The sequence below is a fragment of the Eretmochelys imbricata genome, chromosome 5 (assembly GCF_965152235.1).
Source record: "Eretmochelys imbricata isolate rEreImb1 chromosome 5, rEreImb1.hap1, whole genome shotgun sequence".
Lineage (NCBI taxonomy): Eukaryota > Metazoa > Chordata > Testudines > Cheloniidae > Eretmochelys > Eretmochelys imbricata.
Window position 1 is genome coordinate 44225066 of NC_135576.1, and position 288358 is coordinate 44513423.

General features: G+C 42.2%; 3 protein-coding genes across 10 annotated transcripts; 2 read left to right on the top strand and 1 right to left on the bottom strand.

The window, feature by feature from the left end:
* The first annotated feature begins 2005 nt into the window (after nt 1-2005).
* SERINC5 (serine incorporator 5) lies at nt 2006-64770 on the top strand. Its single transcript, XM_077816973.1, has 12 exons — nt 2006-2240; nt 26060-26227; nt 34561-34739; nt 35074-35156; nt 39459-39552; nt 41205-41416; nt 44840-44935; nt 47587-47713; nt 50764-50830; nt 55160-55199; nt 56026-56173; nt 56501-64770. The coding sequence occupies exons 1-12, from the start codon at nt 2214-2216 to the stop codon at nt 56646-56648; spliced, it is 1389 nt and encodes a 462-aa protein (XP_077673099.1). The 5' UTR covers nt 2006-2213; the 3' UTR covers nt 56649-64770.
* A 9000-nt stretch (nt 64771-73770) lies between these two features.
* On the bottom strand, nt 73771-130222 carry THBS4 (thrombospondin 4). Of its 3 annotated transcripts, XM_077816303.1 has the most exons (23): nt 130135-130222; nt 123136-123336; nt 118106-118353; nt 116864-116969; nt 111480-111562; nt 110538-110601; nt 110149-110194; nt 108246-108390; nt 103242-103379; nt 101384-101461; nt 98255-98407; nt 95692-95796; nt 95338-95445; nt 88159-88318; nt 86728-86846; nt 85860-85912; nt 82487-82680; nt 80898-81076; nt 80470-80518; nt 80163-80359; nt 79043-79215; nt 76663-76802; nt 73771-73873 (listed from the first exon to the last, which is right to left on the bottom strand). In XM_077816303.1, the coding sequence occupies exons 1-23, from the start codon at nt 130220-130222 to the stop codon at nt 73812-73814; spliced, it is 2889 nt and encodes a 962-aa protein (XP_077672429.1). In that variant the 3' UTR covers nt 73771-73811. The 3 variants fall into 3 exon arrangements, with proteins under 3 accessions (XP_077672429.1, XP_077672430.1, XP_077672428.1); XM_077816304.1 differs by lacking the exon at nt 110149-110194 and having other exon boundaries at nt 108246-108418; nt 110550-110601; XM_077816302.1 differs by lacking the exon at nt 110149-110194 and having other exon boundaries at nt 108246-108418.
* A 16041-nt stretch (nt 130223-146263) lies between these two features.
* MTX3 (metaxin 3) lies at nt 146264-181441 on the top strand. 6 transcript variants are annotated; one of them, XM_077816977.1, is made up of 10 exons: nt 146785-147050; nt 147771-147840; nt 149962-150038; nt 151994-152086; nt 155735-155917; nt 156071-156147; nt 157109-157266; nt 159968-160056; nt 162418-162544; nt 181409-181441. In XM_077816977.1, exons 1-9 carry the CDS (start codon nt 146949-146951, stop codon nt 162526-162528), a joined length of 960 nt encoding a protein of 319 aa, XP_077673103.1. In that variant the 5' UTR covers nt 146785-146948; the 3' UTR covers nt 162529-162544; nt 181409-181441. The 6 variants fall into 6 exon arrangements, with proteins under 6 accessions (XP_077673106.1, XP_077673103.1, XP_077673102.1 ...); XM_077816976.1 differs by lacking the exon at nt 181409-181441 and adding an exon at nt 163572-164879 and having other exon boundaries at nt 146786-147050; XM_077816980.1 differs by lacking the exons at nt 146785-147050; nt 181409-181441 and adding an exon at nt 146264-146546 and having other exon boundaries at nt 162418-164879.
* Nucleotides 181442-288358: the final 106917 nt, after the last annotated feature.

Sequence of the window (288358 nt, forward strand, 5' to 3'; positions counted from 1 at the left end):
ATCTTATTCCTGAGTTCAGGAAAACAGTTGTAACACCAGCTGCCCTTAATGGTAATCTTATCACTTTAGAACAGACTTTTTGTTTCGGGATGTGTTTCTACAATTAACACAGACCTTATAAACTGACAGGCATATCTCAATTAGCACAGACTCAGCAGGCTGAGAGGCCTATTTCCTTCTAATGGTCAGGCCAATCCAGGGTCTGTTCTAGGCTTTTCTTTCTCACATTTTCCCATAACATACACATATTATTACTTTAATCGAACATCTGCCTCACAGAAGAGTTGTGAGGATAAATTAGTTGATGTTTCTGAAGCCTCAGATCCTATAGGGATGTGCACCATAAAAAAGCACCAAATAACTAACTAGCTAATGTTAAAAACACAATAACGTGGTGGTTCTTAATTGCTCATCAGCCAAGGCTCCTGTTTACACTGTGGTATAGAAGATGTTGAAATAAAGCATCCTGGAAGGCAATGGAAAGAAATAAGGATTTATTTCTTTTATTTGCAAGAGAGTGAAACAGCTGAGTTGACTTTTAGGGAAGATTTGTTGTGGAGAAAAATCCCTCCCAGTGGCCATGTGTTTTGCAGGTCTGTGTCTCATTTGGAGTTTTACAAACTCACACCCAAGATTATTGACTCTAAAAACACCGCAATGTAGGAACATACTGTACAAATTCCTTCCCTTAAATGGCCTGTAATGTTATTACCAGAAATAAATATACTTTCATGGGGCAGGAGGGATGAGGGGTGACTGAGTATGTGTGTGTATTTAACATCATATAGGTAGCAGTTTTATCAGGGCCATAGCCTGAGAGGGGCATCTACCCATGGCACAAAGCCACAGAGGTGGGAAAATGGGGCCAAAACGGAGGCAACATAAAGACCTGCTTGCTAGGGCCAGTCCGGTGTGGTGGTGCTGGGGAGTGGAGGAGCACCACCTCCACCCCGACTCACCTTAGCAGACCACCCACCCTGTCTGATTTGGGGTGTGGGGGGGTGCAACCAAAACATCTGGGGAGCCACATAACACTTCTGGGTGGAAAAATGGCCCAAAAAAATGTTAGGGGGTACAAAGATGCTTGCTCTCGCTGGGTGCTAAAATGCCTAGTTACAGCTCTGTGTTTTATTATCATAAAAGTGCAAAGAACCATGGGCTGCTGGTTTGGCGCCCAGGGACGCACTAAGATCTACATGACAGCTTGTCTACACTGGCAATTTACAGCACTGCAGCTTTCTGGCTCAGGGGTGTGAAAGAACACCCCGCTGAGCGCAGCAAATTTCAGCGCTGTAAAGCCTCAGTGTAGACAGTGCACCAGCGCTGGGCGCTGCTCCTCTCCTGGAGGTGGTTGCTGCTCCGCGACCACACAAGGCACGTTAAAGCGGTGCCAGTGTAGACTGACAATAGCGGTATAGGTACAGCGCTGTAGCTCTGCTAGCATAACCCCCCACAGCCTAGACGCAGCCCACCAAGACCAGGGACTAGAATCGGCTATTTTGAACCCTGATCGTTTGTTTTAGCCACACACTCATTCTCCTCTGAGCCACTGGACTCTTGGGTTTCAGAGTAGCAGCCTGTATCTGCAAAAAGAACAGGAGGACTCGTGGCACCTTAGAGACTAACCAATTTATTTGAGCATGAGCTTTCCTGAGCTACAGCTCACGTCATCCGATGCGTACAGTGGAAAATACAGTGGGGAGATTTATATACACAGAGAACATGAAACAATGGGTGTTACCATCCACACTGTAATGAGAGTGATCAGGTAAGGTGAGCAATTGCCAGCAGGGGGGCGGGGGGGGGCACCTTTTGTAGTGATAATCAAGGTGGGCCATTTCCAGCAGTTGACAATTTGACTCTTTCCCCTTGTTTATTCCCCCCCCCGCAAGTTCTTGTCAACTGCTGGAGACGCTCCCTGCGGCGGAAAGCCAATGAGGGCCGTGCCGCGCCGCCAACCTGACGACAGCGGAAGCTCTGCACGAGGGGCTGGGCTGGGCTGGGCTGGGCTAAAGTCCTGTCCGGCTGCCTGGAGCGAGCTGGGCGCTTGTGTCCTGCCCGCCGAGCCAAGGCGCGGGGGCACCTAGGGCTGTCTCCCGGGCTGGCCGCTTCCGCATGGGGCGGCTGCCGCTGAGCCTCGCCGGGGTCGGGTGAGGCGACGCTCGCTGGCTGCGGACGCTGCCGGGAGCCGAGCCCCGCCGCCGGGAGCAGGGATGTCCGCGCCCTGCTGCGCGGGCCAGGTGAGCGCCGGCAGGGGCGAGTCCGCTCCCCGGGGTGCCTGGGCGGGTCCGCGGGGCTCGCTGCCCCCTGGGGGCTGCCTGGGTCCGGCGGGCAGCGCTCGCTGGTTGTCGGCCCCGCTCCCGGGTGCCCCGCTCCCGGGTGGCCCCGCGCTCCGAGGGAATCGGCCCTGAGTTCCGCCTGGTTTCGGACGAACCCCGCCCCCCAGCTCCTCGGGCAGCAGGGGCGGCCCCGCCGGGCTGGCGACTCGCAGGGAAGCGGGGCTGACCGGAGCTTGCAGGGCGGGGGCAGAACCGGGGCTAGGCATAAGCAGACTAAGCTTTTTATTATAAGACCGTGCCTGTTTTTGTGTGTGTGGCGGGCGGCGGGATATTCTTGCTTAGAGCCCCCAACACGCTAGCGCTGGGCGGGGGTTTGCTGCTGAGAGGGTCCTGGCAATGCTGGGGGGGCTCCGACCGGGAGCCTGGTGCAGGCTCTACGGGTCTGGCCGCGGGAGGGAAACTTGCAGCGGAGTAGCTACATTGGTGCAGATCCCCGGGGGTGACCCCCGAGGGAGCGCAGGTGCAGAGCAGGGCGCACAGGTGCCACTCATGTGGTGGCCTCAGGGCTTGGCCTCAACAGAAGGAACTATGTTGATGTTAAAAGAAAAGGAGGACTTGTGGCACCTTAGAGACTAACCAATTTATTTAAGCATAAGCTTTCGTGAGCCACAGCTCACTTCATCGGATGCATGCATGCTGTAGCTCACGAAAGCTTATGCTTAAATAAATTGGTTAGTCTCTAAGGTGCCACAAGTACTCCTTTTCTTTTTGCTAATACAGACTAACACGGCTGCTCCTCTGAAACCTATGTTGATGTTGTTACACTGGTTCAAGTGTCCCTAGCATGCACACACCCTTGTGACGCTTGCACCTCAACTCTGATAAGGCTGCAGCACCCTGGTGCCTAAATGACCAAGCAAGAGGGGAGAGGTACGCATGGGCTGGATTCTGATCTGTTACACAGGTGTAAATCAGGAGTAATTCCTAGTTTTAGGGGGAGGAGTTCTACAGTTATGTCACCGTGACTGAAACCAGAATATGGCCCAAAGTAAGTGAAGTTGGCCAGCTAGGCTATGTCTTCACAGCCCAGAAGATGGGAAAAATCCCCACCCCTGAGAGATGTATTTATACTGACCTAGTCCCCTGCGTAGACAGTGCTATGGTTACTCGAGGGGACATAGGTATGGACATAATGAAGCACTATAGTGGCGCAGCTGCACCTTTTTAAGTGTAGACCTGCCCAATGGCACCTGTGTTTTTTACTGCAAAGTCAGCACTATGCTCTAGGTGTGGTGCCTTGTCTCCACTAGGATTTTACAGCACAGTAGCTAACTAAATGAGCACTAATTAACCAGTGGTAAAACCACACTGTTTTTAGCAGTGAAAACAAAGTCCAGGTCAAATCCACAGAGGGTTTTGAAAACAAGGAGAGTAGTTTTAGCTGGCTGAAATAAATAAGAAGTCAGTGAAGTTGTTTGTGGATGGGGGTGACTTTGTTCAAATGACAACAGAAGTTGGTCCAATGCAAAATACTACCTGACCAGCCTTGTGTCTCTAAGCGGGGCACCAGCAATCAGCAGATGCTCAAGTAGGGAGAGCATGGGCTCTCCTTTAAGAGGTCATAGAGGAACCTGCAGTTAAATAGCCACTTGCTCCTGTTTGCTGAGTATTGGGCAGTCAGTTCAGTGGAATGAGATTAAATGAGCTGTTTCTGAAACCCAGACTGGAAAGCATTTGCTGCTCTCTAAACCCAGACTGAGTGCTGAGACTGGCGCTTTTCTGCATGGGCAGCCTGGGGCTTTGGGGGAAGCTAGCTTGCTGCAGCACCCCAGGGCAAGGTAACCGTTCAGAGAGATCTGGTGGGGGGTGCTACAGCTGGTGTCTTGCTATATTTGCTGTAGAATGCACCTTTGTCTGATCACTTACTATGCTTGAATTACAAATACGCTGTCTGATGGTGTTAATCTGGCTTGCTAAGAAACCCCATATTTTAAAACAGTGGTTAAAAAGCCAAAATACTAATATATGTGTAATATGGGCATGTGAACGGACAGCCCCTTAAGTTTCTCGTTGTGGCTTTTATGCCATTAGGTGGGAGTTTTGAAACTCTGCCCCCCCTCACACCCAGTCAGTTCTGCATTTAGAGAATGAAATGAGATATCTGTGGAAAATTTTCCTCCACACTGGAAACACAAAGAGAAATCCCCACAAAAAGTAAAATTTACGGTCACCCCTGAGGAAATGCATTCAACGCTTTCAGTCTGAGCAGTGCTATGGTTCTGGTGTTCAAGCTACTTTCTATAAAAGATGAAGAGGCAAACTGATTCTCAAGGGAGATGTCTTGTGGTGTGTTAAATAATTTTTAAAATACTTTCAGTACCTTTTTGACCTTTTAGAGAATAATATACAAAACATAGTACAGTCATGGTTGCTTTTGCCTTTAACTCGAGAAGATTTTTAAATTGGATTTCTTCACTCCTTTTAGTGCAGTTGGAAAATCTTGCATTTATGACTTGTTAGCTATCAAAAAACATTCTCAGCATTTGTTCTCTGAAATTTCTGCTAGCTCGTCAAACTTGTCCTATCTTGTTCAATGTTAAAACTCCTTATTAGCATAGTTGTAAAATGTGTACGGATGTATGTTTATAGAGTACTGTGTAAAACTGTCACCATACTCAGGATTTTTAATAATTAAAAATTGCCTTTTTTTCCATGGGTGCAGATGGCTGGTGTCCCTGACTAAACTGCAGCTGTGTAATTGCATTCTGCCTTCCAGTATCATTTCTATCAGAGATAATAGCATCACCTTCTCTATCTGTGAATGCAAAACATTTATATTGATGGAATGTTATGGCTTAGAACTTAAATACAAGAAGCTATAGCTAGGAGTAATGGTATGTAAATTCAGAAATGGAAAACTTGGACTGAACATCAGGAAAAGATTCCTGGCAGATCTATAGCCTGTGGAGTAATCTCCCAAGGGAAGTAGCAGAAGCAGCATCACTTGGCACACTTAAAAGTAGACTGAGTAGTGAGTGTAAAATAACACATACTGCACTGATAGGGAGATAGGAATAAATGGTGTAAATTGGCCTTTTAAAACTAGAATCTATGCTGCATTCTAAAAATAAACAAGCATGCAGTGGTTTGTCCCCCTCATTTTGTTTGTTATGGGTCAAAGGGTTGTCTATGTTATGGATTGACCAGTGTAAAGTTGGGGTTGCACCAGTTGTGACTTTATCGAGTTGGAAACTGAAGTAAGTCACACTGGTTCATTGCATTTACTCTGGGATTTTGTACCAGTGTAGCTATACCTGTGCAAAAATGTGTAATGTGCACAAGGTCCAACAAGCGAAGTGTGTGTCTTATGAGAACACAATGGATTTGTTGGGAAGGGCTGAGAGATGCTCCTAGAATCCTGAAAGTAAACTTTCATTATGGGACAGTATTTAAGGTAAGACTTTTTTAGGCCAGCCATGTTTATGTCCCTTAAATACTGATTGGCAAGAAAGTTATTGCATTGAGGAACTCCTTAGTCCCTTGTATTTTTCACCTTTCCCTGACAGTTCCTGTCTTCTCAAGGCACTCTTATTACGTACCTGCAGTGAGTCTCTTGCCCCTGGGGATGGGGAACCATAATAGGATCAAGATTTAAAACAGTGTAGCGTCTCTCATTTTGTAGAGCATGCAAAGTCTCCTATTTTGGTGCTTACAAGGACTCCAGTCAGCTCTCCATAGTCTTAAAAACAAAAACTGATGCAGTAGTGTAGTGACTGTGAGCGGATTCCAGTTTGCAACTATTATAACTGCTGTGGATCCCTGTAGGGGTGTAGAGGGATAAAGGTGGTGACTGAACTGGATTTCCCCAAGCTGCCGTTCTCACTGATGCTTTTTAATACATATCTTGTCTTCATACTGCAAAAGTTTACAGATCTTAAAATCTTTGTTTCAAAGTGTGGAGATAGTATAAGTACACCAGGCTGGTGAGCCTGGAGGACTGTCTTTACAGCAGTGGGAGTGGTGGGGGGTGCCACAGAGACCAGCTCACAGCGTTCTATCGGCTGTCAGCTCACCATGCTCAGAGTAGGGCTACCCTATATGGTGGCTAAAACTGGTGCCTGCTGGCATCTTGTCTGCACTAGCGTATCCATCCTTACAGCTCTAATGGTGGGATAGTAACCAATAGTGTAAGATGTGTATGGTTCCTGACTGGCTCTAAAGACTAAATGTCAGTCTTCTTAAAGCCACTATTGATATTGCTAGTGGTAGCATGGTTAGATTTACTAGGCTAGGATGGCAACTTAAATACTGTTTCCGTGTTGCTAATTGTAACTTCTTTGAATGGAGAGAAATTATCCTATTAGTAGGGCCCTACCAAATTAATGGCCATGAAAAATACATCACGGACTGTGAAATCTGGTCTCCCGCTGTGAAATCTGGTCTTTTGTGTGCTTTTATCCTATACTGTACTGATTTCATGGGGGAGACCAGTGTTTTGCAAATTGGGGGCCCTGACCCAAAAGGGAGCTGCAGGGGGGATCACAAGGTTATTTTAGGGGTTTGCAGTATTGCCATCCTTACTTCTGCACTGCCTTCAGAGCTGGGTGGCTGGAGAACGGCGGCTAGTGGCCGGGCACCCAGCTCTGTAGACAGCGCCACGCCAGCAGCAGCGCAGAAGTAAGGGTGGCTATATCCTACTATACCGTCCTTACTTCTGCATTGCTGCTGCCCAGCTCTGAAGACGCAGTACTGCAACCCCTCCTACAATAACTTTGCGACCCATCCCCCTCCACACACACACAACTCCTTTTTGGGTCAGGACCTCTACAATTACAACATTGTGAGATTTCAGATTTAAATAGCTGAAATCATGAAATTTACAATTTTTAAAATCCTATGGCTGAAATTGACCAAAATGGAGGATGAATTTGGTAGGGCTCTATATATACACATGTATATATTAAAAAAAGCCTGCTTCCTTACTGGCTCTATGAAGTTGTTTAACTGTCTGTAAAACCAGCAGAAAATTTGGATTAGAAAGAACCTCTCTTTTTATTGACCACCAGCATCATAGCTTATTGCTCCAAAACTGCAACCAAGACCTGGTGTTATCACTTTTCTCAAATAGTTCCTCAAAGTGCAAGATGTTGACAGAGGGCATTGCATCAGGCAGTGTTTGGCCCCGAATGTGAATGTGGAAAGCCTAGACATTCTTCAACTTCCACGTGGTCATATCTCCAGTTTTTGCCCCCCATGCCCTTAGTTGATTTAGAGTTTACAAATGTTTTTGTTTAAGGTCAGTGCCTGAGTGGAGGAGTTCTGAAGGAGCCAGGTTCTCGACAATCATCAGCATTTTTTCCATTTTGTTACTCTTCAGCTTTCCGTAATGGTATTTTGGGGTAAGGAATTTTCAGAGGCAAAGCTCTTTCTGGACTTCCATCTCTCAGGTGGTGGAAGTGTCCATGCAGTGGGTGTCTCAGAGTATTCAGTTGTTTTTGCCTCCTTTCTTTGGCATGCATCCTTCCTTGCTGATGGTGATGCAATCCCCATGAGGTAGCATACTGACAGTGTGGGAGTCAGTTTCAAAGTTCTTGTGATGATCCTACAGGACTGATTGTGTTGAATATTATTGTGTGCGTGGCTTGAGCATAGAAAACAGTGTTCCACACTGAAGAACACAAGGTGAGACTGTTTGCTTGGAGTGTTTTGGGGTCATCTCCCAATTGGTAATGGCTGATTTCTAGGGAAAACAGTTCTTCAAGTAGTGTCCTTATGGGTGCTCCACTTTTGATCAGAGATTTTCAGTAGTAGGGCTCTGCCTGTACTGAGGATATATAGAGATGTGTGAGTGAACTGCCCTCAGTTCCCTCACAACCACCAGACAGCCTGGGATAGTGCCTTTAGCATGCCTGCTTCCAGTTTTTCCTGAAGCTTGCCTTTTACTGTCGCTTAGTGTAGTTTTAGTTGGTTGGATAGACCCCCTTTTTTACCATTGTTTTTCTGTCAAACCCAACACCTTTCACCTGCCTTTTTTTCTTTGCTTGTTATGCTGGGTTATGCCAAGCTTCATGCGCTGCCTTTCCTGCTGTTAGACCACCATGGTTAGCGATGGTCATTCTTGGTGCCTCTGTTTAGGGGACATCCAAATACCATCCAAGGGTAAGATCTGTACTTCTTTTAAGAGCAGTTCTAGAAAGAACAGAGAAATTAAATTTTGGCTCCACATGATGGAGCAAGCCCTCAGACCAGCTTCAGACCCAGCTCAGAAGATCAGCCATATGCTGCATTTACTGCCCTGTTGACCTTTGTATCCCAGTCACTGAGATCTTTGTGAGATAAGGGTGAAAGTACTGACAAGGCTCCAAGGAAGAGAAGTTCTGAGTCTCCCACCAGAGAGCCTTCTTCGATGAAATCTTGGTCACCCCAGGAGCCCTCAGTTCCCAGAATAGGTACCTTTGAGGCTCCAAGTGGTCCTGCTACCAGGAACTTGTCAAAGACTTTGAGTTCCTCTAAGAGCCGCTGTACCAAGCGTGTTTCAATACTGAAGATGTCCTTGGTACTGATGGATCCAAGAACTCTGCTTCTTGGAAACTGGTACCCTTTGCAGACCCCAAGCATTCTGATGCCTGGAGGCTAGTAACATCCACCTCAGTATCCAAACTGGTATCCCAGTCTGGTATATCAGTGTGCCAGAAGCTGTCAACATCTCTGGTACTGATATTGACTGTTAGACACGTGCCTCTGAAGGAATAAATGCCCTTACACTTACAGAAACCGGTGAAACAATCAACAATATTGGTACTGACCCCGACTCTTATGGAGCCTCAGTCGACTTTGGCTCAGATACATTCAGTACCACAAAAATTAAGATACTCCAGGGATCTTTTTGTTTCTGAAGAAGCAGAGTTTCCATTGCTAATGGATACAAAGTGCTTGTGAGTACCAAGATCTACTGGATTGCTGAGACCATCTCTTTCCCTGTTGCCTCTTACCTTTCCGTTAACTGCTGCATAGGGTAGACAACTACTTTACCTTCATTGTCTGCCACGCTGTTGGACTATGTTCAAGATGATTCCTGGGATTCCCGCATCTCTATTCAAGGATCTCCCATCTTATCGTGGTGAGGACATCTCCTTGGTCACCTACCCTGAGAGGGACGTGGCTTGGGAGAAATAACTTTCGGGGCCCTCCTCATTGGTATGATCAATCCTGAATGCCCCCTCCTCTACCTTATGGTCCACATCAGTGGCCATATTTGGAACATGGACTCTTTGTTGCTAGCTGTTTTCAAGAGCTCCTAGCTACTCCCATGGGGAGCATAGACAAAGACATTTTCCTATTCCCTCTCTCCCTCCTCAGCAGCCTTTGCCTCAGGAAGAAACTTTTGAGGAGCAAAATATCCCTACACATATTGCCAGATAATGCCTCTACTATCTTCTTTGGCTGATGTTTTTAAACCGTTTCACATGCTGATGAAACATTGCTGATTTGCTCCAAATTTCTTTAGAAAAGGTCCAAGAGTCACAACATAAACTTTGTCGAATGTAAGAGGTCTAATTCGCTGCATGAATTGCATCACCTGTCAGTTAGGCTCTTTAAAAACCTGCTAACATTAAACTGGCACACCCCTGCCATGGCATCGCCTATATATAAATGTGCAGACACAAATTCTGAGTTCTTCTTCTCCCACCCATCACCAAATTCTTTAGTTATGGATGTAGTCAATGAACATGCCAGACAGCATCATACAAAGTCTGTGCCTTATGGTAAAGACCAAAAACGACTTACTATATTCTGTCGCAAGAGCTACTCTTCTGCAATCCTGTAATTCAGGATCACAAGTTACCAAGCTCTGATGGCAAAATATGACACCAATTATAGTAAATTAAACACTTGTCTCCCTGAGGAACACTAAAAACAGTTCAGAGCCATTATGGGTGAAGGTCAGCTCTTAGTGAGGATAACATAGCAAGCCTCCCTAGAGGCAACCAGTGCTGCAGCTTTATCCATCTCCACTGCTGTTGTCATGCATCAAGTGTCTTACCTGCAGCTGTCTGGTTTTCCTAGGGAGGCCCAAAATACTGTGGGAGGCCTCCCCTTTGATGGACTCCAACTTTTTTCAGAGTCCACAGACAAATCCGTATATACCTTAAAAGACTCAAGGGCCACACTCGGATCTCTGTCTGGTCCAATTTCTAACTATCATAGATCCATAGAGTCAACTAGAAAGAGACCAACGTATCAAAAAGAGAGCTGTAGCTTACGAAAGCTTATGCTCAAATACATTTGTTAGTCTCTAAGGTGCCACAAGTACTCCTTTTCTTCTTCCTACCACTACTGTTACCTTTGCCCAACTGTCATCCTCAGCTAATTCTGATGGTTTGCCAAGGGCCAGGAACATCCTCGCTTTGAGAATCTGCAGCTGCACCACCCTACCCATCTGCCATCTTTTGGCAATTGGATTTTCCATTTTTGACCTGTCTAGGAACAGATTACTTCTGACAAATTGGGGTTTCAAGGATATAATATTGGGTTACTCCACCCATTTTACCACTCTCCTTCCTCCTGATTCCACTCCCCTTCCCGACCCTTTTCTGGGGCCCATCTCATGAACCATTACAGAGACAGGAAGTTATCTCTGTCCTATGTGTAAGAGCCATAGAACTAGTTCCAATCCAGCACAGGTGGAAGGGTTTCTCTTCCAACTACTTTCTGGTTCCAAAAATGAATGGGGGTAGGGGATAGAGACTGATACTCGAGGGCAGGCTCTTAAATGCCTTTGTGAAATCATAGAAATTCAGGATGGTGACTCTCGCATTTATAATTCCGTCATTAGATTTCAAAGATTGGTTCGTGGCTCTTGACTTTCAGGTTGTATATTTTCATGTTGCCCTTCATCCCTCTCACAAGAGATTTCTCCATTTTACAGTCAGGATCCCATCCAATATTGAGTGGTTTCCTTTGCCCCCAAGGGTATTCTCAAAGGTCATGGTGGTGGTAGATACTCACCTATGTTGACTGGGAATAATCATCTTTCCTAACCTTGACAATTGGAAGGGCTGGTTGTACAACCAGGTTTTCTCTGCAGTAAAGATGACTGTCCCTGTCCTGTAGGCTAGGATTTCAACTCAACATCAAGAAGTCCATTTTGACCTCACTAGAACAAATAAACTTCAAAGGGGCTTCTCTGAATGCCTTAACAGCCAGAGCTTACCTTCCCGTGGAACGGTGTATGACTTTAACAATACTGATAAGCCCCCAGACGTTGGCAAAAAATGGTTTCCAATTGCTGGGTCCTATGGCAGCCTGCACCTGTGTGACACAATGCATCAGGTTACACCTTCACTACTTTTTAGGATGGTTCAGAACATTCTATATTCCAAAAAGGCACAGCCTAGGCAAGCTAATATCTGTCCCTCGCCAAGTACTGAGCTCACTCAATTGGCAAAAGGACCCATTCAAGGTCTGTATAGAAGTTCCTTTCACTCAACCTCCTCCCACTATTACCATAACATCGGTTACATCCCTCTTGGGGTGGGGGAGTGTGCCTGAGGGACATGCCTTTCAGGGCAAATGGATGCTTCAGGAGTCTCTTCTGCACATCAGCCTCCTTGAACTGAGAACTGTCAGGAAAGCCTGTATCCAGTTCTTTCCATTAATCAAGGGTACATCCGTCAAGATCATGATAGACTACGTGACCTGCTGCATGTACTATATCAATCATCAAGGAGAGGCAAGACCTTCTCTCCTTCCACCAATTTGTGCCGAAGCAATAAGTTACATTCATCAGTCAGCTACTCTTCCGCTATTGGCACTATTTTATCTATTTTTTATCCTTTATTATTGACTGTAATTTCCTTTTTATTCCCAAATGTATAAGCTAACTCTGCCTTCAGCATGGTGAAAGCATGTCTGCATAAAGAACTCGGGCTGAAGGCATGTTAGAGGGCTTTCCCTTCACCCCCTCCCCTGGTTCTTGTCACACAGACAGAAAGCAGAAGACCTCCAAAGTGCAGGCAATGCAATGTTTATTGGGTTAGTTGAAAGCAAGCATATCCATAGCTCCACATGCCGGCAGAGTCTGTTTCCTAGTGTTCTGTTCCCAGCTCTGATGCCGCAAAGCATTTACCCTGTATCCCCCTTCCCAGCTCTGATGCTGCAGAGCCTTGCCTTGTCCCCGTTCCCCATTCCCACCTCCTTAGCAGGCCCAAATATACCTGCAGTGCACGCGCCTAGTCTCACCCCTTACAACTTATGGTCAAGTTTCGTTTTGGAGGGTCGTGAGTCAGGGTGGTCTTCATACCACCTCTTTTGTATCCCATGGGAGGGGTAAGGAATGAGGTTGTGTTCTGGCCAAGGCCAGGCCTTTCTTTGGCTTTTAGGGTGTCTTAGGCCCCCTCAAACCTCCTTGCCCCTCCTAACTGGTTGCTTGACCTTGGCTTGAGAGAGGAGCCAGGCAGCCTTTCCGTGTATGCTTTTATATTACGCTCCCACCATACGCTGTAACACTTATCTCTTCCCATTATGGTATCAAACCTATCTGGTCAGGCAGAAGCAACACACACAGTGTCTTTTCTGTCCTTCGTTTACACATTAGTATACAATATAAGCATATCAAAAAGACACACCCAAATTTGTATCTCAGGCTGACAAACAAGCCGATATACTAACAGTACCTCTCCGTTAGGTAGATGAGAGAGGCAAAAGTGCTTCTTGTTTTTCTTGGTTTTCTGTTTGCTTTTCTATATTTCTGTTTGAATATCGACACCCACGCTCTTGCGCTAGAGAGACATATTCCTTTTTGATATGAACCACAGATATCAATTTTGTGCTAGTCATGGGAAACATTACTGGGTTTAATTTCAAAGTAGTTAGTTTTATTGTATAACTTGTTGGCCTTAAGAATGGGGAACAAATTCTCCTAGGACAGTATATGAATTAATGTTACTTTGTTTCAAGGCCAAGCCATGCCAAACATCCACTTGGTGATGCCTATCTAAATAACTGTGTTCTGATTTCTCAGAACAAAAATCCTGTTAGCCATTACAATGGCACACTGCTGAACTTGTAACAGCCATGCTACAGTATTTCTAACTCTGACTCAAAACTAGTAACAATAAGACATCTAGTATTAATTAACTACGTTGCATGACGTATATCCTTGCCAAGCGGATACTGGAATCCCGCTTTGAAAATACTTCAGTTTACAAAATACAATCTCTACAACTGATTCAAAACAGGAAATTTCCAAACTTGTTTAAAATGAACACATTGGAACCCTCATTCTTGTAATGCATTTATAACAGGAATTAAGTCTGATTTATTTACTTTTGGGTCAAGTCTCCTTTTAGTTTTTTAGATTTGTTAGCTCTTTTTAGATTTCCCCCTTCCTCACCCCTGGAATGTAATGGAGGATATAGTCTATACAAGACCTCCACAATAGAGGGTTGCTTTTGATTATATAAAACATCTGTTTAAATTTACAGGAAACAGGATTTTACATTTGGCTTTTCTTCTGTAGTTTGTCTCATGAAAGTAAAGTTGAGCTCATGTTTAAGAAAAGCAGCTGTTTGTGGAAAATCTTGATTTAAAATTGATATGTTTGTTAAATGAATGCAAATTAAATATGAAATATTGTAATCTAAAAACATTATGTCGTGATTAGGTAGTTCGTGAGAATGTAATACAATGTCTTGTCAAAACTTTCCATTTGGATCCTATGTAATTATTGGTTTCAGAGTAGCAGCCGTGTTAGTCTGTATTCGCAAAAAGAAAAGGAGGACTTGTGGCACCTTAGACTAACAAATTTATTTGAGCATAAGCTTTCGTGAGCTACAGCTCACTTCATCGGATGCATTCAGTGGAAAATACAGTGGGGAGATTTATATACATAGAGAACATGAAACAATGGGTGTTACAATACACACTGTAACCAGAGTGATCACTTAAGGTGAGCTATTACCAGCAGGAGAGCTGGGGGAGGGGGACCTTTTTGTAGTGTTAATCAAGGTGGGCCATTTCTAGCAGTTGACAAGAATGTCTGAGGAACAGTGGGGAGTGGAAGGAGGGGGGGATAAACATGGGGAAATAGTTTTACTTTGTGTAATGACCTATCCACTCCCAGTCTTCATTCAAGCCTAAGTTAATTGTATCCAGTTTGCAAATTAATTCCAATTCAGCAGTCTCTCGTTGGAGTCTGTTTTTGAAGTTTTTTTTTTTTTTTTGGAAGTATTGTGACTTTTAGGTCTGTAATCGAGTGACCAGAGAGATTGAAGTGTTCCCCAACTGGTTTTTGAATGTTATAATTCTTGACATCTGATTTGTGTCCATTTAGTCTTTTATGTAGAGACTGTCCAGTTTGACCAATGTACATGGCAGAGGGACATTGCTGGCACATGATAGCATATATTACATTGATGGATGTACAGGTGAACGAGCCTCTGATAGTGTGGCTGATGTGATTAGGCCCTATGATGGTGTCCCGTGAATAGATATGTGGACACAGTTGGCAACGGGCTTTGTTGCAAGGATAGGTTCCTGGGTTAGTGGTTCTGTTGTGTGGTTGCTAGTGAGTATTTGCTTCAGGTTGGGGGGCTGTCTGTAGGCAAGGACTGGCCTGTCTCCCAAGATCTGTGAGTGATGGGTCGTCCTTCAGGATAGGTTGTAGTTCCTTGATGATGCGTTGGAGAGGTTTTAGTTGGGGGCTGAAGGTGATGGCTATTAGCGTTCTGTTATTTTCTTTGTTGGGCCTGTCCTGTAGTAGGTGACTTCTGGGTACTCTTCTGGCTCTCTCAATCTGTGTCTTCACTTCAGCAGGTGGGTATTGTAGTTGTAAGAATGCTTGATAGAGATCTTGTAGGTGTTTGTCTCTGTCTGAGGGGTTGGAGCAAATGCAGCTGTATCGTAGAGCTTCGCTGTAGACAATGGATCGTGTGGTATGGTCTGGGTGTGGTGTGATCAATCTCTCTGGTCACTCGGTTACAGACCTAAAAGTGGCAATACTTCAACAAAAAAACTTCAGAAACAGACTCCGAGAGACTGCTGAATTGGAATTAATTTGCAAACTGGATACAACTAACTTCGGCTTGAATAGAGACTGGGAGTGGATGGGTCATTACACAAAGTAATTTCCCCATGTTTATCCCCCCCACTGTTCCTCAGATGTTCTTGTCAACTGCTGGAAATGGCCCACCTTGATTATCACTACAAAAGGTTTTTTTCCTCTCCTGCTGGTAATAGCTTACCTTTAAGTGATCACTCTGGTTACAGTGTGTATGGTAACACCCATTGTTTCATGTTCTCTATGTATATAAATCTCCCCACTGTATTTTCCACTGAATGCATCTGATAAAGTGAGCTGTAGCTCACGAAATCTTATGCTCAAATAAATTTGTTAGTCTCTAAGGTACCACAAGTACTCCTTTTCTTCTTTTTATGTAATTATTGATATTTAAAATTATGTGAGTCAACTTTACAGGTCTGTCTGTCAAATTATGTAAGCTGCTTCCTCAGTCAGTACCACTCTGTATTTAGCAATAGTATCTTGTGATAAAATGCAATAAGATCTGTCCTTAATGGAATATCAGATTTATGCTATACCCAGTACTGCCTGAGTATGGTATACTATATCAGATTTATACTATATTCAGTTCTGAGAGTAAAATGAATCAATCTCAAAATCAAGTTTTTTGTGCTGGTTTTTTTAAAAATCAATATATCTTGCTTTTGGATTGTCTTCTGGCTTTTCAGTTTCCCCCCTCCCTACCTGCAGTGTGTGGATGACAGTTAAAGGTTGAAAAATCAACCTTCGATACATACAAAATGTGTGCACAAAAATGCAGGCTCTGGCTCTTCTGGGCTCCAAGTCTCTCCCCTCTTCTCCCCACAGCTTTTGGCTTTCCTGGCTCCCCACTGTCTGGCTTCCCAACTCAACCAGCAAGCTCCTGCAGCCCTCCACTTCCTCCAGCCCCAGTTGTCTGGCAGGCTCCAGCTTGCGGGGGTTTCCCCTGGGCCCTTCTCCATTGACTCCTCCTTTTGGCATTGTGGTGGCAGAGGGAATTAGGCCAACCACAGGAAAGGGGTTGTGCTGAGTCTGCTCCAGAACTCTGGCCTGTTGGAGCCCACTGGGGTGCCCTGTGATAATGCAGACAGCTGCTATGGTTGTTTGCTGAATAAGTGGTAGAGTGGCCTCTACTGCTGGAGGGGAGAACCTTGCAGCTCAGGCAGGATTCTTGTGCTGCCTGTGTTGTCTTACAAGATCCTCCCCAAATTTGCCCTTTAATGTTGGCAACTCTTTTTACTACATAGGGTTGCTACCTGGCCAGTTTTTGCAGTGCCTTGCCTGTTGCCGGTGGAAATTTTGCCTTTTTTTTGGTCATGGCACCAGTGTTACTTCTGTAAACTGCAGCATGCACACTTGGCGGCGGCCATGCAGCATACAATTTCCAGTGCGCACAAGTCACATGGCTTGAAGTGGACCATGGCTAGCACAGCAGCCAGATGTCACTCTGTAAGCCAGGCCCTCAACCTGCCAAACCCATGGCAGGTACTCTTAGTGCGTGAGGGACTTGAGGCTCACCAGCAGGGGGAGAGAAGGTGGTGGAGACCATGGTGGAGAATGCATGGGCTCCTGGGATGGCATGGTAATGGGGACTTACTCAAGGGCTGAGGCTTCTGGGAGGGGGGTGAGTGTAGAAGTTCATGGGAATGTAACAGGCAAAGAGGCCATGAACCACCCCCAAGTGCCCACCTGCGCTACTGCCTGCATGGGAGGGGAAGAGGAGGGTCAGGCTGGTGGGGACCTGGGGAGTTGGTCAGTGGCTGGTTTTTCTGCATTTCAGAGCTGGCAACCCTACTACTACAAAATTCAAGAGATCTTGTCCTTTGGAGAGCGTCTCCATATAAGAAATGCTGGTTCTGCAGCCGTATTGCACTTGGAGAGACTGCCAGCCTGAATTAGTTAGTTTTAAAAAGGAGTGAAAATTAGTTTCACCTGCATTACTGCTTACCTCCCCTCCTCCACCTGGCAGATTTTTGTGGCTTTCCAGTCCTTTTCTCCCTCCCTTGTTATTGTATGGATCGTTAGTAAGAGATTAAACTAGTTTATATGTGGCAAATGGCAAAATCTAGTTGTCAGAGGTGCAGTTACCCTGAACCTGTATCTCTACCCCTACCCCTCCAGCATTTATAGTCTACTCCAGGAGTGCCCAGTCAGGTTTCCAAATATCTGTGGGCAGGGACCTTTATCCCACTCCCTTCTGACCAGAGGTTTTTAAGGCTGCAGAGCTTCCTGCCTTACACTGCAATATCCCTAGCAAGCCAGTCTGCCTGAAGGCCGGTGCCTGCTCTTCACTGTCTCTCTTAGGGCTCTGACCCTGTCAGGGTTCCTTCCCCACTCTGAACTCTAGGGTACAGCTGTGGGGACCCGCATGAAAGACCTTCTAAGCTTATTCTTACCAGCTTAGGTTAAAAACTTCCCCAAGATACAACTTTGCCTTGTCCTTGAACCGTATGCTGCAACCACCAAGCATTTTAAACAAAGAACAGGGAAAGAGACCACTTGGAGACAAAAAGAAAAGGAGTACTTGTGGCACCTTAGAGACTAACCAATTTATTTGAGCATGAGCTTTCGTGAGCTATAGCTCACTTCATCGGATGCATACCGTGGAAACTGCAGCAGACTTTATATATACACAGAGAATATGAAACAATACCTCCTCCCACCCCACTGTCCTGCTAGTAATAGCTTATCTTGGAGACATCTTCCCCTAAAATATCCCCCCAAGACCTACACACCCCCTTTCCTGGGAAGGCTTGAGACCAATATCCTAACCAATTGGTTACAAAATCATCAAGACCCAAACCCCTGGATCTTGGAACAATGGAAAAATCAGTCAGGTTCTTAAAAGAAGGATTTTATTAAAAAAAAAAGAGAGGTAAAAATCGTCTATGTAAAATCAGGATGGAAAATACTTTACAGGGTATTCAGATTCAAAACACAGACGATCCTCCTCTGGGCAAAACCTTAAAGTTACAGAAAACGGGAATAAACCTCCCTCTTAACATAGGGAAAATTCACATAAAACAAAAGAGAAACTAATCCGCCTTGCTTGGCTTACCTATACTGGTTGCAATATTGGAGACTTGCATTAGGATGGGTTGGAGAAGATGGATTTCTGTCTGGCCTCTCTCAGTCCCAAGAGAGAACAACCCCGTAAACAAAGAGCACAAACAAACCCCCTCCCCGCCCAAGATTTGAAAGTATCTTGTCCTCTTATTGGCCCTTTGGGTCAGGTGCCAGCCAGGTTAGCTGAGTTTAACCCTTTACAGGTAACAGGATGTTGCCTCTGGCCAGGAGGGATTTTACAGCACTGTATACAGAAAAGTGGTTACCCTTTCCTTTATATTTATGACAGACCCTATTGCCAACAGTTACGTGTTACCACACAGCCCCTTCTGAGCAACGATGTATATTCTTAAGGTGAAAACATATAAAAAACAATAAACATTCTTATTCATGTGCTAAAAGCTTACCAGGAGTCAACCATTAGTCTTATGGGGCCCGAGTATACCTAGTCTTTTCAACTCTTCCGCCAAGGGTTGGGTCACCCTTGGACAGAAGATCCTGTCTGCTTACTGAATCAGAAAGAAAGCCAGTGTCCATTTAAACTCAGACTTTCTATGCCCAAAGCCTTTTCTTTGGGTCTCTGGACAGCCCAGTTTGAACCAGTGTAGGCAAGCCTCTGCAGGGGGTAGTACCTCTCTGGAAGTGTTAAAGGTGAATAACTTTAGTTTAATCACCCCTGCTGTTCTTTAGCTCTTGGAGGAGCTGAGATATCCCTGCCATCTGGAATTGCATACAATCCCTGACCCACAGTGCTACAGAAACTTAACATAATACTGTTCCCAAAGATATTGTGTGGGATTATAATTAAGGCTAAGATTTTGTCACAGATATTTTTAGTAAAAGTCATGAACAGGTCACGGGCAATAATGAAAAATTAACAGAAGCCCATGACCTGTCCTGGACTTTTACTAAAGATGTCCATGACTAAATGGGGAGCCTGGGCAGCTGCGGGCAGGCTGGGAGCTCTAGGGCACCCCTCCGCTGGCGGCCGGGAGCTCTGGGGATACTCTGCAGCTCCCAGCTGGTGCTGGCTGAAGTCACGAATTCTGTGACTTCCATGACTAAATCACAGCCTAATTACAATATCTGTCACAGGAGTAGATAGTGCTGTTAAATACACAGAATAAACAAACTAGAGAGAGAGAACCAGTTTCTTCAGTCTTTCAATTATCATGACTTTAGAGCTACTTGCAACAATAATAGGTTAAAAAAATCAATATTTATATTTTTAAATTAGTGGTTTCCCTTTAATTTCAAAGATGTCAAAATTATCCTTTTTCTAGAAATATGTGGCTAATCAGAAGATCTTCTTCTTCATTCCTATAGCTCTCTAGTCTTGCAGTTTAGACTGCTTTATTGTTTAATCTGTTTACACTTCTTCCCCAACCCTGTTCTGAAGTGGCTACTTAATGACATTCCAATTTTGGAACAGCCACTCTGTCTCAGTTTCAGAATAAGTATTGCATAAGAACAGGGCTAGTACAATTAAAAGGCAAGGAAACCCTTTGATGGGAATGGAAGCAGGTGCAAACCTTACTTGTACTGGCTTAGGTGAGTCTCAGTAATGAAGAGACTCTCCCATCAGGAGGGAGGAGATGTGCTGGGTCACTACTGCAAGATGTGTTAGCATAGGGAAAGTATTGTGATTTACTGGTTGAGATACTATAGGGGTAGCAAATCTTTTATAAATTTCAGAACTCCTTTGAAACAGGTGGTTAACATGGTAATTAACCATTTGAAGACCACCACACTCTCTTAAATTATTTCCAGGTTAATTTTATATCTGAAGAATTAATGGCATTTTCATTTGGCTCATGCACCACAAGAATTTAACATATTTTGACATGCTAATGGTTTCTTAAGTAGTAATACCATCAGAACACTGTACAAATGTTAACTCCTACTTTTCAACACCCTGGGACGGTAGATAAATATTGTCCTCATTTTCTAGATGGGGAAACAGATATGAGGATTTAGACAAAGACTCTCAAAAATGTGGTCCTTAAGTTACGCTTCTTTTAGCCGTAGCATTTAGGACCATCACGTCGTACACATTTTCGAAAGTATGATATTTATGATTTGCCCAAGGCAACACAGTAAATCAGTTTTGATGCTGAGATTAAAACTAGTTTTACTTGAAAAGGAATCCTTGCATATAGAAGGGTTTTAGCAGAAACTTGCGCACTTCGTTGCATTTAGGCATCCTTTGTTTAAAATAAAACTACTGAATCACAAGCATATTGATGTACCCTGCTATTTTATTGTTCCAACAGAACTAAAGGTTTTTACTGTGTAGGTAGATTCTGAAGGTTGTTAAACTGAAGTGTAAGAATGCATTGGAAAAAGAATCAAAGATTGTTAGGGATTACATTGCTTACAGCACCACTTTGTTTTGAAAAACTTGATCTAAATACATTATTTTGAAGAGCGCCATCTAGAACCAATGGTCTGGTATGACAACTAACTTTATGATGTGACATCAGTGTTGTCAGTATATTGAAGCTTTCAGAAATTAGACCTTCCACATGCACAAATAATGTTTAAATATGTGAGGTGTTCCACACGCTGAAAGTGGCAGCAAGATAAATCTAAAAGCTTATAAGTAGTCAGTCAAAATTTTTCACATTGCATTTTTGTTTCAGCACGAATGTTTTTTCATAAAACCAAAAAATTTTGTGAAAATGTTTGACAATATCACAGTTTTCCGGAACATTATTTACTGTTAAAATTTTATAGATTCTCCCCCCACCCCAAAATCTTTTTTGAAATCATTATTGAAATTTTTTCATTTATGAAAATACTGATTTCAGTAGGAAAACTGTTTATGCTAAACAAAAAATATGGAGGGAAAATAGCAAAAATTTAAAAATGGGGACCATTTTGAGCCCTGCAAAATGGAAATAAACTTTGCATTTTTTTGCTAAATGCTTTTTGACCAGCTATATTGACAATAACCTAAATTAGAAGCCTTTCACTGATTTGGGCTGTTACTTATAGTACACCTGAAAATAAATAGTGTAAGTTGAGAAAGGGTTAACTTTTACTCTGCACTTTTGGTTTCCTGGCTTTTGTCAGTTTGTATGAAAGCTTTAACACTAGCTTTTAAAATTTTTTTTAAAGGCATGGTGAACTCAATGCAAAAAATTCCTTTTAAAGACAACCTATTCGTGGAGAAGGGTACAGTACTGTATATTTACTCAAGACTAAAGCAGCTGTTACAACTAACTGCAGTTAAATCAGCATGTAGACCAGGGATCTGCAACCTTTGGCCCGCGGCCCGCCAGGGAAAGCCCCTGGCGGGCCGGACCAGTTTGTTTACCTGCAGCATCTGCAGGTTCAGCCGATCACAGCTCCCACCTACTGCAGTTCGCCACTCCAGGCCATTGGGGCCTGCGGGAAGCGGCGCAGGAAGGTATCATAAAGAAACTAACTATTTTGCACAGCAATCTTGAAGCTCACCACCTGCTCAGATGCATTTTTCATAATGGTTAAATGGAATATTTTGTGGCATTTCTGAGACACTCTTTCCACCAAAAGACATATTGCTAAATTGAGAGGTCCTGTGAAAACAGCAGGGAGAAGGAGCCCACTGTATGGCTCCAGTCCTACAAATACTTACACACACGCTTAACTTTTACTATCATGAGTAGTTCCACTGATTTCATTAGGGTACTCACTGTCATAAAGTTCAGCATGTGTGTCAGTCGTTACTGGTTTGGGGCCTAACATGGTTTTCATGCTGTTCCATTAACCTGTTTAAATCAAGTAGTGTATCTCTTTCTGAGGTTGAAGTAGGGTGGGAGTTCACAAAGTTATACTGGGTTTGCATATACTAGAAAAATGGGTCAAGGTTAAGATGGGGTGTGTTAACGAACCTTGATCTAACCATCATTGTCTTGCAGTGTGATGCTATTTACCTTGACTGAGTTTGGAGTCCAGGGTATGCCCCATCATGCTCAGTGGAGGTAACTAGTATTGCACTGTGTCCATGCAAGGAAAAAATGGTAGTTAGATCAATTAGCTAATCATTTTTCTCTATATATTTTTTAATAGTGTAGAAAAGTTCCCATAAGGTTTCTTTACTGCTGTCACAAATGTGTGTCTCCAGCAAACTAACTGCCATCAGCAGAAGGATTAAAATGCCAATCTTAGTGAACTTTCTATTTTCAGGTTTCAGAGTAGCAGCTGTTAGTCTGTATTCGTAAAAAGAAAAGGAGTACTTGTGGCACCTTAGATTAGCAAATTTATTTGAGCATAAGCTTTCGTGAGCTACAGCTCACTTCATCGGATGCATTCTCAAATACATTTGTTAGTCTCTAAGGTGCCACAAGTACTCCTTTTCTTTTTTCAAAAATACTTGAGTTCCTCTCTGGTGAGAACTGTTCCCCTTGTGAGCTCTTGGGACATACACTGAGCAAAGTGGGTGCTGATTCCTTCTAATGTTTTGTCAGATTTCATCTGTATTAACTAAAGCCCTGACTGCTCAACATAATGGTCTGAAAGATGGAGGTATGGTTATAAATATTTGTAGAAAGCCAAGGCCTTGTTTTTTGTGTAATGCTTGTAATCGCTGTCAGACTTTTCTGTGGTATTCCAACCGAAGATAGAGTACAGACATAAGATTTATTAGTGTGTCAGTATGAATGTATGTATGTACTCTAGCCTAATGCCTAACTCATGGAAACTAGAACTCTGCTGAAAAATATTAATCCATAATGAGTAAACTAAAATTCCTGCTTGCTTTATAAATTGAACCGTAACTATATTTTCAGTGATTGCTTTATAATTAAAGCAGTTAACTAGTGTAAAAGGTCATGAAACGTTTTGTTTCTCCCCACGTCTTCTCGTCTCTTGTCTTTACTATGTTAATGGAATCCACTGCTACCCCACAGTAGGCAATAGGTCCTGTGGAGAATTTTTTGACCCTATAGCTGCAGTTCTCAAACTTCATTGCACAGTGACTCCTTTCTGATAACAAATTATTACATGACCCCACGAGAGGGACTGAAGCCCGAGCCCACCCAAGCCCTGCCACCCCAGACAGGGCGGAGACACAGCCAAAGCTTGAGCCCCACTATCCTGGGTGGGTGGGGGCCAATGCCCGAGGGCATCAGCCCCAGGCACACGGGGCCTGTAACCTGAGCACCTTTGCCCAGGGCTGGAGCCCTTGGGCTTCGGCCACAAGTGGCGGGCCTCGGGCTTCAGCTTTGGCTTTGACCCCGAGCAGTGGGGCTTTGGCTTCAGCCCTAGACCCCAGCAAGTCTAACACCAGCCCTGGCGACCCCATTAAAATGGTGTCCCGACCCACAGTTTGAGAACCCCTGCCTTATAGTAATAGAAACCAGGAAGTGAGGTGAATGGAACATACTTGTACTCACTATCATGATAGTGAGTACATAATTTAGATTGCGTTGATCATTTGTTAAAATTTTAATTCTTTGTTGGGGTTCAAATTAGTGCTGAACTTGAAATCTGGCTTCCAAGATACAAATCTGTGAAACTTCTGTAGTGAACATATTGGTGTCAGCATCTTTTTCTCCTGGGCAGGGACTGATTTTATTGTATATGTGGATAGCACCTTGCAAACTGTGGGTCCTTCTGGAATACAGACCATCCTAATCAGTGTCAAACTCTGACCTGTGGCTGTTTAACTTAACCAGCTTTTTATAATTCCCATTGTTGTTTAGAATGTATTACATGACATCCCCTGAATATGATGGGTGTCCAAATATTCTTCTGAACATAGCCAACTGTACCCTCAGAAGGAATGAAAAATAGTTTCCGGTACCCAGTATGTAATCTGTAATTATAATCTATATGAATAATGTGTTATAAGTATTCATTGCTTTAAATATAATGCTCCAGGGGCCTAGCACTGGAATAGCAGACGTGTTTCTGGACATGAGTGAGATTTTACTGTCAGAACTACATAGCACCTGGTTCAAACAATGCTGTTCCCCTTCACTCTCATGAATGCCAAATTTACATACATTCCTAATTCTTCAGTATAGCTTTAATCCCCAGGTGTTTGGATTTTTGTGGTTTTTTTGGATACTTTTACTGGATACTTAAGAGAAATGGCCTCAAACTTAATATTGACTGAATGAAAAAAATCCAAGGCTTTCTTTATCCATTTTGGTAAATTCTGAGGTATCAGGGTTTGTCTGCTGAATGAGTAACTTGATTGAATTTATTTGTCTGAAGTGCCAAAGTTAGGGCTACCCACACAATTTTAATTTGATTCCCTTGTTCATATACAATATTATACAGTCTTTAATTACATGGTCACATACTATGAGACCTCTACCTTATTCACTGTGTGGGTCAGATGACGAATGAAGCAATGTGTTTAGTGAAGGAAATTGTTTTGAGTACCTCTGTTTCATTCATTGAAAAAGTTGAATAGTGAATGAGGCGGGGGTCTGCAGAAGTCCTTGATCATTCAGTGCAAATGTTGGCTTTGGGGGAATGGTATAAGGCATGTGGTCACAAACCAAATAATAGGATAACAAGAAATATTGAATAGCTACATCTGTCACGAGGTACTCTCTATCTTGCACACTGAATGAGGTGGTGTTCCTAGAGAAAAGTAGTATGTGATTCTTTAAACTGTTAAAATGCATACACACAATGAGGCATGGCTATGTCTGTCTGAACAACTTTAACTTTGGCATTTGATGATTTGAGTGCTTCCTTTTGTAGCCATAATGTTGTTCACCTAAATTTGGGTTGTTGCTGATTGTACAAAATATATATATGTATATATATTGCACAATCTTATGACTTTAAAAACAAACTTAACTCTGTATTTGTGGATAATCTAAGGCTTAGATTCTAAGCACTATATCGAGATGTACAGACACTCTCTTTTCTTAACCTGTGTACTACATACTTTTTTAACATTCGCTTTAGTTTTGCTTTGAGCACAGAGAATGAATGATGGCCTGCTGGTCAAAACTTCCCTAATTCACTCAGTCTTTACCATTATAAAACTTTCTGAATATTTTTATAGCAAAAAGGAAAGTACTCAAATAACAGGTCTGAATAAAGAGAGAGCAACTTTAACAAGTTAACGTCAATGAAGAGTGCAGTATGCCTTTGATAAAAGGATTTAAACACTGAATGAGAAATTGGAGTCAATCAGTACAGTTATACACAGTCTTTGTGAGATAAAATTAATCTCCAGTTCAGATTACAAATTACACCATCTTGTCTTTGTTTTTGTTACAGTTGCCATAGAGTTGGTTCCCGTTTAGCGCAGGTCCTTTGACTTATTTCCTCTATCAGTGGGGGGAGTGTGTGTGTGTGTTTTGGGAGGTAGGGCATTGTCACTGGAGTGAATTTGTACTGCTGGATCAAGTGGGAGGATGCGGCCGGTACCAGGAGCTGCCTAAGAATGCAGAAAACATTTTTTTAGGATGTCAGAAGTACATTTTGTTCCTACTCTCCATTGTGGAATTATTAGAGCTCATCTTGGTTTTACCCTTCACTGGCAATCAAGCAGGCCATCGCACCTAGGATAATACATCCCCCTCCGGTTAGTGTCTATTTCTGGAGTGTTTAGGAAGTCTATCAGCAGCCCTAGCAAAATTAGTCAGTTAAAATGAGGTGATGCTGCTGGAATGAATAACATTGTCTGTTTCTGCCTTTCTAGTTGGCCTGTTGCTGTGGTACTGCTGCTTGCTCCCTGTGCTGCAAATGCTGCCCCAAGATAAAGCAATCTACGAGCACCCGCTTCATGTATGCACTTTACTTCATACTGGTAACGCTCATCTGCTGTATCATGATGTCAAGAACAGTAGCTACTGAAATGAAAGAGCACGTAAGTAACAGGGTTTTTTGGTATATTATTTCTAAAGGGAATGATGGGGCTCTTTTAATGTACCCTCATGTATAGATGGCAGAACTGGAAGGGTATAGCCCCTCACCAAATATTTCTCTTGGTACATCCTTACAATGAGTCATTCTTGAAGCAGAGTTCCAGTCATCTCCCTCCCTTCCCCCTTAAAAAAATGGGAGTTGTGTTCTGCTAATGCCTCTCTCTGCCCTCCAGCTGTCTGTGTTTCCAGTTGGGTTTCATAAGGGAACAAAGATCTAATGACAAGCGGCCTTCTTCCTGTTTAGTTATGTGGAAACTATTTCAGTAAACGCTATACAGGCTTCATTTGGATCACTTGTGGGATATGATAGAACAGCAGACCGATCTTAAAGCCAGCTAACAATTGGTGGACATTCTCTTCTCAAGGGTGGGAGGAGTCTCACCATGATTTCCTCACTGTGGTCTTTGCTGTTTGTCAGAGTGTGAAAACAAAAATGAATATTGTAAGAGCAAACAGAACGGATTCCAGTCTTTGAGGAGAAACTTTCTCTAGTCCCTTAAACATTCCTATTATGAGCCTCTTGTGGGTACTGTTTAAAGTTGCATCAAAGTGCGGTAGTGGGTTTAGCAGCAGAGAAAATTCAAAAGGGAAGAATAATCCTTGAAGTTTTGTGTTTTAGGGTTTGTCTACACTGGCAAGTTTCTGCGCAGTAAAGCAGCTTTTTCTGCTCAAACTGCAGATGTGTACACACTACCAAGCCACTTTGTGCGCAGAAATTCCTCAGTAGCAGCCCTGCAAAAAAAACCCACCTGGACAAGAGTCGTAAGGCTATTTGCGCAGAGGTTCAAGCGCTCTTTTGCCAGTGTAGACACTTGATTGCTTTCTGTACTGTAATTGGCCTTTGAAACTGTCCCATAATGCCTCAAATGACTGCTCTGCTCATTGTTTTGAACTGGGCTGCCCTGGAGACATGCGCCCCTCCCCCTTTCAAAGCACCATTTTTGACAGTCATGCTGTGCTGTGCTGATCTGCTCCGGGACACAAAGCAAACCATTAATGTGGAATGCTCCTGCTGTTGAACATAGAGGTGTTGGGAGAGAGAGAGATTGCTGTGCAGAGCGCCCAGGGATGGAGGTGGGGGCTGATGTCAGGATTTCTCCCTCTCCCTGCCTCAGGACTGGTTACTTCCTGCCACAGTATAAACTTACAAAAAAGACAGCATGCTGACACACTCCCTGTCCCCAAAACACACTGTCTCTCTCCCACCCTCGATACACACGCACACTCCCTGTCACACACTCTTCTCCCCCACCACTTCAGTTGAAAAGCAGCTGGAAAAAGTAGTAGGAAGCCCCTGGAACAATGGGATTGGGAAACCTGCATCATGTGACGCTGTGCCTGCCCCACGAGGCATTGTAAACCCTTCCCAAAGCACACTGCGGCCAGTTGCACAGTGGGATAGCTGCCACAGTGCACTGCTGTCTTTGCCATTGCAAGAGCTGCTAATGTGGATGTGCCCCAGCATCACGAGCTCAGTGTGGACATGCAGCAGCGGTTTAATTCCAGCGTTTTAATAAGTGGCATAACTTGTGGCACAGAAACTTGCCAGTGTAGACATACCCTAAAAAGCAGAGGGGGCTGGTTGTGATTGGAACATGGTTTTATGTTCTTTAACTCTTGTGAAGGGGTGCTCACACGCACACGCGTGCACACACGCGCACTCCTTTCATAAGAAGTGTTCCTTGTTCAAGTGTTTGAGTCATCATGTTCCTGTGGTCACTACTCATTGGATGCTACCCAGACATTGTTCAGCTCTTTAAAGCTTCAGAAGTATACGGGCAACTATGGTCTAAAATAGTTCTTATAATTAAGCTTCTGTCACAGCCCTGGTCAAGCTGCCCTCTGGACACTCTGCAGGCTGCTTTTTGGGCCTATATGCTGGGCCTGTGTGCTTTTAAGCTTCCTGGGTCAGAGCCAAGGCCTAGCACTGCCTCTGACTTTGCATTCCTGGGCGCACACTCTTGGGGTGCAGCTCTTCAGTCTACTACCTCTTTCTGAGAGCGGAGATCTGGCAGCCTGTCTGCCTGGGCACCATAACTAGTGCTGGTTCCCTATTTCCAGAGCAACAGTCTTGAGGGTACTCTGGTTTACAGTTTACTACTTCAGGGACATGTGATAGCTGAGGCACAGAACATACACAAACTTTGCAAAAGTTCTTGTGGTGGTGTGGTTTGGCCACTTAAGGTAGTTGTGCCCACCCTTGGTCATGTGGCATGGCCTTTTAAGATTTTTGGGAGGTTTCAATGTAGACAAAGGCAGATAAAGGAGGCAGTCACTGGGAATAATCTGTATTTGGAGAAAACCTCTGCTTCCAATCTTCTAAAGACCTGGGATCTTGTAGAGAGGGTGGGGCAAGATTCCCTCTCCCATGCAACCAGAACCAGCTCTGGGAAAGAGGGCTGTCCATATGCTGCCTCTTTGCTCCGAACAGAGTCACATACCAGCCGTTGGAAGGTTGCTGCCAGCTGAGCTCTTCCAGGCCAGGGAGAAAAAAGGGAGTAAGGTGAAAAGGGGCCAGCTGCAGGTAAGCCTGTCTGAAACCCCGGTTGGCCAGAGGTAACAAGCAGAGTTACCAACAAGAGTTGTTGTGGGCCTCCTGTGTCAAGGAGAGAGAAGCTGGGTAGGATATTTTCCCTTCCTCCTTGTCCAGGCCCAAGAAGGGCTGGGAAGTCCCCTGAGCCAAAAGGGCAGGACTTCATCGAAAGTTTGCAGGGTCTGCAAAATACAGTTCAAAATTTAAACCACACAAGACAAATTCGTTGTCCTGGTAACAGGCAAGACTACTTTTTTTTCAGTGTGGTCTTCTAAATTTCCTATTAACCAAGGTTGCCAGGCTTATCTTAATTTCTCCCCACTCAAATACAGGAGAAGAGTGTATTCAGTCTTTCTTCAAAAAAAATAAGACACCATTCATACTAGACAGGACACAGTCCTCTTATCCAAGTGGGGCTGGTAAATCCTGAGCCATGTTTCAAGTTTGAGCCACCAAAAGAAGTTATAAAAACAGCAAAAGGGGCCACATGGCAATATTAAAAAAGCACACAAATAAACATAAAACTAAATTTAGATATTAAAAGAAATGTGGAATCTGAATCCTTTATCTATGGTTTGTTAGCTTCAAAATAACTAAATTCAATTTAATTACTTTATTTAAAATATTTTACATTAAATGAATGTATTTGGTTATTTTATTTTAATTTTGGAATCTAATTATTTTAGTTTGCTGTATATGTAATATGACTGACTATAGTACAAATATGATTAGGTTTGTATAGTAAATGTTTTTCAAATGATCACTCTAACAAGGTGATATGCAAAATAAACATATTGTTGCATTGATAAGTTTTCATTTTTGTTTTTATATAAAAACAAAAATTTTTCAATATTTCTCTTGTTCTGTCCACTGACTGTGTGCCTAAACCAGGGTTTAACATCTCTGGTCCTTAGGGATCTCCAACCATCCAGATTCTCGTGCCAACCAGCAAATAATTGTTTTATTAAAATCTATATGCAGTGCAAACCAGTGGAATTCTCACGTGCCCTAGACTTTAGTGTGAGTTAGGATATGTAAGTGTTTCATATGCAATGTTAAGCAGTGTACATTTTAAAACCAACTATTAAGTGCTGGATTAAAAACCTGGACTATTGGATGTCTGTTGCCAAGGAGCAATGATGAGAGTCCCTGTCTTAAGCAATGACCTAACACACCACCTTGAATCTCACTCTTTGTGCTGTAACTCTCACTCTTAAGGACAGCCGACCCTTGGCATCCCTGGATCTGCTCTTTTTTTCTCCAGCCAGCTTCCTTTAACTTGGGCGGGTTGCTTTCAAAGACATCTCTCCCTCCAAGAGCCTGTGCCTGTGTTCCTCCTGAGAGTTCTTCCTCTGTCTCAGGCTCTGTTTCTTTAAGATCCAGAGCGAACACCAAATCTTTGTTCAGCTTCTGGGGGAATTCCACTCCTTCATCCCCCGACCCTTGCAGAGAAATTTGCTGAAGCTAAGAGAATTGGTTTTCTCCACCCCGTTGTCCCAAGGTGTTCCAGTTTGAATGGGAGCCATTTAGCGACCTTCCATTGTCCCTGGACTGGGAGACACCTGACTCAGCTCTGACAGCACAAGGTGAATTCCACATACGCTGAGACCTGTTTTTCAGGTGTGAAAAATCCACACTCCTGAGTGATGTAGCTATGTTGACCTAAGCCCAAGTGTAGATATAGCTAGGTCGACAGACAAATCTTCCATCAACCTAGCTAACGTTGCTGAAGGAAGTGGTATTCCTACGGTGACAAAACCCTTCTGTCGCTGGGGTTTGTGTCTACATTGTTGGGTTATGCTGGCATAGCTACAGCACGGTAGCTTTGCTGCTATAGTTCCTGTAGAATAGACGTGGCATTCAATGATACAGCAAGTTCTTAAAATCAACTAGAATTTGTAAGGTGTACATAAATTCCCCAAATTGCCATAGCTCCTGACAGCACAACATACTAATGCATGAGATCTAAACTTTGTTTCTGTTACAGAACAAAAATCTGATTCTGCTACTTAAACAGGGAGTGGATTGAATTTTCAATAATTCAGTAACATAAGACTGGAATCTAGTTAGTTTCTCCAGGGAATAAGCATCAAGCCTGCCTTTCTGTTTGAGTAAGGTGGTCTTAAAAGTTCAGAAGAGGTCTTCAGCCAGCGTTGCGTTGGCTGTTTCACTGCACTCTTCTCAAAGAAAGTGTGCCGTGGAACACATGGTTAAAGTTGCTTCCCAGTTTAATCAGCTATTTAAATTACTAGATTGATTCTGTTCTGCTTGCCTGTAGTCTGTATGGCTGATAATACAGGCATATTGATTCTCCTTGACCTCTGGCTTTTTAAAAACACTTTAGTTTGCCAGAGTTCATGTACCATCTTGATTGCTTGACAGGAACTAGATTTTCATTTGTGGGAAGCTTGAATGGAGAGAAGTTGAATATAATCCAAGAAATTGAATTTTTTGAAGACAATTTACATGTTTATGCCAAAAATTCATAAAATCCATTTCTTTTATTAGTAAGGTTTTAATACAATTTGTGTCTCCAACAAAACAAATATCCTAATCAAAACAGTAAACTATTTCAGGGTCTCCTAAGCAGCCCTCAACAATATGATTTTCAGTAATGCCAATTTCTCTGCCTGTTCTTTTGCCTTGAAGGCTCAGTGGTGGGAAGAAATGGCACAAAGAAGAGGAGTTAGTGTGAACCGGAAAGATAATTGCTCTTTTAAATTAAGAGTATTTGATGGTTTTGAATGAAAAATGAAGTGTATGAAACTAGGCTTTCTTTATCTGTTCTCTAAATTAGTAATAAAGCATGTTCTGGGATGTTTAAAGTTCAAAAGCTTCAACAGTTAATTGCACCCTGCTAAGGCTGGGCTTACCTTCAAATTCTCTATCCAGATTGGGAAACTGAGACATTAATTATGGACTGATATTTAGAGGTGGTTTCAATGGGATTTCTGAGTGCTCAGCAACCTCGGAAACCAGGCCATAAGCAAACTATAGTTCTCCAATATTTGTATAGTCTGACCATCTATAAAAATAGAGAGCTCATGAATTTTAAAACCTAGTCCCAGTCTTTTCTTCATCTGTATATCTGGTACATGACTTTGTGCCTGCTCTATCAATTTAGAGATCAAATACTCCTGTTAATATTGTGAACATCCTCTTTTATGTGGAGTGAATGTTACCCTTTCTAACTCGCCTTTTGAAATTTTATTGATTTGATGATGCCATTTGAATGTTGTGCCAACCTGGCTTCTACATTTGCTGTAAATTTACTAAGTCTGAAACGGTTCTATATCATTTGCCTTAGCAGCATATCTGTTAACTCAATGATACCTAAGACGCTTGTCTTGGGAGGGTTTGTCTACCCCATGCACGTTGGGGAACTCTCACTACTTTGCATTCTGTCTAGAAAAACAAATCTCAGCATTGCCTATTTTATTAGAGTTTGTATCAGGGTAACATGTATGGACACTAATCGGTGCTCCATTGTTCTGGGCACTGTACAAGCTCGCAGTAAAAACTGTCCCTGCCCCAGTGAGCTTCAAGCTAGGTTGTGAAAAGACTCAACAGATGGATGAAACAAATGCCATTGGGGGTAGAGGGAGGACATAGTGGCAGTAAAATCAATCAAGTTATGGTACAATAAGCAGATATCTCAGTTTACCACCCGTCTAGCTGGTACTGTTCTGTGGGCATTGTGTCTGAGATAAGTCTAAGGACTTGAAGACATAGGCAGCGAGTTATACAGGCCTGTGGTGCCCATGCTCCACCAATATTCAGGAATGTGGGCCCGGCTCCACAAACGTTCGGGCTCTGAAAATATAAGCTGTCCTGGCCATAGGACAGACCAGGGCAACTGCCCCGGGCCCCATGGCCTGGGGGGCTAACAGGGAGCCTGGCACTGGCGGCAGCAGCAAGTGACCAGGCCCCAACCTGCCCTGCTCTGCCCGCCCTGTCCAGCTAACTGGCCTGTAGTTATCCAGGTCATCACATTTACCCTTTTGAAATATTCACACAAATGTAGCTTTCTTCCAGTCCTCTGTAACTTCCCCAGTGTTCCAAGACTTATTGAAAATGAACATTAATTTTCCAAGGAGCTACTTAGCCAGCTCTTTAAAAACTCTCAGATGCAAATTATCTGGACTTGCTGATTTTTAAAATGTCTGATTTTAGTAGCTGCTCTTTAACATCCTCTTGAGTTGGAATGGAAAATATTCATCATATGATATGATTATATTACTCTGTTTTTCCCAAATACAGAACAGAAATATTTATTGAACACTTGTGCCTTTTCTGTATTACTGTTGAAGATTCTACAATATCTGTCTAGTAATGGACCAATACTGTTAAGATGGTTTTTGTTCCTAATACACCTCAAAAACTCCTTATTGTCCTCAATTCTGCATTGCCATGGTCATATGATACATTAACCTCCTGTTGCAGAGCTGTTTTAAAAAAACCTTTCAGGCTGTGGACATTTTTGGTTGATCTGGCATGTGGATTGACTGTTGCTGGTAGTAGAGGATTACAGGTGTGACTCTCCAAAGAAAGCAAGTACACCAACCCCTCACTTGTACGCTCCTGTCATCCATTTTTGTTTACTAGTGTTCTGCTTGCTCAAGTAATCATGTCTTGCATGGCATACTAGCCATGTTCTGAAAGTATTTGGAGGTGAAAATCTTTCAAGAGTTACAATATGGCTTGAATCTAATCATCCAGTCTTCTGTCCATTTGCTCTCTGACCCTTTCCGTTTTGCTTTTCGAGTTGTCATCTGGGACAAGCAGAGACCAGCATTCTTCCTTTCTTGGAGCTGCGCTGTTTCTTATGTAGGATATTATCTACAACATCGGTATGCTTCCCAGACTCATTCTCTTTCTTGAAATCATCCGAGGCTGAGCAGCTGCTGAATTTATTTTTTCTGTCTTGTTCCTCTAAATCTTTGAAGAGAACATTTGCTAGGGCAAAACACTGTGTGTGTCAGCCTCTGTTCATGTAAGAAAAGTGAACTAATGATCCCCACTCTCATCTGATGGTGTATTGCTCTACAAGTCTCATTGGTTTAGGTTGGTGGCTCTGAGGATACAGAGAGACTTTAGTTTCCTCTAAACTAATGGTGTTTCACCCATTATAAATCCTTCTTTTGGGGATCTGCTCTAGCCATGGGGTGAGGGGGCGAGGTCTAGTCTGCATACAGAGACAGAGCACATAAATGGATAAAAGTCACAGAAAACTGCTTTTCAGGAGACATTTCGGGAGTATTCATTTCCACGTTAGTGTGGTGAGCCTCTGAGGCCAGAATATGAGAGGGAACAAACAACCACACAAAGTTAGGGCAAGGCCTAAAAGGCAAATATTTAACAAGTGGGGAAAGGGATGGAATTTTCCTACCTTTCTGGCAATTTATTTTTAAAGAAGAGGTATGATGCCAATCTTCCTTTAAAAGTGGTGAGGAGTAGGGGATTGTTCCCCTTCACCCTGTACTGAGGCATTTGACAGGAGTTAGTAGCTGTCAATTGTGGCTCCAGACTTCCAATCCTTTATAATCTATGTACCACCTCACCTGTTGTATGCAGTTTACCCCTCAGTCCAGACTGATGGTTCAGAATCACTGAAACATAACTTGTAAGTGTGAAATACATCCAATTAGCTGTTTTTAAGTCAGCTGTACACATGTAAACTATATGAGTGCAATCTGCTTAATTATGGTAAATCCTGTTTTTCTCACTGTGTGTGTGTTTCAGATTCCTTTTTATGAGCGCATCTGCAAAGGTATTCAAGCAGGTGAAACGTGTGAGAAGCTAGTGGGATACTCTGCGGTTTATAGGGTCTCTTTTGGAATGGCATCTTTCTTCTTTATCTTCTTCTTACTTACCATCAAAATTAACAACAGCAAAAGCTGCCGAGCATATATTCACAATGGGTAAGTTTTAGCTTGTTCGCTTATTTTGCCCTCTTCTAAAATCAAGCAATAAATCACATTCCCTGTGTAGTGCTAGATTTCCATACTGCATTTCTTTTTGATTATGTATAGTGTTATCAAAAACACTGAGTTAATTTTGATGGTTTGTTTGACATATGTACATAAATGTGTAGAAGTGAATTCTAAGTTGTATTCAGACCGGTAGTGATTCCTTTGTACCAGAGAGCAGTAACCACTACTTAAGGCACAGCTGTCCTATGAAACAGACAGAACTCCTGTCGAAGACTTTTAATTTCTTTTATAAATAATATTCCACTTTGGTTTTGTCTTCCAGGTTCTGGTTCATTAAGCTTCTAGTTTTGGCAGCCATGTGCTCAGGAGCTTTTTTCATTCCAGATCAAGACACCTTCCTTAATGGTACAATTTTATCTTTCTGTATGCATGTACCCTTTCCATTTTGCTTGTATGAGTGCCTATAACCTTAACAGTAGAGACAGATCGGTTATCTCCCGAAAGCTTATGCCCAAATAAATTTGTTAGCCTCTAAGGTGCCACAAGTTTTCCTCGTTCTTTTTGCTGATACAGACGAACACGGCTATCACTCTGAAACCCTTGTTACGGTAACGCAATGATAGTGCTAGTAGCTGAGTGAATGAATGGGGTTGCCGTAGTTGTTTCACTTCTTTCTTAGTTTTGTATAAACAGTTAAGAATATTTTTAACATGTTATATACACATGCGCAGGGTACGTGTGTGAACAAAATAACAAACTTGTGCTGCCTTGCAAGCTTTTGGATTTACAGATAGTCATAATGAGTGCTGAAAAATGTAGACACTTAGGAGTATGCAAAAATGTGTTGGGTTTTTTTCTGGCTGATATAATTAGCTTTATGCTTTGGTGTTATAGCTGTGTTGGTCCCAGGCTATTAGAGGCGAAGTGGGTGAGCAAATAATTATCTGTTAACAGAAGTTGGTCCAATAGAAGGTATTACATCACCCACCTTGTCTGTATAATTAGCTGTGTCGCAGTCAGCTGAATACCATTATTTGCAACAGAGAGAGCTTGTTCTGTTCATAAGGTGGTACCGTAAGCCAAGTAACACAAAACATAAAGCACACTGGAATCCTCTCTCTTGAAAACTAGCAGTGACTGACTGTCATGAGACAGGATCTTGTAAGCTGTGCGGAAACTAAACAAATTACATCTAGTAGTAGAAAATTAGATTTCTTGCTGAGATGTTGTATTGCCAATTTATTTATTGTGGATCCTGTTTCCATAGTAGTGTCTGAAACCGTTTTTGTTAATTGGGAATATAAATTGGTAGCAGTTACTGTCACTAACTCTGAGAGTGGTTTGAGAATGTTTTCTCAACCATATGTAAATGTCAGCTTTGGGGGGAGATTTTAAAAAATTACTTTAGGGAGTTAGGAGCAAAAGTCCCACTGAAATTCAGTGGGATTTGTGCTCCTAAATATAGCCCCGCACAGATACAAAATTCATATCCGCGGATATGGATATCCACGTGTATAAAGCCGATATCCACAGAGCTGCAGGGCTCTACCATGAACCACAGTGGGAAAAGCAGCAGTATGTCGGGCTGCTGCTCGCAGGAGCCAGCGCCCAGCCCGGGCAGTTCCCCTGGCATGACGGTACTGCTCCCAGCCCTGCCCACTAGCACCACCAGGGACAGCTCCTGGTGAGTCTGGTGCCCACCCCAGTTTCATGAGGCTGAAGTTAGTTACGTATTCCTTGTTCCTTAATCTTTAAACACCCACTGCGTTAGAAAGTGATGGAATTCTAGAATATTACTATTTGGAGGCATTCGTGATTCCAGGTGCGCCTCAGTGACCCTTTCCACTGTACTGATTCTCTGGAGTAACATGAACGTGTGTAAGTGGAGAAAAAGTAGCTCTTGAGTCAGGACATGAACAGCAATCTTTTGATGATTCTAGACAGGAAACACTTCTCCCCCAGTCTGTTTTGCACAGAAAAAATCAAGAAGTATGTGCTGGTCTCTTTTGTGTCAATGTCTTAGGGAAGGGTGTTTGGAAGTTCCTTCAATCCCTTCTCCAAACAGGAGGCATCTGCTGCATACTCCACCTCCCAGAAGGTTTCTGTAGCTCTTCCCCTCTTTCTATTTAAATAAAATATATATGTATTACCACTGCTCCCTGTCCCATTAGTTTGGCTGGGGAGGCATCATGTGCAACTGCATGGTTTGCACAGCCCTATTACTAGCTTTGCGTGTGCGGGTGCACACACAAACTGCAATGTAACCTTCTGTGATAGGTATGGTTCTTACTTGGAAATCTAGGTACCTAGTTACTGAGTAGGGGTGAGGAGCCTACCAGACTTCTCCCCTCCCCCTCACATACACACAGCCCATTCACACCTTCAGTTTTGTACTCCACTTAGCTGACATTTTTACAAAAGAACTTCATGCTCATTAAACTAATACAATAGCTTATCAAAACTGACAAACACTTGAGTACTTTCAGTCTATCATTTAACACAAACCATAATGCTGCAGTACAACAAATGTATATAACTCTGCCAAGAGCAATGTAAACTAACACCAATATTGTTCAGCTCTTATTAATCAAGGTAAGTTTTCTTGGCAAAATACTACTCAGGTCACAGTTAAAGTTCATTAGCACATTCCCCAGCTATGAATTGTTAGTGCGGATAGCTGACTGTCTATAGCTATAGCTGGTTTCAGAGTAACAGCCGTGTTAGTCTGTATTCGCAAAAAGAAAAGGAGTACTTGTGGCACCTTAGAGACTAACCAATTTATTTGAGCATGAGCTTTCGTGAGCTACAGCTCACTTCATCGGATGCATACCATGGAAACTGCAGCAGACTTTATATATACACAGAGAATATGAAACAATACCTCCTCCCACCCCACTGTCCTGCTGGTAATAGCTTATCTAAAGTGATCATCAAGTTGGGCCATTTCCAGCACAAATCCAGGTTTTCTCACCCTCCACCCCCCCACACAAATTCACTCTCCTGCTGGTGATAGCCCATCCAAAGTGACAACTCTCTACACAATGTGCATGATAATCAAGTTGGGCCATTTCCTGCACAAATCCAGGTTCTCTCACCCCCTCACCCTCCTCCCAAAAACCACACACACAAACTCACTATCCTGCTGGTAATAGCTCATCCAAAGTGACCACTCTCCCTACAATAGCCTAAGGGTCAAATGTTGAGTGAGAAAAGACCCCATTATACACCTGTATTACTAGATGCATTTCCAAATTATAGGACATACAATGACTCCAAATGAGCCTTTAGATAAATAGCTGCACACACTTCCTTTAGAGCAGTGGTTTTCAAACTTTTTTTTTCTGGTGACCCAGTTGAAAATAGATGTCCGTGATCCAATGGAGTTGGGGATGAGGGGTTTGGGGTATGGGAGGGGGCTCTGGGCTGGGGCAGGGGGTTGGGGTGTGGGATGGGGTCAGGGCTCTGGGGGTGCAGGCTCTGGGGTAGGGCTGGGGATGGGGGGGTTTGGGGTGCAGGAGGGGGCTCTGGGTTTCGCGGGGGCTCAGGGCTGGGGCAGGGGATTGGGGCGCAGGCTTACCTTGGGTGGCTCCCGGTCAGTGGTGCAACAGGGGTGCTAAGGCAGGCTTCCTGCCTGTCCTGGCACCGCAGACCATGCTGTGCCCCAGAAGCAGCCAGCAGCAGGTCCGGCTCCCAGGCGGAGGCATGCATGTGCCTCCGCATGGCTCTCGTCCACGGGCATCCCCCCCACCCCAAGTGTATGGGGTGGGGGCAGCGCATGGAGCCCTGTGGGGCCCCCCCCGCATAGGAGGCGGACCTGCTTCTGACCACTTCTGGGGCCCAGCGCAGTGCCCGAACAGGTAGGGACTAGCCTGCCTTAGCTGGGCAACACCGCCGACGGGACTTGTAACAGCCGGGTCGGCAGTGCCGACCAGAGCCGCCACCACCCCGTGCCTTACGTTCCATGACCCAGTGGTGACCCGCAGTTTGAAAACTGCTGCTTCAGAGCCTTTAGTTTTTCACAAAAATCAGGTATCTGGTCAGGATGCAGATTGACCACTCTGGAAAGGAAGTGACGCAGAATTACTCCCATGTGGCTTCTGCGGGGACCCAAAGGCTATTTTATCATGTACGTGTTCGCATCCAGTCTTGATTTAATCCAGTCATAGGTGAATGCGGAGGATTGTGGTAGCTGTGGGGGTGTCTCAGAACACTTTTTTTTATTCCTACAAATATGAATAAATAAGTTTTCCCCCTTATTTTTACATCTGTGTAATTTTGAATCTAGTGATAGTCATTTTCAGCCTCAGGTTCCTCAACAATTTTAGGTTTTAGGAGATCTGTAAACTGATGCCACCGCTTTTCTGCACCATGTAGCAAGATTTCAGTAGCTTCTCTTCATATACCATAACCTTCTCCACAAAAATTCTTCAGGTTAATGAACTTGTAGTGGATATTCTAGAAGGTGTGGAGTGCCATAAACTTGAATCATGTCTATCAGTCAGCTGGGATGGATGCAAAGTTGCACTGGTCTTTCAGGTGACCTCTGCCATTTTCAGGAAGGTCTCTAGTCAAGGTTAATTGAGATGTGTCTTGATGAGCTGTATAATGGTTTCACTGCATAGACTTTTGCCCTGATACCACAAAGCTCTGTTTATCTAAGCTCTCAAATTCAACATAATTGGAAATTGATCTTTTTTCCCCTTGCAGCCTGGCGCTATGTAGGTGCAGCGGGAGGATTCCTTTTTATACTTATTCAGCTTATCCTGCTTGTGGAGTTTGCACACAAATGGAATAAAAACTGGTATGTGTCTGGCAAGCAGTTGGTTGTATAATGTATTGTATTGCAATCCTTCTTTAAATGCATGTTTTTATTAACAGAAAATTAACCACAGTATTTAAAAATACCACGGACACTATTTTATGATGGAAGGCAACTATCCTTAAAGAAGATACAGTACTCCCCAACCTTCTAAGTCTTTTTCTACTCTTTACTCACTCTCCTTTTTCCCCATTTTGGATGCCATTTCTCTCCCTCTTATTATTGACCTCTTGTTGCTTTGTATTTGACTGAAATAGTTCTGTTTCCAATAAATAGTAATAGTGCTTCAAGGACCCCGTCATTTAAGCCTCTTCACTTCTGTATCAGTATAATCCATTTTTGATAAAATAGAGTGGATCCATACAGCATAGCCACAGCACTCAAGCAGTGATGTAAACTGGTGGATCCTGTTTTGTTTTCATGCAAGCTTATAGACACACCTCAGCCCAGTTTTTAAATAAGAGGTGAGCCACTTGTTTCCACCCAACTCTACAACTTTCCTTGATCAATCCCCTTGCCCAGCCTCTTTTGTATAGGCTTGATTTCCCATTTGTGTAGCTTTGGCACCTTCCTTCCCTGCCCCATTAATATTTTAGAACTCTTAAATCCTACACAAACACACAATCCCCTCCCTTTAGCTATTCCCTGCCCATCCATTCCGCTGTCTTTCTCTGTTCTTTTGTTTTCACAGTTATCCCATTAGCTTGTAGAAAAGGTTTAAAACCCTCTGCTCTCTCCCTTTTCTCCCCTGATAACTGTTTTCCTGAGGATAAGATAAAATGTGTTCTCTTGTCACAGCACAACCACTGCTGCCAATAATTAACTGTAGAAGAACCCCAGTGCTGTCAGTGTGACCTGAAAGGAGACTTCCAGCAGTGGCATGTAACTCAAAGGCACCATCTGAGTTAACAGATTTTTGTAAACAATTTTGCAAATCATTTCTGCCCTGTTAGTACAGACAACTTGATTGCACTGGATGATGCTGTCTGATACTTTGTTCCCCCAAGATCAGTTCTTCAGGGGTGGGTGGGAGTGGGGGGTAGGGAATTCAGGACTCAGTAAAACTTGTAGGATACAGAGAGCCAAAAGACGGGAGAATGGTTGAATGGACAAAACTGTTGTAGTGGTAGGAGGATAAGAATAACTGCGGTGTATTTAACCGTGGTTTTCCAGGGCTTATGTAATGGAAGAACTTCACTAATGAGCTGGGACCTGGAAGGGTCGTCCTTGGCTCCAGTCAAGGAATCCCCTACGTTAGCTAGGAGCTACGATTACAACAGTGTCAAAGATTTGCAGATGGCTCAGTCTAAGCTGTTCCAAATCTTCAGAATCTTGCAGGCTATATTTATGGAAATAGCCAGGCATTAAAACATCAGTGTAAAGTCTTGATATGTGATCAACACTAGCATTATGGAATGTTTTATATATCCTGGTGATAGCAAATGAATCTAGCAAGGCAACTATATTTGTAAAATACCCAGAAGTCACAGCCTATACTGCTGAAACAATGTATGTACTATAGAGAGCAAAATGCTGACTTTTGTGCAGCTCTAATGGTCATATAAGCTATCTCGATAAGGAGTATATGTTCCATATTTTTTCTATAGCTAATATATTTTCTTCCTTACAAACAGGACTGCGGGCACAACGCATAATAAACTGTGGTATGGCTTACTAGCTCTGGGCACTCTCGTCTTGTACTCCGTTGCTGTGGGAGCCTTGATTTTGATGGCTGTCTTTTACACGCGCTCCGAGGGCTGCACATACAACAAGATCCTGCTTGGTGTAAATGGTGGCCTGTGCATTCTTATTTCATTGGTAGCTATCTCACCCTGTGTCCAAAGTCGTAAGTGTGCTTATCAAATTTTTGTCTGTTGTTTGTTTTGTTGGAGATGGGACACCTTGAGAGTTCTCTGGAGCCTACTTCTGGTTATCAGACTTAGCAAGGCTGATGTCATCGGGTACTGACGCAGTGTGTGTATACCTTTCTCGCATGTGTCTGTCTCTCTCGCTTTCTCTCTCTCTCTCTCTCTCTCTCTGTGTTTTGAGTTAGCTTTTATGTCACTCTGTCTCCATAAAATCTATACCATCGCCTCTCTGACCCGTGTCACTAAGCATGACAGCATAAGGGTAAGGATAAAAGGGGTACAAAACAAGGGTGATGTGATGGTAGGGGTCTACTACAGATCACCACCTAACCAGGAGGAATAAGTGGATTAGGCTTTTTTTTTTTTTAAAAAAACAACTGACAATCATTCAAAACACAAAACTTGGTGGTGATGGGGGACTTCAACTACCCTGGCATCTGTTGGGAAAATATTACCACAGGGCACAGATTATCCAACAAATTACTGGAATACATTGAAGACGCCTTATTAGAGAAGGTGGAGAAAGTGATTGGGGAGAGGCTATTCTAGATTTGATTCTGACAAACAGGGCGGAAGTAGCTGAAAATTTGAAAGTGGATGGCAGCTTGGGTGAAAATGATCATGAAATGATAGAGTTCATGATTGGAAGGAATGGTAGGAAGGAAAACAGAAGAATAAAGACAATAGATTTCAAGAAGGCAAACTGTAGTAAACTCAGAATTGGTAGGTAAGATCGCATGGGAAACAAGAGGTCAGAAGAGATGACTGTTTTCTAAAGAGCTATTAAGGGCACAAGAGCGAAGTACCGCAACGCATAAAAAAGTTAGGAAGGATGTAAGAGACCACCCTGGCTTGACCAGGAGATCTTCAATATCCTGAAAATCAGAGAGAATCATACAAAAAGTAAGTCAAATTACAAAGGATGAATATAAAAAAACCAACACAAGTTTAGAAAAGCCACGGCCAAAAAAAAGCTTAAACTAGCTTGGGACATAAATGGTAACAAGACAACATTTTACAAATACACGAGAAGCAAGAGGAAGACCAAAGACAGGATATGCCCATCATTCAACAAGGCAGGAAAGACAATAACAGAAAATGCAGCAGTGGCAATGCCTTTTTTGTTTCCGTTTTTCACCAAAATGGTTAGCGGTGATCAAATGACTAACCTACGTTAGACAACATAGTGAACATCAGTGTAAATGGGGTAGGATCTGAGGCTAAAATAGGAAAAGAACAAGTTAAGAATTACTTAAAGGCAAGTTAAATATCTTCAATTCAGCAGGGCCGGATAAAATACGTCCTCGAATACTTAAGGACTGGCTGAAAAGATCTGAGCCATTAGCGATTTGTGTTTGAAAACTCATGGTGGAAGTGAGAGACCCCAGAGGACTGGAAAAGGGCAAATATAGTACCGATCTATAAAAAGGGGAATAAGGACAACCCACTGTATTATAGGCCAGGCAGAAAAATAATGGAACAGATAATCAATTTGTAAGCACCTAGAAGATAATAAGGTGATAAGTAACGGTAAACATGGATTTGTCAAGAACAAATTATGTCAAACCATCCCAATGTCCCTCTTTGGTAGAGTAACAAGCCTTGTCCATAGAGGGGAAGCAGTAGATGTGATGTATCTTGACTTTAGTAAGGCTTTTGATACTGCCTCACATGATCTCCTCATAAACTAGGGAAATAGGCTAGATGAACGTACTATAAGGTGGGTATGCAACTTTTTGGAAAAGCGTACTCAGAGTAGATATCAGTGGTTCACAATCAAGCTGGAAGGGCATATTGAGTAGGTCCTGCCGGGATCTGGGTCCAGTTCTAGACAATATCTTCATACATGATTTGGATAATGGGCTAAAGAGTACACTTGTAAAGGTTTGCAGATGATACCAAGGTGAGACAGTTTGCAAGTGCTTAGGAGGACAGGATTAGAAATCAAAATGATCTTGACAAACTGTAGAAATGGCCTGAAATAAATAGGATGAAATTCAGTAAAGACAAATGCAAAGTACTGTACATAGTCCCTTCATGATTATTCCTTCCTGCCTAGAAAAGAGTACTTCAGAGAAGGATCTGGGGGTCACAAGCTAAATATGAGTCAACAATGTAATAGTGTTGCAAAAAAAGCGAGTATCATTCTTTAGCAGGAGTATTGTAAGCAAAACACGAGAAGTAATTCTTCCGTTCTACTCAGCACTGATAAGGCCTCACATAGAGTACTGAGCACTACACTTTGGAAAAGATGTGGACAAATTGGCAAAAGTCCAGAGGAGAGCAACAAACATGATTAAAGGTCTAGAAAACATGACATAAGAGGGAAGCTTAAAAATAGTTGGGTTTGTTTAGTCTGGAGAAGAGAAGACTGAGGGGTAGGGGGACCTAAAACTTCAAGTTGTAGAAGTTTGTTATCAGTCTCCTTTTTATAAATTGTTCTCCTTATTCACTGAGAACAGGAAAAGAAGGGGCTTAAATTGCAGCAAGGACGGTTTAGATTGGACACCAGGAAAAACTTGCTAACTGTCAGGGTAGTTAAGCAATAGAACAGATTACCTAGGGAGGTCGTGGAATATCCATCATTGGAGGTTTTTAAGAGCAAGTTTGACCAACACCTGTCAGGATGGTCTAGATAATACTTAGTCCTGCCTCAGTGTGGGGGACTGGGCTAGATGACCTATCGAGGTCCCTTTGAGTCCTACATTTCTGTGATTTCTATGACAAGCATGCCAGGATCTTTGATACAGGTCCCTGATCGGGTGGACACATAGCAGAGGTTTCACATGCATAGACATTGCTTGGTATGGAGCCTCTTACGCTACCTTTGCTGTAATAGCATTGTTAAGAGAATAGCATTCAAACCCATTCAGCTCTGATTTCATGCTCATTTCTCACCGCCATACAGTTACCATCTGTTTTTTGAGACTAGGGCTGGAACAATTCACAACCATTCTAATTTTTGTTCTTTTTCACATCACACTTCGTGTTTCAACAAAAATTTTGTTTTTTGTGGCATCTTTCATGCATTGGGACTGGAGATACATCAGTGCTTCAAGTAATTTCAAAGTTAAATGATAAGCAATTATAGGTATTGTTAAGTCTGCCAGTAACTTACACCAGGTGTGAATATTGTTTTTGAGCTTGGTATGGTTGGCCAAAACAGTGTTTATTTCTTACTGGTTTGGGGATCTTAACCTCCCTGGAGCAGCCAGTGGAGAAAGGGATGTTTTCTTGTATCCTTCAGAGGAAATACCTACCTAGTCTGTCTGGAAACTTTCTAAAGTGCATAGGCAAAGGATTAAATAATATTTCCCATGTGGAAGATACTTTGACCATTTGAATTTCTGTTGTTAAAGCCCATAAAAATGCTTCAGTATCTTACCTTTTTTTCTCTAAAGGCCAGCCACACTCTGGTTTGTTGCAGTCAGGAGTTATCAGCTGCTATGTCATGTATCTCACCTTCTCATCTCTGTCAAGCAAACCGCCAGAAACTAGTAAGTTATCTTGAGCTTTATTAAGGTCCTTTAAGACCTGCTGAATCAAAAGTGAATGTGATTAGGCCTTTAGATGATCATGCCAAACAAATCCTGCATGGTCATGAGTTCAATGCAAGATGCTAGCTTTGGCAGAAGAGACTGGTATAGGATGTAGGCCAATGCATGCAATAACAACCAGAAAGATGTATAGCCTTCTTTCGTTTCAGATTGGACATTTTTGTCTGCCCTTTTTTCCACTTCTATCCAGTAGATTTCCACCCCCTCCTCCTCTCGTTGCTATTTTAGCTGCCATTACAATAAGACCTCCTATAATTAGGACCCTACCAAATTTATGGTCCATTTTGATCAATTTTGCGGTCATAGGATTTTAAAAAATGGTAAATTACATGATTTCAGCTATTTAAATCTGAAATTTCAGTGTTTTAATTGTAGGGGTCCTGTCCCAAAAAGGAGTTGTGGGAGATGGGGGGGTTGCAGTACTGCTCCTTCAGAGCTGAGCAGCAGCATCCCAAAAGTAAGGATGGGATGGTATGGTATGGTATAGCCACCCTTACTTCTGCACTGCAGCTGGCAGGATTCTGCCTTCAGAGCCAGCCGTTGCTCTGAAGGCATCACAGAAGTAAGGGTTTGTGCTGGAAGTGGCCCAACTTGATTATCATACACATTGTAAGGAGAGTGATCACTTTAGATAAGCTATTACCAGCAGGAGAGTGGGGTGGGAGGAGGTATTTTTTCATGCTTTGTGCGTATATAAAAAGATCTACGCTTTCCACAGTACACATCCGATGAAGTGAGCTGTAGCTCACGAAAGCTTATGCTCAAATAAATTTGGTAGTCTCTAAGGTGCCACAAGTCCTCGTTTTCTTTTTGCGAATACAGACTAACACGGCTGTCACTCTGAAACCAGTCTGTGAAGTTCTTTTCATGGCCGTGAATTTGGTAGGGTCCTACCTATAATTGATGTGCTACATTTGTTAATTGGGAGCATGGAACCAAGCAAATTACCTAGTTTTTGACCCCATTTTCCCTTTCATGTGAAAAATTACTCTCAAATCTTTTGCTTCAAGAGCATTTGAGTAGTACTACAGTTGCTGGTCACGGAGTATAAAAACTTAAGATTAATCCTAACCAGATATGGGTGTCCTTGTACTTCTTCACGTGCTAATTCAAACACATTGTGCCTTACATTTACAGAGCATCTCCAGATGCCAAAAAACCTTGCTATAGTTTTTCTAACATTGGTCTCTTTTAAAATTTGGTTTGTCTCCATTTTTCTCTCAAGGAATTCCTTTTTGGAATCCATCCAGACTGATGAATCTAGTGAACAGAGAGCCATTTTCCAAGCTCCAAAATAGATTTCTGTGATTCAGATGAATTGCACTAAAGCCTTTCCTCTAACCCAGTGGTAGGCAACCTGCAGCCCATCAGGGTAATCTGATTGCAGGCCGTGAGACATTATGCTGACGTTGACCGTCCGGAGGCACCATCCCCCGCAGCTCCCAGTGGCTGCAGTTCTCTGTTCCTGGCCAATGGGAGCTGTGGAAAGCAGCAGCCAGCACATCCCTGAGGCCTGCTGCTGCTTCCCGCAGCTCCCATTGGCCAGGAGTGGCGAACTGTGGCCACTGGGAGCTCTAGGGGGCGGTGCCTGCGGATGGTCAATGTCAGCATAATGTCTCGCAGCCCACAATCAGATTACCCTGATGGACTGCATGCGGCCCTCGGGCTGAAGGTTGCCCATCACTGCTCTAACCTCTGCAATTTAGGCTAGTCTTGTTAAGAATTACCTCCTTTTTACTAGAATAGCACTAACTAGAAAAGGAACTGTGACGAAGGACTTAGTGATGTGTAGGCTTTCATCTGTCTAGGCTGTCCCCCTGTCAGAAGGAGAATTGGAGAATGTTACACGCTGGTAAATCTGAATGAGATACCCAATTTATAGGCAAGAAAACTATTGCATTTGCAAGAGCATGCACTGGGCTGGAGGTGTTAAAAATATGGCTCAAAGCAAATATATTTGTCAAGCAAGAGAACCTCTTCTCTTTGACACCAAGGACTAGCTGGCAGTTTGCCAGGAACCTGAAGGCAGCAGCTAACCTGCATACATTTTAAAATAAAATATGCCCATAACCAGTGTAGTTCTTTGTCCTCAGTGCATCATTTCAGGAGTGGAGTTGCCACAGGCCATATTTTAGACCTCATTGAGCCTATATTTGGCAGTTGGGCTGCCCTTAAAACACCCCTGTCTTAAACAGACATTATACAGGATAATGTGACCCCAGCTTTACAAACAGTAACACATTTATAATGTATGTATAATTTTAAACTTCTTCAGCTGTCAGTTGGCCCTCCAAAAGAGTGGGGAGGTGAAGTGTTGGTGAACAGCCCAGCAGAGAAGCTGGGATTTTAAGAACTACCCCATGGCCTGACATTTCTCCACTCTGTCCTGGTGAGCCAGCAAAGTGCTGAAGTTTATTGTAGTTCTGCCCTTCAAGAAACAACACATCTGGCAAGTCTAATTTCAGCCTCCCAGCCTAGATAATCTTTCTAAAAAACCAAAATGTTCTTGATGTTTCGGGAAACACATTTTTTTCTTTAATCTGAAGTCAAATGAACTTATTAATTATGTTTGTTTTGTTTTGTGTTTTAAGTCCTGGATGAGAACCATAAGAACATTACAATCTGCGTACCTGATTTTAGCCAGGGTTTGCCCAGAGATGAGAACCTGGTTACTGGATTGGGCACTACTCTTCTGTTTTGTTGCATTTTATATTCTTGGTAAGTCTTTGGTTTTGTTTTTTAAAGTTACCTTACTGGTACATTAAATGTGGGGATCAAACAGATTAAGATTTTATAATCTGTGCAATGCAAATGCAAAGCAATTGCTAGAGGTAGAATTACACAAAAGGAGGGAAATTAATCTGATCATACTTTCCCACAGTCCCGGAGTGGCTGGATGTTTCTTCTCTAAAATGATCAGTGATGAAATAGGCAACCCTGAAACCTAATGATGACTTAGTATTTTATGAAAAGGATCCACATCTACTGGTGGAAGAAATTCCAAACATGAACCAGTGAAGCATTGCCTTCCTGAGTCTGCAGACATAGCTGGTTTAATGGGTCTGACTGCGGAAAGATAACACTGCCTTTGTTCACATTTGAAAACTTTCTTAATCATCAAGATCAGAAACATCACTTTTTCACAAAGTCTTAAATTCTACAGAAAGTACTGCCAAGTAGTGGCTTTTCTGATAGTAATTTGGACATAGTTTGTGGTTTTTAACTGTGTGGCAAACTGCCGGGTAGTGTGGTGTTGCTCTCCATCCATCGCCACCCATGTAAAGGACCTCAGTCTAATAAACTTCCTAAATGCAATGTGCATAATTAATTGAGTTATGTCTTTCATATGTATGTGATCAAGCACTACTAGTGTCTGAGATTCTGAATGTGAAATTGACTAGAAGCCCTCCTGAAACCGATTAGTCTATTTGGTTGTCCATGAGAGAAATGCAAAAAAAGCAAACAGTGAAAAGTACGGTAGAGTTACAAGCACCCTGGGAATGGAGGTTGCTCGTAACTCTGAACAAAACGTTAGTGTTTTTTTTTTTTTCAAAAATGAACTGAACATTGACTTAATACAGCTTTGAAAGTTTACTATGCGGAAGAAAAATGCTGCTTTCCCTTTTTTTTTTTTTTTTTTTTTTTTTTTAAGTCGTTTACATTTAACACAGTACTGTACTGTATTTGCTCTTTTTTTTTTTTGTCTCTGCTGCTAGTTTGTGTACTTCTAGTTCCAAATGAGGTCTGGGGTTGACTGGTTGGTTCGTAACTCTGAGGTTCAACTGTAATTTAGATTTCTTTATTTTAGTTTTTTAATATTGATGTTCAGTAATAGAAAGGGTGGTGTTAGTAATGTAGTGAAAGACACTTTGTTTAGAGAGAACTTTTACCAGCAGTATTTTTAAAGAAATTCTAATAGCTTTATGATTTATTCTTAAAATTTAGCTCAGCTGAAGAAATATGTTGATGTGGAAAGTAAATACAAGTGAACAGCTGCTCTGGTACAGCAATAACATGCCCATTTAAAAAAATTATATGAAATACACATCATATTAAAAAGCAGAAATCCCTTACAAAACCTTTTAATCTGTGTGTAGAGGGAGGTGTGTCAGATTCTTATCCTGCTCTAAAAGCACCTCTTTGGGGGTGGCATTGAGACTGCATTTGAACAAGGTGGGGCAGTCCTAATATCTGGAGAAACCAGCCTACCTTGGTATTTCCTGTCAGACCTGAATCTGGGCATAGTAGTCTCTGCATTTGTGGTGTCTGAGTTATATTATTGCAACTCCTATTTAGGAATGTACCAGGAAAAAACTCCCAATTGCTTCACAACACAAGTTGCCATGTCACTGTAACTGCAATGCACTGATCTTTGCATTGGCTCCGCACTGAATAAGAGTCCAGTTCAAAATCTCCATCATCCAAGAATTTGGCTGTCTTAGAAGAGGTGGTGCAACAAGTCCTCCCATCCAGAGAAACCGCACTATTCTGGTAACTCCTATCAGACAAGGATCTTGCCATGAATCCATATATTCATGATCCAGGTTTGATTTATTGCAATGACCAATTATGTCTACTTTCCACTGGAACAATGAATCTTTCAATCCATAGGGAAAGATTTGTCAGTGTGGAAGACAGACTTTTTAGAGGAGTTGAAACTAGGCTATGGAGCATTCTCTCAGGAAGAGCAGAACCACAAATACCACCATGTTCAGAACTAAATGAGAAACTCCTCCTCAGTATGAGAACCTACACTCTAAATGGTAGGAAGGAAACAAGGGGTATAGTATGTTTCAGAGTAACAGCCGTGTTGGTCTGTATTCGCAAAAAGAAAAGGAGTACTTGTGGCACCTTAGAGACTAACCAATTTATTTGAGCATGAGCTTTCGTGAGCTACAGCTCACTTCATTTCAGTGTGGGTCATGGAGAGTTTGTGTAACATAGCCATCCTTCCTCTCTCAAAATAAGAGCTGGTTTCAGAGAGAAGTTGGGTGGAAACTGGGAAGGATTCCCCCAACAATTTACAGGAAATGGAATAATAATGGTATAAATAGTCTTCCTAGCAAATAGCTCATAAATATTATGAGTTTTTCTCATCTGCAAGGCTGTGACTGTGGTCTTTGTTTACAGGATTGGTCAAAGTAATTGCTGTAAAACTAGTCTGGGAAAGGCAAAACACCCGTCATGCATAGCAGGGAGAACCTGTTCTGAAATGCAAATTTGTGTGTGTTTAGCTTTTAAGTTGATTGCTGGGTGGTGCATTGACATTAATAGAAGTTGTCTAGTTTATTTTTAAGTTCATGATTACAGAATGAGTCTGGTGGTGATCTGTCCTGTAGATTTCTACTTGCACAGAACAAACCTTTCACAGACTTAGCACTTGACTTTACATCCTGTGTTATCACTTACTTCACTTGTTGAGGGACTGGATCCTTAGGGTATGTCTACACTGCAGCTGAGAGTGAGACTCCTAGCCTGGGGTTACACAGGCTCGTGCTCGGTTCATTTGACTTGGCACACGCTAAACTCAGCAGTGTGGCTGTGGCTCTGGTGGGCATTTGACCTAGTCACCCAAGCTCAGGCCCAGGGGCTTGAGAGCACGAGCTGCAGCTCGAGCCACAGCATCCACAGTGCCATTGCTGGCACACTGCTTGGGCTGGGAGGCTCATTCCTTCTGCCGGTGTAGACGTTCCCCATGAGATTTCTCAGCATCACAGGGAACATACTTACACTGCATGGTTATGGTGCTGTCTTCTCTTTGATCCTAGTTTGACCTCAACAACTCGTGCAAGCTCTGAAGCACTGAGAGGAATATATGCAACGCCTGAAACTGAAGTGAGTTAACTATTCCCCTGAACTGTAACAAACTGCTTCTACCCACCATACCATCTCGGGGCTCACTTTCAAGCTGTCTGTCTTCTGATTGTATGTATTGTTCATTTAGAATTTGCAACCAGAACTTATAAGGATGGTATAAAAGGGTTAGCTGCCTCTTGAGCAACCCCTTGTGGCCACAAGTGGCTCTGCAGGACTCTGCTTCTGTTTCCCCTCTTCAGGCCCCCTGAAGAACTCCATGCAACACTTCTGTAGTTCAGCGATGCCCTTCTTTGTTTTGGGAATGATTGTATTGTTGTAATAAATCCAGCCCCAAAGTTCTCAAATCCCCATCAAGTCTGTGCTCCCAGTCTTCCTGGGACCCCTCATTGCCATTATTAGGTTTTTTTTCCTGGTTACAGCTACTCTTTAAATTCTATCAGTTATTCAGTAGGTAAATAAAAAGAAAACTAAGATGAATCCTTCTGAATTCCAATAGATTTGAAACTAACCTATTCATACCAAATTCCCTACCTGGAGCCTGGTCCCTTCTTAATAATTTAGGGTTCTCTGTTGGAGCCTGCTCACTCCCAGCTGCCATTCCCTGCCTTGGCAGGCCTTTGCTGACATCTCTCCCTCCGGCTTCATGCTGGTGTCTTCTCCCTGAGCACATCGTCATTCCCCTCCCATCCTCTCCCTCCCCCCCCTTCCTGCTGCTTTTTAATAAGGTAATCAGCTGACCCCTACTCAGGTGTGCCTTCTGAATAACTAGGGTTGGCTGGCTCCAGGCCTTCAGGGACAAGCCACTCTGTTACAGATAGCTACGTAAAAAGCCTATTCACACGCCACATGTTCTTCCTGTCAGGAAAGGTGGAATTTCCTGAGTCTTTACTGCCTGGGCTGGCTCCTCACAGCTCCTGCTGGTCCCTCAGAGGACTTGCCTAATGTGCCCCAAATAGTATGCCGCTGTCCTTGCAGTTTTTTTTTCTCTAGCATTCGGCAGACTTCCTGTGATGACAGAGTTTGCATTAAACTGGGGTGTAACTGTTCTCCAGAAGCTCACTTCCTCTCAGTTAGAGGCAGAAAAGAAATATTTATTAGGAATATAGGCAAAGATGAGATCATTATATTTTAGTTGCAGAACAGGGCAGTTGAGAAAATTCAAAAGCAGTAAAACGTGATCAAAAGTATTAGTGCTCCACATCAGGGTTTCTTAATCTCTTCCCACCCAAAACCACTAACACACTTTGTTTTGTTTCTCTTTCCCCATTGTCATGCTATATGTGGTAAAAATAAGCCATTCTATTGCATACGTACATTTGTTCGCTTCACAAATGTCTAACAGATGTTGTCAGCTCCCAGTATGGAAGACTGAATTCCCACTTCCGTTCTAGTCCCCTCGTTTTAGTTGCTGTAGCTTCCATCTGAGGTAGAAATATCCGTGTTTGCTCTTACCCCAAAGGTGAATTCTGTGGGAAAACTTGAGCAAAATAATTCAACCCACTTAACTCTGAGCATTAAAAAAAATCAGCTTTTCCAATATGTTCACTCAGAATTTGTGCGCTCTGCTGTCTAAGTGGGTCAAGCTACATACTTCAAATTTAGCTTTTTTTGTATATCAAGACTTAGAGCCAATCCTATGTATTGTAAAAGCTTCTTTCTGGGTGTCATGAAACTTTCTACAGAATCTAAGCTTTCATACTGTCATCTTTAAAAAGTGGTGTTTCTAGCCTTTCTTGGTTGCAAAGATAAGTATATAAAAATACTACAGTAATTAACTGTGAGTATATAATATACATGCAGGTAGTACTCACATAAATCTTTGAAAAATAGTAACTATTGCTTATGGCTGAATAGTAAATAGATATTATTAGCACTCCATTTTGCAAAATCACTGTACTTCAATCATGTGTGCCTGGTGCTCAAGGCACATAGACACACAACCTTAATGATGACCCTCTGTACTGGATCCCAATGCACATTTTTTGCCTCCTTACCAATCAGTTGTGCATACTTTGACCCACAGTAGCACTTGGATTGCTTCAGACCCCAGTCTTGTCTTTCTAGAGTGAGAGTTGAAGCAGTTCAAGCTTTATTGTATGTTAGAATGCAAATTGCTGAATGGGAAGCGAAAGGCACTGGCTGGCACAGCCAGTCTTAGCCTGGTAACCCTGGTCCATTTGTCTGAGAAGGTTGAACTGAGCACTCAACAGTAGAGTTATTTCTAAATCATTGGGAGCATGGCTACACTGGAAACTTCAAAGCGCTGTCACGGGAGCACTCCGGCAGCAGCGCTTTGAAGTGCGAGTGTGGTCACGCGTGAGCGCTGGGGGGGAGTTCTCCCAGCACTCCTGGTAATCCACCTCCACGAGGGGATTAGCTCCCAGCGCTCGGAGCCCAGCTCCCAGCACTCCTGGTAATCCACCTCCACGAGGGGATTAGCTCCCAGCGCTCGGGGATTAGCTCCCAGTGCCCGGAGCCCAGCTCCCAGTGCCCGGAGCCCAGCTCCCAGTGCCCGGCGCCCGGCGCCCGGCGCCCGGCGCCCGGCGCCCGGCGCCCGGCTCCCGGCGCCCGGAGCCCGGAGCCCGGAGCCCGGAGCCCGGAGCCCGGAGCCCGGAGCCCGGAGCCCGGAGCCCGGAGCCCGGCTCCCGGCGCCCGGAGCCCGGCTCCCGGCGCCCGGAGCCCGGAGCCCGGAGCCCAGCTCCCGGAGCCCAGCTCCCGGAGCCCGGAGCCTGGAGCCCAGCTCCCGGAGCCTGTCTACACTTGTGCTTTAAAGCGCTCAGACTTGCTGCGCTCAGGGGGGTGATATTTCACACCCCTGAGCCAGCAAGTTACAGCGCTATAAAATGTAAGTGCAGACAAGCCCTTGGTTTTAGAGAGTTATATGGGGACTGTTGCATGTGAATATAAAGCAATGACGGGCAATGGCTAATTAATTCCATTCTGATTGTCTTCCGTGAGGTAAAGGGCCTTTGTCTTTTGACAAGAAATGTAAACATAATTCTGCAGCTGCATCTATTTATACAGAAAGTCTTTCTGTACCTAAACTAGAGATAATTAATTGCTCTGAATGCCTATTTGTATGCATGCCAACAGTACTAATTACATCACTTAATGTGCAAGGCCTGAATTTCTGACACATGTATCCAAAGAAAAAACACTTTGGAGGAGCCTGGCATTAACTTCAGGATCTTGATATAGCCAAATAATAATGCAAGCGAAAGGCAATAGTTCTTGTCCAAATTTAACTTAAAAAAGTAAAGAACCCTGTTAAACCAAACTATAGGAAGAGCATTTATTCTCCTGTTTCAGTAAACTCAGCCAATCTCTTAAGCAGGAACTTTGCTAGTCGTCTTATCATCTTTTGCATCCAGAGAGTATTTAATCATACAAAGCGAGTGTGAAAATCCTTATCTATTAAACTGAAGTATAAAGATCACAAATCTTAAAGTACAACATAATTTCTTGGTATGTATACTTTATTAGACTCCAAAACCGAACACCACCTCCCCCAAAATGAAACCGAAACATTTCCGAGAACAACAGATGTTGGAGATGTAACATAGAAAATGCAGAGTAAATACGTATTTTGTGGAATTGTGCACAAGAAGAGAAATACTGGGAAAACACACAATCAAAGTGCAATGTTCTATATTAGCAGGCAGTGGAAATAGGAAAACATGCGGCAGTACCCAAATGCATTTCAGGAGTGTCATTGTGCCACCAGAGAAGTACTAGTTTCTAGACTGAGAAATGAGACTTGTCCACCAAAAAAACAAAACAAAAACCCCTTGCTTACATAAAATGGTATGAAGATAAAGTAACTTTCAGTTTACTACAGCTGGCTCCAACCTTGCCAATGTCTATTTAAGTTTGATGCTTATATTTGTATAATCAGTCTTGCTGAATGTAGTCAGAATCTCTAATATTCCTTACATTCTCATTTCTATAAAGAAATGTTACTTTTAAAAACACCCGTGACTTAGGTCTGAAGAAGGAACTACTGTACACAGCCATTTTGCAGCTTTACTCCACTATAGCTACACTATCCTCTTGTCATTTGAATATTGGTCTTAATTATGTAAAATAGATACATGCAGTATAATTCTCCATAAATGGTTAATTAACACCAAGATAGAGTAGCTGCCTAACTTCCAAAAGGTCTATTGCTGTAAATTGCTTGTCTGTTCCTGATTGAGGCTTTAGTTGTGTTGTCTGTTGCAAATATACAAAGCAATGTTTTTATAAATTAAGTCAGCCTGTTGTGCCTAAATTACAAATACTAATCTGCTGATCTGTTTCTCTTTTGTTGCATGAAACCTCTTTGTTAACTTTATGTCTGCCTTGTAGGTAGCTCGTTGCTGCTTTTGCTGTGCACCAGATGGAGATGGTAACTACACATTCCTTATACATTTTGCTTAGCATTGCTTGTTCCTTTTAGCCCAAACCACAAGAGTATAACTAAGGCCAGGCCCAGTATATACAGAGGTGCGTGTGTCCTAAATTCTGTGGAAATTGAAACTTCTTCAGCAGCATGAAATGCATTGGAAAAAATTATTCAAAAACTAAGACCACTCTGGAATGCTTTAGCTTTAAATATTTATTTTAAAATCTATACAATTTTGTCATTTAAAAAAATTTAAATACTTTAACCACACAAGGATGGAATGGAAATCTCTCCTCTTGCATTATATGAAATAAAAAAAAAGTGTGAAAGGGGAGTAGCTGCTCTTAACATACTTTCAAAAGGGGGTGTCCTGCTATCGCTGCCAGATTTGTGTGCTCCGCATTCTGTGCTCTTCTCCTGTATTGAGCCTTTGCTCTCTGCCTGGGTGTAGGAATAACAACAAATGGAGTACCAATTGTTGCCCCCTCTGTCAGAAGACCCAGTGGTGTTGGGACTCTCACTTTGGTATCAGCAAGGGAGTACTCCATGGACTGAGACCTAGTACAAAGTGAGGAAGCTCAGGATCCTGTGATCAAGTTAAAACGCCTGAATTCATGACAATACTTAAACATGTGCTTAAATTCCATTCACTTCAATGCAACTTAAGCATGTGCTTGAAGTCAAGAGTATGCTTAAGTTTTCTGCTGGATAAGGATATTGAACTGAACTGGGCCTAAAATTGTTCATTTTAATTAGATCTATAGGATGTGAACTCTACCACTGTTTCCATTCTTGTGTGAAACAACTTCTTGTTCCCTGTTTCATACAGCTGACACCGAAGAGCATGTTGAAGAAAGGGGCGGTCAGACTGTAATATATGATGAAAAGAGAGGCACAGTATACAGCTATGCCTACTTCCACTTTGTTTTCTTCTTGGCTTCTCTCTACGTGATGATGACAGTAACTCACTGGTTCCAGTAAGTAAATTTCATGGAAAAATCTTAACATTCATGTAATGTTGCTGGACAGCTCTCAATGTAGGAGTACGGTTGAAATACCCAAAACTGGAGCGGTTACATCTTGCCTCCTGGTTGAGAGAGGGAGAGAATAAGCAGGTCTGTCCTGGCAGTTACCTGAACAGAGCTGTTCAAAGAGCTGTTCACCTGCTCCCAGGTTCAAAATTAGGTTGCTGGCGGTCAGTAACGGTCTCAAAATGAGCAGAGGGAAACAAATCTAAAATAGGAACGGTGAGTGTAACCGCTTACTGCATTTCTTGTCACCTTTTCCCTTCATCTCTTTAACAGTTATGAAAGTGCTGAGATTGAAAAATTCTTCAGTGGAACCTGGTCCATCTTCTGGATTAAGATGGCGTCATGTTGGGTGTGTGTCCTACTCTACCTATGGACTCTCATGGCACCTCTCTGCTGTCCAACCCGACAATTCTCAGTGTGAGACTTCACAAGCGCGATCGTTACAAATACTTCAGTCACTTTGCTGGAGAAATAAGTCTATCAATCAGGTGTCTTAACATGCTGGTTAGTTACCTCTTGTCAGATGAAACATAGATCTGAAGACTTCCTCTTTTTTAACCATGTTTTTTAACTGTCTGAACAAAAATGTAACTCCAAGGAACAAATCTACTGAAAGACAGTGTTGCAACACTGATGCAGAAGGGTGGGGAAAATATGGGTGATGATACATAAACTGTAATAAATAAAACTGTTGTAGAATAACTGACCATCTGACTTTATTGGCAAGAAGAGCAAAGCCAAACCTAGTGCAAAGTGTATCTTTCCCTCCTGTGGAATGTCAGATACCTTGTAACAAAAGGAAATGTATTTGTTTTTATACTTTTCATTACTGATGCCATTTACAGCGGTGGTGATTCAAGTTCAAACTATCCTTTTATACTTCACACAAGTCTTGATGCCTGTCTCCAGATAACTTTCTCCACAAATGCACCTAAAGTACTACTTCAGTAGTAGAAAAGAGTAAATGTTTGACTGGGGTGGGAGTTGGGCAATGTATCTGCTCAAAGGTTTCTAAATATATTAAATTACTCAATATGTATATAAAGTTATTACAAATATGGCATGATAGAGAAACATACCAGTGGCAATAGAAATATTTATTACGTAAACTGAAAGGCACCTTTTAAGTACAATTGATCATATGGAGCGCTAGGAGACATATATCTGAAATATTCAGAGATACTAAATATTGTTAAAGGAAATGCTGTTTTTGTCTTTTTTAACTTCAGATTTCTACAGAAGCTAAATTGTAGTATAATTCAAAACAGACCCAATTATCAGCGAAATGTGAATGCTGCATGTGTAGCATAAACTATCGTAATGGAATTCTGAGGGATTTGTTTTGCAAGCAGTAACTGAGTGCAAACTGCCCAGTCTGTACAGGGATATTATGCATGGTACATTCTTTATTAAAGAAAAATCACAATGTGTGCCACACAATCAAAGGAGATTCTAAGCAAATATAGGGAAACATTGCTCAACATCTTTAACCTTAAAAATGAGAGTGCTGAGCATTATTTTTGTCTAAATATTTACCCACATTTAGAGGTTTCCCTCAGACTTTAACCTCAAATTTTCACTACTAATTTCCTAATACTTTAACGTTGGGTTATGGCCAGGAAAGGAACTATGTAAAATGGCATCACCTTACTCAATATGTCTGCGTCTTGGGTATTTAGAGTTGTGCACTTTTTTGGGAAAAATATTTTTCTACTTCTTTACTTCAGCTCCCTATAATGGCACAGCAGTGCTATGAGAGTGAGAGCAAAATTCTATTCTAGTGACACATCATTAACAGTTTGGCCAGTTAAATTCCATGTGGAGAATCTTCCCAGCAAGTTAAACGATTTTTTTAATATGAATGGAATAAATGTGGTCAGGAGATTACTGAGCCAATAAACATGGACCCTTCATTGCCGTTATTAGTTAGTTTTTTTTCCTGGTTAGAACTACTCTTTAACTATATCAGTTATTCAGTAGGTAAATAAAAAGAAAACTAATATGAATCCTTCTGAATTCCAATAGTTTTGAAACTAACCTATTCATACCAGTTTGTCAAATTAAAATAGAAAGAAAACTATCCACTGTGATATGACTGTGCTGTCCGTGGAACTACAAAAAGTTAGTGAGCTTTACTTCTGTGCTGGCCAGAAGCTGGGAATGGGTGAGAGGGGATGGATCACTTGATGATTACCTGTCTGGTCATTCTCTCTGAAACACCTGGCACTGGCCACTGCTGGAAGACATGATACTGGGCCACATGGATCTTTGGTCTGACCCAGTATAGCCGTTCTTCTGTTCATCTTTTTTTATTTTTTTTTTTAAACTTGGACCCTTTCTTTAGGAATCGAATACTTGTAGTTTAGTGTGTTAAAAGGAAAAAACCCACATGATTCTGATGTAAATAGATGGTCTATGAACACATTATCATGCCTTGATTGTCTGTTTTGCCATAATTATGGGAGTTCTATTACTGCCATATTACTTGGCACTTACTATGATAGATTTGTTCGGTTAATGCTATCTCTAGTACTTCTAACATGCATATCACTGGCATACACTGAGGGGTAAGATGGAGAATTCTGGTTCCTGGCTTTAGCAGGAGTTAGATGCAGTTTTTTATAGCCAAAGTATAGGTACCCTCTTTCGTCAGCTTACTGTTTGACTTTCCTTTTCTCCCAGGTCTTTTCCCTAAACAACCCTTACAAAAACAAAACATACCATCCAGTGCTAGCTTCCAGTATTGCATTTTAACAACTCAGAAAAACCGTTTGCTTAATGCTAAGAACGATCATTGAAATAAAGAGCAGAAATAAACCTTTCCCCATTGCTACTGGGGGAAGGGAATGAGCGCTCCTAAAGACCTCTCAGGTTAAGATTTCTGGGCTTTCTCCTTGGAACCAGAAGGGCAGGAAGTGACTGTCTCATTCTGGGGTCTGAGTTGATCTGATATGGCTCTGTAAGGGTTGAATTACTCCCAAACCCTGCACATCCTCCTCCCTCAAGTAAACTCTGCAGAGTTCGTGAAGTCCTATAAACTTATGCTACTAACCCCACTGTTCCCAGGGGCTTAGATATCCATCAGAATCCCCTCCATGCTGAAAACTGATGTGTGGGTTTCTTTGGTATGGCCGTGAATCTTTCCCCATTTTCTCTCACCCACACCCCAACACCACTTCAGTTTAAATAAGTTTTGTTATGTTACAAAGGTGAATAAATAGTTTTCTGGGTTTTGATTGATTTATGCTTCCATTTTGAAGGCTCTAATCCTGCACCGAGACCGCGCACCTGTTTAGAGTCCCATTGAAATCTGAAATAAAGCAAGAGAGTAAGGACCATGAGATGACAACTAGGGGTCATCTTGCCCAAATTGTAATGTTTACAGTGAGAAGAACAGGAAAAGCTGCAACTTTGGGCAAATTGTATAGAACATTCAGATACACTGTAATTATTAAAAAAAAAAAGAATTATTTTTTCAAACGAGAAGAAATTATCGCTAGTGTTTAGCCAGTCGAGAGCTGATAAACTGAAATTCCAAATTTTCTTCTGATTTGTATAATTATAGGTTTTTCAAACTGTTTTGATTTGGTTTTAGGACTCTGAACTGCAATCAAGGTACAGTCCAGAAAATCTGAATGAAATTCCCTAATGTTCAAATATCTGGAAGTGTAGTATTGAGGTGTCATATACATCCATGGTATGAAAAACAAGTGTATTAAAATATTAATGTTTTTGTGACTATATTATGGCTTAACTCCTTCAGGTATCTTTTAAAATGTGTATTGGCCAAGGCATCCACTAATAGCGAGACTATAGGCAATATCTGTATACAAAAAAAAAATCCTTATGTGTATATACTGCATACTCATTGTAGTTCAGTTTATGCAGGGCAATAGCTATTTTGCACAGAGGAAATGATGGCCGCATAAGGAAAGAAGAGGCAACAGTCATTCTTTCTCCTCCTGAACTTGCATCCCTGAGTCCACCACACAGGCCCGTCTCACAAAGTACATGTGCATAGGGTTTGCAGAATTTGGGTAGGATGCAAAGGGAGCAGTGGAGGATGACTCTACACTGCATTATCCCACTCCAAACTAACGTTGTGTGAGCCATGCTACCAGAAGGAGAAGGCCCAGAGAGTAACTTGCAGGGGCTGTTCCTTTATACAGATGTCCAAGATCCATTTGGATCACCGGACATCTGTGCAGATGGAAAGGTGTGCCTGTTTCCCCTGTCTGGAGAAGATGACATCACCTTGGGTCTCCTTGAGTGTAGGCCCATGGAGTTTCCTCAATCAATGTATTCCCTCCTGCAGGCCAGGGGAATATTAGGGGGCTTAGTGTAGTTTTTAAAAAATTCTACTGTGAACTTCCTGTTGACAGCTATTTGTGTGATTCCTAAAGTCACGTGTTAGGGTCTGTCACAATTCAGGATATCCAGCTCATTGATCATTATCTGCTCAGGTGAACATGCCTTTTTAAAAGTGCCTATTAGACATACCTCTGCCATAAATAATAATTCAGTTGAGACTCAAACTGGAAGAACTGAACTGAGCCTATGATTCAATGGTGCTGCCTCATACACCACCTCCGACCTTAAGATGTGCTAATACTTACTGTGCATATGAAAGACTCCTGGTTTTTTGAATCTATACTTGACAAAATTCTGTGGTAGGACTCTGATGCAAGCTACTGCTCTGTAGTAATCAGGAATAGGAGATGCTATGGAAAGACTTTTTAGAGGATGGAATGAGAAGCTCTTAGTGTCTAATGCTTCAGTGTTCTATAAAATGCTTGTCATGAGTCATGTATTAGGACAGTAGCTAAATAAGTAAGAGGAGAACTTTATCTCCCCATGCATTTATTGTGTAAGCTAGATAGCCGCACCTACTGGTAGACACCCAGTACTCTCTTTTGCCCTGCCATGTGCCTTGTATATATCTTTGTTCTTTTGACTTATTGTGGAACTGAGGTTTAAATGGGTTGTGTTAGTCTGCCTTTTAAAATTTGCAAGAATCTTGAAAGCTACCCACTTTCACAAAGAGCTGTTCCACCTCTGAGAATGGGAAGCCTATTACTGTTAATAGGCTAAACCCATTCTTCCTTTGTTCCTCCTTCCAGAAGTCCATTCCAGTTTAATTTGTATTTAAATTAAAATGCTTGCTCAAGTTTTATTTCAAGACGGTCCCTTGTATTGGAGGAAACATGGTTTTGCTTTGCAGTAAGTTTGTGTTTTGTTGAGGTTTTCCTCTACTTCAGAAACTACATTGGTTCTGAATAATTTTTTCTTCTTTCCTGCTGCACTTGTGCTTGAGCCTGGAGCAAACTCCCATTCCTTTATTTGTGTCAGCAATGACCATGAAAGCAATTGTGAGAACCCAAATTCACTCCAATTAGAAGTCAAGGAGACTTTGGAGAGAGCAAGCCTCCTAACCAAAATAGCTGGATTAGCAAACAAGGCCAAAAACACTTATAAGGACCAAGTGAAAGGCAAATGGACTTGTCTGTGCTCCATTTTCCCACAGTGTGATAGTTCCTCAAAGTATTCAGGCTCCATGAGCAGGCGGATGCTGGGACATGTAAATGTAAATTGTGCTTACATTTGAAAGGATCACAACATTTTATATGCTAAGCTTTGAACTCTTTAAATCACTTCAGACTTCAATAATTTCAATTGAAATTTGGATTGGCTTTTTAAAAATATTAAGTCAATTACTTACCCATTTAATTTTGTTAAAGCTTTACTGTGGTAGTCTGGATTTTCATGTATACCCATCAGGGAACTAAAACAGTGGAGAGTGATTAAGATGAATCACTCTAGTTGCAAACACCTCCAGAGAGGTACCAACCTTTGGGGATATTTGCATGCACTGGTTCAAACTGGGTTCCCGGAAACCAACAGGCACAGGGCTTTTGGCATAAAAAGTCTTGAGTTTAAATTGACACAGGGCCTTTCTGATCCAGCAAACAGGACCTTCTGTCCAAAGATGGCCCAACCCTTGCAGAAAGTTTGGAGAAATCTTGGCTTAATAGGACCCCCATAAGACTACTGGTGACCTCTGGAAAAATTTTTAGCATGTGTATAGGAGTGTTTATTTTTTGTATGTTTTCTCTGTAATGCTTTTACCCTAAGAATAAATGTGCTTTGCTTTGTGAAGGATGGTTGGTAACTGGTGCACACTGTTCTACCCCTTGTAGAAAGGTTAACTGGTCAGGTTAACTGGTTAAAGGTTAACTGGTCCTGCTGGGGAAATCCCACTGACGTGCAGAGGGAAGAACTGCAAACCTAACCTCCCAGTCTGGATGGAAAGAGACACTGTTGTCCAGGGAAGGTGACAGCTGGAAGTCTGAAACTTTAAGCTGGTGCCCTTGAGGAACACTGGGGGTGGGGAAGAGCATTTAACCCTGAAACTGTGATGGATCTCTCCGATCAGGAAAGCATTAGCACCATCATGCAAAAGTTTAGTCTCTGGCAGTCCTTTATTTCCAATCAATGCATCAGGAGAATGTAGGCAATCGGAATGTAATTACCCTGCTTGTAACTTGGCTAGTACACCAGGTCTATCAGCACGTTTCAAAAACTGACCTGGAAGCTTTAATCAGATCAGTAACAAAACAATCCACTGACTTTCCTAATTATTTCTAACACTCTAAGCTATTCGGTTTTTCTCCAAAACAGGATTGTAAAATGTTATTGGGCACCCTCATATGCATCTTTCATGTGGTAAACTAGAAGACTTATCTGCAACTGAGGCTTGATAGTACTTACAATGTCCTCACTTTAGTCTTAATTTTGGTCTCCAGAAATGTTTGTGTCTTCCTCCGTTTGTAGGTCCTTGTTTTGTTAGCCTTCTCTCTCCTTGGTATCTTAAGGAAATATAAGCAACTGAAAACTGGCCAGATTCCTACTCCTAGTTGCTAAAATTGGGAAATGTTTTCAGTGGTAGTAAACAGCAGAGTTTCGTAATTTGTACCTGGTGATCTTTTCTCTTTGGGACTTGAAAGGGAAATGGGGATCAGTTCCAGTATTCAAAACAGCAGACCCACCTACTTTTTGTCTCCATACTAAAATTATATTTTTCCGATCTCTGTAAAGCAGAATCTAGACCTTTCACTCCGGAACCTCCTGAAGGAGGAAAATGCATCATGAATGCAGTGGAATTTTATTCTCTTAATATTCTGGTTTTTAAAGGATTGTGTAAACATTGTCTAAACTGGTGCTTTACTTGCTTCTATAAAAGGGAATCACAGGGACCATACATTTTAAAGGCCTTGACATTTTTATATTTGACTCCCAACCCTCCAATCCCCTGTTAACATGTATTATTGTACTTCCCACATCTGAAAGGGAAATGCCAGAAATGAGGGGTATCTATATCACAGATATGTCAGTTGGCTTGGATTAGTGAGGCCTGTCATGATGATTCAATCTCTAACATGGGAGGAGGCTTTCTAGCTTTTGAAGTAGACCTTAAACCCACTAACCTCACTAATAGTTATGGTTTTTAATGTGACTTAAAGCTGTTCCACATCTGTCAATGTTTTATAAATCATATAGTTTGAAATTGTGTATTTCAAACACATGACTTGGGGAAATAAGTCAGTTTTTCCTGCTCTGACTACTGTAGATCAGAAGCCATTTGCACAAATCTCTTAACTGCTATTGTCAGTCTTGAAGTCTTTTCAGCATTTTAACAAGGCTTTAGAGGTTCTGATAAATCAAAGCTGGGGGGTGCAGTACTGTAGTTGTATGTTTGCCAAAGAATTCTCAATCCGAAGCGTAGACACATTTTGGAAAACCATAAGGAAATCACGTAACGTTACTCATACCTTAACTTTATTTTTCTCCTACTGAAATATATCCAGATGTTTAGATGTTATTGGGCGGTATTTGTGAGCCTGATGTAAAGAGAATTAATTTGTTAGAGATACTTTCAGCTTGAGCCTAGTACCAAAATTTAGAATATAAAAATCCAGAAAATTATTGACAAGAAATAAGGTCCATTGTACTGCTTTATTTACCACAAATTGAAGTTTAATTTTCCATGTCCTTTCCAAAAATGGGGGATGCAAAATATCCAAAACTTAACATTTTAAAATGTTTTTTTTAAAATGTGAGTCTTTTTTAAAGTTCTTTTTAATTTAAAAAAAAAATTTCAAATAAGCTTTTTTATCTCTTGGTGTACTTTTTTTAAAAATTGTATTCCAATAACATGGATGTTTGCTAGTTTAAGCTTATTTAACTGTTTGTGAATGTTATGATCTGTAGCAACTTTGACTGTTTTTGAAGTTTGAGAGCTGTTAAGGATTTCAGAACTTAATTTCTTAATTGCAAAATCAACTATAAACAGTTTTGTCTTTTTAAAGCATGTTAATGGGTTTTCAAGAAACATTTCTTTTATATATGGATAGTGTAAGCTGTTATAGTTTTAATGTTTAATAGACCAATGAAGTTCTGCCTGTTTGAAATTACAATGAATTGTTTTACATGTACAAAGTTTTAGAAATCTAACTGCGTAATTTAATAAAGTTTGTATTAAATTTATTTAGTTCTTTGGCAGATACATCTTTAGGGCATAACTGGTTGAGGGAAAATTTCATTTTTATTAAATGTTTTTCTGTGTTTGGGAATTTGTCTGAGAATTTCTGAAGTCTGTCCTGCAGTAATGTATGGACTTCATATCTATTGCCAGTTGTATGAGCTGGTCTGTTTATCTGTTGGACATGTGACATTCACTCATGCTCCACCAGAATATGATCTGATAGTCGTGACAGATTTGTCAGTGGAATCTGGTCAAATGACTGACGAAGAGATTGCAATTACAATTCCCTTCTTTTGACAGTGTTTTTAGCTTATATTTTCCTGCCAAGTAGGTGCTGATATAATTGTTTTAAAGATGGGTAGGTCGAAGCAGAGTGATTCACTTAACCCAAGATTGCACAACAATCAGATAAAACTGAACCTAGAAAACCGAGAGTTCTACTTCACTGTTCTATCCAGACTGCCATATTCCTAGGTCTACAGGCTACCTCTAAAACTGAACAGAAACCATGCTGCTCACTATTAACGTTTTCTGGTCTGCACAGTTTTTGTACCACTGACTATATAGCAACAAACGTAGTTAAAACAGTAGCACCCCCTACTGTGGGATGTTGGCACTAGAGAGTTGTGCTGCTTTTAAACTGCTACAGCTACAAACTGTCGATATTCTAAGATACCTGCATTTTGATTTCTTCTCTTTTTGCAGCGTGGTGTTCTGACTGCCTTTTTTGGCCAATATTATCCACCCACTCCTCTGCCTGGCTACTTGGCAGAACATTTTTCATGATTGAGTAGATCCTGTGAGTCAGTCATGGGACAAGCTGAGCAGGTGAGTGCTTCCCAAAGGAGAATGTGAAAAGAACAGGCCTGTACCAGGACCTGTAGTAAGGGAAGAGTTTTGATTTGCAGATCCAGGGCCTGATCCTGCCCTGGCATAGATCATTTCTGAAAATGGCCTCTGTGCAGAGGAACCTTTCTGGCTAGCAGAGAGCTGTGGTGAAGGCCCCGCACCAGCCCAACTCCACTTCCAATCCCAATCCCTGATCTGCCTCCTATGCCAGGAACCCCGCGGGAGTGCACGGCGCTATTGATATTCTCTGCCCTCCAGGAACCAGAGGGATCCATGGGAAGCAGAGAATAAGGCAGAGCACTAGGCTAACTTACACCGCAGGGCCTGCCTGCCTCCAGCCTGGGTGGTGAGCACAAAGAGGGTGAATGCCTCAAGCGTAGGAATAGAGTAGCCATCAGTCTCCAGGGTCTCAAGGCTGTGGCAGCACAGCTCTCTTGAATGTGGGGAGTCTGTAGATTTCCAGGTGTAGCCCAGCTTACTCCTTTTTCTGACTGAACATTTCTAGTCTCCTTCATTGCAGTGAGAGCTTTAAAAATAGAACTCCCTAATGTTCAGTTTGTCACACTAGTTTTTCCTACAGTTGGCCTTCTGGTCCCATGAAGCCAATGGCCACAGCTCCTTCAATTCTATGGCAGGCCCCTAAATATTTTGTAGGGGCAATGCTGCCGGGTCTGCCCTGGTGGTGACAGGGCTGTTGTGAGATCCCACTCAGATCTTCTCACTTGGACTCTGATGCTCCTTCTGAGGCCTTGTTGAAGTCACTTAATCTCCTGGTCTTGTTTCCTATCTGTAAAATGGGGCTAATCAACTTATTCTGAGTTTTATCCACAGAACCATCCTTCGTCCTTTAAAACTGAAAGACCTAATAGAGCTACTGGCTCTTGTACTGAAGCTGTTCTTGCAGTGCAAATCAAGGGGAATGGTAATATTTAACCCCTAGAATATTTATACCAAGGAGGAATGTTGTTTTTCCAGGCCATCAAAGGCAGAATTTTGCTGTTGCAGCAGTGTAGTCCCCAAGAAATGTATTGCACAGCACCCCAACTTGCAGCCTGGCGCAACTTCTTTCCCAAGCTAAGCGCAAAGACACTAACCAGCATTTTACTGAAGACAGCCCTGGGGGCTAAATTATGGACCCCTTCCTCACCCCCTGCTCTGTCTACACTACAAAATTATGTTGACCTAACTTGCAGTGGCATACAGCCACCACAGTTGTTAAATTAATTGTGTGCGTGCACACTTGGCTCCTTGTGTCAGCAGTGTGTGCTCTCACCAGGAGCGCGTGTGTCAATTGTATTGGCACTGTGGGATGGCTCCTGGAGGCCAGTAACAGTTGACATAAGCAACACGTGTCTACACTGACCCTGTCTCCACCTAGTTACATTGACTGTGACTCTCTGCCGATCAGGGAGGTGGTGTTACTAAATCGGCACAGAGAGGCGATTAGGTCAACTGGAGCCAAATTTAAGTAAAGACGCTTCCACAGCTAGGTCGACACAAGGCAGCTTATGTCCACCTAACCCTGTAGTGTTGACCAGGCCTCAGTGTCTGTGGTGAGCTTGGAAAAGAAGTGCCAGACTGCATGCTGGGGTGCTTTGTAATGAGCTCCTTTCTGGCTATTACTGCTGCTGCAGTGGAAATTTTTGCCTCTGAGTGCCAGGAAAGATAACACTCCCCCTTGGCATGAATGTGCTGATTAAATGTTACCATTCCCATGGAGCTGTACTACGCTAACAGCTGCTCTACAAAGTGTCTGAAGCAGCTTTCAATAAGTATTCATTAAGAAAAATGTTAATTTTGGCTTTGCATGTCCATGCAAACATGGCAATCATCTGGGAAACTATGGAACTGTAACAGTGGAGAGGTGGTTATTAGTACCCTTAACTACTGGTCAGTGGTGGGACCCACACTTCTAGCTATAACTACTCCCTGCCCCCTTCTCCATTTTGCAAGAGACAAACAAGACCCTGCGCTGGATGGAATTTTCCTAAGCAGTCTATTTCAAATTTTCCCTGAATTTGTGTAACCAAGAGTTCTTCCTTACTTCCCATTTTCAAACCGAATAACATGTGGTATCAGTTGTGAGAAATGTCTTCAATTTTCAGCTATTTTACTCTTGGGGAAAAATCTGGAAAAATAAACACTTTGTACACAGTCAAATTTTTGTGACAGATGTCTGCACCGTAGTTAATACCATGACTGAACAGCATCCATGAGAGAGAGAGCCTCAATCTTTTCAAATCCTATTCAATGTTGAGTGGACAAGTAGAGAGGAGAGGAGCCCTGCCTTGGCAAACCAGTGGGGGCCCAGTTGAGCACCGCTAAAAAGAAACTTTTAACCAAAGCTTTTTGACAAAATGTTGTTGCAAACAGATCTAGCTGATGTAACAAAGTAGCTGGTGAAAGTACTAATGGCAGCCCCAAGTATTCAAAAACCTTGAGTCAGACCTCAAAATCATGATTGGCTTAAATCAAGAGGGTTGTTTTAAAAAAAAAAACCCAACATTCTGCATGTCATCTTTGCCTTGTTTCTTAGCCGTCAGGGTGTACTCCAATCACATGTTCAAAGTTTGTCTCTACAACGATGAGTTATGGCATTTATGGGGGCTATAGTGGGTCACAAATTGTATTTGAGTCAATAAGGTGACACAGTTGCAAAGGAGTCAAATATGCTGGGGTGTTCTCACAAGAGTGTCATCTGTAAGACACAGGAGGTAGTTGTCACGCTTTACTTGGCACAGGTGAGGCCTCAGCTAGAGTACTGTGTCCAATTCTAGGTGCCACACTTTGTCCATAGGAGCAACAAAAATGAAAAAAGGTTTAGGAAAGCTGATCTCTGAGGAAAGGTTAAAAGTATCTGTGCATGCTCAGTCTTTACTAAAGATTGAGGAGGGACCTGATAGCAGTTTTCTCATACGTTAGGTCTGTAGCAAAGAGAGCTGTGATCAGTTGTTCTGTATGTGCCCTGAAGGTAGGACAAGAAACACTGGGCTTAATCTGCAGCAAGGGAGATTTAGGTTAGGTACCAGGAGAAACTTTCTAACTGTAAGGGTAGTTAAGCCGTGAAGTAGGTTTCCAAAGGAGGCAGTAGAATCCCTGTCATTGATAGTCTTTTAGAACAGTTTAAACACCTGTCAGGGATGGTCTTGGTATACTTGGTCCTGCCTGAGCATGGGGGGGGGGGGTGGCTGCTAGATAACCTCTCAAGGTCCCTTCCTGCCCTACATTTCTATGAGGGCTAGAAACTTACCTTCTCTAAATGAAAGCTTAGATTCTCATGGAATCTCTTGACCCCTGGAGCTTAAAGAAAAGCAAACTGTCATGAGACTTGATAAAATCGTGAGTTGGCAATGCTTTGAAACTCAACAGTTATAACTACCTCTTGACATTTTAAACTTAAATATAAAACCAAGTAGCCTGCTATGTTTGAGATGTGTGAAAAAGTTTGGCATTTTTGGGACTTTGGTGGCTTAGCTGGAGGAATTTACAGAAATGTTAGGAAAGAAGGGCCAAACTTCCACAAGGAGTATAGTACTGTTTCCTCTGCAAAAGTTAGTAAATATAATCCTAAAGAGATGCAAATTTCAGCTCTTGTGTGAAGAGAGATTGTGCCAAATATGGAGACTAAACTCAATCCTTTAAGTGTAAAACAGGGATTCCAATTCTTCACTGCAAAATCTCAGTGCAGCCTTACCTCTGAATTTACAACTGCTATTTCCAGAATTCTGCATATTCCTATTAAAGGGAAATCCTGGCTGCTTGGGTTTGATGATTTGTACTTAATCTTCCTTGAAGGTCTGTGAGGAACTGAAGCTTCTGACATCTATTTACAGTGGTATTTTACCATTTGTCATGTTAATGAAAGAGTTAACAAATTACTTGTGGCACTGACCATGAGATCTTTGATCCAGGGGTAATCACATGGTGGCCATTGGAGAATGCAAAGTGCTTTTCAGGGGGTACTTTCATTCAAGTAGAATTTACCCTCACAACACCTATGGGAGAAAAATGACTAGGCCCATTTTACAGCTGTGGAACTGTAACTTGGATTTTAACTTGCCAAAGCCATAGTACAGGAATACAGCTCAGATCTCCTGACTCATTCTGAGTTTTATCCACAGAACCATCCTTTGTCCTTTTTAAAACTGAAAGAAGTTTTCAGCATTTCCACTTTGATGCAAAGGTTGGAAGAATGAAAGTGGGGAAAATTAATTCTGCTGCTTCATTTGTCCTGCCACGCTTGCCCAACTTCATATCGGCCCCATGCATTCTCAAGCCTGCAAGGGTGGAGTCAGAAAGTTCCCCTCTCATTTTTCTTCCCCAAATGAGTGTTGGGTAATGCTGGCAAAATGCAGACAGGGTGATGCAAGTTTCTAAGTTGGTGTGTTAGTGACCAAATCAGCAACCAAATCCCAGCAATCCGCATCCATAATATATCCCCCTGGTAGCTCCAGCTGTAGACTTTACTCCTCACATCCTCTGTGAAAACTGTTGAGCGCTGCTGATGCAGAACTCCTGCCACATTCCACCCCATTGATGTCAGCTTCTCCATGGCTGTGTATGCAAGTCTGGATAGTTACATGGCCGTGGATTTGAATCAGATTTCTCTCAAGGGGAGTAAAAGTCACCATCTGCATAGGTCGGTGAATTCATTAAGGAAGTGTGTCTGTACGGACTTGAAGAATAGAAACTAGGTATTGTACAGAATGGGGCTAGTAGATTGAGGAAAATGCTATTGGTGTGCTAACTTTTAGGCTATGAGGGGACAAATTTTCCTTGGTGTAACTCTGACACCAATCCAGATAAATTTGACCTGATGGCAAATCTCAAAAGATGATGATGTAAGCGCCAAAGCAGCTCACTTACTGTGTGTTCTGTGGCAGCATCGCGAGTGGCTTAACAGTTCAGTTCTCGAATGGCAGTCCTTGTCACAAATAGTGCAGGCATACAGTGCACCACCAGAGGATGAAGCTGGTGCACTACTAGTGCTTAAGTCTTGCTGTGCTTTCCTCTTGCAGCCATGTCTTTTCAGCCTCTGGCTCCCTGGCATAGCGCAGGACTCCCGCATGCTAGCTGCATCTCCCCACTTGTGGGGTTGATGTTGAAAGTTTTCAAATCCTTCTTGCAAACGTCCTTGAACCTGAGCTTTGGTTGGCCCAGTAGCTTTGGCATCGCAAGTTCTCCTCATAGGAGATTCTTTGAAATGCGTCCATAGTCCATCCAATGCAGATGACCAAGCTAAGGGCAACATCTGTGTTTGCATGTAGTGATTAGACTTGGCAATTTTGCTTTCTCAGGTGTCAATCTTTTTTTTTTTTTTTTTTTTTTTCCCCCAATGAGTGGAAGGTGTTTAGCTTTCCTCCATGCCTGCTGCAAGTGGGCCAGGTCTCCCCACCGTACAGCAGCGCATGGCTGGTAGACCTGTATCCTGATGTTCAATGTTAGTTTCCTGTGATTCGACATGTGCTCGGTCAGTTGACCGAATGTGGTAGCTGATTTTCTGATGTGAGAATTAAGTTTGATAACTTATCTCGAGATTACTAATACGGTTGATCCTAGATCGCAGAACCTTTGTGCACAACTTCTAGCATGGTTTCAGCTATTGATATCTCTGGTGCAGCAAACATGTCTTGTGCCATAAACATTGTCTTTAGACGATTAGTCCAGATTCATAACAAGTTATCACAACACTACTGAAAAGTTGTTGAAGCTCCTCTTCACAGGGCTCATCACATACAATGATGTTGGTGACTGACTTTGCCTTTTGCTCTAAAGTGTGCAATGCTGAAGAGTTTTCCATTTGCTCTTGGATGGAGATGTATGACCTTGGGGCTAGATGAGAAGCATGCCAAAGAGGCAGAGAAGAAAAGACCGAAGAATCCCTGTTCGACACCCCTGTGGATTAGATTAATCCCCATCATACTGTACTGTAGCCTTCATGCCATCATAGAAGGATTGAATCACAGTGAGGATTGGGGTGGGGTGGGGAGCCAATTCTTTCTAGCAAGTGAAAAAGACCTTTCTTCTGCCCAGGTCAAAAGCTGTTGTAAGATCTATGAAGGCCACACAGAAAGGTTTTTCCTTGTTCTTGACACTTTTCTTGCAGTTGCCTCAATGCAAAGACCATGTCGATAATAGATCTACTGGCATGGACGCTGCACGGACTCTCTGCATAAACATGTTCAGCAAGAACTTGCAGTCTTTTGAGAAGGCCCTGTGCGAACGCCTCACCAGCAGCACTAAAAAGAGAACTTATTCTGCAGTTGTTCCAATCACTTCAATCTCCTTTTGTTTTAATACGTTTTGATGTTCATATCCTTTATGGCTTGTGGTACCCTGTCTTCCCCCTACAAGACATTGTGCTGATGTTTAAGTACAACCAGTCCTCATTTGGCCTAAGGTGTCTAATACCTTAGGGACCAGCCATATTCCAAGATTTTCTGCCAGGCTGCTGGGAGATGAGGGAAAGAGGCATTTTCTAACCTTTGGGGAACATGATGGGACTCCTGAAAACTCCATACTCTCTGCCCCCTCCCTCCATCTATGTTCCTTAAGATGCCTAATCTCCCCAATAGCCGTAATCACTCTCATTAGGAACTCACATGATAGTGTGGCTGATGTGATTAGGCCCTATGATGGTGTCCCCTGAATAGACATATCACCTGTACATCTACCAATGTGATATATGCCATCATGTGCCAGCATGCCGCTCTGCCATGTACATTGGCCAGACCGGACAGTCTCTGTGTAAAAGAATAAATGGACACAAATCAGACATCAAAAATTATAACATTCAAAAACCAGTTGGAGAACATTTCAATCTCTCTGGTCACTCAATTACAGACCTAAAAGTCCCAATTCTTCAACAAAAAAACTTCAAAAACAGACTCCAGCGAGAGACTGCTGAATTGGAATTAATTTGCAAACTGGACACCATTAAAATTAGGCTTGAATAAAGACTGGGAGTGGATGTGTCATTACACAAAGTAAAACTATTTCCCCATGTTTATTCTTCCCCCCTACTGTTCCTCACACGTTCTTTTCAACTGCTGGAAATGGCCCATCTTGATTATCACTACAAAAAGTTTTTTTTCTCTCCTGCTGGTAATAGCTCACCTTACCTGATCGCTCTCATTATAGTGTGTATGGTAACACCCGTTGTTTCATGTTCTCTGTATGTATAAATAGCTTCTTACTGTATGTTCCATTCTATGCATCCGATGAAGTGGGCTGTAGCCCATGAAAGCTTATGCTCAAATAAATTTGTTAGTCTCTAAGGTGCCACAAGTACCCCTGTTCTTTTTGCGGATACAGACTAACATGGCTGCTACTCTGAAACCTCTCTTAATGCTGTTTTGAAGATTTTCCAAAGTGACACTCAAATAGGCCAGTGCAGCTCCTTTTAAGAACAGACTATTCTACGTGCTGATTTGTACTCTGAAGAGACACAGACAAGCAGTGAATGTTTAACTACATAAATGACTTCCACAGATGGAGCATGCAAGTAAGAAGATATGTGATTAACACTGCTTGCCAGGAATTTTGGAGAACCGAAGAGCTAGAGCCTTAGGCCATGCCCCATTGTTAGCGGAATTAGTTTCAGACATTTCTGTGGGTAGACAGCTGGATTTTCATGGATGAAATTAGAAGGAAAAGTTAGACTAAATCAGAAACAATTCTCAGACTAGCCCATTAGGGAGTGGTCTGGAATAGCCCAAGGGAAAGGGTGGGACCCTTTCCTTGCTCACTAAAGACACTAAAAACTAGACTGGAAAAGAGCGTGAGAAGAGCTACCCATGGGGAACAAACCTGCTGTGACAGGAACATAGACTAGATGACCTAAGAGTTTGTGTCAAACTTGGACTTCTACAACTCTGAGAACCACTGATCATTTCATGCTGGTTGCATCCTTTGTTTTATGTGAGCGCGCACATGAAGTAGGCATCCCAGTTCATAGCCAAGCGTTTGAAAATTGCTCAGCCTGCTGCCTCATGGAGTTTAATTTAAAAAGACAGTAACGCCCCTGTCTATTTTAATCATCTTTTTATTTTCATATTTACATGAAGTCTGACAGTTATATCAACCACAACAAGCTGCAGTGTGCACTCTTGCCCCCACCCCCTCAAAAAATCATATAAGGATTTAAAGTATTGCTTTACTGTTTGAAATAGCGACATCAGTTTGCTTTCTGTGTTAAATATCTCCACCTCCAAGCTGCTGAGCTTGAAATTCCTGAAAGTCCTCGGGGATGGTGTCTGAAAACAAGAAAATATGCAAAGGGGTTAGTCTTGTTCCTGGGTAGCTGATGAGTGTTTAGAACTAGAGCAGTGTGGATAACTGGGAACGAATAACTTATTGGCTAAATAATGTTGCCTTTTCTAATCCGAATTGCCTCTCAGCAGAATGTGGAAGTCCCGAGCTGAATTTTTAATATGCTGAATCATTTCTATGAATAACTTTTGAGGTGCAGACCATTCAAGAATTGGGCACATTATCCCTTTGCACTGTGTGGAATGCACAAGAGTGATTGGTTGCGTAACAAACCACAGCAGGGAAAATAGCAAATTTTATAACTGAACAAGCAACTCCCAATTTCCTGCCTGTGATGATTCAAGCTGAAGGTATTTGTGGGCTAATAAAGGCTGAGCAGCCAAATGAGCTGGTTGTGGCAATGGAGTGGAACCAAAATACACTCTCTCCAAGTCAGCTGAACATTCACGAGCAGTTTTTTTTTTTTTCTACTGTTTGCCCCAAGTCATGAAGAATATGTCTCTCTCCTGGTTTTAAATACCATGCCAGATTTATCAGTCTGTGGCCACTGAGAGCGAGGGAGGGAGTGGGTTAAAAGTCCTTGAAGTTGACAGTGTCAATTTCTAAATCACATTCGTCTGAAAATGTCCTATTACAAACTGCACCTGAATGACTGAACAGGAAAAGACAAGAAGGCAACAATTTCTTTGTTTTTGTTTACTCTGTGCCTTTGTCAGAACTTCGCCGGTTCAGCTGCACGGCTTCCTGCAGCCAGCCAGCCAGCCAGCCAGCCAGCCAGCCAGCCAGCGTCCCCTGTTTGGGTGGGCTTTTCACACAGCTGCAGGCACAGGACCCATTAAAACAATATAAAATCTTTAAAACCTGGCACGTCAATGGTGCCAAAATCACTGTAGTTCGTTCGGTTGGAAATTGACTCGTTTTCAAGTGAACAGTGTCCCCTTAAACCCTTGTGCCAAATCCCCTGGCTTCTCACTTGAAGCTCCTGGGAGCTGGTGCAAAAGCCTCCGAGGCACGTAGCTGAACGAGCAGCCAGAGGCACTCGGCTGTACAGGGCTTCAGACCCATGCCTTGACCTAAGCCAGACACATGTTCCCCTCTGACCCAGTAACGCCAGCCTTAAGCCTTCAAAAATCATGAGTCAACCACAAATTTGGCTTAAGAATTGGGGGGAAGGGGGGCTTTTGATTTGCCATCTGTATTTTTTTAAGTGTTTAGGATTTACTTGGACAACGGATTCAAGTTTTGATATGAAACTGTGAGGGCTAGACCGAAACTCTTTTTTTTTAAAATTTTTAAATGAAAGCTGAGTTCATTTGATTCCAGCAACTGGGGCATGAAGAAAGTATTGTGAGAAGAGTGTTACAATTGTGAGAGTTGGCAATGCTGCTATTTCCATAAGGGAAAGTCCTGCTGAATATGTGGAAATAGTGCTTTTGCTATGGAAGAGTCAGTGATGTAGCTTGGGAAGCAGGCCTGTTGCCAAGCAGAGCCAGTCGGTTTTGAACCATTTTTCTAAAAGTGCTAAAGCTGGGGGGTGGGGGGGGAATGCTTTCTGGGAAAAATCACACTTCTAATCTTAACAACTCTCACTTCATGAAGGGGCCAATTACACTTGCCATCCTGGGTCTTTCGCTTGAATCACATTTCTGAGCACAGCAATTTGCTTTGTCATTGAAACTAGAGGCAGAGCAGTTGCAGAAAGGCCATCCGATGAAGTGAGCTGTAGCTCACGAAAGCTTATGCTCAGATAAATTGGTTAGTCTCTAAGGTGCCACAAGTACTCCTTTTCTTTTTGTGAATACAGACTAACACGGCTGTTACTCTGAGAGAAGTGATTGTGTTCCACTGAGTTGATATGACAGAAATAGCCTCATGTGAACAATTCCTCCAGAAGAATTTCATGCAATAAGGAAAGGGTGTACTCATTATCTAACGGGGAAGTACAGCTGTGTGCACAAAGTACATGGGAGCACCAGGGCAGCGTGGTGGTTTAGGCGAGGTTGGGGGGACGCAGCCCAGGATTGTGTTTTTTGTAAAGTGTGCCCAAGTTTTATGATGTATTGTGTTACTGTTTTAAAATTAATTCAGAGATTTTCATGCCGACTCACTACGTTGGAGATCTGAGTTCAGCTAGAAGGAGCCCTGGCCAAAACTGAAGAGGTGTAAAATGTCTAAATTCTGTCTGCAGATGAGCGTGCCTTCTCAGCTGTGGTGCCAGGCATCATGCGGAGGAAGCTCATAGCTATAACTGTGAAGACCGGTACAAGAAACTGCCTTCCACTAACTGATTTGAGCAGCAGCAGTTTGGCTGGAGTGTGGGTTGGCTAACATCCCGTACAATGGATGTATGAGTGAATGCAATGTGTACTGGGGGACATAATATTTAATTGACCGAGGACAATGCCTCATTTGCTGTATGGTTAGCTCTGAGGTGGTGGTCATTTGGTCTTTTAGTAACATTTCTAATTGCATCTACTTGGTGTCGTTAGCATGCTCCATATAAGGGCAGGACTATGCTGGCAGATTACATGTATATTGCAGATCAGGAGCAACAGAGCAGCTGAGCTGCTTATTCTACCTCTGGCAAGACGCGATCCATACTAAGGCCGGCGTCAGGCACAATGTTTCACAGATTCATTTGCTGGTGAAAGGGAAGGCTGCAAGTTGTTTGTTTTTTTGTTTGTTTTTTTAAAAAAGAGCCCAAACTACTTCTCCTCTAATACAGTAAGTCATTTGATAATCATGAGCTGAGTCGCTCTAAGAGAAATGTTACCATTGCAGCGATATTTCAGGTTGGACCAAATAATGTTTTCCTGAGAGAAGCAGAAAACACCAAGTCTTCCTCCACGCATGGTAGTGTCTACAGTTACTCCAGAATCTGCCACCAGTTGAGAACCTTCATAAAATCTTGCCCTTCAGAATAAAACAAATGCAACCCCTGTCAGCGCTCAGATAGCCACTGTTGCTTTGCAAAAGTGTTTTTAATATCTATCTTTCTTCTACCTTGTGACAAGCTCCTTAGACTGGTCTCAGGACCATACCACCATCAACTTGAAGAGAAACCAGAGTTATAACTCTCAGGTGTGATAGGGCTGTGCCCGTGGGGAAGAGAAGGGGCAGAGTTGCTCCAAATTAGGCTAGCTTCTAACAGCCCCGTAGGAGGCCTTACGCTAGCTGGGGATCACTGGGGATCATTGTACGTTCTGACCACAGCGGGGCAAGGTGTTCGGTTTTGTGCAATTAGAAAGTTGGCAACCCTACATGCCCACTCTCATCCCAGGATGCTCCCCACACTGGGGGAGTCAGTTGGCTATGCTAGCTCCATACCAGCTGCACCAAACATTCAGCTGTGTACTTATCTGTAAATATCAGTATTTATTATTGAAATGATGGTGGTGCCCACTGAGACCCAATCAGGATCAGGGCTCCATGGTGCTAAGAGCTGTACAAACACATATGGAAATACAGATACCTTCCCCAAGAGTTTCCTTGTTATAAAACCATTATAAAAAGGAATGATTTACCATCCTTGATTTTTGTTTATTTGGGTGTTTTCAAAAATAGCACAGCTGGTGAATTTAGTTTATCAATTCTCCTCGGCTATTTTGGCTTTTGTGCCTATTCCTAGGCCTTGCTGAAGTCTCCGAGAAATGCGCGATGCTACATAGTCCACAGGGCTGCTATACTTAGTCAAAACATACTGTAGTGAGTTATGGTCCAAGCGTTGGCTCAGACTTTCACTTTTGGTTCTGAAGGCCCTTGTTCTCGAAGGATTAAATAAGACTCGCTTTATCCGCTCCTTTGGTGTCTGAGGCTTTTTAACTGGAGTTACTAAAAAGAGAGTGCGTGGCTGTATACTCTGCATGCTCTGAAAGGCAGGGAGCTGCAAAAACTGTGATGAATCTTGAAGTTTATTAAATCCTTTGCCCGATTCAGCTTACTTGAAAACAGCGCAACTATGCAATTGGTCTGATGGGGCCAAGGAGTAGGGCCGTGTGCACTTGGGTTTGTTTTTTTTTAATATAATACTTTTAGATCCTACTTCTATTGATTTGAATGTTCCAAGATCAAACCCCTGATCCTGAATGATGATTTCTTGTTAAAATGCTTTCTCATTTTTGTCTTTTTGCCCTTCTTAGATATTAACAAAATAGAATGCCCTGTTTCTTTAGGAGACCTACACCTCTCCGTGGATGTCAGCCAAAGCCAACATTGCTCATATTACATTTGTAAATCCCAATCTATTGAAAAACAGATTAAAAATCAAGAGCAATTTGTAAAGGCTTCTCGCTGACTGAATCATAGTCTTAGAACTGGCTCAACATCTCTTTTGCCTTTTAATATTTAAAAAGGTGACTGCAGTAATGGCCTCGCTACTTCCAGACTTTGTTCAAAGAGTGTGAATTCCACCATCACGACTACTTGTCTTGCCCCTGGCAATTTGTAAACATCATAGGGACAAGAAGAACTTCCATGCTAACATACACTCAGAGAACATATTGAGGTCATATCTCATATAGACAAGGTTACTTGAAGAAGAGTTCTGTATGTAAGCTCGAAAGCTTGTCTCTCTCAGCAGCAGAAGTTGGTCAAATAAAAGATATTACCTAACCCATCTTGTCTCTCTAATGTCCTGAGACCAACACAGCTACGCGAACACTGCTTATAGCGTGTGTGTGTGTGTGTGTGTGTGTGTGTGTGTACATATATAATCATGCTGTGCTAATTACTGATACTGTTCTGTTTTACATCTTTACGCTTTCTGTGGGGCCAGCTTTGGTTGATTAGTTCTGTTACTTGTTACACAGGGTGTTGTGGATAAATTATCACAGTTTATATGTACATATTCCACGGGATAAACATTAAGGAATATTCATACAGAAGTCAAATAACTGTGAAATGTTAAGACTTGAATGTGTTTCTAGAAGTGGTGTCACTGGTATTTTCAAAAACTTTTAAAGCAAAACCAGGCACAATAGCAATGTCTGTCTTTAGCAGCTACAAAGCCCAGAGACATTTGACAATACTTGTAATTATATGGGGTTTGGTTTTTCTAAAAAACAAAAACACCCCCCCAACTAGAATTTCACAAGTATAAAAAATATAATAACTGCTGTTTAGCTCTACAAAGGTTTAAACAAGCCAGTCCCTACCTGATGTATCCAACCTGGGGTCTGTGCTGCAAGAACCATCGATAAGAGACTTTATCTTTCCAACCTACATTTCTTGGGTCTTTCCAAAGCAGTCTGACTTGGTCATTGGTGTCCCCAGTATGCCAGAGTGAATTCCTGAGGTGTTCACCAGGGCCAGTCTTAGATTTAACAGCCTAGACAAATATGGCATTGTTTAGAAAGTGAACAAAGAAAATTTTCCCTTTAAGCATTAGACCAGGAGCTCTCACTTTTCATAGTGTGGATCACATCTTACTAGAAGACTTGCCTTCTGCACACCTCCCCTCCCATCCATGAGCTCATGACATCCCTGTGCCAATTGTAGACACTGCTTACAAGGAGAAATGAAAGTATTTAATATTTGCTGTCTTTTCATTAAGCAGCTAGGAACAAGGAGGAGCCAGCAGCATGTGACCAGAAGGTCTCAATGGGCAACTAGTCAGTGTGCCATGGACCACATTTGGGGAAGTTCTGCTTTAGACAAACACACAGCCTCTTTAAAAATGGTCACTTTAGGCCATCACCAGTGAATTGAATGAGATCTGTGTCCAGGTTTGACTTTATGTATTTATTCTAATTAAAAGGGCCCATTTCAACTCTAGGGCAACCGATGAAAGCTGCCTCATAAATTTTTAATGAGCATTGATTGGCACACACATTTTGGTAGATTCAAATTATCCTCTGCATTTCCATACACTTATTAGAGTACTCGTAGCATCTTAGAGACTAACACATTTATTTGAGCATAAGCTTTCGTGAGCTATAGCTCACTTCATCAGATGCATCCGATGAAGTGAGGTGTAGCTAACGAAAGCTTATGCTCAAATAAATCTGTTAGTCTTTAAGGTGCCACAAGTACTCCTGTTCTTTTTGTCAATACAGACTAACATGTCTGCTACTCTGAAAGTTATTAGAGTGATGCACGTACGCAAGGTACCACTCTGATATTAAATTTACCTTTCCTTTAGGAAAGAGCTGGTGGTCCCCAGCAATGGTGGGAGAATAGCATAGGCATTATATGGCCAACTCCTTGTATGCTTGGATAGCCGTTGCACAGAGAACACTGAGCCACCAAATTTGATGATGTTACTTAGCCCAGTACCTTAAGCTGAATGCCAGGCTCTGCAACAGCTCTGAATGGAGTTGCTTGCCAGTAAGTCTGTTCTGTCTGCTTCCACATTACCACATAAAAACTGGAACTGTCTTGGTAACCAAAAATAAAGCCAGCATAGTCATCATCCGTCACCGTGTTCACATGAAAGGTGCCTTCAAAGTCAACCCCATTGAAAGCTGTGTAGCCTAGGAGCAATGGATAGACACTGTGTGAAGACCAATCGTTGGCAGAAAACTTGACCACATGCCAAAAGCTTTTCTATTGCAAAACATGAGTACAAAAATGGTCTCCATACCAACTGCGAGGCCAGGATCACTGTTCATGGTCTGTACAATTTCCATACCCTGAGAGGGGAAATTTAATTATGTTATTGAGGCGTAATAAACAATAGGGTGATACTGCAATTGCTACAATGAGACGTTCCACAGCTCTACATCGGCCTCATGCTGGCCCTCTGTGCAGCAGTGAAGTTCTTCCGGAATAAGCTTTCTGTGTCTGTAATTATTTTAGCCCAAGTGTTGTGTGTAACTTCAAACTTAGTTGCACACTTTTTCAAAAATATCCTTTCCTTTTGGCTTTTAGCAAGCATCAGTTGATTGTAATGCTTTAGCAAAGAAATTACAGATTCTGATAAGCTCAGCACAGGTTGGGTTGGTTTTTTTTTTAATTTTGTTTTGTAATTATTTGTTTCTGACAGCTAAAAGGTGTTGAATGTATTTTTACCTGGTTCAGAACCATCCAGTTAGGATCAATCTGAGCATCACCTTCGGGATCCAGGACCACAGTTTGATAAGCCCTGAAATCTGTGAGGGTGATCTCAGCATTTTCAGGGCAAATATCAATTCGATCAATTACTGTGTCCTGGTCAAAATCCGATTCACATATATCACCAACTCCATCACCTGAATGCATCAATGAAACAAAAGGGGAATTATTTACAATGCAGCTACAACCACCTTAGTCTTAACCATTGGAACAAACTACCAAAGGAAGTAGTTGATTCTCCATCTCTTGATGTCTTACAATCAAGACTGGTTGCCTTTCTGGAAGATATACTTTAGCCATACACAAGTTATTGATCTAAGAGTCCCTTCTCACCTTAAAATTTATGGCGGCAAAGGAACCTACAGAAAGTGCTTGAAATTTACAGCAAATTTGACAGGTGCAATAGGTGTTTTTTTAAGGTTTAACAAACACACCATTCGCTGTACTCAGAACTGACATGGCTAACAGATCAAGCAAAATTCAGAATACAAGTGTATAGCACTTTTGTTGGACTAAAATTAATACCACATAATGAGACACAAAATGACTGTCTTTTGCCACTTGTAAGCAAAGATTTGACAGCAGAGTTCCACACTAAGTTCTCAAATGACCAAGACACCATTGTTTTTAGAAATTCTTGTATGGGTATATTTTCTAGTTAAGTATAAAAATACAAATATCCAAATTAATGAATAAAGTATATTCCGTGATGCATTCTCCTTGCTTTGTAAACCATTTAGTCATTTGCTTGTTTGCAAGATTCAGTAAGGTGCAAGGAGGACCCTCAATCACTAATGTGAAGTAGAGAGATTTTACAGTATTGGCTTGTTTTTAAGATTGTTTTGTATCATTGTTCTGGTGAAAACTGAAAAATCTTCCAGGGATATTTTACAAGTTAGTTGGTTTAAGAAAAACAGAGAGACAGACAGATGATTTTACAGTTTTGTGCTGAGTCACAGGGATCCTAACGTGAGTCTGTCTTTCACATCTGAATAAATTTGGTGAATTTAAATTGTTCATGAAAGTGAGAGCCAAGGGCCAAATTCTAGCCTCTGCTAGTACCTCTATGCCATTCCAGCAGCATGAAGGGCATTGAGTGCCCCCGGAGGGAATTCCTCAAAGGTAGGGGCATGCTGGAGAAGAAGGGGGATGTCAAAGGTGTGACAGCAGCAGCTTACAGGCAGCCAAGGAAGGCTTCTGTAAGTCAGAGTGATCCCTGGGCTGCCCAGCCCCCAGAGTAGCCTAAAATCTGGGAGGCCCAAAGATGGCTTAAAGCTTCTCCCCACCCCAGCTGCGCCTGCTTGAGAGATGCAGCACAGAATGTGGCCCAGAGTATGGGACAGAGCCATTGGTTGCTGCTACTCGTAATATGTGTCAGTCCTGACTTGTACATAACAGGGCTCCCTCCTGTACAAAAAAGAAATCTACCTTTAGACTTTGGACAACAGGGGCTTATGTGAACTTGGTTCCCCTTGGTGAGAACATGCTGCCTTACAGTAAGTGTACTGCATGTTCACTAACTGCATAGGTGGGTAGAACAGACTTACTGTTGTCATCTTCCTGTCCTGGGTTGGGAACCAGTCTGCAGTTATCAGGGCCCGGGGGCATGAGGTCTGGAATCCCATCATTATCATCATCATCGTCACACTCGTCACCCAGCCCATCCTTATCAGTGTCCAGCTGGGAGCTGTTAATGACTGTGGGACAGTTGTCTGTGCTGTCCTGGTGTCCATCTCCGTCACTATGAATTCAAACAAAACAACAAACCACACACACACACAAAACACACACACAAAGAATCAGTTCTTGTCCCCAGACTAGAGCACAACAGCTAATCAATCATGAAATACAAAGTATAGTTGATGCCATCGGATGGATCCTGATGCCAGCACATGTAATGAAAGGAAAACTCTCACAAGGACCGTGAAATGAGATATCTGGGACCGTGAAAATTGCTCATAGTTAATCTGGTTATAGTGAAGTTTCAGTTTTTGAATGTGAGGACACGGAGTACAGGAAGTGGTTACGTGCCTGGCTTCTCCTTGCCATGGTTTAGCAACACTGCTTTTTGACAAATATTTTGAGGTACAAACATTTTGTGACTGGGGGTTCCTGATGGGCCTAGTCCATGGTACTCAGCACTGACAGGTGTTTTGGGAAATGTCCATACAGCAGCAGCCCTGCATTGAGGCCTAGCTAAACTGATACAGCTGCATCACTAGTAGTTAGGTTTGGCAGGATTTGATTTTTTTTTTTTTAATCAATTGTTTATTTTTAAGCCTTTTCTAATTTTTAATCAATTTAAATGTTCGCTGTTTTGCCAAATTATGGGGAGGAGGCTGCATTCTCCAGGCAGAGCAGGGATCCCCCTACACCTGACCCTGGCAGTGTCCTTGCCTCAGAGGCTCCCTCTTCTTAAAATTAACACATGGTAAATCACGGGGTTTGGGGGAGGATGGGAAGGGGAAGCAGAGGAACTGCCCTCCAGCCATATCTAAATGGCACCAGCTCCAGCTCAGCTAATGCCCATATTACAACATGAAGGCGGGACTCTACTAAACTTCTCAAGCAGCATTTATCTGACTTTCCATATCTGTAAATTGCTATTGTTATTGATGGAAATATTTTGTTCAGGGATTGTGTGTGTTCGGTGAAATCAACATTTACCAACCTTTACCAATAAAAATCTTCCAAACCTATTTGTGGCTTCCTGACTGTGGTGTAGTGAAATCACCATAAGCTACAATGGCTCAGTCAGACTCCTTCTGAAGACCTTACCTCAGGTACTGCAACCAATTTGTATAACCCATGCTGGTGAAGCACCTAGGGCTCCTGTTGTGTAGGGATAGAGGGTGTTGCAAACTCAAGGCATTCCAGCAATTTTTTTTTCTCCCCAATACCTTTTTGCCTAGAGTAGCCAGAGCCACAGTGAAGTGCAGTGAGAGTCAGGATTAGCTGCAACGTTTATCAACGGACAGTCATGACTTGTCTTCACTGCTAAAAAAGGCGAGTTTTTCCTCTGGGTAACAAACGTGTGTGAGGTACCCTGAGGCAAAACCACAGTGGCGATAAGGCACTTTAGATTTACCTCAAGGTAAACTAGGTGAGGTCAAGCCCAGTTGGGGATACAGTGCTGTCACTTAGGCCTGGTCTACACTTTTCCTAGCTACATTACTCAGGGCTGTGAAAAATTTCATGCCCTGAGTGCTGTGTATGGCTGAGCCTCCCCAAAAAAGCCTGGTGTGGCCCCATCCATGTTCCGCCCCCAGACCCCATCCAGCAGGTCCTGCTCTTCTGTGGCCCAGGCTGGTTGGGGCTGAGGGACTGTCTCTGGGACTCTGGGCAGCTGGCGCTGGGGCCAGGGCCCTGCTGCGCTGCCCACCTGGTGCTTGGGGCACTAGAACTGTGCCACCCGCCAGCCTGGTACTCCGGGGGTGTGGCTGCCTGGTGCTCCGGGGCTGGGGGCGCTTGGGCAGCCAGGAGCTGTCGGCTGGTGGCCCGGGGGGCAGAAGGGAGGGAGCGGGGGCTAGCCTCCTCCATCAACCAGTTCACAACTGCCCATGGTGCTGTAGTTAACGCAATCTAACCCCTGGTGTAGATGCGGCTAGGTCAACGGAAGAATTCTTCCCTTGACCTAGTTACTGCCTCTCAGAGAGGTGGATTAACTGCACTGACAGAAAAGCCCCTTCGGTAGATGTGGGAAGCGTTTATGTTACGGTGCTCCACCTGGACATCTGGAGCACTGTAGCGGTGCCACTGTAATGGCTGTAGAGTAGCTATAACCTGCCATTACCTCACAGAAAAACTACAGTGCCTTGTCTCCACTGTGTTTTTACCCCAGGATAGCTCGTGGGACAGCTACCCCAAGACAGAAAACACACTTTTTTAGCAGTGAAGACAAGGCCTCACTCTCTTTGCAGTGAAGCTTCACTCCATGTTAAAGCTAATCCCCATACATGAGGATAGACGATGGTAGGGTAGTTTCAGGAAATCCTTAGTGCCGACCAGGCCTCAGTGGTTTCCATTGTGCTAATCACCTTGGAATGCAGCAATTATCACCTTCTCATGCGTGGGAAATGGTGCATTCCTAAGGGATTTAATCACTTCCCCTTTCCTCTGCTTTGAGCAGGGGCAAGTAGTAGTTGCCTTTTCCTTGTGGAAAGAGGAGTAAAATATAATGCCCTAAACCTAGTTTTGCTGGTGTTGCTCTCATCATAGCGTGAAAGCGAATGCAGCTGGTCTTGTGACAGTCACTGCCTTTGGGAGAAAAGAAATGGCATTTCATGGATTCCCCAGCACATCCTCAGCTGCCCCTGCCCCTGCCCCGCCTAGTATCTGCAAGGGATGAAGAGAGACTTTACCACTACTCCTATACTAAAGTGAAAGGGACATTTTTTTCAGGTAGGTCCTTGCCTTTTACAATGAAACTTTATGTTATAGTGAAGTCTTGTGTGTTAGTGGGGAAAACACCTCCCCCTAAAATTGTTTGGGTGGTTTTGGTTTTGATTTGTGTTGATTTGATAATATAAGTTCTGTGTGGAGCTTGCCAGTTTTCTTTCTACAGAATCAGCTTTGAATCATGTCATGTACCTGTTTTCTATACCCTTTTTGGACCTGAACTGATGAAATGTACATATGTGCATGGGAGAAAGTGGAAGGGGGGATGGTTTACCTACTGTTATAGCAACAGTAATTGATGACCATGGCTTTGAATGATAGTTATTTCAGAAGAGAATTTTATGTAATGAAAATAAAGTATGTTCTTACTGGACAGGAAATACTGAAAATAACCTAGGGCTGAACTCCTGATGGGAGTGTGGGTGCATCTCTACAGAAGTGGGTGGAATTAGACTAGCTTATGCCAGGGCTAAATTTGATCCAGTATTGTTCTCTTGTTGATATTAGATGGGGGTACTGTACCTGTCTTGGTTGGTGTCACAAGAATCTCCAATCAGGTCATTGTCAATATCTGACTGGAAACAGAAACAGAGGAAATTGTAGTGTTAACTGCTGAGAGAATATTAAAATGACAGTACTATATTGGCAGGATCAGTTCTTTTTATAAAATAGATCTTCTGGTTATGTGGGTGATCGAAAGAAGAAAACTTATTTAACAAGGGCAGAAAAAACAAAGTAGTATTAAATTGGGCGGGACTAGATTCTGGGGTTAAAGGAATTAAAAAAAGGAAGGAATTAAAAAAAAAAAAAAAAAAGAAAGTTGCCTGAGATACTGAAAATGAGTCAACCCTCGTTTTCCAGAAGAGGTTTCCCTCTTCTGTACCTTAAAAATAAGCCTACGGTGTTACACAACTGAACAGAAAACTGTAGCAAATCTACTCTGTTTACTCAATGACTCTGAGTCTGTGGTGATAGAGGTTTTTGTCTGAATAAGAAAATCAACATTTGGCCCTAATGAAAGAAAGAATACATGTAACGAATCTGTACTCCCAATGGAGTCTTCCCATTGACTTGTATAGGCTTGTATTGACTTGTTTGGCCCACCACAGATGGGAGATGTTGCGGCAAATTGATCAGAGAAGGTGCACAATGAGACATGCAGACTGTGAAAAAGCACCTATCTGTTCCTATTTCCAGTCTCCTTTTCCAAACTCAAGCTTTCAAAGTTTCACAAGTTTTTTCTACATATCCTTTAACAAAATGGAAGCAGCTGATCTCTTGTAGCTCCAATTGTCTCCTTCTACAGTTATTTGGTGCTCACGGTCACTTTTTCACTAACTTGGTGGCTGAGGCTTATGCTATCCTACAGATTTTTCTTCCCCTCACTAACCTGGTTGGGGTTGCTGATAGTGGGGCAGCTGTCACAAGCGTCACCAACACCGTCGTTATCCCCGTCCTTTTGGTCCCGATTGGGAACCCTCTGACAATTGTCCAAAAGATTCTTAATACCTGGAAAAATCATCAATATTAGTCAAAATTAATCCCTAGGTTTCCAAATGTGTGTATTTTCCAAATGCACCCGTTTATGTATTTTCACAGAATACAGCATTACTGTTCAGCCATCACCAATGTCTGCAGGATTCACTTAGGGCACACTGCGTGATTACATCATAAACATTAACAGCAAATCTGTTTCTGTGCACATCTCATTTAATCAAGGTTAGGTGCATCTCACTAATGACCTTGCCTTGCATTCCATTTTCCTGCACACCTCACTGCATTCTGTCCCCATACTGCATTCTGTCCCCATACCATACAGTTTATATCATGTGACATTTCATTTATTATATTACATTTAAGGGCACTTGATTTTTTTCCAAGCCCCACGCAGCAATGAGAATAAAATGTTGCATGACCGGGATCTCTTGGGCATTCAGGCAGGAGGCAGTCAGATGTGCTAGGATGTGGTTGGTCCTGTGGATTATTGTGAAGAGGTTTGGGGAGGTTTTTTTTGGTTTGTTTTTTTTTGCTGTTAATATTGATAGTCCATTAAAATGTTCAACAGCCTTTTAATTGTTGTATGAATTATAGTGGAGTTTAACTGTTGCACATTGCCCAGGGCTTGGGGTGGAGCAAAAAAAATAATCAATATTTACACAAAATAAATAAAAATGGCTGCAACTAGGAGTTGCGTGCAGAGATGTGATCTCTGACAAAATCTCACATGAGAAGATGTGTTTGACCAAGTGACGCTGTCCCCAAATTTTCTGCATTTTAGTCTGAGTTGCTGCTGCTGTTGGGATTCATAGTTATCACCCTTTGCAGTCTTACAGGTTAGTCAGAACTGTTCTTGCAACATGTTTCGTGTCCTCTACTGCAGCCATGCCAATTGCCAAGAGGGAAACAGTCAAAATTGCTGGGTTTTACACAGTATCTCTGGGTTACCCTATCACTGTTGGAAACTAGAACTAAAGTATTCGGCCTTAGAGATGCCTAAAAGCTGGTTCCAAACATCCTCTGTTAGGCAATGTCTACGCTACAGGACATACACGATACTAATGTATGTCATTCAGGGATGTGAATAAACTATCCACTGAGAGACAAGTACGCTGACATAAGCACTGGATAGCGCTATGTCGGCGGGAGGGCTACTGCTGCTTGCGGGGGCTGGAGTAGTTAAGCAGAGGCCCTGTCAGCTTAGCACGGCTACATTAGAGAATTTACAGTGGTGCAGCTGTAAACTCTCTAGTGTAGCCATGCCATAACACACAGCACATGCTGGGTGATTTTAAAGAATTATGTTAAGTGCAGATTGATCAACCATCTCCATCCATGTCATCATCACAGGCGTCTCCTTTCCCGTCACCATCTGTGTCCCTCTGGTCATTATTCAAGACTGTGCGACAGTTGTCACAAGCATCTCCAAAGATATCTTGATCACTGTTCCTCTGCTTAATGTTCGGCACCAATACACAGTTATCCTAAAAGGGAGAAAAACACAAATTCCTTTCTGTTAAATTCTTACTTGAGTCAAATAATCCTAACTCTCATTTATACACTGTAAACTCTTTTGCAGATGCAAATATATTATTGTAAATAGCTTGGCATTCTATGTGGTCTATAAATCAGGACCAGATTTCACTAGTCCTATACCAACTTCCAGTTTTTATATACAGTGTGTGTGGATGAGAGGTACTACTGTCCAAAGTGCATAAGGGTTTGTTTATAACAGTGACTTTTGGTTCTCATTTCACATGGGTCCATTTAAACAGTCTGCCTTAATATGCTGGTTCTCTTATTTAATGTGTTTTATTTCAGGGTCTGCATTTCAGGATGCACACTGCTTCAATCCATTAGGACAGTGGCTTTCAACCTGTGGTCCATGGACCCGTGGGGGTCTGCAGCCTGTGTCTAAGATTTCCAGAGGAGTCCGTGCCTTTATTTGAAATCTTTTAGGAGTCCACAAATGAAAAAAGGTTGAAAACCACTGCATTAGGAAAAAAGCCGGCTCCCCCTACTGGTATATCCTCAAACCAAGACTCTGCTTGGCAATTTGACCTTGTCACCCAAAAAAGCCTGAATTCCAGATTTAACATGTTTTCTACTTTGGTATTAATTCTGCAAGGCCCGTGGGGAGGGGCTGGGGGGGACAGTAACAAGGAAGCAGCACTTCCCTCTTCTGCGCATCCCTCTTGAACACCTGGGTTCTCATCCTCTCTCCACCCAGAGATGGACAGGACAATAGGGCCCTACGTTAGTTTACAGTATCAGCTGTGTCTTATTGTTAATGCAGGTTCAATACTGTGAAGGCGCCAAAGCAATTCCACAGTTAGAACTGCATTAGGATTAGCATTTAAAGCAGGAATTACATTTTTTGTTATGCACCAATAACGCAGTGAATCATCCCAAACTGACAGCACTTACTCTTTGAGGACCTGGCCTGCTTCAAAGCCCTTTGAAATCATTGGAAAGGCTCCCGTTAACTGCTGTCGGCTTTGGACCAGGCCCTGAGTACAGACTGAATTCTCACGCCAAACTATTCATTATTTGAGTTATAATAATTTTTAAATGGGCTTCTAAGTTCTTTTTCTGGGGATGAGACTAACTTTATTGCCTCTCCCTCTAGCAAATAGGCTCCTGGGTGTTTTTGAGATTTGAAAATTGTTTTGCTGTAACAAAATCTGAGACATGGGCTACTTTTTAAATTCATTGTTAATTTTTAATTGAATTAACACTGTTAATATATCTACCTGTGACAGGGTGTCAACCCCACACAGGACTAGAAGGGGTTAAGTTGGCCAGGCAGGCCTACTAACTCCACAGACTGCACCTGGAGGAAGAGCTCGGGAGCAGGGAGTTGATTGCAAGCAGGTTCAGCTGTGCAATAACAGGCAGGGCCTATAAAGCCAGGAAGCTGGCACCGAACAGGGACTGCTGCTGGCAATAGGGTTGCCAGGCGTCCGATTTTCAACTGGAATGCCTGGTCAAAAAGGGACCCTGGTGGCTCTGGTCAGCACTGCCAACCAGGCCAATAAAAGTCACGTTGGCGGTGCTGCCCGGCTAAGGCAGGCTAGTCCCTATCTGTCCTGGCACCACACTGGGCCCCGGAAGGGGCCAGCAGGTCCAGCTCCTCAGCAGGGTGGCCACGGGACTCCGCGTGCTGCCCCCGCCCCAAGCACCGGCTCCACACTCCCATTGGCTGGGAACAGAGACCAATGGGAGCTGGAGGGGGTGGTGCCTGTGGGTGAGAGCAGCTCACAGAGCCTCCTGGCCCCGCTGCCTAGGAGCCGGACCTGCTGGCTGCTTCCAGGGTGCAGTGTGGTGCCAGCACAGGCAGGGAGCCTGCCTTAGCCCTGCTGTGCCCTTGGCCGGGAGCCTCCCGAGTTAAGCCTGTGCCCCAACCCCAATCACCTGCTCCAGCCCTGAGCCCTTCCAAACCTGGAGCCCCCTCCTGCACCCCAAACCCCTCATCCCTGGCCCCACCCCAGAGCCCGCACCCCCAGCCCAGACCACGTACTCCCTCCTGCATCCCAATCCCCTGCCTCAACCCACAGCCCTCTCCCACACTCTGAATCCCTTGCTCCCACCCCCCCAACCTGGAGCCCCCTCCTGCACCCCAAACCCCTCACCCCCTCCTGCACCCAAACTCTCTGACACTGCCTGAGGCCCCCTCCTGCAACCTGAACCCATCATTTCTGGCCCCACCCCAGAGCCTGCACCCCCAGTTAGAACCCTCATCCTCTTCTGCACCCCAACCCCCTGCTCCAGCCCAGTGAAAGTGAGTGAGGGTGGGGGAGAGCGAGACACCGAGGGAGGGGGGATATAGTGAGCAGGGGGCGGGGCTGGGGCTGGGGCAGGGAAGGGGTAGAGCTAGGGTGTTTGGTTTTGTACGATTAGAAAGTTGGCAACCCTAGCTGGCAAAGGGCAGCCACTCCCTGGGAGGAGGGCTTGAGGCTGGTACACCCAGAGCAAGGAGCGAAACCAGGAGTTGTAGGAAGGAGTCATAGGATGACTATGAGCCGCCAATGTGATATGGCCATGAAAAAAGCTAATGCGGTCTTGGGATGCATCAGGAGAGGTATTTCCAGTGGGGATAAGGAGGTTTTAGTACCATTATACAAGGCACAGGTGACACCTCACCTGGAATACTGTGTGCAGTTCTGGTCTCCCGTGTTTAAGAAGGATGAATTCAAACTGGAACAGGTACAGAGAAGGACTACTAGGATGATCCGAGGAATGGAAAACTTGTCTTATGAAAGGAGACTCAAGGAGCTTGACTTGTTTAGCCTAACCAAAAGAAGGCCGAGGGGAAATATGATTGCTCTCTATAAATATATCAGAGGGATAAATACCGGAGTGGGAGAGGAATTATTTAAGCTCAGTACCAATGTGAACACAAGAACAAATGGATATAAACTGGCCACCAGGAAGTTTAGACTTGAAATTAGATGAAGGTTTCTAACCATCAGAGGAGTGAAGTTTTGGAATAGCCTTCCAAGGGAAGCAGTGGAGGCAAAAGATCTATCTGGCTTTAAGATTAAACTCAATAAGTTTATGGAGGAGATGGTATGATGGGATAACATGGTTTTGGTAATTAAATATTCATGGTAAATAGGCCCAATGGCCTGTGATGGAATATTAGATAGGGTGGGATCTGAGTTACCCAGGAAAGAATTTTCTGTAGTATCTGGCTGGTGAATCTTGCCCATATGCTCAGGGTTTAGCTGATTGCAATATTTGGGGTCGGGAAGGAATTTTCCTCCAGGGCAGATTGGAAGAGGCCCTGGAGGTTTTTCATCTTCCTCTGTAGCATGGGGCACAGGTCGCTTGCTGGAGGATTCTCTGCTCCTTGAAGTCTTTAAACCACGATTTGAGGACTTCAATAGCTCAGACATAGGTGAGAGGTTTTTCGCAGGAGTGGTAGGTGAAATTCTGTGGCCTGCGTTGTGCAGGAGGTCAGACTAGATGATCATAATGGTCCCTTCTGACCTAAATATCTATGAATCTATAAGTCCAGGGAAGGAGCAGTCTGTGCTGGGAGAGGAAAGCCCAGAACTGCTGGGTTGCGGGTCCCTGGATTGGAACCTGGAGTAGAGGGCAGGCCTGGGTTCCCTACCTGCCACGGGGGAAGTGGCACTGGTGGGGCAGTGAACTGAAAGAGTGTCGGGGTCACTGGGAGTGACAGAGACTTTGAAGCCCTATACCCTGAAGGGGAGAATGCTGAGTGACTTGGACGAGGGCTGACTCATGAAGAGGATACTGCGGTTCCTGAATCAAGACTGGGGCTGCAGACCAGAGAGAAAGACAGAGTGACAGTATACAACCGTGGGAAGGGGTGTCAACCTTGTGAGCTAATCCCCAGCGCAGCTAGGAGGAGGCACCAGACAAACGGTGAATGGTGTACTCTGTGACACTGCTATTGGATGGATGCTACAGAATCTAAACTTCAATTTAAATAAAAACAAGAGTGCCTAACTCTCATGGTTGTTCAAGAAACCCTTGAAAAAATGAACAGGTAAATAAATGCAGAGTTGTCTTCCTCAAAATGTGGACAGCCTGTAACAATAGTTCTGGGAGGTGAGACCTGCCCATTTCATGATAATGGAACTGTTATGTCTGAAACATAATGTTGACACTGAAATTTTCACCTTTAACTATTTCACTGCTGAGACACGGTAGGTGAGTTAATCTCTTTTTATTGGACCAACTTCTGTTGGTGAGAGAGACAAGTTTTCAAGCTACACAGAGCTCTTCTTCAGGTCTGGGAAAGATACTCAGTGCCACAGCTAAGAACAAGATAGAGCAGATTGTTTAGCATAAGTAGTTAACACATATTCTAAGGCACAGTCATAGCACAAAAAGTGGGACTAGTGGATTGCAGGTTGTTGTAATAAGCCATAAATCCAATGTCTTTATTAAGACCATGATTTTTAGTGTCAAGCAAAGTTTTTATGAATTGAAGCTCCCAGGCTCATCTTTTGAAAGTGTTGTGCAGGTTCCTTTGTGTATCTTGGGAACCATGTAAAAGGTCACGGGGGTGGGTTCATGGGGGTGGGTTTGTAGAGTTTCTCTTGGAGTTGTTTGGGGAAGGATTTGATTATATCCTTAAGTTCCTGGGTAAATTGTGGTGTGGGGTCTTCTTTGATTTCTCTATAGTACGTGGTGTCAGAGAGCTGTCGGTTGGCCTGATCTTGTATTTAGCTGTGACGCTCTTAGTACCTTTCCTAGACCTGAAGAAGAGCTCTGTGAAAGTTTGAAAGCTTGTCTCTCTCACCAATTGAAGTTGTCCAGTAAAAGATATTACCTCACCCACCTTGTCTCTCTAACATTCTGGGAACTACCACTGCTATACCAATACTGCAAACAACAATGGAAGATATTTAATTACATGGTCACATAGTATTTTTTTCAAGGAAAATTTGTCATTAAATAATTACTAAATTACAAGTAATGTAGCATCACAAAAATGAGAAGGTTAGTTAAACAGAAATTAAAGGGTACAGTGCCAAAAGTGAAATCTCTGCAAGCTGCATGGAAACTTTTTAAAGACACCATAATAGAGGCTCAACTTAAATGTATACCCCAAATTAAAAAACATAGTAAGAGAATCAAAAAAGAGCCACCGTGGCTAAACAACAAAGTAAAAGAACCAGTGAGCGGCAAAAAGGCATCCTTTAAAAAGTGGAAGTTAAATTCTAGTAAGGAAAATAGAAAGGAGCATAAACACTCACAAATGAAGTGTAAAAATACAATTAGGAAGGCCAAAAAAGAATTTGAAGAACAGTTAGCCAAAGACTCAAAAAGTAATAGCAAATTTTTTTTAAGTACATCAGAAGCAGGAAGCCTGCTAAACAACCAGGGTGGCCACTGGACGATGGAGATGCTAAAGGAGCACTCAAGGACGATAAGGCCATTGTGGAGAAACTAAATGAATTCTTTGCATCGGTCTTCACAGCCGAGGATGTAAGGGAGATTCCCAAACCTGAGCCATTCTTTTTCGGTGACAGATCTGAGGAACTCCTCTAATTCCAAAGTAATTTGCAAAGTAAGGTGCCCTGGGATAAGAGGGAAGGTGCTCTCATGGATTGGTAACTAGTTAAAAGATAGGAAACAAAGGGTAGGTATAAATGATCAGTTTTCAGAATGGAGAGAGGTAAATAGTGGGGTCCCCCAGGGGTCTGTTCTGGGACTAATCCTATTCAACATATTAATAAATGATCTGGAAAAAGGGTGGTGTGGTGGCAAAATCTGCAGATGATACAAAATTACTAAAGATAGTTAAGACCCAGGCAGACTGCGAAGAGCTACAAAAGGATTTCTCAAAACTGGGTGACTGGGCAACAAAATGGCAGATGAAATTTAATGTTGATAAATGCAAACTAATGCACATTGGAAAGCATAATCCCAACTATATATATAAAATGATGGGGTCTAAATTAGCTGCTACCACTCAAGAATGAGATCTTGGAGTCATTGTGGATAGTTCTCTGAAAACATCCACTCAATATGCAGCGGCAGTCAAAAAAGTGAACAGAATGCTGGGAATAATTAAGAAAGGGATAGATGATAGGACAGAAAATACCATGTTGCCTCTATATAAATTCATGGTACACCCACATCTTGAATACTATGTGCAGATGTGGTCACCCCATCTCATAAAAGAGATATTAGAATTGGAAAAGTTTCAGAAAAGGACAACAAAAATGATTAGGGGTATGGAACAGCTTCCGTATGAGGAGAGATTAATAAAACTGGGGCTTTTCAGCTTGGAAAACAGATGGCGAAGGGGAGATCTGATTGAGGTCTATAAAATCATGACTGATGTAGAGAAAGTAGATAAGGAAGTGTTGTTTACTACTTCTCATAACACAAGAACTAGGGGTCACCAGATGAAGGTTTAAAACAAATAAAAGGAAGTATTTCTTCATACACTGCACCATCAACCTGTGGAACTCCTTGCCGGAAGATGTTGTGAAGGCGAAGACCATAAGTGGGTTCAAAAAAGAACTAGATAAATTAATGGAGGATAAATCCATCAATGGCTATTAGCCAGGATGGGCAGGAATGACGTCCCTAGCCTCTGTTTGCCAGAAGCTGGGAATGAGCGACAGGGGATGGATCACTTGATTACCTGTTCTGTTCATTCCCTCTGGAGCACCTGGCACTGGCCACTGTCAGAAGACAGGATGCTGGGCTAGATGCACCTTTGGTCTGACCCAGTAGGGCCATTCTTATGTTCTTATTGGTAGGTTGGAGTTAAGGTTGTTTGTCACAGTGTGATTTTTCAGGTCTTTGATGTAAGCATTGTATAAATAGAAATGAGTGCATTAGAGAAGGTGCTGGTGAGTACGGGTGGCTAAATGTAGTGAGGGCAGTGGGACATGCCTAGGAAAATGGTACTGTATTACGTTTAGAATTGTCCCACCTTGCACCAACTTCATTCCATCCTATTGGCCTGGGATTCCAAACCTGAACCATGTTCTATGTCTGTGTACAGTACCTGTTCATTAGGAATTCCATCTCCATCTGCATCCTCATCACAGGCATCTCCGAGTCCATCACCATCTGCATCTTCTTGTCCTGAGTTTGGAACAAATCTGCAGTTGTCCTACGCAAAAAATAAACCCAAGAAATATGACCAGCATTCCACAACATTACTTGAAATCTCTCTCCTGGGGGCTGACTGACTTTCTTTACTATTAACCTGAAAAGTTTCTTAATGAAATGTATTTTAAACAAAATAAGCATAAAAGAACTTGCAAAAGTGTTTATACTTCGTAGTGTTTCCCTCACTGCCTCTTCATGCCCCCACACTATCACTCCCCTGGGTGATTAAAAAGAAAAAGCCTCCTACCTTTCTGCAGCTATCAGCAGAGCATGAGAGTTTTTCATCAGGATAGCCATCAATATCTATGTCCTTTCCACAGATATAACCATCACCAGCCCAACCAATGCCACACTACAAATGAAAACACTAGTATAGAACCACAGAAAGACTGAAGATTCCACTTTGCAAACATGTACAGCAATGCTCAAGATGTGACCCTAGGTCAGTTTCAGAAAGGATCAATATGCTGTGCAGGAGGCACTAACATGTATAATGATATATTCAAGCACACATCGCTATCTGTTAAGGTAGGCATTGAGATTTAGCTCCAAACTTAAAATGTATCTGCTAATTTTGGATTGCCAGCGTCAGACACGTAGGGCCTGATTTTCAGAGGTGCTGAGTACCCACAACTCCAAATGACTCCAGTGGATGCTCAGATCCTCAGTGTCTCAAGGTGATCATCCAGAATTAGTGGTTGCTTTTGAAAAGGTAGGCATTAGTGATCCGAGGTGAAGCAGAGGTCAATAGTCTCCCTGAAAGACAACAAAATGCAAACCCACTGGAAAAAGAGCCAAAGTATGTAACATATATTCTGAGGGCCAGACTTTCAGAAAGAGAAGTCTGAAATCTCTCTGGAATATTTTACACACAATTATTTGCACGAGCAAATTGGGCATTTCTGCATACGACCGTTTAAGTATCTAAATTGCTATCAGTTCTCAAAAATACCTAATTTGTGGATGTAACTGCTGAAACTGCACACCCAAATGTCTGGGTAAAACTGCCAGTGGACTTCAGACCTCTCCTGACTGTCCTCAGCACCAATATCTAGAAATCTCTCTGTTACAGACATTTGAAGTATCCCAGTTTTTTCTTTGAAATAAATATACTTAAAACTGAGATGTACCTAGAGGGCCAGAGAGGGAGGGGATAGCAGAAGGAAAAATGTCTGATTTAGCTTCAGACCCCAGAAGAAAATTGTAGAGCATATGTGGTATTCATATGCAGGATCAGTCCCTTGCTTCCAGGGTGATGAGTTGGATGAGTTGCAAAGACTGAGGTTGGGTGAGGGAGCACTTCTGGTCACACTCTAGCAGGGATAGCTTCCTCATGCTGTCCCACCAATGCATTTCAATCTTGGTTTAGAGTTGCTACCTCCCAGGGTAGAAAGGGCAGTAAAGTCTATATATGTACTGTGTCCTTGGCCTCTCTACTGAGAATGCCATCTAGCAAGCCTGATAAATACTAGCTGTCATGGTGTTTTGGGGGTATTGAAACATATCCATAGAGAATTAGACTAAAACCAGCAGGTTATTTCACAGAAAGAAGTGAAAGGTGCTGTATCCCACTGGTTGGCCCAAGCAGATTAGTGATCTCTATAGACAGAATTTATAAACCCTTGCTACAGAAAGGGACTCTGAAATATTACAGTATTCTAGAGACCCTGCCCATAGAGCTGACATTTTTAAAGACATGGAATTGAGCTCTGCTGCAGTGAATCTCCACACACCTGATTCGTTCTACTGCATCTCTTTAAACAAAGACAAATAGGTTTAGAATGAAAACCTTCAACATAACAAGGAATAGTCTTTTGGCATCTCAGATTACTTTAACCAATGTCAAATTTAAATGACTCCTTCCGTATCTGATGCTTGCATACAAAAATAGAAATACTCCTAAGTAAATAGATCTGTCCAACCCTTTCATTACAACAGCAGAAAAAAAACCCTCATAATCTCTTAAATATACCATAGAGAAGAGCAATACAGATCTTTATTTAATGCAGTAGGCATTGGTTGTGATGTTTTCATTCTTTTAGACACAGTGGGGGAACTGCTGTTCCTGGTGTATGAATGCCTTGATATTAGTCTTCCTTGTGGCAAAAGAAATGAACTTCACTTGAAATTCTGCCTATACAAAGGTTACGCTATTAGGCCTATTGTATTTAAGGTTCCAGCTACACAAAAACTTCTGATTGAGTTTGTACCCCTTTAGTGGCACAGTTTGTGCCCACACGTTGCATGACTAATAACTACAGCAACCAGCTATGTGTCACCCTCGCCAGAGATCTAATCTGACGTGCTCAATCTTCAGGTAATCTGGTCAGAATACTCTTATCTCATTATGTAGACAGGAGCCCATAACCACACTTATATACCAGATAACCTTCCTCACAACTCACTGGACAGCAGAACATGGCCAGAGATCCATGTGATGCTGATGCTTGCTCTGTGCGCGTTGATGTTTGGCATACTTTTCTGCTGAGATCATACAGGATAGCAGCTCAGATAGCAGAGGCAGACTTTCCAGAACACAATCCTACAAATGCTGCTAGGCAGCATGGTAAATGTAGCCACCCAGATTTGGCTACCACGTAGATGTACTGGGGGGAGGGGAGAGAGTCTGCTATCTGGACACAACTGGACTGTTTTGTAACTGGGTCAAATGGTAATACTCTGGTTACAAACACACTTTTTTACTGATCAAAGTGTACACAGGCCCTAAAACATCCTGCTCATTGCCTCAGTAGGACTGTTTTTTCTAGTTTTTCTGGAGCAGCCTAAAATATATCCTATCATCAACTTACGGTACATGAAATCTCTCCTTGCCTCTCTTCAGTACACTGTGCATGGACACTGCATGGGTTCAAGGCTCGATTTCTGCAGCTGCTCTTAGCCTTGCATCCTTTGACCTGGTCTCCAGTATAACCAGGTTTGCATGGGCCACAGTGGTAAGAACCCTGTAAAGACCATCAATCATTTGCATGAGTTTCACTGTTTTGCATTAAAATTAAGCAATCCTCTTCCGAAACAGTGTGTCTGTGATTTGCCTCACACTGTTTGCTTATGATGTGCAGGCTAAGTTTCATGTTCGCTGAGGCGTCTTGCTAGCTCCTTTGTGAATAGACATTTTTTCACGTGCACTTAGTGCTATCAAACATGTGAGACTGACAGCTGTGGTGGGACCAAAGTCCCCTATTTATCCAGAGAACAGGTAGAGTACCAGCAGCAGCCCACACTCAGGATGAGCCAACTTCAAGGTGGGAAAGGATATTACAGTCTCCATGCCTGTTCATTCTTTGCTGAGCCCTTGTCTATGCACAGATTACAAATCAATTTAACAGGTGAAAAGCATGTGTGGACTCTTATTTTGGTATAAATCAGCCTTGTTTTGGTTTAGCTTCACTTAATTGGGAACAAGTTTAAGCTAAATTGAAACCAGCTGCTCTTAAGCTGAAGTAAATGTGTCCACCAAAAGTTTGCTCTGGTTTTGCTTAAATCAGTTTAAAAACTGACTTAAGCTAAACTGGTACAACTTCTGTCTGTTGATAATGTCTAGGATTTGACATAAATTAGATCAAAATAAACCTTGTTTAAACTGACATAAGTGTCCATGCAGCCTTTTGTATTGGCTTAACTAAATCAGCTTAAAATAACACTGAAACTACATCAGTGTGACTTTCTTACGTAAACAAGCCCAGAGATTCCAAGCAAGGATGTTGCAGTTAGTGCCTTTGCTACTGATGGTGGGTATTGTGATGTGGACAGGTTTACTAATGGGCTGTAATAAGCCCACACAGGCACTTCATTTGGTCTTGAGCTCTCTATTCCCCATGCTTAATTATTTTTAATCTTTTACTGTCCGGTGAAAAAACAACAACAAGAACATCAGTTAAAACCCCACCATAATCAATAATAACTTTCAACATTTTCAAAGACAAAGAAAGGGAACAAATATATATTGACATAACTAGACATGCAGCTCTATGTGTAAATAGTGAGTCTTTGTTTTATCAGGAGTTTCAGATGACTTCCTACCTCTTAAGCAGCAAAGCCTCATGGGTGACCTGTTAGAGTTGACCTAGTCCAGGTGGATTGGAAAAGCATACTCATAACCCACATATGTAGTATTTTGTCTGTACCAGGAAGGACATGGTTTTGTCTGGATTTGTTTAGGATTTTCATCTGTGCCATCTGATTTCATGGCAGTAAGCCACACAGTTTGAACGTGGAGATAGATGGAGAATTGTATAAATCAAATAATTCATGAGTGATAGTTTAGAAAATTGGCAGCTAGCTGAGATCTGCATGTGGTTAGGACTGTACGAAATCCAGTGCTTTGTGCAATTCTTTCCCCCCTTTATTTAAATAAAATTGATGGGTTCAGTTCACCCAGGCTCACAACTCCTGAAATCCGCTAGTTACTTTGGATTTGCACAATGTATTCTTAGCTGTATCATGGCTCCGAATCCAGTGGTGCCACATAAACCTAAGCACAACCTTGTGTGGGCCAAACAGATTCTACATATTTTAATAAAATTTAAAGTCACCTGTACTGATTTATATTTTAAGTTCAGTTTGTTTCATATCTATTTAGATAGGTTGTTTCTAGGTATAGCATTGTCTGTTTACACATTTGTGTAAGCTAAAATGATGTCAACATGATGGCAAAAACTAATGAATCAGCCTTTAGTGTATTGTGTTTGAAGTAGGCCACGGGTCTTATGAAATGCTCTGGTGGCCCGTGTATGGCCTGCAGGCCATAGGTTGGGCACTCCTGAGTTAAACAACCTTTAAAACAGCATTTCTTGACCCAGATGATACTTAATGGAGGCAGGGCAGACAGTCAGTCTGTTCCACTGATGAGCTTTTCAAGAACTGGCTTACCCAGAGGCCCACTTGTCTCCCTAAAGACTGCATGAAAAAGGGCTGAAGATCTCTAAAGGATGCCTGGTCTAGTAACAGGACAGAAGATGCATCAGATAGAAATGCTGTAGATGTTAAAAAAAGAGAAAGATATTCAGCAGAGGAAGGGGGTTTAGTAACACAATACTTAATTTATGTAAAAGTACCTCACCCAGAGCTTGCAGTTTGATATCACCAGAAGCACTCAATAAACTTAAATATTTAAATGTGGGGGTTCTCTTATTCTTTTTGTGTGAGTTTACTTAGCTATACACAGCAGACCATCTCATAGTGAAACAGCATTTAGCAGTAGGCTAAAGGGGTGTGAAAGGCCCAAAATGTATTAAAAGGAGCTTCCATGCCTTTTCTCCTCCTTTCACTCCTCTCATTCCACTTTTACTTCCACTCTGCTCACTCTTCTGTAATATAGCAGCTACATTTAACACCTATGCTGTTTGGTAGCTGTATCATTCCTCTTCTGCCCTGACTTCCCCTATATACTATGATGATTGAGAGAGAGAGAGAGAAATGGAGAGGTTGCCCCTATCTACAGGGCACCAGGAGGAATTGCTGGCTTCCAGTCTTGTTACAGCTACACCCAGTGGGGAGTGAAGATGTATATTTTCAGATGATGCCCCACCACAAATACTTGCACAATTGCCAGAACTCCCTGCAACTGCAGGGGATGAAGGGAAGACTGCTGTCATTGCTGGGTAAAGAGGAGAGGATGAGCTGTAGCTCACGAAAGCTTATGCTCAAATAAATTTGTTTGTCTCTATGGTGCCACAAGTCCTCCTTTTCTTTTTGCGGATACAGAGTAACACGGCTGCAACTCTGAAACCTGTCATGAAGCCATGCTAATTGTTCATTAAAAACTGGTTGTTTTAACTTTTAGGGAGGAGATGGGATTCTTTTTGTTTAGATAGTCAAAAGATATAATACAGAGGTTATCTCAAGCCAGAACCACAGATCCAAATCACAGCCTGATGTAAATGATCAGTTTTGAAAACAGTAAATGAAAGGGTACTTACCATGGTGTTTATGCACTGGGAATTTGGAATGCACCCTCCATTTTGGCCATTATTACATTCATCAATATCCAAGCAGACCTAACACAACAAAATAAGGAGTCTATAATAAAAAGCTAGTGAACCTTAGATCCAAGTGTGAAGGGAAATCACCCACTGACCACCTTCAAAGGCTTTAGAAACATGAACAAGTGTGTTCAATATGGCATTCAATCTGAATCAGAAATGGAGGAAGGGAGGTCCAAGGGTTAGGATGCCGGCCTGTGACCCAGGAGACCTGGATTCACATTCCTGCTCCACTACAGACTTTGTGACTGTGAACAAGTGACTTGGCCTCTCTGTGCCACCGTTCCCAGTCTGTAAGGTAGGGGTAGTGGTACTTCCCTACCACACAGAAGTGTTGTGATGCTAAATCAATTTTTGTTTGGTTTAATACAGCCAATATTTTTAGAGCCAGTTTAATTACAAAGAACTTCTTCCCAGTTAATGGACCTTGTATCTGCATAATGACTTTTGGCATTGCTTCTGAGGTAGCGCATTTCTTCCTTTTTTTTTTTTTTTTTTTTTTATAGCATAACTCAGCCTCAGAGGAAATCTAATTTGGCCCTATGAATACAGTGGCATTAACTTTTTCTTTTAAAATTACTTATTTTGTGTTTTATCTGTGATGGAAAAGCAGACTGTCTCTTAACAACTGCAAACAAAATGGCCATCTATAACAGCATAGAGCAGCAGTTCTCAAACTGGGTTGGGAGGGTCCCCAAAGTGGGTCACGACCCCATTTTAATGGGGTTGCCAGGACTGGCTTAGACTTGCCGGGGCCCAGGACCAAAGCCAAAACTGAGGGCTTCAGGGCTTAAGTTACAGGTCCCCTGCCCAGGGCTGAAGCCCTTGGGCTTCGGCTTTGGCCCCCCACCCAGGTGGTGGGCTCAGACTTTGGCTTTTGCCCCCCCCACCCAGGGCAGTGGGACTCGGAGGCGGTGGGGAAAGGGGCTCAGGCTTCGGTCCCCCTCCTGGGGTCGTGTAGTAATTTTTGTTGTCAGAAGGGGTCGTGGTGCAATGAAGTTTGAGAACTCCTGCCATAGAGTCTGTCCTAAACTAATGCCCTGTTAAATTTCCTATACATTGATGAGTGTAACATCAACATAACATATTACTATGTACAATGTGGAAGAACCAATTACTAAATTTTCTCACCTATATGCTCTGTTGCTTTTTTAGTCTGTTTGTGATACTTCTGAGAAACTCCTATAGAATTTCACGGGGTCTTAACCAGTAGGGTTCTATAGAAATTACACTAAAACCTATAGGGCTGTATTCGTATAGGAATGCGAAGCAGCCATGAACCTGGCAGATCTGGCCAACTGAAGTCTCTCCGAACCTAGGGGAGCCCATGTGTGGTGTAGCTGCCACTATAGTAACACTCAGGACTCAGCTCAGAATCTGGTCTATAGAGTTGTACGAAAGATGCCAACTTTACTGTAAGTTTTATGAACCATCCTATAGAAATCTACAGAAGGAAAATAAATCTCTTTTACAAGATATCATATGGACCTACAGAAAATTTGGCATTTTCTATCAAATCCTACAGGATGTTTCCCATTAGGTAAGGCTTTCTCCTGTCTCTCCTTCACCCCACATTAACCTGTTGTTATGGCTGTTAAAGTCAGGGACAAAATGATGTAGCCATCTATTCAATAATGCTACACTCTGCTGGGCTGCCCAAAACACTTGTAATTTTATTGAATGAAAAATAATTAGAATGTTTAATAGTTTTGTTTTAAACTGTATTTGGAAAGCAGAAGTGATATCAAACCAGCCTCTCACACTGGAGATGGCGGTGTGTCTGGCTGCCACTCACCTGCTTATTGTTCTTGGCAGTATTGATCCCCACCCCCTGAACTGTCTGTCCTGTGTATCCTGGGGGGCAAGCCTCACATCTGAAGCCTGGAACAATGTTCACACAGCGCACCCCAGGGAAGCACGGGCTATAGCGGCACTAAAAAGACACAAATGAATCATTGAACCTGCATCAGTGAGTCGATAACATTCTGTTGATCTCAGATTCCAAAACATGGCCTTTTAAAGCGGTACTTAAATAATATTGAATTCTATAGTTGTCCTAGAAGTCTCAAACCATGAGCTCAACTCTCCCCTCAGTTGTATGGGTTCAACTCCTGCTGAAGTCTGACCAAGTACCACTTGAATGGACATGACCGAAATAGAAAGCCCTGTAATAGCAGCAGTCATTAGATCGCTGGGGAATGACTGTCCACCTGTATTCAATGAACATATAAATAGCAGCATTTTGCTGTTGTTTGTATTTGATATAATACAGGGGGGAAAACATAACCTGAAAATGAATTAATTAAAATGGCAGATGCCCTGTTGCAGTCCTGCCCCTGTCTAGTATATGTCAAATACTAACACCATTTGTTAATTGGCAGACAAATCCTGAATATGTTTATTTTTCAACTCCCTAGATAGGCACCACACTTTAGAAAAGATGTGGACAAACTGGAGACAGACCAGAGGAGAACAATGAAAATGATAAAAGGTTAGAAAACTGAGTTATCAGGAAAGGTTAAAGAAACTAGGCATGTTTAGTCTTGAAAAAAGAAGACTCAAAGGGACAGTCTTCTAATATGTTAAGGGCTGTTATAATGAGGATGGCAATCAATTGTTCTCCATGTTCACTGAAGGTAGGTTAAGAAGTAATCAACATATAAACATTATATATATATATTGTAACAGACTACTAAACAGAAAATTGGGAGAAATAAATCATGCTTTGGAGCCTAATAGAATAAAAGATTTTATAAAAGCATAATCTGCAATGTGAATTTAAATGTAAGACAGACATCTTGCTCATTAGGTCCAATGTAGCTCCTGATTTGAAAAAGTAGATTTCTTTTTAGCCAGTAGAGGGAGCTCAAACAATGTCATTATTTATAGAAGAGACATGCAGTTCAAAATACATATTAAGACAATATTTTAAGGTTGTGCGGTACATCCCCAAACAAATCAGCAACGCTTCCTCCTGGCCTTACTAGAGAGGCCTTACTAGAGAGATGTTAACAGTCTCAAGGCTCAGACAGGGATGAGGATGGCTCCCAGTTGGAATTCTAGATTCCTTTTTAACAGTTATTGAATACAAAACTCCTATTTAAATGCCCTGGTTTCATGATGTGCAGAAGCAGTTAACGTATCATTGTGTCTCCCTCTGTAAAGTGTCCTTCCTGGACAACTGGACAGTTTGGGTGTGGGTAAGGCCATAGAGAGCATTCCACTGGTTCAAATGCACCCCACATTTAGCCTAGTGTGACAACCCATCCCTAACTGGGTGGGACAGTCCCAAAATGTACATTTCAAGTCCCAGGACCAGGCTGAATGAGTCTGGAACAGCATTTGTCCTGGATTTCCTGCAGCACCACTCTGCGCCTACTCAAGGGCAGTGCCAGATTCTTCCCAGTGGGGAGGCTTAGTCCTGCCCCCTCTGTGGTCCCATCCCCTGAACCTTCTCTTATACTGAGGCCCCACCCGCTAGTCAGGCCAGAAGCCAGAGCCAAGCAGTAGTAAGAGCTGCCCAGGGAGCCCGGGCTGCTGTGGGGAACCCCAGAGTCCCAGACCCTTCACCTACCCAGGGTGGTGTGCCCTGAGGGGGTGGGGACATGGGCCAAGGGCTGCTCTTGGGCACCACAGCCCCCCACCCAGGGCTGGAAGAGCAGCGGTTCCCAAACTGTGGGGTGCGTGGAGGAATGTTTGGGGGCAGGGGTGGCAGGGCCCAGGCCAGCCCCATGGGGTGCAGGAAGTGATCACCACCCAGCCCCGGTTGGCCCCCAGCTCTGCTCTGGCCCCACCCCCAGCAGTAGCCCTGCTTCAGCTCCGGCTCTGGCGGGGTTGGTGCAGACAGGGATGGGGGGAGCACAACCGTGAAAAGTTTGGGGACTGCTGAAGTAGAGGGTCCAGGGCTCCCCACAGTAGCTTGGGATCCCTGGGTGGTTCTTACCAATGCCTGGTTCCAGCTTCCGGCCTGACCAGAGGGCGGGGCCTTGGGAAGAGGAGGAGCAGGGGGTGGGGCTCCTGTATTTGTCCCATTTTTGCATTTTGAAAAGGTGGCCACCCTAATTTAGCCCAACAAAAGTTATCATTTGATGGCCTATGTGAGATGAGTTGTAGGCATTATTCCAGTTTTTAACAGACGTGCTCTTGTAAAGAAAAAGTCCCACATTGATTGGCAATTTATTGGCCCTATCAGCATAAAGGTGAAGGTCTGAATGGGCATGGCGTGTGTCTGTTCTATATCTTTTTGGCAAAAATTTCACCACTGTTTCTGACACTAACTCAGCTCCACCATGGTGGGGCACTAGTGCCTATGTTGTTAACACTGTGTGATCTGACCATGTTCAAAGCAAGCCTGAACCACTCATGTTGAACACACTAGCGACCAGTCTGGATTAGTCCTCCCACAACTTCTACCATGGGTAGAGCTGCTCCACTGGTAGTAACAGGATTTTTGCTTAAAATCACCAGGGCAGGGAAGGCTCTGGAGACTGACGTTCCCTTGCACACCTACCATAGGTAAGGACAAGGTCCATCCAGGTGTGGACTGAGTCAGAGTAGCAAGTGTGAGGAAGCTGTTTGTGCTATGCCTATTGGACCAGATTTACAAACCCAGACCTCCATTTTTGTGCTTGACATAACAGTAGGCACAATTCATGTGATGTTTAAGCACCTGACTCTACCCACAAATGAGGTAACTGGAACATACATTCAATTTCTTCAACTTAGTTTTCCCTCTATAAGATTCTTTTAATAAATGGACACAAATAGACTCATGTACCTTCTCTCTCTGACTTGCACACACAACATCACCCAGCAATCAAAACAACTATCAAATACTCAAGCTATTTCTCCTGCTGGCTGCGGAGGAAGAAAGAGAGATTGTTATTTCTATTTTTAATTACTTGGGAGGTGCTTAGACGCTATGATGTACACCTGCAGATTAAACACTTAAGCCTATGTCTACGCTGCAGCTGGGTGGGGAGATTCCCAGTGCGGGTAGACAGACAGCCTCGCACTAAAAATAGCAACATGAGCATTACTGCACAGGGGGGCGGCTCAGGCTAGCCTCCCAAGTCCAAGCCCACTCAACATCGGGGCTCAGGCAGCTAGCCCAAGCAATCACCAGTGCCCAACAGCCACACCGTTATTTTTAGCATGCTAGCTTAAGCAGAGCTCGCAGAGTCCGTCCACCTGTGCTGGGAATCACAGTTGCAGCTCCCCATGGGTATGTCTACACTGCAGACCAAGCCCCATTCTGTCTGCACACAAACCTGTCTGAGTTGGTCAGCAAATACTCAGAACCCAGGTCCTTGGACACTGCTAGTGGGGTGGGTGGGAGCCCAAGTCCTACTGTGACTCGGGTCCAAACACCGCTATTTTGCAGTGTGGACGCAGCTCAGACTACAGATTTGAGTCAGTAGCTCTGTGTAGTGCAGTATAGATGCATTAGGAATAGCTGTGAAACCCAGGCCCAGCATTTGTAAGCCCAGGTTTACCATGCAGTGTGGATGCTCAAGTGTGGTCTTGGAAACACCGAGTCCACAAGCCTGGGTCCCACAGAGGGTTTACAATGCAGTGTAGAAATACCCTCTAAGTGACTAGACAGTCTGCAAATAACTGCAGACATAAATCTGCAGATATAAAAACAGAAGCCTGTTAAATATTGCCTGAAAAGTAAATGTTTGTGCCTTTTTTTATGCTTCTTTATGATGTACAAAGAAGGTGTACAATTTTATTTCCCCCTTCAAAATATCAGGAATATTGAGTGCTTTTTTTATTGAGTGGCTTTTTGAAAATGTGGGTTGGGAGCTTTTTCAGCCCTCAGTTGAAAGGGAGTGGGAGTGCTGAATTTTTAACAAAGGAAGCTCCCCTCCCACCAAACTGTTCTGAGTTAAGTAAGTGCTGCAGCCAACCAAAATACAAAGAACCTGATTCTCTGCTCCATTACACCATATTTTTTCCCAACAGCAATCAGTATAAAGAAGTGGAAAATTAGGACCAAGGAAGTGTGGGTGGTGGATGGTGGGGTTTTTTGTTTTTTTTTTTTTTTTTTCAAAACACTTCTGAATAATTCTTACTTCCTCTTTCGATTAATCAGGTTTCATTTCCTTGGTTTTTCAGATGTCATTAATCTGTTAATTCTCAAGTCTCCAATGGTGAACAAAACCTGACTTTCTAATGTAGAACCACTCTCCCTCCCACAAAAATATAAAAATAATCCTTTTAGGTTTTCTTTATACATCATAAAGAAGCAAGAAAGGGCACCATCCCAATGTTTATTCCTTTGCAATTGACCTTTACAGCTGAATTGAAAATCTGGCCAATTTTGTGAATAAACTGACTTCAGTCTTCAAGGCTGTTAAACTGAAACTTTTTATGAGCACTGAAATTCAGAGAAATAAAATCCACATCAACAGGAAGTGCTTCTGCAGTTCTGCCCCATAACTGATGAAATTTAATCTTTTTGTGGAATCCCAATAACTGTGTCAATAGCTCTGCCCTTTCAATGTAACATTCAGAGAGGAGTAAAATGAAAATACATACTGCAGATACTTGAAAAATAAATACAGTAGTCTTGAGTCACCACAGTATAACTCCAAATTTTCACCCATGTAACTTCACTGACAACAATGGAGTCATGGCAACATACCTCTGGTGTAATGGAGTGGAGAACTTGGCCCAGGATTTATTAATATTCAGTGTGCAGCCAGTTAGTGAATGGTGCAGAAAGCAAGAGTCAGCAGCCCTTTATGTGAGAAATGAGTTGGGATTTTTTTCTTTTTACAAGTCAATATTTTACCTCATCAATATCTGAGCATGTAACTCCATTTCCTGTGAACCCTTCGGGACAGGGCCCACACTGAAATCCATCTGCTGTCTCTGTGCACCTGACCCCCCTGGAACAGGAGTTGGCTTCGCATTTGGGTTTAGGGGGCAGTGGGGGCAGAGTTGGAAAGTTTGTAGCTCCCAAACCTTTGAGTAGAAAGAACAGCAGTTTTAGTGATTCAAGGAAATATCCATCATGCATTTCAATTGGCAAGTGTTCTAGGAGATACATAATCCACTGCTCAGCAGTGGGATTGTGTTTCTACATCATAAATATCCTTTACGTTGGCTGGTCTGCGGAAGTAGCAACTTCTTGGATTGTGATTGAGGAGACTTTTGTTTGGGAACTGATCAAGAACCTGCAGAATAGTGGAGGTTAAGGCTATGTTGTATATGTCACAGGGATATGAATGTCTTTCTGCTGAGTTAGTCCCAGAGCAGATTTATAAATTTATAACTTCTGATGTTGGCCAGAGCAAAGCAATAAGTGCAGGTTAGAGTGACCTAACAAGGACAAATGGGGAACAGGTCCCAGAGGGATTATAGGTTGATGGTACTATTGGAAAGACAAGGTGAGCCATTACTCTGGCTAAATCAGCAATGCTGCCCTCAGTGTAAAAAACAGAGCTATTATTTCACCTCAGAGAGATGAGAATTTACGAGGAGTGAAAAAAGGGGAGGGAGGAGGCAGCAAGTGGCAGCATATTGAATATGTGACAGAGTATCCAGAACATTGTTTCATGTACTGAGAGACTGACCAGAGGGGGAAAGGACAAATCTGGGAGAACGAGACAGGTGCCAGAATGGTACCAATGCATATAATTTATCCCTTCAGCTGATTAACACAGTGCAGGTTTTAAAGAAACTTCCTGTGGCTCTAGTCTGTGTCTCACATGTTTGAAAACTAAGCTAGCTGAAGCTTAATCAAGGTGAGATTCAGTGGGGGGCTGATAGTGTGGGAAAAGCTACTGGAAGATCTGGCAACAATTATTCCTACTCCTCTGAATAAGGGGGGGGGTGTCCTCTGCTGGTAAAAGAGTTGGCATTTAGGGGAACTTGTTGGATTCCCAGCTATGAATTCTAGCTATTCCCAGCTAGAATTCCCAGGATTCTTCAGAAAGGCTTTTATAATTCTCTCTGTTTGGCCAGGAGATTGCCCATTTATTTTGAATACAGACCTTGCTACTGTACGTATACCTGTGTCACCTCAGGATTAGACTACTTCAATGCAAGGTTCGTATAGATTCCCTACATCAGCCTGGCAATGCGAGCTGGCGCCGAAAGTGGCTGTTTGTTTGTTCATCTATTCTACTAAGGTTCTTAACAACATGCATATTAAGCAGTTTTCAGAGTTTTCAGAGTTCACATTGTAAGGAGAGTGGTCACTTTAGATAAGCTATTACCGGCAGGAGAGTGGGGTGGGAGGAGGTATTTTTTCATGCTTTGTGTGTATATAATAAGATCTTCTAAACTTTCCACAGTATGCATCCGATGAAGTGAGCTGTAGCTCACGAAAGCTCATGCTCAAATAAATTGGTTAGTCTCTAAGGTGCCACAAGTACTCCTTTTCTTTCTTCATATTAAGCAGTGTATCTCCCAGGGGCCATGTGGCACCGGTGGTCCACGATCCGCACGCAGGTAGAATCTGAGGTCCTGAGGTGCACATAGTAGGTTTTAGAAAGATAAGGTGGGTGAGGTAATATCTTTACCTCACCCACTTTGTCTCTCTAATATCCTGGGGCCAACACAGCTACAATAATACTACATACATAGTAAGTTTTGACCTTCCTACTGGGGATTCCCTCCATCTCTCCCTGCACGAAATACCGTTAGAACAGTGGTCACCAAAGGTGCTGGAACACCGTCTCTTGAAAAGAGAGGGAACTGCTATCAGGATAATCTTTGATGGGCTCTCCACTAGAACTGAACTGACTCTTGGTCTGAAATAGTCTGAATGCAATTACCTTCCTGGCATGCTAAAAGGCTAAGCTCCTGGGGTAGGGGCATGATGAGGGCTACTTGTTTTGGATGAGGTAGAGTATTGTTTGGTTTTGACTGGTTATTTTCTGGTTTTGGGGGGAGCGGAAGCTTTAGGCTTTACCCCAATAGGAATCTATTTTTAACTTAAGTCAAAGATGCCTAGAGCCCAGAAGAATAGGCTTGTTTGTCAATACTTCCTATAAATCAAATCGTGGCAATCCAATGAGGATTGTTTTAAAACAATTGCAAATCTTATGTGGTCCTCTCTTAATTTTATAGAAAATACAGGAATACTTACCACATGCCTGGCATTCTGATATAGTATTTCTCAAAAAAGTTGTTTCCTTGATCTTTAGGGTACAGAAAATATGTATTAGTTGGGTGACTAACTTGTGCCTGGCTGCCCATAGCAGCATTATATCTTGTCTAGACGTTAATAAAATCACTAAACATTCACAAAGTACCTTATAATGACAGGGTCTGATTTTGCAAATGCTTACTCCCAAGCATGGTGCTACTTAGCATGAGTAGTCCTATCATCTTCTGTAGAGAACTACTCTACACAGATTGTACATTGACTTCCATAGGGCTACTCATGGTGGTAAGATTTATGGCCACAATTTAGTCCATCCCTATTCAGCAAAGCACTTAGTAGGTGCTTAACTGTAGGCATGTGTTTAGATGCCATTGACTTAAATGGGACTTAAGCATGTGCCTACAGTTCAGCATGTGCTTGAGCACTTTGCTGAATAGAGGTAGACTTAAGCATATGCCTAAATGCTTTGCTGAACTGGGGCCTAAGTGCAGTAGAAAGTGTTTGCAGAATCAGGCCCATAGTTAGTAAAAGATATTTAGCAAATCAGTAAAACACTAGCGACTTCACACCAGTGAGGCAAATAGTGCAATTAGTTTCCTTTTCATGTGCAAGACTACCTTTATCTAGCTAGCCAATGGGCTAGAATAGTAGCTACAGCTCTTCTGCACTCTGAATGGAGGGGTTTCTGGTGAATGGAGCTATATAAGTGGGCCATCTCCTGCCCCACCTCTAGTGGCCCCTCCACAACATGCCCAAATGTGTAGGTCCCCTACAGGGTCATTTCATTCCCACTGCGCAGACAGAAAGCTTTGTACAGGAGCATCACACTTAGGTAAATTCTGCCCTAAAGCTGCACGAAGCCGTGCTCTAATCTGGATTTGAGGTATTCGTGCTGAAAGCCTCATACAGTACCTGCTGTCTGAGAAGGTCTTTCACATCTCCTAGTATTTGGTTCATTTGCATCATGTGACCCATGAATTGCCTATTAAAATCATCTGTAGGGACAACAAAAATGAGAAGTCATGCACAACGTTAGTAGCTTTTTGTTCATTTGCCAAGATCAGCACTGAAGTCTGAACTGAAACCGTCTTAGAGGATGAGCTAGAGCAGATAACTCATAATATCTTAGCATCAGTAGGGAGGGAACACAATGGAAATACAATAGCTTTAATTTTTAGGAAAGCATCTGTGTGAACTCAATATTCTTCAGAAATACTGGATTCAAAGCACTGAAGATTGAACTCCTTTTTAGCCACACAACAGGGACAGCAAACGCAGAGGAGATGCAAACTTCTCCACATTGGTGCAACACGGTGGGAGAACCATCTTCAAGAGTTAGAGGACAGTTATAGCTCCAGGCCCATTCAATGTCTGGACTCTTTGCTGATACTGTCAACAAGTACACCAGTTAGAACTAGCTGTGTTGCTGGCTCCACTAGGAACCAGGCTGAGATGACTAATCTCAGGCAAGGTGACCATATTTTCAAAATAAAAAGGAGACACTTCTGTGGTGGTGGTTTTTAGGGTCAAAAAATAGCCATGCAAAAGAAATGTGTGCTGATACCACTACTGCCCATTTCTGACTCAGCAGAAGCATGTACATATGTCTCAGAGTGGAGGACTTTTTCCCTTTACTGAATGTTCTGAATGAGTTTATCATGATGCACTGGACATGTCAATAACATTCACTGTGAGTCAAAGAACAGATTTGACAGTATCTACATTCATTTGACTTTTCCTTCCACTCTGCACACTGTTCATCACACTGAAAGCTAGTTCCCTGGGACTGTTTGTTCCTGGTAGACATAGATCAAATTCTGCTCAGTAGAGCAGTACATCTTGAATATATATTTTGTTATTATTATATATTATATATATATAAATTTTGATAGTCTAAATTAAAATTGAAGACATTTCAGGTGTCCAGAAGTAAGTTTGGGAGACGCCAGGATGTCATATGAAAAGCCAGGCCTCTCATGGCAAAACCAAGACACATGGTTACTTTAACTTCAGGGCATCCTAAAGCCATCAAATGGTATCAACAACTAGTCACTACCCATCTGACCTGGATTTGAACTGATGAGAGGTGAAACACCTAGTATCTCCAAATTAGGGCTTTCTGACCCATCTCACTGTGTGTCTGTATATAACTCTCACAGAAGGTTATTCAATCAAGCGCCAATTAATTTACTCCTTTGTTAATTTAAATCTAGATATCTGCAAAATTCACAAGATATGTATTGATATTTTTGCATTCTAAGCAGGTAGAGTATTTTGAAATTGTTAAATATATAGTTGCTATATGTAAGTTTACATATACTTTATTTGCTGCAGTATTGAATGCTTATATGGAAATTGGTCTTATTAATGTTTACTAAATTGTTTTGTACTTCAAAGCATTTCTGGTCTGATCCGGCATGCTCAGGGGACTTGACCAATTTGAAAGATACTGGCTTTTCTTCATTTCAGATTTTTCTCATCAAAATAATAAAAGAAGCTGAGGTAACCTGGAACTGCTACATCTGTTCAGTCCCAACTTTTATTTTTTTGGGAGACTTAATATCTTGGCCATTTCAAAAATACTTAAGTGTGGAACTTGGCTTGCAAGCTGTCAGGCCAGATGTAGTAACTTTTCTTTACAAAGAATTGGTTTAGCCATTATTGATTGAGATCTGCAAAAAATGTAAAATTCTTATGGTTTCAGAGGCTGCTTTGTTGCCAGCCTCTAAATCAAAAACAGATCAGGTGTGAACACTTAATTTTTGTAGACTTTTAAACCTTTGGACTAATGGCTTTTAGTGCTGTGAATTGTACAGGATGGTTTTGAAATGCCCAGATATCTAAATTTGCATGCACCAAAAATGCTTCCTGTAACATTTTTTCTTCTACATTTAAAGCCAAATCCTGCCCCCATTCTGCAGTTGTAGTAGGTCCTAAACATAGGAGAATTATCAAAGCTCCACTGCAAAAACCAAGCTTCAGAGAAGCTGTTAACACGGTTGTTCAGCAAGCACATGGCACAAGCAGTGACCCATGGCAGCTTGTTCCAGGAGGGAGCTGGGGCAAGCCAGAGGTGTGGCCAATAGGTATGAAACTACATGGATCTACTAGCCCAGTTCTGTGTCAGCCAAAAACCCTAAACCAAACTAAACCAGCCAGGTTGTTGTTAAATGCCTCACCCTGGTTTTGTCTACTGTAAAAATCTACGTTTTGCTTTATATTTCTGTCCACAATGACAGGGCCCAAAACTTACACATCCAGCCCCTACCCAGGATCACTATATTCCCATCTCACATCAGCATTGCTCAAGTCTTCTGGCCAGCTAAGGAGGGTCTCAAAGGGATGCTGCTGCCATAGCTGGCATCTGAGTAAGGAGTCCTAGGGCAGGCTATCAAGACCACTGACAGTTCTTTATCTCCCAGACTCTCCACCACTCCCATGTACAGCTCAACTTAAATGAGCCTCTCCTAAAATACATGGGTCCTATACCCATGGATGGCTAAGCATTTCCATTCCTGTTTGTTCTGGCTAAATGTAGTGCGTTCACTTGATACATTATTGTTGTAAAAGATACACAGTGAAACATACAGGATGTGCAATCCAGCTGAGTTAATATTGCTGTTGGAACATTTGCATCTCTTCTTTCATGATTTTAATTATGAAGATATTATATTAACATAGGTTTTTTGCATTTAATATTATATGAATTCCATTTGAAAGTGAGTACGTGATTGAAATTGGAGGCCAGCACAAAATGCTCATCCAGGTCTCATAAAAGGCCACATCTAACTACCAAATAGGAAAGGGTTTCACCCTTAAGTTATTAATTAGTGAACAAAAATTACAGAAATATTTCCAAAAGGGAATAATGCAAGGCCTCAGTTTGGAAATCTTGCTCACTGAGTTTTGTGTCTTTACAAGTGACAGTGCTGAATTAATTTCCTGATGTATCTGTAAGTGCATGCCAATTTAGGGGAAAGAAGAAGGAACCTTTAGTACTAAACCCCTCAAGACTTGTACATCTTATGACTTATGAGGAGAGGCTGAGGGAGCTGGGATTGTTTAGCCTGCAGAAGAGAAGAATGAGGGGGGATTTGATAGCTGCTTTCAACTACCTGAAAGGGGGTTCCAAAGAGGATGGCTCTAGACTGTTCTCAACGGTAGCAGATGACAGAACGAGGAGTAATGGTTTCAAGTTGCAGTGGGGGAGGTTTAGATTGGATATTAGGAAAAACTTTTTCACTAAGAGGGTGGTGAAACACTGGAATGCATTACCTAGGGAGGTGGTGGAATCTCCATCCTTAGAGGTTTTTAAGGTCAGGCTTGACAAAGCCCTGGCTGGGATGATTTAACTGGGAATTGGTCCTGCTTCGAGCAGGGGGTTGGACTAGATGACCTTCAGGGGTCCCTTCCAACCCTGATATTCTATGATTCTATGATTCTATGATCTAAACAAAAATATAAAGTATCATGGAAATGGAAACCTGCAACAGGGGACATCTGAAGCTAAAAGCAAAGCGTCTCCAGTCATCATTATTAAGGGTACAATTCTGTCATGGAAGTCATGGATTCCATGACTTTTGGGGACCTCCATGACTTCTGCAGTGGCAGGGCCAGAGCAGCGATTAGGCCCAGGGATGCTGGAGCAGTGGTTAGCAGCCAGTACCCAGGGCTGCCGGATCAGCATCCCCAGGGCTGAAGCAGCAGGAGTGGAGGGGCGGTTTGGGTCAGCCCCTGCCTCAAGAGCAGCAGCGCGGCTGGAGCAGCTGCCGTGGTCGGCCCCAGGGCTGCCAGAGCAGCCGCAGGCAGCTAGACCCTGGGGCCAGTGGAGCAGCAGCCCTCATGGTCCCCCTCCGGCAGCGCTCCCACTGTTAGTCGTCCCTTCCCACCCCCTTCGCATTTTTAGTAAAAGTTAGGTACTGGTCCTGGGCTTCCATGAATTTTTGTTCATTGTCCACAACCAGTCCCTGAGTTTTACTTAATCATTATGAAGCTCTAACACACATACAAATAGCTGGTCAGGAATTTTTCAATGAATTTTTTTTGTCCCTCCATCAGAAAATGCTGATTTGTGGAAACAGATACCTTTCCTCTAAAAGTTTCAATTTTGATGAAATTTTCATCAGGAAGGTTCTCAGGTCCATGACGGAATTTCTGGTCAAAATGAGAGCACTTCCATCCCAGAATAGCCAACAGCTTGATGGTTAGGCACTCACCTAGGGTGTGGGTGATCCAGATTCAAGTCTCTGCTTTGGAGCAGGAATTCTGAGGGCAATGCCCCAACCACCAGGCTCTAAGCTATTCAAGGGTCTGTCTCTGGTGTACTTAGGGTGACCAGATATCCCAATTTTATAAGGACAGTCCCACTATTTGGGGCTTTGTCTTATATAGGTGCCTATTACCCCCACACCTCCATCCCAATTTTTCACACTTGCTGTGTGGTCACCTTAGTTCCACTGCAGGACAAAAACAACTTTTTAAACCTTGAAAACTTTAGTGAAACAGAATTCTTGTTTTCCAGACAGGGTACTCTTGTGTAAAAATGATGTACCCTGTCTCACAACTATATTAAATCGATCCTCATTAAAATGATTAAGGCTGTGGTTTTGCCAGGAGGTGGCAGGGGAAAGAGGGTTTGTCACAGATCCTGTATTTTTATTTACAAGGATATTTTTAGTCTTAAACTGGCCCTATTGGCTTCACTGTCTTATGTAATGTTGACATCTTGTATGCACAACATTAACCTGTTCTTCTCCTCCCTACCCCCAGACACTATGAAAACAGTCAGTTTGTCACTAAACCACTTTGCTCTGCCCTGTCCACTCCTTCCCCTCTTACTGTCTAGGAGAGCAATCACAGCAGCCCTTACCCATTTTGCTTCTCCCTACCCCTGACAACTCAATAACCAGGAACCACGTTACATGTAAAAATAAATCTGTTTCAAAACCCAAAACAATTAGAGCCTCTGCTTTAAGCAGAACTATCTCACCAGCTAGGTGAGAGCCTGAGCTAAAGAGCAGTTGGATTGGCCTGTACCCCTTCAAACAAGAAAAGCCCTTTCCCAGCACCACTGACTCTCCCAAAACTGTCAGTGACTTGTTGCTTTGTTACATGCATCTGTGACTGTGTTCCCCTCCATCCTGTGACATTTAAAAAAAAATGTACATGATGTCATCATGGCCATGATTCTATCTGGTTGCCCTCATTAATTTGAATGGTTTCTTCAGGTTTATAAAATACACCGTAATTGGTTCCTCAGGATAACTTATGGAGGCAGGGTATTGTAACTTATTTACCTGTGTTCTGAGCAGCAGGCTCAATCTGCTGAAGGAAGCAATCTTGCAGACTTGCTACTTGGGAAAGTGAGCCTTTCACTACCAGCTTCAGCTCATCCAAAGTGTCCTGGAGCAATCAGAGAAATTCACAGCATCCATCTCCAGCACAACAAAGAAACAAGCATGCAATCTTGAAATGGGGCAAGCTTTTTAACTGATGTGTGCATAGCTCTAAACCCATGTTGGATGGGCGGGGCTTAATGGCCATGCTACTGTACCTCCTCACTACTTTGGCCATTCCATAAAGTCCTTTTGACAGAATACATTGCAATGAGCTGGGCAAAACCCCACATTTTTTGGTTTCGCAGATTTTCACACAGGTTTGTTTTTTTGCCATTTTGAATCACATGATTTCATTCAACAAATTTCAACAATAGATATTGCTATAACAACAATACCAAAAAATTCTGTGATTTCAATGCAAAGACATTTTTTGCTTGAAAACAAAATCATGTTCACTCCAAAAAAATATATGGGTACCTTACCATTTTGTGTCATAGAAATGGGCTCCTTTTCAAGTTTATAATAAAATGAGGAGAAAACACTCAGTTTTTGACTAGCTTTCCATTTTGTTAAGAATTTTTTGCATACAACTAGTTGCAATGATGGAAGATGTTTGTGCTGTGTTCCTGAAAGATACTGCTTTCCTAGGACTGTTGATATGGAAATCACAGCAAAAAATGTCAGCCCCCCTGCTTGGAATAGCCCAGGCAGAAGTAGATAGCAAGGTTATAATCACATAGCTGGGATTTTGACTCCAGATCATTGCCAGTGTAGTTTTCCTCCTATTCCTTCCATTTCTGAATCACAGTCATTAGAGATGGAAGAGTCAAACTGCATATTTCTTGTACGCATGCACATTGAGCATACATGCAGCCTATGTATTGTTCCTACCTAAAAATCTGTAGGAAGCTACTTAGAGCTTTCATTTTTGCTGTAGGTGACAATTTACAAATAATCTGACCTTCAAGTAATACCTAGACTAAAACATCTTGATTATATTAGATTGTAAACTGGGGAAATCCCATTCCCTTTGCAATCAATGGCAAAATTCTCATTGACTTCAGTGCAGCCTGGATTTCACTCTATATCTAGAGAAGCCACCCTATTTTCCATTCATTTTACAGATTACTGGAAAACCTTCTCACTGCTAATGCACCCTCTTTCTAATTGCTCCACCTGCTCTTAAGTTTTCATACTTACCTGTGCCTTTTTAGCTAGGGTGCGAATTTCCACAGACTCTGAGCTGTGGTATAGACCTGAAAAAGCTTTAGGTAGACCTTGAATGGCATCCACCTGCACGCAGTCCAGATATAACTCTGCTGTGATGGATCCCCGCTGCAGACCACTCAGCCTCAAAAGGACTGTATGGCGCTTCCCATCAGCCAGCTGGGTGTTGCTGAACATCACAGAGTTTAACTTCCCATCGTTCTTCACGTAACGCAGGATGACTAGTAGAAAATACACAACATGACTATAGGATGGTAACACAAAACGTGAGGCGTGTCCTGATAATCTCAGTGGCTGGCGACTGGAAGATCACTGTGGATACTTCTCACTGCTCTGGTTCAGTTAATCATTTCAGTTTTGACAAATGTATCCCATATGCAAATATAAGCAGGGAAAATAAATTTGACATAGAATTGCAGGAAATGCAGATGGAAGAAAACTCATAGGTACAGTATTGTTGCCTACAGATCATTCTCCAGTGCTTTGTTCAGGCTCATTTTAAATGACTCAAATGACGGAGCAGATGTCATCATAAGAGGGCATAATCTAATAAAATACACATTAACAGTGGTACAGCATTTAACTGGCAATCTGCAATTAATAGTATGGCAGAATTCTATTCGACATCCTAAAAGTTATTCTGGAGCAGAAATGCATAGATAGAGTGTAAGTTTCAGTAATAACATCTCTGCAAAAGATGCTAACACTTGTGTAGTCAAATACACTGCTAATTTTTACTTGATTCTATTTCTTGATCTGTCTTTCACCATGATGAACAGAAAATGAATACAAAAAGTAACACAGAAGAGAACCCAAACAGAGTACTAAAATCTTTCTTCTTTTAATGCTTCCTGATGAAGAGTTGTCAAGCACCTGGCTTACCTGATGAACTCACCTGGCCCCCAGGATAGACTGCACTTCACACAAAGACACTCTTGTTATTAACTAAATTACTATATTGAAAAAAAATTTAAAAAATGAGTAAAGTTGGAAAAGAAAAATATATCCCCAAGGAAACTGAATTTGCAAGCGAGAATGAAACACCTCCTCGATGCCACTCAGCACTTATCCCCATGGTTACCTGCGAAACCTTCCTCTGTCCACAATCTCTTATGGGGGGCAACCTATCTAAGCATATGTGGAGATCCATAATAGCAGCAGGGAGAACACATCTACAGCTCATACAGTTACTTTCCAAGATCCCATTGACTTAGCTTAAGTAACGTTTTTGTAATCTGGCCCTTTTTTTGTGGTATCACTCGCTCTTGCTAAGAAATCCAGATACCTGCAAACTTGGACTCCTCGGCATCTCAAGGGGATGGTAACTGTCTCAAATTTTGTTTAAAATCAAGGCTAAATACATATATAAACAATGTACTTCCTTCCTCTTTTGGAATCTTATAAAAGTGTTTGGAGGATTTTTTTTTTTTTAATTGCAGCTCCTTTTTAATGGGGTAAAAGCTGCTGGAACATCCTTCCTAGCTAGTGTCCAGACTCCACATTTTACTGCTCTTGGGAATGAGAAATCTATAAGTTACCCAATGAGTCTGTGTGTGTGAGGCAGAAGGTCTGTAGGTAGGGTGCAGGGAAAACTACAAAAATGCTCCCTGAATGTAAAGCTACTTGGTACATATTATGTATGATATATTTATGGTTACAACCCTCTAGAATTGAAGAAACAGGAGACTGGTGTTTAAACTCTTTGGATACTTGTAGGCAGTTACGATGACCCCTCTAGTTGTCATTTATTCTAAGGTTTGGGATTTCCACTATTCTTTTTATACTATTAATGACTCTGTGCTTCCTATGTGTTCTGAACTTCGTCAGAATTTTCTTTGGACACTACATTGATGCACTGATATAATTTCTTTTGGTAATTTATTTAATATAAAAAACCACCTTTTGCTCTGTTTTACCAGTATAAATCCACAGTAATTCCAATGAATCTGATTAAGTCACTTCTGATTTATACCAGTGTGTGGCCCCTTCTATCTTTAGTTTATATATCCTTTCTGGAAATCTCAGCAGTTAGAATCAATGATTCAATTATTTTAACCATTGTCTAGGTACAAAAACAACCAGACATGAGATTTCCTTAGAATTACATGGGGTCATCAGTAACTTGACAAAAAGCGAGTCTGCTTGCTGGCAAACGCTGAGTTTCACTTGCCAACTCTATGTTGCAGGCATTTACTTATGTGACTTCTACGTGCATGGGGGTATATTAAAGCAGGATCCTTGGAACTGGGCCCTGCAGTCAGAATGACCGAACACAGCAGTGAGTCAGTCAGAGTGAGAAACCAGAGGACAGTGGTGGAGCACACAACTGATTGCTGGCCACCTGCCAGGATAGCTTTAGGACAGCTGAACTGTCTGGCTTGAGAGGAAGATCCAAGGACTCGTTATTGGGCCAAAGCCAAAGGTCTGTCGAGGGGGCTGGAACAGTCTGTTGAAGAAGATGAGGGCAAATTTTTGATGGACCACAGTCCCAGTTACACTTAAACCACCTGTGATCCTGCAAGTACCCTCCCACCGACAGAACACTTCACACAGCCAACCTGCAGCTAGTGAAGAGTTCAGTTACTTGCATTGTCTAAAAAACATATTCACTGTCATTCTGGCCCCTGAAAGCCAATAAAATGGTTTGAGCTTAGAGCATTTTCAGTGAAACTACAGATGCAGCATAGTAATAGATTGTGGCTCACAGAGCTGTTAAGATATATCAGTTGTATTTATTTAGATTTTAAAAGAAACATTGCTGTAAAAGAGGTAATTCTATTATGTGAGAACAGTTTTTCTCCAAGTGCCCTTATTAGACAGTGAGCATGAGAAGTCTGTAGGACTATTTTAGCTTTTGTCTATGAAAAATGCACCAGTTTAACTAGATCAAACTAAAAAAAAAATTGACCTACTTAAATAGGTGCAAACCCCTAATGTAGATACACTTAAAATGGTTCACCTCTTGCTTCTATCAAAATATCTTGCATCAGTAAGACTGACTTACAGTAATTTGATAGAAGCAAGATTTAAACCAGTTACTGTACAATGACATTAGAAGTCTACAGCAGTTTAACTAGATTGAATTAGTTAAACCAGTGCACATTTCTGGTATAAATAAGACTTTAGTGTAGACTTAGCAAATCCAGGTTGCGGGGAAGCCATGTCCAATTATTCTGCTGTAAACCCTCACATGGACATTAATGTATTTATGGTAGAATCCACAAAAACAAAACCAGAATGTGTGCAAAACATCTGGACCCCAGTTTTCAAACAGCGCACAGTCACACATAACTAACTCCTGCTTCAGGTTGTTTAGATCAACACTTGGTGCATCAGTGGAAATATTATGCCCCTATATTCTGAAGTACAAATGTTTAGATTTCACATCTTGTTTAAGAGTAGCAGCCGTGTTAGTCTGTATATGCAAAAAGAAAAGGAGTACTTGTGGCACCTAAGAGACTAACAAATTTATCTGAGCATAAGGTTTCGTGAGCTACAGCTCACTTCATCTTGTTTAGGTGTCCATTTGCCATCTGGGCCCACAATGTGCATAACAAAAAAGTCTTGAAATAATACTGTATTTACACTCAAAAGGATGCCAAATCATCCCCAGACTCCATGCAATCATCTAACTAAGATGAGCTGTAGTGAAAAGCCCCACTCCAATGAGCATTCTAACCTACTGTCCACACCTATTGTACTGCACAGTGGATATTTTCAAAGCATTTGACAAATGTTAACTAATTATACATGTGCATATCGTAGGCAAACCACACAAAAATAATGAGGGGAATAGATCTCAATGGAAAGCCCTACTGAGGAAGCTCTGTCTCTTTAACTAATCTTAAATCTGAATGTATCATATAATGGTGCTAGAGTGGCAGCCTTGTAGACTGAAGTTCTCTACGTATTCAAGAGTCCAAAAGGAAATGAGTAGTGACAGTGCAAGCTTCTCCACACTGCCCATCAATATCCCTCAATCCTGACACAGAGGGATCATCTGTAAAGACAAGAAGGTAACTCACTCTTCGTGTTCCCTGTGTGCAATAGAAACATATTAAGAACCGCCAGGGAACAATTTAAACATTGTCTATAAAGCTCAAAAAGTCTGTTTCATAATTCATACCAAGAAAGATCTGAAGGCATGCAAAAGTTCTTGCAAATTAGACAGAAGTGTGACTTATTTTTTTCAACAAAAAGTATGTGTGTGTGAACGTGCGTGCGTGCGTGTATATACACTGTGCCTGATTGTGCAGTTCTTACTCATTGACTTCAGGAGCAGTTTTCTGGAGCTACAGGACCAGACCTTTGGTTTTAAGGGTTTTCTCTGTATGCACCTCTGTATTTTCTAATTAAAAAATAAGTTGTTTTTTTTAAGTGAGTGGGAGAATTTTCCTACATCTAGCTTAGAAATATATTTGTTGAGAAATTTTAACTTTGCTCAAGTCTGGACGGTGCCTCTTAATTAACTGATTCCAATAAACGGAGAACAAACATTCTCCATCGCCTGAAAGATTCTATAAGTGCTAGGAATGTTTGTCTTGCACAGTCAAATCTAAACTTCAGGTCCACAGCACAAGTACCCTTCTTTCATATGCATGAGGCAGCATGTGCGTGCGTCTGTCACATTCCCTAGTAATAAGAAGCAGTTATTGTCCCAGGGGAAAAAGAAAGAAAAATAATTTTACATGTTTCTTTAGGAGCCATGCAGCACTTGCGTGTAGCAAGCTGGCTGGTAGAAAGTAGAGACCCCAGCTGATTTTCTCAGCATGCTGCGCCTAGTCGGCATCAGGGTAGTATCAGTGCTGTGCACGGAAGCATAAAAGGGGAGGCGAGAATGTTGCTAACATTTATATCTTCCTGAGCAGTAGAATGAGCAGGTGATGAGGAGTGAAATAAACAACAAAAGAGTAGCTGCAAATAACATTGTTTGTAAAGACCACTGCAGACATGTCAATAATTGTAGATCCATAAAATAAGGGGGTTGGAGTCAAATGACTTACCTTTATTCAATCGCCCCACCACTGTAAATTCAAAATACTTGCTGTTGTCATCTGAAGAATACAAGCCAAATACGGTGGCTGTACTCTTTGTCTGCAATTTGAATGTTGAGAGCACATATACTTCATTCAATGTAGGATCAGCAAGCACTTGTTGTAGAAAGTTTACCAGCCTCTGGCTGGGAGATGAAAGAAGATCAAAAACTGTAAAATAAAATGATTTGGGACATTGGTAGGTAAACTGCATATCAAATTATAGTACAATAATGACCCAGGAGAACTTCATCTAATATCCCACAATGACTTCTCTTTGGGGGATAGAAACTATTCTTTGTTGTCATGGGGATATTTTAGCAATTAATCCAAATTCTCTCTGAACGGCAGCTAGAATATAGGAAGCAATCTTTCACTCACGACATCAGACTTTTTATAGCCTTTGTTGTCACTTATTTTGTTTTAGCATCAATTGTTAACAAGCATTATTTATTACTGCTCAAATACTAGCATCCTTTACTCTATTTTTCAATTCAAATTATTAAAATCTTTTAATGCAGGTTTCTAAAATTCATCTTTTTAATAGAAATCTCTTAACCCACTGTTGTTTTTATAAATTCAGATACTGTCATTCATGCTTCAATCAAGTCCAAGATCTAAAGTCAAAATATGCATGTAAAAGATTTTCAGTGCACTGTACTGTATGGTACAAATATTTTGGTTTCAGTTAATATAGTCTACATAGGCAGATATCTAATATGATATAAATGACTGCTTTCTTTGCTGACTTTCCAGAAAGCTAAAAGAAGACATTTTATGTAAATAAGACCCACATTCTCTTCATAGTATACCAAATCAAGGCACATCTGAAGGTATAGATTAAGAAACTAAAAGGAGTGACATAATGAAATCTACTTGAATTCTCTTTAACTTTTAAAGAATGCATATAGACCTTTTTCTGATAGTCTGACATTGTTAGAAGCATAGAATCTCTCTCACTTTTTCCTTTTTAACCCATATATCAAATCGTGCTTTTCTCAATATTTCCAAATCTTTGAATACATTTTTCTAGGACAGAATTGGAACAAAGGCACACTTTTCTGTTGATGAAATAGTGTTCTTTCACTATGCTGGTTAATTATTACTGCTTTTTGAGTAATAAATAGAGATGGGAAGGAAAAAGTTAATTAAATGCCTCCAAACCAAATCAACAATGCTACTAGAAATCTTGCACATCTCAGATATAAACCAAATATTATTAAAATTGCATATTTCCTATCTCCTTCCTATAAGAACTAATTACAAAGGAACCACTTGAGTAAACTTGTGGTAATTCTGTTTATTTAGTCACAATGCTGTACATATGGTATGCCCTTTTAATAGCTTTATCATGTTTGGGCTATATTACCCCACCCTCACTAACATGAAGACAAAAACTGGTGGAACTCAATGGTGGTGGAAGATGGGGTACACAGAAAAAAGGTAACAGCAGCTCTGTGGTATGCTCTGCCTCAGTTTTCCAAGGTTATAATATATAGTTTGGGCTGAAATGGTCAGGGTCAGGTAGGCCTGCTCTGCCTGGCCTCATCTCCTATAACTCTGTCCCTCAGCTACAACAATTTTGACTCAGTTCACAATATTTTTTCAAAGTGACCGCTCTGTATAATGAATTTGACCCATTCCACTGAATGCACTTTTCCCTACACCCGGGGCAGCAGTTGTCTCCAGGGCAGCCAACAGAAGGGACCACATGGGAACACAGCTTCCTCCAGGATCACATAAAAACACCTCAGCTGTAAGAAGGCACTGGGATTCCATGGTGCTCCCAAGTTCTATGCTCCCAAATTCTATGCAAGTCTCAGGATACCAGCTGGGTTAGAGGGCAGAATCGCTCCCCATTGCATTTGGATGCAAAGGGAATTCCCCCACAGAATGAGGAAAGAAGGAGGTTCTCCCCTTATAGGCGGCCTTAATTTCTTATAAACCAATTGAAAGTTGCACCAATATTCTACAATTTAATGGCCTGATTCTTATGCACCTCAGTCTCCCACTGATTTTACTAGGTGTTGTGGTACACTACAAAAGAAGGACCAGGACCTAAATGTACCCAAGATTTATTGTCGAATACCAGAGAAATGAATGTCTGAGAGCCACCTAGCCAAATACCATCGACAGCATTTAATTTATATCCATAAACAATTTCATTATATACACAGGGCAACCAAGAAGGATTGAGCCCTCACTTCTACTGAGATCAGTGATATGGTGGAGAAGGGATTGACACCTCTTCACATTTGGCCCATAGAAAGCAGCCACATAGCCCCAATCAAAGACAGAAGGACAACTCACTACTTCATACAGCAAACCTGTGCAGGTAATAACCACCCAAAATATGCAGCTAAATCTTCTAAGTTATAACATTGGCATAAAATAGAAATCTTCTAGGCGTGTTAAATGCTAAACCAGTTATTGAAAAGGGCATATATTAGTAAATAGCTTTGTGTCAAGAGCATATTTTATATTAGCTAATTTCTTATGAGATTAATTAAGCTTGAATTTATTCAGACATTTAAAACTAAATCTGACTTAAATGCTGATAAATTAATATATTACATTAGGATATTTATGAAGTATTTAGAGATTCTGTACATGTTTGATCACTTCAGGCCTGCTCCTGAAGTCTTTACTCAGGCAAAATGCCCTTTAATAAGCATTTTTATGTTTAAAAGATATATTTGAATTGTTTGGGTTCTAATAAAGCACAACTTCTTAGCATCAATGGGATTCTTTTAGAAATAGGCGCCAAATCCAAGTATCTGGGATGAATTAAGATGAACATCCATTGACTTCAATGCAGATGTATCACTGTGATCAAATCCATCCCTGGTGTAAGGCACTCATTTGCTAGCAACAGTTATTAGCTAGGACAAGCATCTACCCTCCTACAGGTATGTCTACACACTTAGCAGTGTTCTCTGGACAAAGCCAGCTTTGGGGCCCCAGCAAGGCCATGATCTGGTTGGAAGGAACAAAAAGAAATGTAAAAGAGAATCACACTTTCTTTTTAAGAAAAGTAATCTTCTAGCCCGTTTCCTTGGAACGGCAGACTTTAAAACAAACTTACATGAGCAAATTGCTAGAACTGAAAGGAACACGCAGCAGATCTCGATTCATGCAGCCAGGTATGCCCACAAACACCTACACTCTTTTGTTCTTTCATTCTTTTTTTAAATGAGTCAGTTAAGTTTGCAGCATATCCCAGGAATCATCTTACCAACTCTTTCCAAATTCCTTAGGATGGACCTGTACAGTGCAGCGTGATAACATTGGAGGGGGATCAATTACATTTGAAGAGAGTGACAAAATATTGTTTTGGAGGCCAGCACAAAAATGTTAAGACTAATTGTGCATCTGGGATTTCTAGAAGAGAGGTTGTGAAGTTCTTAGCGGAGAAAGGAGCTTGGGAGAATGAAGGCAATGAGGGAAGCTATTGAGGGTATCAGGGAGGAGACCAGCAAAAAAAGGGCTCCCGTCCAAGGCAGTAGACCAGCAAAGTATCTGCCATCTCTGACAGAAGCATGGAGCCCACAAAGCTCTGCACTGTTCTCATGAATGCTGCAAATACAGGACACATGTTTCTCCCGTATTTGCAGACTCGCAGGAAGTACTGCAACAACAGGAGACATGAGGATTTATTCAAGGATAGTTTGCTAAGGAACATAGTGAAAAACAGTTCAAGGCTGTTGGTGTTGTTCACGGAGCAGCTGAAGACAATGAAGTACCACTTCTGGGCCCAAGAAAAGAGCACCTACTGATGAGATTGCATCATAATGCAGGTTAGGAACAACAAGAACTTCCAGGTGTGAGAGCATCCACATTCCTGGATCTGTGTGCCAAGCTCGCCCAGTCCTCCAGTGGGGATGCACCAGAATGAAAGCTGCATTGACAGTGGAGAAATGAGTGGCAATCATACTCTGGAAGCAACACCCGATTGCTACCAGTCAGTAGGAAATCATTTTGGAGTTGGAAAATGCACAGTGGGAGCATGCAAATTTGTAGGTTCATTAAATGTCTCTTGCTATGCAGGACAGTGACTCTCAGCAACGTGCAGGACATAGTGGATGGATTTGCAGCAGATTAGGGTGACAGACAACATGCATATCCCTATTTTGACACTAGCCCACTTTGCCGTAGTACATCAACAGAAAGGAGTACTCTTCTATGGTTATGAAAGAATTGATGGATCACTGGGGATACTTCACTGATATCAGTGTGGGCTAGTGATGGATTTCGCTCACATCTTTAAGAACATGGGACATTCTTTCCCAACCAGCAAATTACTACTGGTGAAATTGAAATGCCAGCAGTGACTCTAGGGAACCAGCCTACCCTATGCTCATGAAGCTGTGCACTGGCTACCTCAACAGCACCAAGAAAAGAGACAACTACTGGCTCAGCAGGTGCAGAATGACTGTTGAATGTGCTTTTGGTAGATTGAAGGGGCACTGATGGCATTTACTCACTAGATTGGATCACATTAAGATCACAGTGGTTTGCAGGGTGCTGGTGGGGTCTCCACCAAGTATGGCATGTCTGTGGAGCAGCACCAGATCTATTGTTGGCTTCCCTGACCTTGTGTTATCCCTGGCAAAGTCCCTTCACTTTCACACAGCACTACTGCTGATCCCTGTGTACCCCTTTGCCTGCATCGCTGGTGCAATCTGCTTGTAGATATCCATGTTTCTATGGCAAGTCCATCGCTGTGCTCGTACAGCCTCTTCTCCGCACAGGCCCAGGAGATCCAATACCAGGCAGGAGTGCATTTAGTGCTTGGAGCTGTCATGGTTGACTAAGTGGTTGCACATAACAAGGGTGAGCTGCTAGGTGTGCTTGCCAAGATGATCAATCAGGAAAAGGCAATTCAAAAACACGAGGAGTTATAAAAAGGAGGATGTCTTCCAGTCTCTGTGACCTCTGGGCAGAGGAGTTTAAAATTATGACCCCAGCAGTCACAGTCACAGAGAATGGGGAATTGTGGGACAAGTGCTGGAGGACTGTTAGGGTCAACACAGGTCATGCAGCATCTACACTCGCATTGTGTCAACCTCAGTAGTGACTGTTCAGGGAGGTGGGTTTACTGCACTGCTGGAATGGGGCGCTTAAATTGGCCAGAGACAAATGTAAGCGTGGACACATGAACAAACAGATGGACCCCAAGTGACTTATATAGACCTAATTTTATAGAGCAGACCAGTCCTAAGATACAAAGAAGGTAAGTGACTTCCACAAGTTAACACAAGGAGTTGGGAACAAAATCCAACTAGGAGTTTTAACTCCTAGTTCCCTGCTGCAGTCACCAAACCTCGCTCCACTTCTCACCAACATCTTATAATACACAAAGGCAGCATCTCTCATAATGTGGTACACACAATATCAACATTTGGTATATATACAGGTCTTGGGGGAGAACTTGAAATCATTGTTCTTCTGGCTCTGAGGTAAGAGCTCTACCAACTGAACCACACTGGACCAGTAAGGAAACATCATATACATAACATGAAATCATCATAAAACAGTCATGTAGTGCAGTGTAAGACACCCCCTGCACAGATTCTAATATTAGCTGTAGAAGAGAATCTCTAGGAAATAGAAGAGGCAATATATACTTACTCTAAATGTATACTTGGATATTGAAAGCCTATTTAATACAAAATGCTACTTGAGCCTTTGGAACCTTGCAAAGGTTTGTCTACAAAACAGACTTAAAAAAAAAAGTAAAAATAAGTCAATAAAAGTTAAAGATTCAGATTTTCAAAGCAGTCCAAGGGAAGGTGTGTGTCTGTGTTTTTTGAAAATCTCATCCATAATTTCCAGAGAGTGCCATCTTTTTGCCTCAAAAGCAAAGGTGCTGTAATTGTAAGCGGTCATAGAGAGTACACTACTTTACAAAGTTTAAAAACAGCCTATTTCCAAACTTATGGAAAAATTTCCCCTAAAGCAATCACATGTCCCAGTTCCAAGGTTACAGTGTTCAAATGAAAATGTGCAAACAGGTGGATAAATACAAGTAGAGGTTACTGGGAAATTAAACAACACAGCTTCCAGACATTACCAGTACTTTATTAATAATACAAAGTCAAATGAGTAGTTTCTGAAATTCTCTAAGGAAGAATTTAACTTTCACTAACTTAAGATTTTTTTTCTGCTCCCCCCACCCCACCACCCTGTTGTCAACTCAAGTTGGCACCAACTCTTAACATAATAAAGGCACTTTTGTTTTAGTGAGCCTTCAATAAATTAAGATGTTTGTGCCTGACAAATTCATTCCTTTTGGGGTACTTTAGAGTAAATCACCCTAAAACTAAGCACAAGTAGAAAGAACTGCGCCTATGTCTAATCCTTAGTAACATTGTCCTCACGTAGGTACGGTTCGTGTGTACAGAGACAGAGAGAAGAATAGAGACCAGAGGAGAGGAGACTAAAAAATAGGAGATGATAAGAATAACCCTACAGAATGTCACTAAGAGGTGAGACATGTCACAGATACCTGTGAAACTTAATCACACGGCTTCCTCACATCTGGGTATCCAGTTAAACAACACGATCCCAGACCAATACTGAAATAGATGTAGAGACATCTCATTGCCCATTTAAAGAAAAAGGAAAGTGTTTAAAAGTTTGAGACCCTGGTGCTTCCCTAGTCAGTTAATCCGCTTTAATTCCAATGTCTCTGAATGAAACATTGTTCTGCTGTGCCCCTTTCACGGGTTAAATAATGACCTCAAGGAGATTTATTTGCATTCAATCTAGCCATCTTTGCCAGGGGGGATCCTGGGTTTCTATCACTGCCGTATGTTTCCAGTCAAGACACCTGCTGTCTAGCATGACAATGCACCTCAGCAGAATAAATACTCAGCGACCACTGGCGAGTCAGCTGGGAAAGCGCCCCACCTATTCCTATCCCAGCCCCTTCGCGCGTCCGGCGGCCGAAGGGGAGCTGCCCCTTACCTTGCGGGGCAGGCTGGGCGCCAGAGCCCGGGCTAAACTGCAGGAGAACTTGCAAGAGCAGGACGGTGACTTGCCGCTTGCTCATCATGTTCAGTGCAGTGGTGGGAGAGAGTAGCCCAGACCCCTTCCCCGGCTCAGCTCCGCTTCTCGGCTCCTGCCGCGCCTTGGGGAAAGAGGAGCAGGATGCGGGGAGCTGTCCCCTATGCAGAGAGGGGCATGGAGCGCGGCTCGGGGCTGGCGGCTCTTGCTCCGAGGCTCTGCAGGGACAATCGCTCACTCAAGCTCGGCAGCCCAGACAGGGGCTGTTTAACCCGGGGACCTGCTCCTCGTGCGGGGAAGGAGGGCGGAACTTCGGGAGGCTGCCAGTCCATTGGCCGCAGGGTCCTTTCCCCTAGACCAGGCAGAGGAAGGAGGAGGGCGAGAGGCAGGGGGTGAAGCCGCTGGCTTGTGCGGGACTTAGAGGCAGACTGACACAAAGAGTTGCCCCGAGAAACACAGAGGCAGGCGCAGGGAGATCGGCTCAGGGAGTAGGGGGTCTCCCCAGCACTAAAGGGGAAAAGGAGGTTGGGGGGAGGTTCACTTTCCCTACTCTCTTGTATTTCGAAAAAGAGAGGCCACAACTTTGGTTGTTCTCATTTAAAATAAGAAATTAGAATCTGTACACTAGCAAAGACTGAAACAGAGCAACCCGCTCCTGATACAATTACCCACCGTCATGGGCGCTTGCCTTGGAAATCCAGGGATGTCTCCCAACGACGTAACTCCATTTTACACCAAAAATACACGTGTATCAAAAGTGGGACTCATATGGAAAACTAATTGAACTACTATTCACTTATATTAGTAGCTGTTCCAGTAAACCTGCACCCAACAGATCCAAATGAAAGCATTAACCAGTGTGGCCCTTAGATAAATTATGAAAATCAACAGAAATTAAATACATCCCTAAAGGTGACCTGCAAAAGATTTCTTTTTTTTAAAATTGCGCACAGAGCACCATTGGGATTCTTTACCTGCACACATAAAGCATGCCCTTTAAAGATTTCTTTGCTGCTTGTTTTTTACCTGAAGGCTGGTCTACACCCAGAAATTGTACTGATTTAACTAAATAGGAAATGGCTGATGGAAATTGTGTAGGCTGATTTCAGAATGTCTGAGTGGTTGGTATCTGTTTAGTTTAGCCTCTCTCTTAAACTGGTTCCAAAGTGTTCACAAAAAGGAGTTGCACCGATTTAATTAATTCTGGTTAGAAAGTGGAGTGAATTTTGTTCCTCGAGTGGTCCTAATAAGAAAAATTAGGAATTGTCAAGCCTGGTCTTCCATGGCTTTGCTTAGAAGACTAGGGACCATTGGGAAAGCCCGGAGCATGTTTAATGTGAGCTCTAAAGCCTACATAGAGGTGGTGAGGTCTCTCACAAAGACTTCCTTTTATTCAATATGATTATAGATCAGAGAAGTTGAATAAATGCTAAGGAAAACACAAATAAACCAACTAAAACCCCTCTCTTTCAATTAATTGGCAGTCTCTTAGGCTCTTGTGGTGTCACTATTTCAGTAATTCTCCAGTCACCACAGCGTCTTCCAGCCAGGCCAGGCCAGGCCATAAATTTCTAATGTAAAACACCCAGTTCCTTTTGGAGCCGGGCTCTCTTGCAACCTCTCTCATGGATGACCATGCAGAATTCCCATTCAGGTAGGGTTGTCTCATAAGTAATCTCCGGGCACTTTTGTGCTTGAAATCAAATGGGATTCCCAAGGGAGTATGCCATGGAAAACAGCTGCCTGGCTCCTCTCATGTTCCTTGCCAGTAGCACATAGCCTAGAGGTGCCACTGCCTTCTGTTGGGTTAGGGAGCAGGGGGGAGAAGTCTGGGGATCAGAGGGGACAACACAGGCAACATCATTGGGGATTCAAGTCAGTGTTGTTACCCTCTACCCCAGGCAGAATGTGGATCATTGTTTGTTTGAATATCAGCAGGAAGGAGGAGCACAAGAAGGAAGAGACTTGTATTAGTGAGCAAAGGGGTATTGACTAGTGTGCAATGGCAGTCGTGCATGGAGTGCACAGTTAATGGGCAGTGCAGAGATTAGAACCATGCGGCTGGGGGGTATCACTGTGTGCCTGAACACTGCAAGCCATCTGGGGTGGGACTGGAGCACCCACTGCTTAGCAAGTGGAAGCCCCACCACCGTTACCTATGGAGTGCAGGTGCTGCAGAGGCTAGAATTAGAGACGTGAAGCAGTCCAGCTGCTGCTCTACACTCAGTAGGGTTGGGGGAGGAGAATTCCTTCACCCCCAGACCCTATTCTTTGAAAATATAAATTTAAGTGCCTGAGACAAAAACACCACCAAAGCAAGGAATCTGACAGCTATGTATTAAAGCATCAAGTAACTACCGTAGACACTACAGAGAAAAAAAGGACAATGTTAAGGTTTGCCATCACTAATCTAAGTTAACAGACTCAAATATTTGCTATAGTTGTTGTTTAGCTCCATTAAGCAATGTATTCATTAGAGTTTGTCAAAATATAGGGAACATTTTCATGAGACTTCCCTTTTTTGTCTACAGCATTTACAATTTTTTTTTTTCTCTCTGACCAGCTCAAGTTCTAATTAGGTCACAGAGGTGATTCTTGATGGTGTGCACTGACAGCAGTGGATTTAATGCTAGAAAGATTTCTGCTCCAGTGCCATGAATTTCACAGTATTTGCTTTCTAAGGGCCAAATTCTGTTCCCACATGTGTGCACTGGGAGTTGCATGTGCATATCAGAGAGCAGAATTTGGTTCTAACAAATATGCTGTGCTACCTAATAAAATGTCAGAGAACAGAGCAAGTTCACAACTTCTATAAAAACAGAAGTCAAAATCCATGTTTACATGTACTTAGCCAGTGCACATAAAAGGTCCTTGCAGTTTTCCAGGCTTTCATTTCTATGTTCAGTTTTATTACTGTTATATGTTACAGACTGAACAGGATTTTATACCTATGCACAACCTTCTTTAAAAGGATTTTCACAAAGTACTATGTTTATTTGCTGTCTGGATATGAGTATTTGACCTTTTAACTGTCTCTTCGGATAACAAAACTACTATTATAGTAACTATTACGTTTTTACTGTTGTATATTCTCTGAAATTTCAACTCCAGGTTAGCTGAGTGGAGCTTAAAATTTTGAACAGGAATCATGAAAAATTACTAAGCACTATATTATCAAAAAAAGTTCATACATTTAATAGCATGATTATAAAAAAATTTCTTAAAGGCACATGAGACTGCAATCCTTAATATAGGGTCTGTGAGTGAAGCTCAACTCAACTGTTAAAATATTTTTCTTTCCTAATTTATGTAAATCAACAGAATACTAAGCATACAGAATTTAGAGAAATTGTCAACACTGCAGGTTTTCCTTTTTTTAAGCAAAAAAAAGGCAGTGTCTTGTTCAAATTCCAAGCAATGGGGGGAAAAGCCCAATCGATTAATTCAACTTTCATAATTTGTTCTTAACATGTGACGAAAGACTCACTGGTTTTCATGAAAGGGTGCTTGGGTCACTATTTTAAAAACTTAGAATACTTGCCAAACTAAGACACAGGAATGAAACACAGCTCTAAATCACAGCCTTTTACTTTTATTTTGATAATACAGACCTAACCCTTCAACGTGTACACAGGCGACATTCAGATGGACTTCAAAGAGTTTTTCCCATACAGAAATGCAGGCTCAAGCCCTAAACTTTTCAAAATGACATATAATCCTTCCCATTTTGCATGCGTAGCTTTCATTAACACTAACAGGAGTTTCAGGCAAGCATCCTAGTGGAGAAAGATCCCGGATAGCCCCTGGATTGGTGAGGGAGGGTGCAAGCTGCCTCCTCTTGATCCCTGCACTGGACTCTGCAGTAGCACAGGGATGAATTTGGCCCTGGGGCAGTGTAGAAAGGGCTGATCCTTCTACACCTGTTTAACAGATGTATCCCTCCAATACAGCTAGTTTAGCCTGCACCCAGAGAAGAGCCACAGATGCACCCTCCCTCCCTCCACAAAGAAACAGTCTCCTTTAGGCCACTGAACTTGCAGGCAGCAATGGCCACCTATCCTTGCACACTCCAACACAGGAAGACTATGGGGATGGGAGTCATATAAGTGCCTAGACAGACAAACAAGGAAGTAGATTATAGCTAGTCCTGGATGGGTAGATTAGGAAGGAAAGATTCCTTGAACCCTTCCCCCCCCTAGCATGTCTGTTCAGGAGAAACATAATTTGGCCCTTAGTGTGGAATTGTGCATAATTTTACTTCGAATTAATGTGGCTGATCATATAGTGCTCTGAAACATATACAGGGACAATGATTTCCTTTGATTTACCTATACTCCTGATAACTTGGGGCAAAAATTCTGCTCTCAGATCTGTATGGTAGATTTCAACTGTGCCATTCTGCTCTCACTTCATTTATAGAATGCCCATTAATGTCCTGCAGACCTGTTGAGGTCTGAGAATAGGGTTTTGCTCTTATTTCCTTATTTTTATATTTCTTTATGAACTGGGGATGTTAATAGATTGTTATTTCAATGGAGTTTTCTTTTCGTGTGAGAATGTGATATTTTGCCTCTCCATGTTGAAGGATGAGAATATTTTACTTGCATACTTAAAATAACAATTGTAATAATAGAGTACCAATGAATGGCTCCAGGAATGCTGAAGTGTGCTGCGAGCCCATTCAATGCCTTTATAGGTCCACAACAAAACATTATAGTGAAGGGGTTATCAGTATCAGTATAACTTGACCAATATTGGTTTAATATGATCACTTTATGTTTTCAGTGGATGACCAGTTCCTGTTTAGTGTCGTTCAAAACTCACAATATCCATTCCATGGGAAAGTCCAACATTTCAAAATTTCCTTTTTGTCTAGATGGAAAGAAAAGTTAAAATTTCCTGTGAAATGAAAATTTCCCTCCCCTCAAAAAATTGTTTTGGAAATATCGAATCTATCTTATCAAAATGCACTTTATTTTTGATTTTTTATTATATAAAATGATGCAGAGTAGTCAAGATGACAAACTCAAAATGAAGTGCCTCAACCTGAGTGACATGAAGCTTTTAGAGAATTTTTTGTTGAAGAGTTTGACTAAATCAGTACATTCCCATTGGACATTTCAATTTTGTGGAATCAGCATTTTGAGATGGGAAAACTGTTATGCTGGGAAATTTTTGACCAGATTTTTCCTATTTTTTTATTTATTTATCCAAACTAAGCTGAATCTTTGGGAAGTTTACATACATATTGCTGAGTCATGTCCCAAAATTTCTTATAAGGGCTACAAACACTTCAGAAGGTTTAATATTCCTTGTTTAAAGTAGTAATTTCACTAGAAGATGCCCTCTACTCCTAAGAAATGAATAACCCTTACGAGAAATAATCTCTGTGATAGCTCTTTGTGACTGTTGATACATGCAGTTTACAACTATCAACACAGTCACCTCACAAAGCTAGGTCATTGTATTTGATTTTAACTATAATGCCACACTCACATTTCTCTCGTTCTGTGCTGTGAATTCCCTCCAGCTGCTGCCTTTTTTATGCCTCTTTTAAGACTAGGACCAGGCACAATGGCCAGATAATTCACATTTCACTTCTGCAAGGCATTCTGAGTTTAACTCTTTTGGCAGCTCTCCCTTTCCACACAGACAAAATACAATGCAACCTCCCCATCACTCTTTCCTTTTTCTTCCCTCTCACTCACACTGAGTGTGATTCCCTGCTTGCTCTCCTCCTCTTGTTAACCTTGGAATAGGTTAATTAAGAAGATTCACGTTGCACCTTTTCCCCTATCTCTATCTTTGGGGTTTTAGTTAGTAGGGCTAGGTGCAAAGGAGACACGATTTATTAAACATGGACCTCAACTAAAGAATAACCAGATATAAACAACTCGGATGTTAACACAACTGTGGGCTTAAAGCCCTGAACCCAAGAACCCTTTACACACAATGGGTACAACAGCAATAATGTAAGGGTTAACACATCACCATATATTGTAGGTAGGAAGGATGCACAGACACCAATGGAGACGACAGACTGGAACGCTGGACACCGAAGAATACAGGACTCAAGACACAGGAACATACGGGGATCTTCACACAGGTAAACTGTGATCTTCTCTCTTCAGGTCAGTTCTTGACTCACTGTCATGCATGGAGCAATGCGTACACTAACTTAACTCTTTAGGTGGAATAACTAGCGAGCGTGAGCAATGCAGCACTGACCTGCCTATAGAGAGGGTGGTCAGACGAGTCTAGCTAGGGAATCAGGTGGTAAGAGCACAGGTACAGGTTTACATATCCCCTCCTTGGTGATTTTATAGCTTTAGCTATATTTGTTATCATCTACACTGCTTAAGCTTCAGGTTTGCCGGAGTACCTGGATCTATTCATGTCCCTTTTTACCTTAACTTTGACCCATCCAATAGTTGCCACAATTAAAATAATAGTAACAACTTGCAAGATTAAAATAATGATAAAGGGATGGACAAGGATGTGCCAGGCTTCTGCAAATTCGGTGGGAATGACAAATAGACTTTCCCACCAACGGGCAAACTTGAAATTTTTCAGCACCTTTTAAGAATCTTCTTGATTTGATCGGTGGAATGATGCATGGCCAGCATTATGCTTTTACTGTGCTCCACTAGATCTTTAATATGATTTTCTAGAACCGGATACTGTACCAATTGTTTTAACACATCGATGTTAATCCCTAGATTAACAGGGTTCACATGCTGATACAAATTAAGACAATGGATATTTTGCACATTCATCTTATCTGAAATAAAGGTTACATCACATCCCTGAATAAGTACAAAATAAATACATAAATTTACATGAGGATCATTGACAATCTCCTAGAAGAAATTTACAATAAACTTTTTACATTTATTCCTGATGCAAATACAGTTGCTGTTTATCACTACTAGCTCAGATTGATTGCTCATATGTGATTGCGGATCATAGTGACACCTTCCCTGGTCTGGGCTTAAAGAAATGTGTGGTCCTTCATACACATTTGTGGTACAAAGATAGCCATTATTTGGTTCCCAGACACAAACACTTAAAGATGAGGAAAAATACCAATGTGTTGATTTAAGTACCTATTTTGGGATGTCTACAGGAATCATGATTGTCTGATTAATGATGATTCCAAGTGGGATGAGGGGATACACCCAATTTGTGCTCACGTTATTGATGGTTAATATATGGGCAGTGACTTTAAATTTGGGTCAAAGCTGAAATCAACAGCTTATACCAAGTGTGGTGTTCCTTTTCAAAGGGTGTTACATCCCTTAACATTAAATTCTTTATTTCCATTGGGATGATGCCTTGAAATCCTATGCTAAGAATTCCAACTGACCACATTCTGTAGCCATGCTTGCACTTGGACGCAAGTAAGTGCCCACAATGTATTATATTGTAGATACCTATGGCACCTATTACCTTTTCCTGATTTTGTTTTTGGGCATTATACCTTGCGGAGATGGTGGTGACGATGTCATAGTTCAGGTCACTGATTTTGTTTAATGATGTTATCAGGGTTGATTTAAGGATGAGCTAGGCTATTAGCCTTTAAGGAGTTTACCACTCCCGGGCTAGCTCCTACAACACCTAATACTTTCGCGGTTAGATCTCTTTTTATCTCAGAATACCTGGGCTCAGTACTGTTAACCCATACATCCCATCACTGATGATTTTGTGAAAGGTGCACATTTAAGGCTATACATTTTCTACCAATAGTTGCATATCCATAGTTACTTTCTTTAGAGCATATCTAGGGTTAGTAATCAGCAACCATCTCAGATCTTGCTTTACTAACACGGGGCTGATGTGACTAGTATCTGATTTGGGAATTACAATCACTTCCATGTGTTATTTGACTCCAAACACCCCTGCCAAATACCATACCCCTGAATTATTTATAAAGATGGAAATATTTATGCTTCCGTAACTAGCTACAAATAATGTTTGCTTATACAATGAACAAAAATGATTTACACCATTAGAAGTATTGCAGTAGTGCTCAGGTCTGCTACTACAATTCAAATGTACAAGGTATGCTTCTGAAGGGGTATGCAGTCTTACTTTAAAATAGGGTACATAGAACTGAGCGTTCATAAACACTTTCACCTGCATTATCCCTTCTCTAACTCAAGGTGTCAAATTAGAGGTCAGGCAAGCACAGCTTAACAGACTTCTTGTCACAAGTCCACCGGAGCAATTTATTATGTGTTTGTCTTGGATCTTTCCCCACCCCACAACTTTTACTAAATGTAACAACCCTATTCAGGGATTCCGAATCCTTGCTTGATAATGCTGTTTGAGCACTATCATGAGGGAGAAAGGCCATATTAGACCTCTCTCCTCTTTCCAACAGAGGAAACAATTGGCCCCACTCTTATACGCAAATACCATAATATGGCCAACATCATCTGTTAATGCTGGGCCATGATACGCTCCCCAAACTTTTGGTAATGTTTTACCAATCTGCTCAGTTTTCTTAATACCCTTTATAGGCTCCACACTGCAAAAATAATGTTCCCCTTAGTCCACAGACAGCATACAATACATATTTACACATCTTATAAACCATAAGAGGTGACTGAAGAATCTTGACCCCAACAGCATAACCAAACAGAATGTCAATTATACTTTTGGTTTTACATGTATGACTCAGTCCCCTTCCACTTCTTAAGCTGAGTGGAGTGGAACCACTTCAGTTTTTTTACCTTTCTTCCCCTTCAGCTCAACCTCATAGACGGTGGGGCTGGCTTTGTTTGTGATAACCACTGGTCCCACCCACCTTGGACTTAGGGTATGCCCTTGGTCAGAAAATAACTTATACATAACTTTGTCCCCAATTTCCCATTCAATGGTGTTGAGGCAATTCCCTAGTCTCTTATCCATTATTTTTATGTTGGCTTTCAGCTGGAAGGCTACTTGATGTTGAATTGAGCTGATGTCATTTAAGACTTTTTCATGATTCTGTCCACTACTAGCCATGGCTCGTGGTCATCTGAGGCGGGAACCTCCCAGCCACCAGTGCTCAGGTGTTCGTATTAGGCGTTCCATCAGCACCTCATGTGGGGTGAACCCGTGAGAGGACACAATTAATCTCATTGCCATTAAGACCAACGGGAGCTTCTGGTCCCAGTTTTTGCCCTGGCCACTGATGATCTTCCTCAGCACTGCCTTAATGGTCCTGTTTATCTGCTCAACAAGCCCATAGCTCTGAGGGTGCCCTGCAATATGAAGCTTTTGGCAAATTCCAAGGGGTTGGCACATGATCTTCATGACCTTTCCCATGAAGTGGGGTCTCTGGTCATAGTCTATGATTTCTGGCAGCCCAAACCTGGTGAATGTTTGTTCCATTAACACCTTTGCCATTGTTATGGCTGTAGAGTCACGAGTGGGGTATGCCTCCACCCACTTCATGAATGAATCCATGACTACTAAACAATATTTGTGACCACATCCTGTGCATGGTAAGGAACCTGTATCATCAATTTGTAGGCAGGACCATGGTCCCCCAATGCCTTGGTGCAACATAGGCCCTTTGATGACTTTTCTGTTCGAGTTGTTTTTGGCACAGGCCAGACAGTTTTGAATGTATTTGGTCACATCTTTGATAATGTCTGGCCACCATGCTACAGAGGTTATTCGGCCTACAGTCTTCGCCACACAGAAATGCCCCTGGTTATGGGCCAGACTAATCATCTCTCTGTGAGGATAGGTGGGCATAACCAGAACTGGTGACGCATCTTTCCTTAAGGCCGTTATGAGTTCGTGTTTATTTTAAAAAATATGATAATTGCGATGTTCCTCCTTTTTTAGCACATCGTGGATCGCCTTATCTTTATTCTGCAGTTCCTTCACATCCAGTTGCCCTGTTAATTCCACCTCTTTCGATTGTACTGTTAGCACCCCCTCGTCAGAATGGGTTCAGAAACATTCCTCTCCCAATAAGGTGGCTTTCTTTTGTCAATTGGTCGACCTTGTTGCTCAACATAGAGATCTCTGCGTGGTCCTGACGGTGAGCCTTCACCTTGCAAAGGTAAGTGTTACCTGATCTTCTGGATGCTAACTTCCATGCATGGTGCAGCAAATACTTTGAGTGTGCAATCTGTCGTCCGTCAGCTGACCTCATTCCTCGCTGAACCCCTACTGGCATCCACTCACTTAATGCCCATATGATCCAATCAGAATCGAAACATATCCATGTGTCTTCTGGATCTTCCTCATGTAGCACTACTAGCCCCGCCACTATTTCTGCGTCCCGGGCTGAGTTTGGCCTTACTGTTCCTTACAGGGTCTTTCGAGACTCTACCCATAATGCTGCATAGCCTGCATAGGGTTTTCCATCCCTGTGGAAACAACAACCATCCACCACCCAGATCTTTAAATTCTGGTCCTTCACTCTTTGATAATTGTTTTCCACTTGGAAGGGTGACTTAGTCTGTTCCACTCGTTAGGAGGCAGTGGACATTCATGCTCTTGGCCTTCTTTGAGGAGGGCATAAGGTAGAACAGCTAATTGAGATGTTTTCTGCATGTCAACAGTTTTGTTCATGAGGCTAAGCATCCATCCAGCAAGTCTGGGACTTGACATTCGACCCTCATTAATTGACCGGATAGAACATAGTTGAGGTGAGCGTGAGTGGTTTTGAGGATCACTGGGGACGTGCCAATTAAATATTCCCAGTGACACAGGGACCATACTAGAGCCAGTACTACTTTTTCACAGGTATTGTATTGCCGCTCCGCTTCACTCAGGACTTTTGATCCATAAGCAATGGGCTTGAGTCCATTGCTCTGGTCCTGGAGGAGGACTGCACTGATGTCTTGGTCTGCTGTTCCCAACGGAAGTTGGGATGGCTCGTTGGGCTTCGGGTATGCCAGTGCAGGTGCTCTAGTGAGGGTTTGTTTTAAAGCAGTGAAAGCCTCTTGGTGTTCTTGATCCCACTTCCATTCCTGGCATACCCTAAGCAGTGTGTACAGAGGTTTGGCCAACTCAGCATAGCCCTTCACAAACTCTCTGGAGAACCCAGTAAATCCCAGGAAAGATCGCAGAGCTGAGACATCTTGAGGGGCAGGGAGCTTGCATATTAAGTCCCTTCCTCTCCCAGACTCATTCCTAGGTAGGTGACCTCTGAGAGCACTAGCTGAGCCTTGGCTGGGTCAATGATGAATCTGGTATTCTTTATTTTATTTAGGACAGCATCCAGGATTTCGAGGTTCTCCTCTCTTGTGTGGCAGTAGCTACTAAGATGTCATCCACATAGCTCAGGATATTGTCTCTTCCTGCCATGGAATTCCACATTCTTGAGACAAATCAGTGGCAAATCGAGGGAGCATTGTGGAATCCCTGTGGGACGCGGCTGAAGGTGTACCGCCAGTCCTTATACATGAAGGCGAACTTATACCAAGCTGATTGGTGAAGTGGAATTGAAGAAAAGGCGTTTCAGAGATCCAGTACGGAGAACCATCTCGCTCCTGATGCAATGGTTGCCATTATTTCATTAAATTTGGCAACCACTGGGGCTAGGCATGGGGTCACTCTATTGAGCTCAACGTAATCTATCGTTAATTGCCACGTCTTCTTATCCACCTTTATGACAGAACACATTGGAGAGCTGCACAAGCTTTCAGTCTCTATGAGCACTCCTTGCTCTACTAGTGCTTCAATGTTCTTGATGCCATCTTCTGCAGCAGCAGGATAGTGGTACTGACTTTATGGTTTGGGATCTGGCTCATCAACCACTACCTCGGCTGTTATCTTTCCACACTGGAGTTTTTTTTTAGCAAACACCTCCAAGTGTCTTTGTGCAACTATAGCCACTTCTGCTTTCCAATCAGGCATCACTAGATCTTCAGGTGCCTTCACAGCTACCACATGGTGGGATGCTGGAATTACCACATGCTGTCCATTTTCCACATTCTGGGTCAACCTTTGATTAAGAAGATCCACTACCAGATTCAACTGCGATAGTAAGTCCATGCCAAAGATACCTTGGCCACCTAAGGCTTGAATTCCAAAGACAGCTTTGGTAGCAATTGTATGGATGACACATCTGATTGGCTTAGTGAAGAAAACCATACCTTCCCTTCCATTAAAGCCTACTAGGACCTTTATGTCTTTGATGGGGCGCCTTTTCACTTTAGGTTCAGCATCTGTGCATAGGATTGAAACTGTGGCACAGGTATCTGTCAGCATCTGATGACCAAGTTTCCCAAATGCTCCCTCCATCGTGACTGATGTGGTTGGTCTTCCCCATTTGTTGTGTGTTATAGGTGCCGTTACTGGGGAATGAGGGGGAGCTTGGCCCCATCACATCAGATTAGGAGCGTTTCCTTCTTGATGCTTGCTGGAGACTGCTTCCTGTTTCTCGTACCTCATGAGCCGTTGTAGCAGCTTCTCTGCTGGTAATCCATTTATGGCTTCATTAGCTTCAAATTTAAGCAGCTTCTTCCATAAGGCATTTCTGAATGCCCTCTGCTCCTCATTGTGAGAACTGTTCTGGTAACTATTTTTACCATGATGCTATGCTGCAGACCATTTTTTCCCTTGCTGACAGCTGGAATTCCCTCTGTGACCTTTGGGAAACTCCTTTTCTTTGCTACTCTGTCTGTGGTCACTGCTACCTTCTTCCCGGATCCAGGTAAAGGGAAGGCTTCTCTCTGGATTTCATAGGCCTCTCGTAACCTGTCCTCCAGTTCCCTCAGTGAGATGGTCTGATGGTTCAGTGATCCTAAAGTAACTTTCAGGGTAGGAGCTAACCCTCACAAGACTGCTTCCTGAAACTCTGGAGTGTCGCATGAAAGAGCACCAGTCAGAAATACAATAGCTTCTTCCTGCTTAAGTACTTTTCAGGTCATTCATGAACCTGTTGCCATTCACAGTAGTACCTTCCTATTAGATTTTGGAGGGGAAAGTAGAATTTCAGCACACATTCAAACAGCTGTAGAGTGTTCTCTGTGTCCCCCACCTGTAGATGGATGGGGAGGGTACTGAAATCTTCTCCTGGCATACACTCATACACCAACACAGCAGCATCCTCTTTGCCAAGTCCAGGGAGAGCATTTACCTTGGCCAGCCAGCCTACGGCTGTCTCTCGATTTAAGGAACCAAGGGCTTTTCCCACTGCCTTTGCCTGCTCTGGAGTATACAGCTTGATCTCATGCCAAGTCTTTGTAGAATGTGACGAGCTAGGCCCACAGCTGATTACCACCATGAGAAGGTTTCTCCCCTCTTGGAATTCAGTCTCAATCTGTGCTGAAGGCTGCTTTCTCTCTGCTTCCCTTGTCTCCAGCTATCTTGATATTCTATGGAGAACTTCCTCCTCAGAGTCCTCTGAGCTGTTATTGCCCCGGCTGCATCAAGGGAGGGGCAAACTGCAGCCACTAGGAGCTGCGTGCAGCCGTACCTGCGGATGCTCAGGAAAACAAAGTGTCTTGTGGCCTGCCAGGGGTTTACCCTGAACAAGCCGCAAACCAAGTTTGGGAACCCCTGCTCTATAGCTAATCTGCATATAACAATTTCATTACTGTGTTTGGGAGACTGCACAGATGGTGGATTACTTGGCCCAACTGCCACAGTTCTTTGAAACCACCCACACAATAACCCCAAACACACACATCCTCATTTGCCACCCACACAAATTCACACAACTCTCCCAGCACACTGCAACCCACACATAAATCAACACAGCTATACTAGCACAACCCACACATTTGCCCACTCTCACACTTACTATAAAACCATAGCCACAGATTATCACCAGGTTCAATCGTGACCAGGATTTGTGGTCTATTACCATCCAATCTTTAAGTTCTCAGCCAGTTTTGACTTTCTGACACACAGCTTTATTAATTATCCCTGTGATGGGCTTTCAGCTACTAGTTATTTAAATTTGACAAAATATTACTCCCAAAAAGCTGCACAGCATATTTTTTAAACATAAATAAACAAGTACTCACCTCTGGAATGTCATTTTATACTTATTGTATATGACTAGCTTTGGCAACTGTACTTTGCTAGCTAATATATAATTTTGGTCTTATAGTCCAAACAGAAACATATTTATGTGGCATATAACAACTTAAATGAGATGAGTATTCTCCCATTTCATTTCCATGGAAAGATGAGATATACTCTGTCTACCATAGTTCTGATGGAAGGACAGGGTCCTAAATTGTTTTTAAATCAGGCCCATATCTAATGTGCTCCAGTATCTCAGAAAAATGTGCAAGGATTTCTTACGGTTACTATCATGACTTATGAACTTGAATTAACTCTTGAGTTCCTCTTTCATATTAATAGTAAAGCACAACATACTGGGTGACATAGACACGTGTGTAACATTATTTAACAGAAAACAAGATACAGTACAGCGAGCAAATATTTGTGCATCTCAACAAGGAATGATTTTTAACATTTTTTCTTAACTACTGTGATACATTAAACACTTATTTGTTCAAAGTCACTTTTTTAAAATAGCAATCCATGTTTTTCCTTCTCTGTGAATAGACATAATTAAAACAAAATGTCAGAAAGGAGTAATGTAATAATCTACATTATTTCTGCTTATATAAATATACAGGGCACTTTTTCTTGTGGTTAGTGTTTGTTGGGAGCACAGGCAGATTTAGACTTGACAGAAGCCTACCGTGATTTAACATTTTAACAGAGTAATATTTATTGTTGTGAAGAAATTGCAGAGTAATCAAGTTTGTGGGGAAAACAGAAGTTAAAGTAACCCCACAGACATAAGAACGCCATGGAAAGCGGTGGCTGCCGGCTGGGAGCCCAGCTTTGTAGGCAGAGCTGCCACCAGCAGCAGCGTAGCAGTAAGGATGGCATGGTATGGTATCGCCACCTTTACTTCTGTGCTGCTGCCTGCAGAGCTGGGCCCTCAGTCAGCAGCCACCGCTCTCCAGCCACCCAGCTCTGAAGGCAGCGCAGAAGTAAGATTGGCTATACCACATCTCCCCTAAAATGACATTGCAACCCCTTGGCAACTCCCTTTTGGGTCAGAACCACCAATTTGAAAAACACTGGTGTCCCCTGTGAAATCTGTACAGTATAAGGTAAAAGCACACAAAAGACCAGATTTCACAGTCCGTGACGCGTTTTTCATGACCGCGAATTTGGTAGGGCCCTACATAGGTATAAGAAAAGATAACAAAAAGTTTATGTATAGCCAGCGTAACAGAGAAGCTGTAGGCTGCGCACTTGGAGGTGACTGCAGTGAGTCACATGGTCAGGGTCTAACTGATTGCCATTCTGACAAGGGGAAAATTCCTTCCTGACCCCAAATATGGCAGAGACCTGGGGGCTTTTCACCTTCCTCTGCAGCACAGGCCATGGATCACTTGCAGGTTTAAACAAATGTAAATGGTAAATTCTCTATAACTTGAAGTCTTTAAACCATGATTTGAGGATTTCAGTAACTTAGCCATAGGTTAAGTGGCTATTTCTGGAGTGGGTGCATGCAGGAGGTCAGACGGATGATCATGATGGTCCCTTCTGACTTTAAAGAATATAAGTGCATCCCGATTTGCTTTTCACTTGTAACTGATCACTGCTTATGCCTGCTTGCCTTCATCAAGATGTTAGCTCCATCTGCAGCACGGTGGAAAAGCTCTATCCAACAGTGTTTCAATGCAATCACCCAAGCCACTGTATTCCTGTTCCTCTTTACAACCAGGAAGCCTTCTGTAGGGTTAAAATGCGGAGCAGGTGCTCAGGCCTAGCTAACGCAGACCAGCCAGCTGACTCCACTCCCACTAATCCCCGGCTGTGCAGACAGACCCTATGTTAGCTGCCGAGGGCTGACAGTGAGGCTCAGTGGCGAGGGCACTCAACTAGACTGGGAATGAAGGGGAGAGGGGGAAATTAAAGGCGCCACCACACTGGCGACCTACGGCACCACCCCTGTCTGCGGAGCTGCGGGCTCATGCAGCGGGCCGCCCCAGCAGCCAGGTCTATGCGGTGGAGAGGGGGGCTCGCCTTGTTCCCTCCCCGTGGTGGGGGCGCCGCAGCTCCGGGGCGGGCGGCTGCGCGTAGGCTGTGCTGGGAGGGTGCCGGGCCGCTGTGGGCGGGCTCCGGCCGCCCAGAATTCCGCGACACGCGCTAGCGCTGCACCCCGCGCGCCGAACCCCGCCCGCCGGGAGCCAGCAGCACGAGGCCCACCAGTGCCCAAGCCACACGCGTCTCGCGGGACGGAGCACCCGCCGGAAGGCCCGAGGCGGAAGCAATCGCTTCCGGGGCAAAGGGGCCGCGGCAAGATGGCGTCTCCCATGGAGCTGAGCTGCTGGGGAGGAGACTGGGGGCTGCCGTCCGTGCACAGGGAGTCCTTGATTGTCATGGTAACGGCTGGCGGGGGGCGACCCAATCAGCTCGCGGGAGGTGGGGCGGGGAAGTAGCTCGCGCCCGATCGGCTCGCGGACCGGGATGGCCCCGGCTGGCGCCGCGCTGGGGGGGCGGTCGGGAGGCTCTGCGGGGCGGCGCCGCTGCAGCTGCTGCCGGGCGCGGAGTCCTAGTTCTCGTCTCAGTTTCTGCGGAGCCGGCTGCCGGTCTGCCTGGGGCGATGGCAAACGGCCCCAGCTCCCGTGGCGGCGCGGCCCCCGGCTAGAGCCCCTCGGCCGCTGATGGGAGCTGCGGGGCGCCGCGCTGCGGGAAATCCGATCCCCGGGCTGTGGCCGTTGAAATAACTCCGGGAAGCGGTTCCCTTCCACCACGGGCCTGTGTTCGGACCTTTGTTACGGCTCATGCAGCCTGCCGGTTCCCTGATGCGGAATGGCGCGTTATTTATACCTCGCCTGGGACTCTGTTTGGGCTACAGGAAAGCGATGCTACAGCTTCCCTGGCAGGTACTATAGGCAGAGACGAGCAAAAAGCCCATTAATTGAAGTGTAGCAACATTATTGTTCACGTCTGTGTCTCGGTGATTGCTCAGTAGGGAAAATTATTTCTTTAAACCTAAATGACGGCCTGAGGAGTTTACAACCTAAAATACTAATCCTGATAGCCGATCTGCTTTAGTGGACTTTTACACCCTTGCAGAGCTGCCCTGAAGTCATTGAGCCTGCACAGGGGAGCTGGCGTGGTCAGGAGGTAGGGAATTGCTGCCATGTCTTTTCCTGTTTAGTCTCTAGAGCCCATAGTAATGCTTGGTCACATAATTCCAAGGTCTTTCTACAACATAGAGTTAACTTGGATACCTATGTGTTTGCAGTATGGCACTGATGTCAGGACATTATTCTTAACTCCTAGTTTCCTAGAAACGTTCTGACATTTAAAAATTATTCTAGCTGACCACCACTGCCTGAAACTGCCTAAACCAACCCTTTTGCAGTTAATATAAGTACAAGTTACAGCAAGAAATTCTAACTCTTAGCACAAAAAGATTAATAATGTTAGTCATCTATTTGTTAAAAAGTACACTGAATGTGCATAAAGAAAGTGAGATCGTGAACCATTAACAACATGGCTACCCAGAAGTGCTCTAGCTTAGTGATATCAATTCTTAAAAAGATCACTTTTTTTTTTTTAAATGCTGACTAGAATTTTTAATGCAATGTTTATTGCAGGCTTATGCCAGTTTTTCTGGTGCGCCAGTGAAAGTGAATGCTATTGATAACTCATGGAGAGCTCCAAAAGGTACTTGCTTTTGTAACTTTTTTTCCTGTACACACTAGCCATTTTACAAATGAACGCCTGAGTTTGCAAATAATTGTATGTACATGCCAAACTTTTACACATGTGAGTAATCTATTTGACGTCAGTGAGACTACTCACATTAATGAAATTAAGCATGCATGAAAATGTGTTTACAATATCAAGCCTGAAAATTGTATGACAGTAAAGTGCTATCCAGAGGGTATAAATAGTATGTCCTGGATCACTATGTAAATTTGATACAACTGACAATCAACAAAACACTGAAACTGACTATACCTATAGTTTTGTCAAACACACACAGTAAACAAATTGAATCAGAAAAAAATTAAAATTTTCTAATTTTTCAGCACAGTATAGCTAGAGGTAATTTGTAAAAATAGTAGCCACAGAACTTTCAAATGGAAATTAGATTATCAAGTTACCAGTGTTCCTTTAAATTAGGTGTAACTTGGTTAGAAGATGAGTGTAAACGTCAAGAAGTATAATTTGCACCAATCTGAATGTGCAAAACCATGATGAATTTACACAAAGGTGAATCAAAAGGATGGTGTATGAGGAAATACAACTAAGAGGTGGGTTTAAGATAATATGCTAGGGAGGCCTTTATTTTGGACCCTCCTGCTAGTTTATTTCCTTCATCATTGGTATGTAAATCGCACTCCTTTTGCACAGGCTCTGGAAACCAAATCAGTGCAAGTTAAACTAATTTGCCACTGCTACCTGTCATATGATTAGCTTGTGTATCACTTATATCCACATAGAACTTGGCCCCTTATGACTTGTAGGGCAAAATTCATCCCTGGTATATCTCTTTGATTTCTATGAATTACATCAGGATCTAATTTAACATATATGCTCATAAATTCTGTATTTTTTAACAAGTTAAATATAAGGAAAGAGCATTTTAAATTCAACTAATTCTCCAAAACTCTGGTTCAATAATACAGTCTTATTTACTTGTATTATGGTAGCAGCTAAAGACCCAACCAAATCTAGTCCCATTGTGGTAGGTACTGTACAAATATAATATAAGATAGACTCTGTGGGCCAGTGGTCCCCAAATATCTTAAGGTCATGCCCCCCCTTTCCTATAAATGTAATCTGTGTGCATCCCGCTGGGAGCCGGGGCTGGAGCTGCGGCTGGGGCCATGGTCGGGAGCGTAACTGCGGCTGGCAGCAGAGCTGCAGCCGGGAGCAGAGCCGTGGCTGGGAGTGGGGCCGTGGCCAGGCCACAGTCGTGGCCAGAAGCCAAAGCTGGGGCCTCAGCTGGGGGCAGGGCTGGGGGCAGAGCCGGAGTGGAACTGGGTGGCGCTCCGTCCCCACCTGGCTGGAGCTGTGTCCAGGGCCGAGAGCAGAGCAACAGCTGGGAGTTGGGGCCTTTGCTGGGGGCAGGTCTGGGTCCGGAGCCAGAGCAGAGCTGAGGGCAGAACAGGGCTGGGTGGCTCTTCCTCCCTGCCCTCCCAAAGGGGCTGGCCTGGGCCTTACCATGCCCCCTGGAATGTTTCTCCACACCCCCCCACGGGGGGCACACCCCACAGTTTGGGGACCACTGCTGTAGGCTGTCCCAAAGAGTTTACAATCTTAAACCCCAATCCTGCCATCTGGTGTGTTCAGGTGGACCCTCACACCATTGTGAGGAGTCCCACTGAAGTCAATGAGGTTCCATAAGGGTGCAGGGATCTGCCTACTCAGATCAGATTGTGGCTCTAGTTTAAGGCAAGACATAACTGGGGTTTAAAACAAATGCGGGAGAAAGATGGGAGAATGGGCTAACGGACTAGTTGTATGTACAAGTTATAGGTTTACTGGCTGAAATTTTCAAATAGGTATCTACAGTTAGGTACCTAAAAAGTAGCCTGCTTTTCAAAAGTGCCCAGCGTATCCTATTGACTTCAGTCTGACTGTGATGTGGCCCTGTCTTTGTTTGGATTCTTTTTCATGCTAACTATGGCCCTGATTCTGGAAACACATGCACGACCGTAATGAAGTTCTTTGTTGTGTAAAGCTAAGCACTTGTATCAGTAGGATTAGGGCCCATTTCAAATTCAATTAAAAGTGTCCCATGTAAATTCTGTTGACAGTATAATTTTCACTTCTTAGGAGATGTGCCAGTGTTGATATCAGAAGACACAGTTATTACTCAGCCAGCAAAAATACTAAACTTCCTAAGAAAACAGGTAGGTCTCTAACTTGCTAAAGAGAAATGTTGGGTTTAGTTCAGTTTAATTTAATTTGCAACTTGTTTTTTTCTCTGTCATGTAATATTTCTGCCTGTGTCACAATATTTATCTGTAAATATCCATACAGATGGTTTCTAATAACATGAAGCCCGATTCTGCTACTCTTACTTGCGTAGAGTAGCACTAGGTCACTTCATTGTGACTACTCATAAGTAATTGTCTCTCAAGTATGAGTAAGGGTGGCAGAGTGTGGACCATGGTTAGCTGTTTAAGCAGGGCTAACTTTAACCCTTCTAAGGTTTAAATATAAAACAAACCACAAAAGCTTCATTGAGCAGGTTGACCCAGCCTGAGTTGTGTATGAAGGGTTCAAATAGCTAATCTTTCTCTAATGTTGCTGGTTTTTATAGATCACATTTTTATGTCATGTTTTTTACATAACTGGATTACTCTAACAGAAATGTTTATTTTACTTTAAAACCTCTATTATTTTTAATCTGCTGTGGGGATTTTTTGGATAGCAAAACAAAGAAAATCTGGAATCGTTTTTCGTGATGCACATTTTGGCAATGTACAGTTTTACTCTTGATGAGCAACATCTAGAATGTTAAGTAATCTGCAAAGGGTGGGAGTTGGTTTGTACAGTTTTTCCATCTTTATAATGTAGGAAGAGGGCCTAAAATGGTATTGTCTCTTTTTTTTCCCCCTGCTTTGTTTTTACATCAGAAATTCAGTTCCTGTCTAGCCTGGAAGAGTCTCTGATGACTGGAAAGTTAGTGATATTATGACATCAGAAGAATTAAGAGAGTGAAAACTGAGAATTGGAGCTGGGAAAGGATTTTTAATCACACTGTTTAACACATATTTAACCCAAGAATTTTAAACATCAGTGACTAAGGAACCTCTTGGAGAAAAGACATCGGTTAGAGATTCAATACTTCTCTCTTTCCAATCAAGGTGTGAGAACTAACAATATGCATCCTCTGAGATATCCCAGAGGTCTTCCACAAAACTGGGAAGAAAACCATTAACACTCCCAGTATATCTACACTTGTCTCTTTTTGACAAAACAAACGTCCAAATCTTCTTTACACAGTGTAAAGACTGAAAAAGTAGGTACAAGACCCATTTTAAAAAAATCTGTTGCAGGTCATCTTTTAAAAGGAACAAATATGTACCTGCATAAATTTGTGTGTATCTATCTTCTCGTTCTTTGAGAAGTTTCTCACTTCTGCTCTAGAAACCAGGAATGGTACAGAATAGTCTATACACATATCCACTTCTCTTTTCTTTCCTTGGGCAGTGAACTACAAGGCTAAACACCAAGGGTCAGATTCTGATCTCAGCTAACTTAAATGGATTTGATTTGTTGACTTCAGTAGAATTACTCAAATTTATGCTGGTGTAATTGAATCTAGAATTTGATCTATGGTACCTTCAGGACTCAGACAGTGTTTACATTTCTAAAAGGATAACTTTGAAAAATAACAAATAAAAGAGTGTTTTGGTTTACTCTCTGTACATCTCCATATGTGCATGAGGCTTTACAGAAAACTGAGAGAGCTATCTACCGGAGGAGTTCAGTACAGTATTGGGACCTGAGTAATACTTTTTGCATCTGTTTCACTCTGCTGCTGCTTGGAAAGCAGTTAAAGGCAGGCTATTTTTCTGGGCCTTCCTCTCCAGTGGAGGCTGAGGATACTGGGAGCAGTAGAGAGGTTGGGCATGGAGAGGTTTAGCACAGAGGGTATGGATGATTAAAGGAAGAAAATTTCAGTAGGTATACATTTTCCATTCTTAGATTGCAGGACTTAAAATTATTTTGGTTACTTGACCTGCTTAATAACTGTTTAGCTCTACAGAAGCCACCAGTTGTGGGACTTCTTTTCTGTGTGAGCATTTTCATGTGACACTGTGTGTGTGTGTTGCATGTGTGTTTTTTAACTTGACAGAAATACAATGCTGATTATGAACTATCTGCAAAACAAGGAGCTGACACACTGGCCTACATTGCACTACTTGAAGAAAAACTGCTTCCTGCTGTGGTAAGCATTTACAAACATAGAATGATGGTCAAGATAAAATGTGATCAATAATTAAATATTGCCCAGTGTGAGACATTTCAAAGGAACTTGGTTTTCAGAGAGAGGGGGTGATGAACGCTTTCAGACACTGAATGGAGCAGGCTATACGTTATTCGTAAATACTTGTATCTGTGAAGGTGTTAGGCAGCATGCATTGCTCCAAATGGATTCTTATGGGAGATGGTCATTGGTGTTGATTGTGTAGACGCAGCCATCACACCACAGTTGTGGCTGCAACTTGCTTCCTTTTTTTAAGCCCAATTTTGACAGTACTTCTATCTGCTTCCAAAAATCTGGGGGGCAAGGTATCTCTGAGACACTCTTTTTAAAATGAGTTATACCTATTTTTCCTTTATTTTCTTTCTAAATGCAACATTTTGAGAGAAACTGTGTCATAAAAACAATTTATAGTAATGTGACATTTGGGGGATCACCCAGACCAGTAAGGGGTTCTGTCACTATCTATCCTGTAACCGTGGGGTTCCTTAATGCTGTGCTGTTATGTCTCAGATCGCTGACACCAATAGCCTGCCCATAAGCACAAGGTCTCACCCTGGCTTCTGCCAGCCTAGTTATTCACTGGAGGTGACACCAGTGGCCCTTCCAGTCCTGAGTGTCCTAAATCCGTTCTCTCTAAGTTCTTAAGTACCAGACCATTCCCCTCTGGTTTATTGCTCTTGAAGACATGAACCAGGGCAGGTAGTGACAGAACCCCTTACTGGTGTGCGTGGTTCCCCAATGTGTCAAATAGAAATTTCAGATGTGTTTTATTTAGTACTCCTGAATGAGATCTGGCATGCCTGATTATTTTTGATAATGTCAGGGGCATAACTGTGGAGTTCTTTTTAATGGATTTTTGGAACTTCTCAAGGTATGCTGGTATAAAGATGTCCTGACAGAGTCTGTAAATGCCCTCAGTTGAACTGCCCAAGTTTAAGAGAACTTACACATGTGCCTCTTGAGATTTGATTTAAAGACTGTTTTGTCATATGTTCTATTAAATAACCTGTGTTCCCTGTACATTACATCTAGTATTGTCATAAAATATCTTTGTATCAGAAAGCAAAATAACTATCCTTAGCAAGCTTTCATGCGATATAGATTTTTCTTTTCCCTCTAAAGACATCTAGGGAAATTCTCAGATGAAAACTACTTTAAGATACCCATTTAGAGCCTGAACTGTATCAGTTGTATTTAAACATGAGTCTTGTACTTGTTTAAAAATGTAAAAGCCTACACATTCAAAGTTAAGGTTCTCTAACAACCTTTACCCTGACTCTATTCATATCCATGTTCTAACAGTCCACCAGTAGCCTCCATACCTCGATCACATCTAACATAGGCCACAAGCCCACACCAACATACTGTGAATTACAGTAAAGATGTAGAACTCTGTAGCTGCTTGCATTACCTCTATATTGGAGTTGTATGACTTTGGCTCCAGTTTATACTGGAAACCATTACCTACCATGCTACAGGTCTACCAAATTTCACATACTGGTGCTGATTCTAACCTAGCCTCTTCACCTTCATCTACTTCCTGAGAGCAATAAACACCAATATCTCCTTCATCCCACTTAGTTCTGTAACTGTCTCAAACCCATCCCCTCATTTTGTTCCTCATTATAAGAACAGCCATACTGGGTGAGACCAAAGGTCCATCAAGCCCAGTATCCTGTCCTCTGACAGTGGCCAATGGCAGGTGCCCCAAAGGGAATGAACAGACAGGTTATCATCAAGTGATCCATGCCCTGTCACCCAATCCCAGCTTTTGGCAAACAGAGGCTAGGGGCACCATTCCTGCCCATCCTGACTAATAGCCATTGATGGACCTATCTTCCATGAATCTATCTAGCTCCCTTTTGAACCTCATTATAGTATTGGCTTTCACGATACCCTTTGGCAAGGAGTTCCAGAGTTTGAGAGTGCTTTGCATGAAAAAATACTTTCTTGTGTTTGTTTTAAATCTGCTACCTATTAATTTCATTTGGTGGCCCCTTGTTCTTATATTATGAGAAGGAATAAATAACACTTCCTTATTTACTTTCTCTATACCACTCATGATTTTATAGACCCCTATCATATCCCCCCTTAGTCGCCTCTTCTCAAAGCTGAAAAGTCCCAGTCTTATTATTCTCTCCTCATACATAAGCCATTCTATACCCCTAATCATTTTTGCTGCCCTTTTCTGAACCTTTTCTAATTCCAATACACCTCTACCCCGATATAATGCAGTCCTCAGGAGCCAAAAAATCTTAACGCATTATTGGTGAAACCGCGTTATGTTGAACTTGCTATGGAGGGCCGGGTAGGGGAAGGCTGTGCCTCCCCAAACAGCCTGGCCCCGCCCCGTATCCTACCCCCACCTACTTCCTGCCCCCTGACTGACCCCTCAGAACCCCCAACCCATCCAACCCCCCTGACCGTTTCCCCCCCCCCGCCCCCGAGATCCTCTGCCCCTTATCCAACCCCCTGGCCCCAGCACGGCCCTCTTAACACGCCGCTCTGAGCAGCATGTCAGAGCCAGACACACTGCCACCATAGGCGCCAACTCCGGGACTGGAGCACCCACGGAGAAAAATTGCAGTTCCCTGCCCCCCACCCCCACCCCCTGCTCCGCCTCAGCCTCCTCCCCTGAGCGCGCTGCTGCCACTCTGCTTCTCCCCCCTCCCTCCCAGGCTTGCGCAAGCCTGGGAGGGATTGGGGAGGAGGGGAAATGCTTTACCGTGTTATATCCGAATTCGTGTTATATCGGATCACGTTATATCAGGTTGTAGGTGTATATCTTCTTTGAGATGGGGCGACCACATCTGCATGCAGTATTCAAGGTGTGGGCGTACCATGGATTTATATAGAGGCAATACGATATTTTCGGTCTTATTATCTATCCTTTTCTTGATGATTCCCAACATTCTGTTCGCTTTTTTGACTGCTGCTGCACATTGAGTGGATGATTTCAGAGAACTGTCCAGAATGACTCCAAGATCTTTCTTGAGTGATAACAGCTAATTTAGACCCCATTATTATATGTATATAGTTAGGATTATGTTTTCCAATGAGCATTACTTTGCATTTCTCAACATTAAATTTCATCTGTCATTTTGTTACCCGGTTTTGTGAGATTCCCCTTGTAGCTCTTCACAGTCTGGGACTTAACTATCTTGAGTAGTTTTGTATCATCTGCAAATTTTGCTACCTTACTGTTTACCTCTTTTTCCAAATCGTTTATGAATGTTAAATATTGAAGGATATAGTGTGTGATAGTGATATAAACTTTTCCTATGACATTGACACTGCACCATAAGATGAGTGAATGATCTATAGGATCAGTCGTCGATTTATTTAGAATCTTTGCTTTGAATGTTATGCATTATCTACAATGTCCTAATGTCTTAATTTAATAGGAGCATAGTTACAGCCTTAAACTGTATCTTAATGCCTTGTGTGTGGGAATATAATTTAGTAAGGCGCCTGCTTGCTTTTTTTAATACTATAATTCCTATTATTTGTGTAACAGAGAACCTTACACAGTCTTTATAAAGAGAAGCATAATGTTTTCATTAGAATTCCTATTAACTCTTGTTCATGTTCTTCACTGTGTTGATACAGCTGCACACATTCTGGGTCGAGGCTGAAAATTACTGTACTGTGACAAAGCCGTGGTTTGCTTCAAGGATTCCATTTCCATTGAGTTTATATCTACCTGGGAAGATGTCCAGGGAAGCACTTAACAGGATCCTGCTGATGAGGGGAGAGCCTCCACTATACAGTTTGAGTGAAGTAGAAGCACAGGTATGCTTTGCTTTATGAGTAACTTAGGTCACAAATTGGTACTGACAAGGGGAAGAGCTGAAATGGAGACTTATGTTGTGTAACGATAAATGCTGTTCTGCATACTAGTCTTCCCACTTTTTATTGCTCTTAGGTCAATTTTTCTCTTGTTAGATATACAGAGATGCCAAGGAGTGTCTAAATCTTCTATCAAACAGATTGGGAACATCTCAGTTTTTCTTTGGAAATATGTGAGTGTAAACCTTTTTATGATTGATAGTCATCTCACATAGTGCATGCTCTAACATTATTGATTAATTGCAAGAATGTCTCATGCTGCTCCAAAATAGATTCAGGTTTAACATTTATCTTTGGAGGTAAGATCTGAAGAGAAATGTATGTTATAAACAACATAGTACTTTAGTGTCAGTCTGTTCAGACAGGGGTCTTGGTGAACCAAAGATTATAATTTTTCACTAAAACCTTCAGTGCTTTCTCCACTTATTTATATGTCTTTTGCTGGTGATGGCCACTGCTTGAACAAAATAATTAAAACCAGGCCCATCCACTTTAAGTGTAGCAAACTCCCAATTTTGGCCACATCATGCTGCCTCAATCCCCAAGTGTGGAAGGCCCTAAATACAGTAGACCCACAGGAGGTCTACTGTGCAGGTGGATATCCCATGTGTGCTCGCTCAGCAGCTCTCTCCAAAGTGGTTCTGGGGGATTTGGAAGCATGAAAAGGGAAGGGCAGAGGTGTGTTGGTTATCTAAATCGATGCAGTGATCCCCCCACACTTGGTCAACTGCTGCCTATTTCTAGTTACGGGCTGTAGTGCTGGATGTACTAGTGCTTTGTGGCCTGTGAGCAGATTCTGTTTCCCTGCCTAAAGTTTGTTTACTTGGTCTCTGCACAGGAGACTAGACTGTTCCAGAGGTGGTGCAAGAAATCGTTTGTAATGTGACTTGAACGCCTACCATATATGGAAGCAGGGCTGAATTTTAATTCTGAAATTATGCTGCTTGAGCTTGTAAGGCCCTCTCAAATTCAGAAGCTCTAAAGTCAGTAGAAGTCCACTCAGCTGATGGTGTGATGAAGTCCCAGAATAATTGGTTAAATTGTGCTTTGCATTTTTTTTGGTGTGTGCTCAGAAAGTGCTTTATGGCGTACTGCACTGTTAATGTTTTGTCTGGTTTTTTTTATTCTCGTTAGGCCTACAACCTTAGATGCCTTTGTATTTGGTTTTCTTGCACCTCTTTATAAAGTGCGCTTCCCTAGAGTCCAATTACAAGAGCACTTGAAACAGCTTTCCAACCTGTGTCGCTTCTGTGATGACATCCTGAGTGGCTACTTTAGACTTAATGTTACAGGTAAGCCATGTTTGTTTTTCTTCTTTAACATGGATACTATATTCAAAAGAAGGATGCCTCTTTCCATTGGATGCCAAATTGAAACTATATTAGTCAGTTACAAAGCTACAACTTTGGCCTATGGCTTTTCATGTTGCCGGTGTGGAGAAGAAATTAAGTCATGATCAGTTCTCAAGTTGTATAGTAGGATAAAGTAATGCTTGAACATGGAGTGACAACAGCACTTGTTTAACATTTTAAAGTAGCTTCTCCTGCCCCTTATCGTATATTATTTGGAAATGGGAACAAATCTACATTTGTTTTTCTGATATATGAAACTGAGAAACTTGATTGTTCCTCTTCATCTTTGTTCCCTCAGCCTAAACAGACATCTCCTTTTGGGTTAAGAGGATAACTTAAATCTATATGGCTAAATTTAGTGGTCCTTAAATTGCGCAGGTCTCCCACTGAAATCGGGGAGGTTTTGCTCAATAAAGTATGACAGCACTTGGTCCTTATTTACCAATTTTTCCTCCTGTATTTAGAATCTGTCCCTTCACAGTCAGATTTCTGTTCCTTTTCTAGAAAACAATCTACCAGTGTAAGCCACACCGAGACCTGTAGTGTGGGTCTTTATCCCTCCTCTAGTGACTAGATCATGTAAGAGGTTTGAGTTTGCTACTGCTTCCCAGCCAATGGATCTGGTCCTTTAACTCAAGCAGTAAAGTTTCATACTTTTAGATCCAGAGATCCCAGGTTCAGTCCTGCAGATGACACAACCTGAGGCATCAGTGCACCAGCATTTCATGTTAAGATGTAGATATAAGAACACTACTGACAAAAACTCAAAAAGCCAGACTGATATTAACTCTTCTGATTTGCCCACTGATAGCGTGTGTGTGTTGTGGGAGAGGTTTCCCTTTCTTTGGAAGGCCAAGGGAAGGGATAGAAGGCATGGAATATATCTGGGAAGGAAACAGGTACTCTTGCATTACAGTAGATAAAGGGTTACTAATGTCAGTTGCACAAGAATAAACCTGTCTAGTCAGTCTAGAAATCCTACATAAAATATCTAATGACCTGCCAAAATCAAATGGCTGTGGAATGGGGAAAGGAGAAGAGGTGAGTGCATAACTTCTTAATCACTTTGGACAAGTTAAGATTACCATTGCATTTTGAAGGCTAAGGGCTTGTCTACACCAGAGGTTCTCAACCTTTTTCTTTCTGAGCCCTCCCTCCCCTCTTTCCCTCCCCCAACGTGCTATAAAAACTCCATGGCCCACCTGTGCCGCAATAACTGGTTTTCTGCATATAAAAGCCAGGGCCAGCATTAGGGGTAGCAACCAGGGCAATTGCCTGGGGCCCCACACCACAGGAGCTCCACCAAAGGTACATTGCTCAAGCTTCAGCTTAAGCCCTGGCTGGTGGGACTCAGGGCCCTGGGCTTCAGCCCCCTGCAGTGGGGCTTCAGCTTTCTACCCTGGGCCCCAGCGAGTCTAATACTGGCCCTGCTAGGTGCCCCCCCTGAAACCTGCTCTTGGTCCCCCAGGGGTCCCCGTACCCATGATTGAGAACCAGTGGTCTATACTACTGCTTAAGTTGATGTAAATTATGTCACTCAGGAGTGTGAAAAAACTGCTCCCCTGAGTGACGTAACGTACATCGACTTAAGCGGTGTTTACAATGCACTATGTTGGCGGGAGATGCTCTCTTACCCGCATAGCTTCCTCCTCTTGTTGAGTTGAGTAAATACGTTGATGGGACAGTGCTCTCCTGTTGACGTAATGAATCTTCACCAGACATACGATGCAGCAGTGCCGATTTAGCATGGTAGTGAAGACAAGCCCTAAGTATTTGATTATTGCAGATTTTGCTTATGGCTTTAACTTTGCTGTCAAACCTCTGTGCAAATGGCCCTTCTGTCTTCTTTATGGCTAGATGGAGTGGGGAGAAGAATCACAATTTTTTTGAGTTGGGGGGAGGGGGAGGATGGATCCTGAAACTTTCTTTTGTTGTTGTAACATGAGGGCATGGTTTTTAAAGGGTTGAGAACCACTTAATGCTTCCCTTTAAAGCATGTCAAGATTAGCAGGATGTACCTATATCTACACAGAAGTTCAGGATTTCAGTTTGGAAACAAAAGGCTACAACATTGTCTGCAATACAAAGTGTTTCTTTATTAAAGACCTGTTCAATGTTCCCTCTAATTTTTGACAGGCTGTGTGCACAAAAAATTTCTTCTGTGCAAATTTTTGAAGCAGAGTTCAGATTTGTGCACTATGAGGCAAATGCACCCAAGCGAGTAAAATGTTATACATTTAAAAGTTTTAATTTGCAGTTTGTGATGATAATAGTTTTACACCATGTTATTTTATAAATGTCATTTTTAAATACTTAGAAAAAGGAAATTTAACCTCCTTTCCCTTTCCTCCCCTTGCCAGCTAGTAGAATCTGGCTGTGTTGATAGATGGCGGGCGAACAATGTCAAAAGTCACCTGTAAATGATATTTCGGCCTGGCTCCGATGTAGTGTTTCATTTTTTGTGCACACATGTGCGCGGGATTTAGGACCTGTGTGCGTGTGCACAGCTTGGAGGGAACAGTGGACCTGTTTATAGGGGTGAAAAACTGCATGATCTTTCTGTCCAAAAAAGCTTTGCAAGAGACTTGTGAAGCTCTTCTAAATTTCTTTCCATCTTCATCTTTCTGCTTTGATGCTTTAGGCGTCTCTCCGTCTGGACAGGATACCGTAGATGCAAATCTACAGAAACTCACACAGCTTGTAAATAAGGAATCCAACTTGATTGAAAAGGTTATTTTTCTTCAGTCTTTATTTTCCATTAGTTCTTGTGACTTCATTGTTGTTCCCAGCTATTCTTGCATATTGGGGCCTGGTCTACGCTACAGAGTTATGTCAATGTAAGGTAGCTTATGTTGCGCTAACTCTGTAAGCATCTATACTAAAATGTAGCTCCCACCGATGTAACTCACCCACTACCCCGACTTACAAACTCCACCTCTGCGACAGGTGTAGCGCTTAAATCGATGTAGTTAGGAACAGTGGACCTGTTTATAGGGGTGAAAAACTGCATGATCTTTCTGTCCAAAAAAGCTTTGCAAGAGACTTGTGAAGCTCTTCTAAATTTCTTTCCATCTTCATCTTTCTGCTTTGATGCTTTAGGCAGACACTGCATTGCATATATCGACTGTTGCTGCCTTTCAGCAGCTGTCCCACAATTTCCCACACTCACAGTTAAAGTAGTGTAAGTGCTCCAAGTGAGGATGCACACCGCTGACACAAGGAGCGTAGTGTGGATGTGTAAAACCAATTCTATTACTGTGGTGGCTGTGTGTCGATGTAAATTAGGTTGACTTAATTTTGTAGTGTAAACTTGCCCTAAATAATCATTGTAACTTTACAATGCAAATTTTTTCTTTCCTTGTTTCTTTGCTAAGGAGTTAATTTACATAAAAAACATGAACATAATGTCATAATTCAAAATAAACCAGTAACAAATTCTTCTGCTTCCTGAGGTAACTGTTTCATTGTTTTCAAAGCAGTACTGTTGACAAAGGAAATGCAGTGTGCTCAAATGTTGAAGGATAACACAACATATTAATAGGAGTATGTATTATTTGTGTTGCAGTAGCACTTGCAAGCCACATTCCTGGATCAAGGCCCCATTGTGCTAGTCACTGTACACACATGTAAAATACACAATCCCTGCCTCAAATCTTGTCCTCTTCCAAAGGCTTATGTCAGCAATTTTCTTTTGAATAAATGCTGGTAACTAGCAGAATTTGGTTAACCATGTCCCTATGAATAATCCAGACTTCTCCCTAAATAAGGAATTGGTAATGAGAGAGGCAGTTTTTCACTCTTAGGCCTGCAGTTCAGATAATCCATCGGAATTAGAGACCAAAAGTCCTTCCCATGTAACTGTTCAGGGCCTTGTGTGAATTGTCTTGGCAATCTAGAGATGACCACATCATCAGATCTGCTGCAATCTGACACTACCCCTTTTGTTATGGTTTCTGTTCTCACCACTTAAATCGGCAACTGACAAAGTTTTTTCATGGTGTCCCCTAAGATGTGGAACTTGCTCTGGACATCCATTTAAGCCCTTTCCTTTCGGTTCGAAGACTGGTTTGAAGACCAAAGAGTCTTCTATGTAACTACTTGTCATCCCCTGTCTAGGAACATTCCTTATTTCCCCTACTCACTCTGTATTTTTAATTCTACGTTTGTTCCTTCTAATGCTTGTTGGGTTTTTTGTTTTTTTTTAGTTAATGGGTCAGTCAGAAGTTCTCAGGTCTGTCCTGTACTTGGTAAAGGGCGCTTGTTTCCATGGCTGTCTGTCAGAACCTTTCATAAGCACTAAATTACTGGGGACAATATTTGAGGACACTAAGCATATTAATTCACTAAAAGATGCCACCCAGATGTGACTAAAAATAATATTCAGAGAAAAATGTCAATGTATAAAATGGTTTGTTCATGAATAATGTGGAGCGTTTCCTGCATTAGGTAGTGATTGTAGCATATTTGCTGAACTTTATGCACTGTTCTATGTGGAGTGTTTCAAATTCCATTTATTTCTTCTGGGAAGTTAAAATCCTTTTATTCAGAAATTGATTTTAACATGTCTTTGAAAAGATCTTATCATGCTCTTTTAGCAATATATTTTATAAATCATTAGCTAACTGAAATTCCCCCTACTCCTCTGCAGCACTTCTGAAATTAAAGGCTACACTTCTCAAAGGTGCTGAATGCTGCTTCAGGTGCTGAGCAGATTAATGCACCAGTTGAATTTGGCAGCTTTATGACTTTTGATCCAACAGAATTTGGCTGTCATAAAACTGATACTTAGGCTTCCTTGGAGAAGGTGAGCCACAGCAGTCCTTCAATGCTCTCAGTTAGATGATTCAAGGAAGAGCCCACATAACTGTCCCACCTCTTATGTGCCATGGTATAAATAGACATCTAAGCACAAGCAGGAGTTTAGGGATGAGAGAGGAACCAAAGCATCCTTTATGACCAGGGCTGAGAGCAGAAATAGCAGGGTGAGACCACTCACACAAACATTCATGACTGGAACCCAGTATGCAGGCTCTTGGCATGCGTCTGTGTTCTTCTGTACACCAAATTCAGCTTCCATTTTGTTTCCTGCAGATGGACGATAACCTTCGTAAGAGTCCTCAACATCCCCCTCGGAAGCTGACAACACTCAAACTTAGTGCAACAGAAGATGAAAGCAGTTCATTGAATCGCTTGTCGCCCTGACAGCCTGTGTTGCCATGTATGTGTGTTTGCCTTCAAGTAATCTGAACTTCACAGTAATTCTTTACATAAATGTGGTCTGACAAGGGGATGAATCACCTAATATGGTATAAAACATCCCATGCTGTCTGTTCCTATCGGAAAATTTATAGTCTAGTGAACTAACACTAAGTTGAGGATAGAGTGAATCCTTAAACAATGTACTGTATGAAATTGCCTTAACTTCTGGAGATTTCTGCCTTTTAGGCTAGCACATTTGTTGACTAAGATTTCATTTTACTTTTAAGATTTTTTGGTTTTACTGTAACCATGTTATAGCTTGATCAGGTTGCTATACACTAGTGTAGCTACTTAATCACCACTTCTTGCATTTTTCTAGATTTTAGCAGACTACCAAATTCAGTTCTAAAATGGGAAAGCAATGAAAGATTATCTTTGATGGCAGACAAGAACTGAATAGCAATGAGGGATGCTGGCCATTTGTTAATGTGCTTTCACAAATAATGTATTGTGTATGTATTATATTTTAAGAGTATGTATTTTTTAAAAGTCACATTGCACTGCTAGGAGGCACAGTGACCAAATGTACTAAACATCACCTCTGAACCTTTATTGAGATCTGGCCTTAGTCAAACAAGTTTCATCAGCCTGCTGGATAGCCATGCTACAAAATCATAGCACAAACTATAATATAGAAAGATTGCCAGTGTTGGTTCAACAAAGGCAAAAGACCAGACTAGCTGGTCTGGACTGAAGTGCATTGGTTAGGGTTGTGAGAAGAGGCTTGCACAGGCCTTTCTACTTTATACTGCTGGCCAGTCTCTAACCAGTCATCAGTGTCTCACTTTTATAAGCACTATCATTCACCCAAAAACTAAAACAAAAGCCATCTAATCTTATTCCTTGATCATCAAGTCCTTGAGAGTGTCGCATTGCAAATTCTTCATTGAATTGTTAAAGGAGATGCACATGTAATTATGTTTCCTCTTAGCAGCACTGTCAGTTCTAGAAATCTAAATAATTCTGAAATTTTGGTATGTTGACAGATGCTTTATTAATGATATCATCAGATTACTAAAGATGCTCAGCCAAAATGGGAGCTGCTTTTTGTCAAGTGTTAATTCAAGATTTCATCTTAGAGAGCGATGATGCAGACGAGTATATGTGCAAGATTACTACTAGCTTTATTTGACAAGTCAATCTAAGAAGTCTCTTGACATTTTTTCTCTCAACTTTTCCAACGTTCAGTATATGTAGATAAACTATTTATACAGACAAGACTGTGGATTGTGTAAATACTTTACTTTATCAGCAAGGAATGTAATCTTAACTTTAACATATCTTGTTATTTATAATAAAATGTGTCTCCAGTGGACACGTGGAAATAAACTTTGTTACATGCTACTTCTAGAATGTTTTAGCAATTTGAGACATACTGAAACCACACACAATAATTGAATAAAATAACTTTCATGTACATCCCTAGGGTTGTCAAATGTTTTGAAAATTTTTACTGTCTGCATCTTGACGGGATTTAGAATGAGATCATGTTGCATAATTTCTCCAAAGTTCTTTCATAATCTAACAAACATGTAATTGTGAAGAAAAGTATGACTTAGTAAGTCTGTTTTGTGAATATGTATGTTTGCCCTTTAAAACTGTATTTTGTAAAATAGTTGAACTCTTGCTTTGAGATTAAAGGGGTTTTTGAAGCACTTATCCAGAACTAAAAGTTTGTGTTAGAGGCAAAGTTTCCTATGGAAGCGTTTGCATATGATCTAAGAGACACTGCTACAGAGTAATGAAAGGGAAGCTTAGTTTGCAGTTGGTAGAATAAAAGAGATCACAATAGGTGGATTTGTATATTACATTTGTTTACATTTAAATTATAAGCTTTTGAATAATTTAGTTTTTTTATATTAAATATATATATGATCAAGACTCCTCCAATCTGATTAAATCTGAGTACTGTTTGTTGTTGTTGTTGTTGTCCCTTTGGTCAGACTGGAATCAAGCCCCATTTAGTCTTAATTTACCAATTAGTTAATATTAATATTAAGGGTTTTTATTTAGTGACTACTCATGCCAGTCAGTGGCCAATCGTTGTTAAATTTTTTGTGCAGACCAATATTTAAGCAATGTAACTCAAATGTAAAAACTTTATGTGGAAATCTTTACCTCTGGTATGAAGACAGACATCAGATTACATGTGCGCTACACTTAGGTGGTGGGCAGAGTTTGATGAATCCGTTGTGTCATTCAGTGATTGCCCCAGGCGCTGTCTGAGAATGAAAATGAGTGGGCTTGTGAAGTATGTATAGGTCCTCTTTAAAAATAAAAATAAGGCAAACTTTTCTGTAGCTTTCTCTGTTCTAATTGCGGGGACATCTGTAATACCCTAAAGAAATAGGATGAGAAGTATAAAGAATGAGCTGCTGTAAATGTACATATTTAAGGCTTCAAAGGCTAACTTTTAAAATGGTCTTTATTTATTTTTGCTGCAAATCTTAGTGGAATATAGTATGTTCTTATAAATTGCATTTTTATAAAGTTACAGCACATATGCCAAAATGGCTTAGAATTGTATTAAGAAAACCGCTACAATTATGATTTCTGGTTAAAATAGTTTTTCAGACTCTCAAAATATGTACCTCTCTTACTCAACATTACTATTATTTTTGCCATTCCAGTGGGAACCATTTATGGTGTGTTTCTCATACATAATATCAATAGATTTTTTTTCTGTTATATATTTAAAACCTTGTTGCTATAGATCAAATACTCTTTACTGATCTAAGCTATTGAAAGAGCTGTTAAACACACTGGCCTTGTCTACGCCATATTACTTAATGACCTGTTAGATTTAGAATGTACTGAGTAGACCCCAGTTTATCAAAGCACTTAAGCGTGTACTTAAAAGCTAAGCCTGTGGCTAAGTGCTTTGCTGAATTGGGGCCCTAGATTACAATCCTGCAAGGTGCTAAGCAACTCCTGTGAGGTGCTGGATTCTCTCAGCACTCACTGACCCGTCTCATAGAAGTGCTGAGAATGCTGCAGTATTGAACCCTTGATCATAAAGGCTGGAATTGATGCAGAGCAGGTTTAGGCCTAGACACTTAGGCTGAGCCTAATTGCAACAAGCGCTAAAAAACTTAAATTGCTCAATCACATTTTCTCACTTGACAATGAAAAATCCATGTAAAGAACTGACGGCCTTAGGCCTGTACTTATTTTCCTCTCCTTCTTATGTAATAATGTACTCTATCAGGACTGTGTGGGCACAAGAATTGTATCCAGTTTTATAAAGAGTATTTAAGGTTAAGCACAGATGTCATTCATGTGTGTTTGGACATTCTGCAATTGTCACCATTTTAAGAGCGAACTGTCTATCGTTACTGTTAGGTGTCATTTAAAAACTAACCAAAAAGAGTTTACCGAAGAATCTTGCACTCCATTGCCTTTATAAACACATCTTCCAATAAACAACTTTGGTAAAAGATTTCCCTGTGGCACCATTTATTCTTTTGCATATTCAATCACTGCTACCCTGTTGGTTTAAATCCTAACCATCGAATATAATCAGTGTTTTATAATCTTGAAGTTATGTATGTGGCTGTGGGTGCTTTTACACCACTGTCTGTATACATAAATATTCCTTTTCTCCTAATTAAGCCAACATTGAATGAGAGGGTAGAGAAATCAACTGCCTTGTGTGTCAAGAATGTTCATTTAAGTAGAAACAACAAGGAGTCCGGTGTCACCTTAAAGACTAACAGATTTATTTGAGCATAAGCTTTCGTGGGTAAAAACCTCATTTCTTCAGATGTTTTTACCCACAAAAGCTTATGCTCAAATAAATCTGTTAGTCTTTAAGGTACCACCCGACTCCTTATTGTTTTTGTGGATACAGACTAACACGACTACCCCCTGATACTTGAAATTTAAGTAGAAACAGCCTTCCTTTTAAGCATTCTATATTCAGTTTAAAGTGGTCAAATTATTTTGACATGGGTGGTGAGGTAGTTTGCAGGTATTTTTGCTGCCAGACTTTCCACTGTAACATTTAATGCTTGACATTTCCAGTGCACTGCAAACATTGTCGGATCATTACAACCCCCCTGAGCCCAATGTGTAAATGTTATCCCCATTTTTATAAACGAGGGAGACTTGATCCACAGCAAAGTTGTGACTTACCCAGAGCAAATCTAAAATAAAGGTGGTGGTGGTCCAGCTTTATCTTACGCCCTCCTGCGTTGCTTTTCCTCATTCTTTTTGTTAAACAAGCAAACCGGCCATTTATGATTACTACTCACTTGTTTGAACAATCATTTATCAGCTGATTTAGTTGCTTGGCAGGTTACTGTTGTGGAATTACTATGTAGATGCAATTAAGTTAGGGACTGACATTTTCTACTTAAAGAATAGAAAAATTTTCTTACCTAGGCTGTAAATATTCCTCCCTTCCCAATAGACAATGTCAGTTTATAGTGACCCTACCAGTTAACTGTTCTCTACTTTTTGTAATATGATGTTTGTGTTTCCTTGGCATTTTCCTACTCTGAAACATCTCTTGTTTGGATGGTTATTTCTGAATAAAGGTGTTTGGCTTCTCTCTCTCTCGTCCCTTCCCCCCTTCTTTTATCTTGAGTAAATCTCTTTCTTTCCATTACAGCAAGGCTCTTGTTCACTCCTAGCTTATAAATAATTTGAGTTGGAGAGCTATGGCATGCAAGACTGGGATGCTAACAAGAAGCTGTCTAGTTTTCATGTGGTAGTGTCCATAGAGAATAAACAAAAAATATTTTTTGTCGGGGGACACCTTCCTCAATTCCTTAATCAGATTGGGGTGCATATGAGAGGAACTTCTCTCTTCACCTTGGCTTCTCTCATTACAGTTTGCATTTAATTCTGAATATGGTGAGGTGAGGCCAGGCGAATCATTATAAATGCTTTTACATGTGAGTTCCAGTGTTAGGGTCCAGGCTTGACGGGGGGATGGTTGGAGAGTATAGTGTTAGTCTTATGAGACTTTCCCCTGTTTTGTCTACAGTTTTGTTATTCTAGCAGAACATAGCTGGTGTTGTAGAGACAAGACTGAGACCTCGAATTGGACTCTGTATTGAGTGGGGAGCCAGTGAGCGCCAGGATGGTATGCTCACAAAAATCATGTGTTGTTTAATAGGTAGGATGTTGCATATTGTACCAGATGGAGATTTTACAAAGGTGTGCAGCTACTCCCTAGATATGAGTTCCAGTAATTGGGGAGGTGTTGAATGCAGGGGGGGGGCGGGGTCTGCTGTCATGGCTATTTGGGAATCAGACAGCACTGAAGATCCAAAAGATTGTGGATTTATTTAAGGCCTTGTCTACACTACCATGTTTTGTTGCCAAAACTGCCATTTATCAACCCAAACAGTGACTGCTTACACACTGCGAGGCGACTTTTGTCATGGGAAAATGCCTGGTTTTAGCGACAAAATACATCCACCCTCATGAGAGATTTAAGTCTTTTTCCTCATATTTTCATTGACAACATGCAAGTGTAGACACCACACTTCATTTCAGTGTCTTAATTGGCCTCCAGGAGGTGTCCTACTGTACCTATCCTGACCACTCTGGTCAGCAGTTTGAACTCCACTGCCCTGAAGCCGGTAAACAACCATCCATCCCTCCTCCCTAGAAGCCCCAGGAATTTTTGAAATTCCATCTCCTGTTTGCTCAGCGTGGAGAGGTCTCATTGCATCCTCCCAGGTGACCATGGCGGATTATCACAGTAAATCCTCTCCTGCTTGGAGCACAGCAGAGCTTTTGAATCTGATCAGTATATGGGGAGAAGAGGCTGTGCAGTCCCAGCTGCTCTTGAGCCATATGAATTGGGATACCTACAGGCACATTTCTCAAGGCTTGTGCGAAAAGTGCTGTGATCGGGACATGCTGCAGTGCAAAGATAAAGGTCCTGAGGCAGGTGTACCATAAGGTGAGGGAGGCAAACCATTGCTCCGGTGCTTCACCTAAGACCTGCCAGTTCTATAAGGAGCTGGATGCTATCCTCTGTGATGACCCCACCTCCATCCCCAAGAGCCCCATGGGTGCTTCAGAGGGAATGTAGGCAGCAGAAGGAGTACCTAATCCAGAGGACCAAGTTATTGATGAAGAGGTGGAGTTAGAGAAGGGTGTGCAGCTCCTGGTGGGATCACCCAGTGGGGCAGGCAGCCACGAACTGTTCTCCACTCCGGAGGGGTCTAGCCAGTCTCAGCAGTTGCTCTCCGGGAAGCAAGAAGCAGGAGGTGAGACCCCTGATAAGTGGCTGTGGCTTGTGTAGTGCGGAGGTGGGTTCAGGGTATAGAAATGTGGGAGGCTGGCTGTGTTTCTGTGAGCTGGACATTTCCCTGTGTAGCTAATCAGTACAGTGGAACAGGGTGTTGATGCATATCAAGATCTCATGGAAATTCTCCAGAGAGATCTCTAAGAAAGTTTCCTGGAGGTACTCAGTAATCCTCTGCCAAAGGTTCCATGGCAGAGCAGCTTTGTTCCTTCCCCCATCGTAGGAAACTTTCCTGCGCTGTTTGGCAATCACTTGTGCAGGGACCAAAGCGGCACATAGGCGAGCAGCATAGGGAGCAGGGCGGAAGCCACAAACATGGAGTAGATGTACCCTCATTTCTCTGCTTATCCTTAGCAGTGAGATGTCTACTAGAATTACCCCCACCTGTGGAAAAGTGTGGGAGAATTTTAGAATTTGTTCCCTAGAGTGCTGCACCATGACCCTTGCAAAGAGTGTGTGCTCTTTTCCCCATGTAGAGATGCTCCCCCCACCACCATTCCCACAAGCTGCCACCAACATTCACCATGATTTGAGTGTTCACAGAGACATGTGCCTGGCTAGGGTCAGCGAGAGAGTGCTGGCAATGTTGCAAAAGGTGTATTTAACAGAAATGTTTCAATGCTGTGTGTGAATTTAACAATCCTGCTTCTGTACATTGTCCCCTGTGCTTCACTAGACGTGGCCTTCAGGAACACCCCACGTACCCCGGCCGAGCGTCTCCCCCAGATAATAAAGCGCCCAAGACACAGCAAAAAAGACATGTTCTGGGAGATCCTGCAGTGCTCCAATGCAAAAAAAAGGGAGTGAAAGGAGTGCTGGGAAGCCAAATGGCGGGACAGAAAAGAGAATCACATGTTTGTTAAGGATGCTACTGCGCAGATGCTTAAAGCAATGGAGGAGCAAATGCAAATGCCGAAGTCCTTAATAATGCTTCAGGCGGAGATCAGTGCTTGACCTCCCCTGCAGCACATTCAGAATTCTTTTCCATGCCCCCCCCCACCCCCCAACTGCACCCACACAGTCCTTTCCACCTTCCGGGACTTCTCGGTTTCCCCTTCACTCCAACCCCGCGGACAACTTTCACAATGATAGCTGGACCTGCCCAGAGCTGTGAAAGTCTGCCTCTCCCACCAGGCATCTGTGTGTTCGTGTGTGCTGTTTCTTGTGCAATAAAAGCAAACTGGTAAATCCGCTTTAATTTTTTTCTAGAAGGTGAGAGTGCAAATGCTTGCACAAGCATTTTAGTACCTCTATTACAGGAATAGAAGGTCACAAATGTCACCATTGCCCCCTAGGAAAACAACATGTCATGTAACATTGAAGCAACTCAGACAGCGCTATATGTCACTGGTCGTTGTCAAAGTGCTGCCTCAAAGACTCCCTGATTCGAATAGCTCCCCTCTGGGCTCCTCTGCCAGCCCTGATATCTGGCTGCTCAAAATCAGCGGCCAAGCAGTCTGCCTCAGCACTCCACCCCTGAGCAAACCTTTCATCCTTAGCTTCACAGAGATTATGCAATGTACAGCATGCGGCTATGACTATAGGAATATTCTCCTCAGTGAGGTCCAACCTGCCACAAAGGCATTGCCAGCGCACCTACTGAGCCTGTTGTTGAACCGCTCCTTACTGCTATCCAGGTGTCCCACGTAAGGTTTCATGAGCCACGGCCGTAAGGGGTACACAGGGTCCCCCAGGATCATTATGGGCATTTCAACACCCCCCACTGTAATCTTCTCATTAGGAAAGGAAGTCCCTGCTTACAGCTTTCTGTACAGGCTGGTGTTCCTGAAGATGCGTGAATCATGCACCTTCATAGACCACCCTGCATTGATGTCAGTGAAACATCCAAGGTGATCCACAAATGCCTGCAACACCATGGAGAAGTACCCCTTCCTACTGATGGCAAGGTGGTCTGGTGCCAAAATTGGAATATGTGTGCCAGCTATTGCTCCTCCACAGTTAGGGAAACCCATTTCTGCAAAGTCATCCACTATTTCACGCACATTTCTCAGAGTCATGGTCCTTCATTGCAGGATGCATTTACTGCCCTGCACACTTGCATTAACGCAGCCCCAATGGCTGACTTCCCCACTCCAAACTGATTCGCAATTGACCGGTAGCAGTCTGTAGTCACCAGTTTCCACACAGCGATTGCCACACACTCCCCGATAATGTCACGGCTAACCTGGTGGCTGAACTTTGTGACTTTGTCCTTACCCATAACTATTTCACATTTGGGGACAATGTATACCTTCAGATCAGCGGCACTGCTATGGGTACCCGCATGGCCCCACAGTATGCCAACATTTTTATGGCTGATTTAGAACAACGCTTCCTCAGCTCTCGTCCCCTAAAGCCCCTACTCTACTTGCGCTATATTGATGACATCTTCATCATCTGGACCCATGGAAAAGAAGCCCTTGAGGAATTCCACCATGATTTCAACAATTTCCATCCCACCATCAACCTCAGCCTGGTCCAGTCCATACAAGAGATCCACTTCCTGGACACTACAGTGCTAATAAACAATGGTCACATAAACACCACCCTATACCGGAAACCTACTGACCGCTATTCCTACCTACATGCCTCCAGCTTTCACCCTGACCACACCACACGATCCATCGTCTACAGCCAAGCTCTGCGATACAACCGCATTTGCTCCAACCCCTCAGACAGAGACAAACACCTACAAGATCTCTGTCAAGCTTTCTTACAACTACAGTACCCACCTGCGGAAGTAAAGAAACAGATTGATAGAGCCAGAAGAGTTCCCAGAAGTTACCTACTACAGGACAGGCCTAACAAAGAAAATAACAGAACGCCACTAGCCGTCACCTTCAGCCCCCAACTAAAACCCCTCCAACGCATTATTAAGGATCTACAACCTATCCTAAAGGATGACCCAACACTCTCACAAATCTTGGGAGACAGGCCAGTCCTTGCCTACAGACAGTCCCGCAACCTGAAGCAAATACTCACCAACAACCACATACCACACAACAGAACCACTAACCCAGGAACTTATCCTTGCAACAAAGCCCGTTGCCAATTGTGCCCACATATCTATTCAGGGGACACCATCACAGGGCCTAATAACATCAGCCACACTATCAGAGGCTCGTTCACCTGCACATCCACCAATGTGATTTATGCCATCATGTGCCAGCAATGCCCCTCTGCCATGTACATTGGTCAAACTGGACAGTCTCTACGTAAAAGAATAAATGGACACAAATCAGATGTCAAGAATTATAACATTCATAAACCAGTCGGAGAACACTTCAATCTCTCTGGTCACGCAATCACAGACATGAAGGTCGCTATCTTAAAACAAAAAAACTTCAAATCCAGACTCCAGCGAGAAACTGCTGAATTGGAATTCATTTGCAAATTGGATACTATTAATTTAGGCTTAAATAGAGACTGGGAGTGGCTAAGTCATTATGCAAGGTAGCCTATTTCCTCTTGTTTTTTCCTACCCCCCCCCCCCCGATGTTCTGGTTTAACTTGGATTTAAACTTGGAGAGTGGCCAGTTTGGATGAGCTATTACCAGCAGGAGAGTGAGTTTGTGTGTGTATGGGGGTGGGTTTTTGGAGGGGGGTGAGGGAGTGAGAGAACCTGGATTTGTGCAGGAAATGGCCTAACTTCATTATCATGCACATTGTGTAAAGAGTTGTCACTTTGGATGGGCTATCACCAGCAGGAGAGTGAATTTGTGTGGGGGGGTGGAGGGTGAGAAAACCTGGATTTGTGCTGGAAATGGCTTTTAGATAAGCTATTACCAGCAGGACAGTGGGGTGGGAGGAGGTATTGTTTCATATTCTCTGTGTATATATAGAGTCTGCTGCAGTTTCCACGGTATGCATCTGATGAAGTGAGCTGTAGCTCACGAAAGCTCATGCTCAAATAAATTCGTTAGTCTCTAAGGTGCCACAAGTACTCCTTTTCTTTCTGCGAATACAGACTAACACGGCTGTTACTCTGAAACCTGTCATTATGCAAGGCACTGCATTTAGCCGTATGGAGTGGAAATCTATCAACTGCATGAAAAAACTTGCACAGATACAGACAGACATCATCTTCCTTTCCAAATGCAAACAGATGGACATCGTACCAAAAGGACTGAAGGTAAAAAATCCATTACAATCTACATACCACACAGACTATGCTGACAGCTTGTGCCACACGCTCTCAAAGAAACTGCGGAATCACCTGATCAACATCCTCTACAGCAAACAGGGACAGATTAAGAATGAGCTCTCAAAAATGGATACTCTCATAAAAAACCAACCTTCCACACAAACTTCCTCGTGGCTGGATTTTACTAAAACTAGACAAGCCATTTACAACGCACACTTTGCTTCTCTACAAAAGAAAAAGGACACTAAACTTTCTAAACTACTACATGCTACAAGGGGCCACAGCAATGGTTCCCTCAACCCACCTAGCAATATTGTTAACCTATCCAACTATACTCTCAGCCCAGCAGAAGCAGCTGTTCTATCCCGGGGCCTCTCCTTCTGCCCCTCCACCCCTACGAACATGATACAGTTCTGTGGTGACCTAGAATCCTATTTTCGACGTCTCCGACTCAAGGAATATTTCCAAAATACCTCTGAACAACATACTAATCCACAGAGGTCTCCCTACCAACACTACAGAAAGAAGGATTCTAGGTGGACTCCTCCTGAAGGTCGAAACAGCAGACTGGACTTCTACATAGAGTGCTTCCGCCGACGTGCACGGGCTGAAATTGTGGAAAAGCAGCATCACTTGCCCCATAATCTCAGCCATGCGGAACGCAATGCCATCCACAGCCTCAGAAACAACTCTGACATCATAATCAAAAAGGCTGACAAAGGAGGTGCTGTTGTCATCATGAATAGGTCGGAATATGAACAAGAGGCTGCTCGGCAGCTCTCCAACACGAGTTTCTACAAGCCATTACCCTCTGATCCCACTGAGAGTTACCACAAGCAACTACAGCATTTGCTCAAGAAACTTCCTGAAAAAGCACAGGATCAAATCCGCACAGACACACCCCTGGAACCCCGACCTGGGATATTCTATCTGCTACCCAAGATCCATAAACCTGGAACTCCTGGGCGCCCCATCATCTCAGGCATTGGCACCCTGACAGCAGGATTGTCTGGCTATGTAGACTCCCTCCTCAGGCCCTACGCTACCAGCACTCCCAGCTACCTTCGAGACACCACTGACTTCCTGAGGAAACTTCAATCCATCGGTGATCTTCCTGATAACACCATCCTGGCCACTATGGATGTAGAAGCCCTCTACACCAACATTCCACACAAAGATGGACTACAAGCCGTCAGGAACACTATCCCCGATAATGTCACGGCTAACCTGGTGGCTGAACTTTGTGACTTTGTCCTTACCCATAACTATTTCACATTTGGGGACAATGTATACCTTCAGATCAGCGGCACTGCTATGGGTACCCGCATGGCCCCACAGTATGCCAACATTTTTATGGCTGATTTAGAACAACGCTTCCTCAGCTCTCGTCCCCTAAAGCCCCTACTCTACTTGCGCTATATTGATGACATCTTCATCATCTGGACCCATGGAAAAGAAGCCCTTGAGGAATTCCACCATGATTTCAACAATTTCCATCCCACCATCAACCTCAGCCTGGTCCAGTCCATACAAGAGATCCACTTCCTGGACACTACAGTGCTAATAAACAATGGTCACATAAACACCACCCTATACCGGAAACCTACTGACCGCTATTCCTACCTACATGCCTCCAGCTTTCACCCTGACCACACCACACGATCCATCGTCTACAGCCAAGCTCTGCGATACAACCGCATTTGCTCCAACCCCTCAGACAGAGACAAACACCTACAAGATCTCTGTCAAGCTTTCTTACAACTACAGTACCCACCTGCGGAAGTAAAGAAACAGATTGATAGAGCCAGAAGAGTTCCCAGAAGTTACCTACTACAGGACAGGCCTAACAAAGAAAATAACAGAACGCCACTAGCCGTCACCTTCAGCCCCCAACTAAAACCCCTCCAACGCATTATTAAGGATCTACAACCTATCCTAAAGGATGACCCAACACTCTCACAAATCTTGGGAGACAGGCCAGTCCTTGCCTACAGACAGTCCCGCAACCTGAAGCAAATACTCACCAACAACCACATACCACACAACAGAACCACTAACCCAGGAACTTATCCTTGCAACAAAGCCCGTTGCCAATTGTGCCCACATATCTATTCAGGGGACACCATCACAGGGCCTAATAACATCAGCCACACTATCAGAGGCTCGTTCACCTGCACATCCACCAATGTGATTTATGCCATCATGTGCCAGCAATGCCCCTCTGCCATGTACATTGGTCAAACTGGACAGTCTCTACGTAAAAGAATAAATGGACACAAATCAGATGTCAAGAATTATAACATTCATAAACCAGTCGGAGAACACTTCAATCTCTCTGGTCACGCAATCACAGACATGAAGGTCGCTATCTTAAAACAAAAAAACTTCAAATCCAGACTCCAGCGAGAAACTGCTGAATTGGAATTCATTTGCAAATTGGATACTATTAATTTAGGCTTAAATAGAGACTGGGAGTGGCTAAGTCATTATGCAAGGTAGCCTATTTCCTCTTGTTTTTTCCTACCCCCCCCCCCCCGATGTTCTGGTTTAACTTGGATTTAAACTTGGAGAGTGGCCAGTTTGGATGAGCTATTACCAGCAGGAGAGTGAGTTTGTGTGTGTATGGGGGTGGGTTTTTGGAGGGGGGTGAGGGAGTGAGAGAACCTGGATTTGTGCAGGAAATGGCCTAACTTCATTATCATGCACATTGTGTAAAGAGTTGTCACTTTGGATGGGCTATCACCAGCAGGAGAGTGAATTTGTGTGGGGGGGTGGAGGGTGAGAAAACCTGGATTTGTGCTGGAAATGGCTTTTAGATAAGCTATTACCAGCAGGACAGTGGGGTGGGAGGAGGTATTGTTTCATATTCTCTGTGTATATATAGAGTCTGCTGCAGTTTCCACGGTATGCATCTGATGAAGTGAGCTGTAGCTCACGAAAGCTCATGCTCAAATAAATTCGTTAGTCTCTAAGGTGCCACAAGTACTCCTTTTCTTTCTACTGAGAGAGTAGCTCTCATTCTGGTGTCCTTGCACTGCAGGTCTGGGGCAAGCTCCATTCCAGGAAGGTGGCTTTCTGCATCCAAAAGTTCCGTAGCCACTGCTCGTCATCGCAAAGCTGCATGATGATATGATCCCACCACTCAGTGCTTGTTTCACAAGCCCAAAAGCAACAGTCTACTCTATGCACCTGCTCTGTGAATGCCAAAAGCGATCTAAAGTTGCTCCTATCCATATCACGCAGAATGTCGGGCGCCTGTGAGTCTTCTTCAGTTAAGAACTTCACAATTAACTGCACTGCCATCCGCGATGTCTTCATGACAGAACATAGGAGAGCAGTGTGGGATCCATCCCTTCTCACAAAGATGTTGGGGTGAACAGCAAAAAAAGGGCCATTGAAAAAATGCCGCGAAAGAAAGATGCATGCCCATGGAGTGCTGGGACAGAAAGCAATTCATCACAGGGCATTTAGAACGGTCTCAAGATGCGCCGCGATCCGCTCCATCGTCCCACACCACCTAGTGCCAGAAGGACTGTGGGCTAGGTACCCACAGTGCATTGCTCACACATTCGATGACGGTGCCCCCACTACGGATGCAATCTGCCAACAGAGGGAACAAGTGTGAACATGAAATTGCGATTTTTAACATGTCGACTTTTGGGTGTCAGCATCACTTTTGTCCACACAAATTGGTAGTGTAGATATGGCCTAAGTCTGAGGACAAAGTCCCTTGGTCATGAGGAATGTTAGAGGTGGCAAGTTTTTTTGAAGGTCTTCCATTTTCCTGCCAGCAGCATCACCTCAGTCGTCCCCCGATTCAGCTTTAGCTATCTGCTCTTTATCCAAGAGCTGATTTCAGCTAGGGATTCTGACGGCTGTGAGGTGGTGCTGTTTAAGTTTTACATAAAGGACATGTAGAGGGGGGTGTTTTCTATGTGCAGCTAGCACTTCAGCCTGTGTTGTCTCTCCCAACAGCTTCATAGGGATGTTGAATAGTATGTCAAAGACTGAGCAAGATGATTATGGATGTGTTTTCCTTGTGTACATACAGGAGACAGTCATCCACCATAGCAACAAGTGCTGTCTCTAAACCAGGCCCTAGTTTGAACCTTGACTGAGAGGAGTCCAGGATATTGGTGAGTGATAGGTGCTGTTGGATACTCTGCTCACTTCTCAATTTGTTTAGCCACGGGAGGTGAGAACTAAGGAGCAGTTTGTGAGGTGTCTAGCACTGAGTGATGCTTTCTTTTGTACTGGAAGGTACTTTGCTTTAGGGTGGGCGGTAGATTTCTTAAAGGAGGTTTTACAATCTCATATTAGATGTCCCAAGTGTGGGGGGGGTTCTTTTGTTTGTTTTTTTAAACTAAAGTCAGGAGTCAGTTCCATGTATGGCCTTGATTTCTGTCAGTGCTGCTATGATTGCTTCTTGTGTAAACAGGCCAAATTCTTGGAAGCAGGGTCTTGTGTTCTGGGTGACTCATAAAGCCATCATGTAGGTGCGTGATCTCATGAAATGAGGGGCTGGTTTCCCAGGTTGAGTTGAGGCAGACTGAGTTTATGAAGTGATTTACAGTCTGGAAAACCTCTGTAGGGCATGACACTGCTATTTCTGAGGCAGAGAAGTAAGATCTCTCTGCCTCCTTTGCACTAGTAGCATAGATTGGTAGAAATTTTTTGCCTGTTTCTGTACCAACTGTTTTCCACTCTAGCTTACCTGTTTTGACATCCAAATTTCCTGAAGTTCTAGTGGCTTCTTATACCTGGAAAAGCATGACATAAGTGGAACATTAATTTAGAGATGCTCTTTGTTTACTAGAAATATTATTTCTGAGTAAGAAATCATCTATTGGTAGAAAAGGAAAGTCTTACTACTTTGAAATGTGGCTGAACTCCATATTGCAATGACATTTTGTGAAAGGAAAAATAAATGCCAAAATTACATCCGTTCTCTGATTTATCTACTTCATAAAGGGTGTTTGACAGCCCAGCACAATGCACTATTTCATTGCATCTTATCCTCTGTCAAAACATTATTAAAATAATACATAGGCAAAGGGGGAAGGATATGTTGCGAGTGGGAAACAGTAAATTGGATGTTTATCTTTCAGAAACCTACCACCCTTCTTCCAAAAAGCATGTGAATGAAATATAATAGGTTATGCTCACTGAAGTGTATGTGGAGCAGCTAAAATGTTAACCACAGGATACAGACCATGTGATTTCTATTAAGTAACTAGCTGGTGGTTCTTATGGATAATTACACTTTTTCCATTCTGTTTTAGTCTGTGTCTGATCGTGTCCCATGGCGCTGTTGTCTGACATTTTAATAATATTTTTTGGAGTATTTTCAGCTTTAGTAACATCTCCCTCACTCCTAGGCTTACCACAAACACCAGACTCTCCAGGGTCTGGTCTGAGATACTTCTACAAACTTAAGTAACTGAATATACACCATGGACACATTCTGGAAAAAATGGAACTAGACAGACTCATTTTAAAGACTTGCCCACCTATTTCTTCTAACCACAACTGCTGATATATATTCATGCTTTATATATATAAAGCATGAATTCTAATCAACTAACTTTTTTCCATGTACTTTTCCTGAAGTATTCAGTTTGGTGTCAGTGTTTTTGCTAACTAAAAGTAATTGCTTTGTGGGAGACTGAATGGCTTGACCTGCTGGTAAGAGATTATAGAGTCTTTCACCCTAGTCAGGCTCTTCCCAGTTCACTAATGGCCGAAACATGTTCCTGTCTGACACCAGTGAAGTTTTGTGTGAAATGAGTTCACTAGTTTAATCCTAGTTTCAGAGGAGCAGCCGTGTTAGTCTGTATTCGCAAAAAGAAAAGGAGGACTTGTGGCACCTTAGAGACTAACAAATTTATTTGAGCATAAGCTTTCGTGAGCTACAGCTCACTTGCATCTGATGAAGTGAGCTGTAGCTCAAGAAAGCTTATGCTCAAATAAATTTGTTAGTCTCTAAGGTGCCACAAGTCCTCCTTTTCTTTTAGTTTAATCCTGGATTTAATGAATATTTGTCCACAGCACAGGTGCAGCCACTATTGGCAGCTGTTTAGGTATTTCTGAGGTGCCCAAGTACCATATGGTGATACAACTGAGAGTCTAAGGACTGAATTATGGTGGAGTATGAAATACTCCACAACTAGAAATGCCTGAAATGGGGACTGATCAAAGCAGCAGGATAGTGCTAGGAAGCTTACAGCATCGGCTGCAGCAGTGCGGCTGTTTAGTGGATAAAGGATTTTTGACTGTAGTGATGTCAAGCTAATACCTTTCCTTTCAGAATCATTATTGAGAATTAAAGGAAAGAATTCAGACTGATACTGGTGCATAAAGGGATGTGTATTGTCCACAGTACCTGTCCATAACTGCACCACAAACCACAAAGGCAGGGTGGGGCTTTTCCATTTCTGAAGCATATAGTGCTGCTTTTTTGGTACCAAAACAACCCTCTTTGGAAAATGTGTAGACCTCAAGCTTAAATGTTTCTGTTGAAAAATTAAAGACACACAAATCCTTCTATTTAACCATATCCACCTGAGGTAGCAGCAAAATAGCTTATGAAACAATCACTGCTCAGACAACAGCAGTAGACAGAAAACTTGAAAAAAGTGATTACAGGTTAAATTTATCAAATGGATATTACAGTTTGTAATTTAGGCTATTTATTATCCATATAACATAGCCTCCTTTTAAGGATTTGTATATACTAAAATTTCCAGTTGTGTTTTAACACCTGCTAACACCTGCTTTTAACACAAACGCAGACAAGGAGCAAGCATTTGTGCCTTCTGGTTAAATTCTAAACACAACTAAGAACTGTAGGTTAAATAAACCTGGGCAGGGTTAGATTTTTTTAGAGGCTCAATTCTGTCCTTGCCAGGCTTATGTGCACCATGGCATGAGGCAGACTTTCAAAGGCAATGCTTTTTATTTCATTGGGGCCAAAAGTTCTGTATAATCTACATAAACCAATATTGTCTCATTGTTTACTTGTACTCTCCCATGTGTCTGTAACCATCTGTTATCGCTTTTCTTATACTTAAATTGTACACTCCTTGAGGTAGGGAGCATCTTTTTGTTCTGTTTTTGTACAGCACCTAGCACAGTGGGGCCCTGGTCCATGACTAGAGCTCCTCGGTGCTACAATAATACAAATAATAATGGGAGCACTTTACCCACCATAGAACTGCAGTTACCTGTGTGGGGCTTCACAAGAGCTGTTTTACAGCACATTGTTCCACTCCACAAAAGAGTGAGACAAGACCTGAGAAGGATAGTGTACCGCACCATGGCCTGTGTAGCGGGGCAGTCACCCTGCTCTGGTTTAGAAGGGGTTAAAAGCCAGCCCTTGGAGAGGGCTGGGAGCTAATCAGAGAAGGCTGGGAGGCAGCCAATCAGGGCCAGGCTGGGCCCCATAAAAGGGCTGCAGGGCCAAAAAGCAGTCAGTCTCTCTCCAGCTTTGGAGAGAGATGGACCTGGCTGCCTGAAGAAGAAAAGGGTACTTTGGCCAGTGTAGTGCTGAGGAAGGGCAGGAGGAGCTGGGGAACCTCCAGCCTGGCAAACCCCCAGGCAGAGGCCTTGCTTTTGGGGCCAGAGGAGGTACTAGGGCTGTGGGGAAGCAGCCAGGGGAGGAAGAGGCCACAGGTCTAACCCCCTGGTCGAAGAAGAGTGGCCACTTCAGACTGCAGTTTGTCCCTGAGGGAAGGGGCTAGATAAAGATTGGCAGTGGGTCACTGAGGTGAAGTGGGCTTAGGGGATTGGGGCTCCCTGGGGAGGGGAGGACTCTGAGTGTGGGGGTACTGCCATGGGGCAGTACCCAAGAGAAGAGGCACTGTGGGCCAGGAGGGTTGCGGGGCCTGAACTACAGTGGTGGAGAAGGAAAGGAAGCAGGTACCAGTAGGGAGCCACCAGCCAGCAGGAGGTGCTCGGATGCTGGGATGAGCTAATTCCAGAGGTAACTAGCAGGAGGTGCCGTGTCAGCGAGGGCATGCCATGTTACAGCCTGGAATCAGGAAATACTTAAGCATGTAATTGTGTTGCCCTAACTAGTGGTGCTTTTTGGAATCAGGACCTAAAAGTGAAGGGCTGATCTAGTCATGCCAAATGTAACTATTGTATTGGAATAGGGCCAGCACACTAACACTACCAACCCAACTTTTAGAGAAAAGACCATGAGTCTCTTGATTTGTTTTTTTCAAACACCTTTATTTTCATTTTCTCAAATACTTCACCACTAATGGGAAAAAATACTTGTTAATAAAAACAACGCACTTTGGGTCATACGAAAAGGAGAGTAAAATGTGGATTATGCTCTCAAAAGAGCCACCGTGTAGATACTTCAGTAAGAAGAGAACACATTTTAAATTAATGTCTTGATATTGTTTCAGAATGTACAACAGGGAGAAATATCCAGAGCAGCCTCAAAAAGAATATTCAGACACTGAAACAATCAATCATCTAAGGATTTAGCTACAGCAGCATTACGATTATCACCACTCAAGGTGTTGTCATTAAGCCTCCTTTTAACTTTTTAAAATTATTTTGTCACTAACAGTTTGGCATCATTTTAAGAAAATTTATTTCTTCTCTTCAATCATGATACAGCTTTACAAAAAAACAAAGTGAAATTGTCATTCCAAGAAAAATCAACTCAACTAACTCTTAATTATGTTTATGCTGTGCCTGTACTGATTCAATAATGTCAGGGAATAAATGGTTTTTTCCCCTCTCACTTCCAAGTTTCTGGTATAACTCTTTATTTATCCAAAGCAGACAAAAAGGAAAGCACTAAAATTCTGCATGTTATTGAAGAATCGAGCAAGTCAGGTCAAGACTCGGTCTTTATAGAAAAAGAAAAGGAGTACTTGTGGCACCTTAGAGACTAACAAATTTATTTTGTTAGTCTCTAAGGTGCCACAAGTACTCCTTTTCTTTTTGCGAATACAGACTAACACGGCTGCTACTCTGAAACCTGTCTTTATAGAAAGGTATTTTGAAAAATGTGGGCGGAGGGAGGAGAGCAGTTGTTGGGGAAGCTCCAACTCTGAAGGTGTATTGTCATGATAATTAGTTTCAGAATTGTCAGTAAGCTTCAAACAAAAAGATGCCTTAAAGTTCACATTATTGCGATTTTTCCATGGAACAAACAGCTGTCTCTTACAATGGTAGCACAAAGTGCATTTACACTCCAATTCTGCACCTGTACTTCAGACCCCATGAGACTGATTCTCAATTACACCATGCTTAATGTTCTTTTAACTGTTTCTTGTAGGTTATAAATCTGGGGTGAAATTCTGCCTTTATTGAAGTCAATGGCAAAACTCCCACTGACTTCAGTGGAGCTAGGATTTCACCCTTTGGTCAGATTCTGACATTTCAAACTTGTATGGCTACCATTGCTCCCCCTGCCTCTCTAGAGGAAAGCAGTATTAGGCAAGTGTTTTTTTATTGGGGGCAGGGGAAGAGGAGTGTGTTTAACATGCTGGTGATAATTTCTCAGTGGCCTTTTAGAGAGGTTAAGAAATATAAGGAAGAGTTAAGGAATGAGAGAGACCCCTTTAAGTACAACAAAATACCAAATTATAACAGTGCTCCAGCTAAAATAATCAGGATGAGCAAATATACTAGATCTCAAAAATAGAAATGGGCCAGCATGGGCTATACCACCAGGAGAAGTAATTAGAAAAATCTCCACCCCAATTAAGTTATAAAGGTGAACTCAGCCCCCAGAGAACTAAAATCCTCCTTGCTTCTAGCCTCCTTCAGAAACAGTGAGGCAATCCCCACCGTCATGCAACCATTAGTGACCACTAGTGACCCCAGTTGAACCAGACCTTAGTTTTATATTTCATATGTAAAACAGCACCTCCAATATCCCTCCGCCTGTTGGCGGCATACGGTTACATTGCTCCAGTATTGATTCCAAACAAATGCTGTTTTGTGCTGAATCATTAACACCAGTAATGCTGGTATGACCTAAATGTTGTCCAGAGGTTCTGTAAACAAGTACTGAACAAACCTGGATCTTAATTCAGGATATGTGGCTTAACATGATATGGCCACAGACCAGCCCCATAAATCATCTCTAAGTCTCTAACTTTTATAACTCTAGGTTGGTGAACTTAGCTAGCAGCATTCATTTAACATCAAATCTCTTCCTCTCCATTCTGGACAGTATTTTTCCTATAGGCTAATGAAAAATAGGACCATACCTACATTTTCAAAAGTAACTAGTAATTTTTGATTACTTCATTTTTGGGTGCCCAGCTTGAAACCTTAATGTAGCTTGATTTTAAAGAGTCAGGTGATTGGCCTCTTTTGAAAATCAGACTCCTTTCAGATGTCTCAACTCAGATTCCCATTAATCACTTTTGGACATCACATGTTAGGTATCAACAGGAAGATATGGTAAAGAGATTGCATCCATGAGGAAGATTATATCAGTTCCAAGGGGTCTCTTATTCTGGGCAGAGATAATTAATTTAATGGATGGGAGGGGGTGTTTTCAATGATATAGAAAAGTCTCTCATTGTACAAAGAAAAGGAGTACTTGTGGCACCTTAGAGACTAACCAATTTATTTGAGCATAAGCTTTCGTGAGCTACAGCTCACTCCCATGAAGTACAAGTACTCCTTTTCTTTTTGCGAATACAGACTAACACGGCTGTTACTCTGAAACCTCTCATTGTACAGCTTTGATAGGACTAGGAAAAATCTGAACTCATGACATATTTTCCTAGAAGTCATATAACCACAGTGCAAAGAATTATATTGGCATTGGCTTGCTTTGCAGGCCTGGTCAGAGCAGTATTATGCTCCTAGGTTGCCTTTAAAAGGCAAACCCTAAGCTTTAAAATTGTGAACAATATCATTCCTATAATGTCTTGGTCAAAAGGTGGAAGCTGAGATTCATGAGGCCTAATCAGAGCAGGGCTCATCAGTGTTAAAAAGACATCGCTCACAAGCAAGAATACTGTATGAGGAAACAGATATCTTTGCCTGGTGCCACAAAATATTTGCAGTGCAGAGAAAATTCTGCTCATTATTCCTCCCAGTTTGCTAATAGACTAATGTTAAAAACATACATATATATGAACGCCAAGCATACTTGCCTGATTTTTCTCGAGGATAGATATAGTCATGTCCAGGAGCTACCTCAGAGACCTTTTCCATCTGCAGACGGAACTGAAACAAAAGCCTTCCACTGGTTTTCAAGTGGTTACTAATATTGATTAGTATCCTTGGAAAAAAGATCAAAGTGTTCTGGAGGTAAGACTCTCTAATCCCTATGTCAGCTTTTTAGCAGGGCTGTGTTGAACAGTGAAATGTGCTTATAAAACTATCTTTCCTTAGCCTGCTTCCTTGACTTCACCACTAACATCATTAGGGTAGTTCTTAGTGACTCTGGAGGGAGTTGATTATGCTTAACCTCTATAACATTTGCAGCACATAGGGCGCCTATCCCTGTTTGAACTGCTTGTAAAATTCAGATAGTAAATCATCTGTTTCTAGTGTTTTTCCAGGGTACAAATTGAATCCAGAGAAAATAGAATGTTTTGCAAACTATGCAACCAGAAGCCACGATGGTGATCATACTTCTGTTTTCTTCAATGGTTACAACATCTTTAAACTTGAATCAGTTAAAACACATTAAAACACATGTCAGTAACAAACATGCAAAACACATTAAAGCAGAAAACAGAAGTGGCTCCTTAAAGCTGCTTCTTTCATTCACTAATGACAGTTTTAGACCAGCATTCGATTTGCACTGATTACTGCATTCTTGATAGACAGAAAGACAGACAAAATTTTTACCCTTCTGCTGGTGCACTATAGAGAATGGATCAATGCTTTACTGGTAGGGTGACCACTCATCGAAAATTGGACAGGCCAGGCCTGAAATGCAGAGTTCAAGTCCCAGTCCTGGGCTGAATGACTCCGGGTCAGCATTTGTCCTGGCTTCCCTGCGGTGCTACTCCACAGCTGCCCGAGGCTGAGGCGCAGTGCCAGCCTCTTCCCAGTAGGGGAGGCTGAAGTGGGCCTTAGCCCACACCCTTTGCCATGAGGCCCCACCCCTGTTCCTCCTCCCCGCAATCCCCAGGCCAGAAGCCAGAGTCAGGTCATGGTAAGAGCCACCCAGGGAGCCTGGGCTGCTGTGGGGAATCCCAGACCCTCCACCTGCCTTGGGCAGCCCGGGCTCCTTTTACCATGGCCTGGATCCAGCTTCTGGCCTGGCCAGAGGATGAGGCCTCAGGGGAAAGAGGAGCAGGGGGTCTCGCTTTTGCCTTTTGAAAAGGTGGTCACCCTAGCTACTGGGACATTCTGGGTTCAGTTCATGGGACCATCACAGCAGCTCTTTGAGAAGATGGCTGAAGATGAAATGCAATGCTCATACACAAATGAGAATCAGCATAAATGCCACCATAGTTGCAGATTCAGCATCTTTATCCAGCCACACTTTTCAGGAAAGGAGGATGCTGTTTGGGAGGGTTGACAGTCATGATCAAGGATTGTTGCTGGGAAGGCACTTGCCTAACATACATAAAAATAACCACCTAATCCGGCTGTGGACAGAGGGGCTGTTATAGGGAGCCAAAGCCTGCCACTGAGGGAAGGAGATTGACTTGTGAGGAGCTGGAAGCATGGGGGAAGAAGGGTGACAGGGAATGAGAAAAGAGCCGGGGAACAGTCAGGAGAGTTGCCAGGAAGAAGGGGATTGAACCCTAGAAGGGTTTGGGTTTGCATAAGTTTTGGGTAAACATCCAGATGTGTCTGGACTGACCATTCAGGCCCTTTGAAAGCTTTTTAGTCTCCCATATAGGGTGTTTTATCACAGATGCTGTACCAGCCCCAGCTGGTCTGCAAAGTTACATACCAGTCCCCAACATACTCTAACTTATTTCACAGCCGTTTATGACAGTGCAGAGGGGATCGGGGTGATTAAAAGTATGGCACCAAGTGTGCTTTCCAGCCATGGACAGAGGCAGCTTTCCACAGAGACATATTCAACAACTTCCAGTGTCCATCCAAACAGGAATGGAAGAACTAGAATAGACAGTGCTCAGAGAACTCTTTCTCGTACCTTTTCCTTCTGAGATGGAGTGAATGGCTAGCCTAATAGTGGATAGGACTGTCCTCCCCTAGATCCACTCTCTTTCCAGGCCCAGATCTCCCTCACTCCTCTGAACACTGTTGAAGGTTCTCCAAGTCCAGGGTCTGCAGTGGGAGGTGGTTTGAGCAGGAGGGCTGCTAAGTGAAAGGGACCACAGGAGCTGCATGTAATCTGCTTCTACTGTCAGGATCCTAACAAGGGCAGTCCGGACCAAGGCTCAGAGCCGGGTCAAATCTGAGCTAAGGAGCGGGGGCGGAGTTTGTAGTCAGGTTCCAGGTCAGGGTTGCTACGAAGCATCAGAGTCTGAGTCAGGTTTCAGGTCAGGAGGCGAAGACCAAATACAGCTGAGGTCAAAGCCAGAAGTTCAGGAGCAGAAATTATCATGGCAATGAAAGGAGATCCACCCTGTTGCCTAGACACTTCCTGGAATGTCCGTTGGGTTTATATATGGTGGGGAGCCAATCAGGAGCCATGAGGCTTCTGCCTATCAGACCCTTGAAATGGGACTTTCCATGGTCTGTAGCCACAGCAGGTGATGGGCAATGGAGCACAAGCTGGTTACAGCTGCTTCTGGGTGGCAGCATGGAGCTGTCAGCTGCCTGGCTGCTCTGTAGGCCTGGCTTCTAGATACCTGCGGGGCTTTACCTCTCATAGCGGTTCCTGGAAAAGATACTACAACCTCAGGCTGGATAAACTTTTCTGCAGAGCTTTATGGGGACAAGGGTGGGAAGGAGCTCCAGGTGGCAGCTGCAGCAAGGTGGGCCATCCCAGGTAGTGCTACTTGCAGGAAACCACATTGCTAGGGGCAAGACGGGTGTGAACACCAGTGGCTAGACAGTGTAGAGACACAAGAAGGCCTCTTCCCAGCTGTCCCTCCTGGATGCCCACAAGTTTGAGGGCAGGGCCTGCAGCCTATTCCACAGGGGTGTCAAACCCTGTTCCCAGATGGAGTGATGTGGGGAGAAGGCTGAAGAGGGTCATGGTGGGGCATGAACCATTCCTGTGGGATGGTGCAATTTGTCTCACTTTGTTTATGTGCTTCACTCATTTTCCTGCAAGATTTCTGGCATCAGCAATGTCCTATTCAACCTCTGCTCAAATTCAAGGCTAAAAAACCCCTCAAAAGAAACAGTCCCGGTGTCAGTCGTCAGACAGGGGTGTGCAGGAGCAATTGGACAAAGGAGGCAAAGATCTGAATTGCCAGGAAAGCCTTGTGTGAATACTTCCACAGTTTTCAATATTTGGTGAAAATCAGTGAAATATGGTGCACAGATAATACAGCAAGATGGACATTATCTTCTAAATGACAGCACTGGATTCTGAAATTATATACAACAGGACTGAAGCTCCCCTCTGGATTTCTAAAGATGCCCTAAGTGAAAGCAACACACTATCAGAACACGCACAGCTCATTTTGAAACTACTTTAAGTCATCTCAGAAATGTACCTCTGGTGTGTTATTCCACATAACCACTTATTTTAGGTATAGAATAAACTAGGCAAGAAATGCCAGGTCTCAAGAATCTAGATCACAAAGTACACATAGCCAAGCTGATGTCATTGAGTGTTGTGAAAAGTGGGAGGAAAGAGACAATCTGTGTTTTGACCAGAGGGTGGCAAATGAGTACCAACAGCTGGAATGTAGGAGAAGGAAAAAGTTGCGTTTGGAAAATAAGGGAGTTCAGATGGAATCCAACCTCTTTAGGATTTGCAGGAAACCTAAGTCCCTGGGATGTGGTTTGGCCAATTATTGGAGTAGTGGAAAAGCAGAGAACCACAGTAGCTGTGGTTGAGAACACTAGCCTTCAATAGATTGATGCTATTTACATGTTCCAGGAATAGATTATTTTCAGTGAAATAAGGCCATCTCACATCTTTTGTTATCTAGATTATCATGACTGTCTGGCAGGTTAGCATAGGACATATCAGAAAACTCATTTCATTTTTGAAAAATGAAAGAAATCAATAGCAATAACATGAGTATTGCCATGGCTTTACAGCAGGAGCACGTTTTCCAGTGTATGACAATGAGCACAAATCAGACATTTTCTAGCTTTTCACCTGTTTTAATTGGAGTGCTTCTTCAAGATGGATCAGGTCAGCATTTCAATTTCCACCCCCCTCTTTACCTGTAGCAAAGATAATACCTTTCATTTATTTAGGGCATTGGAGTCAAATGTACTCTACAAAGTATCACTTCATCCCTCATTGGGGTGAAATGCAGGAACTGTTCAACAGTGCAGAGTAACAATCTACATAGTTTATGACAGAAAATGAAGAACAATCCCACAGCCAATTGAAACTGCACGAAGCATTTAAATAGGTTGGCTGTAACTACCTACGTTGGAATCTAGCCATCCAATCAAACTTAACTCTCTCACAAAAAGACATCAGTGATAGATGCTTAAATACTACAATGATGTCAGCTATATAAATATTTAGAGAGAGAGAATTACTGCAGGCATTCAGGACCTGAGTTTTATGTCTTGTTTGAAAGATGGCGTCTCCAGCAGCATCATGTTCTCCTCCTAGCACCATGCTGTCATGCTTGTTCTGAGCCCCCTCAGTTCCACCTACTCAGTCAACAACACCATTGCTTGCAGCATGTGTGTATTTCTCAGCAGCCTCCCATCCACATAGTCTCCTGACCTCACCCTGCTTAATTTGTCAGAGCTAAGGGGATCACAACACAAAGTAATGATGATATTGACATGAGTAGAACTTTATAATCTCAGATACACTTTTTCATAGTTTATCTGAAACACAAGTGGTTTGAAACTCTAACGGCTGTCTACAAAAAGCAGTTCAAACAGAACTAATATGGAATTATTAAGTAAGGGAGTCGCACAGCCTTAGGAAGCCTGTATGTGGCCTAGACAGCAGAACAAGACAAGCGGACAACTGACTGTAAATCCTCAGGTAACCCTACTCTACTAGTTAAACAACACTCTAAAGGAAGGCCTCTTTGCAATTCCTTCCACTGGAGCAGCTTTGGACTTTTACAATGTCATTATCTGAAAAGTGTTCAAAGTTGTTCAAATATTATTTAATGGATTACTTAAAGGGACTTGGTTCAGTACTTAAAAATATACCTATCTTAGCCAATTTCTCTGGGATAATAATGAGTCTGCTGTTTCCTATGAAGTGTGAAGTTTGAATCAAAGAGTGCAGTTAGTTGGCCACTCAATTCAAGTCCAGTCCTGTAGTTTTTATATACACAACATATCCATGTAATCAGTGTGACTTACTATTGGCAGGGGTCCAGCTCTATGTACAGGCTGCAGGACCAGCCCTTTAATATCCAATCTGTTAATATAGGACACTATTATACATAGAATTGAAATAATTTCTGATATGTGCTGAGATGCTGCTGTTTTCATCTCCAAATGCAGTCTCCAGTTAGCAGTATCCATTCATCCCCACGCTAGACTCCCTCCCCCATCAGTAGTTGAAATGGTAACTAATATACATTATTTCAAAACTAGCATAGCAAACGCTCTAGAAGGCAGTGAATAAATTTCTTACATGTTTTTATTCAGCTCCACAGTATTCCTCTAAGGAAATACAAATAGCAGGTTTTACTTTTGCCTCTGATCTATTGTCTTCTCAATTTGCCTTTCTACATCTAATAACTATTACTCTAAACACAATGGAGGAAAAAGGTCATTTCCTATGTAGCACAAGGATAAATTCTCACGAGCCTCAAAATTTACCTCAGTCCATTCTCTCCTCCATGATTCCTGGTAACACAAAGTGGGCACTTAAGAGAACTTTATAACGTTTTCTTGTTAGGGAGAACTTTTCCTCTTTCTTGTTCCCTATCCTGAGTCTCAATCCTAGGTTTCTTTTGAGAGTCTGATGTAGGGCTGGGGCCACAGAAATTCTACCTCCCCACTGGAATGCACAGGAAATCAGAGATTTCTCAGCGCTATGGTAAGACCTATCTATTATTTAAATTGCAACTGTGATTCAGCTACTGCTGCATTAATCCAGTTAAAAAAAAGAAATTAGAAAATCTCTGTAGGTCACTTTACGAGGTCAGCGTCTCAGGTGGCCCCCAGACAGTGAGCATTTTGAACTTCCTGGGGCCTGGCTGTTCAACAGTGCAATTTCTTCAAGCGATCCCTTTTATTGAAAACCTAAAAGGAGAATGAAAAGGAGTACTTGTGGCACCTTAAAGACTAACAAATTTATTTGAGCATAAGCTTTCGTGAGCTACAGCTCACTTCATCGGATGCATTCAGTGGAAAATACAGTCAGTGGGCTTGTATGCTTCACGAAGGATTATTCCTCATAGTTCCCATGCTTGCCGAAGCTCAGATTTATAGTTCAACTGGTTTCACGTGACTGAATGATGTCACGTTATGTCACTTAGAACAGTGGTTCTCAAAGCCAATCCGCCGCTTGTTCAGGGAAAGCCCGTGACGGGCCGGACCGGTTTGTTTACCTGCCGTGTCTGCAGGTTCAGCTGATCGCAGCTCCCACTGGCTGCGGTTCGCCGCTCCAGGCCAATGGGGGTTGCGGGAAGTGGCGCGGGCCAAGGGACGTGCTGGCCGCCCTTCCCACAGCCCCCATTGGCCTGGAGCGGCAAACCGCGGCCAGTGGGAGCCGCGATCAGCCGAACCTGTGAACGTGGCAGGTAAACAAACCGGTCTGGCCCACCAGGGACTTTCCCTGAACAAGCGGCAGACCGGCTTTGAGAACCACTGACTTATAACATTTCCCTGCAGTTCTGGCCACTGAGCAGCCTTCTGGTTCTAGGGTGCTGAACATTTCTAGGGACAAAATGCTGCTGTCATTACAGCACTTCTGCCGGCATCTCGGAAAAAAAACCCCAGAAGTGCCTTCTGAACAGGGTTCATTTTGTACAGATAGTCAGAATTTTCTGATTAAAAACACCCCTCTCTTCTTCCTAATCAGAAACAGTCTGATGATGTGTCACAGCCTTGGGCTGGAATATGTAGAAGTCAGTGTCTTTATAAATGTTTAAAAGTGAACACACAGGAAAAAGCAACCAAAACATTGGCATGAGATTATATTATGTAAATGCCTCTGCATTAAACCCTCTTATCTCTCCAAATACCCAAACCCCTTTGAGAAACTCTGGAATCTTGATAACAACAAAGATAAAGTTCATTCCCCTCACTCTTTCATAGACCTCATACCACATTCTTCCTTTCCTTCTCTTTCTCCTCTCTTTACTCCCCTCCCCCAGTGGGAATTGTAGTTTCTGGACTCAAAGGTACAGGAACAACCTAAGAACAAACATACAAATGCAAACTGGGGTAGCTGTCTGCACCTAGCTAGATACAAACTTTCCCCAAGGTAAATAACCCAGCTGGGTACTGGGGATCCCCACTGGGATAAGGATAAGGAAGTATTCTTTGCCCAGGCCAGGGATTGGCAATGGAGCTGCTCTGTGAAGTCTAAAGACTGGAGTAGCCTCTGTTGACAAAGCATGAGCGTCCACACAAAAGATGGACCCTGAAGCAGCAGATCCTTTAGGGAGGGTTGCCAGCTTTCTAATCGCACAAAATCGAACACCCGTGCCTTGCCCAGCCCTGCACCTTCCCTGAGACCACGCCCCTGCTACACCCTTCTCTGAGGCCCCCACCCCAACTCACTCCACCACCCTCCCTTTGTCACTCGCTCTCCCCTACCCTTACTCACTTTCACCGGGCTGGGACAGGGGCTGGAGTGCGGGAGGGGGTGAGGTCTCTGGCTGCGGAGCGTGGGTTCCAGGGTGGGGCCAGAAATTAGGGGTTCAGGGTGTAGGAGTGGGCTCTGGGCTGCAGCAGGGGGTAGGGGTTTGGGAGGGGGTCTGGGTTGGGGCTGAGGGGCTTGGGGTGCAGGAGGTGGCTCCGGGCTGGGGCCAAAGGGTTCGGAGTGGTGTTGGGGGGGCTTCGGCTGTGGGTGAGGGCTCTGGTGTGGGGCTGGGGATGAGAGGCTTGCAATGCAGGAGGGGGGCTCAGAGCGGGGGCCAAGGGGTTTGGAGTACAGGAGGGGGTTCAGGGTTGGGGCAGGGAGTTGGGGTGTGTGTGGGGGTTGGGGTTGCAGGCTCTGGGAGGGAATTTGTGTGCAGGAGGTAGCTCAGGGCTGGGGTAGGGGATTGGGATGCGGGAGGGGCTGAGGGGTGCGAGCTCTGGCTGGGCAATCCTTACTTTGTGCGGCTCCCGAAAGTGACCGGCCTGTCCCTCCAGCTCCTTGGATCAGGGACAGCCAGATGGCCCTGCACACTGCCCCTACCCACAGGCACTGCCCCCACAGTTCCCATTGGCTGTGGTTCCTGGCCAATGGGATCTGCAGAGTTTTTTGACTTAGTCCTTTGCTAAAATGTAGGTACCTTCTAACATTACATCTGGCAAGAGCTGTAGAAGGCCTTGGCCCAGGATTGTGCACCCTTCCAAGCATTTCGCCCAGCAAAAACGTGGGGCTCAGAATTCTCTTTCCTTTTGTTAGGCAGATCCAGGTCACAAAGTGATGGGCATTTTAATGAGAACCTTCCTCACCCCTCCCAAACTCCCCACTGATTCAACGGACCAGTAGCCAGGGAAGAAATGTGTGTGTTTTACTTAGTATTAATCCAGCTGTGTGGTGGATTAAATGACGTGGAGGCCTCTGATAGCCACCATGTGTCTGTACAGCCCCTAACTGGCAAATATTTGTCTGCTTTTAAATCTGATTTGTATTCGTGGGGGAGAATGGAGGGAGGCACAATTTGTCCAAAGTTGGATTTTTGTTGTTTTTACCATGGTAAAAAAACTTTTTTTTTTGGTTACTGTTTTTCCCCACACATGTCCAGATCCCTGGGCCTTAAGTCCATACCCACTTAACATTTTTTCTGGTTGAAAAATGCGACATACAGGGCCAGATTCCTTACTGAGTTAAGTGCCATCTCATTAAGTCAGTGCAGAAGTTAGCCCTTAGTTTTGCTAATATGAATATTCTTAGGCCTTGTCTACACTGGCAAGTTTCTGCACAAGAAAGCAGCTTTCTGCAGTATAACTCCTGAGGGGCACATGCTGCCAAGCCACTTTGTGAGCAAAAACTGCACAGTTGCAGCGCTGTAAAAAACCCACCCTGACAAGAGGTGTAGAGCTTTCTGCGCTGCGGCTACAGCTCTGCGGTGCCAGTGTAGACACCCTGGCTGATTACAGTGCTGCTATTGGCCTCCGGGAGGTGTCCCACAATGCCTCTTCTCGCCTCTCTGGTCATCGGTTTGAACTCTACTGCCCCTCCCTCAAGTGACCAACTGTTAGCCCCACCCTTAAATTCCTTGGGAATTTTGAAAGACCCCTTCCTGTTTGCTCAGTGACACATGCAGTGGTCTCAGCGCATCTTTCCAGGTGGCCATGCCTGCTCCACGCACCAGGCGATCCCCTGCTTGGAGCAATGCCGAGCTGCTGGACCTCATCAGCATTTGGGGAGAGGAGGCAGTGCAGTCCCAGCTGCGCTCCAGCCGTAGGAATTATGATACCTACGGACAGATTTCACGATGCATGACTGGCAGTCCGCTGCTACAGGTTCTTTGGAAGAGCTGCTTTGTTTCTTGCCCCATTAAGAGTAACTTTCCCTTGCCACTCTGCTGTCATGGGATGGGGGGAACCATTACTGCACACAGGCAAGCCGCATAAGGGCCAGAGCAGAAGCCTCAGTCTTGGAGTAGATCCTCAGCTCACCCTCAGCAGTGAGATATCTTCCGTAATGAACACAGCCTGTGGAAAATATGGGGACAAGAATGATTATAAGGGCCCTGCTACAGTGCTGGCTCTCCCCAAGAGCCATGTGCCTAGTGTACAGTACAGTCCTGGAACACTGATTTCCCCTGCCCTTGCGATTATTCACCATTTTGGGGGTCTTGTGGCTCATGCGTGCTTGCCTGGGGTCAGCCAGTAAGTGATAGGTATGTGAATAGTGGCTGTGTTCTAAATCACTGAATCAGTGGTCTCTGTATTACAAACAATACTGCTTCTGTAAAATGTTGTATTTTAGATTCACAGGTATGACCTCGGGACCCCAGCCCCCCTCTTCGTTATCTTTGGCTGAACGGCTGCGCAGAATTAGAAAGTGATCATGAAGAACTAAAGAGGACTTTCTGTGTGATGTCATGGTGCATTCTGCAACCGAAAACCAAGAATTGAAGGAGTGACGGGACAGCGAGAAGGGGGACCAAAACGAGAACGTGGCGCACCAGAACGAAGCCATGGAGCAGCTCTTAAACGTTATGGAGCGCCAAGCGGACATGCTCCAGGCACTACTAGCACTGGAAACCGAGCAGCTCTGCACCAGCCCTCCCCTGCAGCCACTGTCGCAAAACTATTTCCCATGCATCCCCCAGACACCGCCAACACACTCGTATCAACCTTCTGGCTCCAGTATGTACCTGCTGCATTCTACTCCTCCCCCGTCCCAGTCCAGCCCTGCGCACTCCCAGTACCCACTGCACTCAACACCCATCCCTCTACAGTTGAGCCCTGCTGAAGTACAGTACCCGCTGCACTGTACTCCAAAGGAGAAGATTGGATATGATACCGGGACATACATAAATCTTTAACCGTCCTGGGACCCCACCTCCTCCCGGGATCCTCCCTTCCCTCATCCCCCTCAGTGCTGAGGTATTTTTTTGTTTGTCTCTCTCCTCCGGTTGCTGTTTTTTAATAAAAGAATTGTTTTGGTTTGAAAGCAATCTGCATTCCATTAATTGAAAGCAAACAGAACCCTGCAAAGCAACAGGCAATTTTCTTAAACCTTCATAGTGCATCGTCTGCACCAATCACAATCACCTCCTAGCATTACAAGCACTGCACTCCCGAGCATAGCAACAAATATTAGTGGCTTTCAGCTTCAAACTGCTGCCTCAAGGCATCCCTGATCCTTATGGACCCTCTAATAGCCCTGGTCTCTGGCTCGTTCAAATTCAGCCTCCAGATGCTGAGCCTCAGAGGCCCAGCCCTGAGTGAAGCTTTCACCCTTCCCTTCAAAATATTATGGAACTTACAGCATGTGGCTATAAGCATAGGAATATTGTCATCGGCCAGGTCCAGCCTCCCATATAGGCAGCGCTGGCAGGCCAAACAGCCAAAAGCACACTCAACAGTCATTCTGCACTTGCTCAGCCTGTTGTTGAACCGCTCCTTGCTGATGTCAAGGTGCCCCGTGTATGGCTTCATAAGCCATGGCATTAAGGGGTAGGCAGGGTCTCCCAGGATCACAATGGGCATTTCAACTTCCCCTACAGTGATCTTCTGATCCAGGAAGAAAGTGCCTGCTTGCAGCTTTCTGAACAGGCCAGTTTTCCAAAAGATGCGTGCATCATGCAATTTTCCAGACTACCTGGCGTTAATGTCTGTGAAACGCCCACGGTGATCCAAAAGTGCTTGGAGAACCATTGAGAAATACCCCTTCAGATTAATGAACTCGGTGGCTAGGTGGTCTGGTGCCAGAATTGGAATATACGTGCCATCTATCGCCCCTCTGCAGTTAAAGAAGCCCATTTGTGCAAAGCCATCCACAATGTCACGCACATTGCCCAGAATCACAGTCTTTCGGAGTAGGATGCGATTAATGGTCCTGCACACTTCCGTCAACACGAGTCCAATGATCTACTTTCCCACTCCAAACCAGTTAGCAACCGATCGGTAGCAGTCTAGAGTAGCCAGCTTCCACAGTGCAATCGCCACGCGCTTCTCCAATGGCAGGACAGCTCTCATTCTTGTGTCCTTGTGCCACAGGGCTGGGGCGAGCTCATCACAGGCCCATGAATGTGGCTTTCCTCATCTGAAAGTGCTGCAGCCACGGCTCGTCATCCCAGATGTGCATCACGATGTGATCCCACCGCTCAGTGCTTGTTTCTGAGCCCAAAAGCGGTGTTCCGCTGTGGTCAGCAGTTCCATGAATAACACAAGCAATCTAGTGTCGTAGCTAGTATGAGTGGCAAGATCAATTTCACATTCCTCTTGCCTCTGTAGTTTAAGGAATAACTCCACTGCCACTCGTGACGTGTTGGTCAGAGTGAGCAGCGTATTGGTCAACAGTGCGGGATCCACTCCTGCAGACCGAAGAGGCAGAGCATGCAGTACACAAACCATTGAAAGATGGCTCCAAATGTGGACAGAAGCATAAGGATTGCTGGGATGCCAAGCAATGCATCACGGGGCACTGGGACAGACCCAGGACACCTCGTGACCCCCTCCACCTTCCCATAACTCTCAGCAGCAGACGAGAAAGAGATGCTCTGTGGGAAGCAGCCCAGAGTGCACCGCTCCATATACTGCTGCCAGTGTGAACATGCTATTGTGCAGGCAGCTGACGGTATGAACACACAACAGCGGTTTCCCTTTAGCGCTTTCTGAGCGGGGCTGTAACTCTGCCAGTGTAGACATACCCTTAGATCCCCTGTCACTGTCTTGTCCCCAACCTGGTTGTTTTGCCTTGCCCCAGCTACTGACTCCTCTGATCCCAGATCCCTGTCCACCTAACTGAGACCAAGACTATGCAGTGCAGCATTGCTCTAGCGGTGTGTTAGGAAGGACATACAAGAATTTACAGTGTTAGTGTCTGATCTAACACCCACTGACATCAAAGGCAAAATTCCCACTGACTTCAGTGAGACAGGATCCCTTGGCTCCGTCTACATGTGCTGCAATCACAACTCTGATTGCAATGCAGACATACCCTTAATGCACATTGTATATTCTCCACCAAAAATCGGAAGGCAGCCAGAGTCCCTACATGACAGTGCATATCCCTCCTGGAGTTGGCGACATGCAACCCCATCCCTCAAAAGAACACTCTATTTCATTTACAATTTCCCCCACCTCACTCTAACCACACTCCCGTGACCTAGCTAGTATGGGAGAGGAAGGCTTTTCCAGTAATAGCAATTAACAGGAATCTGAATAGTACGGGGAGTGGGATTTTCTATGTATTGGCCTCAGCAAATCTGTCTGCTCGTAACCTGTTCAGTGTATGTTTATATGATACCCTGGAAAAACAGTAGAAGTACAACTTGTTCTAAAGCAGCAAAGGTTGTCCATGTAATGATGCCAAAGACTTCAGGCTATCTGAGGTTTTCATTGAGAAATTTGTTCCATTTGCTTGTTTTAGACGAGCTTGTCCTCATTCTCCACCCACATCTCTCAACACACTGTAGCTGTATCCTGATATATCGTTTAAAATCCAGGGCACTTAACACCGTGTTATTACTGATCAAACGTATGTCCATTGGGAATGGAGGAGACACATTTCTATATAATTCATCTTTTTGCCTTTCTTATCCGTTTGTCTATGTCTATATATGTTGGTATTTGTATATCACACTCTTAAGCAGATATTTCATCATTTCTGTACAAAATACAAGAAAAATGGACTCAAAGAAATCACAAACCTCAACCAAATATGGTCTTTAATATCACCCTTTGCTTTTCTCAGGCCCTACCCAAATGGGGTCTTGATCCCCAGGCACAGCCTTTAGGTGCTACAACAGTACAAATAACAGAGAATAGCAACAAGAGTATCGTATATGGTTCAATATTTAAACACAAAAGTGCTTTAAGAACAGTTCCCATCTTCCCACTGAGAAATTAATAGTTCCCTTTAATCTCATTGGAAATGTACCTGTGGATTTTGCTATTAAGAATAGTCTGTGGTACTTCCATTCAAACCGTTACCATTTTATCACACTACATAACCGAGGTTGTTAGTGACAACAATAAAAATGTTATGAATAGTGCCTGCTGGGAAGCTTTCTAAAGTCAAATTTCTCAGCTGCTTTAGTTGCTTCTTTAATAGCTCACAATAAAGAATAAGGAGGGCATTTTCAAAGCCTTGTAAAGAATTTAGCTATATAGCCCTTGATAATCTTAAAGGTAAAATCCCTGTGTGATATATTGCAAACATTCCCCTAAGAACTTTTAAAAACGAGGTCCATATTACAAAAGATAAATAAATAAATGGTCTGAAAGTCTATATAATGTAAATGTCTGGTTAGTCAATATAAGCTATTATTTAAGATAGAAATTAACTTTAAAGCTGACAATTTACTGCCAAAATTTGACATCCCGTCTCCCACAAGCTAAATTAAAATGGCTAGGTTATAAAAAAAATTCTGAAAACCAGGTTTTATAATAAACACCAACATAGTTTTAACCCTTTTACTAAAAACCCAATGCTATAATATAACATTATTTCAGAATTTTGCATACATTATGAATAGTATCTCCAACATTTGTTGATTAAAAACAAGCAAAAATATGTTATTTCAGCTTTGATAGTGTGCAATATACTAGTCAGACCATTTGAGACACAAAAAGGGCTATCAGCTTTCTGAAAGAAATAAACCAGCTATGATATTTGGTTCACTGCTGATGAGCACTTAATAAACACTGAGTCCCCAGAACATATTGGAGAGAACATAGAATCAGAGAAATGTAGGGCTGGAAGGGACCTTAAGAAGTTATCTAGTCCAGTTTCCTGTGTCAAGGCAGGACCATAAGCCTAGTAGACCATCCCTGATAGGAATTTGTCTAACATAGTCTTTTAAACTTCCAGTGATGGGGATTTCACAACCTCCTTTGGAAGCCTATTCCAGAGCTTAACTAGGATTATAGGTAGAAAGCTTTTCCTAAAATCTACTCTAAATCTCCCCTGCTGCAGATTAAGCCCATTACGGCTTGTCCTATCTTCGGTGATCCTGGAGAACAATTGACCACTGTCCTCCTTATTACAGCGCTTAACATATTATATAATTGTTATCAGGTCCCCCCCTCAGGTTCTTCCAGAGTGATGCTGTGGCCAAAAGAACCAATGCCTTGGGTGTGTAAAAAGGGGAATATCAAGTAGAAGTAGGGAGGTTATATTACCTCTGTATTTGGCAATGTTGTGACCACTATTAGAATACTGTGCCCAGGTCTGGTGTCTACAATTCAATAAGGATGGTGATAAATTGGAGAGGGTTCAGAGACGAGGCCTGAGAATGATTAAAGGATTGGAAAATATGCCTTATATTGAAAGACTAAAGGAGCTTAATCGCTTTAGCTTAACAAAAAGAAGGTTAATGGGTGACTTGATTACAGTTTATAAGAACCTACATGGAAAATAGAAATTTGATCATAGTGGTCTCTTCAGTCTAATAGACAAAGATATGACAAGACAAGATCCAATGGCTGGAAGTTGAAGCTAGACGAATTTAGGCTAGAAATAAGGTGCACATTTTTAACATTGTTCAGCAGAGCTAAGGAATTTCTGTGACATTCGTACCATAAGCGTGCCTTATTTCCTATCTAGAAGTCCCCCAGGGAGGTACATCCACAGGGAGACCTTTGGATGTGGCTCGCCTGCTGTCCATAAGGAGGAGAATCATGTGTTATCTCCATAACACCATACTCATGTCTTTGGATTCTGTGGAGTGCCTCCATAGGGTCAGAAATTTGTATGTGTTAAGGAAGACTAGAACTGGGAGAGGAGAGTGTATGATGCCAGGTGTATTAGGTACGCCATCATCTCACTCCACACTTCCCAACGTTAGTGGGGAATCTGCTTTTATAAACACAGCATCGATCTGTATTGGCATTTATACAGGAGTCACTTCATGCTGTTGACCCTTCCTTTGGAGGGAATCTGGAGGCAGCTGCCATCAAGAGGAGAAGGCTTGGTAGTGCAACTACATCAGTGCCACATTAACAAGGGAGAAGCCACTGAGGCCCAAGAAACAGTATGGAGGCACAGAGTCTCCAGACAGACAGCAGAGATGAGAGTTCCAGGTTAAACTCCTTACCTATTCTAGAGGGAGCAAGGCTGGATACTTTACAGAATGATCCCACTGCTTCCTGCCAGCTTGTTTTTCCAAGAATGGAAATAGTTCTAGACCTCAGACTTTTTTTTTAAAAGGGATGCAGTATTATCACTGGGAAGAACTAGGCTGCAGTGATCTGATACCTACAGTGGCATAAAGTGAGGGACGGGGATACTATATTTTTGGTATATTAGGGATGGCAGAAGCATTTTCTGACACTGTTACACAACCATATTACATATCTTTTGTTCTGGCCTTTAACATATGGAAAGAACATTATGCTTTCTTTTCTAAAACAGATGGATGCTGCTGGTCTCCACAGCATCCTGAAAGTCAGTTCATTATTTGGAATGTACACAGAGTTTGTAAAATACATTCCTCCTATAAACTTGTAAATCTTTGAAATTTACGTTTCCTGAGTTTCTTGTACCATCTTCAAAGAAAAGCACTTGATGTTTCTCCCTCCGCTTTTAATAATCATACTACAGAAGTCAAACAACACAGAAAACAGGAAATTAAATGAATTACTGTGGAAGCCTGCAGATGATTCTCATTTTGTTTTTCCAGCTAATAAAGTTTTGTTGTTGTTGTTTATAAAAATCATAAAATAACCACCCCATTAAAGAGTTTTGGCTGTAATTAGTTTATTTATACTATTCTCATTGTCCAGTATACGTCTTCCATAAATTCAATTTGTAATAAAGGAAAACAGATATTTCTGTTTTGTAACATTTTTGGAACACGTCTTTTAAGCATTTCATTGACACTGTTAAGTAGCGGGTAGATCCCTTGGGCTCCCTGTTCACGAAAGACACATTTTCCACATATACCAACAGAAGCAGCAGCAGTTTCTGGATAAAGGCAGGCCCAGTGTCAATTCAGAAACAAAAATCAAAACAAAAAACCAAAGGCAAGTATCCAGCATAAAGAATATCTGCAAATTCCTGGAGAATGAAGAGGGGAAAGCTTAATTTCAAGACGGGTTAAGTGTATTACAATTCTGTACAATACCTGTTCCAGTCATGTCTACTTGCCAAAAATCACTGCATTCTCCATGTTGAGCCAGTTCACTTTGGCTGGACACTAGTATGTCTATTACTCCAGGGATTATTCGGTGGTCTATATGAATCAAATTTTTCTCATCTTATTCTAGTTGCTAGCACACAGATCAAATCATAAAAAAACACCATGACAGCTGACACTGATTCACACCTTTGTTGGAAACCCCAGCAGAGAAACCAAGTACTGAATCCGTTTAGAGACTGGTCTACCTTTCTATGGGGGAGGAGGGGTCCCAGGAAGTCAGAGTGGAGGCAGATTGGGGCAGCAGTGTGAGGAAGCTTTTACTACCGTTGCCCATTTTGTACTTACTTTTTGGCCTAGCAGAAATGTCAGTTTTCCAGTGCTACCATCCTGCCACAAGTACTAAAAATGATTTACAGTTTCTTGTAGAATATAAAATGTCTGCTACTCATTCTCTGGCACAAGCAAATCCAGACTAAATACATAGAAACAGAGTAGGAGATTTTTTACTTTCTGAGATAGGTGTTGGCATGTATCACGCAGCTGAGGTTACCATCTGCCCTTTAGTTAGTAAGAGAACCCACTATATGTCATCCCCGCAAGGCACTTACTCCAAGCAGATATGTATCCTGATGCCTGCCAAGAATCTGTAAACAATTGCTAAATTTACAGCTGATGCCTTTCACAGAAGCAGCCCATTCAGACAGTTATGTTAGGAGCTGTCTCCCTCCCCTACGCTTCAACTTTTCAATTGTGGATCTCAAAAAATAATTGACAACTTATTATATCGAGAGAGAATGTGAGCCAATCTCACCTGCAGTATGTTTTGATCACCAATTCCTTTGGAAGGATTGACTGAGAGTAGGTTAAATACATGTGCAGGGGTGCTGGAACAATTTGTATAGTGGGGGTGCTGAGAGCCATTGAACCAAACTGTAAATCCTGTATATGATGGAAACCACTTCAAGCCAGGGGATGCGGCAGCACCCCCAGCATTCCTAGCTCCATCACCTATGAATAGAGGGATGCCCTTTCCAAATATTATCCGTCAAATACCTGTTTAAACCAATAATTTCAAGCATATAAATCAGTGCCACTCTGGAACTCAAAGCACACATTCCTTTCTTTTTACCATCTTTAAAATTATCAGAAGCAACAAGGGCGAACTCCCGTATAGTTTTTGCCCGGGAAAGAATGTTGGGGCTGCTTACTTATGCCATCCCCTCAAATGCTGACACAAATGACTACTGGAAAACGATTGTCACTGCTTGTAGAGGTAGCATTGCAATAGCAGAATAAAGATTCTACAATAAGGTGCTCAGCTTCAACAATTAAGGAAAATTATTATTCTGCAACGTGGCTGCCACCACTATGGATGAATGAGGGAATCTTCCTCAACGGTCAAGGAGGCAGATTAGAGAGATATTACCTCACCCACCTTGTCTCCCTAATATCCTGGGATCGACACGGCTACAATTACACTGCATACAACAGTGAGGCAGATGGCAGCCAATCTTCATGCAAGATTTTTCAACCAGTACCAGCATAAATACAAATGCCAAAATTCAACGCTGAAGTTTGACAAGCTCATAAAATGGCCTCGGTGCAAGGAGAGCATCACCAGATTCCAGAACACAAAGCAACTGAATACAGAAAACAATGAAGAACAGGCCAGCCTACATGTATTAATATTAATCCATGCAAAGGGAAATCAAGCTGAAAACATTCAGAAATAGTTTGTCCACAGTGAGGAAAAAGATGAGAATAATTGTAACATCAGTCTTAAGATGACGTCTGAGGAGCATATCATTCCAAAAAGGAACGTAATACACAAAGGTTTCCCAGGGTCAGAAAAGGTGCAGAAGACATACTAGTACTGTATGAAAAAGCACTGTGATTTCAGAAACAGTATGGTTAATATTTTTGCTCATCCTGGAACAGGCAGTGCAAGTGGCACAGTTGCCTGAGCCATTGACAATGCCAGACACCCAGCAAGAAAGTAGGGGAAGCATGGTGCAAGAAAGGGAAGAAAAGGAATCACATTGAGAAAAAGAAAGCACTGTAAAAATGCATCCTTAGGAGCTCTGAGTTCCCTAGGCAGAAATGAGACAGGTGTAACAAGGAAAAACCCAGGAAAGATGAGGTGTAGATTTTAAGAACCTCAGTGAAGCAGTATGGAGTTTGTATGGAAACTTCCAACTTCTCTGTATGCATATATATATCTATCTTCTTACTATATGTTCCATTCTATGCATCCAATGAAGTGGGCTGTAGCCCATGAAAGCTTATGCTCTAATAAATGCGTTAGTCTCTAAGGTGCCACAAGTACTCCTGTTCTTTTTGCGGATACAGATTAACATGGCTGCTACTCTGAAACCTGTCAGTATGGAGTTATGTAAACTCCCCTTCCCCCACCCCCATGAGTAATATAACCTTTGGTGCAACCGTATTATTTTCACTAGAAGTAGATAATGGATACTGGTGAATTCTGCTTCACCCTCAAAGTAACAAGCTGACAATTTTATAACACCAGACAGAAAAGAGTTCTTTTTCCCCCTCCCACTCAATATCACAAGCACTCCAGAAATCTTCCAAAGGAAATTTATAGTTTCATAGATTCCAAGGCCAGAAGGGATCATTGTGATAATCTAGTCTAACCTCCTGTATAACACAGGCCAGAGAGCTTCTCCATAATAATTCCTAAAGCAGATCTTTTAGAAAAAACATTCAACCTTGATTTAAAAATGGTCAGTGATGGAGAATTCACCATGACCCTTGGTAAATTGTTCCAATGGTTAATTACCCTCACTGTTAAAAATCAATGCCTTATTTCCAGTCTGAATTTGTTTGCTTCAACTTCCAACCATTGGATTGTTATATCTTTCTCTGCTAGATTGAAGAGCCCATTATTAAATATTTGTTCCCCATGTAGATACTTTAGACCCCTTGACCTTCTCTTTGTTAAGCTAAATATATTGAGCTCTCTGAGTGTATCACTATTAATCATTCTCACAGCTCTTCTCTGAATCCTCTCCAATTTATCAACAACCTTCTTGAATTGTGGACACCAGAACTGGACACAGTATTCCAACAGCAGTCTCACCAATGCCAAATACAGATGTAATATAACCTCCCTATTCCCACTTGATATTTCCCTCTTTATATACTCAAGGATCGCATTAGCTCTTCTGGACCCAGCATCACACGGGGAGCTCATTTTTCAGCTGATTATCCACCACAACCCCCAAATCTTTTTCTGAGTCATTGCATCCCAGGACAAAGCCCACCTGTATGTATGTATGGCCTACATTCTTTGTTCCTAAATGTATACATTTACAGTTAGCTAGATTAAAGCACATATTTGCTTGTGCCCAGTTTATCAAGTGATCCAGATTGCTCTAAATCAGTGACCGGTCCTCTTTATTATTTACCACTTCCCTAATTTATGTGTCATCTGAAAACTTTGTGTGTGATGATGTTATGTTTTCTTCTAGGTCATTGATAAAAATGTTATATAGCATAGGGCCAAGAACCAATCTGTGTGGGACCCCCCCACTCTAAACACGCACTTGATTTACAAGTACATTCTAAAACCTAACGGTTATCCAGTTTTTAATCCATTTAATATCAGTTATGTTAATTTTATATCTGTCTAGTGTTTAAATCAAAATGTTGTGCAATACCAAGTCAAATGCCGTAGAGAAGTCTTAGTATATTACATCAGCATTATTATCTTAATCAACTTAACTTGTAATCTCATCAAAAAAAGATATAAAGTTAGTTTGACAGGATCTATTTTCCATAAATCCATGTTGATTGGCATTAATTACATTGCCCTCCTTTTAATTCTTTATTAATTGAGTGCCATATCAGTTGCTTTATTACCTTGCCAGGCATTGATGTCAGGCTGACAGGCCAATAATTACCTGGGTCATCCAGTTTACCCTTTTAAATATTTGGCAGAACATTAGCTTTCTTCCAGTCTTCTGGAACTTCCCCAGTGCTCCAAGACTTATTGAAAATCAACATCAATGGTCCAGTAAGCTCCTCAGTCAGCTCTTTTAAAACTCTTGGATGCAAGTTATCTGGACCAACTGATTTAAAAATATCTGACTTTAGTAGCTTCTGTTTAACATCCTCCAGAAATACTAGTGGAATGCTAAAGATATTGCTGGAGATATTAAAGTTTACAATTACAGAATAAGCTGTAAAAAACGTAGACACTGTGTCTCTTAGATCCCAGAGATTGCACATACTATTGCCAGCCACCAGCTGCCACAAGGAAATGCACTGGCAGGGAGAGCATAACACATTCTTAAAACAGTTCTACAACAGAAAAAAAACCCATATTAACGCAGGTGAACAGCTGAAAAACACTTTCTTCTCAGACAAAAGTCTAAGACCAGCTCAGTTGAAAGATCAGAACAACCCTGCCCACCTCAGAGATAGATCTTCATCTTATCATAAGCAGCCCTGCTTACAGGATACAAGGTTGAGATACACCAAATCTACAAGGTTGTAGGGATGGACTTTTTTATGCTGTCTGAATACAGCCTGAAACCTCAAGACCCAGTCCCTCATATATTTAATCAGGAAAAATAATGCCCACCACCAGCCAGTCTCACTTGTCATAACTGCACCCAGAGATCCTTTATGGTTGAAGCTGATCAAGGTGCTCAGCACAAAAGAAACAAGAGGCATCTTCTAAACCCAGCTGAATTGCTGTATAACTGTAGCAGCAATGGTACTTGTACCACAGCCTTAGTTCAGGGCGATAATCTTATTGAGAAGCCTCCCATCACCATTGATCAGAAAACTACACATCTGTGATTTGATAATCAACGGAATAAACTGGACAAAAACCTTCCCTGAGGCCAGATGACTAGATCTGGTTGAATGGTGAAGCTGGTGATTCATCTGAATCTATGACTCATTGTTAAATATTAATTCTTGTTAAAGACTGCTGATATGGAAAGGAGTGGGAGTTGTGGGGATATGTGCACTGTCTCTTTAAACCGTAGCAGTAAGGCAGGCATAGGGAGAAGCAAGGCTGGGGAAGGTTGAAGGTCTAAGTGCTGAATTGAAGAAGGAAAGGAGAAAAAGATTAGTTTTAGGGATAACACTGTTTTCTTTATCCTACTGTTCCTTGTTCAGTGTAAGAAGAACGTGATTCTTTCTATTATTGTTTACCATTGTCATAAGACAATTTTCACCCTACACAGCCAAGAACTACATCCTCCAATAGACAGCATACCTCCCTTCTCGCAACAGGCCCATGACCCCAGTAAGCCCCAGGTTTTAAAAAAAATTGGGAAAAAATAGTTTCAGGTCAAATTAAGTGTTTCATTTAAATTTTGAGTGGTTTTTTATATTTCTAAATTTTTTTTAAATGAAGAAAATTTCTAAATGAAAAGATGTTTTGATTTGGAAAACTAAAACATAGCTTTTTGTAAAAGCTGAAGCAAAACGCTTTGATTTTTTTTCTCAATTTTTTTCCAGTTTTTTTTTTTCAACTGAAACAATTGGGTGAAATTGACACAAATTCATGCAGTGGTTTGGTCATGCTGTATCTGCATTTTTCACTGAAATATTTTTTGGCTCAACAAATTTTCCCAGTTCTTGGGGACACATGACCACTCCCATAGCAGGCTACTCAAAGAACCCTCACCTCCCATTCCTATTCTCCTGGGTGAGTGGGTCAGAGGGATGTACTATCTCCCCACTCACTGCAAAAAACCTGCTTCTCCCCATGTAGCCATTCTGAAACGGACCACAGGGACAGGGAAGCCCCATAATACCTAACAGTGGCTACGGTACTGTGACTAAATGCACCCCTGTGTTCATAACCTACAGACTATTGTAATAATCCTTGCACAGAATTATGTACTGTGAAGTATCACTTGATGTACAGAATTATATATTGTGAGGTATCACTTGGTATAGCCTGTGAGGTATCATTTGAAAACTAATAACTTGGTGGTCAATAATATCATGGTGAAATGTTTGTAACAACATTATATGTAAAGTTATGAACCTAAACTGAAATGTGTTTGTCAGACTGGTCTGGAGAGGGGACAACTTTGTTCCTCAAAGACAAAGGACAAGGTGACACATCTAGTGAGGTGTCATCAAAATTGATTGGCAATCACCAGTCAAGCAGCCATTTTTTGGCCAGGTAGGGGAGCAGAAACAGATCAATCTGCATTTTAGCAAACAACAACATGACATCTCTTTCACCACTAGACTCCATGTCTCCATCCTCACAGCTGAAAGAAACTTTATTTAGGGGTAACCCTCAGGGAAATGCATTTCAAAGGGTGACTGGACTATAAAACTGAGGGGCAAAAAGACCCCAGTGTCCTCTCTTTCTTTCTCTCCCTAACTTTCTCTCTCTTTTCCCTAAGAAGACAAAGGAACCAGACTTTGGGAGCGGTTCTGACTAGAGAATTTGGTCAGCCCTGATGCTGGGAACATGTGATAAGGATTTTATCTTGAACTAAGTCTAGTTTGTTAGGTTTAGTTACTAGAAAGCATTTTATTTTTATTTCTCTTGTAACCATTTCTGACCTTAATACCTTATACTTGTACTCACTTAAAACCTCTCTCTTTGTAGTTAAATAAACTTGTTTTATTTTTTAAATAAAAACTAATCCAGTGTAATGCTTAAACTGAACGGTTTGGGTAACTCCAAGTAAAGGAGCAAACTTGCATGTTGACCCTTTACAGGGGCAAAGGACTTTTAATATCTGAACTGTCCAGGAAAGGGCTGGTAAGTGCAGAACACATGTTTCGGGGAAAATTCAGGATGGGGAGTGTGTTGGAGCACCCTGAAATAGTAACCAAGGCTGTGCAAGCCAGAGTGTGTCTGATGCATTGCTGGGGTCAGAGCTGCTTCATCAGGGCTGTAGCCATACACAGACACTCAGCCTGCTGTTCAGCTGTTTGAGACCGATCCAGGCTGGAAGCTACAATAGCAAAGCATTATGAGGCACCCAAGATTGCAAGGCAAGTGGTGACACAGCCCCTCACTGGTACAAATTACACCCTGGAATGTGACAGGAACTCTTGAGTTTCCTTAACAACCATGTGACAGGGATTATGGTGCATCTTTTTAAGCATGTAATTGGCATACATTATTATTTATATTGTGGTAGCACTTAGGAGCTCCACCCACAGACCAAGACCCCCTTGTGCTATGTGCTGTAGAAATAGAGAAGTGAGGGAGCAGTGGGGCCAAAAAACTTAAGTAGCTTCAAGACTGAGCCTGATAAATGTATGGAGGGAATGGTATGATGGGACTGCCTACGATGGCATGTGGCCCCTCAGTGATTGCTAGTAGCAAACAAGCCCGACTGCTGGAGAGGGGACACTAGATGGGGAGGGCTCTGAGTTACTACAGCAAATTCTTTCCCACTTATCTGCCTGGCAAGTTAGGTAAGTTACCCATGCTCAGGGTGTAACTGATGGCCATATTTGGGGTCAGGAAGGAATTTTCCCCCGGGTCAGATTGGCAGAGACCCTGGGGGTTTTCAGCTTCCTCTGCAGCATGGGTAAATGGTGGATTCTCTGCAACTTGAAGTCTTTAAACCATGATTTGAGGACTTCAGTAACTCAGCCAGAGATTATGGGTCTATTTCAGGCATAGGTGGGTGAGGCTCTGTGGCCTGCCTGCATTGTGCAGGAGATCAGACTAGATGATTACCATGGTCCCTTCTGACTGTAAAGTCTATGAGAACAAAGAGATGGTTCCTGCCCCAGAGAGCTTACAATCTAAGTATCCAAACCCTGAGGCCCATTCCCAGCAGGGTTCACAGCATCTTACAGTCTGCTAGCTGTGAGAGACAGCCCAGAGAGGCACAAGCATCCAAAGAAACAGCTCAGAGCAGAAGCAGCAAAAGCAGGGATTGCTGCACTAAGATGGAGCCCAGCTGGGGCCACCCGTCCCCTGCCTCAAGACTCCCTCTCTCCCTGACCCAGAACTGTGCTGGGTAGACCAACCCATCCTAGGGTGGTGCCTCTCCTCTGCACCCCCTCCCCCCATGCAGTCTTGGGGAAAAACCACTAACAGGAGCCAGGCAGACACTCCAGCTGGTAGGAAAAGTTGCAGAGGCATCGCACTGTTCATGCTGCTTGTGTGCTGTTCCCCTTCCCTCCCCACACACCATCTTGTCTTTAGATTATAACTTCATGGGGGAAGGGGCTGTCTGCTACTCAGTGTTTGTACAGTGCCTACCACAATGGCTCTCTGCTCGATTGGTCCTTGGGCACTACAATTAATAACAATAAGTACCTGTCATCTCTGTAGTCTCCATTTTTGTTAAGTCTCTTGTCATACAATAAGCCCTTTGGGCCCTTTCTCCTTCAGCCAGAGCCACGCAGCTTCTTGATCTCTAAAGACACTGCCATAAGCCATTCAGGTCCGTCCAAAACAATCGCACCCCTGATTGTGTAGAAGCCTTGCTCTAAAAGATTTGGCATAATTAGGATCACACTACCTTACCAGGCATTATCTTAAAGTTTCCTAACAAAGCACACAGAGCTAACATAGGGTCCTTAATGTGATTGTATAGATAAAGTAGGTCCAAACCATAAAACACTCTGGCCCCAGGGGGCAGGAGGGGGGTTCTGTGAGTGAAATGACAAGTATTAGACTTGCTACCTCATCAGCATCAGCTCTTACCTTTGTAATCCAGAACAATACTTTACCTAGATTGTTTAAAACACTTTGGGTTTTGGGGGGAGAATCTCATCTTTATTGCAGATTTTAAAAATAGCAAATTATTTTATCATCCACGTTGTAATGTCTCATGGCAACTGGAACAAATAAGGCAGAGCTAAATGCAGCCATGACTTACAATAAAAGCACATTGCAGGAATCAGACATCTGTTGTTGTTACCAAGAAGTGGGATGAATTGTGGCTAAACTCTTCAGCAAAGCTCCAGACCACAGTCTTGGTAATCTCAGAATTTTTCCATTGGGTGCCTATCAATAAAACCAAGGGATCTGAGAGGAAATCCAGACGAAAACTGCAGCTTCCAGTGATTTAAACATGAAAGGCGATATCTATTTTTCTAACATCTGAGAGTAGCTGGAATTCTCATTGGCAATGTTTCTAGCACAACTTTTTGTGGGACATGCTTTATTTGCTCTCACCCCACCATGATTAAATCTGAGATGCAAACAATAAAATCTCACCTTCTTCCCATAAATCTATTACCAATAGGAAGGCAGAACCCAATACACGGGGGAATTTCCTCATATTGCAACTCTAAAGGTTATTTTAATCAGTTTTGCCTCTTCTGCATTGCCTAGTATAAAAAATGATTATTAGGACACATTGAGTGCAATAAACTCCTCCTCCCCAGCCCAACATGCCCGTGAGTCCTTACAAAACTCAGCTGCTAAAATCATAGTCCTTGATCTTAGTCTGTCAATCTGACTCCATCTTTAAATCTTCCCACTGGCTCCAACTTCTCTACTGCATCAAATTTAAACTTCTTGAGTGAAATCCTGGCCCTATTGAGGTCAATGGCAAAACTCCCATTGAGTTCAATGGGGCAAGGATGTCACCCCCTGTCCTCATCTTCAAGGTCCTGTATAACCCTGCCCCTCCCCCTCATTTTTTCATCTGACCTAGTCTTCTGTCCTGATGTCCCCTACCTCCTCCCCTCTAGAGAAAGGCTGGGTCCAAAGGGATCTGGAACAATGGAAGCTAGGGAGAGGTTATATATCTTAAATTAAATGGATTATATCCTAAATGGCCACCACATGCAACACATTGATCACAATAACATTCAAAATTATTATTATACACAATAATAATAAAATAATAACAACAATCAATGTTTATTTCTGTGGCACTGCATTTCCAAAGGCTTCTTGGGTGCTTAAAAAATATAACTAAAACGAAGACCAGGAAAATAATTTGTAGGGTGTAGTGGCCACACAAATTCCTGGTTTGGTAAAGATTAAAATATCAGATAGAAGACAGGGATGTAGAAATAAGAGAACTCAACCAAAAACCATACCAGACTGCTATGGCAAGCTAGACAGGACTAGAAAGACTGTGCAGAGCACCCTGACAAAGTTGGAGCACCTTATTGCCAGAATGATAAAGTATTAGAAAAGGCAACATGACTGATAAAGGATGTCTGGGGTTCTAACTGGTGGAGTGGTTAGCAAAATTAGAGGTAAATGTATTAGTACCAAGTGATCTGAATCCTGAAGTACTTACTTACAGGATCTATGGGAAAACTCATGGAGTAAAGTGCAGCTCATCAGGAGGACGGGTAGTAGATTTGGGTCCTTAGTTCTTGCCATTGAATTGCTCATGGCAAATAAATTATCCAGTGCATTTGGTGCTTTCTTTCTGTTTATGAATCATTCACATGCCAATCCTGATTTCTGAGAATGGGTTTGCTATTGTAAAGATTCAGCTTCAATTCAGCAAAGCACTTAAGTCAGTGACTTCACTCATTAAAACCTGAGTACTGGGTGAAGTATGGAGCTTTAATCCACACCCTCCATTCAAGACCAGGAGATAGCTGCTGCACAGCCCCACCTACCCACTCACTGCTTTTTCATCAGCTGGGCTAGACTAGCATCTTAAGCCCCGCCCCACCTACTGAGTGGCATACTATGGTCACTGGATCCACATCAAGATGGACTTGTACCCTTCCCTCGCCCAACCCCTTTGTGGCCTTCTTCACTAGACTATGCAGATCTGACATGGAGGCCATTTCCATGGTACGTATGGGTATTATTTAGATAACTTTGTGTGGCTGCTGCACCAGCAGCTGAGCCGCTGTATGGGGCTTAAGAATACATAGAATCCTAGAATATCAGGGTTGGAAGAGACCTCAGGAGATCATCTAGTCCAACCCCCTGCTCAAAGCAGGACCAACACTAACTAACAGCCAGGGCATTCTTGAGTACTTTCCTGAGTACAATCAATACATTAGGAACAGGACTCTGTTATTCCAGGTTTTCCACTTGTACAGTTTTTCTAGGCTCCTTTTAGCTCTTTCCTGGTGCAGAACTATTCATTTCCCCAGCACTTGCGGACTCTTCTGGGAATTGCTTGCTAGATTACCTGAAAAAGGTACAGACCCTATTAGCATGATCCATGGGAGGCGTCCACAGAACTCACCTGCAAGAGCCGGTGTGTGTGTAACCCACACACCTCCTGGGTGTGGTGCTCTGTCTCATCTAGTGGCACCAAGACCACTTAGAGAGAGTTAAATGGGTATGCTCTATAACCTTAGCTACCAGGCCCCTAGCTTTTAGCTCATGCAGTTGAGGCTCATGCACTAAGCTCCAGAGGTCCCTAGTTCGATCCTGCCCACTGACGACCAGGGTTTGTCATTGTTACAAGTGCAGACTTCAGTTTTAGCGGCTTGACTTTTGGCTGGCTCCACACCAGCTGTAAGGGAGCGAAATGTAAGCAACTGCAAACCGTCTTCTCATTTTGCTTTTGAATGCTTTAACAGCAAAACACTGTCTTCAGCATGTAAACATTAAACACAATGATCATTAAATGAGCAGCAAGGCCATATGGAAAGTAAGGCATACTCTCTGACACGGCACTGCAAGGTGTTGGTGTCACAAGCACTGTAACTCTCCAGAGTGAAGCTCACTGGCTAGTGTTGGAAGAGGGGTTTAAATTCTATTTTCTTCTTATTGGCATTCTCAGTAATACACATGCAGGTGTTAGAACAATTCAATATCATGAACCTTGCAGGTGGGTAATAATAAAGCTTAGCACAAGAGGATATCTAATAGCTGAAGGAATTAAGCCTTTCCTCACAATAAAAACTCAACAAATAACTTTCCAGTCTAGCAAGACTTGCTTTTATCTTTGGTCAGAAGAGCTATGTAAACTGGTGGGATGACTGAGCAGAATCAAATCACAGCAGCAGGCAGGAAGGTGTTTGCAGCAGGAAAGGATCTTTATAATCACAAATCAGAACAAGGGAACAAAGGGTAGCAAACAACTTCCCTAGTCGAGGGATTCTCCAGCCTGCAGAGCAGGAATAGGGAGCCCTGACATTCTCCCCTTTCTGTCTCTCCACCAGCCCTTCTTATAACCCCTCCCTGACTACCTGCACTAGGGAAGAGAAAAAAGGAAGTTGGTGATGATACCATATGTACTAAGGTCCAAGTAGTGCCTCATCACTCTGTGGCAATGTAAGCCCAATACATCCACTAAATGATAAGGGCAAGTGACCCTTCCCCAACCCCCATCTAAAAATCCAGAGGAGAAGGTTGCTGTTCCGGAATGTCACATCTGGTAGAAGGGTCTGGGAGCACATGGATTTTAAAGGAACTATAGGCCCCAGGGAGGAGGACAATCCCCATCTACACAGAGGCATGAGCTATCTTGCAGGAATACCCATTGTTCTGATGGCAGGCACTTCCTCCATCCTGGGTCTCCTGGGGCTGCTCAGTAGAAGCCACAGAAGAAAGTCAGAAGAATTCAGTATAGCTCCTGGTTGTTTCACCTTCCAATTGAGCTTTCACCTGGAACTCTCTGAGTTCTGCAGAGGAGGGTATCACAAAGATTATAAATTCCCTGCACTGTTGCCCTCTACAACCTTTAGCTCTGTCCTCCGAATCCAGCAGTTCTCAGTTGGATGGGTTATCTGTGCAGAGAGGGCAGATCTCTTTCTACATGAGCAGGGACAGATCCACATGCAGAGGCCTCCTCACATGGACTATTGGGCCAAATAAATTAGTTTTTCTTGTGTTGCAATGGGGGGGCCAGCAGCACTTGGTTGCAGCACAAATGAAATGGATGGATAGTGTACGGTGCAATAGGGATGTGACAAATATTCAGTTTGCACTTGATATATTTATATATTGATCCACCTATCCATTTCAGGTACTTAGATAGCCTCCATTAACCATAGTATCTGATCACTTCACAATCGCCATGGTATTTACCCCTCACAACACAGAAGTACTATTTTCTCAGTTTACAAATGGGGAACTGAGGCACAAAGAAACTAAGTGACTTATCCAAGTCTCTGGCAGAGTTGGGAATTTAACTTAAATCTCCCTATTCCACACTTAGTACCCTTAACCACTGGACTGACTATTCTTCCTCCCCATGTAGTAGAATAATAAGGGCAAGTAATCTCATCCAGAGGGGTAAATTCTGCAGGCCTCACTTCATTACTCTGTGAGTAGTTTAACTTACAGAGTAATAACTTACTCTGTGAGGATTCTCTTCTCCGTGAAGTCTTTAAACCACGATTTGAGGACTTCAATAGCTCAGACATAGGTGAGAGGTTTATCGCAGGAGTGGGTGGGTGAGATTCTGTGGCCTGCATTGTGCAGGAGGTCAGACTAGATGATCATAATGGTCCCTTCTGACCTTAATATCTATGAATCTATGTTATCTGATCATTTCTCAGATTTATAAGGAAACCATCATGATCAATGCAGAGCCTGGATTGCTTTGGCATGACTGATACTCCCGAGTTTGAAAATGGGCCTAGAATGAATGGTTTATATGCTGTTCTTATGGGCATAAATGCAGCTGATCCCTGATCAATGCTGACATGAGGTTAACATTGGTATGGCGATGGTAACTGCACTGACACATGATTTGCACAATGGACTTTTATTGTGATGGTTTTTCCCTTGCCCTTCTTTGCATTGTGCTGTAATACGTTAAAGCCAATGGTTTCATAGCTACTTGTGAAACATCACATGAGGAGTGTCCTTCAGCCGTACTAGTTGATCCTTATAAGCCCCAACTCTCAAATCTGATATAAAAGTGTTATCCCCTTCCCAGCTGCAGCCTGCTGAAGGTGGTTGTGTTGCTATAGCAGATCACAGCCACATTTTTTCCAAAGGCCAATAAATGTTACAGTGCAATAAGAATGTACTAGGTACACTGGGCAGCACTGGAAATGCCTTGGAATCCCACATGTTATACCTGGTGGATGATACACAGTTAACCTAATAGCTACAGCTAGAACCTAACCACACAATTTTCTATCGTGCAGATGCAAACTTTTATCCAGCCACACCAAATAGGCATCAAGGACGTTTGTAGTTAGACATCAAGGACAGCCAAATTGGACAGATGATGTTCAGCTATTTAAGTGCCTTCCTTTGAATAACCCCATTTGGGTAATATAAACCAATGTACCATCAAAATTAACAACATACAGTACTAGCCAAACTCTTAGCCAAAAGCCCTAAAGAGAGTTCTGTTTGAGGTGTTCTCTCACCAGTCTCTGCAAGTTCAAGATTTAATTATCCTTCTCAGCAACAACTCTTTGGGCATAGCCAACTATAATAGATCTCATAAAGGCCAGTCATGTGGGAACATATGTGAGGGGGAAATGATTTGTAAATTTTTAGAGACCCAGGAATATTGGCAGACTATGAACATCAGCTTTCTTCACTAATGCACAAGTATCCAGACTGATAGCTCATGGGAGGCCCATGTGTTATCCTTGGAAAGTGTAGGCTTCAGAGAGAAAATGCTGAATACTTTTCTATATTATCTTAATTAGGTGCACAGGAAAACACTTGGTAAATGCATTATTCATTCAAAGGAAACAGCTCTTTCCCAGTTCTGGGAAAATAAATGATTTAGGTTCCTTTTGATGTTTCAGTTTTAGTCTGCAGCCAATCACTCTAACACAGCTCCTTTGTCACTGTAATAATATGGTTTCCTTTCCTAACTGCTTATTTCTCTCTCCTGGTAGAGATGACATATTACATTCTTGGGACTGGTTATGGGCACACTCACATTTAGTTTCTAAAATATTTTTATGCTGTCCTCATATTTTGCTGCTTAGGTGTTCTACTGTTTTAGCATTCCATCATTCTTAGCTGGAAGTCTAGTCAGCCATAGGTAATCCAATAAACTTTGGTTTCTCCCCATTAGCCTGATGATGTGGCAGAATTAGAATCTGATCCATGCGACTGTAGATTTAGTTGCCTTTTATTGGTGGGAGAGCAGCAAATGAATACATGATTATTTAGTGACAGCAGTGCTTTAAGACAAAACCTTTCCAAACTTGCAAGCAATTTTTCTCTGTGCTTTCCACTCATAACAATGCCACTCCCACCAGAAAAAGACAGGTCAAAATAGGGCTCTGCTCCTAATTTGTGTAGGAATATAACGGAGTCCTCTTAATTGGAATATCCTGGAGAGTGGCCTTTTGTCTCCACTGTCTGCCATTCCCAATTTACAGAGGACACCATTTTAACAACAATGGGGCTTTCTGGGGAGCTCCAGGGTCCATCATATTACTGTTCAATTCAATGAGTTGCCTGTGTGAATTGGGACGGGGGCTGAGCTTGTTGCCTGACTAATGCTAGCGGCAGGAACAGTTGCAAGATTCCCAGTAGAGTGGCCCAGCATGTGTAGCTGGTGCAGAAAGAACATACTAACAACCACAGCCTACCAGACATCTCGCAATTCATCCACTTTTCATACGCATCACAGCCGAGGTTGGACTGAAAGCTGCTGTTTGAGGAGCAAACATGCAGAACCAGAAGGAGAAGGAGACAAAATACATAAGCAGTAGGTGTCTCCATTTAGAGAAATGAGTGCCCCCATTAAGCAGTAGTCATTGCTATAAATAGCTTTGGTCTTAAATGTCATCCCTTGGGAGGCAGCCCAATTAAAAAGCTTCCCCAATTAAGTGTGGAATGTCTTGTATTGAAAAGTGTCCAGTACATGGGCATCGTTCGGAACAAAAAATGAAATTGGTAGAATATGCACAGTTTGAACTAGGTTGCAGTAAAATAAACTATAAATATGGTTAGCATTTACGTTAACTCCTTTTCTGCCACGTCCCCAAGAGCACTAGGTTTTTAAAGGCAGGTCCATGGTTTTCTAAAAGGGTAGCTATGTATCGTAGCGGTTCAAAGGGGCGTATGAGTGCTCCTCCCCAGGCCTGCAGCCTGAATCCTGGAGCACTGAAGAGGAGGTATCCATTAGCAATCTGTTGGGTGTGCTGGGGTTCAATCAGCTCTCTAGCTCAGAGAAAAGGAAAGTTATACAAATACTACTGCTTACCTGCCTCCAGAGCAGAATTTAACCATTGTTTGAGAGTGTTCAGATGTGGGGCTTTGATTGAGTCCATTGCAGAATCAAGGACCAGGAAGTGACCCTAAGCTCCAATCTGGATCCAAACTTTTCAAAGTTCAGGATGCTCCAATTTGGAGTGCTAGCTCAGTTCTCTCTCTGTTACTACTAAGGTTATTAAGCACTTATATTACATTTTATATCTTCAAGATCTCCTACAAACTTTAATCCACAAGGAAAGTGGAAAACCAATAATTTTCCCCCTTCAAATATAATTTCCAAAGAAAGATTCCTGGTCATAATATTGTAGCTAGCTTTCTAACTTTGGTATGAATTTCAGCAACCCAGCACACTGATGCAGTATCTTTCTTTCTTTCTGTTTAGTTCCAAAATGATCAAACTTCACCGACACAGTGGCTTCAGACTTTGGATAAACAATCATTCATATTCTGGATTAGTACCCGGTGTTACCTCAAGTCACAAGTCTCTCAAGACACTCCCTCTGTATAAAGACAACATCCTGAGAGGAACACTCCTAAGTTACGACATTCAGAGCCAGATGCTCTTGAGTGATGATCTTGGTGTTGGTTACTGGTCCTTAGGCCTCTTCCAGAAGAAGGCTACTAATAGATAAGGGATCTGCTAAGCTTTGGTCTTAGTGGTTTATTTTTGTCTGTGTGACCGTGCTTTAGTTTCCTAAAACACTGCTACTTATTATTGACTTATTGATGCAATTCCTTTCAATCTTTTTAAGACCTCCATTTTCCTTGTTCCAGGTTGTCTTTTAACTTACCAAGAACATCTTTCACTCCTTCCATACGCTGATATGGCCTTCTCAGGCAGAAGTTGAATGCTTTTAGTAAACTAAATATTTTTGCCTTCTGGGGAGGATGTACAAAAAATCTGTTTATTGTTATGCATACTTAATACTTTTCCCAATAGAAAACCCCAGTAAGATTCCAGTTCCACATCTGTGAAACAGAGCTACAGAGGAGATCTGTATCACCAAACTTCATGTTACTGAAGTAACATACTTTTAATATTTTCTCAGTGCAGTCAGGCAGTAGTTGATATAAAGTGCACTCCACTTAACACAGATACACTTAACTGGATATTCAGTTAAAAACACACACACACACACACATCTATTTTTCCAGCCAAATACAATGAGACAAGTGCACTCATTTTTGCTTAATATAGATCATTAATTGTTCTGCAAGGACATGGATTTTGGTTTAAATCCTGTCACTGCAGCTAGGTGTTAACCAATTAGCACTTTATTGTTGTGCAAAGGTGTAGATAATTCTCATCATGTAATTAAGCAATGCTACTATATCAACCCTGTGTCATTGATTCAGGGAAACACTTAAACACAAGCTTAACACTCAAGTCAACTTAAAGTTAGGCATGTGTTTAGATGCTTTGCTAAATTGGAATCTTAAATTATAAAAGCCACATTGTGTTTGACTCAAATGCTACAGAACCAAAGACATTCTGAGGAAAGAATAAAAATTCAGGCCAACATTCTATTGTATTGCTGTAATGGTTTAAAACCCCCCCACAAACGCTTCACTTTCTGCTGCTATTACTCAATTGTATTAATTAATAAGTCATTTGAGCATCAGTGTGAGCTTTGTCTGAGTAAGGACTGCAGTGAGCTTGTAGTAAGGCGGGCTGCTTAGGTGGGCACCCCATAGGAAAGCTCCTGAAGCTCCCCATCTGCACTAGGAAGAGAGCAATCTGCAACATCCCATACAGGAGTGCAGTAAACTCCCCCTTGTGAGACTGGAGAACTGGGCCGGCCTACTGCATGGGGGAAGCTATGGCTCTGCCTACTTCAGATTAGGCAATTTGCTCCCAAGGTAGGGGAGCAACTCAGCAGGAGTTGCGGGGACTGCCATTCTGGCCAGCCCTTATGCTGGGTGCAAAGCAGACTCTTTACTCAGCGTTTGACCCAATGATAATACAACCTTGCACTTGTACAACCTCTTTCTTCTGAGAATCTCCAAGCACTTACAGCAGTGGGCAAGTATCATCACCACCAAGGGAAGAGCATCAATAGGATTTTGCCTCCTTTGAAGGACAGATAATATTTACTGCATTGAAGCCTTTTATTGTATGCCTTCTCTGGACTGCCAGTTCTTGGAGTTCTCTTTTATTCTATAGATCAGTGACCTAGTGAACTGTGATGTACTATGTTTAAAAATCTTAATTCATAATTTGCTGAAAAACGCCTCTCAGAGGAGCACAGTAACCAATTTTTAAACCAAATAATTTGTTTAGAAACTATTTCTCTCTGATAGCAAGAGGTTAGGCACCATTAGAAAGTCTGTTACACACAAAACTGTTCTAATGTTCTCTCCATTCCTTGCTGCATTGATTCTGGACAGCTTCATTTTATTTTAACTCTTTGCCTCAGTTATGCTGAAGCTGGAGAATTTGTGACCTAGCTCATGTTCTTACAAACAAGGGAAAATGGTACATATAAGATCAAAAATGACTTCCTCTGTCTGTTTTGCTGCTGAAGGCAGTTGGCCTAGATTGACATCTCTATTGTCTCACTCATTGATGGAAGAGGAGAAAGAAGCCCATTTAAAATTGTGAAAAGTATTTTTTTTTTCTGAGAAAAGAATGATTTACTGGAGTGACAAGTTTATCACAAGTTACATAGGGCCAGATTGCAAGCCCCTTCTTCTCTCTGGGTCATGAGAAATCAGTGAGATTATTCATGAAAATTACTGATCACCAGTGGGAGTAAACAATCTCACTCATAATTACTGTTATACAGTACTAGTGCAAAACATTTGGAGCCCTATTCTGTCTGATTTACGCTTTCATGCAGACCCAATAACTTCAGGGGGTAAAATCAGACCAGAATTTGGTGTGTCTAAAATCTTTTGCAAAGAATTTTGAATAAAAAAATAATCCTCTTCCTATATTTGATCCCTTGGACTGCATATTACAGTATCTGTTAGTGGGTTCATGTGAACCATTTTTACAGTTTTAGTTTGAGTGGATTCAGTTGAACAAACACAGAACATAGATGAAACTCTGCTGAGTTTTGCTGTGATTTGGAGGTATGGGCAGGTCTACATTTAAAACACTGCATCAGCACAGCTGTCCCATTACAGCTGAACTGTATTGCACTTAAGTGAAGGTTCTCCTACGCGGATGGGAGAGCTTCTCCTGTCAGTGTAGTTAACCCATCTCTCCGAGAGGTGGTAGCTATGTCCATGGGAGAAGCTCTCCCATCGACATAGCGCTGTGTACATGGGGGGTTCGGTCAGCATAACTACATTGCTCAGGTGTGTGGATATTTCAGACCCCTGAGTGATGTAGTTCTACTGATATAGGTCTGTAGTGTAGACCTGGCCTATGAGACTGAAAACCAGATGGAGCTGCTGAGTTTTGCATGTTTTCCACCAGAACCATAAAAATGGCCTCTTGGTTTGTGGTTTATGATGTTCCAGGGTGCAATCCAGATCAGTGAGGGGCTGTGTCACCACTTGCCCTGCAACCTGGGGTGCCTCACAATTCTTTGTTGCTGTAGCTCCGAAACTGGGCTCCTTATAAACGCATGCAAGTCACACCCTGAGTGTCTGGGTATAGCCACAGCCCTGGTCCAGCAGTTCTGACCCCAGCAATCTGGCAGCAAACACCAGCCACACTGTGGCTTCCAGCAGCATTGGTTACTATTTGCATGGTGACCCCAACAGGTTCCCAGTTCTGAAGTTTCCTCCCAAATATGTGAGTTTTTCACTGTCCAGCCCTCTCCTGGACAGTCAGGTATATTAGTCTATTGTCCCTCTAAAGGTATCAACATACAACAGTGTGCTACCTTAAATTAAGTTACCCAAATAATTCATAATACTGGATTAGTTTTAATTAAATTATAAAACAAGTTTATTTAACTATAAAGAGAGATTTTATATGAGTGCAGTAAAGTCAGAGTAATGAGGCATTAAAGTCAGAAATGGTTACAAGAAAACTAAATATAAAATTCTTTCTAAACTTAAACTAGACTTAGTTCAAGGTGAAGTTCTTACCACATGTTTTCAGGACATAGCTGAGCAAACTCGCAGGCCAGAATCAGATCCCAAAGTCCATAGGTTGTTTCTTTTGTCTTCTTGTGTGGAAAAGAGAGATGGATAGAGAGAGATAACTTGCGGTGCTTTTACCCCTCACTTTTATAGTTCAGTCACCCTTTGAAATGCAGTTTTCTGAGAGTGACTCCTAGATAAAATTCTTTCAAGCTGAAAGCAAAGAGATACGGAGTCTGGTGGGGGGAGAGATTTTATGCTGTTGTTTGCTAAAATGCCACTTTGTTCCATCATTGCCAAAGAATGGGCACTCGATCAGGTTTGATGACACCTGGCTCGAGTTGTCACCTTTGTCTTTGAAAAACAGGTTTACCCACTCCCAAGACTTGTCTGGTAAATGAGTTCAATTAACAAATGTACTGTACTTTCAAATGTCTAAAGAGTTTTTGGTTCTCATGCAAACCCTCAGAACCTATTTCTCCATTTCATAATCTAAACTCTATCATAGATGTAAAATGTCAAGCTTTACACTCTGACGTCCGATTTTTCTCCTGAACAAATAGAGATGCTAGCATTTTTTATGGATGCTAACACTTGTATGTGTGTTTATATGGGCGGAAAGTCAGAAGCCAAAGCTGAGGTTGCCTGAAGTTTTATCCAAATTGTGTCTTTCTCCTACATGTATAGCTTTTTCTTTTCCTTTTTAGCCTTGCTCCGATGATCTAATTTTCTCGTCTGCCACTATTTCTATTATTTAATGTCTTTTCTCTTCCTTTATGCACTCATCTCCTTCAATTTGCCTCTCTTTCTTCTCTGCGCTCCTTTGAACATCTTGTTTTTCCACTGTTGGGTGTTTGGGGTTCCTCCCCCACCCAGTTTTGCATCTCTATTTTTATTTCCCTTTTGATTTTTTATTTCATGTGTTTGTTTCTCTTCTTTTAGTTTCCTCTCTGAATCATTCTTCCATTTTGGGCTTTGCAGCATCATTATCCTCTTTGAATCTTCTTCTCTCTTGGCTACAACGCCCTCTCAGTCCTCAGTGGTTGACTCAGCCAGAGCTGCGTGGGAAGTGATTGTGAGTGAATCAGTGACTTGGTGCTCAGAGGGGCATTAATAATCTATTTATTTGCAGTTCCTACCTGTATATCTAACTCCTCCAGTGACCATTTTTCAGATGGAGCTATATATAATCCTTAGATGTATGAATATGGAATACACTTCAGAGAGGCTGGAAGAGTTACTCTACGGAAGGAAGAGGCCGAAAACTTGAAAAATTACAAATGGCAACAGCTAAAATTAGTCCTAGTGGAGAAGAGATTATTAGTCAGGTGAATTAAGGATCTTAAACAGCAGGTTGCTGGTTTCCATAAATCAAAATGTTCTAATAAACCTACAGTATAATTCACATTCAAGTGATATATTTTTATTTAACTGTAAAATGCAGAAATTGTCATTCATCAGGCTAATGTAACATACTGTGGGACAGGACCAAATTAGTGCATGGTCTAGAAACGTTTGTAGTATATGGAAATATTTTGTGATAACATCTTAAAATACAGTTTTGGAGCATTTGTTTTCTTTCCAGTACAAAGCCCCTTTCATTCCTGTAATTAAAACTGGTAAATGGAGAAAGTAGTGGAACACACAGAAATTATTCTTAAATGGAACCAGATTTTTTAAAAGTCTGTAAAAGTACCTCTGTCTCCTGGGAATCTCACTGGTGGTTTCCTCCTGAGTCTCCTAAACACATGAACATGTGCTGGCTCTGGGGAAATGCTCACATTAATAGGACACTAGCTAATGCTTTTTTATTGTTTTTAACGTTATTTTACTACCCATTGTTTCCAATGCCCTCTTGGAAGCTTGACCAGAAGGGACCTGAATTTCCTGTCATTTACACTGATGTAAATCCAGAGTAACTCCCCTGACATCAATGGAGTTACAGTGGTGTTAAACTGGTGTAAGTGAGGGGAGAATGGTTGTGCAGAAGAGCTGCTCTAGGGAAAGGTTTTCCTACTTATTTCAGCTCCACTCATCGATTGTATCTGTGCAGATAGACCCATGAGCATGCGTGGAACCGTGCAGTCTTTGTCCTTTCCTATTTTGGTAAATAGTATTTTTAACCTGGTTTGGAATAGAACTTAAATGAACATGTTCTTTTACTTTCCCCCCAAAAGACCAGTCTAATTGGTTCACAGAGGGTTTGAAGCAGCACAGGTGTCATGGACACAATCATTTGGGGAGGGAAGGGGGCTGAAAAACTCTGATAATATCCCTTTAAAGGAACATGTGACAAGCACATCACATCTATGTCTTCCAAGACTGGTGAGCTTTAAACTGATGTATCAACTTCAAAACAATCCTCTATCTAGTGAGCCATCCACCTGAATCTGTTCCTTAGTGCTTCTGTTGAATAAATATTGTTCAACCAAATGATGTGTGTCCTTTGCTAATTTGCTTACCACTGTGTTTTCTTTTTCCTGATTTTTAAGAATCAGAAAGATATTCTATGGAACTTCTTACTGAAAAGTAAAGTGAGACTTTTGTAATGCACTATCAGCTCATTCCTCCAGCTAAGGAAATGTACGTGGTTGTGTTATAATCCCCAGAGCTGAATGCTGTTGAGTGAGACAAATAAAAGAAGAGTATGGAAAAATGAATAAAAGGTTGAGGGAAAAGTTGGAACACAGCGTCTCTTTTTGACAGTATCTTTTCATTTTAGGAGTGAGTGGGGCAAACCTTCATTTTGGAGGTGCATTACCCTCACTCCCCTTCCAATTTGGGCACTGCATCTGGTAAATATTAAACTTTTTAACCAGTCCAACTGGAAGTTGACTTTTAATATAAGACACTTGGAAGCAACCCTCCTTGTAAATACAGTATTATAGGCCTGCCACAAAAGAATGACATGAGCTCAAAAATACCATATGCTGTTAATAAACTTGAAATAAAATTTGCCACAAGAAGAGTACTTGCTTAGTTTCTACTTTCAAATGACCCCCAGGTAATTAGATAATAGCCTAAATGGAGTTCCTAATATGGCTATAAATAAGTAAACCTGGAAGGTAGGACATTTTGGGGTGTTCCCAGATTTAACACTGCAATAAAAAAAGTATACATTAAACCTTACCAACACCCACCCAGAAAGTTAATCTGTATCTTACAGAGAAGCATCAAGCAGAGAATTGAAGTTCAAGAAGGTGCAGTTCCTTCAGACCTCACTTCTGTGTTGTTACAAAGATGGAGAAACAACTTACTCCTTTTCTTGAAGAACTATCCAGCTACCAATATTTTGAAAGGCAAATTTTCTAGGTATTGGACAAATACTTTTTCAATGAAAAAGCATCCTAAGAAATTCCAAGTTGGTTTTTCAGGTCAGAACTTTTTATGTTCATCATTCCATGGGCAGTTATAGGGAATGATCATACATTTTATCAGTGCTGTAATAGAGAAAATGAAATCTGAATTAAAGCTGAGATTTTTCTCTGCAGACAGACTCAATAAGAGGGATATCTTGATGTGACAGAACAACCGAGTTCAATTAACAGAGTTATATAGCAGCAGAGTTATATACCTCGACTCATTCTAGGCTCTTCTGTTTGAACACTGGGTTTTCTTTAAAAAAATGTTGAGGATATAAAATTCTTAAGAGGAAAATTCCTTTCAATCTTTGAACCTGAGTTATTTTCTCCTCCCCCACTCTTTATTTTAGGTTCTCTTGAGCTCTTATTTTAAAGGTACTTACGGTACCTGATGACTCAAGAGATGTGAAGAAGTCCCTGATGCACTGTGTTCCGGGGGCCTCCACAGTTTTGTTTTGCTTGTTTGCCCCAGTTCTTTTTTTTATCTTTTTGGTCACTTTGAAAGAATTTATGCTTTTAGATTAGAACTAAAGAATACAAATTTCAAATTCAGGCCCTAATCCTCTGCTGGGTTCTGGCCACTTTGCTTTGTTCCACTGGTGCATGGTGGCCCTATACCTACCCCTAGTATGATCCACCAGAGCAAGGATTTACCCAGCACCTGGGAAGCATGCTGTGGTGCAGAACTGGTATAAAGGCAACTAAACTCACTGTGCAGCAAGTTTCAAAGAATACTGGTCAGATCTTGCTGTTTTCGGAAAAAATAAATGATTTTCTGAAGAGATAGATCAAGACTGGCGCACACTGCCTGTTATTTAGATATGTGGATGTTGGCTGCTGTAAAAGTCAATGACACATGTGAAGACATTTTTTGCTGATCTCCCTGGCATGCATTCATAGAGCTGCATTTATAGACATTACAAGTATAAGCAAGGGACCCATATAATACAATTAGATCAGAGCTTTGACTTTCAGGTGTCATTTGTTGGAATCAAGCTAACTGTATTAGACATCTCTCTTTACTGACAATATTTTTTTGGTCTGTTGCACCACATTACTATCTTTAGCTTAAGAAATCTGTCCAGATATTTACTTATGTTTCACACCTGTGCAGTCGTTCCACTTTTACTGTGCGTAACTATCGGAGCAGAGGACTGGGGGGACAGGATGGCAGGATTCCATTGTCTTCTATTCTGCCATCGCCTTGCCATCAACACAACATGTACAAATGGGGACAGTGCAGGAAGAAGCCCCTCAAAGTTATTTTCTCTTACTTGAACTAGCGTTCAGTGTCTTGCCTTGTCCGTCTTAGAATGGCAGCTTTTCAGAGCAGGAAGCACAGGCAGGAATGTCTGTGAGGGGAGGGCTCCTACCTCATACTGAGAATGAGGGGCGATCAGCAGGTTATCTCAAGTGCCTATATACAAATGCACAAAGCCTTGGAAACAAGCAGGGAGAACTGGAGGTCCTGGTGAAGGCAAGGAATTATGATGTGATTGGAATAACAGAGACTTGGTGGGATAACTCACATGACTGGAGTACTGTCATGGATGGTTATAAACTGTTCAGGAAGGACAGGCAGGGCAGAAAAGGTGGGGGAGTAGCACTGTATGTAAGGGAGCAGTATGACTGCTCAGAGCTCGGGTACGAAACTGCAGAAAAACCTGAGTGTCTCTGGGTTAAGTTTAGAAGTGCGAGCAACAAGAGTGATGTAGTGGTGGGAGTCTGCTATAGACCACCAGACCAGGGGGATGAGGTGGATGAGGCTTTCTTCCAGCAACTCGCAGAAGCTACTAGATCGCACGCCCTGGCTGTCATGGGCGACTTTAATCATCCTGATATCTGATGGGAGAGCACTACAGCAATGCACAGACAATCCAGGAAGTTTTAGAAAATGTAGGGGACAATTTCCTGGTGCAAGTGCTGGAGGAGCCAACTATGGGGAGAGCTTTTCTTGACCTGCTGCTCACAAACCGGGAAGAATTAGTAGGGGAAGCAAAAGTGGATGGGAATCCGGGAGGCAGTGACCATGAGTTGGTCGAGTTCAGGATCCTGACACAGCGAAGAAAGGTAAGCAGCAGAATACGGACCCTGGACTTCACGAAAGCAGACTTCGACTCCCTCAGGGAACTGATGGGCAGGATCCCCTGGGGGAATAACATGAGGGGGAAAGAAGTCCATGAGAGCTGGCTGTATTTTAAAGAATCCCTGTTGAGGTTACAGGGACAAACCATCCCAATGTGTCGAAAGAATAGTAAATATGGCAGGCCACCAGCTTGGCTTAACGGTGAAATCCTTGCGGATCTTAAACATAAAAAAGAAGCTTACAAGAAGTGGAAGATTGGACAAATGACCAGGGAAGAGTATAAAAATATTGCTCGGGCATGTAGGAATGAAATCAGGAGGGCCAAATCGCACCTGGAGCTGCAGCTAGCAAGAGATGTTAAGAGTAACAAGAAGGGTTTCTTCAGGTATGTTGGCAACAAGAAGAAAGCCAAGGAAAGTGTGGGCCCCTTACTGAATGAGGGAGGCAACCTAGTGACAGAGGATGTGGAAAAAGCTAATGTACTCAATGCCTTTTTTGCCTCTGTCTTCATGAACAAGGTCATCTCCCAGACTGCTGCGCTGGGCAACACAGCATGGGGAGTAGGTGGCCAGCCCTCTGTGGAGAAAGAAGTGGTTAGGGACTATTTAGAAAAGCTGGACGTGCACAAGCCCATGGGGCCGGATGCATTGCATCCAAGAGTGCTAAAGGAGTTGGCGGCTGTGATTGCAGAGCCATTGGCCATTATCTTTGAATACTCATGGCGATTGGGGGAAGTCCCGGACGACTGGAAAAAGGCTAATGTAGTGCCCATCTTTAAAAAAGGGAAGAAGGAGGATCCTGGGAACTACAGGCCAGTCAGCCTCACCTCAATCCCCGGAAAAATCATGGAGCAGGTCCTCAAGGAATCAATCCTGAAGCACTTACACGAGAGGAAAGTGATCAGGAACAGTCAGCATGGATTCACCAAGGGAAGGTCATGCCTGATGAATCTAATCACCTTCTATGATGAGATTACTGGTTCTGTGGATGAAGGGAAAGCAGTGGATGTATTGTTTCTTGACTTTAGCAAAGCTTTTGACACGGTCTCCCACAGTATTCTTGTCAGCAAGTTAAAGAAGAATGGGCTGGATGAATGCACTATAAGGTGGGTAGAAAGTTGGCTAGATTGTCGGGCTCAACGGGTAGAGATCAATGGTTCCATGTCTAGATGGCAGCCGCTATCAAGTGGAGTGACCCAAGGGTCGGTCCTGGGGCCGGTTTTGTTCAATATCTTCATAAATGATCTGGAGGATGGTGTGGATTGCACTCTCAGCAAATTTGCGGACGATACTAAACTAGGAGGAGTGGTAGATATGGTGGCAGGTAGGGATAGGATACAGAGGGACCTAGACAAATTGGAGGATTGGGCCAAAAGAAATCTGATGAGGTTCAACAAGGATAAGTGCAGGGTCCTGCACTTAGGACGGAAGAATCTAATGCACCGCTACAGACTAGGGACCGAATGGCTAGGCAGCAGTTCTGCGGAAAAGGACCTAGGGGTGACAGTGGACGAGAAGCTGGATATGAGTCAACAGTGTGCCCTTGTTGCCAAGAAGGCCAATGGCATTTTGGGATGTATAAGTAGGGACATAGCCAGCAGATCGAGGGATGTGATCGTTCCCCTCTATTCGACATTGGTGAGGCCTCATCTGGAGTACTGTGTCCAGTTTTGGGCCCCACACTACAAGAAGGATGTGGAAAAATTGGAGAGAGTCCAGCGGAGGCCAACAAAAATGATTAGGGGACTGGAACACATGACTTATGAGGAGAAGCTGAGGGAACTGGGATTGTTTAGTCTGCTGAAGAGAAGAATGAGGGGAGATTTGATAGCTGCTTTCAACTACCTGAAAGGTGGTTCCAAAGAGGATGGATCTAGACTGTTCTCAGTGGTGGCTAATGACAGAACAAGGAGTAATGGTCTCAAGTTGCAGTGGGGGAGGTTTAGGTTGGATATTAGGAAAAACGTTTTCACTAGGAGGGTGGTGAAACACTGGAATGCGTTACCTAGGGAGGTGGTGGAATCTCCTTCCTTAGAAGTTTTTAAGGTCAGGCTTGACCAAGCCCTGGCTGGGATGATTTAGTTGGGGATTGGTCCTGCTTTGAGCAGGGGGCTGGACTAGATGACCTCCTGAGGTCCCTTCCAACCCTGATGTTCTATGATTCTAGGATATGGGGAGTGGGGATTCCTTATTTTTCCTTCTCCTACAAAAGCAGTTCAGTTCTAAGCTGTTCAGTTAGAGAAGCCAATGTACACTTAATCTTGTGTCTTGCTAGCACTTTCAGTGAGACCCAACAATTCTGTTTTTCTTGACATATATTGCCCCCTTATGGACAATGAATAGTTATAAACAACAACAGCAAGCCCATTTATTAAAACAGTTCCATTTGCAGACTATTTACTGGGCAATACAAGTTTGTCACTTTTAAAAATACACATCCATAACCAGATGAAACCATGTGGGACATTTTGTGATGACTCTGTACAAGGGACGTTGTGTAAGAGAGATTTTCCAGTCCTCTCTTTGCATTAAATTGCACCACATTACTATTTCATACCACACTAGAACAGGGCAACTCTCAATACCAAAGAGATCAACATTTCAAAATATAAAATAAATATAAAAATAGTCCAGCAATATTGTCACAATGACATAATATTAAGATGCTAAGTGAGGTAAAGCACATATCAGATTATATTTCCCAAATGACAATCAAACCACAGAAAAACAGGAGCAAAACACATTCCCTTGGTAGGAAGATACTGATTATTTAGAACCAAGGAATATATAGTTTAAAAAAGGGGCATTCATGGCTTTCTTCTCAACTACAAATAAGTGAATGGTTAACTTTTAAATAAAGAAAATGTGGAAGATAGCTGAAAAACATATTTTGCTTTTTTCTCCTCTTCACATACAGTCTCTTGTTGTCTTGTCGTGGGGTATATGTACATGCGAGAGATCCTTTATTCTTAAGGAGAGGGGCATCATATGTTATTATATCAAATATGAGCCCAACCTCAGCCAGTAACTCAAGTTATTTACTTCTTTGCTGGTGGCATGGGTGCTGGAAGGACTGGGGACCAAGCAACCAAAATGAGCCAAATTTGAGTGGCATTGTGCTCCCATGCATGAACTGACAATGCCACCCACTCAGAATTTGGCCTGGCTACCCCTCCACCATGTCAGCAGGGAAGAAATTCTTCTATTACACCACCCCGCTTTGGTGAGGGGCCAAAGAGGGGTTGGGGGACTGGGTCCCCAGCCTCCCCCCTTCATTGCACCCTTGCCAAGTTCAGAGCTGATAGAGCAATGAACAGTCATTCACACTCTGCAGCAACCTCAGGACTCTTGGTCTTGAACTCAGCCTTCTGGAGGAAAGAATTCAGCAGGCTTTGGGTGTTGGGAGCACCTGGGAAGCTATGACTGATCCAAGAGCAATGCTGTGGCTGGTCTTTGAGACATATCTGGCTAAGTTCAGATATTAGCAGAGTTCTTAGGGTGAAAAATAAACCCACATTTAGGTACTGGAGGTCTTTGTAATGGGATTGCCGTATGCCACTGACCTTATACGATTGCAGCTCTCCTCTTTCTTATGACGGCGGTCACAAGAACCAGCTCCCAAACTGTGAAGGATTTTTTTTTCCTGAAGCAGTTCTCGGTTGCTAAGCAGACTCTTTGGGTTACTATGTGGGCATTAGGCCTCTGCAAAATTTCTGGAATCTGTTTCACCAAAATGTCACGGGGAAGCATAATCATTCCACTGAGATGTGATTACACGCAAGATTTCCAATGATTAGTTTGTTTTGGTGGCTTGAAATACATTTTAAAAAACCAAGGGGATTTGCTATTAGCTTTGCTAAGAGCTTGGGAGGTCAGGTGGAGATGAATGAGCTTTCAGGCTTTTGAGAGCTTGGTAACACTGCAGGCAAAAAGGAGACAAGCAGCACTATTTCCCAAAGCAAACAGCTTCAAAGATGGTGATGGACCCACCTCATTCACCTGACTGAGGACCTGGGACAGTGCAGGGGAAGTAGGATGCAGGAACTATGTGACCCCCCAGTATTGCACAATTTTCTCCTCCTGGAAATACCACACAGTGAGTAGCAGTTGGGGTGAAATCACCACCTCGGACAGAGTGATGAGTTGACACAATGAAATCCATGCTAGAAACCTGGGACTACCAGAAATCTCTTTCCTAGTGTGATAGTTCCAGGAGTGGTATCACAGAAAACTGTGATCTCATCATACCATTGGGGCCACTCCTTGATAAGCTATACTATACATACAGTACTCCTCCTGAATATATCGTAGAGTAGGTAGGAGAAAGAGAGAGACCATCTCATGCTGGTGTATTCTCTCAGTGACCCACTTGTCCAAATAGGATTCAGTGCTCTAACTACTGGCTGCATGAAAGATGGAAGAGAAGGTGCCGTGCTTGCTACGACTTCTAGTGTACTTGCTTGTTGTTTTGTTCCCGGAGGCTATTCCTCTGAGGATGAAAGCCATAGGCTGTTTCTACAATCTAACCCACTGCATTTCTGCAAACCAAAGAAAGCAGAATTGCCCCATAACATCTCAGACAAGGCCTCATATGTGCTGTACAGTGCATCAAGGCTCAATTATGCAGCCTCACCTCAAAAGTTATGCAAGGAGAACCACAACAAATTCTGTAGCAAAACAGCCTCTATGCGGCAATGCTAATTGATTGCAGGCTTCTTCAGTGCCCTTTGATTTTCCTGCAGGAATTCTAAAATGCACCAGCAAATGAAAATAATCCTGTTAATATTGTTTATGTGCACTGTAGAACAGAGGGACATGGCCTGGCACTTCATGAGCTTTTGTGAGTCTGTTGGGCAAGTGGGTTGGGAGAGAAGGGGCAGAAGCACTTGTTAAACTGGAAAACTGGAAGTAGCAGAAGAATATTCTCTGCCATACCCTGGCATGCCTGATATTCCGCTGGGGGTGGGTGGAGGCGCTCTCTAAGCTTCCTCACAACTGGAGCTCTAAGCCGGGGAGTTGCTGGAGAAGGAGGTAGCTGTCAGGCCGAGCTCCTATGATTCTCATGAAGGGAAGATGCTCATTCTCGCTGAGCCACTTGGGAGCTACGCATGCTTTTCCCTCCGCTGCAGCTCTTACCCTGCAGAGGAACAGAGCTCCCCTTTTTGCACAACTCAGGGTCGGGGCATGGGAGCAACCTTCTGCTCCTGCATGTTCTTTGTTGTGCAGGAGTGGAGTTCAGAAAGGGAAGTTCGCTGCCATGCAGAGCTACAGGCCCAGCAGGAAGACATACAGAGCTCCTGTGCAGGCTCTTTCAATAAGGGCATCCATTTGCAGAAACAGGCTACACATTTAAGCCTGATTTCACCTACCCCTCCAGCTGGCTAATGCATGTATGTTTCTGTCACACCGTAGGCACTAAGACCCGTGAAATTGTTAAATGCTTTGCTGGATCGGGGCGTCAAAGTGTAACCCTTCTGCCAGATGTTGTTACCAACAAAAAGGGCCAGGTTGAAACAGCTGGCGTTCCCTCTGAAAACTAACTACAACCACCAGCTTGACACAACCACACAGAATGTCACTAACTAGCTTCCCTGGGCCCCCTTCACAGCCAATAGTTCCCCATCTGCAAGCATGGAGTCTGTATGAAACAAAGAAAACGTTATTAGGGGAAGGGAACACAGCAGCATTTATCTATATGAATGATCAATAGATCACTCCCGCATGGTAACTAATTCCGGTAAGTCAGTTCCCCAGCCACAGTGTGCGTGTCCCATAGGCAAATGTCTTTTTACCATGTCACTTCTCCTTCCCCATCCACTAAGCCAGACTCATGGTTTGATGTCAGTAGGTCACATAGTCCCACAGTGCGGAGGTGCCCTGTCATAAATATAAAGGGAAGGGTAAACCCCTTTGAAATCCCTCCTGGCCAGGGGAAAGCTCCTCTCACCTGTAAAGGGTTAAGAAGCTAAAGGTAACCTCGCTGGCACCTGACCAAAATGACCAATGAGGAGACAAGATACTTTCAAAAGCTGGGAGGAGGGAGAGAAACAAAGGGTCTGTGTCTGGCTATATGCTGGTTTCTGCCGGGGATAGACCAGGAATGGAGTCTTAGAACTTTTAGTAAGTAATCTAGCTAGGTATGTGTTAGATTATGATTTCTTTAAATGGCTGAGAAAAGAATTGTACTGAATAGAATAACTATTTCTGTCTGTGTATCTTTTTTGTAACTTAAGGTTTTGCCTAGAGGGGTTCTCTATGTTTTTGAATCTAATTACCCTGTAAGATATCTACCATCCTGATTTTACAGGGGGGATTTCTTTATTTCTATTTACTTCTATTTTTATTAAAAGTCTTCTTGTAAGAAACTGAATGCTTTTTCATTGTTCTCAGATCCAAGGGTTTGGGTCTGTGGTCACCTATGCAAATTGGTGAGGCTTTTTATCCAACATTTCCCAGGAAAGGGGGGGTGCAAGTGTTGGGAGGATTGTTCATTGTTCTTAAGATCCAAGGGTCTGGGTCTGTAGTCACCTAGGCAAATTGGTGAGGCTTTTTACCAAACCTTGTCCAGGAAGTGGGGTGCAAGGTTTTGGGAAGTATTTTGGGGGGAAAGACGCGTCCAAACAGCTCTTCCCCAGTAACCAGTATTAGTTTGGTGGTGGTAGCGGCCAATCCAAGGACGACGGGTGGAATATTTTGTACCTTGGGGAAGTTTTGACCTAAGCTGGTAAAGATAAGCTTAGGAGGTTTTTCATGCAGGTCCCCACATCTGTACCCTAGAGTTCAGAGTGGGGGAGGAACCTTGACATGCCCGCATGCAGGCCTGTCTGCTGTCCCTTGGGAAGTGCTGCCCACACCTGTCCTGAGGCTCCACCACCTCATCCGGCTGTAGAGTGATTTCAGCTTTATTTAGTGGTTGGGTAGGAGGGCCCTCACCAGAGTTCACTCAGCTTCTGTTCTCAGAGGCTTCAGAAGAGCCCTCTCTGCATTGCACTTCATCAGAGAATCCTCCTAACAGCACAGCACCCCCATTGGAAAGGAATCAGTAACAAATAGGACCCCAGAGCAGAGTCCATGCTCCAGGGATGCACTCCTTGCCACAAAATAGGAGCATTTCCTCCTCTCTCTTCTCAATTCAGGTCCACTTTTCAACTAACCCTGGACATTGTATGCAGTTATGGTGAGTCCCAAAGTGCCATTGGAGGAATTCTGGGTAGATAGTTTATGCAAATGGGGCCCTCTGTAGCCATACTTCCACCTGTTCACCAGGTGATGGGAGCACAGAGCTTCTTACCCTTTAAAGTTTCAGGCCACAAGGCTTACAAAAGGACCACAGCGCATAAGTGTTTGAGAAGGAGAGGCTATTCTCCTTGTGCAGTAAATGGAGTTCTGCAAGATATGTACTCCTGTGGGTGTCCCACTTCAGCTGTGCCTGTTCCCTATGTCTTTGATCAAAATTTAAGTAACCCAGCCTCAGGCCTCCACCCAGATACCCAAGTCAAGAATGATGAAGATAACTTAAAATCTTTTTCATCATATAGAATAAAAGGTTCTACCAATCCCAAAGGATCAGACACATTACCTCCCAGGTTAATGAATATTTCAGTTCTTACCCAAATACACGCTTACAGCCAATTCTTATTACCTAAACTAAAATTTATTTAAAAAGAGAAGAGAGAGAGTATGGTTAAAAGATCACTATACATACAGACATGAGTTCAGTTCTTGAGGTTCAGATTCATAGCAGAGATGGTGAGCTTTGTAGTTGCAAAGAGTTCTTTTAGAATTTAGTCCACAGGTTATAGTCCAATGTCCAATATCATATTTAGGGTGTATCAGCTGAACTGGGATCTCATCTTGTCACTCAAACTTCCCCTAATGAAGCTTAAGCAGATCTGAAATGACAGGATCGGGACCCAAGAATCTTTTATACAATTTCAAGCCTTATTTGACAAGTCGGAGTCCCTTGGCTTACACTAGGTAATTGGGGCGACTTTGAAGTAGGTCCATCACTGGTACTTAGCTACACGAATTAAGATAAGGTGATTGCCTGCTTTTTGCCATTCACAGATGTTTGGCTATACATTTCAAAGAGAGATGAATACAGCAATATCCTATCTTTACAGTTCATTTAAATGCTAGGATGTTCTTTTGATCTTTGAATTAACAGAATACAGCATAGACAGGGACTGTTGATTACAGTGTTGACCACTACCCATATATATGTAAATACACAAAAACACAAATTATCTCCCTATATGTCTTTAAGAGTTGAATTTGAGTCATTTATCCTTCAGGATGTTTAACCCTTCCTGGCCATGCATCATAACCTCCATTAAGGTCAGAGATTCTGATCAGGTTTCAAAGCATAATGATTAGAAAAAGAACCAGATGAGGAGGCCCAAATGGCATTGGTGGAGGAAGTCATCTGTGTTTCTGCCATGTGGATGCCATTTGAGGTCTATCCTCCTATAATACATCAGCATAGGAGGTAGAGGGATGTGTCCTAGAATAGGTAGGGGAACCCTGCACCAAAATTTGAGTCTGATGAGTCCTCTTCCACATAGTCTAAGTGGGGAGATAGCCATTCAGCTTACAGAGTGGATGAGGGCGAGTGTGTGATAGAGGAGTCAGTGACCGAGAGAGGCTTGACACTGACAAATCCACAGCACTCGTTAACAGGGGAAACTCCAGCTCAGGAGATATTCTCAGATCTTTAGGGCACCTAAACTCTTATGGTACCAACAGTATCAAAGATGGGGCTGAGTGGGTACCTGTGGAGGATGGCTTCGGTACCAATGCACCTGGTACTAAGCACATGATATGGGATTCCCTCAGTACAGTAGGTAGATGAGCAGTCTTTGGTATTGATGATTTTCTTATCAGTGTGAATTGTTGTTCAGGGATGGGCTTAGTCTTTTCAGCCCTGTCTCTGCCACTCAGGGTATGGGTATCCAAACTTGGTACTGAGTCTGCCTTAGATCATAGAATCATAGAATATCAGGGTTGGAAGGGACCTCAGGAGGTCATCTAGTCCAACCCCCTGACGGATGACGGATTCCTCTTCATCTTTGTGGTACCAGCCTCACTTGGAGCCTGCATGGAACTCCAATTGGGAGCTGAGCTCTTGTGAGACAGTGACTGAGAACTTCTTGGAGATTTATTTTTTACTTCCTACTGCTTAGAGGTGGATATAGATGAGGACTTTGGTATCATAGATGTAATCTGTGCTGCAGTACTTCCTACCTGTCTACCACTCTCCAGTGACCAAGACGTCCATGTAGATGCGGCACTAGTTGTCCTGGGAGCTCTATGTACAGGGAGGTCCTCCATTCCTGGGTCTGAAGCTGGACATGAAGCTTGCACCATCATTCGGAGTTTAAACTTATTTTCTTATTATTTCTAAACTTATTGGGGATAATTCCTAAGATTTGTAACATATCCTTTTCAAATGAATATGTATGTGATCTAGTAGGTTCAGATAAAGTCTAAGATCACCATACAAGTTAAAAAAAAAAAAGACACCAAGAGTCAAGTTAAAATAATACAGCTCATTTCTCCTAACCGACAGTGTCTTCTCAATGATCAGTTAATAGAGATTTTTCAACAAGGAAAAACAAAAGACGTTTTCTCTGAGTATGTTTAATGAAATAACCACTTCCAACAACATTTCTTCAACAGCCTGGGTAAAATACAGCATATTACAATAGAAAGCATATGAATTTTCATATTTAATGCTTTGCTTAAAAAAAGTTAGCACGCCTTACAAAAATAATCTTTATTTCTACAAAGAAGAATTTAAATACAGCATGCGTCTCAGGCTTTCCCCTATATTTCTCTCTTGCAATGTCGAACACCTAGCTGTAGTGTTGGTAAAATCACTGCTTCCATCTCTCTTTTTCATTTCCCAGAACCTGGGTTTACAACATTAGAAAGTAGGTTACAGCCGATTTAAATATGCTATTATGTGTGTGTCATATATTAGCAAAATTCTCCCCCTTGATCTGCATGCTTGCTCTCTGATCCACCAGACAGATTCCTATTGCATATTCTGCACTTGTAATATTCAATAAAGACTGTAGTACAATTCTTAAAATGCCTTCATTTGGTTTAAAACTCTCCAATGTCCACATGCTTTTGTCCTCCTAACTAACTTCCCCTTCCACATTTTTAGTTGTCCTTATGTTTTTTAACCTGCCTCCTTATCAGCATCTCATTAAAGCACACATCTGTGGCTTTACGTTAGCCCACTACACTAAAACCATTAATTCTCTCTATTATCGCTGCACTGCAGATAAGAGAACGTCAATGCAGTTTAGAGGGGGGGAAATTTTGGCCACACCATATGCATCATCTTTAAAACAGACATCCAGGTATTTCTACGCCACAGTTATCACAGAAAGACTTCATTCTAAAAGGTTCATTACTATCCACAAGGTATGTAGTGTCACAAATTCCACAGTACTGTCTACACAAGATGAAAATTCTAGATGTTAGTTTTAAAAATCTGAAATGCAGATAATTCGATCAGTTTAATATCTCTATATTTTAAAAGAAGCTTAACTGCCAGCCCTTAGCTCAGTTGCTAAGAGATGAGCTCACTACTATTTTGAATTCCAGAAGATCAAACCAACCTGCTTAACTCAATATCAATATTGTATTTGTTAACAGAGTTGCATTAATTAATTCTAGCTTTCTTTGAAAAATAGCTGACTTTAAAGAGAAGTGCTTATAACCACTCAGGGTTTTAGCATCTCCCTTATTTGGCCATTAATGGAGATCTTTAAAAAAGCAGCAAAAATGCTATAATCTACCAATGAAGAGTAACCGTCCAGCTTGTTACACATACACTAGGGAAACAAAAAGTGGGACACTAAATGGGCCAAATCCTCTTATACACTTTAATGAAACTACCTCCTTGAGTAAGACAAGAGGGATTTGGCCCTTTTCTTCTTTTTGGTGTACTACTTGTGCAGACTCTTATCTTCAGGAAGAGTACTTTAGAGTCTCATGCAGCCATTTGTAAACAAACATATGGGGCCCAGTCTTGCAGTCTGGAAACCAATGGGAGTTTTATAAAAATTTGTTCGCAGGCCAAGACCCACAGTTATGACGGACTCTTCCCTTTCCCCAGAGATGCTCTGATACTATGGTGATGAGAGCTCTACAAACATCTGTGTAATGTCTTGTGCTCCTATATAAAATGTGCTATTAGCTGAATCAGGGAACAATCTTTGACTGACTGTTTTTAAAGCAAGAGATGGAAATGTGAATGGACAGGAAATCTCACCTTTTAAAAGATAAAATAACCAACATTTATTTATTAAGCACTGACAGTATGATAAATCTATAAAGTATCCATGTAAATAGTAACTTTATATATGGCATTTATTAATAATAGAGATACGAAAATATACATGTATAAGAAAGAACCGCATGAGGATCCCTTGATATTATGTAATCAGCACGTAACAGACAACTGTGTGTGTTACGGGAGTTACATGGTTTTATTCTACATATTACTATTTGTACCATTTCAGTGGGGCTTCTTGGCTTTATGAGTGTGAATTTTGATAGGTCTAGTTGAGGAAACATAAGGAAAACAGGCCGATAACTAGTACACGGTTACAGATAACCTTAGTTAATTTTACCTGAAGGTGCAGTTCTGCTCTGAAAAGTTGCTCTGTGAAAATGAGTGTGTGGGATGATATATTTATCATGTCCCATGATCCAAGTCTGCTAAGCACCCCTCAGGAGGATCTTAGCACCTCGCAGGACTGGTATATGTAATATATGCTTGACTTACAAGCAGAAAGGTGATTTTTCTCATGGTCAGCCCTGCAACCTCAGATTAGGCTCTGAAAGTCATACTGGGTTCACTCCTTCTTGTGCCTTATCACCTGAAATAAAGATTCTGCAAGGCATATTATGCCCCTAGTTACATCTGTGCAATCCCTTGGTCTTAAGTGGATTTGTAAAGGTATAGCTGATTGGAATTTAGCTACCACATCTGTTGATGCATAATACGTAATAGACGCCAATTATTAACATCACTCCTCCTTAACAGCATTGATTCTGCAGGTTTAGCCGCAATAAATTAAAATAAGTGAACATGTATTTTTGTCAGTAAAATGAGAAAATGCATCTCTGAATACACTTAGGCAACATATATGCTGTGCAAGAAGGTTTTTCAGGGTAGAATAATACTTTAAACTATACATTTTTCACCTGATGACTAAACTATAATTGGGACAATTCTTCCATTTGTGGGGAATCTCTTTTCCATTCCCCCCATGTTGTGCCTCATGAGGAACTGCAATGAGATGTGGTCCATGACCAGAGAATGCTACCTTCTGGTATGCAGAACATAAGCAAAAATATTCCTGTTTGTTACAATGAACTTTGAAACTCATTTGCACAACAAACTGTTGAAGGCAGAATGGGGCATTTACTTTTCCTCACTGGTTAGGTAAATAATCTGATAGGATCTAGCTTTTTGATAGTTGATTATGAATTCCTTGCTAGTTAAATATGAATGATTTTCTGAAGATTAGTGATGCTATAACATGTATTGCTATTTTCAAAATCAAAATTAACCCTCAACCTATCTAAAGTCCCAATTTGTGAATGATTTTAGAAGAGGGAAATTCCAAATGAATCTAACTTCACATTAGTTTTTATATACTATTAAAAACAACCCAACCCAACCCTACAGTGGCAATAAGAATGTGTAGCTCACTCATATACCAAAGAAAACACCACAATAATGGGGATTTAGCACCTACATGTCATACTTTAAAATAGGCTTGGTGATTGATACCATAATCAAATTCCATAATTCATAGTGTAATGTGTTTTTTTTTCTTTCTTCCATTCCGTATCTCCAAAATAAGGTCTCTCTAGACAATCTTTAGTACAAAGAAATTTAAACTTAAGTGATGTTTCCTTTAAAAAAAAAACTACTGACTGCAACAGAAGAGGAAGTTATTGCTCATAGACACCCCCACCCCATATGCTCTGCAGGGCACTCATAAAAGCAGGTTCTGCTTGATATATAATATTACAAGCTGTCACTGAAATGAAGCATTTAGCTTTTTTTCTGGAACAGAAAGGCCTAAGTGAAATTTGTGGATCAATACGATCTATACTAGTCCCATTCAGCACTTGTTTTTGACAGTAGAAATTAATGATCATCTCTTATAGTCAGGCATCTATTCTTACCTCCGAGCACAAGGATTTATGGACCTAATCCAAGCCCAGTGAAGCTAACATGACTCTTTCCATTCAGTGGGCTTTGGATCAGGCCAAATATTAATTAATGCTAACAACAGCTGCAAGTGCAAATCCCCATGCCTCAATACAAAAACACACCCCAGGGTATTTCGAGCATCCTTAGTTTCTTACTGTTGCATTGTCTTGACTCTGAAGCACACCTGTGCAATGATAAGCATGGAATGATGAACAGACTGTGTACACATATTGCATAAACTCATTAGCATTTGGAAAAATGTCTCAGCCACTACCAGCTGAGCCAGCAGCCTATCATCAAAAATAATTCACGCAGCTATAATGTATCATTAAACAAAAACAGCCTCAAGAACGCTAGCAATATTGTATATTTACTTGGATCTTGTTTTTGTATAGGTAACTATTAATCACAGTATCCTGAAAAATGGGTGTAACAAGCCCCAACATCTTGATTCAATATACGTCATAGTGAAAAGCCAGAGTGACTATATTTTATATTCAAACTTACACTAGAAGCACATTCCGGTAAATAAATTCTAGGAGCTCATCTCTGCCCTGTATTCACAAAAGCAAATACAAAAAGCACCGTAACTGCATCTCTAGATTCTTAGGGGCAGCAGAGTTTACACTGCAAACTGCTGTGTTTTGGCAGATCATATTGTGGGATTTCAACATCCGTACTTCTCGTAAATTTGGTAAATCTCTAATCAATATGTATGCTTACAAGTCTTGGGTAATACATATTATTTACCATGTGCTTTGTTCTGGCTGTCCAAGCTAGGATGAGCTTCCATGCTATTTGTTCATTCAACATTAATTAATGTGGACCAGATTAGTAACTGAGACTGGCATTATGCAAGAAATAAATGCTTTGACAGCTCAAAAAAAAAAAGTATCCAACATCAGAGTGGGCATCAAATATATACACCTTGCTCCTTATTTCTTATAGACAGTTCCTGGTGGCTGCAAACAAAAATGCATATAACCCAAGAACTAATTGTTTTTAATCAATGTGCTTTTCACCATTTAAATATATTTATCCTTTTCCTACCAGCATTCAGTGTTCTACTGTGTTCTCTCACACATGGTGTTTTGAAACAGGTCAATTAAATAGACATTGTCCACATATTTTAGTAATCTGCACTGCATTATTCTTGGATTATTGGTTAAATTAAGATTATCCACATACTTCACAGAAAACATATAGACTGTTTGAGAAATCCTGGTCACACTGAAGCCTATGGGAATTTTGCCATTCACGACAATTAAATTGAGATTTCACCCTGTTTGTGGATGAGTAGAACTTAAATCTATAAATCCAACGGGCTAAATTCTGCTCCCATGCACATGGATTTAACTGAAACAGACTCTGGCCCAAAATCTACCAGACAGAATCACAGCTTCATATGATGTGTCGCATGCTGGATTTTGCATTTGTTTCGCTAATTTGCTTTGAAGAGGTGTAAAGTCACAGATGGGCAGACAGCTCTATATTTATTTTGCATCTGACCAGTTCATCTGTCTTGGATATTTCCAGAGTTATTTGGAATATATTACTAATGCAAAATGCTCCAGATCTTCTGTTTTCAGACAAAAGTATGCAAATAACAAAAGCGTAGAGTTATATACTGCTTAGGGTCAACACACAACCACCATTTCTTATGTTTGAAAGGTCTAGCTTTTGCAGTACGTAAGTGACAAAATGCTGGTGAAATCTAAATTTTGGGCACAGCTGATTTCTAGTCCTGCAAATATGTTCCACTTTTTGGTGCTATGCACATAGGCATCCAAGATCAAAACTGAAACTTAAAAATGCAAATATAAAAATACTGTACCTCCAATTTAGCTAAATGGCCTGGGGGACATCCTAACTTTCTGGATAACCAAGTGTTCAGCTAAATGGAAGTGCTATTTTGAACATAGGACTACCTGGGGGACACACTGGATTTGGATAACTAGGATTTTTGGATAAAGGGAATTATACAGTACATCCGGGAAGCCTATCAGGTAGTCCTTCAAAACCGACAGAGATACTGTATTTGTATAATTGGAACAGTTTTGAAAAAGCCTTTGATATAGAAGGACTATTATAATGCTACCTGTACAACGATGAATAGTTATAATCAAGGCTTTGTTTTGTCATCTGTAAATATTGCCTGAAAGATTCTAGTTTGTCACAAAAAGTGGTTTTGGTTTTCTTTGCCATTCTTGCTCTCCTTAACCCTGATTTGTCCCCCCTGCAATACATCATGTCATTGCTGATGAGTGAAGCTGACCTTGGATCGTGGGACACAGCTGCCCTGCAAGGATGCAGAAATGACAAGTAGTAGAGGACATTGCAAATAAAATAACTGGAAAACGGGGAATTGCATATTTAGTTTCATTTTCATAAATATTTTCTGAATTTACCTACTAAAAACTCAACCCTGTATTGTTTCTGCACTCAAATCTCCAGTGAAATCATTGGCTTTCTGGGAGCTCTAGGAATACACACAGCCTACACCTCTGACCTAGCCTCTCTCCTGCCTATTCTGTTTTTCTGCTTTCCACACCCGGCCCCTTCAGCTCTGATAATATCACCACCTTCAGTGCCCCCTTTGTGTGTTCCAAGTCTTTTTCCACACCGTCCCCTTCACACACACGGGATACTCTCCCTTCTCCCAAGCCAACAAGCCAGCTGAATCCCTCTCTCGATTCAAAGGACTCCTTAGGATGCACTCCTTCCAGGATGCTCCCAGTGAGCCAGGTATTTGTTACATCTGTCACTACACCAAACTCAGCGCGTAAACCCTATGGGACATGGAGTATGTCTTACTATTGTTTTGTGAAGCCTCTAGCCCACTTGTAGGTGCTGCTAAAATAAATCATAAAAAAAATAACAGTCTGCAGATTAGACACCAACTGTGATCTTGACAAGCAGAAACCTAAATTGTAATTAATTAAAAAACTATTTTCAACAGCAACTCCACTCAGTTAGACATGTGAAACCTCACTTACTTAAGAGGGTACCAGGGATTAACTGAGATGAGAAGTGAGCCCAGTAGGGAACCACAAGGATGGACAGCATGGATCGCATTGCCTGCCATCCCTTAGGGTGAATACACACCAGGGGTTCACAGGGCTTCACTGGTACCACCACCAATGAATCTGGCCGGGAGAGGAAGGGCCCATAGCACTGATTTGTAAAGTGCTTTGAAATACAGTTCTATCTAACACTGGCCAGGGTTAATACCAGAATATAGCTCTGCTGGCAATGTTTAATCATATTCAGATGCCATCTTCGTCTTCTTATCTAGCAATTTCTAGGCAGCCCATCACAATAGCCCCTAAGCATTGCAGCTTGTTAACTAGGGTCCAATGCTAGTGTAGACAAAGCTCAAATGGGACAAAAAGACGAGAGCAGGACATCATCTATGGGGAGTTCTATACTTAAGTGTGAAACTGAGTAAGGTAAGATCAAAGGCAACAGCAATTATGTCAAAGATGAAAAAGGGACAATTCACAGGAAGGTTGATGACAATTTTACTCCACAGGTTGCAGGCTATAGGACCCTATCTATCCTTTAAACCATCCAGGCAGTAATTTTAGGGCCAAAAACACAGGCAACACTTCAGACTCCAAAACTGCATATGCATATTTTTGCTGAACATCTATTCACATTACACAAATCAGATACCTGTGTGCACACAAATCAGATAACTCTGTCTGTCTGAACAATGTGGGTGCAGAATATGGGGTCTACAGATTCAAAATTTGTGTGAGCAACGTTGGAGGCTAGTTTGGGGCTGGCTTGAAAATGTTGCCCCTTTAATCTTATTTTCTCTGCCCATTTATTTTTGTAGAAATGCAGATTTCTAAAGCTCAAAGAGAGAAGCACTTATTGTCATATACAAGATCATCATCACACGTAAAAAAATTCAGCTAGTATTGTAACTATTTTTTATCGTCATAAAGACTGCAGTTCCTGTTCATGAATTTATCTTTCCCCCTCCCAATGCTTGGTTCTAATATACACCTTTTTCCTTTAGAGAATAACTCAATATATACCACAAGATACATACTAAGTGGGAAGGAGTCTATTATCCTCTCCATGCACAGAGTGCTATGTGTATAATTACAATTAGTGTTGATGTGTGGGAGAATGGTGTGGGTAACATTTGTTAAGAGAAAAATAGATACCCTCTCCCTGCCCCCCCAAAAATTATAATGATTTGTCTTCCGGAGAGTTTGAAAGCAAAAGATTAGCTGTGTTTCACAAACTCTGGCAGCTCCATTCCTGTGTGCAGGTTAAGTACGCCAGCTTTCTCCAGAACAAAGGCAGGGTGAGCAGCATTGGTAAATCTGTGCCTGATGGTGAACAGAACTAGTCCTCTCTCTGCATTGAAGAATGAAAGTCTCCCAGCATTATAATCCAGCAGAATTCCGACCCTGGCTGGCTGCTCCATCACATAAATGTCATTCATTACACCACGGTGGAAGAATTTATAAATGAAACTGTAGAGAATGGGAAATAGAAACAAAATGAGACTCCATGATGCCATTAATCAGAAATAAACTACCACCATTTATTTCCCAGCCAATAACAAATTGCTCCACTCTCGCACACTTTGCACAGTGGAGTTCACACATTGAAGGAGATCTCTGAGAAGTATGAAACTTACTACATGTCTAAGGTGAAGTTATTTCACAATACGACCCTGTACACTCTGAACTCTTACACTAGCTCCTCAGCATTTCAAAGAACTCTCTTTCAGGAGAAAGGCACCCATTCTGATCTCATTCATCAATGCCACCTTTGTTCTCTTCCGGCCTCTGGGCCCAGTTATGGCATCATGGGGATTTGAGGATGCTCAGCTCCTCACAAGATCAGGCCCTATTTGTCTCAAGTGCTGCATTTAGTTGATTGTTGCTAATTTGCTCAGATTTAGGATTAAATTTAAAATGTACTCCCCAAAGTTTGGCACTTTACTTGAACCTGTAGTATGCTCATGCCCTATAAATAGGGCTACGATTTTGTCTTGGAAATTTTTAGTAAATTTCATGCCAGAAGTGCACGGGGGGGGGGGGGAAGGAAATAGATAAGTCACAGAAAAGAGAGCAAGCCCACCCCGCTCTCACTCCACAGCAGCAGTTCTGTCCCATAGGACTGGGCCCGGCTCCCCTTGCTGGGCGTTGCAACCTGGCACTCAGGGTTGTACCACCACTTTGGTTTTGCCCATCCACTGCTCTGCAGATAGAGGCAGAGGGGCCAAACCTGAATGGTGCTGAACCCTGTGTGCCAAGCCACCCCACCACTCGGGCCTAATCAAATGTCTTTATACGGCCATTTCCAAGATTGCACCAACTCCATTCCAGTTCAGGATTTCCATAACCACAGTGACCTCGTGACAAATTATAACCCTACCTATACAGCTCTAAGTGACTTGGGACTGTCCCTTTCCCCATGCCACAGCTGCAGCCACAGGGGCACTCAAGCTGGATCCCCCTCATTATAAAAGAGTGGAATGGCTGGCAGGGTGTGTTTGTGTGATCTCTAGGACTCTGGAACTTGCTCCGTGCTCTAGAAATGACCTTCCGCACATGCTCCAAAAGCCCTTTTTGATAGGGTTTTGCAAGAGAGTTGAGAGTATGTCCCCAGAACCCTGTACCTGATCCACTGGCTGGCTGAGCTGAGTTGGGTTGGGTTCGGTTCATTTGTGCCTGATAAATGTTTGTTTTTTAATGCTGCCAGGTGTGCTAAGCTGCTGTCAGACTAAGTGTCCGGGCACCTAGAGATCTTTTATAGGTATCTTTTTAATTATGACTTAAATCTGAAAAAGTAAAAATAAACAAAGATGTCTTCCACCATGTGCAAAAATGTAACTTCGCAATTACCTAGACTCACTCAGCTTTACCTTGTTTGTGTAGAACAACAACATATGCACCAAGAAGTATCATCCTGCCCCAGGATGCTGCCTCGTGGGGTAGAGTTATAGGAGATTCCAATCCGGTAGCCTTTGCAGCCAGTGACGGTGCTTTCCCAGTAATGCCGACCACGAGCTGGCAGCAGCTCACCCAGGACAGATGGAATTCTATGAACAAAGAGAATACAGCAAAGCCAGTGTTTCAGCATAGTGACTGTATAATGTTCTTTTCATCAGTTATAGTCACGTCACGTGGCAGCATCTTATATTGCTTAGATATTAACTTCATCCTCCTCCTAACTGAAGCTTTTCAACATAAAAAGCTTAGTTACTTTTAGCAAAAATCCTCTGATTCTACCTGCACATTGTGGTAAACTCACCGTGAGAATTTAATACTATTAAACATTATAGAAAGCCCTATGATGTCCAGTAAAAGAGACACAAGGATGTAGAACAACATTTTCAAATGTGCCTGGTTGATTTAGAAGTCCCATTCTCAAAAGAGACTTAGGCATTAAGGGCTGGTCTACACCAGAAAGTTTTTCCACTTGATTATACTAGTACAGTTAGATTGAAAAAAACCCTAGTATGTGTATGGTTATGGTGGTAGAAAGGTGCTTGTACCAATGTAGATTACTGAGGTTCAGGAAGCCAAACAGACTATATCTGTATGAACACCTTCTATGCAGGTATAACTGCATCCACACTAGGGTTTATACCAGTATAACAAAAAAAATCCCATCCCTAACTGACATCGTTATACTAGTTTAACTTTCCTAGTGTAGACCAGTCCTCAGGAGTCACTTTTGAAAATGAGATTTAGGCTCGTAAGGGACTTGGGGGAAGTTTACACTTAAAACGCTGCATCGGTGCAGCAGTGTCGCTGTAGCACATTAACGGAGATGCTGTAAGTCGACGGGCCAGAGCTATAAAGAGAGAATAGTGAATACTCCTTATGAAAAGAAAGTAAGATGAACAGCCATTTTTAACCATGGTCAATATGGCAATAAAATCACAAATCAGGTCTTTTTGGGGCAATTTTCAAGACAGAAAGGGTCTTGAAGAGTCAGAGAACTGAGTATGGGCCAAGACAAGGGCAGGGCCAGTCACTCCAGTATGTAGCTTATTCTCTGAATTTTTATCTCACAAAACGTGGTGACTTGGGCAATAAAACGAAATTCAGTGTTGATAGGTGCAAGGTAATGTAATGCACATTGGAAAACATAATCCCAACTATACAAAAAACAATGGGGTCTCAATTAGCGGTTGCCACTCAAGAAAGAGAGCTTGGAGTCATTGTGAATAGTTCTCTGAAAACATATTTTCAATGTGCAGTGCCAGTCAAAAAACTAACAATGTTAGAAACAATTAGGAAAGGGATAGATAATAAGACAGAAAATATCATAACACCATGGTACACCTAGACCTGGAATATTGCTTGCAGTTCTGCACTTCCCATCTCAAAATAGATATATTAGCACTGGAAAAAGTATAGAGAAGGACAACAGAAATGATTAGGGGTATAGAACAGCTTCCATACAAGAAGAAATTAAAAAGACTGGGACAGGCCAGCTTAGAAAAGAGACAATTAAGGAGGGATATGATAGAGATCTATAAAATCATGAACAGTGTAGACAAAAATGAATATGAAGGTGTTATTTACCCCTTCACATGAGACAAGAACTAGGGGCCATCCAATGAAATTAATAGGCTGCAGGTTTAAAACTAACATAAGGAAATACTTCTTCAGACAAAACACAGTCAACCTGTAGAAGTTGTTACCAGGATGTGAAGGCCAAAAGTATAACTGGGTTTAAAAAAGAGTTAGATCGGTCCATCAATAGCTATGAGTCAAGATGGTCAGGGACGCAACCCCATGCACTGGGTGTCCCTAAGCTTCTGACTGCTAGATCACTCGCTAATTGCCCTGTTCTGTTCATTCCCTCTGAAGCATCTGGCACTGTCAGAAGGCAGGCAGGCCCTGGGCTAGATGGACCACTGGTCTGAGCCACTATGGCCATTTTTATGTTTTTATCAGTTTAATTTTCAGGGAAGGTTTCTCAGTGCAGCCTTAACCTCATTACAACATTAAAAATAGTATCAGACTGACAGACATTGATATGTTGTATTTTCTCTTCCATCTGGCCTCAATTTTATTAAGGTGTCTGGATAAGCCAGTTTGACGGTTTTTTCATTTGAGGATACAACGTTTTGTTACCCATCTCTTCCTCTCTTAATATTAAAAGTTAGAATATAATATTTTTAAAGTGTATATTTTGATAGTATTTTGTATCCCACTCTCCCAACCTTCAAATATTGGTTTTGAGGGAGGGGAGCATTTCAATATTTTGAGCTGTAATGGACAGGCACGATATGTCTAATTTATTGATGTGAGCCAGCTACTTTGCACAGCTCCAGGACCATGGACTGTCACACATAAATTAGAATAGCCTTCAGGCTGCTTAAGCTTACACCAGAGACCACACTGTGATATGAGAGCATAAAGGTGGTTGTTTATGCCAGTTGAACCAGATAATCTGGCCCATTTCATCATCTATATCAACAGTGCCTAGCATATTGTTGCTAATATAATGTAAATCAATTAATAATACAACAACAAATCACAACATCGGTGCTATTTTTTCTGAAACATTCCCTTGATACCTCTGTTTTAGAACAACAAAGGTGTTTTCTAAAGTTCAATAATAATTTATTATAAGTTTTTTTAAAATCAACTGTCATGAGCAAATATCGTATGAGATAGGTGCTGTTTTATAAATCCAAATAATGAAATAAATTGGTGTGACCACAAAACAAGTACCGTTTTAGGTTTATAGCTGTGATTGTTTCCACTTCACAGTAGTGCTAAACTTGAAGTGCTATCCCATTCAGTTTCTACAAATGCAGGGCTTGTCTACACTTACTGAGGGATCGATCCGCGGCGATCAATGCATCGGCGGTCAATTTAACAGCTCTAGTGAAGACCCACTAAATCGACTGCAGATCGCTCTCCCGTCAACTCCTGTACTCCACTTGAACGAGAAGCGCAAGGGGAGTCAACGGGAGAGCATCTCCCATCCACATAGCATAGTGTGTACCCCACAGTAAGTAGATCTAAGTACGTCGACTACAGCTACGTTATTCACATAGCTGAAGTTGCGTAACTTAGATTGATCATATGGCAGGCGACCGGCTTGGCTTAACGGTGAAATCCTAGCGGATCTTAAACATAAAAAAGAAGCTTACAAGAAGTGGAAGGTTGGACATATGACCAGGGAAGAGTATAAAAATATTGCTCGGGCATGTAGGAATGAAATCAGGAGGGCCAAATCGCACCTGGAGCTGCAGCTAGCGAGAGATGTCAAGAGTAACAAGAAGGGTTTCTTCAGGTATGTTGGCAACAAGAAGAAAGCCAAGGAAAGTGTGGGACCCTTACTGAATGAGGGAGGCAACCTAGTGACAGAGGATGTGGAAAAAGCTAATGTACTCAATGCTTTTTTTGCCTCTGTTTTCACTAACAAGGTCAGCTCCCAGACTGCTACGCTGGGCATCACAAAATGGGGAAGAGATGGCCAGCCCTCTGTGGAGATAGAGGTGGTTAGGGACTATTTAGAAAAGCTGGACGTGCACAAGTCCATGGGGCCGGACGAGTTGCATCCGAGAGTGCTGAAGGAATTGGCGGCTGTGATTGCAGAGCCATTGGCCATTATCTTTGAAAACTCGTGGCGAACCGGGGTAATCCCGGATGACTGGAAAAAGGCTAATGTAGTGCCAATCTTTAAAAAAGGGAAGAAGGAGGATCCTGGGAACTACAGGCCAGTCAGCCTCACCTCAGTCCCTGGAAAAATCATGGAGCAGGTCCTCAAAGAATCAATCTTGAAGTACTTGCATGAGAGGAAAGTGATCAGGAACAGCCAGCATGGATTCACCAAGGGAAGGTCATGCCTGACTAATCTAATCGCCTTTTATCATGAGATTACTGGTTCTGTGGATGAAGGGAAAGCAGTGGATGTATTGTTTCTTGACTTTAGCAAAGCTTTTGACACGGTCTCCCACAGTATTCTTGTCAGCAAGTTAAGGAAGTATGGGCTGGATGAATGCACTATAGGGTGGGTAGAAAGCTGGCTAGATTGTCGGGCTCAACGGGTAGTGATCAATGGCTCCATGTCTAGTTGGCAGCCGGTGTCAAGTGGAGTGCCCCAGGGGTCGGTCCTGGGGCCGGTTTTGTTCAATATCTTCATAAATGATCTGGAGGATGGTGTGGATTGCACTCTCAGCAAATTTGCGGACGATACTAAACTGGGAGGAGTGGTAGATACGCTGGAGGGGAGGGATAGGATACAGAAGGACCTAGACAAATTGGAGGATTGGGCCAAAAGAAATCTGATGAGGTTCAATAAGGATAAGTGCAGGGTCCTGCACTTAGGACGGAAGAATCCAATGCACCGCTACAGACTAGGGACCGAATGGCTAGGCAGCAGTTCTGCGGAAAAGGACCTAGGGGTGACAGTGGACGAGAAGCTGGATATGAGTCAGCAGTGTGCCCTTGTTGCCAAGAAGGCCAATGGCATTTTGGGATGTATACGTAGGGGCATAGCGAGCAGATCGAGGGACGTGATCGTCCCCCTCTATTCGACATTGGTGAGGCCTCATCTGGAGTACTGTGTCCAGTTTTGGGCCCCACACTACAAGAAGGATGTGGATAAATTGGAGAGAGTCCAGCGAAGGGCAACAAAAATGATTAGGGGTCTAGAACACATGACTTATGAGGAGAGGCTGAGGGAGCTGGGATTGTTTAGCCTGCAGAAGAGAAGAATGAGGGGGGATTTGATAGCTGCTTTCAACTACCTGAAAGGGGGTTCCAAAGAGGATGGCTCTAGACTGTTCTCAATGGTAGCAGATGACAGAACGAGGAGTAATGGCCTCAAGTTGCAGTGGGGGAGGTTTAGATTGGATATTAGGAAAAACTTTTTCACTAAGAGGGTAGTGAAACACTGGAATGCGTTGCCTAGGGAGGTGGTGGAATCTCCTTCCTTAGAAGTTTTTAAGGTCAGGCTTGACAAAGCCCTGGCTGGGATGATTTAACTGGGAATTGGTCCTGCTTCGAGCAGGGGGTTTGACTAGATGACCTTCAGGGGTCCCTTCCAACCCTGATATTCTATGATTCTATGATCTCCCCACATAGTGTAGACAAGGCCTTACTGACTTATGCAAGATGAGGCAGATTCTTGCTCTCATTGAAGAGATGTTCTTTTCCCTCTTAAAGCAGTTCAAGTCCAGTGTATCTTTATTTTTAAGGTGAATTCTCCACTCCCTTGCACCCTAAATAATCATCTACAGCTGTGTAAAGTGGGCATAAAATGCTGCCATTTGATTAAGCATTTTGCACCCACCTGGTGCAGGGGTAGATTATACAAGGTACAAGGCAATGAAGGCTTGACCAAACAGGTTTTGCACCGATTTAACTAAATCAGTAGAAAAAATAACTTAAACTGGTTTCAGAGTAACAGCCGTGTTAGTCTGTATTCGCAAAAAGAAAAGGAGTACTTGTGGCACCTTAGAGACTAACCAATTTATTTGATCATAAGCTTTCGTGAGCTACAGCTCACTTCATCGGATGCATACTGTGGAAACTGCAGAAGACATTATATACACAGAGACCATGAAACAATGGGGTGGGAGGAGGTATTGTTTCATGGTCTCTGTGGAAACTGCAGAAGACATTATATACACAGAGACCATGAAACAATGGGATGGGAGGAGGTATTGTTTCATGGTCTCTGTGTATATAATGTCTTCTGCAGTTTCCACAGTATGCATCCGATGAAGTGAGCTGTAGCTCACGAAAATTTATGCTCAAATAAATTGGTTAGTCTCTAAGGTGCCACAAGTACTCCTTTTCTTTTTAGTTAAACTGGTGCAGCCTCCCAGTGTAGACTCAGTTATACCATATCAGGGTATTGCACCAATTTAACTAAATGTTTTTTCTACCATTTGAGTTAAAATGGTGTAAAAAACTGGGTGTAAACAAGCCTGAAGAGTCTGGCCCCATATGGAGACATTAGAACTTCCGTGCTCAGGATTCTTATACTTACCCAGTGAATTTGGTTCTCTCAGGAAGGCATATCACAGTTCCATCGGAAGACACTTGCAAAGCAGGATGAGCTGTGTCACTCATCACATGAAATCTAGTTCCTGTTATTATTCATGATAAAGAAACACACACCAGTTCAGGGATGACTACAGTGCTAATTTGAAGTGAATCATAAAATACCAAACAATACAACAACATTTACTGTTTTCTAAACAAGACACAGCAGCAAGGATGAGTTTCTCTTAGAGAAGGGCAGAGCCTGAACGGTGCACCCTTCGGCGCAACTACTCTTCTCTTGAAATTCAGATCTGGATCTGAACATGGCAGCTTGGATCCATCTTATTTTCACAAAAGGAGGAGGTGGTGTATGGAAGCAGTAAGCCTTAAATCAGGGCAACACCTGTATCAGCAGTGTTTTCCCTGCTTCACTTTCCCACACATAAAATAATTATACAAGCAGGAGCAGCAGTGGCTACCAGCATTGACAGCTAATTTTATTTTTGTAGCATTTTCTAGCATAACCATGAAAGTTTCACAAAGGAGATCCCAGCAGTTTTGAACTTTAATAACTTTCTGTACTAAACTATCGTAATCCAGTTCCCCACTAGAATAGCACAATCATAAATACGGCCTCACTACATAGACTTCCAAGTGAATCTGCCATAGGTAATCACACACTCAAAAATAAAAATAAGACAACTAGAGATATGCTGGAAAACTGTATGACTACTTTACGTAGGGTTTGTTGCTGTGATTGTACTCCACATTTCTTTACTAATCTTATTGCCACAAGCTGTTCTGCGTCCGTCAAAATCTTTTTCATTAGTAATGGATAATGTTATACCAAAGAAGGCAAAGGCTCTCAAGTGGTTAGGGTAGTTCAAAAACTCTTTGGGGCAACACAGAGATCCCTGATATTAAAAAAAGTTTTGAAGTCAATTATTTTTCAAAACACAGTTCTTGAAGTTTGAGCCTGCCATAATGTATCTTCTCCTAAAACACTGGACTACGTTGTTGTTGTTTTTTAAATCCACTTACAGACTTTTAGTTGTGTTTCACATCATTCTGAATAATTTTGAATAGAGTCTTTTATTAGGAAATGTCTTGCCGAGGTAAAAAAAAAATCCCCAAACATACCCAGGTAAGGCACACAAGAGGCTGAAATGCAAAGATCAGTTTCTGTCAACTGTTGAATTCACTATAGTTGCATAGCTCTAACCAGGGCAGAACTTGGTATTGTTTTAGGAGTTTTACATTCATAGGAGTTGTACAAAACTCCAGAACCTGAAGAACATTGGGCAGTTTCCAGTGGTTCTGATTCTGATTTCACTTACACCAGCTTTACACTGGCATAACTCTAATAACTCTACTCTTCAGCTGAGTTATTCTCAATTTACACTAAAGGTCAGTCAAATCAGAAGCAGGCCCAATAAATATGTCACAATAAACTGGTTACTTCTGGAGACTAAATTTCAGCATTTTGGGGCAATTATGCCACCTTTGGGTGCCCTGCCACTCTACTCCATTGTTTTCATGTCAGAAAATGCAGATCTACCTTTCGTTGAGATGAGGGCGGCTTCACTCTGTTCACTTGTCCCAGATGAGTTGGCAGCTCTCACATAGAAGAAATAATTCACATTGGGCTGCAGATTAACTTGCAGTTCAGGCTTTTTTATTCCAGCAACAGATCTAGAAAAATTCAACAATTTTTACAATTGAAAATGCATGCTAAAACTATCATGATCAAATTAAAATGATCTCTTATACAAACAGCTAAGCCATTTTGCTACATAATATTGTACTCGGATATTACAGTGATGGGCACTGTAGAAAAACCTGAGGTTGGATGGAAGCATAGACAGACAGACAGACCGACCTTCTTTTCTTCAGATTACAGATGGATTTTGCCTTTTACCTATGACATTTTCCCTCGTTTTACTGGCCTATTCCTTTAAAATGACTTGAGTCTCTACTGCCTTGCACCTTATATAGTTATTTACACCTATGTAAATCAGGTGTAAAATTCAACTAATCTGATTTAGTTGCATTTTACACCCACTTTGTGCTCAGATTGCGCAGATGGAAGTAAGTATACAAAGTGCAAGGCAGTGGAGAATCAGGACCCCTAATTTTCATTGATCTTCCCAGTAAAACATCCATGTTGCCAGATGAACAAGTTAAACAAATAGAACCGTCAATAAATACAGCTGCAGATGAGAACACATGGCTGGTATGACTGGGCTACTTAAATACAGATTTCAACTGTGAGTGGAAGATACCACCTTTTGAATATACATGAAAACCACACATATCTTATTGAGGGCTCTGATCTCACACATCATTCAGCAAAAAAGACCTGGCTTCCCCTCCCTAATTTTGCAGTGCACTTTAACTGGCTAGCTTTGCAAGATACAACAGTAGGAGAACTGCCTTGGCACAGTGTCCTACTTTGATTAATCCTGCCCTTTATGATTCCTCAAAAGCTCCTGCCTTCATATCTTTGACAGCTGGTGCCATTACACACTCCAGGAAAACAGAGAATCAGCACTCACTCGATCTACTTCACAGACACTTTGAAGTGACCTTGAAGGCACCTGGGTTGCCTGGAAAAATAGGAACTTTACTTTTTATTTTGATGGAAACATATGGGCTGAATTTAACATTTTCTCACTTTCTGGGTCCATATTTTCAGAGTGCCATAGAATGCACGTACACCATTGTATGCACAAAACCTGTATCCGAGTGCCCAGCTAGCAGGTACCTGCACAGATTAGGTAACTTTGCCCACAAGTACCAGTCTGTACATGCCATACAGTTACCCAGTTTTCAAATGTAAGTGTAGGTTGTTGTCTGCAATGTGCACATCCGTGTGCACATTTTGGGTCAAATTCTGCCCCCTTCTGCATGCCTGTTCCTTCACAATGGAACCACATGGTTCTGTTGTACAAGGAGGAGCTGGATGTGGGGGACCCTAGCTCCGAACAAGACCGCTGTGTGCCAGCTTATGGAAGGTGGGAGGAGAGAGAGTTGGGGATCACCACAGCACAGAACCTCCTTCTCTCTGCTTGCTGTTTCGCATCTAGATAAAAAAAAAAAAGAAAAGAAAAGGCTCTGCAACTTTTCTGAAACATGGAGAAGAGGATTCCTCCCACCCTGGCTCCAACTGTGCATCTCCCCAGCACACAGTCTGACGATTTAGACGAGCTGCTCGGTGTCTGAATATTGGACAGATGAAAATGGTTCCTCCAGAGGAAACGATAGAAACTCCCTCACTTGGGACAGTTAAAATGAGACCAGAATAGTCTCACTACAACAATTACTGCTCCTGCACCAACAGGGAGATGGAACTAGATTAGCCAATGAGTCTTTACCATCTCTAATTTCTATGATCCCACAGTATGTTTGACAGGCAAATGCAGTTTGCTACATAAGTCCATTATTACTAATGTATAGAAACTGTTTTTCTGCAGATGTCCCACCAGAGAGCAGTACAAACTGAAGAATGATCAGTGCTCTTCCACTAGGATTTTCACATGCACATCTGAGCCTTGTTTATCAGTATGAGCAAAATCTCGCAGTCCTTACACGTTCCTCATGAAGGCAAAACTCCCTTTAACTTCAAAAGGAGCTTTATGTCCATAAAGATTGCAGGATTGCACTCTATCTGCAATTTATTTCACTTCTCCATTGTATGCGTTTTACAGTGTCTTTTGTCATGAAAAATTTTAGAAAAAAATCATTATGTCCTTCAAAGATGAGTGAACTTCAAAGGGTTGGGGGTTTTAAGCTCATCAGGACTAAGCCAAACCTCATTACAGAAATAAGCATGCAAATCCCAAAAGAGATGCAGTAAATGCAGAATCAGGTAACCCAAAATTGATGGAGATTGACAGATTGTGTCACTATCACGTAAGTGACAAAGACCCTGATTCAACAAGGTACTTTAGCATGTGCCTGCCTTTAAGCAGGTGAATAATCATATTGGTGGATTATCCCAGAAAGGTTTTGTGGGAGAAGTGTGACTAGAGGAGGGATGACTATAGAGAGGGGAGTCTCATAGAGGAGAAAGACTGGTCTGAGTATAGGAGGAACATTGAAAAAAGCATGATGAGAGTACAAGAAGAATACAAAAGAAGCACTTTGGAGGCAGGCTAAAGTAGAATAAAAGAAGCAAGGAAGGAGAGACAGCCAAGACTCATGCAGGAATGGAGTTTTGCAAAGCTTTGAAACAAGTTGTCCACACTTACTTAAATTGGGAAGATAGCCTGGGACACTCTATAATGTCCTTGATACCCCAATAGTTTTTGCAGGTGAAGTCATTTTTCATAGTTCTCCATTAAAAGTTCTGTGATAGAAGCAGAACACACTGGAAAGGAGCCATTTTGCTCAAGTAGTTAAAAGAATGAGTAGTTAAAAATAGAGCTACAAGGAGACATATAGAAAACTGCTTGTCCTAATGAATGGGCAAAATCTCTCAAGCAGAGATTTCCTCTGCAGAATGCCTTCTGTTTTCCCTAAGCGATGCCACAAAAGTCACTGCCCTACCATGAAAACAGGTGGTGTCCTTTCCCCCATTGCAGAATAGTTATATCATAACATTTGAGATGGCTTCTTAGCCTAACCAAAGGCTGTGCAACACGTCCATCTGAGTAGAGAGGGGAGCAAACTGCAACATTCACATCCTGAGTCAGAGCCAAACGCAGGGGCGTTCAGAGCTGTGGTGTGTGTTCAGAGTAGGATCAGCCAACCAGTTCAGACTGGGATGTCCTCCAAGTCTGAGGATACTTGAATTTCGGCTTTGGGCCCATCGCAATATGAGAGCGCAATATTTTACCTACAGCGCAGATTTCATAGCAGCACAAAAGTTGCCTGGACTCAGAATGGACCTATCAGTAAAACAGTGATCAGGTTTGCCAGTAAGGTACTGTGCTTAGTAACCTATTTTAGCTAGCTTTAAGCTTCCTAAGAATACGAGCCCATCAATTTTATCTGAGATTAAGGCTTAAAAAATATCCCTGCTGGTGCCAACTGATGAAAGAGGATAAGCCAACAAGATGGACATTCATTTGCAACACTCAGTTAATTTCAGCCAGCTTCAGACTCACAACAAGCTGAGTCCCAAACAAGAAATGTCTTTGAATGCCTTGCCTTTTGGTCTGGCTGCTGGGGGAAGGGATGAGGTGGAAAACTGAACCAATGACACCCCCTTCCCCCCACTCCGAGCCATAGGCAATCACTTTTGTTGGTTATGCTTTAGGTCAGCCCTCTAGTCAGTAATACAAACTTTAGAGTGAAAAAGGCATGATTACTGCCTGGTTTATGTGAGTATAAGGCAAGTATGTGGGAAGGGAATCAGCATTGTTAACATCCTGATGGTGCTATGGGAAAAGCCTGTTCCATTTCCAAGTACCTGTGATAAACTGTGATGCTAGATCACCCTTAATCTAGTAAAAACCATTGAACCCTGTAATTTCTGTCATGGAAGGAAGGGAAATCAATCTAACAAAATATGCTGAGTGTTCTGTTATATACTTGCTGTTTAAAATATGCCTGCACATTTTACAGACAATTGGAAATGTAAAAAGATAATTGTATTGTCAAAGCACGACATAACCTGGCCCTTTTCCAAGAGGTTTCTTTAGGTTGCATACTATTGCTACAAAACCTTTGACAAAAAGTACAGGGCATTAAAAGCAAAGGAACACAAGATGCTTGATGTTTTTTTCATTTTCTCTTTTGCTCCTGTTTAGAATGAGAAATCTAAGTCTCAAAGCCAGTGTCCAAATTTCAGGTATTATATTTAACAGTAACACTATTTGACTTTAAGCAGGAAGGAGTTACATTTTTCTTCACATTTAAATTGGTGAACAAAATTGTGTCACCTGACTGATGTAGCTCAATGCTCAGAAATTACCTAGGACACTGGAGATTTTCCTGAGTCATGAGAAATCTGATTTGTAGTTGTTTTTTGTTTTCATTCACACAACAATTATATTCCATTTGTTCCCATCTATTTCAATAAAAATTCTAAAGGGGTACTTTCAAATACAGTGTAAGCCAATGGATGACTTACATATGTTAAAGTGTTCAGAATCCCCTCTGTATTTTAAATAGTTATTTTCCCTTTCAAACAATCCACCAATGAAACCCAACATCTAGAGCTGTGCTGACATCCTTGATATCTGTGGTGGGAGCTGAATGCACACATTTTGCAAGTATAGCACCTCACAGTATATCTGAAGACAGTACCGGGTTCTTCTTCAGTGAGTGCATGCAAATCATTTAGGCCCAATTTTTTTTACAAGCATTGCTTAATCTTGAATGGCTGTTTTGGGATGCTCATCTTGAGCCACCTTGGGCTGTCCGAGGTTCTGAGCACCTACAGCTGCCATTCACTTCAGTGGCAGATGCAACTTCTCAGCATACACAAGTTTTCACAATGTCTCTACAGCACTGTTTGACACTGGACAACATTGTTATATCATTCCCAGACCTATTTGCTCGATGGAGACTGTACTTCTGAGAGTGGCCTCAAGCAAAGCAGTCCATTCTCTCCCAGGCTAGCATTCCTGCCAGTAGATAGGTATAGTATTGCATAGATACCTGAAGGTTCTAGTTGGCATCAGGATGCCAGCTGAAATCCAGCACAGATCAGTGGTGCTGAAAGTTTTGCCAGTAGGTGGTCTATGTGAAAGGAGTTAGTGGTCTCAATCCAGTTCCTACTGGACAGGTGTCCATGTAACCAAATCATATTGGCAAGGCAATGGGCAGGGATGCTTGCCCTGCTATTCTACGCACAGATGGAAGATTTCAGTCTCTAGGGGTGTCAAACTCACACTGATCACAAGGATTAAATTCACTCAGGAAAACACAAACACAATTATTTACACTTCTTATGAATTCACAACATATTAATTTCTGTGTCTCAGGTTTCTCACAGTTTCTATCTGAACAGCCCACACAGCTAGTCCCAGGACTATATTTCTCAATATTTTCCATCTTCCACCCACAGCTCCATTGACTTCTCCACCCAGAAAAAGCGGAACTGTGAGAAAACAGCAGAGGTGTAGAAATCAAAAGAAATATTTCAAGCCCACTTACCCTGGAAAAGGATTAAAGAAAAGCAAGGATGTGTGAGGAGGAGCTCCATGAGTTTACACACAGCCAGTAGGAAATCTTCAGCCACCACAATAGCAAGGTTAGGGACTGATTGTTGTCAGAGGACTAAAAAGGTTCTACACTAAATCATCCCTCATGCAGGTGAAAAGTTGAAAGGGGGGGACATTTGAGGAGAAAATCTCTGTGCCCCCAAACTCTCCCACTGGGGAGAGGGGATTGTCTCCACAGGAAAGGGTGTGGTCCTGTGCACATACCTGGTGGATCTCCTGGAACCTCCAGGAGGCCACAACTATTTGCATGTAAGCCCTGTATCCTTGCACCTGATCCAGCCCCCTGTGGTACATTGGAGACCCCTCCTTTTCTGTGGTGGCTCCCCAAAAGGATATATGCAGAGAAGTTTATGTAGCCTAGGACCATATTACCTTTTCCTGGCAAGTTCCATATACCAGCAGGAGTGTGCAATTTGCATCCTCTACCCCCCAACTTGCCCACTACTTCCCATGTCTCCTCCCTCATTCTCTGCTCCCTCCACCATGCCCAGGCCACCCCAGCAGTTGTATTAACTATCCATTGGATCCCTATTGGTGCTGCAGAAGCCCCTTTCAAGGGAAATCCAAGAGGCAGGCACTAGATGGGGAGTCTCTGGGCTTCATGGAGCTGGAGCAAAACAGGATGGGACTAGAGATACAGGTTCACTGTGTAAATGGCCTGTGCCTGGCATATCCCCAAGATCTGTGGTGTCTGTCAAACGTACTCCCTGTTTGCTTTTATGGAGGTTCCCCATGCCTCCAATGGAAAAATTCAGAGGAAACTGTAGGGGAGTCCCACAAAGTTTCCTGGACCCTACTGTTATGTGACCATATACTCACCAACCCTCATCAGGCCACTTATTATTTGGGCTATGTGCAAAAAAAAATATTGCCAGAGGAACATCCTACTTTAGTACAGAGCATTTTCCAGTTTAGTCTTTTTTTCCTGACTTTTGTGAAAATAAATGGCGGTTTTCTTAGGTTAGAAACTATTATATCAAAGGAGGCAAAAACCTTTCTGAAAAATTGGGAAAATCTCGCTGGAGCAATTTTGACAAATTTCATTTTTTGTTCTTTCTGAAATTTCACTCTGGTCACAGTGAAAAGCTATTTTCTACCACAGAAAGGCCAAAATATCAATCTGATTCAGTAATATATAGACTCATGAACATTTCAGATTTTGCACAGACATACTTGACAATGAGGGTCAGTCAATTCTATCATTTTGTAGGCACAGTTATCTTCACACAAGCAAACTGCTCCCTGAACTTATTTTGCTCACCGATGACAGAAAACTGAACATTTTCAGCTTTGCTGTTGAGCAAAATAAAGGCTATTCCAATTAATTGTAAGTAAACTTGTATTGTATAGTCAGGAGCAATCACATTTTGCCTAACTGAAGACAACATTGGCAGGAATTCAAGGTCCTCATAAAATGTGTATGAAACTGAGCACACTGCAGCTGCCCGCATACAAGGGACAGCCATGCAGAACTCCTGTTCAGATTAAGACAAAGCATCTTGTGCTGGCACATTTAGTCTTTGCAGGCCTCAACTCCCTATTTAAAGATCAGAAGGACCCATGGTCTACATTGCAGAGTTCTGGGGGCTACATTTGGTACATAGGTACTGACTTTTTTTGCAGGCTATTTAAATATTCTTTTAAAATGTATTTATCAGATTTGTTTTTCCTTTTCCTTAGAGACTATCACCAACCGCCTCTGTGTGTCACCTAATTCGTTTCTGTTATTTTTAAGAACAATTAAACTATTCCCCCAAACGCCTTTGGGCAATGGGATCTTCCCTCTGTATAAACCTCCATCTTCCTTACTGTCCCTGCATCATGTGGGGTTGGAAGGTCATTGGGACCTGGGGGGTTTTCTCATTCTCTCTGTTGCCATCCTTTGGGCAGGTACAAGAGGATAGAAAATATACTGATCAGTTATGGGGAACACACACTGAAGTCAGTGCAGTCTGGGACAGTGCTTATGTCACTGGAACCTGTCTATTACCCTCACCTGACCAATATGAGCCTGGATATGGATGATGACAACATATATACTCAGTGGCATCATTACTGTGTTTGAAGTGACGGATGGTAAGCCGAGCTGGGTGGGAAATGGTTTTGCCATCCCACGAACATTTGATATTTCAAAAATGGACCCATTCCATATCAGGATGAAACAAAGACCCTTTGAAGCGTTTTGGTGAAAAACCAGAGAGAAATAGCTAGAGCAGTCACTTGGGACATCAGCTACCCAGGTTCAAGTGCTTGCTCTGCCTGATTCAGACCAGGGACTTGAACCTGGGTCTCTGACATGCCAGGTGAGTGATCTTCTCACTGAACTATTCTGGGGTGGATCTCACTCCTCACCTCCTGAAATTCCATCCTGGACTTGAGAAACTTCTCCCAAAAGTTCAGCCAAAAGCAGTACAAAACGTTTTGGTTTCAACAAATTGGAATTTTCTGACCAAAAAAAAAAATGTGTCAAAAAATTCCAAACCAGCTCCAATCCAAGAGTTGGTTTGTGTTAGTGTGTGGGAGCCTTTTTTGGGGTGGGATAGGAAATGTTATTTATTAGTGATGATTAATTATTATTTATTTTCCTAGGAGAAATGGTTTAAAAGTTGCATGCACTCACAATTTGGATACGCCTATTATTGTGATTTTTAGAGTACATGCATTATTAATTATTATTTGCATTGCAAGAATATCCAGAATCTGAACCTACTCAAGATCTGGGGCCCCATTGTTCTGGGTGCTGCACAAATACATAGCAAGCTAGATCCCTGCCCTGAGGATCTTACAATTCAAGTTTTTTTGATATAGCAAGATGATTTCCACAGACAGATCCCTGTGCCAGCACAGAGCCCGATTGAAATTACCAGGCATTCCACCCACACAGAACTCATTGATGGATCAGGTCTTAGGAAAGCTTACAATCTAATTGTAAATCTTACAATTTAACACAGGAAAGCTCCATACCAATAGCGTACTAATACTTGTGATGTGTTTAAGAAATCACACGAATGAATCCTTCTGCTACGCTCTAGTAATGAACCCGCACAACAGATTTTCAGGTCTCTTAATTCTTTTTTTTTTAAACAAACATACAGACTTCCTAGCCCCTGCCCTTTCCTGTGCAGTACAAGTGCACTGGTTCTGCTGGGGGGGGAGGAGGAGGAGGAGGAGGCGGGAGGGCTCCATAGCTGAAGAAGAGAAGGTAGAATTTGCCCCTTAATGTCTTTTATTTCCCAACTGAGGACTAGCTCAATGGAAGTTTTTCCTGAGTAAAGAATGCTTACAGACTTCAGGTTTGGGGCTGAAGTAAATGGGTTCATTAGTTTAGCAGAATAAAATGATGATATTTCTAGTTTCCCCACATCTAACCTCAGAGATTAGCATCTGGCCCAGAAGCTGATTTTTCTTCCTTATGTAATTCAAGACAAACAGAATAATCTCTTATATAATAATCCATGATCTGGAAAGTGCTCCTTAATTTCTCTTTAATCTCATCTATCCACATTTCAAACCTTAGAGACTGACCTGAGACCCTCTCCTTCAGGAGAGTACTGTCTGCAGTACTCCAGTGTGAAAGACTTTGTTGCTTCGGGGTTGGCTGTGCTCCATCGGATGACGGCAGTGTCCCAACACACAGTACAGTCTTCTGCCTTTAGTAAGGGGGTAGAGGGTGCTGTGAACACAATGACGTGTTAGCTGTACTATGAAGCAATTGCAATGTATATGCTAGGCAGATTGAAATGAAAAGACAACCACAAAATGCACATGTCACCAATCCTAAAAAAACCCAATAAACTGAATTAGCATAGAAAGATCATTTTTCCTCAGATGGAAATAATGTGTGTGGAAACAACTGTAAACAACAACACTACAATAATGTTCTCCCGTTATCTTTTTTTTTTTGGGGGGGGGTGGGGGGAAGAGGACACTTTACTTTACCCATCTCAAAGGCACAGCTTCCACCAAGTGGTCTCAATAATACTTGGTGCTTTATAAATATTATTTCATTATGAAGCATGTAAATATCATCATCATATTTTACCAATAGGGAAATTGAATAATCCTTCTCATCCTGCAGAGTTTAAATGATCTGCCAAAAGTCATCCAGCAAAGTAAATTTCAGAACATGGATTAGAACACAGGCCTCCTAAACCTATGCCTAATCTGCTAGATCACAGTGCCTCCGAAGCAAGTCACAAACTCTGATCGTCATCTGTCAAATGAAGCTAATACATAATACTTATCTAATTACTTGCCATTATTATAATGTATTATTCGTATCACCATAGTGCCTAGAATCCCCAGTTAAGATCAGAGCCTCTGTGTGCTAGGTGCTGTACATACACATAATAAGAGAAACCCTCCCACCCCCCCAAAAGAAGTTACAATTTAAATAGACAAGACAGAAAAAAGGTGGGGAAAAGTAAGTATCATCAGCATCATCCCCATTTTACAGATGGGAAACTGAGGCATGGAGTGACTGAGCGACTTTCCCAAAGTCACACAGTGAATGTGTGACAGTGTCAGAAATTGAACTAATATCATTCCATTCCAATGCCTCAAGTACAAGTAATGATTGGGGACATTTTAAATTCTGTGTTTTCTCATATTTCACATATGGTAAATACATTGCTGTCATTTTACAGGTAGGGAAACTATTTGACTTGCCTATTATCTAGTGGATGGAATCAGTGAAACACTTCTCTACATTTCTAATAGCATTGTCTGGTTAATACCGTCTCAGGCACTGAGATCTAATCTTTAAATGTCAAAATATACCTACCAGTTCTAAAAGTGGATTTGTGACTTGGTAAGCTACATCCTGTATAGTTCACAGCCATGACCCACACACCATAATAGCGATCTGGCTCCAGGTCTTCCAAAATGCAGTAACTCTCCTTCACTGTAACTCTGTATTCTTCCACCAGGGCTAGTACAAGCATACACATACAGGTCATTAGAGAAATGCACACCTGTTAGAAACAATTTGTATGGTTTAGGGTCTCTTATATAGACCAATATGTAAACAGGAGTCGATCATATCAGGGCTTGTATACAATAGGCCAAACGCTTGCCACAAAAATATGGTCAAGAAGGAACTAAATGAGTTCTGCTGAGTAAGGAGATAATTTATTTGTGGGCACCAGGGGTGCTGAAACTAGGGATGCTGTAGCACCCCCTGGCTTGAAGTGGTTTCCATCATTTACAGGGCTTACAGTTTTGGCTCTCAGTTTTGGCTCAATGGCTCTCAGCACCCGCACTGTACAAATTGTTCCAACGCCACTGCTGGGCACCATCAAATGTAATTGCCATTTGGCCTTTTATTGCACACTGCACTTCTAGAGCTAGCTAGGCACTCCCTCGGCTAATTAACATGGAGGTATTCTAGCTCTTAAATTGCTTTAACTCTTTACCATTCACTCTCAAATAAAATGTTAGAAAAGCAAAGTTAAGTTACAAAGGGATTACTACAGGCAAATATGCTAAGTTCTTCTTGAAAGGCATTGAGTAGAGATGGCTGAGAAACAGAGGGGGGGGGTTACTGTAGGAAATTTAGACAAAAATGACTTTTTGTTTGTTTGTTTTCCACAGAAAATTTAGACTTTTTGGCAATGTATCACAAACCAATATATTTCCAGTTAAAATGGTGCTGCCGTGCCTCACAGGAGTTGTAGTATGGGTGCCTTACGCTCCCGTTCTTCCCTGTGGGCTGCTTTCTGGGTGGACAACTCCTTCTCCGCTCTTAGTAAAGGCGTGAATCATAGGAATCCCTGTCTGTGGTGCATCATGGGAGATACAGTCCAACCAGAGAGCCTGGCCTATAAAGGAGAATGGAAGTGTAAAACACCCAGATTAAAATTCCCATGAGGCACTGTGGCAGTATTTTGAAAAGAAAAATCTTAGCTTTTGGGCAAAATTGAAAACCTTTTGGTTGGGGGCATTTGTTTTTTCAATTACATATTGAAATTTTCTCCTGAAAGTAGAGACAAGATGGGTGAGGGAATATATTTTATTGGCCCAACTTCCGTTGGGGGCGGGGGGGGAGAGAAGCTTTCAAGCTATACAGAGCTCTTCCTCTTCTGCAGAGATCTGTGTAGCTCAAAAGCATGTCTCTCTCTCTCTCTCTCTCCAACAAAAGTTGAGCCAAAAAAATATATTACCTCACCCACCTTGCCTCTCTAATATCCTGGGACCAGCATGGCTACAACACCATGCCTGAAAGCAGACATTTTCTTTGGAAGATTTTGTTTAATTGGAAATCCAATTTTCCACTGAAAAAAATTCTGACAAACTCTTAGACCAGCCCTAGTGCTGAGTGCCCTCAGCTCCCACTGAAGTCAAGCAGAGAACAGAGCACTCAATACTTTGAGGGACTGGACCCCAAATTTTTAGTAATACCTCAGTTGTGAATCTTGGCTTCATTTCGGTCTTGTGTAACTAAATCTCTCAGAAAGGAATTTAACTCGCTACACATCTTACAAATAATGCTGAAGCAACATTCAAATACTTTAAATAATTCTTATTACTAGTCTGGTTTTTTACTATACAAACTGCTTTATTGCACTTCAAATTCACATATTTAAAAAGTAAAATGTTTTGTTCCATTTTGAAAAATCTGCACCTGTGTGTTGAAATGTTGCATTTTTGCTGAGTTCTTCCTGCTTTGTTACCATCGAACACATATTTCCAACTTGGGAGCCTAAATCCAGACCCCTAAATCCATAATCAGGCACCTGATTTTTGGAGGTGGAGATCTGTATCTGCAGCTCCCATAAACACAAATAGGCACTACAGGAGCTCATCACCTCTGAAAATTAAGGAACCTAAATATGGATTTAGGTGCCTAACATTAAGCACTCAAGTTGAAATGTTTTGGCTAAAATATTTAGCTATTATTCTATTTTTTAAAAAACTTAACTCACGTTCTCCTCAGTTATCTGTCCTTACTATTGTTAATATTAACTCTTCAGGGTCAGTCATATTGTGCTCTTCCCTTTCATATAGCAATAGCTCAGCCACGTCTTTTAAGGATCATTTTAGATATAATTTTATTTGAGATGCTGAACTAATGTTGGTGAGATGCGGGTTCAGTCACATACCACTTTGATCTTTGTTCGGTTGAGGTTCCTCCATGCAATACACCTGGAAGCAATCAATGACGTCCCCTTCACTCACAGTCCAATAGACTGCAATTGATGTGCTTGTAGCCGAGTTTGGTTCCTGAGGTAGCAATTTTGGAGTCTGTGGAACTGGAAGACAGACCTTGGTAGTTATTTATACTGCTTGTATTGAACCACACCAACTCCAGCTATGCATGTCATGAGGCAACCAGATGGTTTATTTTCCCTTAACTATGAATACTTGAGATGACAGCCAGTTAAGGATTCATTAAAATAAAAAATAGGGGGTCTATTTCAAATAACTGAATAAGGACAATAAAGACGTAATTTTAGGCCAATAAGTTCATATCAATTAGGGATGGGTGAATCAACTTCTAGGAGTGAAATTCGCTGTCTGATTCACTACTCCCATACAATTCCACTGATCTGAGTGGGGTTGGCATAGGTGCAGAGGCTGACAGAAGTTAGCCCAATATTTGTCAAATAGTAAAAATATCAGTGCTATCCAGCTAGGTGAATATTCAGCCCATACGCAGCTACCAGTCTCTAATGGTCCATCTTCTCAGCAGCAGCAATTCCCAGGCTTATGGGTGTTCAGCTAGTTGTTGCTACATGAGTACCAATGAACTCCTCCTCAGACAGCATGCCACAACCAGCAGCATGTGAGCCGCTGGCCTACCTTCACCTCTTCCAAACCTCCCATGAGGCACCCAGAGAGACACAATGACAGTTCTTGGTAGGCTCAAGGATTGAAGCCAAACCCTGAGTCCAAGAGGAGCCAGGCACAAGGCTTCCAACGCCTGGAAGGGCTAAATACAGATTATCAGGCTAGGCAGAGGCAACAGTTATACCTACAGAGGAGTATGTTTGGATCATATGCATATTTGGAGGCCAGAGTATCATCCAGTTGGTAGGACCCCAGATAAAATAATCCTAAACCCAAATACTGAATTGATCACCAAGGCCTAATACTATCAGATGAAGGCAGGTAAGATTTTTGTTCCCTAAGATGGTGTAGAGCTTCCTAGCTCTACAGGTGCAGATTTTCCTTTTCTGCACAACTGCATCTAGTCAGAATCAGAACTTCTCAGCAGCTAATGATAATATTCCATCTTGTCCATTCTTTTCTTAAAAAAAAAAACAGACCATCACACAGGTCTACAATCTGTGATGCAGACAATATTATTCCAGCATTAGAGGCATGATGTAAATGATGTCCTTGTGGGGTTGGGAAAACCAGGGAATGGTAAAGTGGGTCCTTCCCCACCAGCTCAGAGTCCAGTCAGCCTTAGGAATGCCCGTGTCACTAACTTGCTTTCTCCCAATCTAGATATTAATAGATAGCGGCAGCCTGGGTCTGCCCTTTGGTGATATGGGAACCCGCGTTCCACCATTGAGTCCTGTGATAGCTTTAAGTTTTAAAGGTACCAGGTATGTACTGCAGTGTAGTAAAACGTCATGGGCATCATTCCTTCCCCGTCCTTTCCCCGTGAGGACTATTAATCTTCATAGAAGAGAGTGAGTCCAGGTGCTCAGGCCTCTACTACTTGGTAGTGCAGTCTGAGGCACAAATTCTGCTGAAGCCTCAAAGTGCCTCTTATCATTTAAACGGTCAGATCAGAAAGTCCAGCAGGAGGGTTACTGTTGTCGGTTGCACTGTATTAGAGAGGGAAGCAGGCTGCCTCTTGGGAGAGCCTATTTTTGCTGAACTGCCCTGGCAGCCTGGGTCTGCCCTGAACAGAGAGATTATAACAGGACAGCACCTCCTGAACAGGAGACCAACCAAAAAGGCGAGTGAAACACGTGTTCATAGGAAATACTACACTAGAGCTAGTTAGTGGGAAGTGGAAACCTACTGAAGAAGGGAGCCAGGTTTCAGAGGCAGGATTGGATGTACCCCACTGCCAGCCGAGGGCAGAAAGAGTTAATAAGATTCCTTGGAATCTAGGAAAAGTACCTGCCATACCATGAAGACATTGTACAGTCTGTCAGCTCTAGAGGGAGGGGTGACAGCTGGGCAATAGGTCTTTAGAAGAAAGGATGTGAACTATGGGAGAGGCCATTGCTCCCAGAGAGGAACAGACTCTGCTTGGACCCGATGCTAAGTGGGCTCTGCCCTCCAGGGCTCAGAACTTAACAGCATGAAGAGTGAGAGACTGGGTGGAGTCTCACTGTTGTTGAACTGTTCCTTGGATGTCCAGAGATGTTTTGTGGGAAGATAATCCTTTCAGGGAGTAGACATAGAACTCTGCTTGAGCTCTGCAAGGCTGCCATACTTTGATTTTGAACCCTATATCATCTGACACCTTGTGACCTGATTGGGGATGCCACAAAGTCCTCTAAGATTTGCATAAACCTCAGATAAGCAGTCAAAATAGAACCAGCCCTCATGAGATTGTTGTTTTTCAGGATTATGAGTCAATGGAAGACAAAACCATATCTCAACATTAAATAGTCTGATTGCACCGAACAAAAATATACACTGTTTTTTCATTTACCTAGTAAATTTCCATGTTACATGAATTCTATAAAGATCCAAGCAGAAAACTTTTGCTCTTTTCAGTTCTCTTCAGACTAATGATGATGATGATCGCCAGTGTCATTAACAAAGTAGATGCTGATGCTAGCTGTTTTCCTGTGGTTTATACAGAGAGCTACTGTAAGATTACATCTGCCTGTCATTGAAAAATTCATCCCTTTAGTTGCTAAAAGCAAACCAGATTTGGGGTTTTTTATTGCATCTAGAAGAGTCTGTCTTCTAATATGTCCAGTGGGGAAATTGTTGTGGGTTTTCAGAAGAGTTGTATGGGAACCAGAATTCCCATTTAATGGGAAATCATGCAATTCTGAAATTTGTTTCTGTTCCAAATTAGAATGAAAACAACAAAATTCAAAATTCCCCAAACAATGAATCTTTTTGAAAAATTGTTGTTTCAAGTCAATCAAAACATTTAGTTGATATTGAAATGAAAATTTTTGATTTAATACAAACTTTATTTTTTATAATATAGAATAAATTTCAATTTGAAAAGTTATTTCAAAACAGAATATTGATATGTTCCCTTCAGAAAATGTTGAAATGGAATGTACTGACATTATCAAAATGCTTCATGTCGAGGCTTTTTTCCTGAGATAAAATTTAATCAAAACTGACAAGATTCCAGGGAAAGTTTCAGTTTCAATGAAATGGCATTTTCCAATGGAAAAATAATCCATAAAAAAATTTCTACTAGCTCTAGTTTTCAGTGGCATGAAAACGAAGCCAAACATATAGCATTCCATGGAGGGGTTTTCATAAGGTCAGTGTAACGCGGAGAATGGTCAGTTTCCCCCTCCTTTCATAGTACCCCTGGCAGAAAGTTGCAATCAATGGAAGTGCTTGAGTCAAACAGTAACCTGATTTAAACAGCAGGGGCTGGTGGCAGGTTTTTATCAGTGACATGTCCTTGACTTTGGAATTTGTTCCCTCCTTTTTTCCCTGACAGATTTGATTACATTCTGGGTATGCTGCAAGGTTAATCTATGTCCCCAGGCTTTTACTGAGAGAGTGGGTTAAGTGAAGGGATGAATGGGGAGGAGAAAATTACTGGGTGGGAAGCTCTTAGGGATGCTGAGTGGCTTGAAGGGGAGAATTTTCTGATGTGGTGAAAAGGCTCTGAAAAAAACAACCACCCTATTTTTGCTATTTTATTAACCATTCAGCACCTAGAGAGAGAGAGAGAGAGTGCAGTGGATGAGAGGACTTCAAAGATCAAAATCTGAGGAAATTTTATTTCAGTATCAGTGCACCGACAAAGAAGTGGAAGAAGTATGGTCCAGGAGTTATGGCACCTAGGACTGGGAAGACCCTGGTTCAATTCCCTGCTCTGTGACAGGCTTCCTGTCTGACATTGGGCAAGTCACTTAGCCTCTCTGTGGCTCAGTTCCCCAACTGTAAAATGGGTATAATAGCACTTCCCTACCTCTCAGGGGCATTGAGAGCAGAACTGGATGAATACATTTTTCAGCTAGCTGGCTGAAAAAAAAAATCGGAGAAAAAAATTTGCTTTGAATTAACCTGAAACAAAAATGTTCTGGTGATTTGAAAAACTCGAAAATATTTGGTTTTGTTTTCAACTGAAAGAATTTGGTAAATTCAGCATGAATTTGCTAAATTTTTAGTCAACCTGAATGTGTGTTTTTTGGCAAATACTCTACTTGCAAAGATAAATCGATAAAGACTGTGAGGCACAGTCACGGATGGTATAGTAATGGACTTCATATAAGTACCTTAAATAGATAGAATAGAGTGATGCAGCAGAGGTGAGCAATGCAAAAGTCGGAGAAGAGACAGCGCAAAAAGGAGGATTAGACAGGAAGAGAAAGGGGCTAGACTGCATAGGGAGCTAAGGGAGAGTCAGCATTAAAAGGTATGGAGGAAAAGAAAAAAAGAGGAAGAGATGATATCTTATGTTTATATAGCACATTTAGTTTCAAGGGAATGTAAGGATACAGTGCAGAAGAGCAAGGGAAAAGACTATGTGGAGGAAAAAGGGAAGGAGAGAAATATAGGAAGGGGCTGGCTGAGTTATTGGGAACTGGAAATGGAAGCTAGAGCCACTCACCCCTAGTTTGTCAGTGCAAATCCAGCTCTGGTTGGATGTGCGGTTTGGTTTTGATTGGACACAGTGGTTAAAGCAGATCAAAATAGGAGGGGGAGTTCAGCAACTTTAGGAAGCTAACTTGTTTTTAATCCAAATGTTTGTGGCAAGCAAATACAAAACAAAGGCAAAGCAAATCTGTTGCATCATTTACCTCCTGGCTGTTGGCTGGCAGCCAGAGTAGGAAGGTGGGACTCACCTGCTGGATTGGAAGGGTCAGTTTATAAACTGAAAAATAGCATCAAATTTGCTCAAAATCTTTAATAAAAACTGCTAGAGATTTCCTCATAAGTTACTTTTTTTTTTACAGCTACAAAGGCACAGGGCTGTGTTGGGGTAGGGCCCCAGCACTCAGACCATCACTTGAATGAAGAATTACCTTGATACATCTAAATACATTTACTTCTCTTATTTCTTGAAAAAACATTAAAAAATATGTTTTGAAAAGATGAAGAGAATGGTTGGCAGGATGCGATGGGAGGGAAGCTGAATAGGTGGCTTGCTGCAAAGAACTATGCTGACTCTGAGCTGTTAGTTCTCAGAAATCATAAAACTGAAGAGAAAGCTAGTAATGGATGAAGCTGATAAGCCATGGCCAGTAGACAAACGTGGCTTGTTTATTCTCTTAACTTCCATGACTGCTGGTCAGATCTGGATGATCTTCATAGGTAAAATTCACACACACACATATATGGCACAAAGCGCAACTAAACAGGCTTTGTGAAGAGAACTAAGTATGGGCTGGGGACATAGAATACACCCCATTATCCTCCATAGTCACTGCCCTTGCCTACAGAGTGGGCTGGATCCAGCTACTGCAGCCACTGCTCCTTCATATCCACATGTAGATAGGTTTCCAGCCACTAGATCCACATAAATACACATCCAGTGGCCTCTTTTTTTCAGTCCACCCCCAACTTTTCTCTCCACTCCAGAGGCCTGCTTCCCCAGCAAGGACGTGGTTGAGAAGCACACCCGGAATGGCTGCCATATTTGTGACCCCACACACATAGGCACCACGGGGCTTCCTCAGCATGGAGAGTGTTACACAGGCTTAATTGTACACAGGCACAATTAGACTTCATTTCCAATTCAGCTCTGATTGCTAATTACACAGGCTCACAACTCGAAACTTGTTTTTTTCAAAGCAAATTCTGATTTTACTTTTTTTTATAAATTCCAGGGCTTTGCCAAAAATGTTCATTTTTTCACAGGATGCACCCATAGATTCTTACCAGCGACACATTTTAAGGTCTTCTGGTCACTTCTCACTGAACTGTCTGCATAATGGTCAAAAAGTGAAAATGCACTGGGCATTTTTTCTAATGAGAGAGAATTATCCATTGCAGAAAGTAACCTATTGGGAAGAAAATATATATCCAAATAAATCCCGGTAGCATTACATAGTTTCCAAAGCTCAAAGATGAACAACATAGGACATGCACTGCTCAGAATATTTCCCATGGATTTAAGAGCAACAAGCAAAGAGAAGAGAACTTCCTAACTTTGGATGTTAAGTAGGGGGTACAGTGTTTAAAATTAGTTCAAGGATATCTTAGCAGTAAATATGAACCCAATCCAACTACAGTGTATATCTGTACACTCATGAACTGTGGGAAAGTTTAGCTATGAAGTTCAGAGCAAGTTCCATCAAGAATATGGGGTTTAAACTTATTGACACTGTCCCTTTAAGTATATTTAAAGTCTACAGAAAATTACATCTATCTACAGAAAGCTGACTTCAGAGACATAATGTAAAGCAGCTGGTTATGAGGAGAAAAAAAGGAAAAGGAAAATGGATTGGACTTAATTAGCCCTTATTTGCTTGGTTCATTATAAAAAACAACAACATATTTTTAACTGAGGCAAAAGCAGCTCCAAGGAAATGGAAGAATTCTTTCTACAAAGCAGTCAAGCAACCCCATTTGTTTTTACACTGAAGTTGTTAGTTGTTCACAGTTTTAAAAGGATATACATAATAAAAATACATCTTCTTTAGAAAGACATGCAGCATTATATAAACCCTTTCCTTAATCTTTTTTAGTAAATGAGATACAATCAATTACAATAACCAAGTTCATGCATAAAACAAACTAATTTTAATATGTAAGCTAATGCTGGTAAATAACATGCAATAAAACCCTTGAAAATTATTTTTGCATAGCCTACTTTTCAATAATCTACAGTATACAAGTAATTGGACAGATTGCCACATGTTGGTATACAATTTTAATGTAGTGGATGTCCCCCAGAGGTCTGTACTGGGCCCAGTCCTATTCAACATATTCATAAATGATCTGGAAAAAGGGTTAAACAGTGTGGTGACAAAATCTGCAGATGACACAAAATTACTAAAGATAGTTAAGACCCAGGCAGACTGCGAAGAGCTACAAAAGGATCTCTCAAAACTAGGTGACTGGGCAACAAAATGGCAGATAAAATTCAATGTTGATAAATGCAAAGTAATGCTCATTGGAAAACATAATCCCAACTACACATACAAAATGATGGGGTCTAAATTAACTGTTACCACTCAAGAAAGAGATCTTGGAATCATTGTGGATAGTTCACTGAAAACGTCCATTCAATGTGCAACAGCGGCAGTCAAAAAAGCAAACAGAATGTTGGGAATCATTAAGAAAGGCATGGATAATAAGACAAAAAAATCATATTGCCTCTATATAAATCTGGTACGCCCACATCTTGAATACTGCACGCAGATGTAGTCGTCCCATCTCAAAAAAGAGATATTGGAATTGGAAAAGGTTCAGAAAAGGGCAACAAAAATTATTAGGGATATGGAACAACTTCCGTATGAGGAGAAATTAATAAGACAGGGACTTTTCAGCTTGGAAAAGAGACGAATAAGGGGGGATCTGATTGAGGTCTATAAAATCATGACTAGTGGAGAAAGTAAATAAGGAAGTGTTATTTACTCCTTCTCATAACACAAGAACTAGGAGTCACCAAATGAAATTAATAGGCAGCAGGTTTAAAACAAACAAAAGGAAGTATTTTTTCACACAAGGCACAGTCAACCTGTGGAACTCCTTGCCAGAGGCTGGTGTGAAGGCCAAGACTATAACACAGTTCAAAAAATAATTAGATAAGTTCATCAATGGCTATTAGCCAGGATGGGCAGGGATGGTGCCCCTAGCCTGTGTTTGCCAGAAGCTGGGGAATGGATCACTTGATGATTACCTGTTCATTCCCTCTGGGGCACCTGGCATTGGCCACTGTCAGTAGACAGGATACGGGGATAGATGGACCTTTGGTCTGATCCAGTAGGGCTGTTCTTATGCTCTTATACCACACGACTTCATAGTACGAATCCCATGAATAATGAGAAATGTGAAAGGATGTTTTGAGCACCACTTAAAAAATTAACCCCTTACTCACATATAGAAATTTACAATTTGATGTTTCTTATAATAAAAACTTACTATGTCTTATAGTTATAATAAAATTATAATAAAAACTTCAGTATGTCCCTGAATTGGCCACATATGATTTACCTGGGCCCTAATCGAGCTGAACACTGTAAGCACATGCATACCTTTAAGCACATGACTAAGCACATTGACTTCAGTATTGACAAATCATATGGGATGCATATCAGTATATAACTCCCATTTAAGTCAGTAAGTGAAGTCCTGTCCCCACTTCAAGAGGAGTTTTGCCATTGACTTCAGTGGGACCAGGATTTCACTCAATAACAGCGTTGTGCGCAAAAGGGATGTGGGTTCAGGCTTTATGAATAATAATAAGAGATAATTTGTGCAGATTTTAGCAGAGGGCAAATGACTTTAAGATTAAATTCTCTCTCATCAGGATGAGTCCCACTAAATGGAACCCCCAGTGGCAAATCAGATAAGGCATAAGGGTTTGATTATGGGTTTGGGGGTTTTGTTGGTGTATGTGTTTGTGGCGGGGACGGGGATACAAACACGGATGAAATAGCAGTCAAATTCAAACTTCACTAGAGTTGCAACCATTTATACTAACTCTGAAATTATCCCAGCAGTTCCACCCATGTAAGTGACATGTTGGATGATTTTCATTAAGATTTTATCTCATATGGAAATTACAGTAGTAAAATATGAACACTTCAAAACAGGGTATTTAAGGCAGAAATCTAAGCATCATCAGAATGCTCTTATATAATTACAAGCAACAGCTATTTAAGAGCGGCTACGCAGAATATTCCAAGTGATCTGACATTTTAAAAAAGCTATATTTATTATGATTTAAGTTATGAATTATAAAACACATGCAAAACCCTTCAAAAGCTGTCAGCTACAGTAACATGTGTAAGATTTCTTCCCAGACTATTATTTGTGGTTTTGAAAGCAGATATTTATACTGGAAGCATGCTTTCAATAAAGGTAGAAAGTATTAAATAAAGCAGCCAAACATGCTAATCCTAATGTTCACTACAATGCACCTAAACCACATTTCATATACCTTTTATTCATTTCTTTAGATAACTAATAGAGAAAGGGGAAAAGAACATATTAACAATAAAAAACAGAAGTCAACATAATATTAAAGCAAGTAATTTAAAGACTGATTCTGCTCTTTTCTGTTGATGTAAATAAGCACCACTTCATGGACTACACTGGAAATTTTCCCATACACACCAGCAGAGAATTTAGGTCTCCAAGTATTTTCCCCTCTTTAAGGCCATGAATGACCCAACATGGTACCTAACACATGCCTAGCTTTAAGCACCATTAGTCAGTATTCATTACTCATGCTTCAGGTGAAGCACAAGTCTTAATAACAAGTCACAGGAGGAAGGAGAGGAGTCACCCTGAGCTGCTGCATTCATTGGGCACGTCTACACAGCAAAGAAAAACCCGCAGCTGTCCTGTGCTATCTGGCTCAGGCTCATGGGGCTTGGGCTGCAGGGCTGTTTCATTGCTGTGTAGACTTCTGGGCTTGGGCTGGAACCCTCCCACCCTGCAGGATCCTAGGGCCTGGTTTGCAGCTCAGGTCCAGAGGTCTATACAGCCATGAAACAGCCCCACAGCCCGAGTCAGCTGGCACGGGACAGCCACAGGTTTTTCTTTGCCATGTAGACTTACCCTTGAGCTCCCTCGCCGCCTGCTATGAGAATGGCTTCAGGATGTTGCGGGGAGGGGAGGACAGGGCTCTGCCTGTAGCAGATGACTGGTTATTCTGCCTTGGGGGCAGACAAGTGAGCTCAGAAACTAATCAGGGAGCGCCAATTCACCAGAGGGCTGGAGCCTCTTGCATTATTGAGAGACTGGGTCCAGCCCCAGCCAAAATTGTGTAACTTGCAGAAAAGCTGTGAGAGTTGGCAATACCAGGATCTTTAACAACCACATGTAGTTAGGGCCCCATTTTTACATCTGACCTGAGAAATGGCACATGCCCCCACATATTGTGATGGGTATTGAGTCAGTACTGACACAGAGGGGGAAGTGCCACTCACTGAGTCACTGACAATTGTTGCAGCAACGGTGCATTCCTATGGGCATAGATTTTGGCCAGTGGTTCCTGCATCTAACCCAAAAACCATTTAGAGATTGTAAGTAATGGAGAATTTTCCCCAACCCTTGGTAATCTGTTACAATGGTTAGTTACCCTGACTGTTAAAAATGTGAGTCTTTTTTCCAGTTTGGACTCTTCTGACTTCAATTACCATTTCCATTTTCTTCCAATTTCTTGTTACACCATCATTTGCTGTAATAAAGAATCCTCTCATAACAGATATCTTCTCTCTGCTTATTATAGATTGTGACTGAGTCATCTCTTAATCTGCTCTTCAATAAGCTAAATAGAACGAGTTCCTTTAGTGTCTCACTGTGAGGCATTTTTTTCCACATGACATATCATTCTTTGACCTCTTCTCTGAACCTTCACATGAACCAGCAGTTCCAGACTGGTGTATCTGAGATTTCAGAATTAATTTACCTCAGAAGACAAAGTAGGTCTGAGGATATTATATCAAATGCCATATGTGACTAATATCATTAAGGTTTCTGTTATGAATGTAATTCGTACTTACATTTAGGAAAAGAACATCATCAAGTTCTTCTGTTTCCTTTACAGTCATCTCCAAGGTTTCCTTCGCCTCAACAATACTTTGCTGAAAGTTAACCATCTGTTCGTACAAGTATTCCATTTTCATCTTCTTCACCTCCTCAAAGTTCTGGGACTTCTCATCATACTGGGCTATCACTGTCTTAACCAGCTCTTCATTTTGGTCTTCTAAAAACTGCTCCTTTTTTTTACTGTTTTCCTGGAAAATAAAACATATGAAAATCTGAGAAGTAAAACTACATCAGTGAATGAATGTACATAAAACTCTCTAAATTATGTAAACACCAGCTATCACTCAGGCAGCCTTTGGCAGCCTTACAAAAAGACATATGTAATTATCTAAGCAAGTTCATGTATAAGAAATATTATTAGGTAAATACTTTAAAAACAATGGCCAAGATTTTTGAACTTGAGTGCCTAAAGTTAAGGTTTCTGTAGTTAGGCACTTAAATAAGAAGCCTCATTTTCAGAGCTGCTGAACATCCAAATTTCCTATTGAAATCAACATAAACTACAGGAACTAAGCACCTCTGGGCAGGGCATCAGAAGACTCATTTAGATGCCTGAACATGAATTTAGGTGCCTAACTTTAGGTATCCAACATTTGAAAATGCTGATCCATGTAAAAGTTTTAATTTTTCAACAAAACCGATTGAAAGTGCTATCACAATAATTTCCCCATCCAGTGGGGAATATTCCACATAGCATTCATTGTGCAGCAGCCCCATATAGTAAATCAACTATATATTTTTCTCAGTTAATCACTCATAGTAAGGAAACTTTAAGGACTAGTGAAACAGACAATTCCTGTGTAAATGATAACATGAAACTACAAAACAGTATAAAAATATCTTGAAAGGACTGACAATATTGAAGGAGAAAATTGGAGTAGTGTAGATATTAGACTTACCTCAACAGAATTAAACAGGGATTCTATTTCACTAACCAACTCCTCAAACTTCATTGACCTTTGCTGTAATTCTCCTAGAAATTTGTCTAATTGATCCTGAAATAAAAAAGTGGCAGTAAATTTTCTAAATATGATGGTTGTGAAATACTGCATTATAAAGATTTCACATAAAATATATATGTAATGTTTTACCTCTAGATGTTATTAGAACAATTGTTAAAATTAATTTCATAGCTTCACCATGACTTTAAAGGCAAGCACAGGAATAGTGGTTGGAAAAGGTATAATACCAATTTCAAAGAAGAAGCAACAATTGATCCTTCAAGGTGCTTATGTGAGGTGTTTCTCACCCGCAATTCTCACTGGCTGTGTGGGAATTTGAGGGTGCTCAGCACTGCACAGGAGTGCTCAAGAGACTGCAAGATCAGGCCCACAATGAGAAGAGAACACAAGTAATTGTTACGGGCTAGCCTATGCAATAAAGTATCTAGGGAAATAAACATAAATATAGATGTTCCCAAGGTTCACTTTTAAATATTTTAAATAAATATACACAATTTAAACTATGTATATATTATACACTGAAGGTCTGAACTTGCATTCCTTTTGCACCCAAAACTCCCATCAAAGTCATTGGTTGTTTTATGTGTTCAAGAATACAGAATAAGGCTCTAGGAATAATAAAGACAACATTGATCAGGTATTATAATAATAATAGAGCTTGTCTCGATGCAGCAGTCCTTCTTGACCTTCCTTGAGAGAGAGCTGGCCATCTGCTCATATGCAATTCATATTTCATAAGTGCACTTCGTTTTAATTAATTTGTATACTTCTGAATGGAAGGTTAGAGGAAGGCTGGTAGCAGCTTCCTATAATTTGGCAAACTTCGACATCTAAAATGAAAAATACCACATGTGACCTCTGAATTATAAATATCATATTCTATTGTTAAATTGATAAATATTTAGGATTGATCACTTTGAGATTCCACTGTGAAATTCTGTTTGTGAAGATAATGGCTCTGTCAGTCTTTATAGGTTAACAGCTCATTTCACTTAACGTGAATTTCTTCTCCAATGCCAAAAGCTGAGAAGGTGAGCATTGTGTTGTCTTTGTATTTTCTTAGCAATTATAGCTGTGTGAGTAGCAAAAACTACACATAGACAATCTAAGAGTAACATGAGCTTTGGCTGGTAGAAATCATGTGAAGTCAGACGTGTGTTGTGGCCAGATTTAATTACTGGCTGTGTCTCCAAGGTCCACAGTCAGGGAATGACATCAGGGGACATATCCATCTCTGGAGTAACTCCACTCACTTCAGTGCAACTACACCAGGGACGACTTCAGAGCTGTGACTTTATTAGTGACATTTTGGCAGCTGATCATAATTCACAGCCAAAGCAGGAAATGCCACAGATAAAAAGTGATAAAATGTGGTACATGCACAGACTAGAGAAAAAGAAAAAACAAACAGTTGCAAAATTTTGTGCCTATTTATATTTGAGGGCAGTATTTCATCATCTTATAATTTTTTATTCTTATTTATGAATTAGCTTATAATAATCTAATGCAACAGAACATATGCCAGAGATCCACTTTCAGGCCAAATTCAAGGGTGAAATGTATACATTTAATGTTAGTAAAGTGGTGTAAGAGAGTGAAAGTAACTTACGTGCAAAGAGGCCAGAATGAGATTCAAAAAGGTGCAAGTTAAAGGTGAAATCAGTGGGGAATTCTGCTTAAAAACTGGCACAACATGGCTCAGAATTTTTAATAAAGTTCTAATTGCAAAATGGTTATTATTGGTGACTGTGCACAATCTAGAAAACACAGGTGACTTTCAGACGCTGGATTCAGATTGCGGAGCTGGTAACTAGAAAAGCAATACCTTTTGACTGGTGAGCTGAGTAAATTTGATATGGAATAAATGAGATCATAAAGATGAGACCTCATACCACCATTTTTACAGTCACTTTTCAGAGCCAAACTGCAATTAAACAGACAAGTTTCTAGAGAAGTGAAAAGTGTTTTCATAAGTATTTATATTGTAGGAGTATTTGGATGTAGTCATTATACATAGTATATTAATTAATGCGTACCTATGGATTAATACTACATAATACTAAATTGCAACACTGGCAAGAATAGTCTTGCTAGAATTATGGATGAGATTAATTTTAATTTCACACCCTTATTTTTGAGTTTGTTTCAACCTTTTATATTGGATAGATCTGACAATTGATATCCTAGAGGCTGGGTGCAAATTATTTGAAACATCAACAGTGGTGCACATTTAGGCTCCATATCAGGCACTTCTCTCCCCTCCCCTGAAGACAATAAGAGCTTGTCTGCACTACCACAACAACCAAATGAAGGAAACTGATTAAAAAACTAGGGTCTAATGTGTAGTAAGAGGTAAGATTTTAGCCATGTTTTGTAACCAAGCTAAAGCATTTGTCTGACCTTTGTACTTAAACTGGACTGCTAACAATCTTGTGACAATGTCAGTGCAAGCATACAGAGGTTACTCTACAATGTCAAAGTGAAATGAACCAGTGTTACTAAAGTTATGCCTCTTCGCATGCCAAAAAAAAGCCACCTATATTAAGGATGATGCTAAAACTAGGAAAGCTTAGTAAATGATAACATGATAACACCCAGGGTCCACACTGGGTGAGGAAGGGGCAGAATCATAATCCGGCATCCTTCTCCTCTGCTACCACCTTCTCTTCCTTGTCCTGTGAAGAGGCCACTGACTATCCTCAGCAGTTTACTCCCTCCACCCCAGAACCACAACCCTAATCCTGGCCAAAGGTAGAAGGGAGGCTGGGGGCAGGCGGGAGGGGAAAGGATACAACCTCACTCCATACCCCACAATGGCTGCTCCTGTCCTGCAGGTCTGGGCCCGGCTCCCCACTCTGGATGTTGTGACCCTGGCACAAGACCAGGGTCACAGCGCCTCTCAAGGTTTGGCCCAACTACCCCGCAGAGGGAAGGGAGCTAGGCCCAGCCCCATGGGACAGGAACTGCTGGTGTGGGGTGTGCTTACCCTCCACCTCCCCCTCCTCCCCGGGACCTCACTCCACACTGGGTCCATGACCCATCTACAATCTTTCCGTGACCTATTCCAGGAACCACCATTTAGGAAACACTGGTATTAAAAAAGTGCATTGTAATAATCCAGCCCAAGGATGACTAAAGCATTGACAACTATGGCAAAAGGAAAAGTTCCTGTTAACGGATAGCATACATAGAAACTGAAAACCAAAATACTTGCATTCTCTCTACTGAATCTGGAGCAGTCTCCAACTAATAATTTCCAATCCCAAATTTGGGCTAAGGTTAAAGATGAAAGATACATATTTTAAACTACATAGTCAATCAAGTAATCCTTTATTGATCTTCAATTATGAAAATGCTTACCTTCATATCCATTACAGCAGTGTCCAGTGTTGTCACATCATGGCCTTCATGCTCCCCAAAAAGCTTGTCAATAGCAGAAATTGGGCACCTGCACTGGCAGCAATAAGTATCAACATGGGCCTTCTTAATTTCTTTTTGTGGACTCTCACTTTCAGATATGCCTAGTGATGATTTTTCAGAATTCATCATCACAAAGCCTGAATCCTCATGTTCAATGGGTGTCTCTTGCTCTGTCTCATTTACAAATTCATAACTATAGCTAATCTGCTCAAAAGATTCCCTGTCTTCAAACAACAAATCTTCATGTGCCAATTCAGAGGACATTTCATCTTGCAAAAGTTCTTCTTGGGTAATCACTTCATAATCCATTGATTCGGCAAGATGTTCATCAGTCTCAAAGCACTGCTCCTCTCTTGTTGAATCTGATGGAAAGTTATCAAAATCATGTCTAAAAGGCTGTAAGTCTAAATCACCTGATGCCTTATCGAATTTTACTCCAAGTTCTGGAAGGCCAGTCTTAGCTACTTCTAGGTTATGCTTTGCTATATCATCGGCAATATTTTCTCTGACTGTTTTTTCGTTTGTCTGCTCATCTGTATCCAATAGATATTTTTCCCTGCTTATTTTTTTGTTCATACGATCATGGTCTAAATCATATGCCTCTTTTGTCATGGGATGAAGGTGATTATTCAAATATGAAATTAATTGCTCTGGTTCCTGAGGAGTATGAACATATTGATTGCTTTCACTTTCATCAACAGGTGTTCTGCCATGAGGCACGTAATTATCCATTTTATTAACTGCTGCTATTTCATGTCGTTCTTTCTGCTCATCTGTTAGAGGAGTTACTGGCTTTGATTTATCTTGCACGGATGCTTCTTTTTGATTGGTAATTACCTCAGAATCTAGTACTTGACTGGACTCTTCATGACTCACTTGCTCTGACAATTCCTGGTGTGTTGCTGCAGGTGCATTTTCTTCGTCTCTTTGACTAGTGGGATCATTTCTTGCACCTGAAACATTAAGCTTGCTTCCAAAAGGAATTGCCTGAGTTGGCTGACAAATTGTTACTTTAATATAACTAATAAATGGGATTCTCTCTCCTGCCATAATTTCTCCTTCTGACAAGATCTCGGTTTTGGTGGATTCTTCAGCTAAAATATGAACAGATTGCTGCTCCTTTTCAGTTACCTCATAAAAATCCTTATGTTTGTCTCCTGAAAGCCTCAGTTGGCCTGACACGTCTTTATTAATAGACTGAGCCTTTGAAACCTGATCTTTTTGAGACCCAGCCACATTACAAGGAATATCATCTTTAAGAATGTATTTTTCAAAATATATTCCAGTTTCATCGTCTGTGTCAGAATTTCGAGGAAAAGATGCATCAGAATTCCCACTTTCTTCATCAGAAGGAGGCTCATTTTCACCTTTTGCATTTTCTCCCACTGCTTCTGCATAGAGGTCCTTGTATAAAAATGCCAGTGCAGGTGGCTCCTCTAGAAGTTCTGGGTTAATCGCGCTGACTGATGTGGGAAACAACATAGATCGTTCTAACACTCCTTCTTCTGTATCAAATAAGGGTGTGCCTGCTAACTTCTGTTCATCTTCTATATTTATCACTTTTTTACTACAATCAATTGATTTTTGCATAGTCAAAAATTTCTGAGCATCTGCAGAAGTCTGCATCTCACTTTCTTGTTCTATCATTCCATAAAAGGCTTCATCCAAGTCATTATCTAGTAAAGTAAATTCATCTTCCAAAGTATTAACATCAGAACTTCCAGTTGAAGAGATGGCTTCTTCTGTATGCTTCTTACGATTTGCCATTACAGCAACAAAGGGAGATAGCCCCTGAACAGACAGCTCAGTGGGGGATTTGTCATCAATCAAAGTATACTTTTCAAAATAATCCACCTCAGTGGCACTCTTGTTAGGATTCAAAACTTCGCCACCTTTATTTTCTGACACAGTGGAAATTTCCTCCTCTGTTTCTACAATTTCCTGAGCATCTACTTCTTCAACAAGTTCTTTTTGTTTCATATCTTTACCGCTGGTGTCATCTGTCACTGAGTTTTCTGAAATTTCTGTAGCTGTTCCATGTGCTGACGCTTCCTGGTCACCACAATCAAACAGTTTTGTTTTAATGAGGGTATTTGTTTCTAAGTATTCTAGTTTATCTGGCATGTGTTTGCTTTCTTCTTCATCCACTGAAGAAATGAGTGGGACAACATGAATATTCAATATCTCATAGCCTTCTGAAATGATATTAAACATATCTTTTTGTTCATCAGGTTCTGGAGTATATTTCGATTCTTCTGCAGAGTTCACATGTTCTGTTAATTTCGCTTCTCTCGGTGGATAATGTTCAGGCTCTTTTGACCCTGCTTCTACGTTTGAAAAATGCTGTATTTCTTCTGCTGTTGAAAGGTCTCCAATGCTAGTTTCTGTTACATTGTTTAAATTTTTATCTGAGACTGGATTACCTGGTAGTGAGGAGTATAAATTATGTGTGTGGATTTCATTAATGGGCTCTGATAGGAGATTACGGGAAGCTTCATTTGAAACAAAATCAGATACCATTGTCATCGCTGATTTATTCTCATTAGTACTTTGGGCTGTACGTGCTGTCTGAAGTCTACCTGGAAATTGTTTTGATTCAAAGTATTCAGCTTCACTTGGAAAAGACTGAATTTCTTGCTTGTCTGCTTCGTTATTATTTGTAGGATCAGCATAGCCAGTTTTTGACTCTTCTGACAACAAATCAGTTTCTTCAAATGCATACGCTTGAATTTCTAGAGTCTCTGTTTCATTAAAAGGCTTAACTAAGGTGGTTTTTAACTGTGTTGATGGGAAACTGTCTACTTCAGCTGAATAAGACTGATTTTCTTGCATCACAGTTTCATCAATAAAGTCTGATGAAACAGCCATTGATTGTTCAGATGACGTATATTCTGTGTCAGGCAAAGAAGAATCAATATCATGCCTCTCTTCTTCATTAATGGAACCAGCTGAAAAGTTCAAAACTTCTGGCACTTCATGTGCATCAGGTTGTATTTCTTGCTTATCACTTTCAGCAATGAAGGTGGGAGAAGGAGCTGTTAACTGTTCTGACAGCATGTATTCTGTGCCCAGTGAATAAGCTTGAAGTTCTTGTCCATCTCCGTCATCAGTATGCATTAGTGACATAGTGACTAACTGTTCAGACATCAAGTTTTCTATTTTAGGTGAATGTAGCTGAATTTCTCGCATCTCTGTTTCATCAGTGTCATATGATGAAACCAAAGAGTGACACTTTGATTTTGCAGGCTTGGGTCTATATGGCTGAATGTCTTGCTTCTCTTCCTCATCAATAGAATGTGACCCAACTAAATGTTCAGGCACAGATTGTGCAGTTACAGGTGAATAAGATTGAATTTCTTGGGGAATTACTTCATCAACTGAATAATATGAAAGTGAATGTTCAGGCTCCAGTCCTGCAGGTCCATGTGAATAACACTGATTTTCTTGTGTTTCTGTATCTTCAATAGGATATGATAAAATTAAATGACCAGATTCCAGTTGTGGAGTTATGGATGAATAATGTTCAATTTCTTCACTCTCTGTTTCAGATAAAACTAGATGTTCAGACTCGAATTGTGCAGGTACAAGTAAACATGGCTGAATTTCTTCATTCTCTGCTTCTTCAATGGAATGTGATAAAATTCGATGTTCACACCCCAATTGTGCAGCTTGTTTTTCTGTTTCACCAGTGGAATATGATAAATCTGAAAGCTCAGACTCCGGTTCTGCAGTTACTTGTGAATAACACTGACTTTGTGTTTCTGTTTCATCAACAGGATATGATAAATCTACATTTTCAATCTCCAGTTGTTCAACTGCAGGTGAATAAGACTGAATCTCTTGCTCTTCTGCTTCTTCAATGGAATAGGATAGATCTGAATGTTCAGATTCTGCCTGAGCAGATATGGGAGTATGTGGCTGGATAGCTTGCTGCTCTGAATGTGCAGACTCCAATTGTGCAGTCTCTTGTTTCTCTGTTTCACAAGTAGAATATGATATATCTGGTTGTTCAGATTCCAATTGTGCAGTTACAGGTGAATAAGGATGAATTTCTTGCTCTTCTGCTTTCTCGATGGAATATGATAAATCCGGATGTTCACATTCTGATTGTGCAGTTATCGGCGGATAAGGTTTAATAGCCCGCTTTTTTGTTTCAGATAAAACGGAATGTTTAGGCTCCAACTGTGTAGCCACAGGTGAATAAAACTGAATTTCTTGCTTCTCTGTTTCCTTGCCAGTACGTGATGAACTAGAATGTTCAGAGACAGATTCTGTAGATATAGGCACATAAGGCTGAGTTGCTTGCCCCTCTGGTTCATTAATATAATCTGTTGAAATGGTCTTTGTGGTCAAAAATGAATTAGGCTGAATTTCCTGGTAATCTCCTTCATCAATAAGATATGATGTAATGGACAGCGGCTGTTCTGAGGTCACATTTGCAGTCTCAGGAGGAAAGGGCTGTATTTCTTCTTTCTCTGCTGTATCCATAAGATCTGATGGCTCGGACATTGACCATTCTGATATTGATGTTATGCGCATGGGTGAACTTGTGTGGATTTCCTGCTTCTCCTCTTCCTCAGTAAGGTATGATGAAAAAGACAGTGACTCTTCTGATATCTCATGTAGAGTCTCAGCTGGAGAAGACCGTGTCTCTTTTCTCTCTTCTTTATCAAGAGGAACTATTACACCCACATTTGAAAAACTGCTAGATTCAATATTTGTTTCGACTTGTTTTATATTATGAAGTGAGCCATCATCCTTGTCAGTGCAATCCTTTTCAAGATGCTCCAAAGGTGTTGAGGAAAGGCTTTGATTTAGGAATCCTTCGTGCTGTTGTTTCTGCTTCCTTTTTATATCCGATGGCATAGCTGGATCCTTACTACCTTTCTTTCGGAAAAAAATTGGCGTTTCTTCTTCTGAAATTGAACTGAACTTCTGGATTTTAGCTCTTACAGCTCCATTAAGGGCTGGCCTTCCTTTTTTCAATTTTTTTTCTTTACCCATGGACTTTGAGGCAATTGGAGCACATGACACTGGTTCCCCAGTAAGGTCTGGCAAACCCTCTTTATCTTTTGAAGTTTCTGCATCCATAGCTTGTGCTTCCAGTTCAGCAGCATTTAACTTAGCATCCTGCACTTCTGCAGGAGCATCTCTTAATTCTTGCATCTGCATTCCGGACAAGTCACTCTTTTTGCTACCCTGGCCTCCCTTCAAGTCTGATGTCCTATCTGATGATTTGCACATCCTTTTCCGGACAGTCTTACCTTCATCCATGAGAAAGATAACTTTCCCTGGGGGAGAATCTACAGATGAACTTTCAACACTACAAAGATCAGAAGTAGCACTAGCTTCTGAGGCCCAAGGAGTGGAACATCTGCTTGAGCTGGTTTCCCATGTTATTCCACTATCTTCACTTTGAACTGTTACCATAGAAAAGGAAGGGTCGGACATGATGCATTGTAGCTTGGGTTTCACATCTTCATTCTGGATAATGTCCTTTAAACTACAATAATAAATAAATAAAAGTGTGATAGGATCATTTTTTATAAAAAAATCAATTACAGTAAAATCAAACATACCTAAGGAAAACGATTTTTTCAGATTTAACTACTATAACAAATATAGGCATAAATAATGTAACATTTTGTCTGACAAATCCGCTGTTGGCACTGGTAACATCATATGTTGTAAAATTGTATAAAAACACTAAGAACTTCAAATTTTATCTCACTTATGCTAGCGTGAGGTTAGAGTCTGGCTTTAAAACTTAAAGGAAGCTTAATGTTCAGCAAAAAATCTAAGCATGAAACAAATCAGCAATATCACTAAAGATCTAAGGCCTGATTCTCCAATGCTTGATACCTTGTGGAGTTATTTAAACCTGTACTATGTTGGTGAAAATTTCTTACACTGATTTAGTAGCATTTTACACCTACTTTGCGCAGATGTAAATGACTAATTCAAAGCACAAGGCAGGGGAGATTCAGGCCCATACTTTATTACTACCTCTTAGTTCTCTTCATCTTCCAACTCTATGAACTTTAATTTATTAATTTAGGTCAATTCTGTGTACAAGGGTGTTACAAATAATAAAAATATCCCTCCAAAATCATGGGTTTATCTGAGTCCAGTGTGCTCTAACATACCAATACATTATTAGTTAACCATGATTTTATAAAGAAACTTTTAAAATATTTATGGTACATAAAATTCCAATAGCTATAATTTCTATCAGTGATTTAAGTATATTGTTTCAGGAAAAACCTACAGAACCATTTACCCCAACCAGCTTTATAAACTACAGCAGCAAAAAAAGTTAAAACGATTAAATAATTAAGGATAAAGTCACAAATTTATTTCAGTAAAGAAATGTGAAGAGTAATATGGAGAAAATAGAAAAAAAAAGACTATCAGAAAATATTCAACCCTCTACATTTCTTCAGTACCCAGTACCTTAAAAATTTCCATTTTTAAAAGCAAACCACAGAGAAGGCAGAAGAGGTCATCGATTAGCCATCTTGCTATGGAAAAGACTTTAAGAAGACCTGTAACCTACCTAGCAACTGACTGAAGAAAAACTGCCAGTTTCACCAGCCCCATCTGACTGAGTACAAAGAAGAGCTTGGAAGAAGAGCTTTGTGTATGCTCAAAAGCTTGTCTCTCTCACCAACAGAAGTTGGTCCAATAAAAGATAACACACCCACAATATGAACTCTCAAAGCCTACTTCATGGGATGAGGCAAACTTGCAGCTGAAAGATCCTGCTTCCACTAAATAGAAGGAGATAGTCATGCTTTGAACTACCTTTATCTGGCTAATACAATGTAATTACACAGATAGGAATGAAGAGCTAACCTGTGATTATATGAGACTCAAGGATCAGAGCCAGGTGGAACTCATTGTATTAGTGGACACAAGGAGGAGGCTGAGCAGCACTGAATTTGTTTCCAGATGGCAAGTAGAGATTAGAGAAAAAGCATAACTACAACCACGACAACCACATTGATTTCAAAAACACTCCTCAACATATGGTAGAAGACATATGTTAAAGCACAAGGAGAAAAGAAAACTCATCAAAGGAGTACAATGGTCTTCAGAAAAACCTTAAACTCCAAAAACTAGAAGCATACAGCCCCCACAACTCTGTGCAAAAGTACCCAGCAAAAGTAGTTGTGTGTCATGCCTGTCATCCAGGCAGAACTGAACGAAGCATGACAATTCTGTTTCACAGCAAC

Excerpts from the sequence above, each read along its gene's own strand:
- MTX3 (XM_077816977.1), top strand. The coding sequence starts at position 146,949 with ATGCAGCCTGCCGGTTCCCTGATGCGGAATGGCGCGTTATTTATACCT. Across the intron at positions 147,841-149,961 it reads CTCATGGAGAGCTCCAAAAG|GAGATGTGCCAGTGTTGATA; the intron begins GTACTTGCTTTT and ends TTCACTTCTTAG. Across the intron at positions 160,057-162,417 it reads AATCCAACTTGATTGAAAAG|ATGGACGATAACCTTCGTAA; the intron begins GTTATTTTTCTT and ends TGTTTCCTGCAG.
- THBS4 (XM_077816303.1), bottom strand. The coding sequence starts at position 130,222 with ATGATGAGCAAGCGGCAAGTCACCGTCCTGCTCTTGCAAGTTCTCCTG. Across the intron at positions 108,391-110,148 it reads ATCCTGATAGCAGTTCCCTC|GCCCCCACTGCCCCCTAAAC; the intron begins TCTTTTCAAGAG and ends CTTTCCAACTCT. Across the intron at positions 101,462-103,241 it reads CTGCCAAGAACAATAAGCAG|GTCTGCTTGGATATTGATGA; the intron begins GTGAGTGGCAGC and ends TTGTTGTGTTAG.
- SERINC5 (XM_077816973.1), top strand. The coding sequence starts at position 2,214 with ATGTCCGCGCCCTGCTGCGCGGGCCAG. Across the intron at positions 44,936-47,586 it reads AAGCAAACCGCCAGAAACTA|TCCTGGATGAGAACCATAAG; the intron begins GTAAGTTATCTT and ends TTGTGTTTTAAG. Across the intron at positions 47,714-50,763 it reads TGTTGCATTTTATATTCTTG|TTTGACCTCAACAACTCGTG; the intron begins GTAAGTCTTTGG and ends CTTTGATCCTAG.